The sequence below is a fragment of the Amphiprion ocellaris genome, chromosome 12, assembly GCF_022539595.1.
Source record: "Amphiprion ocellaris isolate individual 3 ecotype Okinawa chromosome 12, ASM2253959v1, whole genome shotgun sequence".
NCBI classification, from domain to species: Eukaryota; Metazoa; Chordata; class Actinopteri; family Pomacentridae; genus Amphiprion; species Amphiprion ocellaris.
Window position 1 is genome coordinate 28,088,527 of NC_072777.1, and position 288,358 is coordinate 28,376,884.

A 288,358-nucleotide genomic window follows, 5' to 3' on the forward strand; every position below is an offset into this window, starting at 1 on the left:
AATTCATACAGCTGCAAGCAGAACGGCGATTTTCCTCAACAAAGCCTCAAAAATATCTGATAGATAATTCTACTTAATGACTTAAAATGTTGATTTAAAAAAACGCAAGCAAACAGAGCAAGAAAAACAAGTATGATGTACCTGTAATACCCTGAGGAGTGGTCTCAAGGTCACAATACCACAGCCGGTTGACAGGATCACAACCTTCTCTAATAGACAGCAGCACGTAGCGCCCATCATCTGATACCTGAAAGACATATGAAATTGCTAAACTTTACCTGAATATAAATTAGCACATGCAATCTGCTTAAGTATTGTATTTCAGAGCAATGCCAAAGTACTTGAGGCATACCTCAGCCCCACTCATCCATTTTGGATGGTCAGGGAACTCGGCGCACAGGACGTCCTCAGACTGTGGAGTCCCCAAAACATGAAAGTATAGCTTCTGATGCAGGTTGGTGGAGGTCTCAGTGCCTGACAGAGGAAACACAATTCATTTTCATCATTAAGAAAGGTAAGGAGGAAATGAAAAGTGAGATACAGTGGTCCCTCGTCATATCACGTTTCACTTTTCGCGGTCTCACTGTATTGCGGATTTTTGAATTGCATTTGGTGTCACGGATTTTTCGCTATATCACAGGATTTTACGCGATGTAGGTATCTTTATTATCTTTTTTTATTGTGGCGAGTTGACTTGTAGAACGACGCTGCAGAAAGGATATCTGTCTTTTACGCACTCTGCAACTGGGCAGACACTTTTATTTTGACATATTCCGAGAATAGTACTATAGAAAATCTGACAGGAAGTCATCAAACACACTACACTTCCCACTCACAGTCCTGACAACATAACACTTAACCAAACTAACCAGGCTGACTAAACCGCAAAAACACAATAAAACAGAACACTAATAATACTGTAACACTAAGATAAACCAAAACAATGACATTTAAACCCCACAACCCCCCGAAATCCCATGCTGCATTGCAGCACAACAGTTCAGTCACAGCGACCGGCTCTGCAATTGCTACGTTATTTTAATAATTTTTTCGGTAAAATAAGCATGTTCTAATCTAAAAAATTGAAAACAATCTAAAAAAAATCTTTAAAAAAAATATAATTAAAAAATATTAAAAGAATATTTAAATAAAATCGAAATAAAATGCGTAGCGTACAGCGCTGGGCTCTGATGGGCTCAGCAACCGTAGCATCTGTCTCCTGTGTGTAGCAGCATTTAGTATTGTCCATTTCACATTGACATCTGATCGCTGCACAGTGTTGCTCTGTGGTGTTGTGTGGTGTGTGGGGAGGGTTTATAAAGCTTTAAAATGCATATAAATAATAAAATAAATATGGTCGCAGACTTTCATCTATCGCAGGGGTGTTTGGAACATGACCCCCGCGATAGACGAGGGACCACTGTACATCAATGCTCTACGAAAGCTGAGGACAACAATGATAAAATTCTATCAGACTCAACAAAGAGAGGAGAAAGGAGAGAAAAAAAACAAAGCAAAATCTTAAGTCTCAAAGGTGTGTTTCAATTACTGAATTCTTCCTTTATTCTCTTTCTTAAAGTGAATTTTACCAAGTAGCTATTGACAGTTCTTCTGAGGGATATTCACGGCAGCTAAAGCAAGATTTACAACTTCAAAATGTCTTACCGTCACTTTTGCCCTCCTGATCAGGGTAGGAGTTGTAGAAAAGACCCTTCCCATCGTGAGTCCAGGACATGCAGCTAAACTTGACTCGCTCCAGGCGGTCCTCCAGAGGCACGGCACCGTCCACCCGCAGGAAGCGGATCTCCACCCAGTCGGACCCGCTGGCACTGGTGCCATACGCCAAATACTCCCCGTCCTCAGAGAATGCATACCCTTGGAGTTATGAATGGAACAGAACCAGAATGTTAGCCAAAACAATCTGAGAAATGATCATTCTTTAATTAGCTGTTAGTGTGGAAGCTATAAATAGCAGGTTATTTCCGGACATAGAGATTCAAAATTTAGTTGTTGTCTTACATTCAGCAAAGGCATTACAATAAAACTCACTCCCCAAAAGCACTTTCTAATCAGCTAGAATCATTACTATTAAAAGAGCAAAGAGTGCAATCTCCAGCAAAGTTAAGCCAAAGACTCATTATAAAGTAATAATATGCAGTAATGCTTGATTAAATTCATTGTTAATACCTCGCAGGGCAACTGTGCCATCATCAGAAAATGTGTTTGGATCCAAGAAGACTGTGGGCTCGGCATCTAAGCTCTCCTGCACATACATCACACTCTGGTTCTGAAGGCCTGTGTTGTAGAAGTGAAAGTACCTGCAAAGAAAAGCACCTACTGAGTTATCAGGGGTGACTAGGCTTGTTATTGCTACTGTGGTGTCAGATTTAAAGATTTGGCAACGTGATGAATGTCTTTAAAGATTCCGTTGCCTCACCTGCTTCCCCTCTTGAAGGGGCAGCTGTACTTGGGATAGTCATACAGCTCAGTCATACGCTCCTTGAACAGGTCTCGCACCTCACAGCACTCTAAAAACGGCAACGTCAGCTGGTTCTGAGCGCTGACAAAGGCCTGGTGGGAGAAGACACAATACCAACATGGAGAGATTTTACATGCTGGTGTATTGTCAGCTCTGCAGCCAGTTCCAAGAAGCAGATATACTGATCTACCTTTGATCAGCTAAACCAGAACACGTGTTTTCCGAGTTCCAGGCACAAGAGAATTCTAAGTTTGACTCAGCAACGTTATCCACATTAGTCAGTAAACCGCCTTCTTGGGACAGGCCCTCGGTAATATCGATAAAACTTTAAAGGTGATGGGTATGAATGACATATCCTAATGTACTTTAACGTAACTTTCGTAATATTATAAATGGAGTGGCAGTGGTGAACATTAAACAGCTATGAAAAGGAGAGAAGTATGAGTCAATTAATAGTAGCAGTGAGATCATTATGTCTACAGTTTGTGAATGATTAAATTAATCGATTAAATTAAATATATATCATTTCAGTAACGATATTGCAGGAAGCTCAATGTGAAGTAATTCAAATAAACTAAAAACATGATGACATAACCTTTTCTTTGCTGCTTGAGACGAAAAGAAAGCACAGACTAGTCACATTTTCCATGACTAAGTCTGTCTGAAAAAGCAAGATTTACGGCAATTTAAGGATTCTGGGAAACACAAACTTTTTTCAACACCTTTTTTCAGAAGACACAATTTGTTGACATTTCCAAATGAACAGCAAATGGAACAGGGAACATGAAAGAAACACCAAGAAGGAAAAAACATCAGGTGTATGGAAATATTTCAGGTACAAAAATGATGATGTTGACCAAAAACAAGTGTTCTTTCAGCAGTGTTCTTCACAACACAAATATTTGTTTGACCGTTTAAATGAACAACACAAAACCACATATGATTGCCATCCAAAGCAAAGCAAACTTTTGGAAGTGTTTGACAGTGTTACACCATATGAGAAAGCAATATTTGTCTTTATTTTTAGATTTTTAGAGCAGATGCATCACCCCAAGTAGTCTGGGATGATTACTTCTTTCCATACACATCAAGTCATCTGGTGAAAACTCCTGTGTTTTCTCACATTGCAATGTCACTTTTTTCCAATGTTATGCAGCCTTGTACGCAAAAATAGATAATCTTGCTATGATTTTGAGGGTTTACCTGTGTCTTTTCACTGTCTGGGTCCTCCAGCCAGCTGTATGGATCAGGTACTTTGTTGCCATGATAGTCATCCAGCTGAGAGAGCACAAACAGTAATGACAGGTGTTAGAATGGTAACTAGCTAGGTATGGCGAAACAAAAACAGACGTGAGCTACCACGCTAGCAAGTCTAGTCTGCCTAGCGAAGTTAACCAAACAGCACAATAACTGTTAGCTTGCGAGCTTTAATTAAGACAAGTACTTTTGAATCGTGCATTTGTCAACACTGCGAGTCTCGTCTGACAGAGCTGGCTAAGCTAACTAGCATGCTAACAAAGCAAACACTCATTCCCAATGAATGAAAACGCATGATGATTAAGCATCCCGGCTTGTTAGCACGCTAGGCTAGTTAGCTTAGCCAGATTTACTTACAACTGCCTCGTCGCGGAAAGCCTGCGGGTACTGAAAAGACATTTTGGAGGTCAGTTTTCGGGAATGGCGAAACAAAAAAAGCTGAGCCAGAGGGTGAAACTGGTTTGAAATGACTCTCTGGAGCCTGTAAAACATCAACTTAAAGCGCTGAAGCTTTTGTCAGAACAGATGCTGCTGCTTACACACAGTCAAAGAAGCCCTGAGAGGAGAATCACTGTGGCTGCTGTGAGCTAAGCATAGATTATACATCCCCCCCTGTTGGCAGGAAGTGGTAAGACAGCCCCCAATAGAATAGAATACAATAGGTCTTTTTTATCACTGTTAGAAAAAACAATGGAAATCAGTTTAGCACTCTCCACATAGCAGCATTAAAAATAAACTATATAAGGCAATATTAACACACAGTGAATGAATGAATGAATGAATGAATGAATGAATGAACGTTTGATTTCTGACATGTGAGGAAAAAAGCCACAAAAACAAATCCGAATATTCCAAGCAACAACAAAGCAAAATAAAACACAATAAAACAAACAAACATAACAAAACAAAGCAATAAATAATAACCCAGCATATCCGAAAAGGAGTAGTATGAAGCATACGCTTATTTACTCCTACCTCTTTTCCATTTCGACCGTCAGTCACTCAATACCCCACTCCCAGAGTTATTTATCATAGTTATTTATGTGCATATTCACAAAGTAGAAAAGAAATAATATAAATAAACAAAGATTAAATAATCAATGATATGCCCATGTCAAAGCCCCTCCTCCTCCTCTCTGTACTGCATGAAAACTATATTTTTGTACTAAAAATATATACAACTGAAATATAAGAGCAAAATATACAATGTGAAAAGTTTGTGGTTAGAGATCTACTTTGTGCATAATTCTTGCACATGGTATGAATTGCACGTGAACTTGAATATGGCACTTGTTGGCATGTTATATTGTCATTCAGGGGAGAGGGAGCAGACATTTGACAGATTGGGGATTTTGAGTCTGTTGGTTTTGGCTCTAAGCGTCCTATAACGTCTACCTGAGGGGAGGGGGGAGAAAAGAGATTGTTCTGGGTGTGAGGGGTCTCTGGTGATTCCCCTGGCTTTCTTCTGAAGTCTGCAAATGTCTATAAATGTCTCTGAGGGAGGGTGGTGTGGTCTCAATCTGCTGCTCTCACCACCCGTTGCAGGTCCTTCCTGTCCTCTGCAGTGCAGCAGCTGAACCACACTGTACAGCAGTAGGTCAGTAGGCTCTCAGTGGTGGAGCGGTAGAAGTTTGTGAGCAGCTTTTGGAGGAGATGAGCCTGACTCAACTTCCTGAGGAAGTAAAGTCTCTGTTGGGCCCTCCCCACCTGGTGTGAGATGTGGGTGGACCATGTGAAGTCCGCAGAGATGTGGACCCCAAGGAACCTGAAGCTCTCCACCCTCTTTACCTCCTCTCCATCAGTGTAGATGCTCAGTTTGCGTTGATCTCCTAAACTCAATGACCATCTCCTTGGTTTTTCTGGTGTTGAGGTTCAGGTTGTTGTGGTGACACCATCGCTCCAGATGCTGGACCTCCTCCCTGTAGGCTGATTCATGGTTGTCTCTAATCAGTCCTATGATAGTGGTGTCATCAAAACCCTATCAAAACTGGCAAGAAGAGAGAGAAGTATTAATTAAAGCAGACAGTTAAGATGAGTTTAATTAATACAGTTAAAGTTTTAATGTGGAGAATTTATGTAGTCTGTAATGTGCAACGAAGCAAATAAAAGCAGTAATGCAGCAGGAGTGTTCTCCCGTATAAACAGAAGTGCCGTGCAGAAGCTGTGTAATTTACACAGATTTAATTTGTTCATGAGTAATTTGATGCGAAAATTAAATAGCCTGCGACTAATTAACCTTCATTTTTTACATGGTGTTGCTGCACAAGATGCAGTTCACAGTTTAAGATGTTTTATTGGCATGAATATCGGGTTAAGAATATTTCCAAAGAGTCATAAGCAGAAATATTTTAAGAGAGGGGAAATTGCTTGGTGTAATTCCAAAAATATCTGTACATAAATGAGGGCATCAATGCATTAAAAGAAGGGGAAAAAAATCACAATTTATCTAATGCAATAAACAAACTGAATAAGATGGTTAAAAAAAAACAAGAATGAGTGAATGGAAAATGAAGAAATATATTAAATATGTGTTGTGCTTTAAATTTCAACTTTTTTTTAACTGCTGCAAAAGAGAAAAAAGAATAGAGACTTTATCTCAGATTAGTCAGCAGATATTTGGGAGATAGAGCCAATTCATCATGTAATCATCTGATTCATAACAAAGGTGGTATCAGCAACTACATAACTCTGAATGACATATTTGTTTTTGTTCTTTATAGTTTACTTTTATTTATTCATTATCTATTTATTTATTCTATGTTCAGATCAAAAAAGTTGCATATGCAGTTAAAAACTCAGTTGCATCCCACCAAAAACTGTGGCAACTCAGAAGTATAGAAATGCATAGCAGTTTTATCTATAAATGATAATATAGTTTAGACATATAAGATTTAAAATGTAAGATATTAAATAAAAGATATTTGTCTAAATGACAAAACAAGCTCAGACAAAACCAGAAAATAATGCGCAAGCATATGGCATAAGGTCTATTTGTTCCTCTAAATAATGTTTTGCAGTACAAATAGTGTAGCTGTACTGTAAGCAGTGATTGTGCGTATCTAGTTAAAGGTCATTCGAGTTCACCGTGAATCTCCATCACTGCTCTTATCTGTCTGACAGCGAGGGGGAGAGGTCAACTCCTCTCGCTTCTTCCTTTGTGCTCATCATCTTCCACTTCCTCCCTTCCACTGCTTACTTAATCAATCAGTGCTGATTTGACCATTATTATCTCTGACACCAACTCTTACGAAATGACTGATAAGGTTCACTCTAAAACAGACAAAGCAACAAAAGAATTAACATGGCAGTTTGCATCAATCTTTTTGAGTTATGAAAACATCTCATGAAATCACGTTCAGCCAGTAAATTACATTGATTTAGGGGAAGTAGCTATTCCTCTTAAAAGGCACTGTTATTCATGGCTTATTTAGTGATTGGTAGCACAAACGCAAGTTTTTAAGTTGATTTCTTGTAAAATTAGGTTGTTCCAAGTACCAGTTCCACATTATTTAAAATTAATTTTTAGGTGTAAATTAGCAGAATCATGAACAGAAGTTTTAAAGTTGGCAAGCTCAAAAAGTGAAATAGGTCGTTGAGTGGATTTTAAATCGTGACCCCAAAGTGAAGAAAAATGTAGTTATCAAGTCAATTTCTTTAAGTTACTTCAGCTTGAATTTTTTCCCAAATCTGAATTTAAATTAGACACAGTATTATGTTAATGAAATTAAAAACATTATTATGTCCAATGTTCCCTGTAATTTTTCCTGAGTCTGAGCAAACACACAAACTCCCTGAGCGTCCCTTGGACCACTGTGAGCAACATCAGACGTGTTCACTGTGGTCACACCAGCATCACATCCATTCAAGCTGTCAGGCTGGCTGCTGCCAGGCCGAGTTAGTGCCCTCCCCTCTCCTTCCTCCTGCCTGTTAAGACAGCCCAGCAGTGCAGAGGAGGCAACAGGTGTTCCCCATCAGCCATAATCAGCCAGCTCAGTGGGTGCAACTAATCAGCCTTCTCCAGTCCACTATTTAACCAGACACGACCCAGCTCTCAGTGCGGGAGCGTAAAAAGAAAACGGAGAAGGAAAACGAGAAGAAGGAACGACGTATTCCTGCTGGACCCACCCGTTCCTGCCATGTGTGCCGTCAGCACTGGACCCTCCGAGCAAAGGAGACACTCGCCTGAACCGGCTTCCCCCTTCTGGTATCTTTCCCCACTCACCTGTTGCTGCTCTACCCAGGCGGCCACCGCTGTTAACCAGTCCAGAGCATCCCAAGTAGTACCCGTGTGTAGTTAGTCCTAGTTATAGCTCTTGTTACAGAAAGCGCCGTAATTTGACGACTTCTGTCTTTATCCCTCCGTTTTCCGTTACCTGCATAAAGAGAGCTTCGAGTTTAGTTACCTTTAGGATAGATACTTCTCGCCTAGGTGATACCTACCGCGAGTTGGTTTGAGTTTTTGTCGCGTTACAGTTTCGCCCGGCCCTAAGGTGCCGTTTCAGGATTCAGAGCTTAGTGCGCTCGACTTTTAGTTCGTTGTATATCTTGACTTCTGTTGTTGTCCCTGAGGACCTTGTAAATAAACCAGAGTTACACACTATTTCCGACTGTTCATTTCCTACACCTGAGCTCTCACTGAACCCCCGTGACACAAGTTACATGGTTCATTAAAAGAATCAAACTACAGCATTTACATTTCTGTTAAAACACTTTGTCAACAGGAGCCAGTTGAAGGCTGCAGTGATTTTAGTGACACTACAATGTATAAGAGTGAAGTTATTGAATATTTGTCTCTCTTTACTGTTGCAGCGGTTTTGCAAATTGCAGACGGACCCTGTTCACTCCATAGACACCAATGTTATTCCTGTAGCTTGAAAGACAGCTACTTTTGATGAAACTGGGCTTGTAGCACATTGTCTGCCTTGCAACAATGGGAAAGAGGCACTGTTTGTGTTTTGACAACCTATATCTAATGAGTTATTGATGCTGGAAGTCCGAATCTGTGAATATCTTTCCAACTTTACTGAACTTGGGGCCACTACCACCTAAGGAGTGATATATTTAATTTTGGAAAAAGCATTTAGCCATACTTAAAGCTTTAAGTGCTTTATTAACACAGAACTAAAAATTTTGTATTGTTTTATTATCACAGGTTCTGTCTGAAAAGAGGTGGCATCATTTTAAACGGTGAAATCAAACTAACAAAATGTAATGACCAACCAGTGAGTAATACTGGATTCTGCAAAAACATAAACAACTTTTTAAAAAGAACTAAATCTTATCTTAACACGGTTAATGTATTAACTTATTTGTGTGTATGCATGTATTTATTGATTTATTTAGTACTGTTAACATATCAGACTTCTGAGTGAATTTTTCTTAAGATAGGCAAAGGCCATTTATTGATTAAATATAGGCTGTTAAATGTTTATTAAAAACTAAAAAGCATTTAAAAAAAAAAAAACAACTTAGGCATTTATTGAGTCACTAAAATACTGTAGAGTACAGACCACATCAGCATGATTATAAGCATCCTCTGGTAAATTAACAACCAGATACTGATGTCTCTCACCATATAGACTTCAAGAGATGACTGGGGGATGATAAACTGTGACCTACTGGTTGGGTTCTCTCTGTTCTCATGTTTCTTACATGTTTGTCCCCTGACAGCCGGGTCATAATGTTTTTTGAGCAACACACCATAATATGATGTTTTTACAATGATGGTTCTACTATGAAACCAGTTTGACATGTTCAGGTGTTCTTTGAAACCTCAGAGATTTCAGGGATCAGAAGGTGGTTCTCAACTTTCTTTATTAACTTTCTGCTTCAACTTTAAATTAAATTTCCTTGACTAACCCAACCCTCTGGACTTCCAGTAAGCTGTGTTCCTATTGGCTCTCCAGGTGGCTGCTTGGTGTTATCAGGAACACCTGAGCAGCTTGGTGTTATCAGGAACACCTGAGCAGCTCAGTATCTTCCTGCTTTATTTAGCTGCAGACAAACATTTCCTCCGTTTCTCTTCACCACTTAACCGGGTTTGGCTCCGTTTCTTTAGTTCGTTGTTTAGGCGTTGGCTTGCAGCTTCCAGCAGTAAAATAGACTTTAATGTGTTTCTTGGTGTGTTTTAGGGCTTTGTACTGGATAGTTGTCTTGGTAAATGTGGTTCTTTAGCCACAGCTAGCACATGGTACTAATGTGTGCAGTGATTAGTGGGTTTGGTGCAGCTGAGTTGTGTCTTTATCTTGGCTGTAGTGAGTCTTTAGAGGTTTTTGGTCAGACACATTCTGTGTTCTTGTTTGTGAAGCAACGTTGGTTGTCCAGAAGGTAAGAGTTCCTGTCCTGATTCTCTGTTCTCAGAGGTTCTCTGGTAGGCTGCAGGAGACTTTAGCGTTTGGGTTGTGCTAGTTTGGTTTTTGTATGGTTTCATTTGGACGACTATCTTGAGGCCCCTCCATGTGGTTTAGTGAGGTTTTCTGCAACAGTTCTACAAAGCAACCTGCAGCAGAAGAGACTTTGAGAGTTTTTAGGAAGTTCTGGAGAGCAGACTTTAGAGCAGCAGAAACATTTGTCAGCAGTTTGAGCAGGAGAAGGTGAGCTTCAGAGTAGAAATGAGAAGGAAACCTTCTTGACCCGTGTGGTGAGGTCCTGTACCAAGAGTTTGAGCAGGTTGTGAAGAGTCTGTAGTTCTTTGGTCTGAAAGCACAAGAAGAGTCGACTCATTAAAGGAGAAAACAGGAGATATTGTTGGTTCTTCTGTCGCTTTGCCGTTTCCAGTTTCCTTAGACTGAATATCAAGTTTATATTTTAAATGATTTACCATGTGAGCCCAAGAAGACTTCAATAAACTCCCTCCATCCCCTGGACACAACATATTTTATTACCATGTTAAATTTTTTATTTTTTTTTTAATAAATGTTTTTGAGTTTTAATCATAGTTATAGCGTAGTTTTTTCTCTTTGCTTGTTTAGTTTTGTCATCTGTGTGAAAGGTGCTAAACAAATAAAGTCGAATTGATAAAGTGAATAATTGACTAACTCATGATTGTGACAACAGAAGTATTTTCATTGTGATTTAAGGGTTTATTTCATTTTTAAGGTTGGGGTTAAAATCTTGACAAAAAAAATTAAAGAAATAAATTGCATTTAAAAAAGCAATTAAATCAAAGAAAAAAACATTTAATACAATAAAACTTTTAACAAGAAAATTAAACATTAAATACAATTAAATTATATTAAAGAGACAAAATATTTATTTTTTTTTCTTTTTTTGTCTGCATTTGTTCTCATTGTTTAACTCCACTAAAGAGGTGTCAACATTGTATGAGATTGATGCATATTTTAGTCTTGCAGCTAAATATTTTAAAATATTTGGCTGCAAAATATTTAATTAGATAATTAAATGGAAGATACGAAACATGTAATTATGAAATTAAACAAATGTTTTTAAACAAAAATATTAAACATTAAAGATGAAATATTTTAGATAATTAAACATTTAAAAAATACAATTAAACAAGAAGAATATTAAACATTTTTTAAAAATACAAAACATTTAATTAGATTATTAAACCTGTAAAAAGACAAAACATTGAATTAAAAAATTAAATGTTTAATTCGAAAATTAAGTCTTAAAGACAATAAAACTTTAAATAGGAATTAAACAGAAAATACAATGAAGCATTTAAAAAGAAAATGAAACATTAAAAGGTGGTAAAACATTTAAAAAGAAAAACCTTAACAAAGATTTAATCAAAAAATTAAACATTGGGAAAGAAAAAGGAATTTTTCAAACGAGCCAATAAAACATTTGAAAAAACAACAATTGAACATTAAAAAGACAAAACATTTCAAAATCAAATCAGACATTAGAAAAGAATAAAAAGTGAGAAAAGAGCAAAACTAAACATTTAAGAAGAATCAAACTAAAGACAAAACATTTGAAAAGACACCAGTTAAACTTTAGAAGATCAAATTAAACAGAAGAGACAATAAAAGGATGAAAAAGAGAAAAAACAGATAAAGGTAATAAAGTGTTTTCTAGTCTGAAATGAAAACATCAAGTTGTTTCTTCAAACATTTCCTCTTTCTATGTTCTTGGTTTGATTGTGGACAGATTTACTAAGAACTCATTTAAGAAAACTGCTTTCCAGATAAAGTCTGCTAGTAGTTGAAGGCATTAATCAAACTAATGTTACCTTCTGATCTCCACAAACTTTACTGTTCAGTGAAGAGAATCAAAGTTTAAGGATTTCTAAAAAAAAACCCACAGGTGAAGGTCTGAGAAGAACTCAGATGGATGGTCTAAATGTGAAATCAAGACTCATGGTCAAAAGTTTTAAGGCTTCTGTTAACCAGAAAGTTCAAACTAACAGAGAAGTAGTGAGAAACTTTTAAAATTTCAGTCCTCAGACTGTCTGAAAGCTCAAACTAACAGAGAAGTACTCAGGAACTTTAAAAATTTCAGTCCTCAGACTGTCTGAAGGTTCAAACTAACAGAGAAGTACTGAGAAACTTTTAAGATTTCAGTCCTTGGACTGTCTAAAGGTTCAAACTAACAGAGAACTACTCAGGAACTTAGAGGATTTCAGTCCTTGGACTGTCTGAAGGTTCAAACTAACAGAGGACTACTCAGGAACTTAGAGGATTTCAGTCCTCAGACTGTCTGAAGGTTCAAACTAACAGAGAACTACTGTAGGACTTAGAAAATTTCAGCCCTCAGACTGTGTGAAAGCTCAGGTCCTGAGGACTCGGGAGGTGTGGAGGCTTTGGAAAGTCTTGGAACTGAGGGTTCCACCCTCCAGCACAAAGGCTGAAGTCCAACCTCTTGAGAAAAACGGTCGAGTCGAGACCCGAGTTAAAAAAAAACTCGAAAATGACAAAAAATAGATGATAAATGTGCAAAAAAAAGAAGAATTAGTATCTGAGCGAATAGCTCAGGGGATAAGAAGACGGACTACCAAGTGGAAGGTCGCAGGTTCAAGACCCACCACTGGCAGTTTTCTTTCTTTGTCTTTGTCAGGAGTTTCAAAAAATTTAAGAAGTGTCTGGTCTTGAACCAGCGACCTGCAGCTCCACAGGCAAATCCTTAACTCACTGAGCTACAGATCAGATAAAAAGAAATAAATTCGTCGTCCCTTTGGCATCGTAGTTCCTGAAGTGACCTCATGGGCAGAGCCAAGGCGGAGTCTGGGTGGAGTCAGGGCGGAGAGTAGGCAGGGAGGTGGGTGGTGGCCTCCCCCCTCTACTCCCCCACCGCCCACCACACTTTCCCCCGCCCAACGAGTTTTTCGAGTCTCCACGAGTTCTTCGAGTCTCCACGGGTTTTCCCGAGTTTCTTGAGTTTCCACCAGGTCGGAGGCAGAACAAGTTGTCATGAAGAGGTGTTGAAGTCGGCCAGGATGGACTGACTTTTTACAGTGACTAGAAGGAAGACAACTAGAAGAGCAGGTCTTTAACCACCATCCATAAAATCCATGGAGTCGGCTCCAGAGAAATGAAAGAAGGTCAACTTTTATCAACCTCCATCCAGATGTTCAACTTGATATCTTTACTTTGAGATTTTTAGCACCACAAACCTTTAGTATCACACTTTATTATCCTTTATTAGGACTTTCATGGAATCCACCAGCAGATTCAGTTTTTGTTGAGAAACTTTATTCTTGTCGTCGTGGGACTGCAGTATTTAAAACTGTTCCTTCTATTTGACCTCATGTTTATTAGTTTTAGTGGAGAAAGTTTGAATTGTCAATTAGTCTCTTAAAAACTAAATAATAAATTGGATTAGTCAAGAGGATTAAATTTCTTACTTTGTCATATTTTAAATATGACAAAAAAGTATAAATATAAAGCATCTTGAGACAATTTGACCTGTAATTGGCGTTATATAAATAAAATTGAATTAAAATTGTATGTATCTTGTCACGTTGGAGTAATTCAGCCATATATGTTAGAAAACACATTTTCTTTGTCCATTAATCTGTCATTTTCTCCAGTAATTCATTTCTTGTTTTGGTTTATAAAATGTCAAGCCCAAATATATTCAGTTTACTGTCATAAAAACCAAAAAGATTTACATTCATGATGCAGGAATCAGGCAGTTTTTCACTTTTTATCTTAGTTTAGTCAGAAAGATAGTTGATAATATGTGAATTGTTGCAGCTTGTGAGCCATAGAAGGTTTTAATCTTTGGGGCCGAGTGTCAAAAAACATTTAGAAACCAAGATCAACAAAGCACTCAACAAAGGGAAATCCAAATTTGCATGACAATGTCTAATTAAAGGACATTAATTTCCAATGTAATTGTGTGATATTCATCCTCTGGAGCTTTCTCTTCACATCGTCTTCCACCTGGACTGGTTTGGTCTGGAGCATGTGCAACAAACATTTGAAAAACTGCACTTTAACATCAATGAATGACACTGAAGTTTAATCTCTACATAAATGAGACTGAGTCTGGATGTGCTGCTCTGTCATTAACTCCTAAGTTTAGGGAAAGTTAAAACAAAAGAGGATAGTTCAGAGAAGACTTGAGAATGAGCTTATTTTGAACAAACATCTCACACTTTCTGAGCTTCAGCACCTCGAGCAATATAATTTAACAACAAGCAACTCAAGAGATCCAGAAGTTGGTGAGAGTTAGCTTTAGCTGAGCCAAAGAACATGTGGGACGCTAACCTAGCAAACATTTAAGACTTTTCTCTGTGAATTCTGAGAAATAATTTACTATTTAATGACAGAGCTACACATCTTAACTCAGTCTCATTAAAACAGACTCTAATTCAGTGTCATCCATCCATATTAAAGTGCAGTTACCCAAAATGTTTGCTGCATGAGCTCCAACAAAACCTGTCCAGGTAGAAGGCCACTTTGACAAACAGGAAGTGGACGATTCCAAGCAGATTTATAGAAGGGGGAAACGGACTGTGCTAAGTGTGGTCGAGTATAGAGGGGTCTTTTGTGGGTTTTTAAGGCTGATAATGATTATTAGTGAGACATTTGGAGTAGATATTCATTTGCAGTAAATGAAAGTATTTAAAATCTTGGTGTTAAACTTAGAAGAACACAAATTCTAACAGAAAACTTTCTTGATACGTTTGTTTTGTTTACAGATGTTAAGTTAAAGGAGTTTTATTCGTTACGTATAACCAATCAAATCACTCCAGAAGACAGAGCAACCACAGGTAGATCAAGGTTCAGAGCCAAAGTAGCACCATTTTTAAATGTATTTATTACCGTAAATCAGTAAAAAATAAAATACTGATAATCAGTAAATCAGTCAGCCCACAATTACTACAATTCTACAATGTATGTCTCTTTCCTTTGACTTGTTATTTGTACAATATACGATGTATATGATGGTGTTTTTCATACCAAAGGCTATACTATGATGTTTTCTAAGAGACATACGATGCTACTCTGCTTCTTCTGGCCCTGGGCTGCTGTACTCCTCCTCTGTTGTTTTCTGGATTGTACTCAGCTGCATGCCTTCGTCCATCCGGCCTCCGTTGACTCGTCCCGCCTGCCGTCTCTGGAGCTGAAGCTGGATTGGAACAGACCAAAGTACAGTCTAATCACGATGCCAGCTGCCTCTCAAAAGGCTCCTTCATCTGGCAGGTGGCAGGCACTTCTTCTGAGGGGAAGCTGAGCTGGTCCAGCAGAACTTTGGAGATGTGTTCCAGTGGTTGGTGGATGTGTGGGGAGATAGAGAGGGACCTTTGAATTGTTCAGAAAGGAAAACAGGGAACCCATTGGTAGTTTTAGTTTAGGGTGCTACTGCGGTGTGTTTTGGGTTTTAAGAGGTGAACAGGAAGAGTTTTTTTTCCTATTGATTATCTTTTACTTTGTTCCTGGTTGGAATGCCCATCAATGTCAACATGAAGTTCACTTTTAGTTCTGTTTATTTATTTTTGTTTTACTAACACCCATTTGTTTTAACCCCCTCACATGTTGTGTTGTTGTAAACTTACTCTTTCAAATAAATTCTCGTCTAACCCTCTGGAAACCAGCGTTTGGACTGTTTTTGTGTTGTTCCTCACCTACTGACAGCTGTGGACTAAAGGCTATACTGTGACGTTTTTAGAGCGACATGCTATACTATGATGTTTGTTGGGCGACACGCTATACTATAGGCTTTTTTAACTGACATATGACTGTGACTTTTTTTGGTTTAGTTTTTTTTGTTTCTTTTAGCAACATATAAGAATTCGAACAGTTTTAAAAGTTACTATACTTTTACTTGTGCAATGAAATTATTATTCTATGGCATTTTTTAGATGACATATTATACTCTGATGTTTTCTTGAATAACACACTATTTTGACAATATACTGCACTATGACATTTTTTGAACCACATATCATACATGACAATTTTAGGCAACATCCTATCATTTTGTGCTTTTTGAACCACATAATAATCTATGTTTTGTTTTTTTTTCTTGCCAACATGCTGTACTATGAACTACAGGCCATACTATGTTATTCTTGAGTAAAGCATCCTATACTAACATTTTCTGAACTACATCCTATACTATGGCGTTATACACAGAGTGCTTTGGTTACATGTTGGTTTATAATCTAGATTTTTTTCTGTTTTGTTTTTTGACGGGATTACCACAGACCTGACCGTGAACACCGTTGACACCCACCTCAGGGAGATGCTGCCTAAGATCTCAAGGCTGCTTGGTCGTGGTCTTTCTGGCACGTACTCTTCCAAGATGAGCCGGGAAGTTTAACACTGATGGAATGACACCAGGTCTAAGCCGACAAACTTCCAATTCCTCCTCAACCCATAGTCTCTGGGAAACCTACATGGAGTAAGAAAAGTAGACAGAGAAGTAATTAAGTCTGTACACAACATTAACATTAAAAAGAAATCATGCTAATAAATTAAGTACAAAGAACCGAATTCGCCAATATACTGGAGACCAGAGCTATTTAATTTGATAAGTATAACCTTGTTTAGTAACATTTCAATTATTTGAGAGCAGTCCTAAAGAACTGTCTGTAATCCCAATCATAAAATGGGTTTGGAGGAAGAACATAGATGGTAATCTGGATATACATGAGTTAGGTTTTATAACTACTATTGGTAGTATTGGTGGTAGTAATAGCAATGTGACTACTACTAGTAGTAGTGCTCGTACATTAACTGCTGCTGCTGATACTGGCACTGCTACTACAACTTCTGATACTATTACAAATGCTGATACTACTTCTACGACTCTAACAGCTGTTTATACTACTACTGCTGCGTGTACTTTTAGTATTACTACTACTGCTTGTACAACTATACTACAGCTACTATTAATCGTCTGGTATTTGGTTGTCAAGCTGCTAGCTCGCCTTAGCGTTTTGCTAGTGGCTAACTAGTTAGCGCTCATAGACTGGAAGCTCTCAACAAGATTTCATAATGAAAAAAGAGCTAAAAACTATTCTTACCTATGAAAAGTCATTCCAAGTTTCCTTGTCTCAATCGTACGACGTAGTGTGTAACTGTATGCAGCACAGTGAGCCGGCATACTTGTTGTTTCCGTCTACATCAACGGAATGCACTGAAACTTTTCCCCCACTAGCTTAGCCTCGCTGTAGCACGCAGCTCAAAGGGGCGTGTCCTATCTACTCATTCATATCTATGAGAACAACGATGGCTGCACATAAGGACGCCTGATTAGCTGCGTAAATACCATTATATACAGTCTATGGTAAATACGTATGTGAATCGCATCATTGGCTGCAGCAGCCAGTCACCGGTCACTCACTGACTCACATTGAAAAATAGCACAGAATGAATTGTTACGTGTTTATTTTATTTACAATTTAGGTTGGATTTTTTTTTTTTTTGTGCGCAGCGCAGATTTTCTGTGCGTGGAGACCGTGTCAGCAGTGCGCAATTGCGCACGCGCGCAGCTTAGAGGGAACAGTGATTATGTCAACATAATTTAATAAAAAATATTTCAGTAAATTAGATTTTTTTATTTTTATTTTTTAGTCTTGCAGCCATATTCGAATAAGTGGTGGTAATGGGTCACTTTAATTATTTTTTAGAGTGTTGTAGATGAGGAAGTGAGTGGATCAAAATGAGTCAATAATTTGAAGATATGAGTTAACTTAAAAATAGATTTTTTTCAATATGGACTTAATTATGTAGTTCTGTTTGGTTTATTTTGTCCTATAAATGAAAGTGTTTCAAGCAATATTCTATTTTAAAGGCTAGTTATTGAATGGTTATGGACAGAGGCTGTCTTGCTGCTTGTTGCAAGAGTTGTAATAATCTGGTATGATGCCACATTTTGACCGCATGTCATTCAGCAGCTATGCAGATAAGAGCCTTGTGACAGGTTTAATTACACAGCAGTGTTTCCTTTGCAAAGGAAGCACATTGTTTGGATACCGCTGCTGATCAGACAGTCAGATGTCTTCTAGGAGATTCCAAAGTCTTGTTACTTTCAGATTTGGCTTGAAGAGTGTCAGAGCTGTCATGCTGCTGAACCAGATGCAACGCAGAGCGACGTGATTCAAAGATTCTTAAGCAGTGACGTCCTCTCATGGATGAATGCACAGTGAAAGTGGAGAAAGAGAGAAGCTGAAAGTACAGGTGCAGGAAAACAAGAAACCTGTGTTGTGTCTGTCTCTGTTTAAACCAATGTAGATGTGAGTTGGATGTATCACAGGTTGTGTCATTTCTGTTGCGACATGTCGTCTCTTCTGATGGAGTTTTGTAGCCGGAAGTTGTAGGTGGATGTCTTTGTGTTAAAGGGTGGCCTCTGCAGCCTCGCCCTTCTTCTTCTCCTTCCCGTCCTTAAGTTGGAGTCAGGAATACCCTTCTATGCAAAGGGGATCTCTTCCTGTTTGTCTGTGTCACACTCAGACATGGGTCAAAGTGCTATTGTCCTGTGACGCCACTGTTTCCTAACAAACTGAGGAGAGAAAAACACTGACAGTTTGAATGAGTGTGTTTGTGTTTGCATTGCATTATGGACTTTATATGCCCATGGAGTGGCTGGGTTCATGCACTTCTATATTTGCCACAAAGCTGGGCTGGGCTTAGAGGCGTCCACGGATGAATTACGCCTCCTTTCCCCCCTTGTTTTCCTCCATTGTCTGGATCCGGCCGTGATCTGGCCCCCATAGTCGGAAGCACCTGTCTCTGTTGCAGCAGACAAAGAAGGATGACCACCTGTTGTGTTTCACTGCACAGGGCTACCACGAGGTTATCTCATCCAAAAATCTCCATGGCTGCATTCTGAGTGGTTCCTGTGAAGCATTTGGCTAGACGAGTTAGGTTTTCGTACAGTTTGGATCTGATCAAACGGCAAAGCGAAACAGAAGCTGTCTATAATGCACATCAATGGAGATGAGTAAACAAAGTGTGTAATCATTTGACCGGACAAACCAGTCCAACTAGATGAGCTGATACAAGCCTTTGATTAATCAATCACCTCTTTCATCTACACAAAAGTAGTTTCATGTCAAACAGCACGTTCACATGCTTTGTGACATGGTACCTGGAGGAGAAGCACTGATAGCTTACCGGCTACCTCTGATAATAATCGGACTTCTGCACTGTATTGATATTTTCATTTCCGGTTGCACCTCACACAGGATTGAACAGCAAGTAATGGCAGCAAGCGTCACTTTCACTTTCGATTCTTATTTTTTCTGTTTAAGCCTTTAAGATGTAAGTTTGCTTTAAATTTAGTGGGTACTATTATGCATCATTCAAGCAGCAGCCTCCAGTGCTAAAAAATGAAGACAAAGCTGGAGCATCAAAAATTGCAATTCCTCAAATGGCCACTTGAGGTTGTCTCCAAAAGCGAGTCATTCCCCATAGACCCCCGTGTTAAAATTCATAACTTTACAGCGGAGACAAACAAGTTTACAGCCTGGTTCAAAAAACAGTTTTGGTCTCGATTGAAAAATGTACCGCTCATGACAACTGTACAGGGACTGAATTTTAAATCAGCTTTGATAAAAGCTTAAGTTTATGCGCACCTAAAGGCTTAGTCAATCTGAGTGACAGGTAGATGCTGTTGACGTTCGCATGGCCCGCCTCAGCTCCATTCACGTTGCTCATCTTTTCTCATATTGGGATGATCTTGGCAAAGTCTGGCTCTGCTAAGATGGTTTCCACTCTTCAGGAAACCTATAGGTAACATCACAGAGTTTATCCATCTGTATTTACAGTGAGTAGTTTTATTTAGTTAATACTCTCAATATATTGTTCAGTATGGCACACTGTTGCCACGTCTGTCTACTTTATCTATATGACGTGTTGCCGGTCCACTCCTGATAACGGATCCCTCCACTGTGGTTCCTTTTGCAGTTTCTTCCATGTATGCAGACAGTAACATCAGCCAGTTGGTCAGACTCTCCACCACTTTAGTCTGCACTTAATAAACAGCTATCTTATTAAGTAGCCGTGGCATTTTGTACGGACATCTGTTTTCCCCAGAGGATGAATCTTGATGGACCCCTGACTTTGGTGGTTTTAACTGAAACTTCTGAATTGTTATGAAAGGCAATATGTCCCCTCCGGATAAAGTGCAGTTATTTAAGTATTGATCCCCTGATCTTTTGATTTTTTTGATTTTGCACCACAATACGATTAATTTTAATGACAATATTTAGTATTAAATATTTTGCTTTAAGCCATTTGTCAACAATATTGACACTTCCATCATCCTCAGGTTTACTCTGTGCTAATTAGCAATGCTAGCATGCCCAACTACTATGGTGAACATATATAGTAATGAAAAAATTAGTAGACCTCTCCTGTTTCTCGACTGTGTTGGATACAGTATACAACAGAAGTGACGCAAGCCAACTATCTCATTGCAGTTAAACGTCTAATAATTTCTGACAAAGCATTACAAATGTCATCATCACAAATAAGGGCTCCTTTTACGATATCTTTCCCAAAGTCAGCTAGAATTTACTGTCACGGTCGAGTCACATTCAGCTTAATAATAGTAGTCCAAGGGATCCCAACACGCCAAAACAATACACAAGCAATAATAAGGATGCTTTTAAATACAGAGATCACAGGGGACAGCTTCCTGCCTGGCTGTCATTAGCCAGGGCCAGGATAACAGTGTGTGATGTGGTGGTGGGGGGGCTCAGTCCAGTCTGTCCCCTCAGATGTCCTCAGACAACAGGATGTTATTCAGGATCCAGTTGGGGAAATTACAGAACACATGCAAGATGGATGCACTTGGCGCTCAAATTATAGGAAATGGTGAATGCGTTTGTCATGATGCATGTCCTGCATGTTTGCCCTCTTAAGTAAAGTCGGTTCATGTTTGAGGCCGTGCCAGTTTCATTCATACCTGGGTTAAAGCAAAACACTAATACCACAAGTGGATCTCTGACAAAGCAACTACTTTACAACTGTATTTGAGTTGTGAAAACAAGTCCAATGAGGTCCAGTAGTGACTTCACATGTGCGTGTTTCAGGATGACAGGGATGCCGCAGCTAATGAGGTTCTGTCAGTATCTATTCAGGCGTATAGCTCTGATTTCTTTCAATAGAAAAACATAAAATAAGAGCCACAATGAGCCCAAGTCACTCAGCCCTGAGGAGAACAGAAGTTTGTTATTGTTTGTACTGATCATGTTGAAAAGGGAAAGAGAGCACTCGGGTTTCCCAAAAAGAACTTGGTGAAAGAGCTCAGGATAAAAGAAAAGTTTAAAAAAAAGTTTTAAAAAAACCCACACAACTCTCAGGAGTTGAGCGTCTTGTTTCTGCAATGTGTTTTCCTCCTTGTCAAACTTGTCAGTGCACTCATTTCCCTGAAATATCAGCTGATGTCTGACAGTTACATTTCCAGACAGATGTTCTCACCACAGGCATCTGCAGTGACTTTTCTTGTCTTAATTAGTTAAGCTAGAGCGCTCTAAGTGGGAGAACAAAGCTGAGGTCTAATAACACTTCAGGTTGGAGAAGTGGTTTTTAATAACTGAGGTAAAATCCACACTGACCCGAGAAACAACAAGTTTCCCCTTGTCATTACGCAAACACACACCACCAGTGTGTGTCCATCATCTCCACACATCTCCTTTTCTTTGTCTTGTCTTTGAACCTTACCTGCTTTGTTTTCTGGGTTTGTAAAAAAAAAAAAAAAAAAGAGGAGGAGCGAGGAGGAGAGAAAATGAGCGTATTGCTTGCGTGCAGACAGATATTGCCCTTTTAAAATGCAAAACAAATATGTGTGTGTGTGTGTGTGTGCTCTGTAATTTGGCGGTTGACATGTGCACTTACAGTGGGGCTCTTGGACCCTGTTAATGACTGGGGCAGGTAACAGTGGAGACAGGTGGAGGACAGTGCTGTCTGACTGGTCCTGGAACAGAGACACAGCAGTCTGTGTGTTTGTACGGGAGTTTTGTGAGGGTGTCAGACACAGGATGAGATGTGCCGACAGACACGGTGGCACCTGGTGATGTCACTGATGTTGTCACTGAGCGCTGGTGAATTTCCCCCTTTTATAATGGACACCATTCCTGAGCCATTGCTCAAACAGGAAATTACAATATGGCACCGCCGCTATCGTAATTACACAGTTCATGAATGGAGAAACAAAAAGGTTTTTGACAATATCCTTGTTTTGTTTCTTGCTCAGAGTTAGATACTGCATCTGAAGTCTGGATTTAATAATAATGTTAACTTTATAGATAGATAGATAGATAGATAGATAGATAGATAGATAGATAGATAGATAGATAGATAGATAGATAGATAGATAGATAGATAGATAGATAGATAGATAGATAGATAGATAGATAGATAGATAGATAGATAGATAGATAGATAGATAATGAAAACAAATTCAACAAATATAATTGCAAACATGCAAGACAAACAAGATGAAATAGACAAGTTAGAACAACAATAATAATAAAAAGAATTATAATTAGCACTGCAAAGGTCACCTATCAAGACTGAACACTGGAGTTAAGACCATGTAGTGGTATTTTAGGTGTGATTAAACTTGAGTAATTTACATATTAGGGGTTAGATTGTACAAAAATGATAGAAAAATTATATAAAATACAACTTGACTATAATACATTTTAAGGCTGAGACCCTTGTTAATTGTAGAGAATCACTAATGTGATATTGAAGTTTAGAATTTTGAGTTTCTGGAGATTTTTGTTCATTCTGTGTGATTTATTTTCCTTTTTCTACCTTTACAGTATTGTGGCATGTCTGAAATCCAAAAGCTACACACTATGGTACTATAATCAGAAACAGAATTTAACCTTACTAATATAAATATTGTGTATAAAATTGAAGTGTTATTAATTTTGGAGATAAATCTGATTAATTTTGAGCTTTATTATCCTTTTTTAAAGCTGTACAGCGTGTGTGCACGGGGAATCACTCATACAAATGGGAGTCCTTTTGTTTAATACATACAAAACACACACCTCCAAAACAAAAGGTTGCTAATTTATACTTCTTTTTGGTATGGATTAATCAAACAAAGAAATAACACGCTGATTTGTTAGATTTAACAGTTAATTCAGCAAATTATAAAGTGAAAGCAACACCTTCTAATTGCACAAATGATCACCTTTAAATGTAGCATTTTCAGCAGTCCAAAAACACAAAAAAAAACTTTCAATAGAGTGATATCCAAATCAGCATAAAATTACTATTATATATTATTATACTGTTTCATTCAAGCATTTTCTGAAGGACTTCTCTGTCTACATGCTTCCTTGTCAGTAAAAACTGTTGTATCTCCTTTTACCATCACGTCTGATGCAGTGGGGCTGCTTTGTTGAACTGGTTTTACCTGCTTCTCTGCCGTTTTATAGAAGATTCATAAAATAATAATAGTAAAAACAGAAAACGATACTGTCGTCAACACTGGCTGTTAATAACTGAGCAACTGTCAAGGTGAGATCTGTGTCGTAAAGGGATTGGTGACACTCACACAAGACGACATGAGCGTACGAGGAATGTACATGCATGAATACACACACACACACACACACACACACACACACACACACACACACACACACACACACACACACACACACACACACACACACACACGGCAGCATATTGCATCAGCTCAGGGGTCACAGTCTGCCTTCCTGTGTGTGTCTTTTTTTGGGACATTAGCTTTGTGTGTCCACGTGTGAGTGTGTGCCTCTGTAGAAACTGAACCAGGTGTCAGAGTGTGACAACGTGGATCAGGTTCACTTCTGTTTGCTCAGAGCACATCTAGAAATATGGCAGGAATCTGAGGACAGCAAGAGACAGAAAGACACAGACGAGAACATATATGCCAAATATCCACACGCTCAAATATAGACATGCATTAAATGCTGCTTTATATGTACAGTAAATACAAAAAAAAGTGCAATTTTGTGCTTTGTAGGACATTGAAGTGTGTGTTTGTGTGAGTGAGTGTGTGCACGAGTTTGTGTGCGTCCTTCCCAGATGATACGTCTCTCTTTTGGTCAGTCTGGCTTAGTAATCAAGAGGAAGACAAAACAATGTGAGAAGCCTTGTGATACAGTCAGGTGTGGCTCCTGGGGGTCTGATGCTTCCTCTGCTGCACAGTCTGAGTAGAAAAAACTCAGATTTTCATGAAATGTGTTGCAGCAACACAAGATTTATAGCAAAAACACAAATTCTACATATGCTTTAAGAGCAGTAATCAGATAATTTCTCTGCAGTATTTGTTTATTTAGCTGGAAAGAAGAGCAGACAGGCAACAAAACAAGAGTAATAGTAATCTGCTAGACGGAGTGACAGGGTCAGATTGAACTGAAAGCAAGTGTGGGAAAAAGGAAACACTTCACTCAAGACCAAATACCCAGAAAGGAAGTTTTTCTTACTTTTTTTTTTTTTCTTTTTGTAGTATGGTGAAATCAGGGGTTGAACCACAGGGTGTTTAGTTCTCAGGGCAGAAGCTAGTTAACAAGCATGTGTGTGTAGCTTGTATATGCATTTCTAATGGGTCATATGTGTTGAATTATATAAACACACTTAAGAAGTCATGAACAAACCACATTGTAAAAACAAACAAGCCTGCTTAACTAAAACATACATATTATTTTTAATCATTTACTCATTTTTTGTTCCGTTTTTCTATATTACATTAAAAAAATGCAAAAAATATATATTTTTTAAATTTTTAGTTATATTTTTTGAGATAGATAGATAGATAGATGATAGATGATAGATAGATAGATAGATAGATAGATAGATAGATAGATAGATAGATAGATAGATAGATAGATAGATAGATAGATAGATAGATAGATAGATAGATAGATAGATAGATAGATAGATAGATAGATAGATAGAATTTATTTTTAAATTTTGTGTATTTATTGCTCATTTTTTCTGTCTTTGGGTCTTACAGGGTTCAATTTATGATAAATAGTGATGAAGGTGTAGCTGACAAAATGGTCGCATCAATTTAAGACTTTACATTTAATAAAGACTTTTTTCCTTCTTTTTTTGTGATGACAAGACTTTTTAAGTTGCACAAACCTAATTCCTAGCTGAGACAACATGTGACTATAAAGCAATAACTTCTATTACTATAAAAGCAACATATTTCTATTGACATCTTGCCTTGTATAAACAAGAAAATAAAAGTTGTTCAAACTCAGGAGCTTGCTGAATTAATTTGTAATATTTAGTTGTACAAACATAATATTAAAAGTTGTTTTAATTAGGTATGTTATTAAATTAACTTATCTTTTGTAACCAAAATGTTAAATTTACTCAAAACTTAGAACTGTGTAATTTGCTTGCACACATTATGTTTCTACTTTTTAACACACAAAATTGATTCACCACCATCAAAGAACGTTTAGAATTTTTTCTGAATGTTTCACTAATAATTAAAAATCATCAATAATAAATGATAAATAATGAATAATTCAAAATCCACCATGGCCTTTTGTTATCATACACCCAGCATGAAAACACTACCACAAGGCAAAATCAAATAAATAAAACCACTATATGCCACATGTGTTTAAAATGTTGGTTTCACAGCACATAAACACAAGTCACCAGTGCTCAGTCTGCATATTTTACATGACAAAATCACAGAAAGAGCAAACATCAGCGGTCTGCAAACCAAAAATGGTTCAAGAAGGAGAAAAATCGAAGATTTTTTTTTAAACTGCTGTTGCTGATGTCACAACTTACCTTTGTTCCTGATTGGGACACATTTCATTTTCACTTCAGTTTGTCTCGACTTGTCAGCAGGACTGCCCTCAACATCCATCCATTATCTTTACACATCCTCAGTAGGGTTGGAGTCTTTCCCAGCTGACTTAGGGCGACACAGAGAGACAAACAATCACACTCACATTCACATGTACGAACAATTTAGAATGATCAATTAACCTCAGCATGTTTTTGGACTGTGGGATGAAGCTGGAGTACCTGGAGACGACCCATGCATGCACAGGGAGAACATGCAAACTCCATGCAGAAAGATCCCAGGTCCAGGCCGGGACACGAACCGTGGATCTTCTAGCTGTGAGGCGACGTTGCTAACCACCAAGTCACTGCAGCCCCCTGCCCTCAGTAGAGATGGCTAAATTCCTTCTTTGTGGAATTCATCTCCTTTACACACTACATGTATCGTTTGCAGAATGCATTAAAACAAAATCACATCTGATTTAGATTTTCTACAAATTGAGACCAAACTCCAGTAAGGAAAATATTACAGATGACAGACGTGACTATATTTGTAGACATTAGATTAACAATGAATCTTTTGGAGCGTCACTATTCACTATTTTGGTTCCTCCCTGGAAATACTGTCCATGCTGATGAGCATCTAACTTGTAAAAACACAGGTGTTGCTTCCACGTGTTCACACACATGCACTGCTGTATACTGTCAGTGTTGGACGTTATATATCAGTCACAGGTTAGAAAGATCTATTGTGGGTCAGCTGAGCACAGCGCTACTATTTTCTCCTCATCTCTGTGGGTGGTTTTGTCAGGATTTGAAAAGACATCTGTTGCAAAGCGCAGTAGCATTCCTCTTGGCCCCAAAACCACGATAATAACCCTCGGCTTGTCAACAGGAGATCACACAGCAATTGAAGAGAGATGGTTGGTGGACGAGGTGGGTGGTGTCTGTGGCGCGGCGCTGACGTTCATTCACATTCACACCTGAAGTGGATAAGTAAAGAAGACAAAAAGACGGAGAGAGACTTTTCTGTTAAAAACACATTCATTAAGTTCCTCTGTGCTGTCAATAAAGCATATCTGACCTCAATCAAACCGTCAAAGAGCTGGAAGAAATGCACGTGCGCATGAGTGATTTCTCAAACACAAGCTGAGCAGAGTGCAGGGCAATGCAAGGCGAAGGAAATCACTCAGAGGAACGTGAAATGGATGGAGAGGCTGACAGGCTGATAACAGCATAGCATGGCAGGGGGAGAAATGAGGGTGACACGGGTGAGAGTGGGGGACTGCGACAACAAGATAGAATTCAAAAAATTTCTCCTTGAGTCGGCCATAAAACTTCAAGAAAGGCAGGGGTGGAGGCTGCGTCAGGCATTTCAGCTGTAATGGGTCATAAAGTGGGCTCAGTCTCAGCCATTTCTGCCAGAGATCATTGTCCTCATCCTTAGGGGAGGCGACGGGGAAGGAGTGGTCGCCCGGTCCTGTTGCGAGAAATGACCCAAGGCAGGTACAGGCTCAAACATGGAAATTACAGAGCTATAGCTACCGATGCCATTTTAAAGTGGCCCCTCCAAGGGCTTTCTCAGCCTGTGTACAAGCAGGTTTCTGTATTCCAGTTCATGAAAGTTTACTGTTGATTAACTGTACTGTCCATGAGGTTGCCACTAAAATGCAAAACTCCCTTTTCTTTAATATTGATTATGAAATACAAAAAAATGCCCCACTTTCTCACTTATCGTGGTGCTGTCTAGCCATAGAGATTGGTGTTTTTTTTGCATTTATCCATTTTTGAGGTGATTTGTCCAAAATAGATGGATAAAATGGATTTGAATTTTGTATGTGAGGTCACAGAATTGAAAAAGGACATTTTAAAACATATTTTTCGAGAATTAAACCTCCGTTTTTGAGACAAGATACTACATTAGTGTTTTTCTTCTGGCCTTTTTCTTTAGCTAAAAAGAAGCTCTAAATGAACTGTTCATGATGAAAAACAAACAAACAAATTGCTAGTTAACAATTTAATCTTTACATGTACACCACAGGAAACCTAATTTACTTCTGTGATATTGCAGTATAAATAGACATTAAGACACAAATGTAGGATATCAAAATGTGGACAAATAAAAGCAAAGGTGTTTGCATAGCTGGAAACCTCTGGATTTATGAAAGAAGAAATACAACTTACAGCATATTCTGTTACGAGTATGAAGTGGAGTTTAGAGACACCATAGCTAAATTCAAGCGTTTTGTTGCTACAGCTTTCTTTAGTCTGCTCTGTCTAGGGATTTTGTGGCTAAGGTTTTAACTTATATTTCTGAGTCAGTTCCCTAATAATGTAATTGTGTCTTCTTCTGCTGTTCTTACTGTGTTCCCACAGAAGCAAACTTTAGAGGCAGTGCAATCGCATACAAAGTCAATGCAAACATACAGTTAGATCCCATTTTTCCCACAAGGCCACCTTCTGCACATGATGTAAGCAGAAGATTTGCCTCACTTTCTGTCTGAACACACCTTCACCCCGTGTCCTCTCAGCATTTTCTGACATAACGTAATTTCCACAGAGGCTGATGATCAGAAAAAGTCTGGGCGTTGGCCTGTTTCTGTGGATGTATTTTCACACTATGTACACACTAAGTCTGTTGCAGGACGCCTTTCTCTTCTGTCACCTTCTACGGTGCGGAAATAAAACAAACAAAAACAACCATGTACGAGCTTGTTATTCTTGTTTTTTCCTCACATTACATTTTTGACATTTTCACGTTTCTATAAATCTCCCGGTTCTAAGGACATCATTTCACATTTCTGAACCAACTTCCAAATAACCACACAGATATTCCCCGTGCTCCGTGTTGTTTTTCAACTCACACTGTATGAGTAATAGACGTAGCGAAGGGAAGGTCCAGATAGAGAGGCATTAGAGAGGAAGAGGAGGAGGTGGAGCCGAGGAGAGCTGAATAGAAGGTGATGAATGAGATGACTGAAGGCAAAGAGAAAGAGCGAAACAGTGAGAGAGAAGTGGATTTTAAATTACATGGTGGCTCATGTCAGCAGCCGTAATTAGTAGCTTGGTCAGGTGTGGTGAGTGGGACAGGAAGTTCGAAGAGACGGGCAAAACACCACAAAAATGAAGAAGCGCCTCATGAGGAACACAATCCACCTGACATAGTGCAGTGCAATATGAACTTCCCTTAATCAGAGAAAATCGACGAGAACAATGTTAAGAAGCCAATGAATGAAGTTCACACCAAGGACAGGAGAATAGAGCTGTTGTTTGACGCGTGTCGAGCACGCGTAGGACGAGTCTGAAAATTCATACTATTCCTAAGCTGGCTGGCAGCCTGCCAAGTCAAATGTTGCTTTAGGAGAAAGGAACAAGAGGAGAGGAGACTGGGGAGTGGGGAAAAGAGCTGGGCTACAGATAAACTTACAGTAAAATCCGAGTAACAACACATTCTGTACCTCAACCCCTGCTGGGCAGCACAGAGGGACACTTGGATGCAACCAGAACACACCCTTAACACTGTTTCATTCATTTATTTGTCATTAGGTCAGCTTATAAAGACTAGCACAGCTTCACGTTGCTGCAGCTTGTACGTAGTAGCTCCAAAATTTAAGCAGAATGGAAGCAGAACCAAAATAGGCACAATAAAGTCCAATAAAACCCTGATTTAAGATAAGAATAGAGCTAAGTTGTTTTAACTGGGTCAAAATCGATCCAGTCTCTGAAACAAAAGGTTTAAGAAGAAGAAAAGAAGCAAGCAAAGTGCAAGAAAACACAGTGAAAGATGATTTTTAAAAAAAAATGAATCCTCAATAGTCTTGACTGTAATCCAGTGTGTCTTCTCTGATGTCCTAATGATCACTTAAAACTGTGATTTTGACACAACAAACCAAAAGTTGTCCTCAATTTGAAAAACTGAGAAAATTCCAAGACTCTTGTTTAGTTTCCTAAAGCTCAGAATCAGCAAGTGTCTGTGTTAGTGTCATCCTAGTAACTCATAGAGTGGAAACACTTCTGCTCGCAGCTGTTGCTGTGGTGAAAATTTGGATATTACATTTCTTCATATTCAAAGAGTGTCACCTTACTGACTGCATTTAAGTCAAACTATCTAATTAAGTTACAGAGCATAACAGAAATGAGAGAGAATTATTTGTTTTTGCTTCAAATGTGGTGAAATTAGAGTTTTTTTCAAAGACTGCTACAGAAGATAGAGAGCTTTGAGTTGTTATTTCAGGATGTTTTCGATGTGTCATTTATGTGCAACAGTTAATCCTACAAGACTGACTTTGACACATTAAATATATAAATTCTGCTTCAACTTTTCCCAATCTCAATCCACACTAAACACGTATAAAAATGACCTCATCTCCTCTGCCTGACTTCCGAACACAGCACAGGTATGCCTCCCTCTCACCCACACTGTCAGAAAATGAAGATGTATTTGGGTGATCCGGACATAGCTGTGTGACAGGCTCTGCTAAATCCCCCCCCCACCCCTCCACCCCTCCTGGAGAAAGCCTCTTGCCCCGGGCCAAGAGAGTGACACACACACAAACACTGTCCAAAGAGGAGTCATGGGGCAAAGAGGTGGAGGGGGGAGGGAGCACGAGAGGAAAAGGGAGTGTATCTTTCTCTCTCTCTTACTCTGTCAGAGACGCACACCTTCTCTCCTCCCCCCCGTAAGAGAAGACTCGCACCCTCGAGTGTTCAGTTGCGCAGTCAGTCAGTCAGTCACAGTCAGGTACACAACAGACTGAGGTCGGCCGAGACAAGAAACAGAGAGCAGACACTGGTTGCTCAAAGACACTCCAGCTCAAGGAGGGCACAGAAAACCTGCCCTATGTGTGGTTCCTCTCAAGGCTTCACAGTAAGTGTACAACATTTATCTCAGATCATCTTATTGATATGAAAAGAGTGTTAGACTTTCTCACTGATTGATTTCTCTTCTTCTGCATAACACCATTGTCCCCCTACGCATGTCAAACTGAGGTAAAGTGTGCTTTCTAGAGTCTTACATGTTGTCCCACGAGTCCCAGCTGTGCGCTTTTGACTCATGTCTTGATTTTTCAGAATATATTTTCTGCAGTGTCACTGGGTTCAATGGTTTCGGAGTGAGCTGTCACACTTGTGACAGTCATTCCGAGTCAGCTGTGGTGACAGACTTCAGAGAAAAAATAGGGTGAAACGTCGTCCATAAAGCTCACCTCTCTGCACTTTTATTTGCATTTCCTTTTTTTTTCCTCGCTGAGAATGAGCTGACAACCTCATTGTTATTGCGTCACATGTGCCACAGATGTAGATCTATGTTAAAATGCAACATTTCTGCTCAATTATCACAACTTTTTTTAAAATCATAAGCTGAATGACACTTTCTTTGAGTCTTTGAGCTTACTACTTAAAGATTTCTGTAAGTGTGCCACATTTTTAAAATTCTATACCTCACAATCATTCACTCAGGTTTCAGTTTGATGTAAGTTTTGAGTTGAGTTTAATCTCTCATCAGGAGGGAATGTATGTCACATGAGCGCTTACCAAATATTACCCAGCACAGAGCTTATCAGCCACTATCTCAGAGACAAACTGATGAGCCGAAAAAAGAGGACGCAGCGAAACAGCACATCTGAGCATTGTCTTTTGATCAAAAGACTTCCTAGATCTTCTTTTTTCAATCTTCTCTGCTTCACAGCTTTCATCCCATCAGTCGGGGCTCTCTGCCTTTGCCAGGGCAGAGCTCTCTGACAACAATCTTTCTGAAAAGGAAGGGAGAGACAGTGAGTAACCTGCAGAAAGAAAGAGAAAGAGAGTTTGAACCTGGCCGAGAGCCAAGTCTCGAGTCAGTTCAGAGGAAGTCTGGTCGATTCACTGGGAGTGCTGGTTTCCTCGTGAAAGTGGTCCTGCTCCGGGGGCTGACGTGCACAGGAACCTCCCTTATAGCCCGGGGGTTGCGATTCGGAGAGTCACAGGATGTATGGGACAGTGGGGCCAATGGGGCAGCAAGCACGAAGGTTCCACTTTGAAGTTTGTTTGTCCGGTAGTAGCAGTCGATGGGAAAGTTAGATTCTTCATCCTTAACATCCCCCAACTTGCCGCTGCCTCATAAGTCACACTTCACACCTAATTTTAGCTCCATTCAAATCCCGACTTCCTACTACATCTGTTGTTTGTACTGTCTGCGTTTTCCCCCCTTAAATTCTGACAAAGGAGAAAATGATGAAAGGAAAAATGTGTCATCACTGAGTAATCACACACCGCTGAATTGTGTCATTTTTACAATATATTCAAAATGATACTCAATTGCACATTTCCCTGCTTTGTCTATCTTTTCGGTAGGCCTACTCCTGTGACTGCACCACGGCCATGCTAACCTCAGAAACGTCACCCCGGAGCTCGGGGATCGCCACCGAATCGACGCAGGACGTAGACATGACCTCGTGGAGCGAGGCCGACTTTGAGGAAAAGTGCACTTACATCGTGAAGGACCAACTTCTGGACGAAGAGCCCGAAAACAACAGCAGGACACGAGCTGAGAGATCCTTACCCAGAAACCTGGCCCTGAAGCGCTGCCACGACTCAGCAGAGGTACACAACACCTCCAGTGTTCATGTGCGATTCAATGCAAGAATATTATGCAGAAAAATGATTAAATACCAAAACATCTAAGCAGGTACGTGCAGTAATTGTTCAAGCTTCTGGTAACAGCCGACTCCTTGCGTCACACCAACATCCTTCCATCTACTCATCCATTCTCAGGCGGGAAGTAGTTGACATGTTGTTGTCTAATTTGAGCCTTTCCTCTCTGCTGTGTGTGTTGAGACAATACCCGAGCCCCTCAGCACTCAGCCCGAGGACGCTGTGATTAGTAGCTATCTTAGATTCCCATCCCCTTTTGTCCCAGCAGAAAATTATACCATAAAGTAAAAGAGAGAAACTAGGACCCAGAAGGCCTGTGCCACCATAAATAATCCTCTGAATTTAAGTGCAAGGCAGGAGAATAGTTGAGGAAATCACAGATAGTGTGGTAAATGCATGATAAAAGATGACTATATATGAAGAGAAAATTTTAGATTTCCTCACACGAGAATCTTTTCTCTTTTGAAGCAGCAAAATATCCAAATTACAACTTTGACCTTCCAATGAGACAAATCCGGAGTCTGGAGAGGTTGACACTTAAGAACAGAATATGTTACAGTCATCTGTGACACAAGGGCACCTGAAATGGAGCCAAAGCCAAGAGCAAAACCAAACTGGAGATGAACTGTACGGCGAAGCATGGCTGCTCAAGCTGTATGCGCTGTGCTTGTATTGCTCCAAGATGAAAGAGAGAATACATTACCACATTGCTTTAGGGCCTTTTTTTGCTTTTTCAACACGGAGCTCAAGGCGCCGTTAACTGGTTTGGGGTGTGACCATGACACCTTATCCACTCTTCCCCACCCTGGAGGCTTGAGACAGAGGAGTGAGTTTCACACCTGCAGGTAGCAGAACAAGAGTCGCGGTGAAATTTTAATATGGTGGAGAAACTAAAGATAACTGGGGTGATTGGCCTTATGAAATATTCAGCATGTGAAGGAAGGAGCACATTCTGTCACAGCCTTTACAAAATTTTGCTCTCACGAGGATTTGTCAGGACAGCCAGCATATAGTAATAAGAACAAACGTCTTTAATTGGTTATTTCTTTTTCTCCAGTGAAAAGGTGAATTGACCTGATTCTGTTGGTTAATCACCAAGAAAAGATGGAGGAGCAGATAAGGACAACTGTATTCCCTAGATTCTCATCCCTCTAATTATGTTTTCCAGCTCAGTGTGTGTCCGGCTGCTTGCTCAGGCCTCCAATTTGTGGAGCTACTCTGTTGTTTGATGATTCTGTGTCCTATTTGTTGAACAGGTGCTTGGAGTTACCAGTAAGGAGTTGATTCCTAAGGGGACACGTTTTGGCCCTTTGGTGGGGGAGACCTACACCAACGAAACTCTGCTGAAAGACGCGAACAGAAAGTACTTTTGGAGGGTGAGTTAGCTGCATGTGACACTCTGGATTTATGTGCAAAATTTTAAAAAAAATAACTGCGTTTCAAAACCGTTCACATCCTGTATCTCCAGCTGGAGACGCTGTTGCGGCCGTGGCCTCAGCGGCTGTGGTCAATGCCTGACATCCTGTGAAAGTGCCTGTCAGTCCACAGGGACCGTTAAATGTGGCTCGATGTTTTAAATTTTTTATGCACCGTATGTACATTTGCCAATTCTGTGCATGGCAGTCTGAAGTCACACTCACACACAGCTGTTTGGTTTCAGTGACGCAGCGCTTCTCTTCTCTCCCCGCTTCTCTCAGTAGTGGTATCACTGCCAGTAAACACACCATGCACATGTCCGCACTTCTCCAGACTCACAAACTCTCACATTGACTAAGCAAGGAAGTGGCTTTGAGCCTGAGAGCTGTTGTGTTACAAATCAACAGCATAAGGGCATCTTCCATTACACACATATACACACAGACACACACACACACACACACACACACACACACACACACACTTCTGTGTAATTCGACAGTGTGGAGTCAGCAACCTTGAAATCATGCAACTCCAACCAAAACTTGCAACAGCCATAACACAGACAATCTGGTAATATTATAGCCGTGACTCAAGCCACAGCACGGCTTCAAAGGTTCAGAGAGCATAAAGAACACATTTATAGACCTAAAAGCTGTGACAGATAACAAATGCAATTAGTAATAAGTAACATAGCAATACTACAATCCAGTCATACGGTGAAATCCATGTTGCTTTCACAACTTTAAGTGACTGGCAGTCAGCAATGAGCCATCTCAACCGAAAGAACATACAGTATTTACCATAAAGGCGTCAGGAAACTGTGACCTCATGGTTTCAGATGCGTTGATGCATCATCATTAACTGAATTATCGCTCATCTATTTATGTATTCTGCTGCTCTGACACTACAGGTCTTCTCAGAGGGGCGCTTACACCACATCCTGGATGGTTTAAAAGAAGAGCAGAGCAACTGGATGCGTTATGTCAACCCAGCATGCAACGTGGCGGAGCAGAACCTGGTTGCCTGCCAGAGCGGCTTGGACATCTTCTTCTACACCGTGAAACCCCTTCAGCCGGGGCAGGAGCTGCTGGTGTGGTACTGCTCTGAGTTCGCCCAGCGCTGCAACTACCCTCCACTGGGGCAGCTGGCTATGGATAATATTGGTGAGTGTGCTGGTGTTGTCCATTTAGTTTGAACCGAGTGTCGCCGAAGTTAACAGAAACCGTCCCCGTGCCCACGCTTTGAGACATATCTGGTATGCACTGTCATTGTGAAGTCAAAAGCGCCGTCCGACTGACACACTCTTTGTGTGGGTGTTTAAGAAGTTACTCAGTCACACCCAGAGGTCCTTTGTTAAAAGCGTGACACAAAGGAGGATAGTGGAGTCCTGAAAGCAGAGAGGGGCTGTCTCCAGGTGCAGCCACAGTACCACAGTAACGTGAGCCAAATTTCAGGATTTCAGCCGACATTTCCCCCTATTTTTTTTTTTTTTTTTGACTCTGGCAGCTCATTCACACTCCAAACATTTGGCTTTCATTCACAAACACAAAGAGTGCACATTTTAGCAGGGAGGCCACATGCACACAGCAAAATACTCATTTACACAAGAAGCTGCTGGAGGTGCTGACGGCAATCTGGCATGACTCCTCTTATTTATTTGGCTCTTAAGAGGCAAGAGAGGTAGGAAGTGCTCCAGTGACTACTTGAACTTCCTGACAAGGTGACTTGCTGACAGATTGATATCTCACTGAGTGTTTGTTCGCAGAGAGCTGTCCTCGCAGGGCTGGGGTGAGGGTAGCAGGAGTGAACAAAAGATAAGGCTCGCTGTTTTCGATGCTGTGTCCAAGAGTAGGAGGGACGTACATGCATAGCTCTGTGTTTTGTGTTCTTCTGTTTGTCAGCTTGAGTCCTTTTGTCTGTTCTGATCTAAGTCAGTAAAGCAGAATCTCTCCCGGTGACTTCCTAATGTGGAAGGATTTGGTCAGATTGGACAGATATGGATCCAGATGTCCAGAACTTAGCGGAAAATAAATAATACTTAGAGGACACTCATTATGTTGTGGCTGATAAATATTGGAATCTGTGGTTTAGGAGTCTGTTTAAGATCAAAATTTGTTCCTTGTATCCTGTATCCTGTGTTGCACTTACAACTGAGCGGGCCTCTAATGCAAATAACACACTGTATCCACTGCCTGTCCTTTATGCTATCTGTATCCTGATCAGACCCCCATTGTCTAACTTCTGGTGTCCACTTTCACAGAGTGGAAGGGTTTGGGAGGCACAGACAAGCTGGTAAAAACACATTTGGAGGAACTAGTTGGATTAAAATAAATACTTTAAACAGTGATTTCAACTAAGAACATGCGCAATCACCTTAAAGTCATGGCTATATGTATCAATCAGTTGAACGATGGTACTGTTACACCTATTGTATGCTGGTTTCTCCTGTCTCTGACAGCATTTCTCCATTGTTTTTTTGTCCCACAGAACAGACTCGAGAGAAGACCACAGGAAAACGAGGACACAGCGTCTCTGAAATCCTCCGAGACGAGCCCTCCACATCCCTGTCTGCACGGCCCAGGCGTCTGGACATTCCTTTGTCTCAGACCAATGTCTCAGCAGTTTTTCCCTTGTGTCCCCGTGTTGTCTACCCACCCTCAGAGTCTATCCACGCTCACAGATATGCACATCTACCGCCTCTGCCCTCCTGCAACCCTCCAGCTGCCAAAAGGCCAGCACTAAGTGTCCCCTCGAATTTGCACTTCACCTTTCAGCACAGTCAAAGCCCTGTTGTAGCCAAACATTACCAGGAGCCCTCAGTGCCTGATCACATTCATCCCGCTCTGAGGCACAGCCCTTATCTGCTGCCTCACTACTCACTTGGCCTTCTACCTCACTCGTACCCGTTCTACAGCGACCGACTGAAACCTCGTTTGACCCTCTCGTCTCATTTGCCGCCTTTTGACAACTATGCACACTTCCTACATCCCTTAGCCAACGGCTGCAAAGACTTGACACTTGCACCGTCCAAACCAGACCTCATTCTTTCACCAACCCATGAGCACAAAGACAGAAAGGACCTCATATCCAAAAGGACAAACTACCTCAGACGTCCTCCCAGTGACCTCAGAGATTTCAAACCTCCCAGCAACATTCACGCAGACCTCACTATACCTTCCACATCCAGTGCCTCTTCCATGGTGACTGAGCTCCGCAGAGCGCTGCCCTCTCTTGCACCTGGGGGATGCTCGCCGCCTGTGGGCATGGCTGCCTCCTCAAACTGCCTCCCCTCCAAACCTACCTCTGCCACTCAGAACAATACTGAGGACCCGATGGACCTCAGGAAAACCAAACGAGAAGGGCAGATCATCGGCTACAAGACCTTGTCGTACCCTCTCACCAGGCAAAACGGAAAGATCCGCTATGAGTGCAACATCTGTGGAAAGGTCTTTGGGCAGCTGTCCAACCTCAAGGTTAGTTCCTCTTCATCACATTAAAGCAAAATGGAAGAAAATTCCAGCGTGCAACCATACAAAGTGACTGTAGAATATTAGAAATTGCCAGTTGCTGTGCTTTCTTGAGTTTGACAGAATAAATCTAAATTTTGATGTCCGGCATCTTGTCCTCAGGTCCATCTACGAGTACACAGTGGCGAGCGTCCCTTTAGGTGTCAGACCTGCAACAAGAACTTCACTCAGCTGGCACATCTGCAGAAACACTACTTGGTTCACACAGGAGAGAAGCCTCATGAATGCAAGGTAAAGCTCCAGATGTTACAGAAATAATTGTACAGTCTGGGAAAATACTGTTAGCTTAGCATAAAGACTCAAAATTACACTTTAAACTATAATCTGCAAATAACGTTGACATCAAAAATCAACAATTTTACAAATAGTAATTCTTTGCAACATTTGAGTGTAAAATTACAAATTTTTTGTACTGCATTTTAATCTAAAAGAATAATGTTGTTTTACAGATGTTTCTGTTATTAAAAGGAAAATGGATGAATAATTAGTGTTTTAAGGATGTTTTACAATGTTCATCTACATGTCTGTACGAAACAGAAAGCAGCAATTGTGGCAGAAATCAGAAAATGACTAATTAACACATCCTCCTCCGCTCTGTTCTGACACAGGTGTGCCATAAACGATTCAGCAGCACTAGTAACTTGAAGACCCACCAGCGGTTGCACTCTGGTGAGAGGCCTTACCAGTGCAAGCTCTGCCCGGCCCGCTTTACTCAGTTCATCCACCTCAAGCTCCACAAACGCCTCCACAGCGGTGAGCGACCTCACCGCTGCCCTCACTGCCCCTGTGCCTATCTCCACTACTGCAGCCTGCAAGTGCACCTCCAGGGCTTCTGCCCTCTGTCGCCCTCAGCCTCCCACAGACACTCGCCGGAGGAGCTGCACAGAGTCAACACCGAGATCGAGGGGTTCGACTTGAGCGAGGCGGCGGAGCAGCTCGAAGCCATGGCTGCAGAGGTGGAGATGGACAAGGGGAATGTTATTGACCTCATACAGCAAATAGAGAGTCATGTCTCAGGCCACCGTGATGGTGCCAGAGAGGAGACCCAGCTGATCGTCTACAAATCTGCAAAGGAGCACTCCTCTGGTATTCAGCTGCATCCTAGCAGCCCTGTACCTCTGCATCCAACCAGCATCAAGCTGGAGTCAGGCTGCATATCAGAGGCCTAAGAGAGCCCTGCTAATCCATTCATATAATCCTTACAGGTCAGCTCAGCAGCTGTCTCTTACTGCCCTATTTGAAGTAAAGCCTTATCTCAATCACGGACTGCCTCGCCTACACGCTACAGAGACTGCAGCTTGTGAAGAATCAAGACTTTCCCAGCAAGGCCTGGAACCAGTCACTTCATTGATTTAATGTATTTGTTAATTTATTAAGTTGCTAACTTTAATCTATAACACATACTTGTGGTATTTTTTTCTATTTGTTTTGTATCTGTGGGACACACTGATGGAATAACAACTAAACGGGTTATGCGTAAAAAGACTTCTTTTGTGGTTTCACTGCGTGAGACTGAGTGTTTCTGTTTGTGTAGGTGTACGTATTTATGTCTCCTGATTAAAGTGACAGTTACTGTACAAGCATGACTGTGTAGTGTAAGTGAGCTGAGCGCTGGGGAAACCTCAGCTGTTTGTGTGTAGATTACACACTTGGTTTGTGTTTATGATGTAGATAAACATCCTGTTATGAGTTCTGGAATGTTCACCACCGACAAGTACCAACCTTCCACCCTGAAAAAAAAAAACAACTCAAAACACGCACATCAAAATTATTTGCATCAGCAATAAGATTCTGCTGCTAATTTTGCTCATGTATCCATTTTCTAGTTTTGATATTAATCAGCTGGTAGACGAATCACCCACAACAGATGACTCTACAGTTTATACGGAGATATAAGAACAGCATAACACTTGTAATTGCTCATGTCATTTCTGAGCACCAGTTCTTGTAATTGGGAAAGAATAAAGCTTACATTCAGCAACAATAAATCTTAAAGGTTAATAATGCTGCACTGATATGAAACATTAAAATATTCCGACACATTGTGGCAGAAGGACAGACAGGCCCTGTGACTTTCTGTAGCGATATCCTTCTGTGATCTCATTACATCTTAAATGGGTGTCAGGTGGCAAAAGGCTCAAAGTGGCCACGCATTGATGAGACAGCTACAGAGCGACTCGCTGCCTCCCCGCTGGTGAGAAGTCACTGATCAGATCACAGGGTGACGACCAGCTGCTCTGGAACTTTTCCTGCGTGGAGAGAAAAAGAAATGAAAGAAGAATAGTCCAACAGGTATCAAAAGCGATTCTTGCAACACTGTGACATGACCTCTGACCGGTCTGGATAGGAGGAAATTCAAAATTAAGTGGGCAAATGAGTGTGATATATTTCAAATAAAACAAGAAATAGCCAGAGGAAGAGGAGGAGAGGTAAACTTCCAACTATAGCATAGTTAGGCCTAGGTGTAAAAGGATATAGTTCTTTTTGTTTTTCTTAATTAATAGCCTGGGATGTAAAGTGAGAATTACAAAAAAAACAAAAATAGCCATTTATTATTCTGATCATGTGTTAAAGCCTTTAAAAATAATACAGTATAGTTGATTAAAAATTTTGGGATGCTAGTTTACTGCTTGTGAAAGTCTGATCCTACACACAGAATGTGGCCTTGCTAATCATTATATTAACTAACAAACTATAGCTACAGGTAGTTGAGTAGCAATGAAAAACATTTTATTGTAATTCTTTTTGTATTGTATTGCGTAAATACTATGTTGTATTGTAGGTTGCTGAAGTCATTCAGCTTTGGACAGAATTTTCCATGTTTTTATCAGTAGCACAAACAGCACATTTGTTCTGATTATAATTAGCTATTTATTTGGGTATTGTGTTATGGAACATTATACATGAATTTTTTTTCCACGCCAGCAACTGGATCTATTCTCCTGGACTACTTAAAGGGTCCTTCATCCAAATAACAATTAAATAAAACGTATTTTAATTTTTTTAAAAAAAAAGTACAACAGCAAGTATTTATGTGTGATTACAGCTGTGTAAATCATCATAAATTAGACTGATCCCAAGGCCCACGGTTAGAGAACCACTGGTCCAGCTCGCCTGCAGCCACTGTGATATTAATATGGAACATGGGTGAAGCATAGAAAGAAGGTGGGTGGACCTTAGTTAGCCGCCAGCACAGTGTCACATTTTATATTCATGGCCTGAGAGCCTAACAACACCTCTGGTTTCCACACCGGAGGGAGCTGTGTACAGTTACATAGAAGATATACAGTCTGTGGTACAGTTACACAGTATCTGTACAGCCTGTAGTACAGTTACACAGTAGATATAGTACAGTTACATAGTAGATGTAGTACAGTTACACAGTAGGTGTACAGTTACATAGTGTCTGTAGTACAGCTATACAGTGGATGTAGTACAACTACACAGTAGATGTAGTACAGTTACACAGTATCTGTAGTACAGTTACACAGTGGATGTAGTACAACCCTGCAGTGGATGTAGTACAGTTACACAGTGAATGTAGTACAGTTACACAGTGGATGTAGTACAACCCTGCAGTGGATGTAGTACAGTTACACAGTGGATGTAGTACAACCCTGCAGTGGATGTAGTACAGTTACACAGTATCTGTAGTACAGTTACACAGTGGATGTAGTACAACCCTGCAGTGGATGTAGTACAGTTACACAGTGAATGTAGTACAACCCTACAGTGGATGTAGTACAGTTACACAGTACGTGTACAGACCTTGTTGGACCTGATACCCCTTTAACGCGCCCAGTGACGTCAGGTATTTTGACAGGGGGAGGCAACGGGAGAAGAAGCCGCAGAAGAAGAACCTGCAGCGGATGTGTCCGGGCTGAAGGATGCCCGGGATAATGTCACCGGTCTGTTCTCTCTCCCACCGGTCCGCATCATGATAAACGCTGCTGGAGCGGTGGTCCGCAGGATGCCGTCGGCGGCCCGGCGGAGCGGGTGCTGGATAGCGTGGTGCCAGGCGACGCTGCTCGGCGCCTCGGCTCTGGTTATCGTGGCCGAACGGAGCGCTCGTAAGTGGGCATAGAATTCCCGGATCTAGCGGTGCTGCTAGCTAGCTAATGTACACGCTGAAAATATAATTCATGAGGGGAAGACGGCGAAGTGAAGTGTTTTAGTCACATATAATGAATGGGAAATGCTTTTACTCAGCCATGATGCTTTGTGTTGCGCTTATTCAGCAGCAGTTCAGGTTAGAAATACAGTTCAGACGCTGATGCTGGAGCTCAGCAGTTACTAATGAGCTGGTAGCTGATCTGTACATGCACAGTAGTGAAGGACTGGTAATGGTTAGCCCTGCTGGCTTGGTCAAACCGGGGCCCCAAGTCGTCCAGGGGTCATTCAGGTGGGTCACACAGCCTAAGACTGATCATATTTAACCCGTGACCTTAATTATAATAATGACAATAAATAACAACAATGCTCTACTGTTAGATTTCTCTTGCATCCACCCTCCACAGCACAAAATTAAAATATTAGGTCATTATTATCATTCATGTTGATATTATCACTGCTTAGGTATTGTCAATAATGCACATCTGGAGTCTGTATTGAAAACACTGTGCAGCACAGTGTTATGATTCCCTGACTAAGCAGATCAATGGGGCAAGGTCAGGACACCAGAGCAATGACAGGATGTGCACAAAGTGTGACTTTGTCTTCAGCAGGTATTCCATTCCCAGAAGATAAAAATACTGCACTGCTGCTGGGACTCCACATCTCAGTCGGCCTGTCCAAAGGACAAAAAAATAAATAAATGTTCAGTGCAATCATGCACGTTCTGGTCATTGACAAGACAGTGTTTTCAGAGCTGCACAAGTCTGTCTTATGTAACTCACAGCTAATGGAAGGTTGTGCTCAAGGTGTTTTGGTGTCTTTGTCTTCTTGTTGGGGCTTGAATGACCCTAGCAGAACAGCTTTCCCTTAAATTAAAGGGCAGTTCAAGAGGACGGATATGTTCTCTTTCATTTCTGCATATCCTGCATGTATTCCTGCAAATGCTATATAACTGCATGATAACTCAGACTGTATCTGACAGTCACAAAACAAAAACACTAAATACTTATATCAGCTTGCATGTGCATGTCTGTATTTGTCATTTGTGTGCGTGTGTCAGTGATCTACTGTATAGGGTTTTACCTTTGGAATGAAGAGACGCAGTGGGCGGGCCTCACACTCGGTCTCTTTCTACCGGGGACAGCAGTCCAGCTTTTAAGTGTGAAATGGTACTATGATGACGGCGATGACAGGCGATGTTACCTCTCTGTCATACACATACTGCACTTGGGCATCTTCAAGAGGTAAGATCTTTGCAACATCAGTTATTTTGTGCAATATGTAGCTCAATTTTACACATTCAGAATATGTAAGAATTTAATCCAATGTACATTTGTAGTGGACAAACACAACGAGCGCATTTGGTAGCGTATTTTCTGTCAAGGTGCTCAGAAAAAATTGCAGTCACATCCTTCTGTCATTGAAACCTTGTTGAGGAGGTTACGTTTTATCACCGCTGTGGTGTTTGTCTCTGTCGCCCTCTTCTGACAGGTTGTGGGATTGCATGAGGTGTGTGTTGCGCATGCAGGGCTCGGTGGCGGAGCTCGGAGCTGCCGTCATGCAGCAGGCAGACGTTGCTGCCCTTTGGCTCCTGGAGGCCCTGATCCTTACGCTGCCTCAGAGTCTGCTGCAGGCGTACGTCGTGGTGTCTACTGATGTGGGCATCATGTCACCAGGTAAACTCACCTTGAGAAGAACTAGTACTACCGCTTATGTTTCATCGGTGTAAACAATGCCTGAATAAAAGAAACGCTTTGCCTCTGTTTTACCCCCAGTGGCCTATTGCTGTGGTTTATGTGTGCTGTCTATTTCCTGGGCCCTGGTGCTGTACAGCCGAGCCTGCTGTCTGATTCGTCCGGGCCACCTGGCCATGCCTCCGGCAGCCCTGCTGTGCCAGCTGGTGTGGAGGGCAGGGATGCTGGGTGCCAGGGTGACCTGCCTCATGTTCTTTGCCAGGGTCTTTAACTGGTGGGTCTGTGGAGTAGCAGGTGAGTACGGAAACACAAGCTGCTCGGGTGCATTCGTGTTGCTTGCACGCTGGAAATGCGGAAAAAGTGTGCGATGAAAGTGTAATAAGTTCATGCGGCTTAGTAACATAATGCACAGATGCAGTTAAAGGTGTAAGAAGCTCAGTGACTAATCCAAGTAGAGTTTCTTATCCTCCTCATGAATCAGAATTTAGAAATGATTTTAAAAAATGACTTCACGGTTGATGTAGTTATCCTCCGAGCACTGCAGCATGTCCTCTTGATCCAGATTTTCAGCTGTTCCTCTGCATCAACCTGATACACTGTCCATGGATCCTCTATTGCGCTTGCACCTTCTAGTCTATTTTTATGTTGACCTCCAGGTTTTCACTGGCTCACGGCCTCCTTCTGGCTGGTATCACAGCAACCTGACATCTGCACTGGTCCCTGGTGTTGGCGTGCCTTTAATGGCATCATGGGGCTTGTCCATGTCTTCCTCTTCCTGAATGTCAAAGATGGACCCTCGCGCTTCCGCATGGCCAGTTTTTATGCAGTAAGACGTGGCTTCAAATGGGATTACTGTCCCTCAACTGTTTCTCTGCCGTTTGGTCCTGGTGGCTGTCTTCCATGTGTTGTTTTGTATTCCATGTACGGCTTTATCTCATCAACTTGCACACAGAGGAGCATGCACAGATATACATAAGTTTGCATTGTCATCCTCACCTCTGTGTCCTTAGCTTACAGTGACGTAAAGCTGTCCACAGATGACTGATGGTGTGACCTTCTCTCCTCCTTCAGTTTATGCTTGTGGAGAACGCCACCCTGCTGCTGGCTGCATCAGACTTCCTGAGCGAAGCGTCATGGGACAGTATGACCCTTCCCACCACTGTGCTGTGTAGCTTTCTCCTCGGTGAGTCAATTTTTTAAGCGCTATCTGCACCTTTTTTGCATGGGAGCAGATTTGTCATAGGCGTTTAGATAGTGTCAAAATGTCTAATAGTTTCTGTGGTATCTGAGTAATAAAACCCCAGTGGGGATTCGCAAAGGTTAAAACAAGCTCAGAGTCAGGCAACACAGCGAACAGTGTCACTGCATTACGAATAGTAAATTCCATTTAAGTGCTACTTGTTATATGGCACAAATATAATTAGTAATGTGATGAAAAATTACTGTCGTTGCAATATAACATACAAAATACTCTGCTTTTTCAGTTATTTTTGATATAGTCGAACATGAGGGTAGATAAATGTCTCTCAAATGGCTCTAATGGAACAAATGACAATGACCTGTAGGATACGAAAGGGCAGGATCAGAAGGATACAAAAAAAGTTTGAAAACTACATTAGAATTTTTTCATATGTACTGCCTGCACTTGTGTGTCAAATTAACACTCAGCATCAGAATTTAATTCAGGCAAAGCCAAGGTGGACACAGTGTTCTTAGCTGTAGCCCTTCATTGTGATTTGGATTATATATAAATGTGTGTGTGGGACTTTGGTAGTAACAGGTAAACCAAAACATACTTAGTGCTCATAAATCAACTGTTCCCTGTCCCTGTCCTTCCTAGGTGCTACCTCTCTTGTCCTGTACTACCGCTTCCTCCATCCCAAGTCCACAGAAATCTCCCAGGGAACACACCACAACCACATGGGCAGCACTTGCATAGAACAAGGAGAGTCCTCCTTCTCTCTCGGGGACAAAAGTCTGCCAGCTCCCTCCTTTCCAAACCATGGCAGCTTCTCCCTCTCAGGTGTCGCTGGTTCTCTGCTGGAGCACCCAGGGAACTGTGGCGGCCGACCGAACACTTCCTGCCCTTGCTACCACCACCACTGGCTCTTGATCCGTCTGGCCCTCAAAACAGGAGACCTCGGTAAAATCAACAGGGCGTATGGTGCCGGCGGAGCAGCGGCCATACTGGACATGGAGGAGTACAACCAAGAGTTTAAAAGTAATGAAGGAATGACTATTACGGCTGGAGGCAGCTGTGAGGGCATCTCTACCTCTGAGTCCCAGGGGAAGGGCCTGGCACCCCTCTCAGACTGCAAAGACGAGTTCCAGAGTGTAAGCGAACCCACATCAACTGAGCAGCCTGAAGAAGATAGCAGTCTGGAAATGGAGAGCCCGATGGAGTCGCCCACATCGGATTTTAAACGCAGCTCACCAGAGGGTAAATCCGTGTTTGGAGACAGTCCGGAGCCGTATTTCTGCCCTACGGAATCAAGTTCAACCTTATACTTCAGCGCCGATCCCCAGTCTCCCAGCAGCGCAAGTAACCCCCGTTTGGACCGGGACATTGGTGGTCTGGAGCAGGGGGTTCGCCTCAACTCCATCCCTAGTGATCCGGCGCTTCACAGAGACGTCCGTGGACTCATAGGACGAGTCGGTCCACGCTGCACTTCAACTCCGAAATTGGACTCTGGAGCGTTGGACTCTCCCTCCAGTGTCCCTCATCTGACAGGTCCAAGGAGGCAGCTCATAATGTCCCAAAGAGATGATGATGATAACTTCTAGTTTTCTCGTGGCAGGATCAGGGAACAGCGACTTATTCAACATTAAAGGGGTGCACCAGCTTTTTGGGAGCCTGCTTTTTCATCTGCTCAGTGTTGTAGGATGAGAAAGCTGGCAGTAATTTCACCTCGTTACATCTATATACACATATAATACACTGTGGGGCACAGTGTATGCAACAATTTTGGAATATCCCAGGCTAACTTGTACTCTTCTCAAATGATAATCTGTTTGATAAAAAGCATTGCTTTGCCCAAATGCTGGATAAACAGAGGTGAAGCCTTCAGTAGTGTGGTCATTGGACACGAGAAGATGATAAAAGAGCCAATTGGCCACAAGGATGGTGTATGGAGCTCAGACATGCCGTCTACCTGACGTTTAATATTTTCAATTCTCTTGGTAGCAATGAGTAAGCCTCAAGAATTACACAGTGCAACAACATGAACACTAGTTCTGTCAGATTGTAATTACATAATAACGATCATTAGGAACATGCAGCTGCTTCGTGATATCAAACAGCTGATGCTCTGTAACACATACTCAGACTGCTGTTGTTCCATGTTACTATACGCCAGCAGCTATGACAATAGAGAAAATATTCCTAGATCACATAGGGGCTGGAGTGTCTGACCTCTGAATATTAACCATCTCAGAGTAAGCCAGAGCTTTTTGGCTTATTAAAAGCACAAATATCTTCTGTATCATATATCTGTTGCTGTGATGCTGTGATTTTTTATTTATTTATTCCCATTTTAAAAAAGTCAAAAGCAAATCCCTGATCTCCCTTGGAGAATAATAAACTGTATTTTTGTATAATGTGAACTGCTGGCACTGCTTTGAGGAGGGTTAGTGCATCAACTTGGGAAAAACTGTGTGAGATTTGATGTTTTAACTTTATTTACATGTTGACCATGTAATTGCTGAAGTGTTTTTTGGAATTTACATCATGCTGGGGGAAAAAATAACAATGTCTCAGGCACTGAATTCAGAAAGCTTTCAAATGTCTGTTGTGTAACAAATTGCTTATGAGATATTTGTGGTGACTTTTTTTTTTTTTTTAATGTGCTCTCGATTTGCTATTGCCGGGGGGGGGGGGGACAAACGCAGTTTTGCTCATTACTGTTGTGTAAAACCGGGATGAAATCCAATAACAAAGTAATGAACTGATGCTGGGTTTTTCTCTTGCACCCAGGTGACTGCCTATATGACATTTTGAACTGTGGAGTTCAAGGCCACTGGTGGCTTTCAATAAGCAATAAATAGCCTACATGTTGGGGTGAATTGAACAAATATGTGTGTTTTTTTTCATGTAAAGCAAAATGAGTCTTTGCATGATTAAATAAGTAAATCTGGTGTTTGTCAACTTTCAAAAGATTCACTGCTGTGTAAACCTTGAGGTAGAAATGCGTTTTTTTTGCTTCATGGTAGACTGAGCATAACTTATTGTGTAAATGGCCTCAAAGAAGGTATTTATGGCACTCGCCCTTTAAGACGACGCGCATGCGCAGACCAGTGAGAAAGTTAACTCCTGAACTTCGTAGTCAGAAAAATTCTGATTTATAAAATAGAGGGGGCATAACTCCACTGAGTTGACATGGCATTTCGCCGAAGAAACAAGAGTTACCCTTTCTTCAGCCAGGAGTTCCTAATTCAAAACCATGCCGACATCGTGTTCAGTTTGGTGATTTTCATTTTGATTGGATTGATGTTTGAGGTGAGATGATTCCTTTTTTTTTCTTCCCTCGTCTCACTCAGCTGTTTTAAGACGGCAAGTCTGCAGCACATTCAGAGATGTAACTAAAATCTGCTCCAGCCGAACTGATTTCTGCTTTTGTTTGCCTACATGTGAGACTTCTATCGGTGTAGTCAGTTTCGCGGATGTAGGAGCTTCTTGCTGCAGCTTTTCTTTACATATTTTATGAACAATGAATGCAGCGCTGTTCGCTAAAAAAACACCGACATATGATTCAAACTGAGCTCCGAAGACACAGCAAGACACAGCAGGACACTTAACTGCAACTTTTACACGTGTTTTGCTTTACACAGTTTAAAGTTTTCGGCGTCTTGCTCGTAACGGTTAAGTTTCTTGAACCGAGCTACACCTGAAAGACTCCTCTGCTAGCATGCAAAGCCGCATCACGTAACTGTTCTCCCCACTAAAATCCACTTTTTTTACCCTTTTGAGAGCGTCTGGTTTCCAGCAAAGACAATCTTCTGCAACATTTTGATACCAAATTTTGTCAGCCACCACACAGAACCAAAATATGATAGAATGTAACGTTGTTTCGAATTTCAAATTAAAAGCGTCGTATGGTTAACAACGCATTTTCGTCTTATTTTGAAAGAAACACTCGGAAGTAGTTTGACCTTTGCTGGCGGACTTGACGCTATCAGTTAACTGCCACGTCTCAATCTTTGCTGCTGCCGTGGCCTCATCTTCTCTTAAAGACCGCTTTGACCTGACACCGCTCACACTCAGTGACTGAATTAATTTCATGTTTCACCCACTGATTGTTTGTTCGTCTCGATGTTACTGTCAGACCAAAAGCTGGGCATTTTTAGCCACGTTTCAGTCCGGAACCCTGGTTGTGATCACACAGCTGGGAGAGTAGAGAATAAGTGGGGGATTTCCTTCATTTTTCTCGTTTAGGAAAAAAAAGAGAGAGAGAACAGCAGAGCTATAGATATACTTATGAATTTCAGATTTTGTTGACAGGTCACTTGTTGCATCTGTGCCCAAGCTGGTGTCCGGGGACCAACAGAGGTCCAATAAAAGTGGAAATAATACAGAATGAAACATGAAAGAGCTTGCTCATATGGAATCCTTGGATTTGTTGCTTTTCCATGTGTATTTTATTTCGTTCATAGCTTAATTTTTCCTCATAATAATCCCCATAATTAACATTACTGTAGGTTCAAAGCCTTATTATTTATCCCAGTCAGGTAAAGTTGTATTTTATATAATTTTTTCCTAGTGTTTAAATTCCTAATGATACATTACCCAGGTAAATTTACACCAAAAGCAACACTGTAGGGATTTTGAACCCTGTTTCTTTAATTCATAATCTCAGTCTTATTTTATACTTGAAAGCACTTTGACGGTTGCTTTAAATGTGCCGTATAAATAAAGCTGACTTGACGGGACTTGACTTAAGAGATCTCACTTAGGCATGTTTTCTGTATTCATTGTTTGCTTAATCTCATTTAATTATTTGATCTCATCAGGGAATCCCTTGAGATTAACTCCAAGGGAAAGAATTCAGCAAATTATAAAATTATACAGCTGCAAACCTGAATGCATTTATCATAAGACAAAAATAAAGCACAATAACGCAAACCAAGCGACTCAGGCACAGAAAACGTTAGGAAATACGTCCAGACATATTCTGATCACAGTTTTGAAATCGCATGAAGCTGTAATCTGTTCTGCAAGTTATTCTAAAAGCCTTTCAAATTAACAAAGGTCAAGAAACCAGATAGTAAAGAAGACAATGATGTGTATTGGACAGTGGGTTAGATGTAAAACGTAGAGAGCTATGATAGAGTAGAGGCTGCAGCGTGCATATAATTAATGTCCACGTCATCTAAAACACTTAAATATGTTGCTTGTACAAGCCTTTTTTTACTGCTGAATTTATCCAGGCCTTATTTAGAACCAGAAAATGATTCTGAGTAAGAATAGTGATACAGAAAGTCCCACCCAGCAAGCTGACAGGATTTGTTCCTTCAGTTTGTTACATACGAAACCCCAGAAATCTGAAACCGTTTTTGACACTATTCTCAGTATCCTACAGTTTCAAGGTGGAAAATGCTCAGATGTCACACGGACGTGTTACCAAAGTGAAAACCTGATTTTCATTAGTGTCTTTAGTAGCTTGAATATTCAGTCAAGCAAAAAAAAAATCCCCCAAATTATCTGATTTCAACTTCTCAAAGATGAAGATTTGCAGCCTTTTGTTTTTTCATTTTGATATGTGCTTAATATGTTTCAGTTTAGGACTGTTAGTCAGGCAAACCAAGCTGTCTGAAAACATTCATTTGAGCATAGTAAAAGCATTTTTCTCAGTTTTCTATGCAATTAAACAGTAGAATTAATCACACAATAATATAGCAAGTAATCAGGGATGGAAATAAGGCCTCGTATATTCACTTGCGGTTTTTAAAAAATCCTCTTTCATTGGAATACACTTAGACATACAGCATGCAACCTGTGACAAGTGATGTTTTCATTTGAAAGGTGACAAGCCAAAGACATTTAGAAACGCTGCATTTTGAGGATGCATTCAGACAGCATGGCTGAACTATGTTGCTAATCTGAGACTGTCTAATTTCCAGGCGACAGCGAAGACGGCCATACTGTTCATCCAGCCTCAGTACAATGTCACCACACTATCACCAGGTATGAAGAAATCATCATTAAATTCAGATTTTAACAGCTTAATACTCATCTTAATTCATTGTAGCAACATACTGGTTTGTGACTCATTTCACTGTTTCGCTTCTGCTCGTTCGTGTTCCTGCACATTGCGTCATTGCATTACTGTTACCGCTTTGTGAATATAAAAACAGTTTATGTTGCTCCAGGATGTTTAACACGCCTCTGATTACAAACATGCTTTGTGTGTGTCGCCCCTCCTATGTGTGCTCAGAGGGAGAGGTGACGTTGTACCATTACGGATGGAAGGACTGCGCCACCATCCTGTTCTACTTCTTCATCGCCATCATCCTGCATGCGGTGGTGCAGGAGTACCTACTAGACGTAAGAATCTTATCACACACACTAAATAAAGGGAAATTAGTAAGTGATTATATGAGAGAAAGCTATTTTTTATAGGCCTGTAATTTCGTCTAATACCCCTGGAAAGTATATGTAATTCAGAACAATCTTCTATGAAAGACCTGCTCCACTTAAATGCATGTAAAGATTCATGCACTACTGATTTGTTATTGGAAATATTCTCTAATATGCATGTTAAGCTGATCTGCCGTGCACTGACTTGTATAAAAATCCTGGTTATGGAGAAACTAATTTGCCATAAATATGAAACAAGTGTATCTGTTTTACACTGTATTTCCTCTGTATTATCAAATTACATTTTTCCCTCCAGAAAACTGGAAATAATTCAGAAATAATTTCTATTTTTTGTTTTCAGTGTAGTCTTGATAACCAGTTTTTACTACTAATACTAATACTTTAAATGTTGAAAATATCATAGCCTGTTTACTGTTCAAAAAGTGAAGCAAAAAGTATTAATATGCTACTAACTCTGAGCCCCAAGCAGTTTTTAGGCATTTATGTGCTCCTGTCACATTTTTACTTTCTATGAGCTCAGAAAGTCATCATAAATTTCTTTTTGAGTGTGTAAACAGCCTGCAGTTCAGCCGAAAAGAATATTTTTTTGCCGTGTAATGGCTCGTTTCTCACTGCAATACAGAGTCCAGCACCTCTATAGAAAAAGCACAACCATGGCTAGAAGTAGAGAGAACCTAAAAATGTCTTTTATACAGCATAACACAGTTATGATGCATAAATAACGAATAAGAAATCATTGACGTTTCTTTGATGACTCATTTTACAAAAAATTTTTAAAACCCAGAATCAACAATTCTTTTTTGGCAACTATGTATCGTATAGATATTTAACTACTTAGATTTTCAATTTGTTTGCATACTTATTTCCCTTCTGAAAAATCCATTTTTGGTGTTCAGAGGGTTAATATAGTGAAGAATACATACACATACCGTTTTGTGAAACCAGGATGTGAGACGTTCCACTTCATGGTCTTTGCCTCTGAAAGCATTTTAAAAAAAACATAATGCTGATTGTTCTAAGTACCGCTTTGAATAATCTATCTACAAACAGACACAAACTGTTGGTGCATAGAGTTGTGAAATCACAAAGAGACTAGCATTTGATGCATCTAAAAATATGAGAAAACGTGTGGGTCAATATATAATTGTGGGACTTTCTGTAACATAGTTGACAGGTATCATAGTTGATATTTTTGCTGTTTTCAGGCCTAAAATCAACATGACTGCCTATAACCAAACACCACATGGCATTTTTACAGAAAAATTCTTCTGAAATATTATATATACAATTGAGTAAAATTGAAATTTATTCATAAAGATATTGTAGTAAACCTGTTGACATGTCATAAATCCACACTTGACTCACACACTACTTTACAGAAAGTAGACTCCAAGGCTTTCTACAGAAAGTTCCTTGAGAGGTACTTTTGTAATGAGTAACTTAGTTGAAAGTGATTTCTCAGACACAGATACAATTTGTTATTTTCCATATTAAATTTAATATGTTGCCAAAAAAAGAAATATCTGTCATGATTATCTCAACTTAATAAAACGAACACAATCAAAACAAATTGTGAATAAGCTCATTATATTATCGTTTAGCTAATTAGAAGGTGGTTGTCATCAAAGTTGGACAGTTATTTAGTTGACATTTTAGTGATATCCAGTCATTTTTTTAAATAAGTGATTGTTTCCATAATAAATCATTATGTAATTTGTAAAGACATGATCACAATGAACATAAAAAACATACATTTTTTTCTTTTAATAAAAATGTATGCAAGACATATCCTATATTAACCTGTGTCATTGTTTGGAAATAGGCCAGCGAGGAGGAATGAGATTTTATTTTAACTCTATCGCCACAGTTTCCAAAGCGTCTTGAAAGAAATACTTCTTCAGAGGAAGCTTTTCAGCAGCAGCAGCCATAAATAGTATCTTCTGTCTTTTGTTGTCTTACTTATTTGTGTCACGGTGACACTTCCTTGTGCGTGACAATAACAGAGTGAACATGTCATCCGTTACGACTCCAGTCAGGTGCGCTCACATGATGTGTTCTATTGTTGCAGAAAGTGAACCGACGTCTTCACCTCTCCAAGAGCAAGAACACTAAGTTCAATGAGTCGGGTCAACTGTGTGTGTTCCACTTGGTGTCCAGTGTGTGGAGTTTCTACATCCTCATAACAGTGAGTGAGATCTGACTGCGATACTGCATTCACACGACTACTTCCTGGTTGACTGCACTTCGCTTCTTGAGCCAACACTCAGTAATGTGCAATAACACAAATATAACTCCATTGCTATTTATTACACTGCATACTTACATTTTTCTTTTCTTAGCAAAATGTGCATTTTACATTTTATGCTTAAACTTTTTCTACTTATGTGTTTTTTTGCACTGCTTGTATTTCTAAGACTTTGAATGGCAGCAGTAGTAACAATTTCCCCTCAGGACTGAATCAAGTATTTCTGCTTCTGATTCTGCTTAGGGACAAGTCACGTCTATTTTTTAAAATGTAGGACACACACACTGATGAATACCAAAGCTTTCAAGTGTTATTGTGTCTATTTTCTTCATACAGGAAGGATATCTCCTGCATCCCAGCAGCCTTTGGGAGAACTATCCCCATGTACATCTCAGGTATGTAATCATTTTTGTCCATCAAACAATGTACTAGTAACAACTATTGCCGTTACTGATTAATCTGCACATTCTTTTCGGATTCATTGTTTGGAACATCTAATAAAAACAGTTAAAATGCTCCTTAGAATTTTCTAAAGCATCAGTTTACATAGCTGAATGTCAGTTCTTGTTGAGTCTAAAACCCAAATGTGTTTTATTTATGCGTTTATTAAGACAAAGAAACTAGCAAGTGCTTAAGACTGAGACACTTTTGCTCAGAAATTGTCAAATATCAACATCAGTTTTACTTTATAGAGACCTCTTTTACTGTTGACATTGAGCTTAACATGACAAATAGAGACATTTTTCGAGAAGGTACCATTGTTGTGTTTATCCAAATGTCTTAAGACAACTTTCTAATTTACTTCACATTGTGCTTAAGTCAAAAAAGTACAAACTGACTTTTACAGACACTGTCAGTGGTCACCAAAAATCAAGCAAACCGAGTCATTTTGAGGTGCTTCTGCTCTGATTAAACTTCTGTAACAGACATTTATTTAAATTCAGAGACCCTCAGGTTTCCTTTTTGAGCCATTTAGATCAAGAAAAAAGTACGTAACATTGATTAACACAGCTACATTTTGCTGGAGAGACCTGGTAACTTGGTGTTGTCTACAGGTTTCATATAGAAAATACGACCAGGATATAAATATAAATCTATAGCAGCATGTGCGTTGTTCTGACTTACTTTGTGTTACTCCTTCTGTCTCTGTCTTGCTTTCTGTTCTAGGTTTCAGGTGAAATTTTTCTACCTCACTCAGCTGGCCTACTGGCTACATGCCTTGCCAGAGCTCTACTTCCAGAAAGTACGCAAGGTCAGTAGGGAGGCCCTGGGAACGGGAGGAGTGCGACTAGATAAGCTCTGTTTGTATTAATGTGCTGGAAGGGTTGCATATATTCTGCATGTGCATCAGACGGAAGCGAGAAGACTGCAAGATTTCCAAACCTTTGCAAATAAAGGCTGTTTGTTTTTCAGGAGGAGATTTCTCGACAGCTCCAGTACATCTGCCTGTATCTTCTGCACATCGCTGCAGCCTACTTGTTAAAGTAAGCTTCCAGCTGTGTGACCTTTTGATACCATATAAATAAAAAGGCTTGTGAAGAGAAGTGCTCATTCTCTTTTCTTATTTTCCTGTGTAGTTTGAGTCGAGTCGGTCTGGTGCTTTTCTTCCTTCAGTATGTGTCAGAACTGGGCTTCCACATAGCCAGGCTCTTGTACTTCACTGATGAGAACCATCAGAAAATGTAAGTAATCTCATTTTTTCAAAACACTCTCATGACAGTATGAGCCGACTGTTGACCATAAACCTCAGAATATTTTTATTGCTGTGACTGAAAGATTTATCCACATCGCAGCATTGCCTTGTTTGGAGCTGATCATCTCTTTGTTTTTCCACCGTGTGTTGTGTGTCAGGTTTGATCTGTGGGCGGTCAGCTTTGTGTTTACGCGGATGGCTACGCTGACCCTGATGTTCTTGGCTGTGGGCTTCGGTTTGGCTCGTGCTGAGAATCAGGGGCTGGACTTGGAGATGGGGAACTTCAACACTGTACTGATAAGGTGAGGTCCTACCTGCTCATTCAGCAGTGAGGAGAAACATGACCAATGTCCAACATCTGTGTAATGATTCATCTTCTGACGCTGCTATTCTTATTCACAGCTACTGCAGAATCTAATTACACATTGTGCCCATAAAAAAAGTGTTGACGTTATTGCAAATTTTATAGTTGCTCATCATAAATTCACTGTGAATGTAGGCCGTAAGGAGTTTAGACAGTTTTAAAAAAAAATAAAAAAATCTGAAAATCAGTTTTATGAGGTAAAAAGCACCCAAAGTAGTTTCTGCCAGTTTTTCCTCTGGTTACATTTTTTTTTTAACAATTCTACAGTTTCCTTCTATCCAATGTGACTAACATGTGAGAGTAGATACAACACAAGCAAGGATCTAGTCAGGAGAAAACAACCTGGATAAGAGCCATAAAACACTTTTACTTGCTGTAGGTTCATTTCCTACTGCAGTATAAAACATTGCATCTCTATGGAAACAGACAACCATCGCCAGAAGCAGAGGGAACAAAAAAATGTCTTTTGCGCAGTATGACATACTTATAAGAATTTCTTTGATAATTACTTGTACAAAAATTGAAAGAAAATCAATCAGTCATCATGTACAACACTTTCCCAAGTGTCCACCGGTTTTACCAACACTGAATGCTGTCTCTACATGCTACGGATATGCAAACAAAGCCTGCAGTTCAGCCGAAAAGTCTCGGAATTTTTGTGACGGCTCATTTTTCACTGCATTACAAAGTCCTGCGTCTTTATGAAAACGTCACAACCATGGCTTTAAGGTAGAGTGAACTCAAAAATGTCTTCTGTGCAGCCTAACAAAGTTGTAATGGCAAAATTCTAAAAAGCCAAAGTTATATTTATGCAGTTCAGCCAAAAAGTCCCTGACTTTTTGTTATGTGACTGTTGGTCCCAGCTGAGTAACTTGCGGCTATTTGGTTACACTGAAGGTCTCAGAATGTATTCTGCACAATTTAAAATGAGTCATGTAGAATATTGTGATTTTGATGAAAGAGCACAAGTAACTTAAGATTAGATTTGGACAACAGAAACGCACACCGTACATGATTAGTTAAAGGACCAAACTTTCAAAATCCGCTGATTCTTTTTGTTTTTACACTTTCTGGATCTGTCATAGTATAATTTTGTTTTGTTTTTTAACATAAAGCACCTTTCAAACCAGCTAGATCATTTGCAATTCACAGAATATTGATTTGGGATATAAGTTTTACTCAAAAGTTGGGATTTATTTACTTTACTCCTAATTTCAGTGATTTGTGACGGTAGCAGTATCAACTCAGATGAGGCGACCAGAGCATATCTTCAACACAGTAAAAGTGGTTCCAGATGGGCACAATTAGAGCAAAATAAACTGTTAGGAAATTAAAAACATCCCTCAGACCTTATTTAAACCCCTACAACAAGGACACAAAGTATTTTTTCAGTTTTGTAATTTGGCACATAATGTCAGGCCTTTTTTCCAAAACACACAATCCCACTAATCCTCTTGCCTTTCTTGGACCTCATCAGGATGACTGTTCTACTGCTGGTATGTTTGACCCAATCTTGGCTACTCTGGAAGTTTATCCGCTTCCAGCTGAGACGCTGGAGGGAGTTCAGACATGAACAGGCCGTTCGCAAGAAGGCTGCCACAAAACAACCCCTACGGCCACTAAAGAGAGACTCACGTGAGTTTGAACACCCGCCTGAACCGGTTTCATGATTCATTGATGTCATCTATTAAATAGTCACACAACAATTAGGAAACACGTGTTTGCAAGTAGCGTGATGTGATTACTGAGACACACATTTTGATATATTTATATGCCGCATTAGCGTAGATTGTGACTTCTCTCTTCTCTCTCCCTGCCAGTTGGCCACCATGAAAACGGAGTTCTTAAAGCTGAGAACGGAGCCTCTCCTCGGACAAAAAAACTCAAATCCCCTTAAGATAACACACTGACTGGCCTGAACGGTGGCCTTAGCCCTGGCTAAGGTTCCTCATCAGCACAACAGTGAAGCTGGCGGCCACTGGGCCACCACGCTTCTGGCTGAGTATGTCCTGAGATGTTGCAGGGACTCGGTCGCTACAGACTTAGGCTTGAATGCTGGAAAATGAAATCCAAGGAAATCCGTGAGCCGGACAGACATTTACTCTTCTCATCATATCAGTATTTTTTTATACTTCCACGCAGCCTGCTATTCCACCCTAAGGCACACCAGTGTATGCAGTGATTAAAACGTAAATTGAACACAGTGCGCGGCACATGTCAGTGTGCGTGTCCATGTTGAATGTGTTGATGCATATCCTCATACATAAGTACTGTATTGGTTGTAGTGTTGTTAGATATTGCAGCTCTTGCCATTGAGCCAGCTTTGCTTGTTTTCTCTTCTGGTCCATTGGAGCAGAAAAGCGTTACTGATGACATGGTATGATATGAGCTTACTGTCTAAACTTGTACATTTGTCACTGGTCACTTAACAGATATGCACCAAGTATGTATGTTGGATATTACCGCATGCCATTCCATGTTTTTTTTCCTTTTGTTTTTGTTAATTACTTTATTAAATAATGCAATTTTCTGAAATGAGTTGTAGAATTATCTCTTGTAACTGAGGTGTTTTTCTACTTCCTTTTACCATCCAGTAACACACAGATATAAACCACTTCTTATTTAGAGCCAGCAGATTTGAGTCCACAACCTTCTAGCTGTGAGGCAACAGTGTTCAGATCTGCATCACTGAGCTGCCTCTCTTTATCTACTTGTTTTGCTGTCTTGTCAAAATAGGCAACATTTTCAATTATTGGACACAAGAGTTATCTTATTGTTATATATTGAGACATGCTTCCACTACCAGTCTGTAAACGGAGACAAATCTGTGTAGAATAGACTGCTGTAGCAATTTCAAATGAAATCGAGCCGAGATTCAACAAAAGCAAGCTTGTTTAAAAAGGATCTTGGTGTGATTTCGCCTTTATAATGCACAGTTTTGAGAAAAAAATGTTTTAGCCATAGACAGATCCTTGGCATGTGTACAATAAAAGGTTATGTCGACACTGACCACACCAGCAGAAAAGGCTAGTTGTGTGTTCTAATTTGTTTGAAGTTGTCCAATATCACCAAAAAAATGCAGGAATTCCAGAGTTTATTATGTTCAGAGACATTTTGCAAAGGTTTAGATTCACACACTTGGAGCATTAAAAGTGCAGGATTTCCTTCACATCATGAAGATGGTTCTGCAGCTTCTCCTGACAAAGAAAGAAGCAAACGGTGTAGATGTTAACTGTTTAGCATTCATGGAAGTCTAAATAATTTGTTTAAAGTGACACCTACTGGAAGAAAGGTGTGACTGACAGACAAGAATTGAGGTGTTTTGCTGAACGGCTGATTTGGCTTTTACCGTTTTGGTCAAGTGGCTGGCTATCGGAGAGCCCGACACCCAGCTTCTGTCGCAAAGAATCCAGCGTGTGAGAAGGAATCTGGCTTGAGATGGACTCCAGGTATGTGAGCACATAGCGGTCAGCATCAGTCAACACAAAGCGATGACCGAAAACTAAGAAAGAGGGAGAGGAAAAGAGGCAGTTAGTTGAGCTTTCATGTCTTGATATTCATCTGCCTAATGGTAAATAAAGTTCAACTTGGGTGTAAGTTATTGTGACGTCAAATACAGCTCAGTGTGTGTCCTGGAATACATATATAGCACTGTAGATATATGAAAAAGGCCAACACATAATAACACAGTTACACAGGCTGTTAAACTAAGAAAGCTACCTTCCACTGTGGCTCCAATAGCAAAATCTGCAGGTGAATAAAACTCAGGATTTTCCACAGTAGAGCCCGGCTTGGGGATGCGGGTCATTTTCAAGAACTTGCCACCTATGATACCAGAGTTGCGGGTGTTCTTTTCATAAATACTGATCATATCATTGGACAAGTAGTAGCGCAGGATGAAGCGTCGGGCTTCATCTTGAGGATACTGAGAGTCCTGCAAAGGAACATAGGACAGGCTTACACAAGGAAAAAAATTATATGTTTTGTGTATAGCTATCAATTTAGTTGATTTAGAATTTCTAGTTTAAATATAACTTGATTGATTGGTGAAGTGGCTTAAATAGGCCCATCAACATACTATGCATTTTATTAAACAGGCAGCACAAAACATACTGTCAAATGTCTCACCAGCTTGGCACTGTATTGCAACACTTTGCCATGGTTCTCCAGCATCTTCAAGTAATTCATTTTGGGAGGCTTAGGAATCAGAGACAAGCAATTCTGGAAAGAGTCTTCAAGTGAACCAAAACCATTATAGGTAGGAATCTCCTGTAAATATGGAAAACATGGAGGGTAAGAGATCATCCTCAAAAGACAGAGATTTAATTTTTGTCGAGGAAAACAACAGACAGAATAAAATATTGTTTCGGTTTCTCACCTTTTTCTCTTGTAACTTGTCAGCCTTCTTTGGTACCTCCGTTGGTGTCATCTCCATGTCAGGGTGGTTCTTCTGGTAATACTCTTTAGTGAAGCGATCACAGTCACATAGCAGAAAGCAACGGCCCAGTATTTTAATCGTTTGACCTAACTGAAAGTCTTTGGGTGAGTAATATTCATCCACTTCTTTCTCTGAGATCTCCATCACACAGCTGGGAAAAGGCACTGGAAAGAAATAGGAGTGCAATGATGTAGGATATACAAATACATAAGAAAATACGGTCATTGTATTGCAGTATTTACTGTCATTTACTAGATTGTGTTTACATTAAGTAGTCGAAAAAATACTGGAACCAATCCTAAAATGTGGAGCAATTTTCTATTTCTATTTCTGATATCAGTTTGGAAATTAGAGCCAATCTCTGCACTTTCTCTAATCACAAAGGCACCTAATAAAAGCACCTGACTTTAAAATGCTTCAATGCACTGTGTAGAGTCAAAGGAATTAAGTATACAGCACACACAGCACAGCATTGTACCTGGCTTTAAATTTTTTGGGATCTTCTTTCTGCGCATCAGGAAGGGAATCCGGCCACTGTTGGGTTGATCAACCTCTCTGATCTCCACTGTGTTGTCCACCAGGTAATACGTGATGGTAACCCGCCTGGTCTCATCGTATTGAGAGTCAGTGTCATCCCACAGGGCAGAGAAGCACAGCACCTGAACAAAAAGGGTTCAATACAGCATGGATGCAGAACTGGTAGTCAAATGCAACACAAACATTTGATGATAGCATTTGTCACCATCAAATGATCGGTTCTTAAAATCACATTTAAGTGTTTTTGATACGTACAATATTTAAATTTACGCTGAGTAGGGATGAGGGAGTTAAAAAACATTAGCCAACTTAGAGCTCAAACCGGTGCCTCAACAGAACTTCTTTTCTGTCTCTAGGTCACACACACACACAACTATCTACACTTACTCCAATAAAAATAAACTTTATGTTGATTGTTCTTAGGTTTTGAGTGATTGTTTTTTTAAAAAAATAATCTATGGCTTTAAAGTCATGGAATTATTATTTTTTTCTCTTTAAAGCCATAATAGGGTCCCTTATCAGTAACGAAACATAAAATTGATTAAAAATAAGAAAATAAGGTTTGCCACTAAATGATTCTAGTGCCTGCCTTGATGGTGGTTAAAAAAGGTTGTTTAATTTTTCTAGATGTCTAATAAGAATATGCACTATTGTTAATTGTATTCAGTGTGACAGGTGTATGGAAACCATACAGATTTTTTTATTATCTAAATAATTTACATATGTAACTAGTGGCCCATGATGGTCCTACGCTGTCTGCTCTTTGATTGGGAGAGGAACTGAAAAAGCAAGCCTGCTGTATTTTTTGTTTTTGCTTAGACTATTTGCGTGTTTTAATTAGTCTGCCTGGCCTTGTGAGGCTTGTGGATGAAAAAACCCAGAAATGAAATTTGCAAGGGCAGACCAACTTCTTTCGTTAATGCTTTGTTTTTGTCACTTCCCTTCCCAACCCACTGCTGGTTGTGATCATGAGTGACTTTACTGGAGTATTACTTCCCATCTGGTGCGACAGTTTAGTGTGAGTGACCAGCGATTTAATACGCATGCTTCTCTCAGGTTCTGAGTTGCAGTCAGGGTATTAGTGGAACATATGATTCGTTTTTTTGGGATGAATAGTGCTCTTGCATTGTTTTTCATATGTTTTCTTTGTCGCAATAAATATTGACAATGGTAGGAGCGCTGTACCTCGTCTTCAAACTGAAACGGAAAAAAAAGCTTTCAGTTACTCTGTCTCCTCTGCTTGGAATGCCTTCTAATGCCTTGTGAAAGAGGTTTCGATCTCAGTGGGTCTTTTATCTGGTTAAATAAAGGTTGAATAAAAATAATAAAAAATAAATTTCTCTGTCATTGACTTATCTACCCTTTGGCCAGAAGTGTGGACACAGTATTCCTCTTCTGTTTATAGCCGACCAGATCAGTGTTTCTAATGGTTTTCTAGTAAGTCTGAAGCCAAGGGGATCTTATTTACCTTGCCATCCATGGTGGAAAACTCATACATGTTGGAAAATGTGGAGGGTGTAGTGTATTGAGGCACAGGGATATTGCAACATTTGCTGTAAGGATCCACTGGCATTGGCTCAGGGTCATTCAGAATGATGCCTTCACTTTCCATGAATTCCTATACGGTGAATCAAAGACACAGTGTATTTGCAGGATTCTATCGTCTTAGTGCATTTACAGAGAGAGCATCCATTCCGGTTAGTGTTGTACCTTTGTAAAGGCATCACAGTGTGTGATGTGATACTTGACCCCGTACACCTCCAAGTCCATACCGAGGTTGAGGTCTTTCCACTGGAAATGCTCTCCATGTTCATTCTTGGGGAAACGTTGGCGTTTGATCCTCTTCCCCTGCATTAACCCAGAGTTCTGCACCGTGGGCTCAAAGATGGACATGCTGTCATCCTCAAGGTAGTAGTAAATGACAACAGGGCGCACACGATCCTGCTCTTCAGGGGAATACAGGATGTCCTCCACAAAGTATGCATGGTAGCACAGCACCTACGAGACAACCAGACGGTGAGTAACAAACAGACAAGGAGTTAACTCGAAATGACTAATCTTCATTGACTAGTGTTTAATTTCTATGTGTTACCAGACCTTTTTGTCGAAGGCCACGTAAGCTGGGATGAAGTCTTCACATGCTGTCTGGTGATAGGAGCCATAAGTCGTGCCTGGCATCTCACAGCACAACTCACTGAGCTCCTGTTGAGTTAACTGTTCTGATACAAGAGGATCATGGCCAATGCCCACAGTGGGGCGATGAGGGACTCTGAAGCCATTCTTAAAGGCCAGAGTCTGAGGCCGAGTGAAGGATGACTTCTGCAGGTGAAGATCAGGAGGGAAAAAATTATCTCAGGTTAATTATAACAAAAACATAAATTTAAAAGCATGAAACGTGACGGGCTATAGTCAAAGGCCAATTATTATATAAACCATCTGTTAAAGAGGAAGTAGTGTGATACAATGGCATCATTAGACCTGGGCGTCTGCAGCAATGGCCCTGAATGTTTTCTGAATAGCACCATATCTAATTATCTTTTAGTTTGCTTGTTTTTATTTGTTAACCAGCATAATAATAATAATAATAAAAATAAAATAGCCCCAGATTTTATACTATTGAAAGCTTTCTTTCAATTCCCAAAATGTTCATTTTAAAAGTATAATGAAGGTCTCAGACAAGATTCTAAAAATGTTCTCAATAACATTTTATATTAATTTTACTCTGAAAAAACTTGTATGGATGCAGTTATGAGGTTAAAATCTAAAAACTGCTGGGCTGGACACCCGAGTGTGTCAGGAGCCTAGCAAAGCTTCTGATGAGATATAAGAAACTGATGGACAATGTATTATAAAGGGGTACAACACTGCATTCAACTAGCTAGCATTAGCTAGCTTTAGCTTTAGCTTTAGCTTTAGCTAGCTAACAACACCGTTGACCAGACCTGGAAAGTACCGTCCAGACTTCCACCTTATCTCACCTAACGACTGAAGGAATGCACGAGTGACGTTTTCATGACAGAAAAACGGTACATTTTCTAACAAATAACAGCAAAAGCCAGGGAAACATTTATATTAAAGCCTTACGTTACATTTTAAACATTTCAAGTAGTTTTAACTTACCGTCACATCCCGAAATGTATATCCCGGTAAAAACGGCAAGCCGTGGTTGTTCAAGTTCCAAGACATTTCCAGTCACGAATTATTTTAAATTCCGTCGCCTGTATGAGATGTCAAGGGTGTTAGTTTAGTTTTTAGCTGCTTTACCCTCAGGTTTTGTTGGTGCTTAACACGGCTCGAAAGTTTATGGTTTCCATGGAAACCACAGGGCAGCAACACTTCGTTTAGAAGACATTCTTTACAAAATAAACAAATATTTCAGACAAAAAAACAACAAAATCCAAGGAAATGATACAGTTTCTTGTTAAGACATTGATAGCGATAGTGGCAACAAGAATGAAAAGCAAAATATCTTTTAAAAAATTGTTAAGCTCTGTGGTGTCCTGTAGTCTATAATCATTGCATGTAGCCTAGTCTCACTGAAAAATGCCTTTTCTATAACTGCAATTAACTTTACTTTCAGTAAAATATTCTTTTATAATTTTATTGACTTTATTATTAGTTTACTTTGTACAAACTGCAAAACCCTAACTGTACCAGCAGGGAGCGCGCAAAGTCAATAAATCGTCATAGTCATACAAAGTACCAGAGCCTACCTGTTGACTGCCAAACTTCCAGCATCAATATTATAATAAGGATTAAAATTGTTTATTTTTCGGAGTGCCTAGAAACACTGCAAAAATAAATACATGAAGTGACATTTTTTAAAAAATACCCCTTATTTTTAAACTGTTTATTCCAAACACAGGAATCATATTTTGGTCTCACCTTACCAGTTATTGCCACATTTTAATCCCATTCAAACTTAAACACAATAACTGTCTCTGTAAGAAACTATGAAGAGCTGTGTACTTTATGAACATGACCCTAATATGTCCTGTTTAGTTAAACTCTCAGTCAGGAAAATAGCAAGCTTTTTAAAAAAAAAAAAAAAACTATAATTATTTCTATGTTTGAATCCGGGGAAGCACAAACAGAAGTGGACTGACAATAGCTTATATTATTAAACTGGCAACATGATTTAAGAGGAGCAGGTTACATGTCCGCTGTGAACATTATTTTGTTCTTTTTTTTTTGCAGTGCTGCTTCCTTCTTCAGATGGCCATGAGTACAAGCATCTGTTCAGCACTATATCTCTGACATGGTTGGCACAAGACCTGAAATTCACACAATCTGTTATGAGTGAGGACCAGAAAAATAGAATTCTAGCAAAATCACTGGTACAAAATTTGCATATCTGGTAATGTACATTTACATCTGGGAAGATAGCAAGTGCAATGTTTAAGAGAGACATTCAGACTTTACACATGCTCAACTTCAGCAAAGCAACGGTATTGGCAAAAGGGAATACATATGTAATGAGATAAATTTAGGATTTCCAATTAATAAATAATCTGACCGGTTACTGAGACACACCAGCTGCAATCTTGACAACAGCGACTTAAGAGCTAGAAAAGGCACTGCACTGTGAGTTAAAACATACTGTATCAAAAATAAGGTTAAATCACTAAAAACCTCTTTGAGGCTCTTTATATGATATTTCTAATTCGTTTCTTTAAATGCTGACATACGTAGCTGTTTAAATGGGCTGATCCCCTTCTTAGGAAGCAAATACATCAACCAAACACAGAAACACTAGGATTGCATCCCTGAGGCGCCAGACAACCTTCGCCAAGTATAAAAATATCTCATGATAAACCATACTGGAGAACAAAAAATACACAACATCAATAAACTATTAAATATTATAAAATATATTTCATAAGGGTTGAGATGAATTTTCCCCAAAAATATCTTTTGGTTTGATAAAGCTCAGAAGGCAGCATGATTACTCAAGATGGAAAGATTGTCTTAGATTGTCCCATTGTCAGCTTGCTTTGTACTGCCCCTCTGTTAAAGTTCACACGTGAATACTGGAGGGTAGTGAGCATAAAGTCTCTTCCAGCTGCCCTGCATGAAACAGATCTATCAGAGGCCATGGTCCTTCAGTCACCATGTAGTCTCTGCAGGCCTGTGTATGTCGAAGGCAGCTAACCAACAAATCCCCGCTTCAAAAAGGCCTACTGAGGTCACGGGCAAGGCAGTGCAGCCTTTCACCCCTCACTTCCAGCGGTAAGAGGCAAGCTTACCATGCAGAGTGGGAGCTTATTGTCCTACTGATAGCTTATGACGCCCGGAGGAATACGCAAACCAGCAGAGAGGGAGGACTTTCTTCCCAAGTCTGCAATACCTTCTCTCATTGGTGTGAGTCCACAGCTGCTTTTTCATGCTTGCTTGCTTACAAAGCCTTTTTCTCTGTCCCCCTACAACCCAAGTGCATCCTAAGTTTTGTTCAAGTTGTGTAAGCCTTCTTTTAAAAGCCCCTTCAGCAGTTTCTCAGTAATACCGATTGAGGCTCCGTGTCCCTGGGATGTCCGGTTGCCCGTTCATCCAGATCTCTCGGATGATCCGCTCCCTTTCTTCCAGCCTCTGCGCTCTTTCCAGCTCTTCCGCTGATGTGAACACGTTCATGTTAAGCGTACGTTCAAAGCGCCGGTGTCTCCGCGCCGACAGGTCCGAGGTGGTGTCCCAGTCCGAGTCTGAGTCGCTGGAGTCGGAGGACGAGTCCGTGGGGCGCGCTCGTTTCTTGGTGGGAGGCCGCTGGCGGGGCTGGCAGTCGGTGCGACACGAGATCTGCACCACCAGGGCGAAGAGGGTGAGGAAGAGGCCCAAACACACGCCGCAGACGAAGAATAGTGCAGCTCTCTCCGGGTGGTCTGTCAGAGAGGAAACAAATTAAGAGAATGAGGGAGGGAAGTGTTAGATTTAGTGGATATCTAACAGACAACATGTCAAACATTTAATTGGATCTTTCTGACAAGTACTGAGTCTCTTTTATTTTTCCATGACTGGTTCAGTCAGCTATATATTTCACTTGATGGCTCACTCAACTTGGCTGCAGACTCAACAGCTCAGATGACTCACTAATCTGGTTTCATCTCTTGAGTTAGTAATAATGTCTAACAAATTCTGCTACCCCTTTTTTATTGTGGACTTCTTCTTCCACTCATTTCCAGAAATGCACATCTACCACCTCTAGCAAAAGTTGGTTAAGTCTAAGTAGGAGCTTTCTTTCACCACTGAAAGAACCAAGGTAATGCTATCCATACGAGACTTTGGTGTGCTATGGAAAGTGTTTACCCCCCTTGGAAGTTTTTTATTTTTATTGCTTGTCGACATAGAATCATGGCCAATTTAAGTTGGCTTTTTTGACAAGAATTTACCCCCCAAAAAAGATTCTTTCATGCCAAAGTCAAAACGGATTTCTACAAAGTAATGTAGATTAATTAAACATACAAAATATAAAATAAGTGATTTAAGCATTAACCTCTTTAAGGTGATTCACCTAATTCAACAGAGGTATAGTCTATTGGTACTAGAAGTCACAAATTAGTGAAATGGAGATCATCTGAATGCAGTGAATGAGTCTAAAGTGATTCTAGAATAAAGACACCTGTATCTGGAAAATTCATTCACTGGTGAAAAAACACAACAAAAAAAAAAACACCTTGAAGTGCTTTTTTTTTGTTGTGTTCTTTGGGTTGTGCAACTCTGTGGAAAGGTTGTTGAAAAGATTAAGTCAGAAGATGGATACAAGAGAATTTCCAGTACTCCGATTATCCTTTGAAGTACAGTAAAATCCACCATTAAGGAATGGCAGAAATATGGCACGAGCGTTAATTTGCTTAGAGCAGGTCATCCTCAAAAATCATCATCATGCAAGAAAGAGACGAATGAGTGAGGCCACCAAGACACCTATGACTCCCCTGAGGGAGGTGATGGTTATATTATTCAGATCAGATATCACCTTCCTCATGACTGAATGAACCTTAGTAGCTCCTTTTTCAAGCTCACATCATTTTCAGACTTAATTACTGTAAGTTTTGCATACTTGTTTGCATGCAAGCACTCCTTTACCCTTACAGCTAATTCGGGTTGTGTCAGTCTTGTTTGTCTTCAAGCACGATTGTCCTGTTACAATCCTCCAAACTCAATGTATTGGCATGAACTGGGTTCTTACATTTAGCTCAGTTACAGCACCTTCCCTGCATTTGCATGATCATGCAGCTATGTAATATGCTCAGTGCATTTCTTGTTATTGGTTCCATTAAACTACCAGGCAACTGTGAAGTCCTAACACCAAAAAGAACAAAATATGAGGTAAGTTTCTAACAGATTCAGAATCGACTTTCCTTAAAATGGTCATTCTTAAGGATCGTACTTTGCATCCTTTTATAGTGGTCTAATATTCTGAATTATCATACATTCTACAAATATGTACAGACCATAAAATATAATGGATTGCAAACGTGACAAAACTTCTAGAGAAGCTCACAGCTGGGCAGGCTGAGTAACTACTTCAGCTAATCTACAGCGTATGCCTGGAATGTTTATTTGACTGTATGTGCCATGCATTTCACTATGTATAAACTGTTTATTTGAGATGCAGAGTAGGAGGGAATAAAACAGGAAAGGCACAAAGTATTCAAGCGTGTGTTTTAGCAGCTGCTTGGAGCAGGTGACCGACAGTATGTAGTTCATGTAGCCATTATCTCTGCTTAGCATCAGCATTCCTCTTGCCCACATTTACCCACCATTCAGTCCCAGGAAAAAAGGGAATCGGGGGGAATTCACCCAAACAAAAGTGTGCCACACACATGCAGCACATATGTAACCATGCACTCCAATCCCAATGCCACTGATTCACAGGCCAAGATGCAATCAAGCTGATACTGCTCACTAATAGCAATGACACCATGAAACTTAATCCCTGTAGTGGAATTGCATTTCTTCCCAAAGAGATCAGGTTGAGATATTTAACCCTCTAAACCAAAACCTGGTGGTGGGTTTGAAAAGGAGGTCGTTTTTAAAGAAAAAAGCCAAAATTGCAGTATTTATCAGAGCCAGAGACTGTAAAAACAGAGAGAAGCATCAGATTTTCTTTCCTTTTTCCTATCTATTCATCTGTGATGTACCGTTCTGCCAGAAAAACCTAACCAAATCTCAGCTTAAAATTGTGATATTACTTTAAATCCACTTAATTTTACGTCTCATTTCAAAAAATGCCAAGAATAAACAGTTTTGCATGACCATATCCTGTAAAAAAAACAAAAACCTAAATATTCTGCACTGAAGTGCAACAGTGAAGCCATTAATGACTCTGCTGTGACTTTCAGGGACTTCACAGTGAACTCGATTAAACTGCAGGCTGTGTATACATAGAACAAATAGGAGACAAGTACAGGAACAAATTAAAAATGTACTAAAAGTACTAAATTATAGTATGTGGAGCCACCATTTCACCCCCAGTACTTGCAACACCTGTCGGCAGAATGTTGTAAATGTTGATTCCGTTTTTTTTTGTTTTTTTTTTTTGAAAAATAAAAAAATGCAAGAAATTCAACTTTTGTCATTTATTTATTAAGATTTCTGGTATACACCCTGGTTGTGCTGTTTCCATAGAGGTGCAGAACAGTGAAAAATGAGCAGACAGTGAGTAAAAATGTCCCAGAAACATCTTGTCAGCATCTTGCTATGCGTGTGATGCGACGCCTCATTAGGTTGTATGAATGTGGTCCTACCTGATATGTAAGTGTAGGCTGCCAGTGCGTTGCTGATGAGGGCCATGTTGGCGCTAGAGGTGGAGTTGATGATGGGGTTCATGCCTGCTGGTCGCAGTGGACGTTCTCCACGTCCTCTTCCACTTCCTGAAGCCTTCTCTTCGTTGGGGTTTGTCTCCCTGATCTTCTTCTTGTCTGGGGAAAAGTGACAGAAGCAGGAAAGTTCAGTTCAACAGCACAAACCAGACTATTCTAAAACGAAAGCATGTAGTCTAATAAGCATTCAAACTGCTGCCATAAACACAGATGTTTTTGCTAAACAGTATCAAATGGATGCAGAACATGAATACATATCAGAATCTGTTGTTCCACAATTGATGACACACAATGAGTGTAGTAAGAAATTCATTACAGCATGTGCAGTCAGATCATGACAGTGCATTTACAGTAAATCCAGCCTGTATTGTCTCTGACGTATTGTGACAACATCCAGCAAAACACTGAGTCATCTCCAGTCTCAGTATTCTTAAGGAGACTTGGAGAGATGTGCTTCTGTATGAGGATGCATCACACATAAGACACACACATGTTCAGACGGGGCTGTTTGATTCAGAAGATAACACAACATCCGCTTCTGTCAAATTCATTCTGACTCAGGTCATTAAGAAACAGAGAAGCACATGGAAAAAGTTTGCACTCTGGCAGCATTTCAGAAAGCTCTCCAAAATCCCAGAATAAGCTCTATTTATAGATGGGAACGACTGTTTCCTGGATGGCTTTTCATCAGCTCCTACTTCTTTCAGTGTTTACATGCTGGCTTGTGTTGTGTATGCAAGAGAGTGTGTGAGGGGGAGAGAAGACCGGGGCATGGTGGTTTAATTAACATTGATTCCTACGTATGTTCTGAGTACAGTCACCGCTAGTTAACCTGGAGGAGTTGTTCAGGTGGGACGATCCAACTATTTTAACTTTAGCTCCACCACAGAGCAATACCTCACTGCAAAAACAACCTCAAAGCTCAGAGGGCCAAAATAAATACAAGCATTCAGTTCAGTGACCTGAGGTTTTGTGCGTGTGCGGGTGCCTAATCATATTTACATGCTTGATATTTTTTTCGTCAATGAAGGTAAGTATGCTTTGGTGAACCGTCACACACACCAATGACCTCTAATTGCATAGTCTCCAAGGTGTGTCAGACTCTCTTTATCTGATAAATGCAGTTTAGACTGGAATTGCTCACTGAGGAGGTAAATGTTTCCACCTGGACCTACTGCTGTGGTGAGCACATCGGCTAACATTCAACCACAATCTCTTTTTTCCAACACATACAAAAATAGCCACCGAAAATGTCAATAGAAAACACCAGATACATTATGACGGAACTGCAGCAGCACACGATGAATTTATGTGCAATAGCTAATAATCTAATTAGTTCTTTTTGTTGAAATGTAACAGCATTTAAACAGTGAAAATAGTGTGGTCGACACTCTGTCTCAAACAGAGTAATATAAACTGCTTTATATGTTCTATTTGAGAACCCGAAGTGTGGTAACAATAGACATTCCAGGAAAAATACAGAACAATAATGAACACACAAAAAGTCTCTGGGAATAGCTGTTCAGAAATGCCACAGAAATGAGCATTTGGAATCGAAGAGACAATAAAAAGTCAAAAATCTTGTGGTTTACAACTTGAACCTTTTGTGGTGGGAACATTTCTGTGTTTGAATGAATTTAGGATGTTTTACCAAAAATTCTCGACAAGATGTAAAGTTTGTAAAGATACCAAATCAGTCAGATTGGATTCAAAATTCCATTTGATATAACGCTGTTCCTATGAAAAGTTTGGCATCTAAGACTTAGTTTTAGGAAACTGATGTGACAAGATCATAAATACATAGTGTGTATGCATTTATGTCTGAAACTTCAGTAGAAACAGAAGCAGAAAAATCTGAGTTTAAGTGGGTAAAATACGTAAAGGACAAAGAAACATTTAGAATAAGAAATTTAACCCTTTAATGCACAACATGGGTCAAAAGTGACCCATATTCAATGAAAAACGGGCGTCTCTTGACCCATGTTGTGCATCAAAGAGTTAAAGACGGGAGAACAACATATTAGGAAATCATCTTTGATTTCTTAGTAGGACAGAAAACCTAATAAAACCACCTATCATTATTAAAAACGTAAAGCTGGGGCATGCAGCCAACTGGAAACAGAGGCTACCATGCACTCTACATGTATGAAAGGTAAAAAAAATCTGCTTTACAACATCCGTATCAGCTCATTTATCAACAGTTTCTACCCTTTTTAGAAAAGAAAAAACTGCAAAAAGGACAAGTTGTGGGTTTACGGAGCGCGGAGTGCTTGAATATTTCTAGGCAGGACGCAGCGACTCCCTGGAGCCTCTTGGTGATGAAAATTTGGTCATGCAGAAAGATCAAATATGTTTCCACACGCCATCACTTCCTTCTGCCAAAGCTGACCAGAGAGAAAATGAAGTGAGACGAACAAGACATGTATATCCACGGTAAAACGCATCTTGTTGTAATTTTATATTCCTGCGTAATGTCCCTTCTTTACATGTTTTACCTGCCATGACACATGACGGTTGGAAAGAGGTTGGGCTGTAGGTGGAGAATCTAAAGTGAGGAAGTGAAGCCACTCATGCTCTCAGCTGTCAGCGCTACATCTCCTGTCCTCTCCCTCTCTTAACTCCTCATTCATTCGTCTGTCCTCTTCATCAGTACAATGCCGGGAGCTGAACAGAGTAATTAGCGTGCTGGATGCAGGCCACCATCCCTCATGAATACAGCTTTGTTAGAGTTTCCTTCCTCGCTGGCGTCTCTTCTTTTTCATTCTTTCATTTCATTGTTCTCGCTCCATCTTTCTCTCCGTGGGAGTTTGACATTATAACTGATTTAGACTGTGGTTACATATAGTGCAATCGCTGGTTCTTGGAAGGCCGTATATTTTTAAGACCAGCGATCATAAACGGTCTAAACTGGCTCTGCTCGGAGACACATGGAAACGGTTGAACTTGCTTTACTCTTTATATACATACTTATATTCCCTGACTTTCAGACCTGAAGTGCAGTTTCTCTTGATGCCTGGGAGGCCTTGAGGCTGTTCTGTGTCAACTGCTCTCAGTGGGAGGCTGTGAGTGTCTGTCTGCATGTATGAGAGCTTGTGTGTTTGTCGTTTTGCTCACCTGGAACACTGTCGGGTCTTTTGACCGAGCTCCCCTCAGGAGGGCTGTCTCCCACTATGTTGGGGTCATGGGCGCTGGGAGGTGGGTGGTACACCGGGGGTCTGGAGCCCTGCTCCTGGAGCAACTTCTTTGGAACTTCAAAGACAAGGAAAGGTGGAGCAAAGGAGGGAAATGTCGGGATGAGGGGATGAAAGAAGAGACAGAGGATAATTAGACATGGTATTATCTTGAAAGTCATTTCTGTTGCGGTGCTGCACAGATCAGTTCTGGTCAATACATCAATGAGCGCATAATATTCACATTTATCATAGATATATCAGTAAAAGCAGTGTTGTGTGCAAATATCAACCCTTTGATGCCTGAATTTATTTACAATTAATTTTAAAAAAACTTTTGTGTGTTTTTGCTTTCCAGCTGATGCTAAAATAAATGGAGATTGTTAATTTGTTTATTCAGATTCAGATTCACTTTATTGTCATTGCAACAAGTGCAACGAAAGGTAAGGTATAATAATAATAACAGATATTTAACAATTAGGTCCCACTCCAACTGGTCCTACGAGAAACCAGTGCTTGCAAAAGGTTCCGAGGTACGTATTGAATATGCACATGCCGGAATTGGGGGAATGGATATGCAGTCTGAATGAAAGTGGTATGTTGCAAATTTGCGACAATTGGCACCCAGGGGTTAAAAAAATCATGCTTTTAACCCTTAATTTTAAAATTCTTGTTTCATAAAATTCCAGCAGCAGAAACAATATGCAAAAACAACACTGACATATATATTTTGAAATGAGCTTCTTTCTACAAGACAGCATGCACAGAACAACATTTAGAGTCATGTTTTTGGACACCTAATGAACATTTTCTAATATTCAGTCTCTTTTAGCTCTGTTTTTGGTCTCTACCAACTTCTAAAAGAATCATAGCTGCTTATATCTACCAGTAATATGAAGTTTGTCACCACCAGCAGTAGACACTAAGTCTGCCTGACCCGCAGGCCGAAAAAAGTAGATTCATGCCTTTTTGCTTGAAAAACTATAAGAATGTTTCTTCAATTATCAGCATATTTGCATCTGTGTCTTCTTTATTGGTTCTATTCAAGACTATACTTTCATTAGGTGACAGCAACGATATCGTACATATGTCACAATCGTGTTTTGTCACCCGAATAACATACCTAATCTATAAAGACAAAAACTATGTTTTTAAAGTAAATGATTATTTTAAGTGTTTTGTGTCTCCTCTCTCAAGTGCACACAGCTGTGTGGTACGTATTTTACAGCAGATTCTGTTGATGGAGATTAGAAGCTGCGTTGATGCCTCATGCATTTCATTAAGGCTAAAGTGAAAGCAAAAACACTGTGACGAAACACTCAGGGGCTCTGAATGACACAGTTGCAGACGCCATCATAGCCATGATTCACACACTCCTCCTGACCTTGCATGCTGTTTCCCAAAAATTAAACTGCTTCCACCTCCTCATCCCTCCACAACCCCCAACCTAACAGTGTCCTGTGAGTCAGGGAGTCTGCTCTCTTTCCCCCAGACACAAACCCACAATGCAGTGGGCTATACATTCCTGCCCGCTCACATGTGGTTTCGGAGGCCGGGCCACGCTCCGGTCACCGTGTTTGTCTGCCTCTGTCAGATCGCTGGTGGTTTACAGCTCAACAGATCACTGTCTGTCCAGCTGTCTGTCATTCGTGCATTTTCACTGCTCCGGACAAACAAATAGGCCATGAAGACAAATCTGCTGCCTGGTTTTGCTGACATCAGTGGGACTAATAGTGAAATTGTGACATGTGATTTGGGGGTAAAAACGGACCATTTGTTTAAAGGCCAGTGAATAAACATACTGATCAAATTTCCAGAGACATATTTTGGCAGAGATCCAAGAGCCAATCAAAGGGAAGGAAGGAGCGGAGCAGACCACACCACACTCCCCCCTTCACTGGATACTACTTATGGCCTGGAAACATTACAAGGTTTTTCCAATTCTAAGCAATGATGAAAAGATTGTGCAGGCACATTTTACTACTGACAAGTTTTTACTAAGAAGTTCTTTGAAAGATAATTTTTATGACTTTCTTTGTTTGCCTTTGTTAAATAGTGACATTACAGATTAAAAGAAAATGTTGATATATGGATTCTCCCTGGCCAAACACACGATGTTGCAATTTCATTGTCTAAACCAAAAGTTCCTCAGTGCATTTAGTTTGGCAAATTTGCATGGTTTTTCTTGTATTTTTCAGTGATTTTTTTTTTTTTTACATGAAACTCAACATGTAAGCCAATAAAAACAAGATTTTCCATGCATCTTGCAAAATGCTGCAGAATTTGGTGCTCCTCAGGCCAAGAATCAAACTTCTAGAGATAAAAATAGGATTGGAGTACAGGAATACTTCACAGCCTTTAATTGTGCAAACAGGTACGCACAGCACATACACTAAGTTATATGTGCAAGTTTGCAGCAGCTGTAGTTTATGCTGTGATTGGCACCAAACAAGAAAAGAAAAGAAAACACAGAACAGCAGAATTGGCTGCAAAATTGTCAAGTAATTTATCTAATTGCAGTGAGCTGGATGGAAGTTAATAAGGATTAACCTTTGAGAAGATTAACCATTAATTTCTAAGTAATGTTAATTAACTTCCAGTACAGGAGTGTTATGTGTCTGTACTAACCAAGCGGCAACCATGTGGCTGAAAAATGAAGCCAACACATAATGAAACCTGCATTTCCTCACACGGTCACTTGAAGCTCCAAAACCGACTCAATCCCCATAGACCCCCCATGTTAAAGTGTCCAACTATAAAGCAGAAATAAACATGTTTACACCTTAGTACTAAAATGGTTTTGGTCTCTATAGCTAATTTCCCTGTTCATGACAGCTGTACAGGGTTGAATAACAAACTGTATCTGTGTCTGAGAAATCCCTTTCTACTAAGTTCCCCATTACAAAAACACCTCTCAAGGAAGTGTGTTAATTCCAGATCACATGACCTGCTCCACATGATGTCATTTCCTCCTGAAGAAAAGACTGGCCAGACTCCAAGGCTTTCTGAGTTATTTAATATAAAGTAGTGTGTGAGTCAAGTGTGGGATTTATGGCATGTCAACAGGTTTACTACAATATCTTTATAAATAACTTTAAATTTCAATTTTACTCAGTTATATATATAATATTTAGAAGAATCTTTCTGTAAAAATGCCATGTGGTGTTTGGTTATAGGTGGCCATGTTGATTTATAGGCCTGAAAACAGCAAAAATGTCAACTATGATACAAAAAGTCCCACAATTATACACAGACCCATTTAATGAAATATCACAATCTTAAGCTTTGACTAGGTTTCCTAATTCAACAGCATGCCACAGATGAGTATCTAAAGGACTATCGGAATGTTCAAGTTCTATTTATACAGTTTCTAACTCATGAACAGTGTAATTCTGGTGATTTAAAAAAAAACGACGAAATTCTTTCCAACATGGCCGGCAGGTTTTGGGGTTCACGGGGTTAAAGGTATTGAAATACCGTCCTAAAATTGCATCATCTCAAGTGGCGAACCGCACCAATCTGTCAGCTAAATAGGTTAAAGAACCGAGAATTTGAAACTCCATTTTATCCAGGTCTGGCTAGCTTAAACTAAATAAACGTGAGGAGGCAAAAAAAATAAAGGCAACAAAATTAAGAAATGGGATTTGGCCCGGCAGCTAACCCCTGTTCTTCCTCATCAGCCTGACACACTAATCATGGGTCGTACAACTCCCCCACTGCCACGCTGCCACCATCCCCACGCCACGCCCTGATTACAGCCTTCTGATTGGTCTTAATTGGCTGCACATGTGGCCCAGGGTCACAGCTGAGAGACGCTATAACGTGACACACACAAACGCTCTCGCACACATTTTTTCACAGTAACCGGACGTATAACTGACACAAAAAGTAAAGCACGTGCATTGCCACACAAATGCGCCCATTACCTGGCATACAACCACAGACAGTCGAACATAGTTGCGTAGTATCAGTTCATCCATCATCCCACAGTTTCCCATGTTTTTCTATGGGCTTTCTTTGTTGGCAGAAGCCAGTATAATATGTATATTGACTGCTGCTCGTCTAAAAATAATTGTCGAAAAGCTAAAACCTCTCGAAGTAAACGGCCACAAACCACACTTAAGGAGCCAAAGCAGTTAAAACTAAACCAGCAAAAGAGAGAAAGAGGAGCGCGAGGGAGAGAAACCGAGCACATAAATCACACTCTGCAGCCTGCATTATAATGACATGGTCACATAAACGCAGGGCAAATGATTCCATCGCAATTCTTAATTTAACTCCGCTAAACGGGACCCAAGCCAGAGCCGTACCTCTCGGAGCTCTGGATCGCCACGGGGAGCGAAGATACGAGGCGGGAAAAGAGTGCCCATAACAATGGCCCGTGTTTACACTGGCAGAGCCCAGCTTTGTTTTCACTGGGCTCTGCAGGCCTGAGTGTGTGTGCACGTCTGTGTGTGTCTGTGTTCGTGGGCCATGTGCTGACCAATGCAGAACACAGTTGGGACAAAGCCCTGTAAGCCAGAGGGGATATAATGAAATATTAAACCACGCTAAATCTGAGATGAGATCAGACCTCGGCCAATAATTTGAACATACTTTAGCCTTTAAGAGCACACATGGGGGGCTGCTGGAGACTAAATATTTTGGGTATTGTTTCAGGGCTCGGTGTGCTTTAGCTCTCTGAAATTTGGCCCTAAAAAGGACAGCTTAATCTAAACTAGCTTTTCAATGATGTCCTTTTTAAGCTGTCCCAATGTGGTGACGCTCATCTAAATTATAGTCTATTCTAGGTGAAGCAGAAGTCAAAAATGATGTGCAACTTGATCAAGTTTTGGCTGAGATGTGCTATATAAAACTGCAGGGAGCGTGTGTGAGAAACAGTGAAACAAAATGTGTACACATTTGTCAGAGATGGGACTCAGCTGAAGATATCCAGAACTTGTTTCAAACGTAAATTTGCTTAGGTGACAAAATGCACAACTCTTTGGGAAATACGTTTCCCTTAAATGGACATATTGCACATTTTGGAGGAAAAAAAAAGTCCACTGAAACAATGCGTTGGCATACGTGTGCATGTGAGTGTAGGAAGTCTGAGCGAAAGCGTCTGGTTTCAATCAGCACACAGCCAGTGCCTACTTAATCTGCAACATTAAAGCACCGGCTAAGGCTCAAGATTCACTTGATACACACAAATAGGGTAGAGCCTCCAAACTTCAAATCAATGTTTATGGACACTTAGAGTCACAAAATGCTCTTTATTGTTTTTTGGGCCCTTTTACTCTTCCTCCCCATGCAGACATCACACAGACAGGCATGCAGACACACATAGACACAACCATTTTTCACTTAGTTAATGACATTCCTGCAGAATAACATGCAAGTTGAATAGGGCAGAAGCTGAAGGTGTTGAGATTGCATTCTTCCTCTCACTCCCTTCTGCTTTTCTCTCCCACCCCCAGTGTAACACTCTAACAGCATCCAGCTGACAGCAGCTTATTGGGCTCGAGTGTGTGTGTGTGTGTGTGTGTGTGTGTGTGTGTGTGTGTGTGTGTGTGTGTGTTCGACTGAATGCAGTCTTCAGTATTGTGTATTGCTTGGATGAGGATGGCGCAGAATAAAGATGTGGGTAAGTGGCTTACTGAGCGGAGCCAAGCTCAGGCATTACAGCCATGTTTATCTTCCCTCAAATGAATGCACCGCTTCGACCTCACACTGTGAGAATGAATGGTTTTCTAAATGTCCACCTAACTGAATGTCCCTGTGCTCGCACGGCTGAGCATTTGTGTGTCAGAAGGCATGATTAACGCACTCAGTCTTGCCTTATGTATACAAAGTGGACCAGGTTTAGCACCAGTAATGTGAACTCTACCAAGGGACCGGTGGTCGGCACTGAGGGCTTTTCCTGGTTTGGCTCCATTTTTACGTTAGTGTGAAAAATCCAAATTACTCTATTACTTTATTAGCTTTAGCCGGGAGTGTGTGTGTCCACTTTGAAAGCGTTACAACACAAAGGGACTGTGGTGACTGTACTGGTGGTTTGGAAAGTTTCAGTCCATTGAATATAAACTGTATCCAGTTTACATTATCGTGAACTTTCCCAAAGTTTGGCCAAAGTTTTAAATTTATTATCTTAATCAAGACAGCCATTCTTTTTTTTTTTTTTTTAATTAAACAATCCACATGACTTATTGAACATTTAGCTTGCATTTAATGGTGCAGCCATTAAAACATGGCACCTTGGATTTGGGCATTTCCGTCAGTCTAAGCATCCCTGCTGTTTTAACTATGAGGTTTGAGAGGCACGTTATTTCTAAAAATCCCCCAAATTATACCATTTGTCATAGAAAGAAATCGCAAAAACAGAAAGGATCATTCAAGTTTTTGAACTGCTCATCTGTAACGCACCATTCCATTGGGGAAATGAGGCATAACTAAACTTAAAATCAGTCTTATGTAAAGAAAATCACAAAAACAAATAGTTTGCAGTAACCAGATTCTATAAAAAACAAAAAAATTCCATGCCCCTCTGCGCTAGTGGTAAGTTATTAGTGACTAAGCTGTGACCAACAATCGTGGGACAAAAATGCAGGAATTTTTCAGCTGAACTGCAGGCTGTGTATACACAGAGCAGATAACAGGGTAGCAAAAATATTTTTTGAAAATTAGCAATCTAATTATGCCATGTAGAGCCACTACCTTTATTTGCATTGTTGGTAACACCTGTGGGCACATGGAAAAGTATTATACTGTTTTTTCCAAATTTTCTTTTAAAGAAATTTAATTTTTTAATGATTTATTTGGCTAAAACTGGGGTTCCGGCCATTATATTGCAGTGAAAAATGAGACCACAGTGAGTAAAAATTTGTTACAGGGGAAAAAAATGCTCAGAAACTGCTTGAGGTTTTAAGGGTTTAAGAAGAACAGTGATATACAGATAATACATACGTACTTCTCCCTTATTTTCCTGTCTGCCTCTCAACTTAACCTGTCCAATAAAGCCAAAATATGGCCAAAAAAATAACTTTAAAAAAATCTACTCTAGAATCCCCCCTGCAGCTAATCGAAGGCCACTGCTGGAAAAGTGGCTGAGTGAGGAAGTTTACTGCTCTGACTGTAAATGTATGAATAGAAAGAAGGCACAGTTCACACGTTATGAGAATCAAGCTTCATACAGCTTAGCTTTTTTTCTTTTGGCTCAGATACTTGAACGGTTAATCAAACCAGCAATCTCAAGTCAACCAGTCAGTGTGGATCGTGTACTGTGGGTTAGAAAAGCACTTAGCCTGAAAGAGCAGAAATTGATCATGTCTGTGCTAAAACAGTTTTCTTCAATACAATACAGGTATACAGCATGGTGTCTATGTAAACTCAGACGTAGCTGGATGGTGAGACACTTCAAAAGCATCCAGAGTCATGGCAGTGAGGGTTGGGAACACATTCCAAGATGGAGAGAGTGGAACAGCTCAACCCCCCAGCCTGCCCTACATTCATCTGCAAAGCACAGAATATTTTCCCCATTTACTTTAATGGATAACACACATCCCATGAATGCAAATGTATGCACAGACACACACACACACACACACACACACACACACACAGAGAAATGCCACAGCATGGGCTCCAAACGTGATCACTCACTTCACCACAACCATCAGTTAAACTCCAAAATCTCAGCTGTTTTGGCTATTTAAACACTCCTCATACACAATACGTGCACACACACACACACACACACACAGAGTTGTCATTATTAGCATAAATGCAGAGACAGAAATAGATGCTCTGCTGACAGTCTGAGGTCATAACAATCAGTGAGAAAAATCACACAGATGTGGAGCTCCTTCTCAGACCCCACACAGACACAAGCTAGATTTCATGTCTTCAACAGTGAAAACATCACAAACCTCCCAGTTTGAAATATGCAGAAAGAGGAAGTGCAGAACACATCCATTCTTTCTACATATGAAGAAAACCAAAGTGCAAATTAGTTCAAGCAGCAACAACTTGTGTCTGCTGTTACACTCACATGACACACTCCTCACACTGTAACACATGTCCAGTATACTCTTTAAATCATGGTAATGTACTTTAACCATCAGTCATTTTTGCACTGCATACTTACACATAACACTCCTTTAAAAGCTGTGCCACTACTGCATTCAAAGTCCTCACCTCCAAACCAGCAACATTAAAAAATGATAGGTAATAATGTTTAAAAATCTGTAAAATATCTTGATGTTTAAAATAGTCCTTACTGTAACACGGTAGTCTTTAAAGGTCCCATATTGTGCTCATTTTCAGCAAATTAATGAAAGTTTTACATGAACACCAAATGTGTTTTTAAATTTCATTCATCATCTCAAAATACCGCAAATATGGTTCATTTCACTATGACTGTCTGACCATTGGTTTTAGTTCTGTTTAAATGGGCTGTTTCAATGTTTGTAGCTTTAAATGTAGTTGAGCTGCTGCTATCAATGCCATCTTCAGGAAGAAGACTCTCTCTGTGCCTGTGGTTGACAGCATGGAGCAAAACAGTTGACTGCATGGTAGCCAACAAAGACATGACCAGGACTTTCCATCGCTTCTAATTTTCTCTTTTTCTTGTTTTTAACTCGTGTGTATAGTGAGATTGTCAGACAATATTGTGGTTTTAAATCAGTTTTACTGCAGTGCTGAGCTGCAGACTGGAAATATCATACTTGTTTTGTTTGAGCTTGACGACTATTGGTTTGTCAGCTGATAATGCTGCAGTTTAGTAAAATTCTTAGTGGCTTGTAAAGCTGGGAGGCTACCAAGTTGTGGGAGTGCTTGAGAAATGGCTGAAGAAAATGCTTTCATATGTAAATAGCCTATACTTTCCATCTGCAAGTTTATAATAACCACAAAACACAATAAAAATAGATTTTTCACTATATGGGACATTTAAGTCTTGTGTCTAGATATGACCTCTGATCCTGCCAGACTGGAGTAGCCTTAAAGTTCTCAGGTTGGCATTTCTATATCTTCACTGGCTGGATGTGGGTGAGGACCGTCCACTGTTGAAGTCAGCACAGCCTCATCATTATCTGATGTTCCTGGGTCAACAAGGATGTGACCAACGCTGAATCATCAAACCGAGCCACCCGCCTAAACTCACTCCTTCATATCACAGTTATGAGGCAATGGGATGCAGACTTTTTACTGGGACAGAGAGCTGCTGAGGTCATCACATCTTCTGCAAACAGCCAAGACAGTGATCGTCATTTGTTGTCACTGATACGGAGCACAGACAAAGCAGATAGCGGCAGGACTTGTCTATTCACAGTCATGACAGAAATAAAGGCACCAAACATTCAACAAGCATGTTCCAACATATGTCAAGGCTGATCTAAACAATGGGGCTATCTTTAGCTGAAAGCAGCAACTGCTCGCACCAGGCAGCTAATAAACGCGACACGTGGCAGCATTAAAGTGCACTGAGATCCAACCACACCAGGATTTGGCGAAAGATTAATTATGACAACTAAAAATTTGCCGACTTCTCAATGTAAAAGTGGGTCGATTTATGTTTTGTCTGCTGTGTTTAGTCGCCTTTTGTTCACGTGTGACAGTTACAAGGGTTGACATGAATGTTGACGGTCCACATTCTTCTGTTGTCTTAACATCTTGCGCATTTGAATGCATCAAAAGACCTGAGATTATGCTTTCAATCAGCAGTGACCGACTTTTTGCTAGAGTGACAATGAGAATTCTAATCTCATTCAATCCAGGGTTAAATGTTGACCTACTTAAATTATGAAATTTTTCTAGGTGTCTGTCTATCCAACCATGGTAGCTGGTGCACAGCCTAATAATGCTACTAAATCCAGTTTTCAATAATAATACTCAAAATAAGATCAGTTAAGATTAGGGGTTGACCAACTATCGGCCTGGTGGATTATTGGATCTGATATCAAGCGTTTTATCTATTGTGGTAAAATTAGTTGTGAAATGCAACACTTTGGCTTTAATGCAGCTGCTTTTCTGTATCTGTAGTCACTCTGTGGTCTTCAGCAATGTCCAGAAAACAGCATTATCTGACTGCTTATGAGTCACAAACAGCACATCAGTACTGAAGGATAAAAGCTGAAAGGTCTTTTTTAATTAAATGTATGTAAACCATGCTAAAAAGGCATTTTACCAAGGTTTTGTGCTGGAGTTTGTGTTATTGTTGAGAATTTTGATACCAGCATTTTAATTTTTACTGCAAATGTAAATCAGGTCCCAATATCAGTTACTGGCCTCCTCGATTACCAATACTCAATATCAGCATCAGCCCTGAAAGAACTATATTGGACCTCTGGTAAGGATCAATACCAAAACCACATACTGTCTACATCAAAACTTTATCTGGACCTCAAGGACTTTGCTTCTCTGCTGCCGTATCAGGTACCTCATGAGTACAAATAACACACGCCATAAACATCCATTATTTACAATAAAAACATGGTTTTCATCATTGATTTTAGTGAGTATAAGGATCTGTGCTGCTGGCCCTGGTATCACCAAATCCCGACTGTCCAAAGCATTGAGTCACAAGTGCAAAACTACATAAAATACACACACTTTAGTCAAATAAGAAAACAAATGTGTGGGTGGAGCAAGAAGGATGGGAAGCATGAAAAGAAAACAAAAAAGACTGCTGAAGAAGTAAAATCTCATAAAACATATGCCTTAAAAACTAAATCGAAGCAGGAAGTTCCATTAAATATCAAATTTAACAGCAAAAACAAAAGCCTAAAAAACGCCATCGGAGAAGCTTGCAGAGCCATGAGTGAATGAGATACAGCTGGTTCACAATAAACTAACTCGACTTCGCTCAGCTGAACAACAGGAAAGGTTCACTGAGGTCAGCACCTCACCTGCTGAATGGGCCTCTTTGATAAAGCTAACTCCATTAAAGGAGCTAATTGAGATGATTGGGACAAAAACAGTGTGGTTCTGCCATTATAAAATCCTTCCCTGGTGTATTCAACGCAACACTGATGAGCTTGTGAATGTCCGGATCACACTTTGAGCAAAAACAGTGACTACAGTAAAACTGAAAGAAAATCATTTACTGCAACAGAGACCACTATTGTGAGTTACGGCAGAAAGAGTGTAAAGTTAGCTAGAATCCTGCGACAATATGACCACAGAGTCACATGCAGCGGTTCTTTAACACACTGGTTTTTCAGTAAACACCAGAAAAGACAAAATTAGATTACAAGCCATTGTCCTAAATGATGGAGGAGACACCCATAACAGCAGAACACCACAGAGGAGTTTGTTTCAGCATCTGCGTCATTATGCGCTCTATGATTTGATGTTTCTCGCTTTATTCTTCCTTCTTCATCATTTAAGTAAAACACTACCATCTGCTTCATGTCGCACTTGTCCATCATAGGTGCTCCTTTGCCCTGTCATTGTCGGGGTAATTAGACAAACCCTAAGTGAGAGTGAATCACAACCAACAGCTTTCAAACTAAGTCATACTTTACTGTACTCCACGGACAGAGATAACCTCAGCGTCATCGTGTTCTAACTGCCATGTGGGAGCTGCTGCGTTCTCATGTGCATAAGAAAGGGAGGCATATTTTTTTTTCTCTGTGTGCTGACAGAGTGCTGAGCTTGATCAGTGGTTCAGGCCTGGCCAGAGATAATGACAGTGAGGTCTGGGTCAGCAAGAGTCCGTCATCGGTTTTATCACAACAAATGCACATGACATACACAGATGGACAAAATCGCACACCTTTTGTTTAGTCTGCGAGTAAAATGACGGACTTGAGCTGGATATTGTTTGAAGTTTTTTGACAGAGGTGAGGCAAAAGAACTATAAGTCTTCCAACAGAGCTTCTTTTTTCGACACTGTACTTTCAATAACGTATTTTCTTAATACTAACATGTTTCTCTTAGTCCTTTTGTGCCATGAAACAAATGAAATTAAAGATCCCAGGGGTGAAATTTTAGGTGAACACAATCAGCCAATCAAAAGATCTTTTTCTCTCCTTAAAATTGGCTAAATTATGGTTCAGTCCGGAAACTTTTATCAGTAAACAGGAGCACAACCATCTGTGAAAATATCTAATCCAAGTATTGATGTTGAGCTCATACACCGGGCTGTCCTGGCTCCATCTGAGCGGAGTTTTGACATTATTCTACTATGGACTATTATTAGAACTAACTCCAAAAATAGCCTTTAGTAGGCAGGTTCTATCTCCACTCAGCAGCTGTTTGTGATCAAGAGAGCTGGAGGACAGATGAGACAGGAAAAGAGAGGACCAGAACTTCTATAAACATTTCCTTTCTCCTTTTATATTTCAGGTTTCTTGGCAAACACGAGCACACATATTGTTCTAAGTGGGTCTCTTACACACATGCATACAACTGATGCAAATATGCACTTTTCTGGGTCTGTATCCACTGGTTCAGTGTCCCATGTGAGTCCCAAAGCTTTGGCATTTCCACCCCCACCGCAGAGGTTTTCTGGGTACAGCTGGTCATCTGTTTGTGTTGCTGTCTGTACTTTCTGGCGACATCCAATCCGTGTCCTGACTTTCTCTGGCCCTGTCAACCCAGCCGTGCTTTTAAAACAGCTTGAGCCACAACAGATGCAGATGCTGTGTCCTCAGGGTTCAAAGTAAAGAGAGACAGAGCACGAGAGACCGGCAGAGGAAGGAGTGATAGGCTCGGAGGCAGCCACAGACACTTTTACGACAGTCTGTAGATAATGAAGCTCAGCTAATGGGGCTACGATGTCCCAAATTATCGCTAAAGTCCTGTACATGCACTGTAAGGAATGCATGAGTAGAAGGAGGGTAAATGCACGTTAAACACTGTTTGCCCACCTCTCAAATTCTGCAGCAGCCGTGAGGATTTACACATAGTTTACACCTGTTCACGTTCAACTCTGTCCCATGGTAAAGGTGCAGCAGCAGGAAAGTTCTATCAACCCAAATACAAAGAAAGTAGAGCATTTTGTTGCTCTCCTGTTCAGGACCTTGACTGACTCAGTCATCAGTTCTGGTTCTTAGGAATAATTGTGTTTGACCCCAGTCAAATGCACAAGTTTAAAAATAACATCCCTGATATATGTATTAAGTGCAATGAAGCAAGAGGAACGATGGACCACTGCATATAGGAATGTGTGGAAGTGAAACCCTTCTGGCAAGATATTATTAGTATGATTGATGAAATATTAGCTAAGAAGTTAAAACTGAACCCCAGCCTTTTCCTTCTGAGTATATGTCCAACTATCCAGCACTTAGAGAGAAAGGAATCTAGACTTGTTGATATGTATGTATTACAAGCTAAACGTATCATTTCCCTTAATTGGAAAAATGTTGATGGACCAAGAGTTGGAAGGTGGATTAAAGAGATGGCATCAAGCATGACAATGGAAAAGATAACATACATCATTAGACAGAAGCAACCTGTTTTTGATGACATCTGGAGACCTTTTATACGTTTTTAAAGACGTGATGCCAATGTTGTGCTTCAGCAGGAGTAAGCCTTGAGGGAGAAGAATGTATGAGGAAAAGTTTGTTTTGTTGCATGTAATAGCATTTTGCTGCTTGATTTGCTGCAATATGCAGAAAAAAAAAATCTAATAAACACGTTAAAAAAAAATTGTGTTTGGTTGCAAGCAAATCTGGGAGTTTCGTTACTGTACTGCAATGAAAGTAACATGAAGCTGTGCACGTTTCTCAAAATACGAACAGAGGTTGTAAAGACTTCACTAAAGAGCTGCCAACATGATTTACTGGGTTGAGGCATCAAATGTTTCTTCATTTTGAAACAATCCAAGTTATGACCCTAAGTAATAAAGCACAATACAGCTAAATTCAAGGCTAAAAAGAGACCTCAAGGGCAGTTAAGCGAATAAAAATTCAGTGAGGCTATAAGATAGGTGGGCAGTTGACCTTTCTTTATGACTTCAAAAACAACACAAAGTAGCAGCATCGCAAACAGTGACAAACAACTTTCTGCCCAACAGCAATCAACCCCTTGTTGCCGATGAAAAGATCTGTCTCCTCAGTTCTCGGCCCGGCCTGTAGTATTTTCATTCCAGCTGTGTTGTAAATCTTTCTGGTATCAGAAACCCTCCAACAGCAGGCCAACTATGGCTTATAGAGTTAGAAAATGCAATTCAATCTGTAATGGTTATCTATTTTTTTCAGAATGCACTGCTGCAAGAGAGGAGGGGAGTGTGCAGATTTGACATTAAGCAGACTCACACAAGCTTTTGCTGACACACGGGTCAACACTTGACGCTGTAAGTCACACACACATTGTGCAGAACACCTTCCCAGCTCATACGTTCAAGCCTGAGACAGAAGAAGACAGGAAATAAGAGTGGGACGGATGGGGGGAAAAAAGAGGAGAGAGGAGAAAATGAGTGATGCTGACAGATTTGCGTTTAAATAAACAGTCCAGAGTATTTGTAGGCCTATTTGTGTGAACAAAATACACACAATTATGTGTTGTTATAGCATGAGGAATAAAAATTACCCTGTACAAAGGGAAATGATGCAGAATATGCAGGCAGAATTTTAAAGGAATGATTTGACATTCTGAGAAATAAACTTATTTACATTCTTGCACAGAGTTTGGATTGGCTGGAAAAAAACAGAACTCTCTTATTTAAGGCAAGAAATAGCCTGGTACATAACCATCTGTATAACTGTGAATTATTGTGTTTACTAGAGCCTGACCAGTGCTGGATTTTTGGGGTCAAAGTTATACTGAAAAGGGAAAATGACGAGGCCATTGTTTATTAATTTTCCAGTGATGCAGCTCACAAAGAAGGTACCAAACTACCGTGTGTCACCGCTTGACTCCGCACCACCATCTGCTCAGTTACGACACATACTCTACTACATGTGCTGCACACAGTGCTGAGAGTAGTTTAAGCAATGAAGCCACTCTTTAATGATTTCTAAATTGAAAAAAAGAAAAGTAATAAAAAAATCACATCAAGAATCTTTTCTGTAAAAAACAGCTTTCATAATGACACATTTTAGACAACATATATGCAAATAGACCACCATCAGTCAATAAAACCAACCAAACAATATGTTAGCTGGGTTCTACTTACTACTCTTGCACTGCAGATGCAAAGTTTTAACTAGTAAGTTTTGTTAGTAGGTTTGCCAGGCCAGGTATTTTCCCCACTCTCAACTTGATGTATGTAACCATACTACAAAATGTGGAGCTATTTATTCAAATACATGACAATGACTTCATTTGAATTCATGATAATAAGTATGATTGCTTTCTTTTAAAGCCACAATAATTTCACAACAGCCGAAACTTGTGAAATGTTTCAGCAGGGTCACAGATATGCCAGCAATGTGAGTAGCCAGAATTTAGATTAAAAGGATTCCTAAGACACAGAAGACCACCCATGAACTCATCAGAGCTGACCTTTATAGGGCAACTGTCATATTAAGAGTGGTAGGCATTTTATTAGGCAAATGAAAGAGAAGGAATCTTGTGATCAAAACAGAGAACATGTGGTTGTAACATTTTAAAGGGGAGCTGTGGCTCTTTTTACTTCACCTCATTGTAACCTTTGTTCTGACATTTCTACTGTTTCTTTCTATGGCTGATTTATATGTTGCTATTGTTAAATTTATTCATCCATCTGCGCTATATTGGATCTGAAAACAACAGAGCACATCAGCAAGGTACCAAAACCTTATATTATGTAAAAACACCAACCCAAAATGTGCCTTCTTTGGGCAAGGCTATAACCAGACCTATGTAGGCCTGGATCCACCGTGGCCTTTGCCAAACACAACTTGGAGGTCTGGCTTGGCTTCAGCTGACGGACATCTTTATGCGCGTCGATTAAAAACAAACACACCAGGAGAGAGAGGTGTCCAGCTTTCCAGTGTGGGTCTAGGGGTGGAAAATCCCCATCGGACAGCGTTAGAGAGGAGAAAAGCAAGTGAGAAAGAGTAAGACACTGAATGAAAAGCGAGGCTGCTTTTGGCTGATGGACGGGATACTTTAGTTTTTCTCAATTTTTAGTTGCGCCGTCTCATGCCAACTCACCACTTGAGGGGTAACTGGACTGACACTAAAGCTGAGCACTCAATGGATTTTCACTTTTCCTTTTTCGTTGCCATCGGGAAAGAGTGAAAGAAGAGAGAAGGGATTATCCAGGCTCATCCAGCCAGCTCTATTACTGTTATTAGTGGAGAGAAGCCAAGCTACAAACACCGGTCAGACCGACACAACAGCCATTATTACCGTGCCATGTTCCGAACTAACTGGCAACTGCAAGCTGCAAGATTTTAAATATTTATTTCCTTTTCTGAGCTGAGTGCACAATTGGTTTCATTTCATAAATGGCCATAAAGATCATTATTGCACGCTATTCTGTGAGAAGAAATGTGAAAACAGGGTGTTTGCAAGATGGCTGAGACTGAGCGAATGCATTACCAACATCAGTCACTGAGCACATTCAATATGAATCAATGATACAGACGTCAGCGGTTCCCACACACTTTGGGTGAAGCACTCTCAGATCACATGGAACCACAAGGGCCATTTTGTACCAACGTAAATGACTAGGTGTATTAGTACAGCAGCTAATCATAAACCCTACAACAGCGGCACACACACACCTCGGGAGTTTCAGAACCCAATCGGGTACCGGTGTCACATTACACACAGGAAACAGATGGCCTGCTGGGAAAGAAAAGGCAGAAAAAAATCACACCAAAGAAGGCCAGAGAGAATTCTTCCCTCCCTCTCCTTTTTTTACTCCCTTCTTCCACCATCTCTTCATCCTGGGTTGGAAGGAAAAGGAAGAGTGGTGGTGTTTGGAGCGTACAACAGTGGGCTCTGGCTTGAGATCAGAGTGATGGAGTTCTCTGGGAGATTTTTAAATAACAGCCCAGCATGGTTGTACTGTACTGGGCTAGGCTGGGGCTCAGCGCCTGCTGGCTATTTAAGACAGACTGCGGGACACATCCCAGTGGGTGAAAATATATTTTTAAGTCTGCTATCAAGTGCTGCATTTAAAATTAACACTACGAATATAAGTGCTAAATTAAATGGACACAAGAGACTGAATTGGTGATGTGCAACCGGCTATCAAGTTTATGGCTTATAGGGAAAAGTTTGACATTTTGGGAAGTAAACTTGCAGCTTTTTTTCCAGAGTTAGATGAGAAATACAACAGAAGCAGCTCCGAGGTTCGTGTTGCATGCAGTCATTTTAATCTGGCAATCAGGCAGCCAGATTAGACTGTAAAAACTGTATTATATTTTGATGGATGGTCGATGGTGGTACCAGTGGGGTCATTGCCGTTAGCCTTGCAGCAGTGTATTTTACCAGTTAGGTAGTGGACTAACATGAAAACATTCCTTAACTCCGCACCACCAGCTGCTCAGCTGTGATATGTGCTCTGCTACATGCACTGCAGACAGTGCTGAGAGTGTTGTAAACTACAGAATCAGAGCTGCTGTTCGAGACAAACTATATGTGATGACACCTTTTCTAAAGTATCCCAAGTATGTTTTCTGCATTATGTTCTGTAAAAAAACTTTTCATATTGGTACAGAGGACATATATGCCGTGTGACAATCCAATATTGGCTAAACCGATATATTGGTCAGACTCTAATGTTTACATTCCACCAGGAAACAGGAGAACTGTGGAACGTGATGACAGGACAAACAGACTGTGTGGCTAAAGACATTAGTGATGGGTTTCAAAATCGTTTAGCTAGCCTAGGGAATCGTTAATAATCTCTACTACTATCTAACTACTTGTTCCTCTTGCTCTGTTAGGCTTCCTACTGTTGCTGCATTCCTAGATCTCAGAGATTAACTCTGTCAGGACAATATAAAATAACAGAAATGACAGACAAAGTTACAAAAATACTGTTGCAATAAACCTGAATTACCATTTTATTCCAATTTTTTTATACTCGTCAATAAAGAACAGACAGAAAGAAATGTTGCACATATCTCCCATCAGCCACTAAAAACAATGATATGAGTGATTTAAGTTTACTTCCTGCTGGCCTTTGCCTGGAACACAGGACTGACCCACCAGCTGACTTGATGACAGATAACCTCTGACCCTGAAAACAACAATTAGAGATCAATATTGTCTCGAGTAGAACCTCCCTCTTCACAGAGGACACTTTGATAAGTGGACTGACCCCGGCCGTTTGAGGTCATGATCCATCACATGTTTACTTGAGCTCTGTGTCCTCTGTTTTCCAAATCCTCTGTCAGATCTTTGTCATTTTAAAGATTTCAAGCCAAGACTGTGTCAAATCATCTGATAACCACTGTTTAGGATCTGAAGGTTTTCATTCAAGATCTCTGACACTCAGCACATAATGAAACTAATGTTGGACAATTTGGGACTTTTTCCTCGAAATTCTGAGTTGTACCACCATAAAGTACCAAAAAAATGAGAAAAAAAGTCAGATTTCTGGCCTTAAACTCAGTCAGGACTCAATTGTTTTGTCAACAGTGGCTTTAGTCCTGTTCTGTAGCAACTGAACTCAAAGCTGAGGACGTTAATGTAAGGTCTACTAATCACTTACTTACTGTATTTATTCACCTACACAAAGTGTACTTCAAAGTGTACTTTCACCAATATCTTGTCTCAGAAAATCAAATCAAAGCAGCTTTTGCTCCATGTCAGTCGCTTTTGTTGTACGCCAAATATTCCCCATGAGTTTTAGAGTTAAGACCCCAATGGGATTACATTTAGCTCTAAAGGTTGGTGCCTTATTATATACAAGTTGCGCAGATTTACATCTCAGCAGATGTTCTCCTTTCAACCGGCACACATCTGAAAACCTGCCACACATCTGCAGATAGTCATTTAATGCTTCATTCAAAAACCCTGGGTTGTAAAATCCACAGACATCATTAAGCATGTCTGCTAATTTCTCAAACCTGAAATACAGCAGCGATAAAACTACGAAGGCAATGCAACCCAAAACACATGTTTACTGTATACTGAAGGCTGCAAAATGTGGCCTGACTTAAAACACATGTTTAGATAGAAACCTCCTCTCAGAGTCTCCTCACTGAGATGTTGCCGTCATTAAAATTTGCTCCCTGTAATCCCGACGCATAACATTTCAACCTTTATTGGAAGCTTCGGTGGATTGTTGAGGAGTGTTTGGGCTTTCTTCAAGTCTCCAGACTTCTAATAAGGAGTCGACCAAGCCAAAACATAAAAACCTTGTTGAACTAAAAAAGAGAGCTCTGTCTCGCCTCCTCTCACTGTGCGTCTTTGTCTCCTCTTTTTGTTTCTCAATCTCAACTCAAATAGGCTGTAAAAAGTACAGTAAGTTGTTGGCAGGTCAGCCAAAGCACAACAGTCCATACATTCACGCTATATTTTCATGATTAACTACTTGAAAACATGTGCTGTAAAAGCCTCTTCCTCTCTTCTGTGCATCTCTTAGCCAACAGTCCACTAAATCCTCCTCCGAAATAAGTTTCTCTGCCTCGTTCTGTCCGTGCTGCACATGTTTCTGGGCTCAAAGTGATATTCGCCTCTCAGAACAAATTGACTTTAATGGGGGTGAGGCAGGGTGAGCCGTGGGGGAAGAGAGGGGAAGGCGGAGAGAGGGCTGTAAAAACACACCACATGCTACTCCATGCCAGTATCCATGAAGAGAACAGCAGCATTAAGGCTGTTCCACTCCAACATTGCTGCGTACACCAGATCCAACAGTAATATCCTGTCATGATGTAGCAAACCCAACATGTCATTTTATCAAAAGTATAGTCTTAAAAGGTCATTTTCAGGATTTCTCTCACACTAGTGGCCTTTTTCTTGCAGGAATACATCATAGACTACATGCAAGAAAGAAAATACTTCACGTACTAATGTCAAAACTTAGCTTTTAATACTCTAAATAGAACCTGTAGCGTTACAGCGTTCACAGTTAATGTGACATACCAGTCGACCCACGTCTGGTTCACACAAAAGCCCGGTCAGACAGGCGAGTGAGCAAACATACACACCTTTGGCAAAACACTGCCATGAACACACATAGTTGGTATGCACCTCAACACTGGTCTTTTTCTGCTTTCCTCGTGGCGCAAAGCTCTGGTTTAATCAACTCGACTTACTGTGAAGGTTCTCTCTAAGGCCGACACATCCAGGAAAACACACACAAACACACACAATCTCTCTCTCTTAGAAGTGCAGCGTCCTTCACCCTTAACCAGAGAGAAAATTAATTTTCCTGGGTGACTATAGCTCACTAAAGGGCAACGAAAACGGCAAGAAACCCTGCTGAATAAAGCCTTTCAGGAGGGTCATGGACATGCTCTTCACATGTCTACAGGTTCCACTAACACTATGTGCGTACTATCAATGCAAAGAAACTTTTACCCTTCAGCAGATTTCACGTTTCAGACCATAAATACTCATCATTCTGTGCAGTTAAGCTCAAACATCTGAGTGAAGCAATGACAGAATGAATGAATGCATCATGTTCATGAAGCAAAAGACCAATTGTGCGTCTTCATGTCTGTTCCGGATCCTCAGGTGTTAATTTCTGCCCTCATAAGCCTCGCTTGCTTTTTTTCCCCCTTTTTCTCTCACCTCGATGACCTTTTAATTCCACCTACGATCCAGAGGACTTACCCCCACAATCTCACCGGGAGATAAATTACTCCCCAAAGCTACGAGGCCTCCTCCAATCCCTCCATCCTGAACCAGTCCGGCCAATAACGCAAGACATCAGAGGAGCGATAAAAGGCCGTTCCTCCAGGAGAAGACCCGAGGAGTCTGCTAAAGCCGCCATCCGTTGCGAAAGTACAAGCAACTGGCCCGGGAGGAAAGGAAAAGTTCTTTTAGATGAAGTTAAAGCTACCTTTTGGAAGCAGAACTGTCAAAATGTGAGCTCAATTATTGGTTTGTAAAGTCGGCTCGTTAACAGAGAATTGTGGTGTATAAAGATTCAACGTGGGGTTCCCCGGTAGCTATGATAGAGAGCTAGTGTAATGGTACAGGGGTTCCCAACACATGCAATAAAAGAGGAGGAGGCTGTCTAGATAATGGCATGAGGATGTATAGGTATTACCAAGATGGTGGTGTGGGGAGGTATAGGGGGAGACATGGGGGACAGGAGAACCCTGACACACCCTGCAAACAGCTGCATGCTGGTGCTGAAGAATGCCAGGAAGCTTTTTTTTTGGGGAGGGGGGGCACATCTGCTTTGGCTATCAGGAGACCTCCTCACTTCAAAATGACTATTATTTTAGATTTTTTTTCTAAAGACGGGCTACTTCTGGAAGGAAGGAAAGAGGGAAGGAAGGTCAGTGTAGGAAGGAAGGAAAAAAAATAACAGTCCTTCAGGAGAGCCATTAGGAATGCATGCTGAGGAGAAAAGAAAAAGGATAAAAATCAAATCAAGGGGAGACAAAATAGAGCAGAAGAAGGGGGTTTGCTTTTCTGAGAAGAGCTTAGTGCAAGTGCCAGGTTCCATTCAGACTAGACGAAGTAAGTAAAAGTACTTGATGAAAAAGAACAAAAAGGAAGCGAGCAAATGGCAGAAGGAGCCCTTCGAGCAGGGAGGTATGAAGTTATATGAAGCTATATGATGATAAAGAGAGACAGCGAGAGAGAGAGAGCCTGGTTCACTGTTTTTCCAACTGAGCAGTTCGCCTTATCTGATGACCGGACACAGATTTACACAGATTATCACAGCATTGTCAAACATGAAGTCACATCTGTGCATAGGAGGGAAGGGGTGCAGGAGAGAGACAAAGGGGGAAAAAGACAGATCATTAATCATTTCATCTCAATCCCTCCCTCCATCTACAAAAAGACACCTAATCCAGAATAACAAACAAAAGTGACTTAATCAAACTCTGCCGCTGCTGGGCTCGGTCCTGTTCCTGTTCCTGTGCCGTCACACTCAGGCCTTTCCCTCTCTTCTCGTAACCCAAACCACACACTAATTCATAAATTACAAACAAAGAGTCCCTTGTGGTTTGGGAGGGGACCGGCACTGCAAACTGGCGCTACAGGGGGAACAGCTACGCGTCAATTAGAGGGAAAACCTGGCTGGCAGCGAGAGGTAGGTGTGGATGCGTGCACTTACACACTCACAGGCTCTCACACTTACAGCAAACATGCAGGCACAGACCTACTGTATGTTCACAACAAGTCGTAAAGCGCACACACACACACACACACGCACGCACACATTTGGATGCCATCTAAACAATTTTGTCATTTTGGAGTCCAGGAACTGACTGCGCCATTGTCTGGTCTCGCTGGGTTTCTCAAGCCTGTTTACGAGGGGTGACGTGTGTTCGGGTGTTGTGTGTTCACTGCCGGGAGTTAAGCCTGCATTTGTTTTCAAGACATCTGTGGAAAAACGCGGGCGGCAGTTTGCAGGTTGCTTCAGCTGTGCGTGTGGGATTAAACACGAAGTATGTTTCCATCAGACGAATTAAAGAACAGCGTGACGATGAAATGACGAGGCTGAAAATCCTGGCGTCAAACGATGTGACACCACACCAGGACATACGAGCGTAAATACAGCTGGAAGGAGTTGATTCAGTTAGGTCAAATGTGAGTGTAATCCTTTCAAACCGTCAAGAAATAAATAGTTTGTATCTAACTAAAGTTTAAAACGCACATCCGACTATAGGCATTCAACCAAATTAGGTTGAAATTTGTCTCAGTCAACAGTTCTAAATACAAACAAAGCCAGTAAATTGTTACATATGACAATCTGGACTCCTTTTTGACATCTTTCTTTAAAATATTACTTAAACAATGACTGAGGTGTGACCATAATTTACTCATTTTCTTTTCTCACTTGACCAACTGTTTGACCCTCTGAATCCTAAAATCTGTCAGTGGATTTGAATGGCATGCTGTTTTTAAAGAAACCACAAAAAAATTTAAATAAATTACACCAGTTATCTGGGCCAAAACTGTAAAAACAGAAAGAATCATTGGCTTTTCAACTTTCCTATGGTCCTTGAACTATTACATGCTGTTCAATTAAGAAAATTAACCAAATCTATGCTTACAACTGTGATATTTCATCAAAATCATTTACTATTTTACATATCTGTTTTAAAATTTTGCAAAAAGTTAACCATGTCCGCTAATCAGATTTGATGAAAGTCTAAAAATTCTGCAGTTCTGAATGCAACTGTGAAGCTATTAGTGACTCAGCTGGAACCAACAGTCACATAAAAAAAAAATTCAGGAACTTTTCGAATGAACTAGGCTGAACTGCAGACTGTGTTCACACTGAACAGGGAGGAGACAAGTATGGAAATAAATCGAAAATCTAAATAGTAAAATATCTTTGGTATGTAGAGTCACCATGTTTTTTTCCCCCAGTAGTGGTAACACACATGGGCACATGGAAAATACACGTTGATTCCATTTTTTTGGGTCAATTTGTGTAAAATAAATAATCAAAGAAATAAAGTTTTGCCCTTTTTAATGAATTAATGCATGATAACTATGGATGTCCGATATTGGCTTTTTTGCCAGTAACTGATACGCCGATATTGTCTAACTCTCAATTTCCGTTTCTGATATCAACTGATGCCGATATATGTGGGTTATTTAATTAATTTTAGGTAACAAGATGTCTAATAAAGAATGCACAGTGTAGTGAAGTGCAGGTGATAACAATCACAATTTACATTTTATCACTCTGCCCTCTACAACACTCCACAAGCAATCATTCTGGTAATGTTCTAACAATGTTTTTCAAGGAAAACATCTAATATTTGCTGGTGTAGGCTGTACAAATGTTAACACTTTCTCTGTTTTATATCAACTTAATATCTTTGGGTTAAATTTGAACTATAGACCTAAAGAGGTTACCTCACACAACCTGTAATTTGTGGTGCTTTGTCTGATTGAACATGAACATATCTAGCAGATTCATCAGTTATGAAAATAGTGGTTGGTTGCAGCCGAAGTGCATCGAGTTTATGCCCAAAGAAAGTGCAGACAGTGTAGAGGTTTAGAGTTTAATGGCACAGTTTCAGAGATCTCACCCCACTGGCTGCTCTGAGTCAGCAGTTCATATGTGGTGTGTGTGTGTGTGTGTGAACAACTTGCTGCCTGTGTTGCTTTTACTGTATTATGCGCCCTGTGGTTAATTACAGTGGAGTCAAACTCCTGCCAACAGAGGCTGTTCATTAGGTACAAACACTGACCAGCTATGGAGCCACATACACATGGAACAACTCGTGAAAAAATGAGTTTCAAGTATCAGTTTAGTCATGTGCATGTTATGTATCCTGTATTTAAGTGATGTTGTAGCTCATCTGAGACCTACAGCTCCCTGTCAGAATCTAATCCACTCAGTCAACCTGGCAAATCTCCCTCTCAGCTCCTGAACACTTGTTTCCTCATGTTACACAGGAATCTGAACACATAAACACACATCCGCTAATAATAAATAATTTGCCCCCGTGCTCAATTTTAGAGTAATTTATCATCTTATACATTCTCATATCCTCGACTGCAAGAGCAATAACATTCCTGAGGAAATTGCAAGGTGAGGCATTTTAACTTCAGGTAAAGTCTCGTATTGGAATAAATCTGCACAAAAATGACTCTTAAACAGCTGAATTTTAAAGTTTGCAAAAGCAGGGTGGTCCACCTTTCCAAAGTAACACACAGTTTTGACAACCAGCACGCAAAAGCAGCCAGCAGCCAATTACAGCAGGGAGATTTAAAAGCCTGTTCAGACAGAAGGCAGAGTGACACTTACACACACATTGCTGAATGGAAAATCCTCCCGAGTCCTTTCCCTCTGAACGTGAGTTTGTGTACGTCTGTCCGTCTTGTCAAACACTCTCCCTATTCCTCCTCCTCCTCCTCCCCTCTGTCCCGCCAGGAGAGCTGGAACTGGCTTTGCCGTAAAAACAAGCGCTCACGTGAATAGTCCGCTGTGGGTCTGAGCAGAATGAGAAAGCACGGCCCAAAAAAGGAAAAAAAAAGAAAAGGACAGAGGTGGGGTGGAAACAGAAAAAAAAGTATAGCCCCTTTAAGAAGGTATGCTCCTTTATGGTGACTCCCCCTTTGTAAGCCAAATGGAGTATGAAGAGAGTTTCCTCTTCTTTTCTTCTTCTCATCCGGAGAGAATAAAGCTTCTTCTCTTTTTGCCTTCCTTCCTACTCTAAGTGAGAGCGAAAGTTAAACCCGGCTTTAGACAACTGGAATGTGACAGCATGAGAGAGAGAGAGAGCGAGAGAGAGAGAGGACATGTGTAGTGTCCACCTCCACAGCCCACTGCTGTGTGAGTGAGCAGTCAGAAAGCTACAAAGGGGAGGGAAAGAGCCAGTGGATAGAGTAGGAGGAGGAGGAGGGGGATTGGGATATGAGTGCATGCATGAGTGTGTCAGAGCCAGAGAGAGACGGAAAGCAATGATTAAAAAAAAAAAAAGTCAGAGTGCAGCTCCAGGAAATGACCTGAGAATTTCATTCAACTCAGACTGGAAATCTGGGAATGTAAGAGCAGAAACGTGTTCGCTCCGGGCTGCATGTAGCTGAGCATGCACTGCAGAGTCGAAGCAATAAAATCACACAGTTTATGAGATGATAGGAAGTAGTGAGAGCTTTGCACATAACATTGTAACATCATGCAGTCTGCACAATGTGAAAGTCATTTCTGTTTTACAGAAAGTTGCATTAACTAATCAGTTAGTTGAACACTACAGAGCTGGATTATAGACGTTTATACTTTTCAAATATGACTGCAAGTTATGTTTTTGTTTCCCTCAATTTTAATGAAAATAGGCATAATAACATAAATTATACTGACCCTGTGAACCTGAAGCATTTTTTTGGTTTTTGCACCTGTCACATTTTTCCTCACTGTGGGTTCATTTTTCACTGCAATAAACATCCTGCACCTCTATGGAAACAGCACAGCAATGGCTACAAGTCTTTTTGCAAATAAAAAAATTCTGTATTTTTTTTTTCTCTCAACAAACTAAAATGATTCAAAAGTTGTGGACAATATTTGTTTTAAGTGCAGTCAGGAATTTTTTGCAGTGATGAACTTGAATGCTTCAAATACTGAAGATTTCATAGCCTGTTTACTGTTCTAAAAGTGATGCTTTGTGTAAATATGCTTTTAACTCTCTCAGTCCCAAGCAGTTTCTTCACTGTAATATAAAGTTCTGCATCTCTATGGAAACAACACAACTATTGCTAGAATCAGCGAGAACTTAAAAATGCATTTTGTGCAGGGAATGGAAAAAATAATTTCTCCAATTATCATTTTTTTATTTTTTATTTTTTTTTAACAAAAATTGAAATAACCTGAAACAACATTTTTGTAAGTGCCCACAGATGTTAACAATACAAGGAAAAAAAACATGGTGAGTCCATATACCACAGATATTCTTACAGTTTTAGTTTGTTTATAGACTTGTCTCATAACTGCTCTCTGTAAACACATCCTGCAGTTCAGGTCCCTGAATTTCTGTCATGCGATTGCTAGTTTACACTGGGCATGGAATTCATTTTGGGGGAATCTGGGTTGTGTAAACAGTACAGTTTTGGCATATTTCTAAAATGAGAGTTGTAGAATAAAGCGGTTTTGATGAAATTTTAAGCTTCACATCACAGATGATTAGTTCAAAGACCAGGGGAAAGCTGAAAATTCTTTCTATTTCTGGGTCTGATAAATGATGTGATTTTGCAGATTTTTAAAAATATAACGTGTTTCAAACCAGCTATTAGGTTGTAGGGTTCAGGGGGTTAAGCTTTAGCGAAATGAATCTTTTATCATTAAAATGATCCTTTTGCATTCATTTCAGGCATGATGCACATCGTTGAGGGCTAAAACTGTGTTACGGTCAATATATAATTGAGGGACGTTTGAAGTCCATGGGATATATTTTGCATACAGTTTTATTAAACGTAAAAAATAAAATGCTTTTTCATGTTCATTATGATCATGTTTTTACAAATTCCATAAATATTTATTATGGAGACAATAACTTATTAATAAAAATAAAAAAAAGATTGGATATCACTAAAATGTCAAGTAAATAACTGTCCCAATTTAATAACAACCACCTTCTAATTAGCTAAACAATAATAAAATCAGCTTATTCAAAAATTGTTTTGATTGTGTTCTTTTTATTAAGTTGAAATAATCATGACAGATGTTTCTTTTTTGGCAATATATCACATTTTATATGGAAAATAACAAATTGTATCTGTGTCCCAGAAATCATTTTCAACTAAGTTCCCCATTACAGAAACACCTCTCAAGGAAGTGTGTTAATTCCAGATCACATGACCTGCTCCACATGATGTCATTTCCTCCTGAAGAAAAGACTGGCCAGACTCCAAGGCTTTCTGAGTTATTTAATATAAAGTAGTGTGTGAGTCAAGTGTGGATTTATGGCATGTTAACAGGTTTACTACAATATCTTTAGAAATAACTTTCAATTTCAGTTTTACTCAATTGTACATATAATATATGCCATGTAGTGTTTGGTTATAGGCGGCCATGTTGATTTTAGGCCTGTAAACAACAAAAAATGTCCACTATGATACCTGTCAATTATGTTACAAAAAGTCCCGCACTTACATATTGACCCATTGAATGCATTTCCTTCTTAATCCTTCAACAGTTTCATTGTTAATGAACAGTAATAAATAAATAAATAAATAAAAACATTAGAATGAATATGTATTATGTGTCTTCATGTGCACAAACTGACTGCACAGTTCAGTTACTGGTCAAAAACTCAACATGGTATCTTGAATTCAACAATGCTATTTGCAAAATACCATATCCATAAATGCAAATATGCAAATTTAAAACCATTTATTATGCTATAAGTCAATATTCTCTCCAAATAAAATAAAAAAATGTCTTCTTCATTATGCTTTTATGACTTATAAATAGCATTGTTTAGAAAGGAGGGAACTTCTAAAGGTTTTAGATGGACACATCTTAGCAAACCTTGGTTACACTTAAGACCCCAGGCCCACAGAGACGTTTTCATGTATCTTCTCAGAGCTACAATCCCAGCTTAAGATGTCCTGGGAATTTCTCTGTGTGACTCCCACCCCCCAGACTGCCTCACAAGTTCTGCTCTCATAATCTCCCTCTCCTCTGTCCTCGTCCACCGCAGGAGGAAAACTGAAACCAGCCACAGACTGGAAAGCATTAGTCTGCCCCCCACTCCAAACCAATCTAACACACTCTACATACAAATGAAAACAAGAACGAGGATCGCACAGAAGAAGCAGAGAGTAGAGTTTTTGCCGTGAGCACGCAGTGACACGAAGTACAACAAGTATGCACAGTTTACGAGTTTGTGAAGCTGACAAAGTTGGCAGCGAGTTCTCGTCCAGAGCTTTGCTTATTTTGCAGTTTCCAGCCCAACAAAGAAGCAGTTGCTCATTTGGGAAAACAGGCCAAGCACAAACCACAGGTCGGGGGGGAGATGTTTGTGTGTTAGTGTGTGCACTGTTTGTGCATTCAGCTTGTGTAAGTACTGTGTGATATATTTGTTTTTATGCCCATGTAAACATGTGACTGTATGAATGTTAACTTGACTGCATGCTCCCATTATTCCACATTTCTAAAGAAGACAAACAGCCCAAAGCTAAATGCAGAACATTCCTCCACTCTGGAAACAGCTTCCTATGCTGGGGGCTGGAACAGCTACAGGGACGTGGGTGGCTTTCACCAGCAGCAGCGACGGACCCCAAAATGGCCATCAGAGAGGCCCTTAGTCACCAGTTCCAGCAGACACTGTTGTTAATGTGACCTGTGGCCTCAGTAAAAGTGTCACAGAGAGGACAGGTATAAGACAGAGCAGTTAGTATTGAGTGACAAACAGGAGGAAAGACAGAAACTGATTATCTACAAAGTCATGAGTCATTCTGCAGCGAAGACAAATCGGGGTAGAAAAGCAGGACAGAAATCTAAAAAAAAATTAGCATTTCTGCAAAACAGAACAGACTGTAGGTATTAGAAAGAAAATTTAGTGATTACTACATATATAATGTAAAAATTCTTACCCTATTATTCAAGAATTTAACCCTCTGATCCCCAAAACCTGCCGGTAGGTTTGAAAGAAATGTCATCTTTAAAAAACTGTTCAAAGAACATCATTTATTGGAGTCAGAAAATGTAAAAACCGAAGCAATCGACTGATTTTGAACTCATCACGTGTGGTATTTGGTAGGGATGTCTGATACTGGCTTTTTTGCCTATAACCGATATGCAGATATTGTTCAACTCTCAATTTCTGATTCTGATATCAACTGATACTGATATATGTGGGCTATTTAACTAATTATAGGTAACATTACATATCTCCTGTGGTGGAATTAACACAAAAAAACACAAAACATGAGAGTTGTACTTGTAAATTTTAACTCGTAGTTGGTCTTGTAGCTCATGTCATCTTTACTATATACATATATGCATCATACTCCGTGAGCTAATGCTACTGTATGTTTCAAATGCAAATCCTGTTTGAGTAAATAGTAACTATATTTGTCAAATCCATGTAGTGGAATTAAAAGTACATAATTTCCTGTGATCCTAATTGATTATACCACTGGAACGTACCACTAACCGTTCAGTATTGTCACTGCATGGGCTTAAATTGTGTTTTGGTTATAAGATGATCCATATTTTGATATTTGCCAACAGCTGATGAGCGTGCTGATTAGCGTGCTAAATGCCTCAAAGGTCATAATTGAATCAATCATACACAGTGAGCACTTGGACCTCATCCTGTCACGCTTATCACGCCACCAGTGTTATCAGTCTGTATCTCTGCTGCTCCTTCCCACCATGTTTACTAAGCAAACTGTTACAGTGGAATCAACACATCAGGCTGGCTCACAGTCCAGTTTCTGCTTTGCTACTTTTATCTCTTTCAGTTTTAATATAATGGGATTTTTGGTACCTCAATACAAGCCAAACTCTGCAGAACCTAGTTTAGGGGAAAGAGAAAGTACTGAACTTTGAAGCAGTTTCTGGGCATTTTTCTGGCTAAGGTCACATTTTTATTCACTGTTGGCTCATTTCTGCTGCCTTTAGAGGACTGGAAGATATGATGTAAAGATTATTATCATCTATTCTATAACACACTCTGCACTTCTGGACTAGACAGCAGGCTGACTGAAGAAACAACTAGTTGATTAACCCTCAGAACTCCAAGTGTTTTCTGGCCATTTTCTTCTCTTATTTTCCAAAACTGTAAAAATTGTAATCATCATGTATAACATTTTCCCCAAAGGAATTGCAAGTACTGGAGATTAAGAGGGGCTCCACATACCATAGATATTTAACTAATTCGACTTTTTACAACCTCTACAAACCAGCTGTTTTCCACACTACTCTGCACATCGACTCTAGAAAGATATTTCACTGCGCTGAATGTATCGTCCAACATTTTGCTGACAACTTGCTCCTCTGTATACTGTTTTTGAGTCATGCTGGTTTTATTTTATTTATCAAAGATGTTTTATTATCCTCTCCGTCTCTCTTGTAGTCTCCTCTCTGCACTGTGAAGACACTGCCTGCAGTGCAGCCGAAAAATCTCATAATTTTTTGTCACAAGTCAATAACAAAATTCACAATTTCACAATTGAAAGTGTAGATTTTAAGTTTCCTGACAGAACACCACATGCAAATGTACAGTTCAAGGGCCGTTGGAAATTTGAAAGTCGAGACTAGTATTTTCCGTTTTTTTACAATTTGAGGTTCTGATAAATGGTATAATGCTGGCGATGTACTGGTGGGTTTTGGGGTTCAGAGGGTCATGCTGATCTAATTATGATCAGATATAAGGCTTTGCGTCATAAAAGATGTTTTTTTTACACCAACAGGCAAAGTTATTGAAAACCAAGGAGTTAAACAAACCTCTTTGCTGTAATTGTGGCGCACTGACAATCAGCTATTTAGTTTAACTTGTGTGTTTCGCCTGACAGACTGGCTACATTTTTCATATCTAAACACTTCATAACCACCACATCAGAAACTGTAATGGCTCCTGCTTATTTACGTTTTACTTTACTGGTCTTGCTTTTAATTAAAATAATGTAGTTTGTTTTTTCACTCTGGTTTTCTTCTATTTATCTTGGATTAGAGAAACTGAAGCCTCTAAAGTTTAAGTAGCAGTTGACTTTTCCTTTGAACACATTGTGCAACTTCAGTAACAGAAGTGTCATTTTCTGGGCAGAACGGCTCGTGGCGGCTCAGTCGATTGCTCAACTGCACACTGAATAGGGTGTCTGCGTAAACCAGCCATTCCCACAGTCAAAATCCATATTTCTTCACAGTCGGGGACACAAACTCGTCAACCTCCAACTCTAAACAAAAGCCTCTATTGACAGAATGCAGACAGGAAGAAAATAAAAAGGAGACATTCGATCAAAGATGGAAGTTTACAGGTTGTGAGGGAGGCAGAAACATGAAAAAGGAGAACAGTCAAGGAAACTATGTAGAAAACAGACAGAAAACGGTAATAATGCTTCGCGAGAAAGCTAGATTACATACTGAGAAGCGGGTTAACAGTGTCAGAGAAGCTATAACACCTTTGTTTCATATTCACTTTGTTCACGATTCATTTTAATCTGATTAAAGTTCTTAAGAGACTTTCCTTGTGGGCCGGTGACCACACTGACTTGGTATTTAACCAGATTTGCAACTTATGATCACACCACACATAGATGTGTTCAAAGGAGAGGAAAACTACCAAATTAGGGTGCGATTTAACCTGTTTCTATCCATGCGTGTGTGTGTTTATGGTACATGTTGCCTGTGTGCAGATCCCAGATGGTGGAAGTCGATGAGACGTGGTGCAGGGCCAGACATCAGCTGACTGAAAATATTGGCAAAACATGAAACCCACAACTCCTAGTGTCAGCAACTTCCCACTCAACCTCCTCCAGAGATGACTTTCACATTAGCGAGCACATCAGTGGAGACGAGTGTTAAAAGGACAGCGAAGATGATGTTAAAAGCGGTTAAATTCAAGGCCTTTTATGGCCATCGGCTGAACCCGCAACAAGCACTATTAAGGCAACAAACCCACGCAGGTCAGCCCAGGTCACGTGCTTTGTGTTTTCTCGCAGCAGAGTTCCTGAGAGTGCCAGCTGTTATCACAAGGTTTCTGCAGAGTCAGGTTTGTGTTACGAGGCTGAGGAGCAGTCAGAAGGGCCACTTCACTAAACCCAGACACTCCACAGATCAGAGTCGGGTCAAAGACTGTTGTTTTTAAAAGCATCTCTTCCAGATTCTTGGTTTGCTTTGCCTTAATAAAAGCCCCAATAGTGGGTGGGGTCGGTCACATACTGCAAGAGCGCTTTAATGCACTGACGTTACCACTGGAGTATTTGAGGGGTTAAATCAGGTCTGTGTGTCCTCGGATTGAAGGAGCTCCACTTTGTACAATTCTACTTGGCTGGTTGCAGTAAACTACACCCACCCAGGTGAAGACAAAGTCAAGGAGGTCTTTGTTTCGTTTAGCTGTTAAAGTAGAACATTAACACATTCTGCAGCCCGTCACGTGTCGCGTCAAATGAATGCACGTTTCCTGAACACAAACTGAGAACGAAATCAGCAACTGGCACTCAGTCACGCACAATAAAATCAAGCAGCACTGAAAATAATCAAATCAAGGCCATAAAATGCTTCTAAGAAATACAGAAATTAGTTTGGATATTTTAACTGCTGACTGATTTCTTTGATGTGAGGGAAAAAAATGAAATTTGTAACTAGTAGAGTTTTTGAGGCAGAAAGGTAATTTTGGGCTCCAATTAAAGTTTTCTGAATGGAAATGGAAAGAGTAATGATTCATGGTATCATGCTTTACTGATTATCATCACTCTCCTGCAAATGCACACAGGCATATTCCAGGAACTGTGACAACAATCAAATGGATTTCTCTTTGAGGTTTGTGAAGATGTTTCATGTTCCTTATCAAAGAGGACTCTTTAGCTCTTCCTCAGTTCCAGATGTTTGCAGTATGACACAGTTAGAATGCTACAAACCATAAAAAAGAATAGAAAAGAAAAAACTAAATTAGAAGTTAACTGAATTTTTATTTTACAAAACTAAAAAACTCATCAAGGTTATCATTGTCTCCCACTAATGATACCAATGGAGGAAAAAGTCATGTCTCTGTGTACTATAGATACTTAAATAATTAAATTTTACAACCTCTACAAACCAGCTGTTTTCCACACTGTTGTGCACATGAACTCTACAAACACATTTCACCATGCTGAATGTATCTTCCAACAACTTGCTCCTTTGTATGCTGTTTTTGAACCACGTTTATTCATTCATCAAGTCTGTTTGTTTTCTCTCTGCTCTGTGCAAACACTGCCTGCAGTTCATTTCAGCACTGAAGAAACCTCTTGGATCAGAGGTGAAACATCTTCAAAAACCTTAAAGAGAACGCTGGTTGATTTTTACTGAAGCTCTTGGGATTACCATGACGTGGATGACTGAGAATCTACACAGACAAACTCACACTCACTACACCAAAGCATGGAAAATGATGTCGGTACAAATACAAGATCGCATTTTGAAGTGAAAAAACGACAAACAGAAAAGCAGACATCTGTAAAATTGAGGATAATTGTCGTTATAAAAAATAAAAACTCCTTGATCAGCACATTCAGATGGATCATATTTAGTCAGTAAAGCACAGTCAGTCATTAAACCAGGGGTGTCAAACTCACTTTAGTTCAGGGGCCACACAGCCCAATTTGATCTCCAGAAAAATCAGAGCATAATAACCCATAACAACTTCAACTTTTTCCCTCTGTTTTACTTCAACAATGTACGTTCTGAAAATGTTCACATTTAATGAATTATCTTTTTACAAAACATTATGATCACCCTGACATTTCTTAAGAAAAGTCAGTTCAGTTTCAACAGTATTATGCCTCAGTTCATCATTTACACGTGCATTGCAACTGCCAGATCACAGTGTGTCTACAAAGGCACAAAACATTCACAGATATCTGGAACTGAACAGTCTAGCATTTTACCTTATGATCAAAACAACTTGTCAAGATCTAGAAATTACTTAAAACTTACAGTTTTACAAATTTACAGTTAATGTCTTCTCTCTAATTTCTACCCTTTGCAAAGTCACAGTCCCGCAGGTCGAAATGGACCATCTTGCGGGCCAGCTTTGGCCTGCGGGCCGTATGTTTGACACCAGCTAACTGCTGCTCCTGACTCTATAGAATAAGCTGTAAGGGGGTTGATGAGGCCCAGCAGTAGCTACTGGCTGCCTGGCTGGACTGCAGCTCCACACAAGCAGCCAAGATAAACATCTTCCCCACAGTCTCCTCTGCTGACATGACATGAATGTGCGTGTAGGACCGAGTAGCTTGCAGCGGTCACATGCATGTGCCGTGCATGTGCACGTCTGTGTGTCTGCATAACCGATTGGGACGATTCAAACCCTCAAACTTCTGAATTACATCTTTATCTTCCCCTACGTTTCCCCTGTTGCATCTAAATCAGCCCCCACTGAGCTAAGCGTAGCCAGCCACATCCCCCACTACTCATACTGTGTCCATTAAAAACACCAGCAGTGCACTCCAGTGACCACACGTCCGTCAGTCCCTATCCACACATCACACTCAATTTCATGCGCTACAGACAGAAGATAAAGCAAAGATTATACAACAACCTGCAAAAACATGAGGGGAGAAGTTAATTTTATGACCTTCTCTTAGACAAACTTTGTCTTCTGTTAAGTTTCTTTGTTGCTTTTGACAATCCCTGTAGTGTGTGAATGTTAATTTTATCGTTCTTTGCATATAATTTGTATAATAAAATAATTCTTACTAATGTTTCAAACATGAAAAGCAAAGAGAGAATGCTTCTAAACATGGTGCTGTAAATATTTTTTACTCATTGCTTAATTACGTGAATTAAACATTCAAATAAATGGAAATCAACAGCAATGTGTAGTGTTTTGTGGATTTAAGCTGCTTCTGTTGCTATAGTACAGCATGATGGATATGAATCTAAGCATCTAAAGTGCCTAAAACTGAACAATGCTATACATAATATCCAAATGTGCTTTAATAGGGGATTTTGTGCTGCCTACACTTGTCTGTTTAGCTGTGAAAGTGGGAAGAAATACACCAAGAAGACCACAAATGTACAATACAACACACTATTGGAAGCAACTTCAATCCTCCTGGACTGATTTTGAATCCAATGTTAGAAACATACTGTATCCTGAAAAGGCAAAAACAGTGAAAATGTGTCCTGAATTCTAGTTAAAAACCCCAAAGTTTCCAAATACACCAAACACGGCGGTTAGAATTTTGGCAAGTTGTGCAAAAAATCATGCAAAATCAAAATCACACATCTGTTTTGCATATTTGCTTTTGTAAAGATAAACTTGATATGAATGGAAAGTCCTTCAAATGCACGTATAATAATCAGAATTTAAACATCCACATTTCCAAAACATCTGGGCAAATTCTACAAATCTGCAGACAAAGATTATGTGATATGATTGAAACGTCCACAGCAACCACTAAACCATGAGGTCAGATTGTTTTGTCAAGACAATCTTTGTATTTGATTTATAGTCAATTTTTCGCCAGTCTGCTAACTGGAAACTCAGTTCAGCAGTTATGTGGCAAAACTTCTCTATGTCTGGTCCAAAAGCCGGAGTCGCGGTACTAGTTCTGTATCTGAAAACACATATAGGATATTAATGGACTCATTATACTTTCATTAGGGGTTTTCAGGGATCCTATTTCCATTCCGAGGTTTCAACCTCAAGATTGGAAATGCCTCAGTGGTGTGTTTCACCTCCTTGCTCCGACCCCTAGATCTCATGTTAACCAGCTAAATGCCACAATTAATCAATTTCCTGCTCAGCAATTAGACCTGTTCATTAGGCCTTCCATAACCCTTTATCCCCCTGAAGTCTGTGCTGCGTGGTTCAAAGGAGGCTTGTTCAGAGTGATCCATTACACCACAGTGAGCACTGCTGAGGGAAAACCTTGGAGGGACGTTTAGGAGAGAGGCCTCCTCGTCTTGATATAAAGTCTGAAGCTTTAATGCCCCTCAGGGGAGGAAAGGAACTGTGTTCTGGGAAGCAAGGCCTGAATCTGGGACTGACACAGGAAGGAGAAAACGATTCCTCTGGATATGATCTGATTAGCATAGATAAATCATATTGTGTTAAATTGAGTATAAAGGTATCACTGTGTTTTATAATGCAAAGACAGCAGGAGGCCTTCAGGCTGCTTCATTTTATGAATGTTGGCAAATATGATGAACGATGTTGTGAAGCTGCAGAATACACCTCAAGAGGACTGGTTGATGTATAAATACAAGTCTTTCTACAACAAAAACACCAACACATGACCCAAAACACAGCCTCACATCATGCATAAAACATTATCCGATGCTTCTTCATGCAAAATGAGCGGAAACTCAATTTTTCCGTCGAGTATACAGATAGAAAAATGTTGCAAAGAGGCAGGGCATTGCAGGGCATTTGCATTTCGACATCTTCAAGAAGGCACAGGTCAACCTTTAATTACATAAGCAACAAAGCATAACAAGAAAGAAAACTTCAAAAAGAGTCATATCGGAACCTCGCTTTCTGAAGAAAGTGCCCCAAGCAGAGTCATTCGTCAATCTACAGCAGCTGCAGCGAAGGTAAATATCCCCAATGAATCCAGAACTATAAATGTATCTTACAGTTTGTCTTGTTAAAACATTCAAATGGGAAATAGTAAAAGCTGCACTCACTCTGCAGAAGCATTTTTTTGACAAACAAACCAGAGGGGATTTCCTCCTTTGGGGGATGCAAATGAAGCCTGACAGTGTGCCGACTGTGTGTGATCTGCTGGGAGACTGATGGCAGGTTCCAGGCCATTAGCTGCTGTGTTATTCCTAAGGACCGAGTCCACCCCTTCAGGCTGTGTGAGGAAAGACGCTGGAGCTTCAGAGGGCTGATGACTTTATAAATCACAGGCAAGCTGAGGCCGATAACCAACCTGCAACTCACGACCCAAACACCGACTTATACGCATATTCCTGCAAAACCTATACACTCATAAAACACGGCTTCCTCAGTTATTCTTTTTCAGGCAGCCTGCAAAAGCCTCTAAAATAGCACACAAGTCATTACAGGGCAGTAAAGGTTTACAGTGGGGCTCCATAGGGCAGGGTGGCATATATATACACATCAACATGCTTCACTTTGTAGGTTTAAAAGCAAAGAAAAATGAATTTCATGAAAATTCTTGATCTGAAACACTCAGATATAAATTAGTGCACAAAAATGGTATTTTTTTGAAATCCCGTACAGTCAGTAAGAAGCTGTAGGAAAACACTGTACAGACCACCACGCACATACATGCACATAAATACCCACCAATCATGAGCAGACAGACATCCTCCATCTCCTACTCCGACATAAATGGGGTCAATTCTACTACACACTCAACCACCAATGAAAGAGGATCCCCCAAAATTACCACTTTGCCGGAGCCTGGAGCAACCAGTGACTTCATGTCTACAGCAGCTCCACTGATTTACTCACGTTCAACCCCTCTCAACTCCCACCGCAGCCCTGAATTCACCCCCCTGCTCTACGTGTTACCATCCCACATCCTCTCTCCTCCGTCTCTCGGGTTCAACAAACACTCGCAGAATTTACCAACCCGACTCAGAGCCGCTCAGACAGTAGGTTGTGTTATCAGCGGCAGATAAGGCAGGTCAGACGGAGACTCCATAAACACAGCTGAACGGTCGCTGTGTTCCGGACTGCAAAGGCCGCTTGTTGATGAGATTAACGATTCTTGGTCTGACAATCGAAGAGTATTTGGAGACGAATGCCTCAGGAAGCATTTGGAGAATCTTAAAAAGTGGACGCTAAACAAGCCATAAACTCTGATTTGAGCATCAGGATACAGATTAATCGAGAATAAAAGAGCTACAGAGAGACGGCAGAAAATAGAATCCGCACACAGATAAATTTACAGGGGCAAAACAGTGATTTCAGGCCCGGAGGGAACCGACTAAATCTCATAAAATACATTCCTGAAAATCAGAGCTCAAAAATATCACTGAAATGCCAAGTCTAACAGCAGGCCCAGTCTGGTTTTGGGTCTGTGGGTCGGTGATTTTGGTGGGATTCAGAGGCTCCAGGGCGACGGTGCTGATTGATCAGTTCCTGTTCTGGATGACATGCATGTGTACGTTTGAACATGTCTTCAAGTGTGTAGTTAATGAATTACAACCTTGACAGGTCAGGATTAGCCCAGGGGTGGTGCATAGATAAAAAGAGGAAGCCTATCCCTCTTGCTCATCCGCACAGACATAAAATCAAAACAAAAGATAGAAATGTGTTTTTCTTGATTCAAATTTGGGGGTAGACGCTTTTATTTTCTTAAATATCTACCCTACCTTCTTTTTCACTAAACAAAAAACACACTGCATTTCTTCAGAAGTAATAACAGTGTGAAAAGTTGTCAAATTAGCCAAATTTAAAGCTCTTTACAGACAGTGAGGATCCAGTAGCACCATCATCATCATCACCTTTGATTGTAAGGATGATAATATGTTTTAGAATGCACAACATCCAAGCCAGGAGAGCAGCTGATCAGTTAGCGAACATCCCCCCCTGGTGGCAGAAAAGCAAAAGGCGTGTTGGACTCACCACAGGTGTAGATGACACTGAGGTACTTCCTGGTGCCTGCATAACACGGATCTCCAAAGTCTCTGCTGGAGGCTCGGACCAGACAGCTTTTCTTTCCCTGACAGCGGGACGTCAGAACCTTCAGGGCGACCGACGACTGGCATTCTGACAGAAATACACACAGAAAGAGGGAAAATATTTGTTATTTGACAAGGAGAATGTTGGAACATGAGAGTCTAATCTTATTCTCATTTCTGGTAGCAGCTGGTCCACTGGAATATCAAGAACTGCAATAAAACTGTGATTCATTTCTTATGAAGACTGTGCAATTTGGCACTAGTCAGAAAATACAAGGAGAAGAGCAGACACTGAATAATCAGTTTAATTTAACTCAAGAAAAAAAGTCAAATAAGTTGGACAGGTTGAAGCCAAAAGGCCAAAAATAGACCGTTTCCCTGTTTTTCTTAGTCTTCTATAATAGTAAAATGTTTACCTGGAAAACATGAAAAATGACTATAAGCTTATTTCTCATACATGACTTTTGTTTAAAGTATTTAAACAAACCATTTTCTGATATCTTTTGGGCCAAGTCAATAATCATTGAGTCAAGAAATTAAATGGCATATTGGTCATTAAAAAACTAAACTAATTGTTATCTATCTATCAATCACTAATTTATCAGGAGTCTGTCCTTGACTTTTTATGCTGAAATTCTAGCTGCACATGCAACAATGTCTTTTTTTGTAGTTAAATTTATGAAATAAAAATAGTGAGAAAAAACATTACCAACAAATATCTGGCTGAAGTGGACTGAAGTGGACCACTGACTGACTGACAGTAAGTTATACTATTTATATCTCCAGCCATTTATCCCATCATTTCACCAACAACAGCTCTAGATACAAGACTAATTGGTTTCTAAAGATGCACTCACGGTTTGCGAAAACTGCTTTCAGTTTCTGTGCAGTCTGGGCATTGAAAAAGGAGTAAAATATCATTACTTTTAAAACACATCCTTCTTAAAACATCTTCAAATGTCTTTAAGATACTGCCCTGAAGGAAACATGCTGCTGTTTTACATAATCTCTGACTGGAGGTGGGTTCAGTTGTTGTGTCTCTTCATTCACCATTTCCCCTGTGTTGTTGTCTTTTGTGTATTGTACGTGTTCAAACATGTAAAAATGTTTATATGGGAGTCTGCTTGTGCTGCTTTCACAACCGGAATTCCCTGAAAGAAGAAGAGATCTGGTATCTCAAAGGGACCTTCAGGCTAAATAAAGGATAAGGAAGGGAAAAAAATGTTATTTGAAGGAAACAAATCTGTAAATCAACAGTTTCTGTACAACTCAAACTAACTACAGCGCTGCTATTATTCCCTGCTCCTTTCTTTAAAAAATGAATGGTTAACTACATTTATTGTCATCAAATATTGCCATGATTTATCTATATTTCTTTTTCTCTCTTATCTTTTCAGCAGATATCTATAGAAGAAATAATAGGAGCTTTTAATAAATAATTACCATTTTTCTACATGCTCATATGAGTGCAGATCATGAAGAAAACACACAAACTTTAGATTCGATCACAAACATTGTTTGCTTCATTACATTCAAAGTTTATTTCTCAAGTCAGAGTAATGAGCTGCTACAAGTTATGTTTTCCTGCTCTCTCTTTTCCTGATGGAAAATCTCTCATTGAAACACAGTGTATTGCCAAAGATCTAAAAGAGGAGGAAGAAGTTTCATTTCTTATCTTAAAGGCTTTTTCAGAACTGAAATAGAAAGTCAAGCGAGTGCAGTTGCCTTTCTTTTAGCACTTAGTTTCACTTTGCCTTTGGGCCAGTTTCTTCCACCATGTAAATAAAAACAAAGTTTTCTGTTACCTACATTTATTTAGTCAACACTACACTTCCTCAAGGTCCCAACGACTCACACACCAAGTTTGAAATGGCTCGGATGAACGGTGTGTGTGTGTGTGTGTGTGTGTGTGTGTGTGTGTGTGTGTGTGTGTGTGTGTGTGTAGAGACCACATTGATGGATGGGCCTCTCATCCATTATCACTAAGCACCTCTTTCATCGTCTGTAAAGCGTGGACATACAGATGAGGCTCTTCTGTTTCATATTCATAACAAGACTAACCCTCAGATAAATAAATTGCTAACTCATGCAAAGCAAATCCTCAAGAAAATATAAGAATATACAATGGATGCAAACTTTGGAATGTCATAAATTCTGAAAAACAAATCTGAAAATATAAAAATCTCTCAGTGGTGCAACTCCAGTGGAATCCATACTCCACGTTCCTCCTCATGACCCTCACTGACACTAAAGACGGAGGTGTGAGAAGCACTAATAAAGTCAAAAGAACCTCCTGCTGCATCTTGTGGGAATGTGGATGGACCCTGGGTTCCACATGGATGCCTCCCAGACCCCCACGGTCCATCTAACCCCGAGAAACAACACGAGGAAGCAAGCCTTTGAAAGTGGACACTGGGCTGTCACACTGTCTGCCCCGGTGGGCCCCAGCAAGACAGAGGTGAGAAAAAGAGCTAAAGAGAACAAGCTGGTTGAGACTTGGCTCACATGTCAACACGCCACAACAAATTTTGGCACAGGTCAAGGGTCAAATGTTCCAGTCAGGAAGTGTAAGAGGGCAATCTGGTGGTCACGCATAGTGCAAACACTGGAGATTCTTTCAAGGGCATCCAAATGTGCAAACCTGCCTTATAATCGAGAGACGGCACTTTATTCTGTGTTAATATTTGTAAGAAAATCTGGCTGATATATCTAATATGATTCAAGGCTTCTCAATGATGTGAAGCCAAATTTGTGTCTGTTCATTTAGACACGGTTCAAATTGGTTCCCGGACACGCCCCCCCCCCCGACCTCAGCCGGAGCCGGCAAACTGGAATTCCCAACCAGGATGTAGAGAGATGGAAGCCTGCAGGGAACCAGTAAGTGTAACTGGATAACAAGTTACACACCGTAAAGGTTACACAGTTCCCACTGTCACTGCAGAACATGTCATCTGCAATTTAAATCCAAACAGTTTTGAAGTTTTACAATTTGATTTTCAGGAGTCAAGATAGTGGGTCAGAAAAGTGCGGGAGAAAAAAACACAGAAGAGATAGAGATATTTAGATTGATAAATGACAATTCAGCATTATTTTTGCATTTTCAAAAAACTAAAAATGTTTTAACTGTCAAAAGAGCTGCATATTAAGTTTGTGTCCACAAAAATAGAACATAAATAATTTTTTTTGATGCAAAAGTATGACAAATTCCCATACGTGCATTTTTCGTTTCAACCACACAGGAAAATGATATCAACCACTATAAACATGCATTTATCTCAGGCATAACTGATGCTTTTTCAAGCTTGCATTAGAAAGAAACACACAAAATGGCATGAAGTGAATCTACACAGTGACTGCATGGAACTTGAACTTTGTCTGGCATCACATGTTGAACTGCATCCTGAGGAAAAGACTGAAGTAACAGCACTGTATAGTTTGAAGCAAGGAAGAACTGAATGCAAGAGTTTATTATCCCCATCAGCTGATTATCCTTTGCTCTTGTCGGATATAATGTACAACCTGACGAACATCTAGGCCTTACATTTGAAAAAATGCAGACAACAATTACTGCTGTGACTACCGAGTATTACTTTCTTGACTAATTATTTCATAATATTGCCTGTAAATGGAAAATAGGTGTTATTATCGATCAATCAATCCATTATCTACACCGCTTAGTCCTCATTAGGGCCACGGATGTGAACCGGGGATCTTCTAGCTGCGAGGTGACGGTGCTAACCACCAATCCACTGTGCAGCAAGTTTTTTTAATATATATGAATTACATTGTGTATATTATTAGAGCTAATGTTCTTATTATTCCTTATAGTTTGACCAAACCAACAGTTGATAGCAAATATAATCAATTTACTATCATATGACAAAACCATCAAGTGTTTAGCATTACAAACTCGATTACATTTTTTGACTGCCTAATCAAGTGACAAACTGTTACAGCTCCGGGGCATAATAGTCTATCTTAAATGAGTCGATATTTTGAATATAAATGTAAGTGTCATGCCAATTATGTCATGACGGAAGAATAATAAGTCAGATTATCGTCCTATCGTTCTGCCTTTCATCAAACTGACACCTATGTCGGTTTCAGTGTGTACGAATCTGTTCATGTCGCTGTGTCAGCATCTACTCTGCAGTACAGTGACTTCCTCCTCTGCCTGCTGTGCTTTGAATTTTCCCTCCCTTTCTCTTTTCTCTTCCCGGAGGGCTTGTTGGAGCCACTGTGTGATGCTGAAAACTTCTTCCCCTGACAGGCGAGTCCAGTGACAGACGGGCCCCCATTAGCTGCAGCTTTGATTCCCTGGTTGGGTGATTAGTTGAGCACACGGCTCACCGGAGGCAGGTGGAGGAGCTGGGGGCTGCAGAAACTGATAGAGACTTTTCAAGTCAAGACGATGGAGACACACACATCTTTGTCCACGAGCTCAACCACACACACACACACACACACACACACAGCATTTCTATGCAGTTTAAAGGAGCATTCCCAAGGGTCCCACCTCCTCTGGCTCTCATTAGTGGCTTTAACACAGACAGACAAGCGTACAACAGTCCTCTCTCTCTCACACACATACACACACACACACACACACACACACACACACGAAAGCCATGAATAACCCCTGTTACCTCTAACCTTTACCCTCCACCATTTTCCAAGCCTGCACCACCACCAGCCCTCCATCCTTCGCCAACAAGTACAGGCCTATAGTTCAGAAGAGAAGGTCCACAGTCAAGAGAAGCAGTGACTGAGGGAAGGGAGGAGTTTCCCGAAAAAACACACACACACACACACACACCTATTCTCACGTACAATGAGGTCACACACAGAGAAAACACAAAAAAAAAAACATAGAGAACTCATATGCTTCTTCTTAAAATGACTGACCTGTTCCGCTACTACAGGTAAAGGACAAGTCACAGTAAAGAAGCCATCAGTTCAAGCTGTTTGTTTTTCAGTCCTGCATGCTTTTGAACTGTGTTGATACGATGCCCTGTACCAGCAGCTGCTCAGCTCCATTTGTCTCATCAGTCACAAGCTGACAAGTATGTAACAAGTATCGACTTTGGGTTGCGTGAATGAATTGAATGAATGTTTTTCTCACTTCCACAGAGCTGTTTTAACCTTCTGAACCCTAAAACCCATCATCTTTTTCTTAGAAAAAGGCAAAAAAAACACCCAAATTACACCATTTATCAGTCAGAACATGTAAAAACTGAAAAAAAAAAGTTGGATTATCAACTTTCTAACGCTCTTTGAACAAATAATGAGTGACTTTGTTTCAATAAAAAACTTGAATATCCCTTGGGATTAATAAAGTATCTATCTATCTATCTATCTATCTATCCATCCATCCATCCATCCATCCATCCATCCATCCATCCATCCATCCATCCAAGTCGAAGCTCAAAAATGTGATATACTGAACTATCATTTCAAATCAGAATCACTTTATTATACGTCTCAATTTAAAAGAAATCACCAAAACTGGATTGTTTGCTCTAATGTGATTTGGTAAAAAAACTAAATCAACCAAGCAGCCATTAACGGCTGGCTGTGACCAACAATCTTGTGACAGAAATTCTGTGATTTTTCAGCTAAATTGGGCTGAACTTCAGGCTGTGGTGACACAGAGCAGATAAGGACAAGAACTGAAACAAAATAAAAATGTAAATAGTAAAATATTTATAATATGTTGAGCCATCATTACTTTTCCCAGTGTTGGTAACACCTTTGGGCACTTGGAACAATGGTGTACTTGTTCATTTTAGTGGTGTTTCCATTTTTGTAAAATAAATAATCAAAGAAATTCAACTTTCACTTTTTTGTTTTTCTTACCTGGGTTGTGCTGTTTCCACAGAAGTGCAGGACTTTATATTAGAGTGAAAAATGAGCCCACAGAAACAGAAACTGCTTGGGCTTTAGAGGATTAAAATGATTCCGTCATTTCACAAAAGAAACAGCTTGACAATAATATATCAAATAGAATCTCATGTGTGTTGTTGCTACCAGCGAGTTTCACTCGTCACAGAGCCCTAACATTAACACTAGTGGACTGCAGTGTGTATTGTGGGTGTAGTCTATGCCGGTAGACTGGGTCACTGTCATATATAGGACAACATTTGTGTGTTTTATCGTCTACTAACAAAACACACCTTTGAGCACATACAGATCCAGACACACAAGCACTTACATGCACATTCAGCACACAAACAACGACCTTCAACAGAAACTTCTCACAGCAATGCTCCACAACAGTCTTCCAGGTCTTCTACCCACGCACACCTTTCCTGGAATTCCAAGACAATGGGCGGATGAACATGTCACAAGCTCTCATCTCCTCTTTCACTCTGACTCACCTGCTATATGTATCATTTAATAGGGAGGTTGAGCTCATTGTTGTGGGATTAAAAGCCTTTGTATAAGAGGGGAATGACTCTCTGATGCCTGGATAGGCTGAAAGGACCTGCACACGCCGAGTGCTTTCTTTGGATGCCATTAATGAATTTGAGACGGTTCTTGCCCACACACACACACACACACACACATTTCCTGTAAATGCTCTATTCACTTCTACAGAAATTCATTTTATTGTGACAAAGTTGACTGACATATTACAGAGTACTTTATGTGATCAGTAGTCATAAAGAAATCACACAAACACTCTTACACACACGTGCATGGAGAGGTTTTTTTTAAAACTGATGTTTGTAAGCTGATAGCAACGATTCCAGAACAATTCCACTGAATCAGACCCATCCGGCATAAAAACAGGCAAACCCACATGTGTTATCACTAAAACCCTGCATGAATCTGCTGTCATGCGCAGTGAGAACCTTTTGGTGGCACAATACAAATGATAGGATTGTCACTTTCTTTAAATTTGGACTCCAGTGGCTTGTTGATCAGCTACTGCTACAGTTGACCTATATCTCTTTTATATCCGGTTTAAACAAACAGAATTGCACATTTTATCTAATCTACAAAGTCAAAAGCAGCCCTAACATTCTGCCATTTATCTTCTCCGTCTGTATCAGCGTCAGTGATAAATGCAGATAGAGTTACAGCGAAGCGGCTCACACCCTAAATGTGCTAAATCTGAACTGCAGCTGTGCATTTTCGGCTTCTAAAAAGCTGCTGTGATCATCTGAGAGGCTAGCCAGCCGGTGTCTAAAGTCTGAAACTTCTTTTTTGAAGCACACACTCAAAAGTGAAAGCATAGTGGCCTTCCAAAAAAAAAAAAAAAAAAGTTTGAGATCCTGCATGCCAAGCAGGGGGGCTATTTAGATGTCAAGAGGTGTGTGTGATGGTAATGGGGCAGATGAGAGAGGAGAGCTGAAGCAGGCCTCTTTACTTTGAGGATTCTCCATCACTGCCAAGAGCTGTCCAACTCCACCAGTCCCAACCCAAAACCAAGGAGCAGACAAGATCAAAGGGGTCTTAGCTCTGAGAGCACATGCCTGTGTACGCACTTGTGTTTTTTTTGTCTGGTATACTTCCAGGGATTTCAGATTCAACATGCAACTACATAGCTGCTCTCCACAACTCTTCATGACAACAAAAAGAATGGAAAACTCCCAAGTTAAATCTATTCAAGGTAAATTTTCTAATCACAGAAGCTCCTCTAGAAGACATTTGGACAATGTGACTGTAGGTGGCAATCCAAAAACAAATTGTCAGGCGGCTCATGTTGAGCTGCAAACCTGGTTTTTAAATGAAACACAACATGTACAGTGACTGTAAGTGAGTAAAACGGTGTACAAGCAAATCACTGTAATATCTTGCAATAACAACGCTTTGTATCGTGCACCTGAGCAGGTGCAGCCAGCTGTGTGAGCTCAGCAGTTGATCTCACACCTGAGGCAACGATGAGCTTTGCCAGGGAGAAGCGGTTGAGGAGATTACTAGTACCGACCTCGCTGGCACATTCAAACACGCATTTAGAGGAACGTAAAACCAAACTAGTCACAAAACAAACTCAAACATATTAGGAACTTCCAAGCCTGAGATTATGCAGATGCAGAAACATACAAGGTACCACATCGCCTCAGGAGGATCAGGAGGATGAAAAAAGATGGGGAAAGCATTTAAAAATAATTAACAGTGTGTGTCTGAGTTGTCACTCAAGACACCCTCACTTCCTGCTCCTGGTGACATGGGAGCCACATCAAAGATGGAAGCTGACGGGGGAAATCCCACCACAGCACCACAGCACTGTGTGCAGCAGCCTGGGGGGAGGCGGCTGTGGGTGGCTGCAGTGTGCACACACACCCATTATATAGCTGCTATATGGTGGGGTGAGCACAAGCAGCAAGGCGTTTGTCTGCATGTGCACTAGCTGTAAACACAGACGAGGTTAACATGCGATATGACAGTAACCACCAGCTCTCCTCCGCTCTAATCTGACCTTTGTACACATGCAGAGTATGTTTTCCATCAGTGCTGAAAGCTACTGTATTTAATCCCGAGTCTGAAACCAGATATCAGACCAGCCCTGTCTCACCTGCTACACCTACCTGTCACACATTCCTCATCCACCTGTATGGGGAGCTTCAAAGCCGCCCTCGGTGCTCATATCGAGCACAATAACACATACAGAGACGAATACATACTCAACACAATGCCATTCTTTATATCTGTCTCTGATTACCAGTGACTGACGCCTGTATCAGCCTTTCGACCCCATCCTGACACCTTGTGTCATGAAGGACACACGTACATACATACACACAAACACACACACACTCCAGGGCATGTCCGTAGCATTGTAGAAATTGTGAATCAAGGAAAATGAAATTTAGCCTTCATTCTGAGTTTTCTAACACATACCAGTTAACTTACACTGGCTTGAACTACTTAGTTACAACCTCAGTGTCCGTTTCCCTTCTATACATTAACAAAACAAAGGAAGCGCAGACTAAAGTGAAATAAATGAGCAGCCTGGTGAAGAGGCCAGAGTCGCCACCAGAGTGCCAAGACTAATACTTGTCATGGATCCAAGCTTAGAGTCATTAACATTCCCTTAAATAAGGGCAAGGGTACATCTGGATACCCCACACACTCACACATGCACACAAACACACAGAAGGAACTCAATATGTCCCTTTTCTACAGGCCAAACTCTGCTTTGGATGACAGGGACATCTGATCTACATTCCACCCAATTCCCCTGGCAATGTGTGCATGTTTGTGTGTCTACCTTAGCCTGAGTGGTGGTTTTATGTGTCTCGGCATGCTTTCAGACCGAGAGGAACAAACGCTAAATGGTGACAGGCTTCTAAAAAGTTAAATTAGCAATCAGTTATCGTGGTACGAGGTGTGAACACGGTTTGAATAGATGACATCGAGGATGGGGCGTGGCAGCGTTTGCTCTACAGCCTCTGAAAAGACGCTGTAGAGGAAACGATAAACCACAACAGCATCTTAAGGCATGCAAGTCAAAAAAACCAAAAAATCCATGAAGAGGAGCCCGGCAGCGTTTGTAGCTCATTCAGTGGTTCAGAAGTGTTCGAGTCCTGGCGTGTAAAACTCATCAATGAAATAGTTTCATTGTTTCACATCTGCTTGATGTAATGACACCTGGTATGTTTGACTCTCATAAATGTCTGAGCAGAAAGAATAAATCAAGGCCAGTCACATTTAGAATTAATTGTTCTGCATTTATACATAAGCAGGACAAGAAAACTCATTTGGGCGTCATATAAACTCAAGACTTGATTTGCATTTCCAGCTTGTGCCTCCTCCTCTGACCTCAGACTGACTGCAAAACTGATGGCATGAATAAAGCAAATTCTAGCACCATCACAGTATTGATGTTAATATCGATTGCACCCCTTGCTGATTAGTGAATAGGATCAATTCAAAATAGCAGCCCAGGACCCGACAGGAATACAGCGTCTCTTTAGCACTTGAAGGATTGGGTTGTTGATAGGGTAACAGAGTTGCTATATTTGCTAAACTTTTATTTCGCTAGTGATAGAAAGATAGAGAATGAATGGATCTGACTGCACCATTTACACTTGTGTAAATCAAGAGAAGTGTCTATGTAACTCAAAATGTCCCTGTAGCATCACCAGCTACAGGATACACTTTTAAAGGATGAAGCAATGTGTTAAAACATATATTTTTTTGAAAGCCCGCATACTTGCAGCTTGTACCTCGGTACCTGTACTGTGTGAGTGGGAGTGGGAGGGTGTCTCACCTACTGATGGGGCCCTCCTGTGGTAAAGAGGACACTCCAGGGTCCCCTGCTGGGTTCGGCCAAACATGGCAGAGTAAACAGCAATCTGCATCCCCCGTTTGCAGCTCAGCCTCATCCTCTCCTCCTCGCAGACCACCTTACTTTTATACTCATCTGTAGACAGGGACAGAGAGGGCAGACGAGTTGGCAACTAAATCTTAAACAAAACGTCGTGGACAAAATTTTACATACATTTGTAAAGACCATGTATATTACGGCAGTCTGGAGTTTCCAATGACTCCTCCTGACTACCACTAGTTTAAATTTGTCCTCTGCAGAGGACATTTGTAAACCTGAATATCTCCCACCCACTACATACTACTGAATTAACTCCTTTTGCCATCTACAGAGGACATGTAGAGCTTTTCAATGATACCAAATGTGAAGTGGTGGGGCTTTGGTACATTTCTTTTTGTCATTAAGGAAAATGACATGCATTAGTGCAAGTGCATTTTATGGGAAGAGGAAAAGTAAGTGCATAATACTTTTTATTGAGCAAATTTTGGCTTGGAATGTTGTTGGCATATTTTACATAAGTCTCTTAACAACATTAAAACATTGAATTATTTTAACTGTATTTTAGCATATTATTTGTGTTTGAAAATGTCCTTCATAGTTGACATTTGTAGTTATTTCCTCCAGTTTGTTCTGTGTTTTTTCAAATGACAACAAAGGGAGTCGTTCTCAGAAGCAGAGACAATTTTACTACAAATTGTTGATGGAAACTCGGATATTGAATTGTCTGATGAAGAAGGTCAAGATGCAGTGTTTGAGGCAGAAGCAGAGCAAGATGATTTATAGAGCTCTGAGGATGAAATTCAGGCAGGGCAAGCAGCTTTTAAAGGGCATCAGATGTATAAAAACATGATTGTTAGATATAATTTAACTCGATCTTATGGCCACCACTGTGCTGCAGCGTATCATATGTACAGAAAACGGAGCAGAAAGTGCAGGTTTCTTTGGGTGTAAACAGGCAGAGGCAGAGTTAGAGTGGACATGTAGAGCCATGCAGAGGCATTCCTGACACACATCCAGCCACAGTGACCTGTGACAGCGAGGAGCTCCACTGGCCTGCAAATAAAAACACAACAGCAGCCATTTCTACATCCATGTGGGGAGTGGAACAGGAATGCAGAAAGAAACAGAGAGCGGAGAAAATGGGCAGGACTGCTCTGTTATATCTCCTGGTGATGGATTCACTGTTGTTCTCTCACCCTCCCTGTTCTCCTCGGCTTCCTCTATCCTTCATCCACCTCTCCTTTCAGAGGCAGTGACACCTGCCCGATGCACCTCACTAACACCCCATGTGGCCTTTCTCTCCTGCCCATGAGAAGTCATTGGTTAAGTGACAGTGAACAAAGAGCTGTTGATTGGCCCCGGGGTCCGGTGGAGAAAGGAAAAAGTGGGGAGGGCAGGGGGATCAGTGGATTAATGCTCACTTGTGGTCACTCTAGTGTGAACCTCTGCACAGCTCAGTGCGGCTCGGCTCGGCTCAGCACAGCACTGAGCCCCGGATGGACACTAGAATCTGGGTGGGATTACTGTGGCTCCCCTCTGGAGTGATGCTCTTAGCTTCCTGGCTCACGGGGAGAGGGAAGGAGAGGGATAAAGGTGGAGGCACGCAAAGAGCATTTTTTCTTTTAAATGAAGCAGCACAGAGGGCAGAGAATTCCAGAGACTCACAGAGATACTGTGACACTTACTTTAACACATCAGTTAAAGAAGAGTTGGCTAACAGAAGAAGTTGGCCAAATGAGAAGAAAACTTAAGTATCATTGCTAATTTTAAAAGGTATAGCTGGAGTTTTTTTTTTTTTTTATTGTCAACAAATTCTATTTAAAGTACTGCCTGCAATATAGCTTTTTCCTCCATGGTTTCCACAAAACTATAGAATAACAGGGATATCAATGTATGTTGTTACATCATCAACAACACCAACAAACTTTCCAACAACAGCATAAATATCACAAACTGGATGTGTGACAGTTTCTAAATTGGTACAGAATTGACCTGTAATTAGTTGGCATAATTGAAAATAATATTGTTAACCACTGCATGTTTATTTTTTTTTACTTTTAAGGGTTTTTTTTTCTGATTCTGATACATCACAACAAATGTTTTCCTTTTGTATCTCTACGTATTTACAGTGTTATGACAACTGTTAATTTGTGGCAGCTGCAGAAAAGTCTGACACAGACTAGTGCTAAAGTTTTCAAAGACCCAAAGCTTCGATGAAATGAGAATACTTTAAATTGTCACAAAACTAAAAGGTGGTCTATAAACTAGGCAAAGCTTCAATGCCATGCCACAGCAGCATTAGCGCAAAGCATGACTACCTGAAAAGAAACACACGGGTGCAGTTCAGAATGGAGTTACTGTACATCTGTTTGCTTCTCTCCTGTGTCTGTGCTCGCTTATCATGTGTCTGAATACAGCCCAACTCCCAGTAAAGCTGGTCTCAGTTGCAAATGTTCCTGCTTTTGTTGTCAGCTCATTAAGAATACATGCTATTGTGCTGCACCTCTAAATTCCTGATATTGTGACAAAGTTGTCCAATAAACTCACTACCTGATGTAAAGACAGCAGCTGTTCAGTGAATTTGTTGATATTTATAGTAAATTGAATCCAAAGCCACTACCAAGGTCAGACAGTGACCACATAATAAGAGGAAAACAAGTTGCTTTGGCTGCTTCTTGTTTGTGAAATATCCAGTGTCCACTTTGCAATTTGTTTTAATTAATCAATTTGTCAATACAGAACTTCACGTTTTCACTACTTTGAGAGTTTTAATGGAAACTTGGACTTCTTTAGAAGTTGTACTACTGTTGGAGTTTACAGTTTAACTTTGAAAACCTTCGTGTCCATTTCATACTGTGCTGCATTATACAATGACAGCAGTAAAACTAGCCTACATGAACTGCCAATTTTTCTATTTTTGGGGGGAAATTAATCATTTTGACTTATCTGTAAAACAGTAAATGGATTAAACAATAGAAAACTACTCTTAAGTGGCAGCCCTACTATTGGGTAGAGCTACGGTTGTTTATTATTCAGTATAATAGAATATAACTTTGGAGTTCCTTTGATTGTTGATGTTTTACTTTGCTTTGTCCCTGGTGCAAATGAACTGGCCTCACCCTGGTGTATTTTTGACCAAGTGTGGAGGTGTGTGAGAAAAGAGAAAGAATGGTCCAAGCACAGGGAGGGACAGAAATGTATGCTGCTGTCAGGATATGGGGTGATGAGGGACTTACTAGGTCTGCATTTGTACCAGACAATGAGGTATTTGCTGCTGCCGGGACACTGGTCTGTCCCAAACACGCGGCTGTTGACAAGGACTTGACAGCTCCTTCTGTCCTGGCACTCGTCCAGCATTTTCTAAAGAAGGAAAGAGTGACACAGAGCGGGAGAAGACCAAAGACAGATTTAGAGGGAGGACAATAAGCCAACGATGGCGAGAGCAGCAGCAGGCAAACCTAAAACCACTTCAAACAGCCTGCTTTTAACCATGGGAATATGGAGGACAGGAGCAGGTAAGTGAAAAAAGAGAACGCGAGAAAGAAAACTCTGGAAAGCTCCACTCGACTCATTTCCTGGCATCATTTCGCTTCTCTAGTTTCATCATCTTTTAGGCTGCTGTAACCCAGGTGAGCACATTCCAATGCAGCACATTCTCCCGAACTGAAATCCTAGTTGCTCCAGGAATGAATGAATGGATTCTGTTCTGAGCCTTTCCCGACTTCAACATTAAAGGAGATGCATTAGTTGCAACATATCAAGGAATGAAGCACTAGGAGTTGCCGCTGAAAAAGTGCACGGGTGAAGAAGGACGCATTCTTTATGTATTTTCCCTAAAACATATCAAATACACCTGCAGGCTATTACTGTGAGTGCTTTTATGGATGTCTGCAAACTTTAAAAAGTGGTTCTTATTGTAACAAATCTCAATAAATCCAAAACCAACAATAAATTATACAGTCAAATTGGTGAACTGAAACACTGTGCTGGCTGACACCATGCGGTCACTTGAAATAGACACTGAAGCACCATCTGTGGCTGCAAATAGTTCCCAGCAAGTGCACTAGTTAGGTCTGTTTTAGTCTATTAACGACAGTGTCCAGCTGTTTAACAAAACTGTTTAGTCTTTTTTAAAACTAAGCATATGTTGTTTTTTTTAACCCTCTGAACCCTAAAAACAGTTGACTGGTTTTAAAGGCATTTTATGTTTTTTTTTTTGTTGTTGTTTTTTTTTTTTAGGATATTATAAAAATTATGCAATTTATTACCACCAGTAACTGTTGAGACAGATAGAATCAAATCAACCAACTGAATGCTAAAAGTGGGATATTTCCCTTAATTCTACAGGTCTCATTTAAAATTTTGTAAAAAAGAAACCATTTGCACTAACGTGAACAAAAATGTGACAGAAGCAAAAAAAAAAAAAAAAAGGGTTCGAAAGACAGGAGAATAACATCTTCATTAAGAATGAATGAAATTCCGACTGTAGAAAAGTCCTCAGGGATGTACATTGTTGGTTTTGGTCTTTTCCTCAGATCTAGTAAAGAACACCAGGCTAATCCCTGACATCAAACTCATCCATACTGACCCTGCATGTCATTAAAGAAACACAATACGTATTTACAGCACGTCCTTCTATTGAAAGTACTCCAATGCTGATTGCTGCTACCAGATTTTAGATTAAGCAATTGTATGCATAACTAAATGTCTGACAAATTAAATCTGCATCAAGCGTTGTAACTATTTAATCATTATCAAGTCCTTTGTCAAGCAAAAATGCCAAATATTTGCTTGTTACAGACTCATTGTACTGCTGACCTGATGATTGCACAGAAGTAATCTGAAAACATGAAATATCCTCAGCGAAGTGGTGATGGTAATGTTCATTTCATTTGTCTATTCGTCAATTTATTTACAGATTAATTTATTTATAAGTTTAACAAGGAATTTAAAATGAATTAGATGAACGAATAAAGAAAATAATTTTTTACATGGAGACAGTCCCACTATGATGCCAACAAGCCTCGGGGTCATGAGCAGATGGCACAACGGGATTCTTCAGGGTTGTGTTTATGTGTGTGGCTCAGCAGTCAGTCGTTCTCTCACCTCCACACAATACCCTCTCTGTGTCTGTGCATTCATGGCTGTCCTGTCTATAATGGACATGGTGGGTGTTCAATGCTAAAAGGCAGGGGGACCAAGAATAAACCAAACAACTGAATGAATGCTGAACAGGATGTGTTTGTGTGTGTTGGTGTGTGTTGGTGTTGCAAAGCGGAGCTTCTCGTCCAGCCACATCCCAATTTAGGAGAGGATGCTGAGGCAAAGACCCCATGAAATCGCTTTGTGTCACGGGAACATACAAGCCTGCCTCCCCTTTAGAGAGTGTAATTTGCCGGAAAACATTCCCACAAAGCATTACATAATCAGTGGTCCACCAAACTTTAACCCCTTGGCCAATTTGACCATTTTACAGGACGCTTTCTCTCAGGGTGGATTGGCAGTCCACAAGAAGGGAAGTTGTGTTATTGTGTTAAGAGTGAATTCACACATGGACAAATGCCAAAGGTGGGATGGGATCCTGGTCTGGGATGCGTGTGAATGTCTGGGAGACCTCGAGTTAACCCTAGCTATCTAAAAAATGAATTCAATTATGATGAAATGATGATTTGCTGATGAAAAAGGAGTGCGTTAGCTTAGAATTTACCTGTAGTGCAGTGGACACGGAACAATATCGATCATCCTCCCGAGTGTTATAAGAACTGAAGAGGGCCTGGTAGGTCTGAGGGCACTGTTGGGGATCAGAGGCACCTCTTCTCCCGTAGAAAGCTGACTGGACGGTGATGGTGGTGCGGGGAGGACAGCGAACGGACAGGAAGTCTCCGTCACAAGCCTGCTCGGTGTAGTTCCTTAACACTTCGGACAGGTAACCTATGCGACAGAAAGATGCCATTGACAGTTTAAGAATCACTTAATGCACAAAGCACTGCGATTTCTTCATATTGCATTGCAACCCTTTAATATGACAGGCATTACTAGTGCAAGCACAAGCATTCTCATGCTGTTTAATTCTATTTTACTGCATTAAATGGACCAAAAATAAGATATTTTACTCAAAATACCACCTAGCCGCCAATTTCATGCATACGCAGACACTTGTTAGCATGGCGCATTATCCTGTCTCATTGATCTTTTCTGCATAATGGAGCATTTCCTTGGTCATTTGGTTGTGCTGCATATCAGCATGCCCTGACATGCCCTCAAGTCATGCCCTCAAAATGCCTCCAGGCCTTCAATACAGCACAGGGGGAGTACAGCTTATTCAGCTGTTAGTGTCGGCCCTCCGGTCATGGCTGGAGAACAAACTGTTGTATTTGATATTTTAAATAAATACCTGCCAAGGAGGATTTTTTTATTAAAGTCTGACATTATTACAGTTTTTGTACAGGGATATATTGCATACTGGACTTGGCAACAGACTTCTAAGAACATTCTGTCACAGCAAAATACTACCAGGCCCTGTAGTGATCAGTGTTATTATTCATGGTTTTTATTTATTCATGGTTCTAGAAAGCGCATAAGGAGCCCTTTCTTCAATCACTGAATGTGCTGCTCTTTAGGCTGAATTCCTATATTATTTGCTTGCTTGAAATCATGTTTATTTGCACACAATCTGGTTTCAATACTGTGAATAGAAACTTTATATGAACCATTAATGGAACAAGCACAGAGTTAAGAAACTTAATTAGAGAAAATCAAAGAAAAGCTTTCATTCTTTAAAAACTGAAGTCTATCAGCAAACTGCACTATCCCACTAAGAGCCTCTGAGAGCTGCCAGTCGACCCGTCAGTCACTCAGGAGAACTGAACCCATCACAAAGCCACCATTAACATTCCAGTCTGCGAGAAGGAAACACAGATAAAGGAGAGAGCTGATCCCCCGGCCACCGTCATATAATGTCTCTCAGGACTTATCTGGCTCATTTATGAGTCGGCTGCTGCACAATCGTTCAACTCAAAACTCAAAAAGCTGATTTCTTTGGCTCCTAAGACACTTTTTTGTTTGATCGTGCGGTCGAAGTTGTTAGAAATCTGCTTTTTTAACAACTGAAAACAACTTACAAAGTGACGCCAAACCTCAAAGTGGTCTGCAAACAAACACACACTCACAAAGTGGACAAACTGTGATTCAATTACCATTATTTGGTTAGCGATTGGTAGCAAAGAGGAAACAACACTGCAATAATGTTCACTGACACACACATTAGCGCACATGCACCTACACACAGGAAAAAAAAACAACCCACACACCGTCCCCTTATCACCATGGCCACAGTTAAAAGGAGGAAGAGAAACGAGAGACATTCTGGAGCTTTGAAAAGGTCAGCCTGGCTCTAAATAGAGATGTTATTAACCCTGCAGTTCTCAGGGTTCCACCTGTGGATGTGGGTTGTGAAAACGGAGAACAGGTGGACGCGCAATCTTGGTTTATTTAGAGATTTCTTGCATTCTGCATACCATATTGCTCAAATGTGAATGAGAATCCAGCTATAGTAGATGCTATTATAGTGGCTCAGGTTGATCTTTTTTAAAGCTTCATTCATTCAGTGCATCTTTCCATCTGTCACACATCCAGTGATAAATGAGCATTTACTGTAAGTGTTTGGATTTAAAGATGAAAGACTTTTCACTGTACAGCTGAAAAACCACTTATGTGATTTAGAAATTGCTCTTGCGGCATCATTATTGCAATTTTGGTCCTTTTAATTGCGCGGGCTTAACTTGCTTCTCGCAGTATTCTCGCTCTCAGGTCTGCTTCCCCCTGCCGCATTCCTCGCAGGGTGAGAGGGAACTTGGCATTCCCCCCTGGCAGCGGGACCACACACACACACACACACACACACACACACACACACACACACACACACACACACACACACACACATGCATACAAAACGTCAACACAAACAACGTGGTAGGAACAAGGCCCGCTGTTTGGCTCTCCCTGCCTGGGTGTGTGGCGATGGCGCAACAGTATCGCATTATTCCAGGCGCTGGTTTCTTGGCACAGCACGGTGCCCATGAGAGGCCACCAGTTCTGCCCTCCAGTTAGTCAGGCGTTGAGGAAGGTTGTGTAACCATGGAAACAGACGAGGTTAAGAAGGGGGTAAAAAAAAGAAAGAAATAGATAAGTGAATTCGCCACTTAGAGGAGGAGTTTCTTGAGAAAGAGCGACCCTTGAGCGACACTACAAACACACCGATACGCCTTCCTCCACCCTACAAAGGGGGACTGTGAGTAAAAGGCAAACAGATTATCTCACACAAACCCTCAGGTGCTTTCTAAAGAATCCATTTCTTCTCTTTTTTCTTTCCACCATTCCACCCTCCTCCCACTCTCGTCTTCAGGATCATCACTATTGTTCCCCTTCGCTCTACCTGTTGACTGAGGCCTCCTTTCAAGGCCAACAAATCAGGCGGCGCTACGGCACCTGTGCAGACCGCCCAGCCAATGACAGGTGTCCCTCAAAGGCAGAAGGCTTGAACAATGCTGGAGGAACACCCAGGCGTCTCTGCTTCTTTTCATGTGGGAGCCAGACTCCTTCTTTAACTAGCTCTCTGCCCTTTCCCCCCTCGACAAAGGCGCTGCGCTATTATGTCTGCCGGTTTGTTTATTCGCTCATTAAAAGACAGGAGGTTGCGGTCGCCACACCGTTCGTGTGCAAACAGCTCCGTCTTGTCATGAACTGGATTTGAAAGGTCCATTTAATCTCTGCAGAAGCAGCGCGGGGATTTGTTATAAACAGACACAGACGACCGCACCTGCCTTTTGTACCTGTTGCCCAACACAGATGAGGATATCTTGTCATATGATGCAACTTAATCTGTCACTGAGCAAGGAATGTCCAAAGCCAATCATAAAGCTAAAAAAAAATAAAAAATCACTTATTAGCTCCTCATTTGTAGTCATGTGACAACCCTAAAGCGTGACCCGGTGATGGAGGAGGTCAGGTATGATGGAGATTAGTGACGGGCCGTTGTGTTGTGTCAACATGACACAGAAAAGAGGCCTGAAGGGGACGGGTTTCCTCCCTGGAAACACCGATTAGTCACAAACTGGTGCAGATCGCATACCAGTGCCAATTTACAGCTGAGCGTGGGCCAATATGGTTGAAAGTATTTACTCATGACTTTAAGGAACATGAATCGCTCTCCCCTGAGATGGGGCCTCAGCTGCAATCTTACCTGCCTCTCCTTTCAGGTCAGCCCGGGAGGAAGCTTTAAATAATTCTCCTCATGGTCCACTAAGCTGAGGCGTTCAGTGTCTGCTCAGGTACGTCTGACATGAGGAGGGTGGAGGAGGTGGAGAGTCAGTCTGGTATTCATACTCAGGGCTTTCCCGTTTTCAAAAGATGCCTCGTCCTCCTATTGGCCGGGCCTGAAGAATGAACAACGCACGCAGCGCTCAGCTTTACGACGTGTCATAATAGCTTAATGCTGCTTCTTATTCAGCTGCTTACTCCTTTAATTCATATTGCTTGTGAAGTAATGTTTGCAAAGCCTCTTGCATTAGGCAGGAATGTATAATATTGCAGAATATTATGAGATTACAGCTCAGATTATCGCCACAAAAGAGCATGTTTACATTGTAGTTTAGGGATAATCAACAGGCCATAGTAATAAACGGCAATTCAAAGATCCTGTACGAATAATAAACCTGTATCTGTGGCGACACCTCAAAAAGCATTCCAAAGAAGCAAAGTCATCCAGACGTTCTTGAGTGCTACACTATCAAAGGCTGCCCTGCGTTTCATCTTGGTACATTAGGTATTTAGGCATTTACAGCTTCATAACTTTATTGGTGTTATTTTAAGCAAATTATAGCTATCAAACCATCAAATGTTCAAAGACGCAGAGCAGCAGGCCCGCTGCTGAAGGAGGAATTCCCTTAAAGTGGTAATTTCTGGGAAGAGCTGAGGTTACCCTCAAAGACACAGGCCACACTCCAGCAAAGCTGTGGAGATGAAGAGGGGATGAAGAGAATGATGAGCAGCAAAGAACAAAATATGTAATGGAGATGAAAAGTGGTTGGTATGGACATAGACTGCATAATGAAGTACTGTATTTCTTTAAATAAGGCATTGAAAGGTTGGTGGTTTAAAGTGAACAAGAGAGGAAAAAAATGCATATTGCTCCTGAGAAAAAGAGATGGGAAAGAGTAAGACTGATCTTTTAAAAGCAAAGCCACAGCTTACAGGATGTGGCAGCGGAGGTCTAAAGGCCAGAGCTGGTGGCTTTAGGCCTTGTAGTAATTACTTTTCTCCGCAAACCTCAGAGACGGCGCAAAGGCCTGGAGCACACGGCATGACGTTCAGATAAAACAACCACTGGCTGTAAATCAAACGAGGTCAAATCTCTTCAGACCGAAGGTGAACAGTCTATTACGAGAGATGAATGAGACAGGTTGATGAGGTGTGCTGACATGAAATTAGATCCCAAAAAATCTAAAAAGAAAAACGAGCGAAAGTTCAAATTGATGCCACAAAGAACACAGTGCGATACAACAGGCATGATGTCAAAGGAAAGCAGTGAGTAACTGCTGCTGTAAACATGCCAAGTACAGTCCACACTGCTAAGCCATTCAGGTTTGAATCTAAAAAAAAATGCATTCCTAAAATACACTGCATTCCTCTGCTTACAATACATTAGTCTTGGTATTATAGTCACGTTTCGGATTAGCCTACTTTCTTGGTAATCGCGCTATGGGGCTGCAAAAGTGCACCGAGATATGTTTGCGCATTTAAATTTGACATAAGGATTACCTTCTAAACAACTTAAGTACTGTAAATGGGTCGCTCACTGAAAGTTTTTCAAAATCTGAAGCGCATGTTCAGTAAAACCATCAATGATTTTGTGCACAAACCTGAAGAAATGAGTGGAAGTGTTACTACTGTACTGTTTCCCTCAACTTCTACAGTTTACTAAAAATGCTGCAAGACACCAAAGTTAGCTTCTTACACACAGTGATATCCTACTTGAATGCTTTTTGTTCACGTTTTCTCACTCATTTGATACAGATACAGACATAAAAAACTGACTGACCACTACTCCTCTTAATTCCAAAGTTTGCCAGCATATTTGAAAGGCATGGTATCGTAACATGAAAAGCCACAACGGCAGATTTTCATCATTCCGAAGGTCACTGAAGTAATTGTATGACATGCAGATCTGTTGGGGAAATTAACCAAATTTAAGCTTAAAAGGTGACATTTCATCAGAACCACTTTCATTCTACATGTATCATTCAAACATTTGGCAGAAATTAGGCATTTGCTCAATCCAGATTCTGTAAAAGCCAAAAAAATCTAGACTCATAAGCACCAGTGTGAAGCATTTATCAACTCCGAGACTTTTTTGCTAAACTGGGTTGAAATGCAGGCAGTGTTTACACAGAGCAGGGAGAAAACCTGCATAGAAACTAATTTAAAAGCTTAAGTAGTAAAATATGCATGATATGTTGTCTTTTTTTTTTTTTTTTAAATTATTGGTAGCACGTGAGCACTGAGGAAATGTGTTTTACATGTTGATTGCAGTAAATAATCAGTAAAACTCAACTTTCATTGTTGTTTTTTTAATGATTTATGGCATTAAAATGAAATAAAAAGACATTTTGAGTTCTCTCTTCCACAAGTGGGTAGGACTTTATATTTGAGTGAAAAATTAGTGCACAGTGTATAAAAATATGCCAGAAGCAAAAAAAAAAAATCTGATGAAACCACACTATTTCACTATCTAGCACTACCCCATTTGAATAAATATTTGTAGCAAAAAGTGATAATCAGAATCAAACACTAAAAGTGGAAAAAGTGCGCTGAAGGGGAGGAGAGGCATGATTGTATGGGCACTAGTAATAGTTTGCATGTGGTTGTACCGTCTGAGTTGCAGACTTGAGTTCGTACTGGACATGTTAATACGCACACTGTACACATAGCTAATGAATGGTTGGGGTGTGGTACCTGTGGGGGCTTATTCACATGAGACCGGTCCCCTGGATTTAAGCCCCAGCACTGATTTTGCTCTTTGACTTTGCACTGAAACCCAGATAAACCCAGCAAACTTTGCTAAGACCAAACAGACAACAGCTAATGAAATTTAAGAAAGTGTGATAGCATTGGAAGGAAAACCTGCAGAGTGAGACAGCATGTGGCAGACTTTACTGCAAATAAAAGAAAACATAAGGGTTCTGGTGATTATTAAGCAAGTATATTAAGATTTATGACTATGACATTCATCTCTGGGTATGTTTGCGTGTGTTTTTTTTCCATTAGGGGTGAAACAAACTTGCTTTCTTGATGCACTAATGTGGCAAATCCATGCACATACACAAGTCATAAGGGTGCACGCAGCCTTAAGGTTTCACATTTCTTCTTACTTTTTCCCAGTCTGTTATTTGCATTATCAGTCACAAATGACAACAAAACCAATTCACGTTTCGATTTGTTTCAATGATGCACTAAATTTCTGTGGTTTGGAATACAGATGCAGGAGAGGAGTGTCTGTTATCCAATTCATTTTCAAAATCATCACATGGGCTCGCCTCATGGTGTGTATCAATATCCTCAGGCGACAGTAGCCTTAATTTAAATGACAGAATTGCGAACACCCCCCCGCTCTTTTTCTTTCCTCCAACAGACAGGGAGACTGGAGCACGAGCAGCTGAAGTCATTAAAACCACAGACACAAACACAAACACTCCACTTGCCTGGTCCTCTCCTCCTCCTCCTCCTCCTCCTCCTCCTCCTCCTCCTCCTCCTCCTCCTCCTCCCAACGATGCCTTATCTTTCTAATACCTAAACACACATAAACTTGAACCTGTGGGACACGAACAATAAACTTCTAGTCCCACCTTTGCCCCCGGCTTTCCAGAACATAGCTCATTTATTTATTCGCAACATGACGTATGAATCCAAAGCAGCAGTGTTTTATGGTCTAAAGGTCTTCAAGGGACAACACTATAAAAACAGGTTTTCATACCAACACAACAGAAATTAAGACTGAAAAGAGGATCTGGCACGAGAAGAAAACGTGACATTTTCAAGCTGAAAAACCTAATGAATAGATACGGGGCATAAATTATAGGAGAAAACCAAAATACAGTGTCTTAGTAAGGTGCTGAGTCTGCACAATCCCACAACACCAAACTCTATCTCTTCAAAAAGAGTCGAGATAATAGCATGAGGTTTGCTTTAGTTGTTTCCAGCAATAAGAAAAAGATAAAACTTTAGGACCGTCACATGTTAAGTTAAGCACAAATCAGGAGGGACAAGAAATTCATGCTATGGAAAAGTACATGAACAACCCATCCATCCAAGGACACAAATCCACAGTACACCATCTACTAGAAACTTAGACTGACCTTCAAAGTTGAACATTTCAGCAACAAAGCCAGATTTCATGTTGAAGTTTATCAATGTTGGCTGACCCCTATGGACAATGAAAAGACGTCCACCTGTGGGTCTGTTGTGTGAACCCATCCTGACGGGGTGACTGGGTATAAAACATCTGCCAGCTTGGAGATGTCCTCACAGTTTGACAGTGGCCGCTAAGTCCCCCCGAGGGACTCCCCAAACCTAAACAGTGGTCCCTGCCCAGGCCCTCCCATGACCTCTGTTAACACGTGCCTCTCCTCATGACCTCTGCAGGTCAAAGGGCACTGGGCAAGAGGACACTTTTACTCAAGGTTTCTGAGCATGTGTGTTGTGCGTTTCTTCTCCCATCGTTGAGATGGGATGTGGGGCTGAAGGGTGAAAGAGTGGGGGCGGTATAGACTGAGAATCCGGGAACCCGCACTAGATGCTCATATAGAGAAACTGTGCAACAACAGACAGAAAGACACTGAGAAACAGGGATAAAGAGCCAGAGGAGGGCAGATCTGTCATTTTAATGGTCACTTTTACGGCCTGGGAGAGTTGGGTGGCAGCCAGACTGCCCATCACTAACTGCACGCCAGCAGACACCACACAGACGCATCACTGTGTGAGCCTTATTGTCACAAAAGTGAACGACAGATGTATCCTTCCTCAGCCGGCCTCGCCACAACGGACTGGATTGAAGTGATTGCTGGGTGGGGCAGTTGTCGCCGAGGCTCACAGAAGTGAGCTTTTAACCAAGAGGTCATCATGTGGATGATTCCCTGTCACTCATTTACTCTGCTAATGTGCAGTTTAGTCAGAGACACTTATGACTATTTGTAGCAATTGGTTTAACAGTTACATTCTGAGGGAACTCACACCCAATGGAAAGAATGCTTTTGCTCTAAAAACACAACATCAAGTACTGATCCCTTTCTTTCACCTCTCACCCCAACTGGTCGAGGCAGATGGCTGCCCTACCTGAACCTGGTTCTGCCAATTTTATTTCTTCCCACTGTTCCCACTTTCAAAGGGAATCACTGCATTTGTTGGGTGTCTCTCTATAATATGATACTGTCTTGACCTTACTATTTGAAGTGCCCTGTGCTGATTTATGTTGTGGATTGGCGGTGTAGAAATAAAATGGACTTGACGAAAAAAAAAGTTTGATACATAGCAAGCAATGCAGCTTCCCTCACTATAGATTCATAACGTTGTCTTTCAATGGATTTTTTGGCCGTTTTTTTGTTCAATGCTATTATTAGTAAGTATTTCTTAATATAGAAAAACAGTAGTGTCTTTGATAATTACATTTCAGTATAGGTATATGTTACTGCAAACAGTTTGATTTCAACTATGGTCAGTTTCGAAGGACATGCTGTTGCAACACTTTGAGCCACGGTAGCCAAAGATCCAAAATGTGAAAGTGCTTTCAGGTTTGGACCTTTGACTTTTTAATCAAAAAATCCTCTTCAACAAAGTCAAATACACAATGAAATTTCCCATCCAACTCTTGAAATTACTCCATCAGTTTCTGATTGCTGTATATGCAGAAAACAAATTGGATATTTTCTTCTGTGGACGTTCAAAATAACTAACCACTTTGCAACGCCAATCCTTTTTTTTACACCCTGGCTGTGTGCAATCTTTGAAAAGCCACAGCCTCCCCGTTGCTCCATCACTTCCTGCCCTTCTCTATTTTAGCCAAAAGCCCACAAACTCCCTCCCCAATCACATTAATCAGTTTTAATGCACTAACAGCAAGACAGCATTCCTCTATCAAGGTTCAGGCATGTGTTGTGAAGAAAGGAGATATTTCCTAAAAAAAAAAAAAAAAGAAGCATGGGAGTGGGTGGGCACTGAAAGGGCAGGATTTTGGGGGAATTATCAAGCTTATCTGGGGGGCTGTTCAGTGAAAACAAGCAATGGAAGAAGTCCTGAGGAGCTGAGGGAGTGAAAAGCAGCCTAAAGGGACTTAACAGTGAGATCCACTTCCACTTACAACAAACCCAGACAGACCTGCAGGGATGACCAGACTAAACGTGAGAGCTTACCTTGCTCTAGTCGTTCAGAGTTCCACTGGGAGCTTGCTTTTGTAGCTAACAAGTAAATGGGCTCCTCTTGGGTAGAAGTTTTTGCTTTGTACAATAAAGTCAGCTGCTACTCATCTGCTCCTTGTTGTACTATCACTACAGTAACTAAAGATTACTGTCAGTATAGGTTAATCAGACTTGATTTTTTCTAAAAAATTATTCAACAGTCTCTTGAAATTACAATACAGCAGACATTCTATCTACAAACATCATGACCAGCAGTTAATTTTGTTGAACAACATTCTTGTATGCGTTGTTAGTCTGTTTCTTCTCTGCTACCCTTCTTTCTACCCTCACCCCAGCTGGTTAAGGCAGAAGTCTGCCCTCCCTATAGTGCCTGGTTCTGCAAAAGGCTTCTACCTGCCAAAGGGGAGTATTTTTTCTCATTGTTGAAAAAACAGCTGCTCAAAGGGAATCTCTGGCTTTGTTGGGTGTGTCCCTAATATAATAAAGTGACATTTAAAACTTTCTGTAAGTGCCCTAAAACAACTTATCTTGTGAAATGAACATTCTTGTTGTGGATTATGACTACTGGCTGCAGTTTCACCAGATCCGTGAAAGCAAATATTTTAGGGGCTGATGTTTGGTAGGTCCACTTGTTTGATCAAGACAAAAAAAAAAATCTCAGCAGGTATTTTATCGAATGCCATGAAATTTTGTCCAGATATTTATGGTCCCAACAGAATTAAACCTATGTCCATATCAATACTTTTGAAAACACACAAGCCTCCATAAGCTTACTCAAGCTTATGGAAGACTGAACTCCTAAAATGAAGACTAACGCAAATGCTGCTCAAACAGTTTGTTTGAAAACACTTGTCTCCAGAGACTTTGAAACATCCACGTTTGCTTCCTGATTAGGTCTTATCAGTCACTGTGAGTCCTTCCCTGACTCACCAGGTCCATCTAATGTGACCCTTTTCTGGGAGAAAACAGAGCCATCAGAATGTGTTGCTTCCTTTCAGGTTCACCTTGTTGTCAGTCCAAGCAAAGATATCTCTGGCTTTAGTTTTGTTTTCTTCCTCTATTGTATTATCTGCAACTAAGCAACCAACCCTCTGCTTCTTGTTTACTCCAGTACACTCTTCCCCATGTCTTCCTATACCTGCATTTAACTCTCATAGCTCAACTTTTCCTCATTTGTCGCCACTATTGTTTAAAGCGTGTCTGAGCAAAATTAATCTCTAAACAATCATATACTTTCCCATGATGCCATTTTGAGCCACATCTAACCAGTAAATCAGTCAGCCAGCATCGTTTATACCCTTAACTATACTGTGCTTCGAATGGACAAACACGCAAGTAAGTCATTTAGATTTACAGTATCGAACAATTTTAGACACAACTGTGCCGCTTCACAGTGTTTATATGCAAGTTTTGCTTTTCTCCTGTGATTACGTCATGCCGAAAAAGAATGAATGCAATCTGGGTTTGTGCAGTACAAATGAATTTGGCTTCAACCGAGGGAAAAACAAGGGAAAATGTGTCTCGTCCTCCTCCTCCTCTCTTTTGCTCCCTCCCCCCTTACCTGAGCTCGCCAGAGGGGCCAGTAAGCAACAGATTAGCAGTGCTTTGGGGAGCGGGCTGCTGTAGCGTGCTGTAATGCAGACTGTCAGTCCAACACAGTTGGGGGGCTACACAATGCCTCCTTGTTCAGACTGGCCTTTCTGCGCCCCACCTCTCTACCTCGCCATCTCTCCCTCTCTCTGCCCCTGGGGGTTTAATCAAACTATAAAAACTAACGGTGTTCCAAATGGGGCTTTTTTTCCCCTCCGCTCTCCTGTACTGAAGGATCAAGGGATGGAGTAGTAAAAAAATTTTGTGAAAAAGTAAGCCAGATCAAGGCGGACATGTCGACTCCGAAACCAAACATAAATCAGCTCCCAGGAAACAGAGGCAAAGACAGAAAAGAGGGGAGGAGGGGCATCAAAGCATGGTTGACATTCTCCAAGACACAGGGGCAAAAAAAAAAAAAAAAAAAAAAAAAGAAAAAGGTGTGCGTGCCGGTTTTTACATGTGTGCATGTCATGGGGCCTAATTCCAGCACTTAAGCGGGGTGGGCATGAGGAGATAAATGCCAGCGCACACACCCACAACCAGTCTCTTTCTCAGAGCACTTCTGTGAACTTACAGCCCAGTGTCATGTTCAAACCAAATGGGGCGAAACATTCTGTACTGCATCACAACCTGTTCTCCTTGTGCTTTCTGAGTCTGTGATCAAAATATGACAAATGAGACTGCATTCTCGATTAATTGCTCAATCGTTGCCTAAACAAAGACAGCAGAGATATGGGTGCCACTCAAGAATCTTCTTCACACATTTCTCTCTCTGTTTTCTTTGGGGCCTCTAACTCCCCCTCATGCAAGAGAGGGCAAGTGCAAACACACACCTGCCATGTGTATATATACATCTCTTTACAGGTAAATGCTTTAGGAATTAGACCCCTTCTTCTTTCTTCTCTTCCCAATAACAGTTATTACTCTAAAACCGTCCAGCTCAGCATCTGATTGGGTGATTTTGGTGGTAGTGACAGAAACCTATGCAAAATAATGATTATCATATTAGGGGCTGACTGGTGGAGCAGTTTTCTCCAGATAATAAGCCTTGATTAAGAATCCAGCCCTTCTCAGTTGACAGTTACACGTTCGTCTCAACCTGCGTTAGTATTTAAATGCAACCTGGCTTTCACTTTGGAGTTTCGCCCCGAAATCAGCCCTGAGACACTGTCTGTGACACCTACTCTCACTCAAATTACAGCTTTTTTTAACTTTCAGCAGCCAGTGTAATTCCTCAGTCAACACACTGATAATAGTCCATTACATTAGAGTATATAACTGAGATGCTTAGGGTGCTTTCACACCAGTTTTTAGAGACACCGTGGAAAAACACGTTACCTTGAAACAGCCATCGTGCAACATCAGCAATGTATACACCCACATGTGGAAAATCAAAAAAATAACGAGAGCATCATTGTATTATCAGACTGCAGCCTGGTCATGCTAGAAATAATGACAAACTACTAGGAACAGGATGAAGCAAAGGTAACTTTGACCATAATTATATTGGGGGATTGTCACTGTGTGGAAACTGACAGCACATACCAGGTTATCATACAGTCAGGGTTTGGTCCACAGCAGAGTCCAACTGACAGCTTTTGCATCAGCCCTGATGAATCAAACTACACAGGCAAACGCACAAGAGTTCATGTGGACTGAACCAAACAGGTTTGGTGTAAGAGCAAACTAAATAACCAACTTTGCATAGTGAGACCAGAGATGTTATATAGTAGAGACTCGTGGCTAAAAGAATCCTGAATAGAAAACTATGACAGAATTCTATGGCTAGACGATGTCCCACCTCTGTCCTCAAAAAGCCAATCGTCTGCTTTGTAACAGCTCAACTGAAACACGTCCAACCAATCGTGTTTCCACAATGTGCGTTGTAGAAAAAATACCAGCAAGAGGAAAACACTTCTTAGACCTTATGTTGGGGCAAAGTCACCAAACTTTTGAAGCAGTTTATCACATTTAACTGAGAATTCTATACATGCAGTTTCTAAGTTGCGTTGTAATTGCAGATATGGCTTTGATTAGACAAGGATCTGGTCTTGTTGGCCAAAACCTATCCAGATGTGCTACCAAGATGACTGCTGAGTGGCAAGACTTACTCAAACAGGACTTTAGTGAGACTTTCAAGCGTCTTTTTTGGCAACAAAACCCACTTATAAAAATACTTCAAAATCAACATTCCCGTAGCACAGAAAGAACCAAACCTTATCCTAGTGAAAGTTCAATGGGACAACACAAAATCTGCATTATTGAATGCTTAATTATCTGGATGCTCATTAAGACAAAACCTTCACTGATGGTTGATGAGAACAGCTTGCTATGTGTCTGTTCTCTGTCTGGTACCACACATTACTGACATACCTCCACTTAATTTAGTGTAATATTGTGCCAACAGCAGCCAAGTCATTTATTACCTCAGTCAGGACGTGATTTCTCCCCACACATATTTTGGCAACGAGACAAACTCTGATTCTGATTGGTGCAGGTTAATATGGCTTATATGTCATGACTTGACTAACAGAAACCTCAGTTTAAAGGCTGCGTCTGCTTTGAACACCTTTTTACATTAATCATGTCAGCGCTTTTGTGTTCAGCGCTTTGTCCTTTTATTGGAATGTTCCTTCAGCACCAGATGAAAGACTTGATTTATTGAAAAAGAAAATCTAAAATGGTACGTAGATCTCAACACGTCACTTTTTAATCCATCGGCTGTAAAACCGACTTCAAAGCTTCTCTGTTTGTTGCAGCGTGATGTGGGATCGTTTCATTTCCTTGTGCCGAATTTAAAATGAGAGGAGGAGAAGATTTGTTTCCTGTTGTAAACACCCATCTGTCATCACCAACACCACTTGTTGTTCCCCCATGATGTCAAGCTCTGCTTTATGTGCTTGTTTATGTACTTATTGTATCCTGGGGGAGAAACTTGCACAGTAGGTCACATCTTTCATCACGATCACGTTGTGCAAGGCCAGACTTCCACCTTAAATTACACATACAAACCCACACACTGTGCTGTAACGGCACATATCTAGGAGTTATCCACATTACATCCCCAAGCTGTCTGCACCCAAAGGCTCTTTGGTTTCCCAACTCCCTTTACTTATTGAATTGTGACCGTAGGATATGTCTTGTTGCTACAAATAATTTACACTGTTTTGGACACACACTGCGTACAACCATCACTGCTCAGCTATTAATGTAACACAACTCACACAGCTACATGTCTCAAATATCAGCTGTAAATTCCTAGCAAGCTAAGTACACTAATGTAAGACATAAATGTCTGTCTCAGTTACAGCTAGACTTAAATAAACCTTTTATAGGATGCACTGTAAAAAAAGAAAAGAATGCATAAAAAACTGTTAAAGTTTAAAATAGTGGAATTCTGTGGGGAAAAAGAACAAATATCTGTAAATTAGCAATTCAAACACAGTGAAATTGTGTCATTTTACAATAAAATACTGTAAAAAATATAATTTTTATTTGTTTCTTCTTTTTTTAATTTGTGGACACTGCATACAGTTTTGGCCTGTGTTTTTAATTGTTAACTTCGAAATTTCTACCTTTTTTCGGTGCTTAAACCAGAAATTATCTGGAATTAAAAAAAAAAAAAAAACGGGAAATCTATATTAAAAAAGAAAATTTAAAATGGCGTTTACCATTTTTCAATATTCAATAGACAGAATTTTTCTTATAAATAACAGCCAATATCTATAATACAGTGTTTTTTCCACTTAAATACAGTAAAATAGTGTCATTTTAGGGTCAAAGTAACAAATTATCTTTTGTAAACATGCTCAATTTCGATCTGAACATTACTGTATTTATCCTTGCCCCCATTTTTGTTTTTACAGTTATTAAGCAAATAAACAGTTTTTCATGATTTTAAGAGATATTATCTGTAATTTAACAAAACAAGGAACCTCTGTAACTGTACACTGTTACAAAAAATGCACGTAAAACAGTATTAAAAAATATATTTTGCTGTTTGGTTTCTGACATCTACACCTTTAAGCTGCTGAAATACCCAAATCAATTCATCTCAAGTCAAAAGTTCCCTACCATCTTACTGTTTTGTTGGTTAAAAGCCATGTACAAAACATTCAGGAAGTCACTGAGCTAAATACAAAACTGTCAGCTTTAGTTTCATCCGTGTTTGTTTAGGAGTTTTATCTAAATATGAGGTAATTTTTTGTCACTCAGATTTTATGAAAAGAACAGGGATTTGAAAGGATTTGGAATCGATGAGCAGATTCGGAACATTCAGATTCGATAAAATTCTGAAAACCCACTTATATCCTTGTGTAACCTGTCTACTCTCAGCACTGAGGTGGACTTAACAGATAAAAAACGATAAAAAGGATCTTGGATCAAACTTTATTGTTGTGAGCTCCCTCCTTTGGGAACATCCTTCACAGGGACCACTCTTTGAAGAGAAGAACCCCCCCTTTAGCTCTCCATTCAGCTGGAGAGAAAAGCAGCCTTATGCCGAGGCCCTCGCTGTCCGTCGAGCCGCCTGCCTCCACCGCAGTAGACAAAACAAGTGGGAGGCAGGATTTGTTGAGACAGAGCTCACCTGGCACACAACGCAGACACAGAAACAGTGATCAGGCAAGCCCTGGGGAGGAGTAGAGCTGGCGAGGAGGCGGGGAGGAGAGAGAAGCAGCGCTGGTGGCGGTGGAAGGAGATGATGAGTGTATGAGAGGGGGGAAGGGAAGGGAAGGGAAGGGAGAGCAGGGGGTTCAGTGTGCCGCCCATATCCAGACCTACTCCAAAAATCAAAGCGGATTAAGACTGAAGGGGCCGTGAGTGGTGCTTGGTGATAGGTGGAGGGGTGTGTTTGTGTGCATGTGTGTGGGAGTGGACAGGGTGAGGGAAGGCCTGGTGCACCCACTGGGTAACACAAGAGGTGGATATGTGCGCACGGTGGCGGCGGTATCATATCGCTCAGCTGATCTGTTTTACACACAACATCAAGAGGCTGGCAAGCTAATTTTATATGCAGTATTTATGCAGCACGTGTAATATTTCAACTTCATGTGCAATATTTCATTATCAAGTGTGAGATTACTCCCTCCGAATCATTGCCAGCATTGCTTTTCTATTCTAGTCGCACTTTCATTTTCAGTATTGTATTGCTGCTCTGCTGGGCACTAATATTCCTTATGTCATGTGACTATTCCTACGATACCCCCCTCCCCACTTACCCCAACTCTCACCCCAACCGGTTGAGGCAGATGGCCCTGGCACTGGTTCTATCTGACATTTTTTTGTTCCCTCCCACTGTCATTGACAAATGCAACTTTAGATTGTTGTGTTCTCTTTTTTAAAATTCTCTTCACCTTACTATGTAAAGTGCTATGAGATGATATATACTGTGATTTGGTGCTATATAAAATTGAACTGAATTGAACTGAGTTTTCTGAACACTATCTGGCAAAATAATTTCCTGTAGGATTAATAAAGCTTTATCTTATCTTATAGTATCTCATCTTATTGGCACATTGACTTGAATGCCACAATTAGTAACTTTAATTATCTATTAATGTGATGAGCATTATTTTCATCAACTAATGCTTCATTCTGTTTACAAAGGGTAGACGTGAGTTAAAAAAAGATCTATCACAAGTTTCTTACTTTATCTGCAAAACTGAACAGTTGCTGTAGTTTCAAAAAAGAAAGGACTGATTGTCATGTTTTTCTATTCATAAATATTTTTAATTGATTATTATAGCTGAAATGATTATCTATTAATCTATCAGATGACTGCCAGAAAATACAGCTGCAGTTATATTCATAGTCTAATAATCCACCAATACTAAAAACTTGGTTTGTTTCGAGAACTTGTTGATTTTATTTGTCTTATGTGACAGTAAATAGAAAATCACTGCATTTTTGACCACTAGTTAGAGAAGATAAGAGATCTGAGGATGTATTTTTTTCTGCTGTTTTATAATTGAATAGGTTTACAACACATTAATGTTTTATATTGACTGTAAATGGTCTCAAATGACTTTAATCGAGTTAAAGTCTGAAATAAAATGGCTTCAAATCATCAAATTTTGACATCAAAGCAAGCACTGAAGTCGACCAAAAGACCTAAATGCAAAAATACAATTAAGTTAATCACACAGGCAAAAAAAAAAGAAAGAAATCTGACTAAATGTAATTGTGGATCCATCTTATGAAGTTATCCAAACATCTTTGTCCTCTTTTGAACTGCATTTAAATTCATGACCTAAAAAAACGGCGCTGTGTTGACTTTCCTTCTATCTTCCTCCTCCGTGAAAAGTGTGTGTGATGAGGTTCGACAGGAGGGAACAAAGAGGAAGATGGATGATAAACTGCCCCCAACCACACACTCGCAGTTACTATGGGTTGACCTCATTTGACCCTTTGGCCCCTAAACAGCCTCACATCCCATTGACTGGGGTTAAATAGGGTTTTGCCTGCAGGCTTTTTATGACAGAGAAGCACAAGGAAAGTGGCTTCACTGTAACCCTAAAGGCAACAGCTTGTCTGGCAACATCTGATCAACAATGCAGCGCTTCTAAAACGTTCTACAGTTAAAGAAAGCGTACAATATGTCAGTGTTTTGTTGGAGACGCTTACAGATGAACTCTAAACCCAAAGGCCCAGCAGCAGCAGAAGCCTGATTCCTGTTACTGTTTCCAGCTTTTTCCAAACAACCCGGCATCCATCACTTTCTTTTAGCTTCACAGCTACGTGCTGACAAAAATGATAATTTGTTCACCTGATAATGGCATCAAGAAAAGGACAGAAAGCAGAAATAACAGCAAGTTCATCTTGTGATTCTCACATCGCAGCACCTCAGGTTCTAGGAACTACAAACAAATGCAGCCTGTATTTTTGGTAATAGTTGGTTTGTTGTAAGAAATCTGATAAAGAAAAGTTGCATAACCAGCTGAGAGCTCACACACAAGTAAACCTAAAGAAAGTGGAGGAGACAATAAGGTTTTATATTTGGTTTTCTATGGATTTTCCATTAAGAAAAGTGCTAAAAATCAACAACAAACCATCAATAACTTGTAAGAGAAAGTGTTAAATAGCAAAGTTGGACGCCTCCATTAGCCTAAGGGCCCTTAAGTGTTGCTCGGCTCACTCTGCACCTCTAATTAGCTGTTCAGACTGCTGTATACTGTAATAGAAGAAGATAAAGGGGGCAGACGCAGAATTACATTACCCAACAACACAATTTTTTCCATTTCGACAGTCGCTGATGAAAAATTAAACTGCCATTACTCCTAGTTTCCAACAAAAAGGTGCAAACCAAAACACATGAGCGTCTGATAGAATTAAATCAACTTCCACCACCATAAACATCCACCTGGAGAACCGACAACCATCACTGACCCCAAACATCTGACCAATAAAAGATCCAACTGACAGATGTCGGATCTGAACCCACTGCTTCTGTCACCCTGCTGGCTGGCAGCACCTGTCAATCAAAGAGCTGTCATCTCCTGGGAGACTCCAGCTGGTCAAGAATGCGAGGACTTAAGGATTTCTTTGTCCCCAACATATTCTGGAGCCGTCCCTTTTTTCATTCATTTCACTGGGATGCTCGGTCAGCAGTTCTGTAGGAGCATGCTGCGACAAACCCCCAGCCAGCAAACACAATCAGCTCTGGGAAGTCAACAACCACGTCCAACCTGTGGCCCACGTATTGCAAAGGAAAATCTTCCCATGTGAGCACCATCACATCTTCTTCCTGATGTAATCGGATGTTTCAGAACAAGCGAATGTGCACCAAAGCTGAGATTTCAACATTCTGACTCCTGCCAAACACACCATTTGCATAATCATGTGTAAGCCTGGTCTGGGCAGCAGAAACCTGGAATCAGTGTTACAGGTTTCCCCCCTTCTCGCTTAATTAACTCCCATTTGATCTACTCAATGGAATTACTTGCGACAAAACCAGCAGCTACTCACACATGCATGGCAATTACAGAAATGAAAGCTTGTTAACGGCCTTCACAAGACCATGATCTTTAGCAGCTCATTAGGCAGCAAACATGGACACATGCACACATAGAGTCATACACAGAGAGGGGGAGGGGGGGCATTACATGCATCTGCCATTTAGTACCTTTCCCCATAGTGTTAGTCTGCTCGTTTCCAACCATTAGAGGCCAATTAACACCAACACAAAGCTCCCTTCCTGCTTTATGGTGCTATTAACTAAACCTGCAGGCTTGCCTTGGGCTCAGCAGACAGAAGAACTCAGTTGGCACATAAAACCTCCAGCTTGCATGTAAACCTCAGGTAATAGGCAGGTGCCAGGCACTGATATGAACACTCACTTATACTGGCTTGCAGCCTGTATGAAGCACAGAAAATCTTAGAAACTCTTCTGTGGAGAGTAACTGGTGTAGCAGTTTCCATTAAGTAACACATTAACCACATCAGTTCATCTCAATTGCATCACCAGTGGTGCTGCACTGATAAACCAAACTCTAATCCCTGTATAGTCAGATGACTTCAACACAGATGAACTTGTTGAAATAGCTAGAAGTGCCTTATGTGGGTCATTTTCCACAAAACTGTGTCAGAATAAGCCAACAGATAAGCACAATGCGGGTCTTTTCCGCATGTTTAAGTTGTGTCCTGGTCGCTTTATGAGGCAAACATTTGAGGCTGCATGCTGCAGCACGCCACAGGCACGGGTCCTCCTGAGAGGTGATGCCAAAACACCGCGTTTTTACGCACTTTTTACGCGCAAAATCCGAGTTGTTTCATCTCTTGTAGGTGAGAATTGTTGGTCAAACTAGGACGAAGCCTGCAAGTGCAGATACGAAAGTTTTAAACAAATGATCACAACACGGAGAGCCCAGAAAGCAACAAGCTGCACTACTTCAGTCGACAAAACAGCACGAAATCACCAACCTGAAAAGTCTGGAGAGCCCTTGGAGAGATCGCAGAGACACGTTATTCCCAACAGGAGCGCAAAACTGACGGCTGAGAGAGTCCCATCTGAGAAGATCATCCTTGAAGCCTCAAAGTTTTGGATTTTCTCCGAATCATTAGAAAGTCCAGCGGCAGCATCGAGTTTCACACTGTGCGTTGCATGCAGCAGAAGTGCGGTCCCACGTCCCTGCGGCTGCCTTCATCCTCCCACCGCACTGATGTGACACTGAGCTGCACCACCACTACACAACCCTCTAAGTGCATTTCCGACTGCGTGTTGTGTTGTGTTGTGGAAGTGCAGCCCACCTGCAGGACATACGCTCCCCTACACGGTCCCAAAGACTCAGAATTCCCTGCCAGACACAAGCAGGGGCGAAATATCTCAGTTTACAAGAGTTTAAAATACCATAGTTTGTGTGTGAAGCACATTTAAAGCAGCAGCTATTGAGTCAATGTGTTTTATAGTGGAAGAATAAGATTTATGGTTGAAAGCTGAGATTTGCTCAATGAATAAACAAATGTGAATATTGAGATAAAGACCCAACAATGTCAATATAAATCAATATAATTAAGGGACTTATGAAGTATATCTTGCATGCATTTTTATTAAAAGTTCTTAAAGAAAAGTTTTTATGTTCATTGTGATCATGTCTTTACAAATTATAGAAACAATCACTTAAAAATAAAAATGACTGGATATCACTAAAATATCAACTAAATAACCGTCTGAATTCATGAAGAACCACCTTCTAATTAGCTAAGCAATGATAAAATGAGCTTTTTTTTATTAAGTTTAGTTAATCATGACAGATATTTATTTTTTGGCAATATATCAATTTTTATATGTAAAATAACAAATTGTATCTGTGTCCCAGAAATCCCTTTCAACTAAGTTACCCATTACAAAAACACCTCTTAAGGAAGTGTGTTAATTCCAGATCACATGACCTGCTCCACATGATGTCATTTCCTCCTGAAGAAAAGACTGGCCAGACTCCAAGGCTTTCTGAGTTATTTAATATAAAGTAGTGTGTGAGTCAAGTGTGGATTTATGGCATGTCAACAGGTTTACGACAATATCTTTATAAATAAATTTCAATTTCAATTTTACTCAATTATATATATAATATTTACAAGAATCTTTATCTAAAAATGCCATGTGGTGTTTGGTTTTCGGCGGCCATGTTGATTTTAGGACTGAAAACAGCAAAAATGTTAACTATGTTACAAAAAGTCCTGTAATTATATATTGACCCATATCAAGGATTAAACCCTACAATAATTATATAAAATACAGTTTTATACAATAATTAATAATTAAATAATTTTATACAATAATTATATAAAATACAGTTTTGCCTCACCATAATAAATATTAAGGTAGGATATGGATTTATTAATCCCACAGAAAGGAGTGGTGCAGTAATACTGTACCAAAGGAGATACTGTAAAAAATGTAGGGAAATCATAAGAGAAAGGGAAATAAATAAGAAATTAAAAAGAAATTAATAAGAAATATACATAAATCCAGTTGATGTACAGATTCTTCCATATGTAGGCATTTAGATGTTGCACACATCCCATTGAATGTGGAATTTAACTGAAAATGTAGGATAATACTGCTATTGTACAGATTTTTCCATGAGAAAAGAAAATTACATTGCACACATTCTTGTATATGTGCTAAAACGTGTATTGTACAGACTCTTAAGTGCTCAAAATATCCGAATGCATAGTTTGAGTGTTGAGTTTAGGCTGAGACTCTACAATTTGCATGAAAACCCAACAAATCCAAGGATTTCCAGGATATATTTGATTTCTATCAATATGATTTGGTGTTTTGTATTATATTTTCATTTCCTGGATACATTTTTATTTCAATATTTATTATTTGGTATCACATTATGTATATATAAACAGTAAAGAAAACAGAAAATTTTCACAATGAAGAAGCTCGATCCAGAAAATTTGAATTTTTTTTAAATGACTTCAAAAACGATTAATCAGTTATCAGAATATCTGATGATTAACAACTATTCGAAGTAACAATTTTAGTATTCTGTACAGAACATATTAGTGCATGATATCAAATATGATGCACTGCTGCAGGTTAAACTCTGTTTAAAGCACACAGCAGATGTATAGTTACTTCCATTTCTTTGTTATTTGCAAATACTGTACTTAAAATTATGGATGCATGGTATAATTTCTAATGGTAACATTTTTTCATTACTATTCAGCCATGAAATTAAAATAAATACCCTACATACATTATGTAATTATATATAGTAACAAACGCTTTTCTGCTGCTATTTTATTTTTTGTGATACTGTTATCATTTTCTTTAAATATATAGCACAATTGTGCACCTTAAATGCCTCAGATAACTGACGCTCCGGAGGCGCCATCTTGTGGACAACCGACAACACCACACTTCTGAGAAATCGCGTTTTGAGGTTTACCTGCCCCACACGGCTTCCGTACAAGTTACATGTGACAACAGAAGGTCAGTCATGGCAGCCTGTAGCAGAAGGCTCGACAAATTTATCGTTTCCCTGAGGTTATTACGAAACCTGCAGCTACAAAATGAACGTAAGTAAACCGAACTACTTCTCCGTTGTCTACATTAAAGTCTAATTTGCCAAGAGGTATTTAAAGACCGTTGTACTTATAATGTACGTTGACTGCGAGCTAAAGTAGCTAACTGTGCAGTGAAAGGCTAGCTGTTTTCAAGCTAACGACTGACTTTGGGTTAGGAATAACGACAAAAATATGACTTTCCTCCAATTTCCAGGGTTTCTATCTACCTCTGTGTGTCGTTGGGCTCCAGGGAATGACAGTGAACCACCAAAGTTCATCCCTCCGTCCAAACCTGTCATCATTGATAAAACACAGGCTGTAGCAACTCTGCGCAAGTATGTTTCTTTCTGTAACACAATCTCACAGACATCCACCGAGACACAGGGCTAATATGCATAGACTACTGTGTTATAACGTATTGTCCTGCCTGCTTCTTCCTCTCAGGTTTCTCAGCCCAGAGTTCATCCCTCCCAGACAGAGAACAAACCCTTTGAAGTTTTCCATGGAGAGGAAAGACATGATTCGCAGGAGGAAAATCCTCAATGTTCCTGAGTTCTACCCAGGTAATAAACCAAGTGGACAGACATATTCCCACTGCTGCAGGGCGAGGTGTTTAAGATGACCAAAACTATTTAATCCGTCCCAATCTGGACAATGTCAGCTCTGCTTTTACTTCTTCCAGGTTAACCTACTGTAGATATACACTAATTCAAATTTCTGTAGCTGATTTATTGTTCAAAATAATGCATTTAATGCAATGTTACAGGTGGGTTTTTATGGTACTACTATGCTATGAATAATTCTTATTAATCCAATACTTCAGTGGCACTCATATCGATTCTGAACTAAATGAATATTGCTTTATTATCTCCCTTTGTTAAATTTATTCTCTTTCATTTTCAAGAAAAAAAATCTGTACAGTACTTTTTCTTTGATTCGAGTATTCATAGTTTTACTTGAATCAAAAGATTTTAGTTCTACCAGTGCCAAACTAACTAGTTGAATATTGGTACATTCAGTTGAGGTGAAAATAAAGCAAGACAGAAGCTAGGGAAAGACCGATATGGGATTTTTAGGGCTGATACGTGTTGATTATTGGTAATCAAAGGGGGAAAAACCAATATTTGGGCTCAATGTTAGATGTGTTTTGCTGGCATGTGATAGCAGGAAACCTGTCATTCATAACTAGGCTTTTTCAATAAGAAGAGTGACTATGACCAAATATGTAAAATAGAAATATGAGTGATTAAATTATCTCTTCAGTGTATATGGTATCAACTGAGATTGATCAGTTTGTCGCCTGCAGTTACATCTGCTGTTCTTCTCTAGTTTCTTCATCTTTCACTGTTCTATCACTTTTATTGCCCCAGACCTTAAGACTGATTACTGTTTTCCAGACTCTCTTTCAGAGTAATCTGTGGCTGCCTTCTAATTTAGCTGCTAGCTGTTAGCATAGCCTTAGTAACTGTGAGAATTGCTAATTTCCTAGCAGTTTTTGGCAACGGCTTGTGTTTGTTTGTTTGTTTGTTTGTTTACATAAATTTCCTGGGTAAATTGTTCAAGTAAAGGCGTGGACTGCACGTCCACCTCGAGGTATAACTAACTGCATCTGAATGAACACATTGTGTGGAAGTTAGTATGCACAAAGACTTGAGAGAGCAGAACCACTACTGCTGGACCCTCCTCCTCTGCTCCCTGATAATTTAGACCCAGAACCTGTTTATTACTCGGTTTTGGTCCCCATTCCCACTCATTTTGTAAATCCATTCTCAAAATCAGTTTAAATATTTTTTTGCATGGCTTTTCTTTGTTATTATCATCAACATTTAATGTGTGCTTTTAATATGTGATATTTAATATTTGCTTACAGGGAGTATCCTAGCGGTGTCCATGGCTGATCCTAATGCCACTGGGAAAATCAACCGCTTTGTTGGCATCTGTATCCAGAGGGGTGGAAAAGGGCTGGGGGCCACATTTGTCCTGAGGAACATCATTAATCAACAAGGTGAGCTTTGTTTTCCAAATACTAAAATCACACACAGACTGTGCATCCATGGGGCATGAATGAATATTCAATTTCAGTCAGCCAAAATGTAGTTGTAATTGAGCTTATTGGCATTTTTAATTTCATTATTATTGCTTAAGTATCTATCTATCTATCTATCTATCTATCTATCTATCTATCTATCTATCTATCTATCTATCTATCTATCTATCTATCTATCTATCTATCTATCTATCTATCTATCTATCTATCTATCTATCTATCTATCTAGTCACTTAGTGCAGTTTCTGCCACTTTTTCCTCCTATCACATCTGTATCTAGTTTTTAGTTTTTCTTCTACAGTCCGAAACCATGTTGTTTCACTCAAAGCCACTCTCCAGTCACATTTGTCCTCTTTTTAGTAATGTAGAAGAATGTGGTAAAAATTAATGTAGTAAGTGTTTACATTTTAAAATGCATTGTCAAAAGCTAGAAGTACCTTTCAAAATTTTAGGAATACAACAAAAGGGTGATTAGAAGGAAATTTTCTGCGTGTTCACTTACTCACTTTGATTACGGGGCAGTTAGAAAAACATTGCTTACCTTATTCTTTTTTTGTCTCAAACAGTGAACTGTTTAACATAACTTTCATCTGCTGACTGCCCATTCTAGTACAAAAGTGAGCATCAGGTAAAACCTTTGTTTTAGAAATGTATTTCTGTATGTGTGTTTGAGGTGTGGAAATCTGCTACGAGCTATACAACCCTCGTATCCAAAAGATTGAAGTGCTGAAGTTGGAGAAAAGACTGGATGACAACCTGATGTATCTGAGAGATGCTCTGCCTGAGTACAGCACTGTGGACCCCGACATGAAGCCTGTGCCTTTCCCCCCTACTGGAGAGGTGCCTTTGAACGAGGTGAGAAAACTTACAGGTGCAGTCCAGACCAAACTCATCCAAGTTACTTGTAATAAAGCTACATGTCTCATTATTGATCTTAATGTAGGTCTTGCCTGTAGTTCTAGGGGTATAAAATGTGCCTTAGGATTAATATCATAGTACAAGTTCAGTGTTTGCATGGCAGACAAAACCAGAAAAGCAGAAGAATCAAGAAAAACTCCAGCATGTTGAAGTTTCAGATGATTAAACATTTTTGTCTATTCACCAGCTTAAGGTAAAGATGCGTCCAAAGCCATGGTCCAAACGCTGGGAACGGCCCAAGTTCAACATCCAGGGCATCCACTTCGATCTCTGCCTGGTCCCAAAACAGATGGAGCACGCCCAGAAGTGGGCTCAGCCCTGGCAAGAGTACGACATGCTGAAGGAGTACGACACCTCCAAACTGGAGCAGCAGATCCTCAGTGAAGTCCAGCAGGAAATGAGCAAGTGAGGAAGATCTTCTGTAAATCTCTAAGTTCCTCAGTTGAACCATCATCACAGACTTTTCCAGGAATGGGAATTGACTGGTGAAGTTTGCATGGATGTGGAACAGGCGGCTCGATTGGTTTGACTGCAGGAAACCATTTGGATGAACTTAAAAGGTGATTACACAGTCAATAAAGAGGAGCCAACATGGAAAGTGGTCACTGACATAGCTGTGATGTTTACCACTAAGCAGAGTGGTTTATATAATAAAAGCTATTAAACAAGTCAAGCTTTGGAGTTGCATTTGTCTTGTATTCCTCTTTGTTGTGCCTGTTATCGAGTGTTTTTAGTTTGGAGTCCTGACACTAGGTGGCACTATTTCTCTATTTATGTTGCATCTATTGGCCGTTATATAACTGTCAGTGTTTTGCGGGAAACTACAGCCATCCTAAAATAAACAAATTATGTATTATTTACACAAACGATGACAGCCCTGTCCCAGAAAAAGCAGGTTAACTGAGTCTTTTTAATTTAAACTCTCAAAAATGTTCTTTCCATCAGTTTATGTTCTTCAAGAGGCTTCTAGGTTTACTAAAGATTTCCAGATAAATCAGTAAACCTGCCACTTGGAAGAGCCCTGCTCTTCCAAAAAAAAAAAAAAAGAAAGAAAAAGCTGGTATTCAGGCAGTGCACACCAAAGACACCCGGTAGTGTTTTACTGTTGTGGATGGAAAATTGTGGTGCCGAGATGGTATGTTAGAGCGTCAGTTGGGTAGTATAAAAACACTTGGACTCCTTATGTTATGTCTGCTCCCTGTGAATGTGTGTGTGTGTATATAAACACACTGAATGAGTCTCTGCACTCTAATTTCTCCATATTACAGGATGAGACGTGGAGAAAATGGTCTCTAATACAGGAGTAACAGATGTTTGCCGAGCTCATTATGGACCACACAGAGTCCCAGTGTGGAGATAGAGAGGAATAAAGAGAGTGATTATTCCTGTTACACTTAGGGTCATGTAATGGAAGAAAGATTTAACAGCAATTCACAGGCTACTGGGTTGACTCGATGGGGTTTGTGATTATTTTCACCAAATCTTTCTGCACCTGTTGAACAAACACAGTGTTTTACTCCAGCTAATTTACTCCGCCCAATCAGTACCTGACCTGCAGCAAAGAAAACCATCTGCTTCTGTGTACAGTAGAGTGAGTGCCTATCCTGCACGTTGTCATTATGCGACCCACTGAACCAGCTGGCCCTTTCACCTTTGCATTTTTCACTCTCAGTATTTCTGTTTGGGACTGATTGATGTGCTCATGTGGAGGCAGAAATGTTTATCCTACAGCACATTACCGATCGTCTTCAGAAGCATTCCACGGCAACACCACTGGACTGGTAAACCAGTTTAAACCACAAAGTTACTCAGTCGAAGTTACTGCTTGGAGTGAACTTCCTGTCACTGTGTGTTTATGTGCGTGTGTGTGTGTTTGTGGGATCTCAACTGTATGCGCCGCCCATGCCCTCAGGTTGACTTTTCTGCACCTGGAGTGAAGTTAAAGCTCTTTTGGCTGGGAAAGGAGATCAAACGCCAACTCTCTCTCTCTATCTTTCACACACACACACACACACACATACATGGAGGAACTTGCAGACAGGCACATATCATATCAGCCTCCACCACAGACAGACACCTCAACTGTAAACGGCTGGGCTAACCTGTCTGTCAGTCCTCATGTGAAACCAGATATGCTCCATTCACGGTGTGCTGTGAAATCAAGGTGGGTCATGCAGGTTTGGAGGAGGCTACAATCCCACCCCTTTAACTGTAAAGCATGGAGGGGCTAGCGATTGCTACAGTGCCACACCACTATGAAGGTCAGTGCAGGAATGTAGGGAGGGACATACTCTCCTAATCTGTCTTCCTCCCTTTCGCTGGTGCTCCCATGACCTTCATCTCCGTCTTTCTCTAAGAGGAGGCGGGGGGCGGATGGCTTCGGCTTTGAAAAGGAGCCAGGTTGATGAATTGGAGAGGATGTGATACAGAGTGTGCAGCAACTCCCACAGGTTGAGATTTTGGGGGTAATGTCTTCCACTGGGCCAATATAGTAAATGTGGATCCTTTCCGAGCGCTGATGTCTAACATCTCTGTCACTGTGTGATTTCTTACTCTGCTGTCTGCAGGCCCGGGGAAATTAGTTTCACTCTCTCCGTCTCTGTCAGCCAGTGTGAACTGTGTTTGAGCTGTCTGTGTGTGTGTGACAAGTGCAACGGGATACTGGGCCACCCATAGGCCTCAGGTAAATTACACCCTGTCAATGTGTGTGTGTGTGTGTGTACATGTGTGCTCGCACATGTGTGTGTGCGCTGCTCGGGGCCACCCGTATTCCTAGGTAAATTACACACTTGAGTTTCACCATATGTTTCCAGTGAAACGACACAACCGTCTGCTCCTCTCCCACTGTCCCATGGGTCTGACAGGGGCTCCTGCTGCCATCACTCTCTCTTTGTTACACACACACACACACACACACACACACACACACACACACACACACACACACACACACACACACGCACACACACACAGAGCCTGACAGTGCGACAGCTGTTAGGAAACATTACATCGCGAGCAGCTGATAGCTGAAGTTGAACAGGCACATATCACAGTCATTTTAATAATGTGGTCCTGTGTGGCGTAGGCTTTGGCAGTGTTGCCAGGGTCAAGGGTTCATTTTCAGTTGGGGCCAAGCATCTTCGAAATGTTCGGATAAAAGTGTCCATCAAATGGCATATGTTCTGTGCCAACGGAGCGAGAATGAGTGAACAGGACGAGACTTAAAGAGTATCCCAGAAATTTAAGCCTCCAGTTTGCTTCATTAGATCTGCTGGTCAAAGTGAAGCCTGGTGACAACTGCCAAACACTCGATCCCACTGACAGTAGTGTTGTCAGTGTTGCCAATAGTGTTGAATAATTCACATAAAAATGGGAAAAAAATCCATGTTGTGATTATTTAGACAAATACTACAAATGTCGTATCCTTAACTATTTTAGTGGGAAAAATACAATGATGATTATGTGATTTTTGGTGCAGTTTGTACCAAACAAGAATGTTTACATCTTGCATTTGAAGAATATGATTTGCAGGCTGGGGCTACTGCAATGCTTCGTTTATAATGGTATAATGTGACCCATTTTGCCTCTGTCAAAAACCTGCAGCTCCTGCAACTTGGATAGTATGTTGAATATTGTATATTTCGAATAATTGTTCAACTGTAGAAGCCAAAGGAAAGAAAGTTTATTCTTCTTCCTAAAAACTGAAATAGGCCTTGCTAGAATGACCCGTGTGCTGTTTGTTATGGTACTTCGTAATGAACTGAAGTATAAAAATTACCTGAGCTGTTGAACTGGTGACAAATTCTCAACCGCTGAGTTAATCCATCTCTATTTAAGCATGACCAGTACACGGGCACTCCTTCGACCAGTGACTATAAACAGCTACTTTAAAATGCAGCTTTATTTAATCTACATGATGCCACAGATGACAAGAGAAAGACGAGAACGGGCTGTCCGCATGCTGGCATGTCAGTTAGGCACTTGCATGTTCACAGCTTCACCATTTGTTGTCTAAAAAAACTGATTCAGACAGTATGGTGCGACACAACCTGCCACATGATGCTCTAAGTGTCTGACAACGTCATGTTGGAGACAAAAAATGGCCACCAACTTCACGGAGCACTTTACAAGCTAGCTTTGACAACATCAAAGTATTTCAGAAAATGATTTCGCTTTTCTTGGCGATAGAAGTTTTGACACATTTTAACATGCTTTTACTAGGAGGGTATATGCTATAGGGGCTGAGAAACATTGGGAGATGGGAAATCATATCAAATATTGAGATATGAAATGATGTTGGGTTGGATCTTTTCTATGGATTTGTTGACAAGGAGTATTTGTTGATTGGTGGTGTCCTTGGCATAGCAGCAGAATTAGGCTGATTCAGTTATATTACACCACTCTAGCCTTGCTGTTACTCAGTCTGAGCCAGACAAGCTAAAACTGAAGTTTTACAGCTTCGCCTGCAAACGCTGCAGACCAAAGTCTCCCTCAGTCATATGATCAGAGTAACACTGTGATCAGACCTGAGCTGAAATAATGCTTAAACCTTTTGTTTGAAGGTAATCCCGTTAAATGTCAGATAATCACAGACTATTTCCATTTTTAATTTTGCCACAGTCTTCGCTGTACAAAGGACAAGTTGAAATATTCATAAAGTACAGCCGGAACAAATTGCCGTTGATTCCAAGCCCTGAGGATAAACAGTTGGCATTAAGATAAAAGGAAAAACAAGTCAAACACCATCACCAGCAGTGTGTGTTTTAGATACAGTCACTCACAAACCTGCTACATATTGACACGCTGTCACATAATAGATCTGCCGGCCAAAACGGCATTCCTGCGCATACAATATACAGGTGACAGCTGTCTGGATTTTTCCTTTATGTTGATGCTTCTGTCATGTTTTCTACTTCTGGGATGTCTCTGTCCAAGGTAAGAGCATCCAAGGCTGTCTGACGCATTCCTCACATTTCCTCAGTATCACTGCCTGTTCCTGCCAAACCCTGTGTGTGTTCAGTTGCGTTTTACTGCTCAGGACATGCGACCCAGGTCATAAAACACCACATTATTACGGACTTTATTCTGTCTTGGCCATGATGACCCTGTCTGGTACTTTAGAAAGGCAGCCATGTGATCTGAAATATGCTTCTGCTTTGATGTGAGGAAGAAACATTGCGAAGAAGAAATATTAGCAATTTGACTTTCTCGCCTCTGAGGGGCGCCCTCATCTTTGACTTCCCACCACTCCTGCATGCAGCCCTGAGTTTCTCCTGCACAGCTGGTCTTCTTCTCTCCTGAGCTGTAATTGCAGCTCTGCCCTGGGAAAAAGAGGGAGGAAATCCCAGAGCTTTCGCCTTGCAACAATGACAATAAAAAAGAGGTGAGGAAAAGAGGAAGAAAGAATTTCAGCTGAGATGAAAGACAGAGGGAGGCTTAGGAGTAGACGGGAGGTGGAGGAGTGCTGGCTCAGGAGTGCAGAGAGAGGTGGAGGTAGAGAGGGAGAGATGAAGGAGAACGCAGGGGAGGAGGGATGCTGTTGGTGATGGTAGTAAACTCTTGAGTTTATTAACCTCATTTAGTTGAGAGGCAGAGAGTGAGGGGAAGGGGAGGAGTGGTGTGTTCATACTGTGAACGCAGGGCTGGAGTTTACTAATGAGGGCTGCAAATGCAGACACACACACTCACACTTTCCTTAGCTCATTCCCTCACTCATACCAGATTCACCTTGATCTAATGCCAAGTATGCAGGCAGAAAACACACATTCACGAGACCGGGCAGCGCTAGCTTCATCTTGCTGCCTCTGCTCGTGTTTTTTTTTTTCACTCATATCAAGCAGCAGCTGAAAGGCAATTTTGCCCAAATTGCTGTTGATATACATAGAAAGAGCCGAGGCGCACAGTTATTTGATTGCCAGCCAAGCCACATCGCTTTAGATTGTCTGACAATCTGGATCTTATAATTTCTCATGCATTGCCAATGCATATTACATGCAACATGGGCTGAGGCGCATTCACATTTGTGGGAAATTCACACTCACTCCGCAGTCAGCCGCTCAGCTTTAATGCTTGTCTTTTTACTGTGGGAGGGAAGCAAAGGATTTAGAAGAAGCCCAGGCGAACTGCGCACTGCAGGGCCCGGGGTCAAGAAGGTTAACAAACAACTAAGTGATTCCTATAAGGTCTTGTGAGGTAACATGGCCAACCCTGTTCGCAAAGATGAGTCAAGATACAGATGCCCTGCAGAAATGTGTGAAGACATAAAAATACAGTGTCTTGAGTAATAAATGATTGCCTTTATTTTTAGCTGCTTCAAGTTTCCACACATATACACTGTGTACTGGACCACAATTGGCCGGTTGTAAAGTCACAAATCATGCTTGTACACTACGTAAATGTCTTAAAATCAGATTTAGGATGAAAACACAGGAACTTTTAACCTTCGGCAGATTAATGTGAAAACAGCCTTCTAGTGTTGAACTCTGCGCATGCATCACCCTGCACAATGAAGCTCATGTAAGCTGATGAAAAAACAGGCAAATGTTTTACTGTTTCAGACAGTTCTAGAATTTTATGGTTTACAAACTGTAAAATATTCAGAACAAACTGGGTTCACAGCATCATTTATCTTGGAGTCAACTATGCATTGATGGTACAGGTGGAGAACAGCTTTTCTGTGTTGTCATTCCATTTGTAAAGCAGTTTACAGATGTAAAAGCTGTTTAACACAGTAAGTTGGTTTCAGACAGGCAGAGACCCCTCCAATTTACCCTGATAGCGACCCACCCCATTCATCCATTACACATGCTGACCACTAATGACCTGAAATGGACACAAAGAATGCACACTTAAGACGCTCGCTGAAGACGAATGAGTGAAGATGCACTCTGAACTATTGACAAATGGCGTGAAACACACACACACAGCGTGGACACACACTTAGAATGCAGAGTTGAAGATGGATGGTGCAGCAAAGATGCTCACTGAACTGAACTGTAGCTGACAAATGATCAGACACCTCAGTGAATGTACTGACCTCCTGCTGTGGCTGACCACGGGTGGGTTATTTGTGATTTGACAAGGGGTTAAGAGACCGTTCCTTCACCTTCTTTCTTCTGCTGATTGGTAGATGAAGAGATAAGGTATATGCTCCCTTTGTGTGCTTTAGTTGTCCACTGGGGCACATATGTTGAGTCAGTTTACGGTGAGTTTTTATGTTAAGATTTACAGACAGATAACAATTTTGAGACAAAAAAATGCAACATAAAATACTTTAGTAAGGTACTGTATCATCATGTGCTACCAAAACAGCTTCAGTGCATCTTAGCATTGATTTTCCAAGTCTGTTGGATTCTGCTGAAGAGATGGAACATCATTCTTCCACAAGCTATTCTCTCAACTGGTGTTTTGATGATGGTAGTGAAATTGCTCCAAAATCTCCCAATTTCAATCTCACGTTGAGAAGGTCAAAACTTACGATTTACATGATTTTCATTCAACCATTCAGTGACTCCTTATGGCCTGTGATCAGAGGCACTATCATCCTGGAAGAGACCACTGTCATCTGCATAGAAATGCTTCATCAAAGGATAAAGGTGATCCCTCAGATTCACCTTCGTACTGATTTGCATGCCAGCAAAATGCCCCTCACAGCATAACAGAGTCACTGGATCTCTTCACAGCTGGGGTCAAAGGTTCAAGTTTTATGCCGAACTGAAAATGCGGTTAAATTCTTCAAGTCAAAAAGTGAACAAATATACTATGTGGGCTCACTGTTCTCTACCATCACTGCTCACACCCAAAAATAGGACTGTAACACAGTATTTGCAAGTTCTTATTCTAATTAAACTATTTGGAGAAACAGATGAATGGTTGAATATACAGAAGAATAATGTCAACTTACAACCCTGTGACTGACAGCTTACTAAACACTCTTTGAACTGTGCTGATAGAGGAAACCCTTCTACCATCTGGAACTTAAAGCACGTAAAGCTAATTAGCAAAAATATTTGACCCAAGTCTGATATAAAAACAAATCCTCCAGGAAGCAAGAGATTCCACACAGGCCTCATCTGAACTGGCAGCCCATCCGTCCAGCACTCAGAGTTTGATCTTAAAGAGCTGTGACTGGCCATTCACGGCAGCCCTGGCCCATTTGTCTACATGTCAATACACTGCCCATTTGCCATGTTTCACACACACACTATCATTAAACTTTTGACCCTTCCCTGTCCATCACTCTTTGACAAAACTCTGCTCTTTGAGCTCTACTGTCAGTGCAGTGGTCAGCTCAGTCACACTAAGTGTACTTGTCTTTATCCTTTTGGTCATCATTATCACTCTCTGGGCCACACACTTAAAGATACTGACCAGCTGTTGTACATTGTGGGTGTACGGTAAATCCTTAAGTGTAAGGTAAAGCCTCAAAACCCCTCTTACTCTTCTATCTGAGCTGCCATCTCAAAATCATGCGCCATTACCCTGCAATAGCACGAGACAGAATGACTAAGATCTGCTTCACAGCTCATTACCAGGCAATAATAAAAGACAGTTTAATTGTTTTATTGCTGACATTGTTTGACCTTCAGCGAAAGCGACTAGCATGTAATCGTAAGCAGTGAAATATCAGACATCCTGAGAGAATCTCACTCGGCAGCTCGATATCATGTGTTGTTATAGCATGTGGGTGTGGAGTGGCTGGTTTCTGTGGTTTTACTACAGCTTAGCCAGCTGATCGGCCTGATAACAACGCAGTATCCATTACTCGATGCTCCATCCAGCCACCATTACAAATTACCTGGAGGTCGCGACCTACGAGCCATTCAGCTTCCTCGCCACTCTGCCCAGCCAACTGCTGGCCACTACCACTCAATACCCCAGGTCCAGTTTCCCCATCGGTATCAACCCCCACCCTCCCGCTCTCTGCCACAGTCCCCATAGTAGTGTCTGGATGGGGGGCTGTTGGCGCCTAACCAGCAGCAGATGTGGCTCCGCAGAGAACACCGGCCCTCATTAACTTCAATGGATTTCCTAATGCGACAGCTACCGTATTTCATTTACCGCGCACCCAGACCCCAGCGGACCTGACGGGGGCCAACTGATACTTCCATTCTCTTGCAGTGCAGAGTGGTGTTGAGGAGGGGGGTATTCAGAGAGCGAATGGTGAGGAGATGGGGAAGAGGTGTGGAGCAAACGGATGTCAGAAACCAGAGCAGAAGACATGACCCCTCTTACTGAGAGGAAATCAATTAATTCATGCTTTTTATGGCGCGGTGTCTGAGACAAGGTTCTGCAGCCGAGTCAGCAATCTGCAGGCAGACGTCAGGGGTAATAACAAAAGTCCGCAACGTTACGTTACATCAAAGAAGAGGGCAGGGTGGCGGGAGAAAGGAGGGGTGTTGGGGTGTGGAAGATAAGACAGAAAATGATAGCAGAATAGAGATGAAAAGGAAACAACATGGACGCTAAGGGAGATGGATGCGGAGGGAGAGAGGGAGTGAGGGAATTTATGGTCCTGGGTCTTATTGTTCCTGTACACGTGAGACTGCACAGCTGGGGGAAAGGAGGGAAATGGGGTACAGATGTACTGTATCAAACACAGAGGCCTGAACTTCAATAGATACATTACGATGCGCCCCCCTGCTGCACTCCCTTTTCCAAACATCAAAACCACCTTCTACCTTTCTCACCCTTCCAGCTACTGCTGCCCCCTCCCTACAGCACACACACATTTACCTGAGAGCCCCTTTCTTACACTAATATCCTGCCTCTGTGTTTTTTCTCTTTCTGCATTCATTTCACTTTACTCACTTCATTCTCCCGACTTTACGGACGCAGCAGGTAACGGGCTTCAGCCGGCAAGCTGTGGCCTCCTTTGAACTATGACTTGCTTGCTTTAAAACCCACCTTAACACGCACACACACACACACACACACACACACACACACACACACACAGATGTTAGCAATGTCCAAACTTAATGACAAGGGTATATTATCATGCCCCAGATGAGAGTACATCACAGCTGTTCACACTTTCCCCCACCTCTCCTTCCACATCCCTTTAACACACACATACAAATCATTATGAGGGGACATATGGAAGTAGAAGGGGAAGCATGGGAGGGTGGGAGAGGATTGTGCCCTCCTGAATCTTCAGGATTTACCCCGTTTCAGGACTGTGGGGGAGAGGGGCGGTGGACTAATGTGGAACAGGGGTATCATGGAAGTGGCCGTGACCCTCTTCTCCTCGTCTTCCCTGCTAACTAAAGAAAAAGAGAGAGAGAGAGGGAGAGGGAGCTCTTCCCTAAGGAGCGGAGAGCTGAGACGCTGGATAATTCCCGGTGCTTTCCCGGTGCCTATAGAGGAAGGGGCCCCTCTGGATTTGTCAGTTGTGGCTGCAGCTGTCTCCGGGCAAAATGGACCACAGTGGACCTGACACTTGATCTCTCGTCTCTCTCTCTGCCTCTTTCTTCTCCTTTTATCTCTCTCTCTCCCTCTTTCTGCACTAACTCGGCATTTCTTGCTCCATCATTCCTTTCACTGTCTCACACTTGCTGTCTGCTTCTCTCCTTTCCTTTCTTGATTTCCCAAGAGGATGTCCACACTGAGTTGGATAAATTTAAAAAATGCACGTTTCTCAATTTTTTGCCTTTTGGGTCCAATTGGCTTTTTTTTTTCTTTTTTAATTTGTTCTCACACAATGCACAGAAGTGCATGAAAAAGGTCTGCAAAATGAGTAAATCTGGAAATGCCATATTGTTAAACAGTTCAGATGGGAGCATAAAACACTTGGAAAACTGTGATGTGAACCTGCACCGACCCAACAGAATATAAATGTATTTTCTAGGAGACAAATTTGCACTTTTATAAGAGTCCTTCCTTTTGCTTTGAGTAAAATTTAATTGACATATTTGTGCTTGTACCTGAGAAAAGCATCTCAGTCCTCCCTCATTCTCAAGTAATTGACCCACTTTATCCATATAACACATCTGGCTCCCAGAGACGCCCAGTCAGGCCCACCGTCTCTATAAAGTGAAACACCATCTATAAAATCTCCATTAGAGCGGGGCTGCCTGGAGGTCGCCATGAGGAGAATCGGGGGGTCACTGCTCCACTGTAATGCCTTCACACGTGGGGTTAGAGGTGAGCGCTGTTGACATTCCTCCCATGACTGTCTGATATCAGCGTGATTGATCAGCCGGAGAGAGGCTCTGGGAGGTACACTCAGCTCCTGAACTTAAACATTTACGCTTGGTCCTGCATCTTTCAATCTGTCGGCCCCTTTCTCTCCTCTTGGCTTGTTCTCCCTGTCACCTAAACGTCTGGTGGATCTCCAAGTGAGGCTTTCGTGTCACACGGGGATTGACCTTGGAGAAACAGCACCAGAGAGTGTTTATCTGGCTTTCCTCTTAGCTAAACCAGATAAAAGAAGAGAGCCGTGATTGATCGTCCACTCTTCACCCGAGCCTTCATAGGTTCTCTGTTAGCAGTTCCATGCGAGCTACAGTAGAGGGTTGTGAGTTATTGCCATGTCAAATTCCACACCTTCTGGCCTTGGAGGGCAGGTGAAGATTTCTACCTGTGCACAAGTATTGAGTGATAAATTTAGCTCTCTTTTGATGTATTTTAAGGTTTTACTGCCCCCTTTGGATGGAAAGTGACAGGAAAACAATAAAGGAATGGGATGGGATTTGTATTTTATCCACAGAACACATGGTAAGAGGCTCTTGGTGACAAACTGCAGATGCATGATAAGAATCTTTGACGATTTCCAAAACAGAGCTCTTGACAAATACCTGCCAATAGCTCGGGGTGAGACCTTGTGTACCTGATGTCTTCACTGTGTGCCACACCTCGTTCAGCGCAGAGCTGGACTGCCAATTTCTCCTGGAACTCACTCAAGAGAGAACAAAAGGCTTCCTCAATCTGTAAGCAGGCTGTTTAAAATGAGGATACAATTATGAGTCTTACAGACACTTGCGATTTACAGTAAGGAGACAATTGAACAAAGCACACCCAGCTTTCCCGTAGACCAGTGGGTCATTAGACCACTCACAGTCCGCCTTATCTCCCCTAATCAAACACACCAGCCCCACAAAATCACATGTAATTTGAGGCTCTTTATTTTTTCCAACTTCTTTCGGCCCGAGTCCTGTGAAGATAACCTTCCCCGCTGCCGCTGTCTCTGGTGTCTTTGGGTAAACAAGCAAACAAACAAAGTTGGAAACAGACAGTCAGCAGCAGGGCAGGCTGGTCAGGGTTCAGTCGCCAGGGCAACGGGACCCCGGCCTGTTAGTTTTCCCCCTGGGAGGTGTGTGTGTTGTGAGGTGAAGGAGGGGGTGACTTGTTGTTTATTACTATAATTTGTCTGAGTGGCTCTGGAGAGATTTCAGGGCTCTTTGAAGCGAGGCTGGATGAAGCTCGGAGCGTGGCATGCTGTGCCCAGGATTTGGTCCCAATTTCCAATTCGTCTAACCCCTGCCTCCACCCGGCCTCCAGCCTTTCTGTAATCCTGCGTCAAAATCCTTTGTCCTTTGCCGCATCGTCTTGCGTCCTTCTGGATCTTAAGGGCCACACAAATGGAGAAGTTTTCTTTGGAGTCCATCAATCGTGTGTTTTTATTGGTTGTTACAACGCCATGTTAACTTTAGTCCCACACACGCCAAATAGAACTGCAAAAGGAGGGTGATTAAATGAAGTTATGACTATGCATTCTATTTTTAAAAACTGCATAAATATATGTTGTTTGTTTAGATGTGTGTGTTATTTGGTCAATACTGTAAATACTAAAAATACTTTTTTCGGCCGGGATATAGTCCCCCATATGTGTGGTTTTTGACTCAGAATGACAATCTTAATAAAAGTATTTTGATGAATTTGGTGAAATATCTGTGTGGACAAGTGCTTAACGACTTTATAACTCAGAACTTTAATCCTACCTGCCAGGCACAGCTAGTCTAGATCAATTTCTGGTTTGAGCTCTCACTCTGTGACACAGAATGTTGGTTACTCATTGGAATTAACAGTGGTGCACCTAATTAAAAGCATGCTGGGTTCTCTCGAATAGTGAATGTCATTAAAAACAGACACTGTAAATCGCTAAAGATGCATAACCAATGCTGAAAAAAATGAAAGTAATTCTTCTACATTTTAGGTTATACAAGGCTATGAATTACTCCAGTCAGTTGACAGAATCCTAGTAACACCAGTGAAGTGTCAATGAACCCTTACAAGAAACGATTACCCCAAAAGTTGTGAAATTTACATGTCAAAAATCAACATTGTAATAACCGTATTCTCTATGATAAAATCTGAAACTGCTGTAGCGTTGCAATTTTTTGTTATTGACAGAAAAAGGAGAACTGAAATTTCAGTTAAAGTTGAAGAATTATAAATTCTATGAATGTGTTGCCTTTGAACGTTCTTTCAACTGACTGGGAAGACCGACAAGCTGCCTTAGTTGTGGCTTCATACACACTAATACGTTTTTATAATAAAACCACATTTTAAAACCCACATGATCTCTGCCCGGAAGAGCAGCTTAGCACTGGTTCAGGAATAATCTCTATCTATGGTAAATGCTACACTCTGATATACCGCCTTTTCACCTTGTCAGGTTGTAGCTATGGGTAAAAGCATTTGACAAGATACTTCACAATGTACTTCTCATTCATGCCTTCATATGCACACATACCTGGCTGCAAGGTGTCATTTGGAGCAACCTGGGATTGAGTGTCTTGTCTTGTACCTACTCTACCACCTGAGTCACAGCTGATCAAGCCACACCTGGACACAGATCTCATGACCAGTAATATACACAGAGCATGTATGTGCCAGTTGGCTTCTTAGTTGTGCAAAACACAACAGAGGAAGAACAGAAATGCTGAAAGGTAAAACCAGAGATCTCCTTAACAGCACAACAGCTGCTAGCATAGAAGGTCCACAACAGATGTGATTCATTATCTGCGTCGGATCTTAACCATTGATAGTCAAGGCTGATGTCTTTTTTTCTCCGTGAAAAGAGTCAAGTGACAGAGGTGTGATGACTCAGGAAGCGAACACGAGTGTCTCTGTCATCGTTTCCAAAAGTGCCCGTTTCTGCTTGTCTAGACTAAACTTACACTTCAGAGTTTTCTTCCCAAAAGTACCTGTTTCATTGGTCCTAAAATGTCCAACTGGATGCTAAGAAAAAGCCTATTCGTGAGAACATAGCATAACGTAACATTAAAACCACCTGCCTAATATTGTCTAAGTCGCCTTTGTGTTGCTAACACAGCTCTGACTGATGTGGGCCTGGACATGTGACCTCTGAGGGGTTGCTGTGTTGCTGGGATGTTGGCAGTGGATCCTTTGGGTTCTGTGGGTTGGGCACATACCAAAAATTCTCGCACAGTTTGGGAGTTTAGAGGCCGGGACAAGAGACCTCAAGCTCTTGGTCGGGTTCCTCGAGCTGTTCCTGAGCAGTTTTTAAGGTGTGACATCCCACACTGTCCTCCTTTGAAAAGCTGCTGTTGGTCTAGAAAAATGTGTCACAGTAACATCGTAATGAATGCCAGGATGCAAGGTTTCCCATCAGAATATTGGGTTGTAACAAGATGTTATTTACTTTACCTGTCAGTAGTTGTAACATCGCAGTTGATGGGTGTATATGCAGGCGGTGTGTGTGCTTGCTGGTGTCTGTGTTTATATTGTATCCCTACATAGGAAGTTCTCCTACCAGCCCTCAGACATGATGTGCATGGCTGTGTGTCTGCTGTGTCCTGCCTGCCTTGGGGGGGAGGGCACTTAGTCCCAGAGCAGGTTTAATTGGTGTCAAGCAGGCCTTGGTGAAAAGCCATCAGAGACTGGGGACGCTCAGCGAGACAGGAAACCTTTTATTAGGGGACTTCCTCCAACTGCAGGACTCTCAGTGTCCCTGCCTGTCCTATTGTCTCTCCCCATATCCCTCCCTCTTAAAATCTCTCATCGCCGCTCAGTTTCCATCTGCTCTCTTCCTCTCCCACTCCACTCTCCGCTGGCTTCAAACATTTACTATTTATCACTCGTACTCCCACCCTTGACGCTCCGCTCTCTCTTTCTCCCTCTCTGTGGTATTGTTTTTATGTCTGATGCCTGTCTGAGGGAGTTTGTCTCTGGGGGAATCCGGTGACCACAGAGGAACACCGAGCCAGCTGGGCTAATGATGAGAGCACTTCCTGACAGCCTGCAGACACACACACACACACACACACACACACACACACACACATACATACACAACCAATGCTAGTCTGTATATACACACAGGAATGTATTTGTTTTCTCACAAATAATCACTTATAACCAGTTGTTAGCGTTCATTTGATTATCCTCAGTGTTTCATGGATCCTTTCAGTTAATGATGCAGTTCATTTATTGGATTATGAAGCTTTTATTTAGAAATTAGACAGAGGGTTCTTCCTCTTTTATTTTCAAGTTGAGCTGAGGTCAAAACTGAAAATTGATCTAATAAACACAATCAAAAATGATTCTTTGCTGCTGCTTCTTTTACTTTAAAAATGAAATTTGCCACTCAAAAGCCTCCAAGAATCTGAATAAAATAAGTGGGCCAAGGCACTCGTGCTCCAGTGCATCCAGTTAGACACCAGTTGCTGTATGCCACCTCGACTTTATCACTGAAGAGGCTTATTAAAAACACCTCTGGGCATCAGAAGACACACATCCATTCATTAAAAAACACAACCTACACATCTCAAGTGTGACGCAACACTGGAGTGACGTATCAAAGCGACCGTTGCTCATTTAATCATAAATAATGTCATATTGTTACATCCTCGTGAAAATATCGGCATTAAGGCAGCTGGAGGAAAGTGACTCATAAAGACCTGTTTTTGAGGTTAACTTGTCATATTAGGAAACATGAGGTGTTACTCATAACATTAATGATGGGACTATTATAGTCAAGTGTCCCTGGAGGCCATGACAGTGTCACAGTGAGTCAGCGATGCCAGGACCAAGGAACTGAAGAGACGGTGAGATCAAAGTCAACCTTCTATTTCCTTCGTGAAAAAGGATATTTGCTTAAATGTAATTCATTATCCACTGCTATAATGTCGACTTAATAACGCTTTCATCTCTTTTCACACATTTGAATACACACACACAAACCCACGCACATAAAGGAGCAGCTGTGTTTCCGAAGTGCTGCTTTTTTGTCAGCAAGTTTAACTGTAACTGTAACTGTAATTATTGTTGCACAAGAGAAACCAGACAAAGAAAACACATAACTGCAGTGTAGACAACTTCTCCTCCTGCATGTGTACTTACCCACACTGGCTATCATTCAGGCGCACACACAGAAGCAACACCTGCCCTCCAGGTAACTGAAGATATCACATGAAAACCATCGGGAAGTACTGAGGAGACTTTTTCCATTTCTGTGCTTTTCCACTTTGGATTTTGAACACATATTTGAATATCAGATAAGCATCACTGGCACGTTTTCGCTCACTGAACCCAACCTACAAGTGTGTCAACCCCGCTGAGAGAACTTGGCGTTCTGTGCCACACTGCGTACGTCACTGTACATCTGCGAGGTGGAAAGACCATCTTTGTAGCAGGAACTAGGAAGCAATGACAAGTACAAACTCATCCCGACAGCCGAGCTGCAACGGCGGATGCCTAACTGCCATTGTTACGAAAGCCTGCACAAAGTTCGTTTCTTGCTTCATGACAAGACAAGCTGGTGCTGCTTTCTCAGCGAAACTATCTGAGTGATCTCTGTGTACCTGCAGGAGATGACTTCAAAAAAAAAACCTAAAAATTGTCCAGCAGGTTTCAGCCTTGTTTCTATTTCTATTGAAATGTAGGTGATTAAAAAAAAAAGCATCCCACCATTTATCTTACAAGACACTCTGCAATCAGCCCTACTGCCAATCTGTCTCTCTCTTACCCTCTTTTTCCGCCTTTGTTCCCTTTCTCTGCTTTTTTTAACTTCTTTTCTTTCAGCCTCTGCTCCTCCTCTCCACCTTTCTTTCACTCTTTTCTGAACTCCCCCAATTCTCCCCCTTTTCTCTTTCTCTCTCTTTCATTTCATTTATTTCTGAATGCAACCCTTTTCTCTAAAGTCCCCCCCTTTTTCTTTCTGCCTCACCCCCCCCCCCACCCACTCACCCTCCCACCTCTTCTTCTCCACCCCTCTCTTGTTCGATCCCTGACTCAACTTTCACATTCCAGGAACATTCCTGTAGGATTAGCCTTTAGCATTCTCAGGCTATGCAGAGGCCACGGCCCCCCCACTGTGACGGTGGCAGGCACTAACGGACAACAGAGAAAAGTGTGTGTGTGTGTGTGTGTGTGTGTGTGTGTTATCCTCTCACTTTCTTTCATCACCACCTCCTCCCTGCCTACTGCCCCATTTCCATCGTTCTCAGCTTCCATCGTCAGCAACCTCTGGTCCTCACCCACAGTAACAGTGCACACATGCAGATGCACACGAACAGACACGAGCTAATTAAAAAAAATCAAAACCTAAGTTTGAAAGCATTAATGTTATCATTGTTAAATGCTATGAAACAGCCACATCTTTCCTTTATCTAAGAACCTCATCTGAAATCTAAAGGATGCAAATTCCACATTAGGCTTCATTAAGAGCAGATGTTCTTACGCTTCGAACATTAAGAGACCCTTTTATTCAAGAGTACCAGTAAGTGCTTGTATTCTGAGTATCAAACTGACAAAAAGTCTAATTTTAACAAACTGTGGGCTTACAGACTGCAAAGCTGCTACCACCAGTAATTCATGTTCAGCAAATGCAATTCAGCAAATTTAAAAGGAGCTACAGTCAAGTCCGAAATTATTCATACCCCTAACAAATTTTGGCTTAAAGTTACTTTTATTCAACCAGCAAGTTTTTTTTTTTTTGATTGGAAATGACACAGGTGTTTCCCAAAAGATAGTAAGATGATATACAAGAGACATCATTGTGGAAAAAATAATTTCTCAGCTTTTGCTTACATTTAAAAGTAACTTTAAGTCAAAATTTGCAAGGGGTATGGATAATTTCGGGCTTGACTGTATATGCTGTTTATTCGTTTGCCTGCACCTAGTTCGACATGTCAGTGAAACACTACAAATACAAGACGTAAGCATCTTGGGATGATGCTTGAATCAAGTTTGAACAATGAAAGACTTTCTGATTCTTCTCCATTAATAATGATAATAATCACTATCATCATTATCATGAACAAGGGCAGCAAGATAAAACAGATAAGTCATAAAAAAGAAGACATATGGAGGGCAATTTGGTGTTTAAATGGGAAAAAAGGGAGAAAATTTGGGCAATTTCTATGGAGTTATCAATGGATGCATAGCATAAAAGGATGGAATGTTTAAATAAGAAAGGAGATATACCGATATCCAACAAAATTATTTTAAATTAAATTTTAATTAGATAGAAAAAACAATAAACAGTAGCCTTTATTTTACCGTTTTAGATCAGGTCAAAAAATCTCTTCCTACAACTACTAGTAATGAAACAATTTATTTGCAGCTGAATTAATGTCACAGGAGATTCGTAGGAACAAGCTAATTTCAGTACACACACTGTTATCGAAAAACATAAAATTATCTACTTTCATGACCACAAATATCTCAGTAGGAAATAAAATATTTTACATTTTAGGCTTTACTGTAGCAGCAAAGACAACAGCTAATGCATTTTTTGCTCTTTGTAACTGATGGAATGTAAAGTCAACTGCAGCTGCCAGCGACACAAGAAGTAGAATAATGTTTATTTTACTCACACTAATGATCTGCAGCACCACAGGTGGGATCTTCTATTGACTCATCCCAATTACAAACTCAAACTGACCTCCCTGATGGCTCCATGGAAGCAGGATGAGACAGAACAAAAGTGAAAGAATCGCTACATATACAAAGAAAAGAAAGATTCCATAAAATAACTTAGACAAAACTGTTGCGGTATGTGATGAGTTGTTAATTGATGATAACATGTCTCTGCTCTTCTTTTCCCTGCTTCTCTTACTTTTTAATCACGGCCTTCCAAGTTAAAAGTAAAGCACTATGAGGTAATCATGGCCTCTTTCCTGTTTGTTCTTGTGTTTCTATAAGGGGGCTTTGTGTCGAGTCAGTGTTACAAGCCAAACTAGTAGCACTGGCCTACCACATGTGGAAACACTCACATCACCTCCCAGGATAAAAAACTTGGCAGGGACCGACGGGAGGAGGAGAGGAAGAGGGGAGGTGTGTGTGTGTGTGTGTGTGTGTGTGTGTGTGTGTGTGTGTGTGTGTGTGTGTGTGTGTGTGTGTGTGTTTGGGGGGGGTAGAGAATGAGTGTGTGTTGGTGGGAGAGCGAGCGAGAAATAGAGAGAGACCCTTTTTGCTCATAAGTATCACATTACTTCAGCCAAAATAAAAGTGCGATCAGAGCCAAAGACGCACCTCAAAAACCTCTCAGCTGTTTCCCCCTTCTCTCCTGCCAACATGACTCATTTTTATCTGCACCTCCCCTCCCTCCCTCCCTCCCTCCCTCCCTCCCTCCCTCCCTCCCTCCCTCCCTCCCTCCCTCCCTCCCTCCCTCCCTCCCTCCCTCTCCTCTCCCCCGTTTTGTCATACCCGCAGTCTCACTCAGATGCCTATCCAAGAATTTATGCAATTTAATTCAACACTGGATGCTCTTTTGGACCTTTCCTTCTTCTCTAAATGCAATGTTTCTCCTAAATATTTACAGTATTTATCTCATGCTCCCTGGCTCAGCTCTTTCTGCACTGTGTAGCTCAACTCTTTTCACTTTCCACGCTGCCAAATTCTCTCCTTATCCATCCCTATATCTAAATCCCTCTCTCCTGGCTCATATTGCAGCTTTTTCTGTAAATCTACAGTACAGTATTGTGTTCCTCCACATCAAGCTGATTGCTTTCTGTCAGGCTGTACCGCTGTTGGGGCCTCCAAGGGGGCCCCGTCCCTCACATCTAAACATCTGTCCATCCCATTACTGTAGCTGCTGCTGAACCTGAGCCCCTTTTACTCATGCTGACAGCAACATTGCTGAGAACGGGAATGATATCCAAGGGGATGCCGCTGCTCCCGAGTGTCTCCTCAAAGCTCCTGATTATGTGAGCCAGCTGGTTGAGAGACATGAGGAGTCGCCAGGCGGCGTTCCGCAAGGCATCCGATAGGGTCCCGGATGTTTTCAAAGTATGGGTATGGTTAGGGAGCATGTATGGGGATCAGTGTGAAGACGGGAATGCATGCCCTCCACCGGGCATCAGTCGGCTGGGTCGTTTGGTTGGAATGTGACTCAGGAAACCCATAATGGGGCCGACTGTATGGTCTGTCTGAGTGACTGTTGTCTTTTAGCACTGTGAGGTTCAGAGGAAACGGATATGGCCAGAGGTGGTGGTAGTGATGATGATGATGATGATGATGATGATGATGATGAGAAGGAAAGTTAAAAAAAAAAAAACTATCACGTTTTAACTAAACATAGAAAAAGAAAAAAATACAAGCCTCTGTAGATGAATCATCCAATCTCCTAGAAATTAAGTGTAGAATTCTAGTTTAAGCCACAATTATTGATTATTGCTGACACATGAAACACTGATACTGAAGACATCTGCATAAATTTCGGTGAAGCATCGCAAAACATTTCTTATGGTTATGTTTACATGCTCAAACAGGATTCAGCATTGCACTCCCATAACAGTTCAACTCACAATAGACAGTTTTTTTAAAAGGCGAAGAACTGATGCAGCAGAACAGAGAAATTACCTTTTTTCCTCATTAAGATCGACTATTCCTCCAACACCACAGTTCAGTCTCAAATTTTAGTGTATTAAGCTGCTAGTTTGCTGCTATCATCTGCTATCAGATGATAGCAGCATCAAGCAGAGATTAAAACTGTACTGAAGAGGTCTGGAATGCTCACTTTTTTTCTAACATCACACTGCTCTTTTTGTGACTTTCAAAACTGTAATTTTTTTAACCCGAAGCAATGGTACAAATTAGGTCATATGAGACAATTTAGCAAATTTTTATGCTGCTCCCTCTGGAGCCACAAAAGGCCTCATACAACTTTTTCCACATATGCAGGAGTCCTCATAAGAATGTGTAAACACACTTGAGTGCGTAAAATTGATTTTTACAGTTTCCCTCTTTAGAAAAGATTGCAGGCAGAAGTGACCTGAGACAAGTTTTCCCGAACATTTACAAAAGTGCTTTTGTCACCTAAAACTAAAGAGCAAATTAGGCTTTCTGTGCCCGCATGTCCACAAGGGTCTGCGTGATGTAAATTCCATCATCTACCCAAATCCGGGAGACTCTGGGCTTTACGTACTGCAAGCACGCTGACTGTGCACGTGCCAGGAAACAAATGATGCTGGAAACAAATGTGTGCTATAAGGAAAGGCATTTACTTTTCAAAACACATTATATGCCTGGACTAAGATTCTTTGCACAGTTTTTGTCTGTAGTTATTTCAAACTTTGGAGGCATTTGATTTGTACATGCTTCACATCAACGATGCAACACGGCGGAAAGTTCTAAAATCTCCAGAAATCCTGTGCAACGTCGGTCCACTGTGCTTTTGACAGCAAGGTAACCAACTCCAGCAGAAGGCTTGGTGCCCCTCAGGAATAATCAGACACAGTATAATCTGTAACTGGGTCAATATATAATTGAGGAACTTTTGAAGTCCATGAGATATATCTTGAATACATTCTTATGAAAAGTAAAAAAAAACCAAATGTTTTTATGTTCATTATGATCATGTCTTTACAAATTCCATAATTATTTATTATGGAAATAATTAATTATGAATAAAAAATGATTGGATATCACTACAATGTCAAATAAATAACCATCCAAATTTGGTAACAACCACCTTCTAATTAGCTAAACAATAATAAAATGAGCTTATTCAAAAATTGTTTTGATTGTGTTCTTTTTATTAAGTTGAGATAATCATGACAGATAATTCTTTTTTGGCAATATATCAATTTTTATATGGAAACCCTCTTCAGTGATAAACCCATGGCCGCCTATTGTTATAGGCGGCCATGTTGATTTTAGTCCTGAAAACACCAAAAAATGTCAACTATGATACTTGTCAGCTATGTTACAAAACGTCCTGCAATTATATATTGACCCAATAACTGCAATAACTCGTAAAAAGCATAAAATCATAGTTCGCCTCCAGCGCTTTAAGAGGAGCAAAGTGTTGGTATCACAGCAGATGGACAGGGACCTATTGTAGTGTGGAAAGGTGTGGGTATCCTCAAACCACATTCAAAGACATCACTTAGCACACACCGATGTGGAAACCCAAAATAGGCCTCAAATGGTACACAGGGTGGAAAAACTGGTGTCAAAGTCCTGCCTTTCGTACGGCCACCGTCCTCCCCAACAACACTCTGAATCTTGTGATACATAAATGTAGCACCTATGATTTAAAAAAATAAGTTTCTCAGAGAACAAACAGTACATAAATGAAATTTCTAAGAGACAAAAATGTCCAAAAAAAGGTAAAGTCCATCTTTGCAGTCTGCACAAAGGCATTAAAATATCATAGTTCTCAAACTGCAGAAAAGCTGTTTTTTTAAGTGGCATTGATGGAAGACAAGCTGCCTCCGCTCTGCAGGGACAGTCAATAGCAATTCCAGGGTGACACTGGAATTTGAATGAACAAGTGAGAGAGACAGTCCACGGATGGATGAAAGCGCATCCATCACGACCGACCGTAGTTACCAAACCAGAACCTTTTCCTGAATAATCACTCAAAGCCGGACTTGTTTCAGCTACGTCTGTATACTTCACCGTGACGCTGTTTTCCAGCTTCGTCTGTGTCACAGTGAGCAGCTAATGGGGAGAAGGGAGCTGATCCTTTGGCGATTTGTCCTTCGGACGGACTAAACAGAATCTCGCTGTGACTTTGACCTCCTGTGTGGCCAGATCAGATAAGAGCTACAGGTAAACACAAACACTGTGAGAGGAGGGAAAACAAAGCTCTGATGATAAATGATGCACAGACGCTGGACTCACATTCACATGCACACACATGCTCACAGTCTGAATGCAAAGACTGAAACTTGCTCTAATGCTCAGTAGATGCACACACAGACACACACACACACACACACACACACACACACACACACACACACACAAAAGCAGCGCCGACCTATCACCTTTGATTGTAGGACATTGAGTAATGAGAGGTCATTTGCTTCAGCTAAATATGTTTAGGCTTTCGGGGGGTTATGACCAGAGGCTACAACCACACACACAGACGCACAATCCAATCATACAGAAACACATGCACATAATTCTTCCTTGTACAGGCACAAAAATAGCCACATCCACACACAAAGCCAGTTACAGGCTGCGACAGATACATAAACACTAACAGAGCAATACACACATGCATGGAAACATACAGATGCTCCTTCATGTCTCCCCACACACACACACACACACACACACACACACACACACACTACACACTTGTCTTGTGTAAGTGAGATGTCTTCTGTTTCAACAATGTGTGTAGTGTGTGCTGCCTGCCTCTTTCTTCCCTTGGCAGAGTTACCCAATCTCCTGACACGCATTCTGCATGGATGACGGCGAGCTCTTCTCATGACGCCGCCGGAGCCACCCGTTTAGTTCCGCTTTGGTTCTGTACACGCACAGTTCACAGGGTCAGAGGGCCGAGGGGTGCTGCCAGGGTGGGGCCGACTCTGTGTGGGAGCAGCCATGGAAAAAAAAAAAAAAAAAAACCACAGCGTACAGTCTCTAATGAAGCGCTTTGATCTGCTCAGCTTGTCCTCATCCAGAGATATAATGTGGGATTCTCTTGTAGCACATCGCAGTGTAGCATCATGCGGTGCACACATGAATTCAAATCACAGAAAGCACCAAAAACAGAACCCTGTGTTGACCTTCAGAAAATCAACAGATAGACTGAGAGACTTCATGTATTTGTGTGTGCTTGCCCGTGGCTATTCCCTCATCTCCACTGACCCCCAAGAAAGGGCTCAAAGGCACAGAGGTGATGCTCCCTGACCTCTGACAGAATCCACGCCAAATTAGAAAACTCCACTCATTTATTACAGCGGGTCATGACATTCCGCAGATAACACGGGAATGCGCTCCAAAAAATCAACGGCGGGGTCGGGACCTGCCCGCGTACATGTCAGCAAGTATAATTCCTCATTTATTTACCCACGGTTTATCCCGTTACCACAGCGGTTTTGTCGGCTCAAATGAAAGAGAGCTTCATAAAAAAAGGAGTCAGCAAATGAAGCCGGCCTTCGGTTCACATGCGGCGACTGATTTCAGTTAAAAGGCTGCACACCTTTAGAGGGCTTTCACAGGTTGACATCATGGGAGAGTGCAGTGAGAAATCTGAATCGAAACCAAACAAAATCTCAAGCATTTTGCTGTAATTGGTGGCTTTTTTTTTTGTGCAAGCTCCTGCATGCAGCTGCTGAGCCAGCAACAGCCCAGAGCCTCTCCCCAGCTGATTCCCAGAGAGAACAAGTTGTGTGCCTGTGAGACTTTCAATTAAGACACACTGAGCTGGTTATACTGAGCCTGAGGTCTGGCATGCAGCTCCCATACTCACTCACTTTTTATGATGCTCTCAAATCTATAAACTCACTTATTATATAAACATATTGCAGAGGCCATAAAACAAGGGCTTGTTTTTGGCTTATTAAGATGTACTGTGTGTGTGTGTGTGTGTGTGTGTGTGTGTGTGTGTGTGTGTGCATATGTACAGAGGTGTGTTTGGGAGTAGAACTGTAAAAAAAATAAAAGATTATGCAAGAGTGTGGAAATAGACAATTGCTTTTGTTTATCTCTTTTTTTATCCCACTTTACGTGGGTATAATCTGCGCACACTGGCACAAGTGAATGCATGCTTGTGCCGTCAGGAACAGGATGTGTGTACGTACCGTACACTGGGGTTTGGCGTGGCTTGCCTAGAGGCTGGCAAATTGTGGATGAAACTGGCTCAAGGTCATGTTGTGACGCTGCACGTTGCGTAAAAGCACAGAGAAACACACAACACGGGCCACAACACACTGAAAGAGCGAAAGAGGGTGCAGCAGCACGAGGGAGTGAGAAAGGCACAAAAGAGGCTTTCACACAGTCGGGCTTTTAGTTTTTGCTGTTAATGGGACCGATGCAGCTGTGGCAGTAGATTTTAACAGCGGTTTGACTGCTGAAGAACATAGGAGGATTATTTCTTCTTAATTTCCATGCCGCTGTGCTTAAAGCTTTACATCTCTGCTGCTTGGAAGTTTCCATCAGCCTTGAAGTTGTTTTGCAGTGGAAATATTCCCAATCAAATAAAGGATATAAAAAAACCCTCTGCATAAAGAGCTCAATAATATAGGGGTGAGTGAGAAAAAATGTTGTGCGTGGAATTGGATAGAAACGCAGCGGATGAACGGCTGCACAATAACGGATATTGGGAGAATCTTTCTAGCTCCCTCCTACACATCCTGCCCCCTATAGACCCTCATGTGCTGCCCAGGACCTCTGCTTCCTTCCAGGGTTACAGCCCAGTCCTTGGCCTTTCACCAGGTGGCTCCTGTCCCTCCACCAGCCTTTCACATCCCACCCCTGTCTGGGACACGAGACAACCTAACCTCACTGAGAGCAGCTACCTTTCCACGCTATGTGAGACCCCTGATTACTCAGTGTCACTATCTAGTCAATGGTCATTTTGCAGCTTTTGTTTAATTAGTCCCATTTTTCCTGCAACAGTCCTGCACCTCCAAGGAAAGAGCACAACCATGGTTAGAGGTAGAGAGAACTCAAAAATGTCTCCCATGCAGTATGGCACAGTTATAATGCTATAAATCATAAAAAAGAATAGGAAAAAATATCTCTTTGACTATTTAAAAAAAAAAAAAAAAAAGACAAAAGCCTGGATTCAGCATGTACAACATTTTTCTAAGTTGCCACAAGTGCAACCAATGCTGGAAAAAATGCTGCAGCTACATACTATAGGTATTTTATTACTTGTGTGCTGTGTATGGACACAGCCTGCAGTTCAGCCGGATAGTCTCAGATCTTTTTGGTCATGTCTCGTTGGTTGCAGCTGAGTCACTAGCGATTCCAACATTGTGCCAAGGAGCACAGATTTTTTTGTTTGTTTTCCCAGCATCCGGTTAGAGCAAATGGTGTGTCACAAACGAGTGCTTCGAGGACTGGGTAATTATTTCAGTTTTTACAGTGTCTGGCTGTGATAAATAGTGTAATTTTGGTGATTTCTTCAAGACAATACGCCCTTCCAACCTGCTGACCTGGTTAGGGTTAGGTTCTGTATTTCTAACGTGTATCAAACAGCAATATCTATATCTTACTCCGCTTTGACAGTGAGTGTCACTTACATCCTACCTGATGCTGAAGCGTCACACCACACCCTTTCAGCGCATTGTGCAGGAAATAACAAAACATGAATGAATTTCAGTCGTTCTTGGCTGAGACTCGGGACGTTTCCATTACATATCCAGCAGCTCTGTCTTCCTGTCTCTGTTATCACCTCCACTCACTTCCACTCTCCTCACAAGCCCACCGACTCTGTGTGTGTGTTTGTATATTTTTATACACAATGAGATGACTGTGTAAACAAGGGCGTTGTGTTTTATCTCCTTGAGTTTCTGCATAATCACAGGTTCAGCTCATTTACCTCATTTTAGCTATTGTTTGCCTGTGTGTGTGTGTGTGTGTGTGTGTGTGTGTGTGTGCGTGTGTGTGTGTGTGTGTTATTAAAAGGGAAAAAGCATGGCGGATGTACAATGGGGACTCCTGGTCCAGACACCTCGGTAACAATCAGAGGGCCTCCGCTCGGCTTCCTGTTTGACTTTTTATTGGCTCTGCAGCCATCACCGCGGCGACACAGACAGGAAACACTGCACCACTACATGATGGACAAATGGACAGGAAGATTAAACACATGAGAAGAGAATGTGCGGATACACTGCCCGATCTATTTCAGGATTTGAAAATACACACACCAACACGCAGAGACACGAGCACGCACACACACTGAGGATGCTTTGCTTCCTGACCTTTGCCATCAGTGAGTCAGACATTTTTACCCTTGCTTTGTATTTGTTTTGAATACATTCCCCTTCCTTTAAGATGTCAAACAGCATCAAGCCTGTTTTGTTTTTCCATGACATGAAGAATCCATGAGTGTGGATACGATAAAGTGTTCCACTGTAACTATATAGGGTTAAAATATGACCCTTACTTGGGTTACCACTGTGGCAAATCCTCCCCAATCTAATCAATCAGTGATTCCCTGTTGTATTCTCCATTGGTTGGCTGAAAAGGAGCAATAGCAAAGCAATAAAATAAATGGAAAAGACGTGTTGATTTCAAACATATTTGTGATATGTCACAAACAATTGTATTCAGGCAGAAAAAAATATATAATTGATCATGCAGTTTAGTTATATATGAGCATTATTTTACAGGTAGCATTACTAATTATCTGGTGTGCATAGAGCAATACAGGTACACTGAATTTTTAGCTGAGATAGTTAACGTGAGGAGATGAGCATCTGAAAGGAAAAACTTCATACATGGGCCATACATTCATAGTTTGCGATTTCATCACTGTAAATTCAACCACTTATATAACAATACAATGTGCTTTCATTATTACTCAGCTACTCTTTACCATATTTTAGTACTTACTTTATTGATTAGAGAGATCACACTCATATGCACATTAATGTCACTGCTGTAAAACAGAAGAATCTCCATCATTAAAAAAACCTGATGAGACAGAAATTTAATTACTGGATTTACTGTTGTGTGGTGCCTAAAAGCATGAAACTCTCTCGTTTTGGCTACATATGGATCCTACTGCTGTCTGACTCCGCAGGCATTTAATAAACTCAGAGAAAAGACTCCTACAAACAGCTGGAAGCAACAAACTAAACTTCAGCTCCTGTAAACACTTAGAGGTCTGTGTGTGCGCCTTAGTCAGCTACACAAACTGAGTCTTTTGCTCTCCCTGTGATGTTTATGGTTTTACTGGTTGCACAGCTGACTGCTGCTACACATGGCTGGTACAGTCATCTAATGCTGCATTCACTTACACTCGGAAAACATAGTTGCTTTGAGTAACATTTGGAAATCGGGGTTTTGGTGCATGAACTGGATCGATCAGATCAGGGGTGGACACAGGAGTGGCCAAAGAGATTTTGGGGGTGACTGTGACCCCTGACTTCTCCCACCCTGGAGACGCGACTGGACAGATGAGATCATCTGCATATTTTTGTTTGTTTTACTTCACAGTTAATAGCGCTTGTGTTTGCCATGAAAACCAGCAGTTTACACATCCTTTTTTTCCCGCACTGCATCGGTTACAGTCCTGTTATTTAGAGGTGTGTCTGCTCCGCCTCTTCCATACCCACTTCCCATCTCCCATTCCGTTTCCCAGTGGAGCTCCAAGTAATCAGCGCTCCTTTGATGGGGAGGCAGTACAGGGAGAGGCACAAGGGATTATGACTGAAACAGCCGGAGCTTTGGTTGCAGCCTCTGTGTTTTCTGAGCCGGCACAACGGCAATCTGGGAATTTTCCACTGAAATGTAGAAAAAAAAATGGATGAAGGGGAACATGCTTTGTACATGTAATCGTAGAAAAATGCGCATGGCACATATGTGTGCTGTTATGTGCAAAGAAAACCACACAGGCAGTGACATGAAACATAAAAAATACAATAATGTCTGTGTGGCTTAATTGAGTTCACTTTCTGCGGTCTGTTAATACAAGGAAAAGTTATGAAGCCAAACAAACCAAGACCTAAGTCGACTTATTGCACTGAGAAAATTTCACCTCTGGCTGCTCAAGAAAAACGATCAAATCTTGGCACAACAGAACCTTGCTGCAAGGTCCAAAGTCAGTTCCAAAAGCCAAAACTGTCAGACAAAAACTGAAGGAACTTGACTATTTAGCAGCACTAAACCAAAACCAGTTTTCCTCAGGATGAGCTAATCGTCCTCACTATCTTGAACAAATTGTAAACACCAACACCGCCCCTTCTTGCTTTTGACTTTAGCCCATTTTATTCCTCATTTCACTGTTATGAGCTCTTCCCAACTGCTCCCATCAAAGCTCCTATTAAGATACATCCCCAACAGGGATGAGTTATAATAGACCACTTTATTGCATATTCATTTTAAGCTCTTTAATTCCCCAGAAGGATTCATCGCTCATATTGCTGTGTTGGTGTGAGCTGGGTATTCCATTACATCATGACCTTCTTTCGGGGCCTCATTAGCCTGCTTGTTATCTCATTAGCAAATTGAGTGGACCTCGTTAGCACCTGCAGGATGGTGCTGGTTAACAGTGTGCTGTTTGTTAATGAGATCGATTTTTTTTTTTTTTTTTTTTACAGACGTGAGTGTTCCAGTTTTTCATTTAACCGTCATGGGCGGATTTCTGCTTTCAAGAAAATCTGTGTGAGAAGGGCTGGGCTGGAAAAATCATTTTATCGCCATGGACGACATCTGCCAAGGCCAGTGGTGTGTGTGAGTGTGTGTGAGTATGGGTGTGTGTATGTGTGTGTGTGCATCATCCTACCAACTTGCAGCCATAAATTTCGACCACAAGCTTGAGTCAGCCACTGCACGCTGCTGTTTAGATGGCTGAGAGGAATGTTTAACTTAATAGATAGCAGTCTCCTCTTCTGCGTTGGCAACAACAAACACGCAAATAAATTTAGAATCACAGGAAGCGAGGTTTTCCCTTCAAACGGACGAAAAACAACAAACACAAGGCGAGATACTTCCTTCTTAAAGAGCTTGTTTGAATTAGTCCTTTATTTGTGTTAAGTGCCAGTGCATTTCTGGAAGTGGACAGCCTGAGGGGGGAAAACGAAAGAGGAGGTGGAAGGTGGAGCGTGTCCCGTGGGTTCGTTTGGCCCCCGTTTTGTTGGTGGTCATGCCGAAACCGTGCATTGCCCAGAGGGACGTGCTGTTTTTGAGGTGGTGTGGGGTGCTTTTCTTTTTCAGAGGGGACACGAATGCACAGAGGAAACACTGGTAGCACTCAAGAAAAGCCAAATAAACAATCTGAGTCCAAATGATTCACAGGTGCGGGGCAGACCGAGCTGCCATCTGCGGCGGGAGCCAGCGGTGGCAGAACCTTCTGCCGCGGTGGTGGCACGGTCTGCAGCAAGACCACGATTATGTAATTGCCTCAGCTGTCGTCACGGCTCAAACCAAACCGAGGGAAGATGGGCGCCGCTAACTTTTCTTTTTCTTTCTTTTTTTTTTTCTTTTTTGGTGTTGATGCTCAGAATTTGTCCTTGTGAATAACTCCATGTGAGCATGCATATGCAGCATTCTCGGGTTCCTGTGTGTTCAGAGTTCTCACACTCCCTGTGTGTTTTCGGGATCTGCTGTGGGGATACGGTTCTCGACAACTGGTTAGTGGCTGTTACAAAACCTCTTTCTTCAGTGGAGTCCATTTTTTTAAATCAAATATCCGGAAAACAAAAACATCAGGGGAGGTTAAAGATATCTGATTATATTTCTTCCTGGGCTAGGAGCTAAAAATGCATCAATATACGGGATCTTAAAGCACTTTAGTGGGTTTAAAACTCACTGAGTACAATGCAACTCAATTACGTTGAAATCAGGCGTTGAATGCAAACACACACAGTGCGGCTTTTTGAACAATCCTCCTTTCAATGATGGCTACAGCGGTCAAAGCCTTTACTTGATTAGCGGGATAAACATCAGCTCAAAAGCATTAGTGCGGTATGGTAAAACGGTGACCTCACTGATAATGCACACACACACTTAGCAAGCACTAAAACTAAGCCTGGCGTGGGCAGCTGCCAAGGCCAATCAAAGCCCTCTGTACATCCTGGGAGCAGCTGTCTCGTCCAATCATAGCTGCATGTGTGTCTTCTGCCTTTCAGTTGGAAATGAAGTTCAGAATAGCGCTGTGTGAACCCAACGGCACCACTCTTTTCAGTTGCATGTGCTTCATTATCAAAGGGACAGGGACGTTTATTAAACCCGAATGTCTAATTTGAATTAAAAATAGATTTTAAGGGGAACTGTGGCTGTGAAACAAACTGGAATACAAAGCCTCAGCTGATCTAAGAGAAGCTTTCCATCTGGGCTGAATCTAAATAATTTCTAGCTAAAAACAAACTCAGCTTCTTACTTTAATTATCAAGAAATGTCTGCCTTGTGTCTCCGTCTGTAATCCCACTAATAACAGCCTGGTCTAGTCACCTTCCCAGCAGGTGATGGAGGCTGGGACTCCCACTATTTTACCTATCATTACATTCCCTAATAAGCCATCAAAGTCCTATCAGTGCACACAAGGAGCCAGGCAGACTGGAGTGACCTCGGGTGACCTCTGTGCGGGTGAGTTCCTGTGCCCAGAGGCATTTCAAGGCTTGCGACTAGCCAAAGGTCACGACAAAGGGTGTGCAGGTCGTGGTGGGGGGAGGTGGGAATAGAGATTTTTAAAAAAGATGGAGGCTGCCCTCCTCTCCAACATGCACCCAGAACTCAGGCCAGATTATTTAAGGATAACCAACTGAAGTGTAAGTGTTCTCCAGAGGAGGGCCGGGATAGAGAGCAGCCCTGTTTCCTTTGCTTCTGAGCACAAAGTGTGTCTGTGGTGAGGTCAGCTGGTGACAGCTGAACGCTCCAAATCTGTACACCTCAGCCAGCCACTGCTGCACATACTTACTGAAAAGGCTGATTCATGCATTCATCCTGGTAGTAAAATGATTCACAGCTCGCTCACACACACAGACACACACACAGACACACACACACACACAGACACAGACACACATGCTACACAAACACATTTGGACCCCAAGTAGGGGCTGTAGGTCTTAACACAATCACCTTTTCTTCTTTGTTGGAAGGCAGGAAAAACAGTGGTGCGACACGGCGGCTTCTCTGCCCATGTGGAAAGACTCATGGGAGATTATCGCTGCGCAGCCTGGGCCGGGGCCGAACAAGGGCCCAGCTGTTGAACAGGAAGTCACCTCCGGCACGGCCCTGCGCCGCCAGCAAGTCTTCCTCGCTGCCTGGCCGCCAATCGGTGGTGAGAGGAAAGTCAAAACTGACACCGATACAATAAAGTCTGCAGGCTCAAGAAGGCTCCCAGTGTGCTCAGATTGTGTGTGTAAATCTGAAAGAGGCAGAGAGACATGAAGAAATATATAGAGAGGAGGAGGAGGGGATGTGTTCAAGATTGATTAGCAACATTACTCAGGTGGAATAAATCCTGTGGAGTTCCTATGAACTTGTGGTGGGAGTACGTATGACTTTACAAGGAGCTTTTTAATACTAAACTGAAATCCAAATCTGAAGGGAAATCAGGCTTCACATCTGTGAAAGGGAGAGAAAGCGTCTCATAGCTGCAGCCCAAACAGAGCAACTGTGCTATGTTCTCCTGGATATCTGATGGAACAACCATAAAAATGCTGTAAATGATATTTCAAATTCACTACCAACACTGTGCCACATTCTGCACTCGGCTGAGACATACGGCTTCTTTTGACGTCTGGAGCTTTGATGCAGCTTCAGATGTGCTGCCTACGCAACTGTGAAGCTGAAGAAAGAGAGGCAGGAGAAAGAAAAGGACAAAAAAAAAACACGGAAGGACAGAGCTGTACAGAGAAAACGCAACCTCTCCCTGTCAGAGAGAGAAACACACTCGGTCATTAGCATTGCAGATGCTAGCGATAGGAAGTGTGAAAAGGACTCATGCATGCGGCCTGAATCCGAGCATTGTCTAAGGACGGCGTGGCAGTCTTACTGTATGCCGGAGTGTGGGGGTGGAGTTAGGATCCAGAGGTTGGAATTCACTGTGGATATGAGTGGGATTCAAGGCTTTCCTCTTATCACAGCCAAATGTCAAAGTGAGGATGTAGTGGCGCGGAAACAGAATAAAGCATAGCAGGAATACTTCTCAGGCAGCATCAGTGGCGTGCTTCACATTCAGTAGCACACTCAAGTGAGGCTCTCTCTCTCTCCTTTCAACTTTCAGCTGATATAACAGGAATATAGAGATATACTGTAGAAAAAAAAGTCCTCCCAGTCTCTCTTTCCGCACACACTAAGCTTGCATAATTTCAAGTTTGCATAACTCAACCCCAATTACCAGATATTGATTACACAACTTGGCAGACACTTGCGCTGTCGACAGTGCAATCAGTTGTGGGGTTTACGCTGAATGATGGAGCCTGATAACGGGGTAAGAGGTGAGGAAATCCCCGGTAACCCGTTGACAGGACGGGTCGTCTTTGTAGTTTTGAGATATCTCCTGTAACCTCCACGATCTCAGCATGATCAAATGCAGCCCAACAATGTTAGCTCTGCCCCATCCACAACCCGCACTCCCTCGTGACCCCCATTAACCGACGACGTCTGTCCGCTGCACGCTCTGTCAGCTCTGTTTGAAGTGTGTGTCACTGTCGCCTCCAGCTTAGTGACAGATGACCCGGCGACCTTGTCTTTCAGAGGCGGGACGATCGATAAATACAAGGGCTCCTCCTGCCGTCGTCAAACGGGCCGAATTGGTGTGTGTTTGAACGCACAAAGATGAGGGCACGTGAGCGTACGTGCACACTCGCTTCTACCACAGCTGGTGTAATTCTGATTGCAGGGAATCAATGCAATCGGGGGAGTGTAGCAGATGATTAGCATTAAACATGTCCATTGATCAGAAGTGTTTGTGCTGAATATTCCCTGGTGCGTACTGTTGGGTGAATAAGGACAGGGCACACTAATCTATAGACCCATAAACACCGTTGAATAAATGAGAGTATAAACATTTACATGCAGTCCTTTAGCGGCTGTTTCTTTACAAAGCAAACCATAAAAAGCGAGTAGTTATAGTACAATTCAATTTAACGCAGTGACATCCAGTAATCAAATGCATATTATCACCCAACAATATGTCATTTTAAACCACTGTGCAGTACTTTGGTGTCTCATAAGCCTTTGGATTCATGGATCTTATTTAAGCATCTTATTAGAATCTAAAGCAGGGGTGTCAAACTCATTTTATTTCAACCCAATTTGATCTCAAGTGGGCCGAACCAGTTAAATCATAGCATAATAATCTATAAATCACCACAGCTCCAATTTTCTCCTTTGTTTTAGTACAAAAATGTTCACATTTAAGGAATTATCTTTGTACAAAACATTCTGAACAACATGAAATTTCATAAGAAAAATAAATTCTATTTCAGCAACATTATGCCTCAGTTTATCATGTACACATTACAACTTACAGATCACAGAGTGTCTACAAAGGAACAAAACATTAACACATAGTCACAGGTATCTGGAATTGAATGATATAGTATTTTACTTTATGATCATAATGACAAAAGTCCGGCAGAACAAGACAAAAAAACTACAAAAACAAGACAAAATATTACAAAAATGAGACACAAAATGACAAAAAATGAGACAGATGACACAAAACAAAACAAAAAGAGACAAAAAATCTGCCAAAAAAGTTACAAAGCGACAAAAAGACACAAAACGACAAAAATGAGACAAAAAATGACAAAAGCAAGAAACAAAACGTCAAAAAAATAAAAAACACAAGCAAGCCAAAAAAAATACAACATGACAAAAACGACAGACAAAACAATAAATAAAGCATAGCACAAAATGACAAAAATAAGACAAAAAACACATGGGAGACTAAAAGAAAACGCAAAATGACAAAAAACAGAAACAAAACAACAAAAACATGAGACAAACGACAAAAGTCAGACAAAAAAACAACAAAAACATTACAAAATATTACAAAAATGAGACACAAAACAACAAAAGAACAATGAGCAATCTAGTATTTTACTTTATGATCTAAACAATTTGTCATGGTCTAGAAATTGTTTTACAAATTTACAATCTGCAGTTAACGTCTTCTCTGTAATATTTACACTTTGAGGGCCGTATTGGACCCTCCGGAGGGCCGGTTTTGGCCCGTGGGCCGCATGTTTGACACCCGTGATCGAAAAGAACACGCTCCCACTTCTACAATGTTTTCTGTCTGAGAATCCTCTAAAAGAAATCATCGGAGCACATCTGTACGCACCAATGTTAAGTTTTCTGCTGAAAAAGGACAGAGTTTTCATGATCCTCATACAAAGTAAACAAAAAAAAGAAAAGATTGTCATTTAATTTGCATTTTTCACAAGGCTCCTTATCTTCTTGATTTGTTTTAGTCAGGTTTTTTGTTCTTCATAATCAAAATCAAATGAAAAGGTGCCCTACATACAGTATAGAGTGTATTCACAGCTATATTTAGCCCTGGAATACCCTCCCAACACAGATAGCTACGCCAAAGTAATATGCAATAGGAACCGTCTGGCTTTTTTCCTGTAATACATCAAATGATAGGATATGAGATGTGATTATTCACGTCTTGTGTTTTTCTAAGTCTCAAAAAGAGAGAATATTAATGTCTTTGGGATACGCCAAGCACTACAGTGACAGTAAAAATGTCATCTTCACCTTTAAGAATGGCTCGCGCTGTGTTTTTTCTCTGACTTCCATTCACCTCAAATATGCAGTCTAAATTGGACAGTCACAGCAGCTCCCTGAGAGTTTGGTCGAGCCGCATAACTTGAGGTGAAGGCGTGTGTATTTTCCATACTCGCACAGCATGGAGGGAGATTCGCCCTCACATCTCACGGCAATATGTCAGAGAGCCACAAGCAGCACGCTGACACACCAAAACAGGGGCTCCATTCTCCTCAAATGTTTCTCAACCTAGATGAGTCACAGGCTAACTGGCACTGCTTGAAACAAGCACGTCGGCCCTTCGCTTCTCTGCGGCCGAGGCTGAGGGGATAATAAGAGAGCTGCTAGGAATCAGGGGCCTTTCTAATCCTAACCTCCTCACAGACAGCACTATTATCAGCCTTGTGTTTAAGTCAGATTACATGCTGCAATTAAAGGAGGCATCGACGGGCTCCTTTATGGGAACCGCGACAGCGAGCCAAGGGCAAGGCTTCGGAGAGAGAAAAGGCCTTGTTTATGGAGCGCAGAGGCCGACAAACTGTCCCGGTGGTAGCGGCGGAATGGTTCAGTCATGAGCTTATGCTAAACATGGGTGGAGATGCATAAACATGGACTGCACACAGAGGAATATATTCATATACAAAAGAGGAAAAATGCAGAAAGTGTTCATACACATTTTATACCCCGCAAGAAGGTCTGAATCATTTCAGAAATATGCTGCTCAGCCATTTGTCCAACCTTTTATGACTGTTATAAAAAATGTAGAGCTCTTGTTAGCAGCATGCTGTGTATTTGCAGTAGTTTTTGCTGCTTATTAATCATGTGTTATGTGTTATTAAACAAGTGACAGCTGAGTAAATTACAGAGTGGAAACAGATTATGGGTATGAAGAGAGCTGTTAACGCTCCTGACTGCAATGCAGCTATTCAAATACATAGAGAGAGAACGCACACGTCCGCACAAATGTAGCCACAGTACATCTGGTATAAAGCAGATGAGAGCTGGATCAAAACAAAGGCAGTAGCAAATGAACAAATGAATAAACAATTGTGTAAATGAAGAAGCAAACAGACAAGTGAATGCATAATTGTGTCTGTGAGCTCCTCCAAAGCCCAACTGCACACAGCGGCGGGTGTGTGACGAGAGGCCAACGGGGAAATCAGCGGAGACGCTTTAAATGCCTTAATGCGGTCAAATTGTTTTCAGATTTCCCATTGATGGACAGTTTCCTTTCAACCGTTTAACTACCTCCACACACACACACACACAGCTCCAAAGCAGCGGTCAGTTGCTCCAAGTCTGGACATCGTTACACCGTTCTTTGCCCGACCCCTGACTTCTGACCTGTGATCTTGAAGTGCTGTTGCATCGTGAGCCACTGAGGTGGGCAGGATGGAGGACTAATCTGAGACAGGAAATCATGGCCGGAAGAGAAGGAGAGGGGCTAGTGGAGTCTGATTGATATATACCCAAATAAACCAATGCAGATCAAAGGCGCAGATAAGTCTTGAAGAAGCGCTGAAAGCCTTCATATCTGCGCCCGAGTTTCTCTTTTTTTCTCTCTCAGAAGCAGAAGTCATGAGGTGTGAGGGATATCTGAAACACCAGTGGCATCCGGTTTCTGCCTGGACTTGTGCTTTGCACCTGATTAGTTACAGGAGGTGAACAGATGAGAACAGATGAAATGAGACAGAAGACAAATGGGATGGAAAGGAGGAGAGGAGAGAGGAAAGCCTTGAGTTTAGAGTTTTTATCACAGCATATGTGTTACCAAGGTGAAGAATGAAGATCCATTAGAGCCTGTCTGATATGTTGCTCAGCCAATATTGGCCTCTCACAAGAAAATCTGTATCAGCATATGTTGTTCGATATGTGTGTGTGCGCGCATTTCTTACAGAACATAATGCAAAAAAAAAGATACTTAAGAAAATTTTGAAACTTTGTCATCACATATAGTCATGGAAAAAATGATTAGACCACCCTTGTTTTCTTCAATTTCTTGTTCATTTTAATGACTGGTACAACTAAAGGTATGTTTGTTTGGACAAATATAATGATAACAACAAAATTAGCTCATAAGAGTTTAATGTAAAAGCTGATATCTAGACATTTTCCATGGATTCTTGATAATAACCAAAATCACTTAAGTTTACATCAATAGCTATGGCATTGTACTTTCAAAAACAGCTTTTAGACATTCCATGTTTTCTTTTTTGTCTGTTTTAGTCCCATGAGCCACACAGGAGTTGGTACTTGACTGCATAATCATTGTTGTTGATGATTGCAGACATGCGTCTTGGTTGCTCTCCACCAGCTTCTGACATTGTTCTGCTGTCACAGCAGCCCATTCCTGATGCACAAACTCAAACAAATTAGCTTTGTTGTTGGGCTTGTGATTCTCCATTTTGTGTTTGATGATTTTTCCACAGGTTTTCAATTGGATTTAGATGTGGTGATTGAGCAGCCAATGCATGGTTGGAATGTTCTGGTTCTCCATCCAGGCTTTAACAGACCTTGATGTGTGGCAAAGGGCACTGTTTTGTTGGAAAATCCAGTCATTGGAGGCAGGAAAGAGTTTTCCAGCTGATGGAAGAAGACTGTTTTCAAGTGTAACCCTCTGCATGACCTGGTTCATTTGCCCTGTTCCATCCAGACTGAAACAACCCCAGATGGTCACTGATCCACCCCCATGTTTTACTGTAGGGGCAGACAGTCTGGTTTGTAGCTTCTCCAGGCTTCCTCCTAACCAGTAAGTTGGCTGGAGTGAGCATCAACTGAAAATTGGATTCATCACTGAATAGAATCTTAGCCCAATCAACAGTCCGATCCTTATGATCCCAGCAAAGAGTAACCAGGATTTCCTCTGCCTTTCGTTGACGAAGAGCTTCTTCCTGCCCTGTGTGACTTCAGACCAGCTTCAAGAAGTCACTTTCCAACTGTCCTTGCCAAACAAGTCCCATTTCTCCACAGTGCTCACTCATTTTTAAGGTCCCTGGAGGTCTGACTACGATTCCTGACACAGGGAAAAATCTACTGATCCTTTATTTCAGTTAAATGAACTTAATGTGTGTATAAAACAGTGAAAAGGGCCACAAAAAGTTCCCAGAACTCAAGGTGATTTGAGGTGGTGTCTTCAAATTCCTTGTTTTCTCCCACCAAAAGTCTAAAATTAAAAGATATTTATTTTAAAGTGCCATAAAGAGGAAAATCATACTCGAGAAGGTGGAATTCGTAAGACTCCTTTGCTCTGTAAATAACTAAAAAATTATTTTTATATGTTTAATGTAGAAACAATTAATTACAAATCTAACTGAGGAGAGGCAAGGAAAGGAAAGGAGAATCTTAAACAAAGCTAATGCTTCTTATCTTCATTCACATCTTATCTAGCTGGAGCTAATCTCCAATCATCTAAATACACCCACTCAAAAGACCACTCACCCTTCTATCCTGTGAATGTTCAAAGAGACAAACAACGATATCCATCAAAACTCTGCCTTTAGCCATCTCAGTCAATTCACAATCATTATGTTATTTCCCTTGATTTTCCTTTATTTGACTTGATTATCTGTGTACGCAGTTTGCGACACATACAAGCTTTTAAAAATGCCCGTTCCTTCTGTGATTTCTATTTTTTTTGTATACACGATGTAACAATTTTTCCCAAATCTTGCTTTTGAACATGTTTCATCATTTTGTTCCAGGAAGCCAAAAACTGCTTTTATCTATACTGCACATCCTTGTTTGGAGAATAGCCCAAACCAAGCAGAGCTGAGGGGCTGAGGCATGTCTAGACAAGTATCAGCATTCAGAGTGTCTGAGGTTTAGAAAGCTGAGGGATAGATGGATGGAAAGGATGGGGGGCTGTGGAGGATGTCGTTCTATAGGCTGGTAAAGAGATGCACAAGTGGCTGGATGCAAAATCAGAGGACTCCTTGTAATAAAGAGCTATAACTGACCATTGTTTTCATTATTAACTAATAAACCAGTAATTTACTTGATAAAAGTTTCTACAAAATGTCAATAAACTGTGAAGACCCTCTCAAATCCATTGATAATGACCTTTCATTGTAAACCAGCAAATCGTTACATTTGTGATATCAGAAAGGGAGAATTTAGCCATTTTTTGCCTAAAATAGTGATAATCAGGTGGTAGCCGATTGACTTTCTATCAATCCAATACACAATTAATCAGTTTTCAACTTTTTGTTGTGTCACATTTCCATGCTATGCTAAAAAATAATCAGCTTTTCAGCTCCTTTTTAGTGGGCACATACAATAAATTTACATACATTTAGCTTATAATATATGTATCAAAATTTTGTTATTAAATTAATCAGATAACACTAAAACTGCAACAATCAGTCAACAGAAAGTTAATCAGTAAATATAACAATAATATAATAATAATGTATTGACAGCAACTGGAAATCTTTGGTTTGGGACTGTTAGCTGGAGACAACAAAACAATTTAAGAGTAATCTTGTGTTCCCAGAACTCATGGTGGGAGCAGAATAATTGATAATAAAAATGTCTGTTAACTTCCAGCCTAGATTTCATGTCCTTTTAGTGGTGTTTCAGTTGAGTCACAAGATCCTCAGGTGACCAAGTTTGTTTGGTTGTCAAAGATTACATTTATTTTTTTTGAGTTAAAGACTTCTTGTCCAATTTTTTAAACATCTTTTATGTGTAACTCATTCTCATTTTTAAGATATGGATATTCTGCCCACCCTGTCTCCACTAGGCCCTCTTTGCTCCTCTTTATCTCTGCAGTTTCATTCCAATAATCACTGAAATAATCGCAGTCATGTTGGCTCTTGTCTTTGACTCAGACCAGCTGAGTCATGTTCAAAGATGCTTTAAAATGCCTTTTAAATAAACTGCCATGACCGCGGATTATCCGAAGGATGATGTTGCTTAATTGAGCCACAAAACATTAATGATTCATATTTTGGAAAATCACTTTTCTTTATTTTTCTTTTTTTTTTCGTGGCACCTACCTGGTCTGTTAAGGGTTGCAACATATTCTGTTCTGGACGTTCGCTCAGAACCAGTGTTGCCAAAGTATGTTTTGAAATATAACCCTCCATTTCTTTTCTTTTTTATTTTTCCTGTTCTTTACTCCTCCTGCTACTTTCCCCTCTTGTTCTGGCTATAAATGTGAGACTTCAGGCAACACACTCACCCATCAAGAAGGTTTTGCAAGAACAATAACATGCTGTGACCCAGGAAGCACATACAAGCCTCTCAGCCTCTGCACCGCACAACACACACACATAAAACAACACTCACACATGGTAACATCTGCGTATGATGAAGCGGTCAGCGCTCCAGTAAAATTGGATGAGGCTTTAAAGACATTCCACCATTTTACGGCTAAGTGAGAGAGAGAGGCGGCTGAAGGTAATGAGGAGGCGGACGGCTCAAGTGTCATCGTCTCGACACCTCCTCCCTGATCTCTATCGCAGCTTTCCACGAGGCCAAACAAACAAACAGCAACAGGACAAACAATGCGGAGGTAATTGACATTCCTGATGAGGTGGAACACAACCCCCTATAGGACTGTATGTATGCTTGGTTGTGTGTCTGCACCTCACACATCAGGATATCAGTCATCGCAGGGCCCACTAAGTGCTCAGTATTTCTAATTTAGTTAGAGGAGATAGCTGCAGGAAATGGAGTGCATAAAGTTAATGTGTGATTATTTAGCACAGCTGTCTCTATCTGCTCAATGAGACTTGGCACTCTCAGCTATTTATGATCACAAAATGAAATCACTGTGCATCAATAAAGCACACCCTAACTGCAGATACATTTTGTAGCTAAGTACCTTTAATCGATCATGTTTGTATATGAAAAAGAGGACAATGAGAATTAGAATACTATAGTTTTAGATTAAGACAGAGACATGGGAGAAGCATAGTCAGGCTTACAACCATGGACGAAAGTATTGGCACCCCTGGAATTTTTCCAGAAACACCCTATTTCTTCCAGAAATTGTTGCAATTACAAATGTTTTTGGTATCCACATGTTTATGTCCTTGATGTGCATTGGAAACATACAAAAAATCGGAAGAAAAAAGCCAAAATTTACATAATTTTACACAAAAGTCAAAAAAATGGGCTGGACAAAATTGTTGGCACCCTCAACTCAATATTTGATTGCACACCCTTTGGAAGAAATAACTGAAACCAATCGCTTCCTATAACCATCAGCTAACTTTTTACACCTCTCAAATGGAATTTTGGACCACTCTTCTTTTGCAAACTGCTCCAGGTCTCTCAGATTTGAAAGGTGGCTTCTTGCAACAGCAATTTTGAGATCTCTCCACAGCTGCAGAATGGTCTGCATCTTCATCACTCTGCTACAGAGGGATAAAAACACACTGGCTTGATTGTTCTTATTTAAACCAATCACAATCATCTTGGGAGGTGCTAATCCCAGGATGCAGTGATGGTGTCCTTGCAAAATAGAGTCCCGGAGAAGTGTTTTAATGGAATATGTCTGTGTAGAGTCTCAGTCATCCAGGTCATGGTAATCCTGTGAGATTTAGTAGAAAAGTGAGAGATGAAAAGTCTAGAACTTTAAAGAATTTAAAACGGAAATCCAGTTACTTTCTATTGTATCTACTAGGATTGTTCTAATGGAACACGTGTGCATTAGCACCGTCATTAAAATGCTTAATTTACATAAAGAACCAAGAAAGAGCCTTGTTGTGTGGTTCCAAATCTTCGTCAAAACTTGTCATTCCTAGCAAATGTGTTGCCCCTTTTTTTGCTACCGTTTCCTATAGTAAAGAGGACTTTGAACACGCAAATGGTGGAAGGAGAAGAGAATGACAGACTTTTACCTGCAGTTAATGAGTCAGTCTATTGGAGAAGTAAAAAGAAGCGATTGGAAGTTATTCTTGTGTGGAGAGCAGGACTGGTAAGAAGGGTTGAGGTGGATAAAACCTTTTCATTCATTGCAGGTTGCTTTCAGTTTACATTGTGGACAACTGTTACCTCACAGGTCAGTGCTGTCTCTCAAAAATTCAGTTCCTATACAACTAATCTGTATTGCTGAAGGGAAACCTACTTCTGCCTGACTGTGTTTGTTTGAAACCTATCACAAATGCATTTCAAATAAATAAATCTTTGCCATTTATTCTACTGCTGTTTTGTCGGCTCTTTTCAGGCAACCAGTCTTATATCAGATGGGGCAGGACTCGTCACCCTGGTAACCCAGAAAATGAAAGAGCAGCTTCAAAAATGTTTTGAAATGGTTGTACGGTAACCCAAACCTTGCTATTTTCATAAACCTGACCACATAGTTTTGTTGCCTGAACCTAACCATACAGTGAGTGAAAACTGAAAATAAACAATGAGTGAAAACAAAACTTAGAACAGTGGTCCCACATCGGACAAGAAGCCCAGTCAAAGTGAAAGTCCTGCTGCTGACTTACTGTATGTTGAAGCTATAGAGGACCCCTATCTCCTTACATGGACTTTATGGGTCTCTCACACCAGAGGCCTTTCCTGCAACATCATAGTTTTACATTTCGGTAAAGAATATGTTTGGTTCAAAACAAAATTATGTTTAATTCAAAACATAAAAGAGAAAGCAGTTTAGTTGCATTAGAATGTATTTTTTGAGAGACAGGGTTACATTGTGTGTATGTATGAAGGCAACTTAAAAATATGGTCAAAGCTAAAACTGGTTGAACTTTGAGTGTTTTGATAGATGTGTGAAATCAGGAGTGTGCAATGTCCAAGGTGTGTTGATGTTTAGCATCATAGTGGTGCTTGTTGGGTGACTGAATGACTTTGAAAAACATCTTTCCAACATCAGAATTTGGGAGTTTTTTTTGTTGTTGTTTGTTTTTTTGCCATCTTTCAAGTCGACAATCCAACATTCACTTCGCTCAGTTACTGCCAAGCTGAGGTGTGAAAATAATGGGTTTGAACTTTTCACTGAAGCTCCTTTTTATTGCATTTGCCAGACTGACTATTTGAGGTACTATGTTTGTAAATGATATTGATCTATTTCCATAAGAAAACAATTGCTCATACTGGCACAAAGAAATTCTGGTGCTGAGTGCATAAAGAGAACTCACTGTAAAGTGCAAAGGAAAGTGTACAACAAAATAGGAGCTAAAGTGAGAGAATTTCTGATGTGCAATATGAGCATAATTATATAATTTGGGAGTGTAGTATTTTTGCAGACCACACAGAGGTGTCAGGAGCTTCCAATACCTATAAAGTCATAATATGCAGATTATTTAGTGTCATGCAGTATGAAACATAAAGCTCAGTACGAACAGTGCAATGAAACCAAGAAAATATCTCTGAGACATCACTGTGCATCCTACATAAGGATCCTCAGCAGTTTAACATAAACATTGATCATGCCTAATCAATAAAAAACAGATGTCAGTAGAGGTTTCATTTGCATAAACACCGCCTTAACAAGATCAATACCTGCATAAAGCATTCACGCCCAAACGAAAATCTTTAGCACAAGCGTCTTGCTGCCAGCTCAGAAATGGTAAAAGAAATTCAAATGAAAGCACTGGGAGATGCTGGCTGACAGACTGACAGCTCGCTGTCGTGTCACATTCCTCCTGCGTTGAGTCACGGCGTGCTACAGATCAGACGCCACCTTCTCAGCCGACTCTCAGCGAGCGGGTAATCTGGGGTGTCACACACCCTCTCCAATCCCAGGCCAAGCTATCCAAACATGCCGGCGAGCAGGGGGAGGAAATTGAATTTCCCCCCTCAAAGACAGGCCTCCAAATCCCCATCAACAGGAGCTTAGAGAGCCTGCAGTCCATCAAGTTTCATCTGCCACGGTGGTCCAGCCAATCAGGTTCCTCCTTTTTTTGCTTGAGCACGCATGCAAATATGTCAGGGTGCATGCAAAAGAAAAAAAAAAAAAACGACACTGACACATGCACTCACACACAAGCTCACATGCACAGACACAGAAATATGCACACAATCAAACAAATGCAAACATACAAGCACACACACACACACACTCACACACAGAGTCCCACCCCTCCTCTCAGCACCAGCCTCAGCATCAACAATCAACAATCTGAGGCATTGTGGAGCCTGTGATCCTGTGACCTCTGACCTCCGGAGTTAACCCCGGAGCAGCCAGTGCTGAGAGGTGAACCAGGCAGCTCACTGAAAGGAGGTGAAGTTCCCATGAGAACGGGAACAGGGGAGGTTCAGAGATCCAAGACCTGATGATGATGATGGTGATGGTGATGGTGGTGACGAATGGTTTGAAGTGGACTTCAGTGTTCTGACATGCTGGTGGGCTTCGCTGGTGTGTGAGATGATCGGAATGTGAAAGTCTTCAATGTAGTACTTTCACAGGAGAGGCAAATAGAGCCGCTTTAGGTGATTCAGTAAAAAGAATCACAGCACTGATGTTCTTGGCATCTTGCGTTTTTCTTCTGTTGCATCATAGATTTGTATTTCCAAGCAATCGTAAGTAAAACCAAGCTGATGTTGAAGTAATCTGAGAACTAATTTCAACCAAAACTCCTTGTGCCTGATTTAAACCCCCACCCCTTCCATACTGTGTTGACAGTCTAACACACAACAGCTGTTCCCACCAGCATCATCTCTCCAGAGCACATTCGCAGCTGCAACATCTCTCTCTGGGCATCCAGGTCAGCAACCCCAACACTCCCACAGAGCCGTGGGTGTCGCATGTAGGTGACCAAAACGGCCCTGAATCTGAATGGTGGCAACATCAAGTAAAAGACAGTTCAGTGTCTTCCAGTACTTCAATAAAAATGACTCTAAATTAATGCAAACACCTAACTAAATAAATAAATTTAATGATTTTGCAGTATTGGGTAAAGGCCCTCACAGTTTCACAAAAAGTTACTCAGACAGTTTCAAGACAGCAGACTGGTTGGTTCAAAAGACTAGTTATGATTCTGTTACAATGAGGATGCGCCACTTACAACAGATACACAAACTGCACCAAAGAAATGTTATGATTTCAGTGATGGTAATTTAAATTTGGCACTTTCAGAAGTGTCCGTCTGTCCCCTTTTCATGACGTAATTTCTTCAATTTCGGCACAAACGTTCACTTTGACTCAACAATGAACCAAATAGAGTTTGGTGGTCATAAATCAGCGACCCCACAAAACACACATTTGGCCATAACTCAAGTATTCAGCTAAATAGCTAAATGTGACAGCATCTCACCCAAACCGTTTAATGGCATAAAATGACTAAAAGATGGCATTTTATATTCTAGAGATTTGAGTCTGAACAAAAATACATGTGAACTGTAACTTGATTGGTTGGTGGAGCCATACAACAACAAGACGGCAATTCTAGATTAACAATGTAACAACACTAGAGGATTAAAAGGTGAGTAACAAGTTAGCTTAAAAGCATCCATTATGTATTAAGTATGATTGTTTTACTTGTTATGATGCCTCCACAAAAGCCGAGTGCAGAAGCATTATGCTTTTTGGGTTGTCCATCAGTTTGTATGCCCATATATCTCCAGAAAGCAATTATCTCTTGGATGCCTTGAGGAAATCTCTTCAAATTTGGCACAATGGTTCACTTGGACTCAAGGATGAACTGATAAGATTTGGCAGTCAAAGGTCAGAGTTACAGTGACCTCACAACATCTGTTTTTGGCCATAACTCAAGGGTTCATGCGCAAATTTAGACAAAATTTCACCCAAATCTCATAGATGAAATGGTGAAATAATTCGATTTTATTTATAGCTCGCCAGTTCCCAACATATACAATCTCAAAACACTTAACAAAGTAAAGTGAAGACACTAAAATTTTGGAACAGAGGATCTAACAATCCAAAGTTTTGTTTGGATTCTCTTGAAACAAACTGTAAGTTTACAGTGGGATGGAGCCCAAAAAATAATGACATCTTATATGCAAAAGGCCAAAGATCAAGGCTGGATAGATGTGAATGTAAAGTGCAACTTGGCTGATTGTGGGAAGCAGTATTCCTAGTTTTTTTAATGTTGTTTTGATTGTTCCATTCCTGTAGTTAATTTAACACTGATGAATTTGCTGAAGCAAACAAAGAAAATAACAGAAAAACAATATCATACTAGATATCATAAATTACTTAACAAAATGTTAATTTGAGCAGGGAAGTTTGATTTGTCATCATGCAAAATTACTTACAGCACTCTTAACATGTACAAAAGTACTCAGTTACCTAATCTGTTCATTTGTATATCTTTTTAGGAAGCATCTCGGACAAAGGGACAGCGTGTGGTGGCCAGTAGATCTCCCCCAGCTGCTCCACACATACTGCAGATCCATAAAAGCCTATCTGAGACACGAGGCCTCACCTTTTTGATCATGTGTTACACAATCACATATAGCACACACACAGACACAGGCACACTTTCTAACAGTGGTCTATATCCTGTGAGGCGGCGCTCCGGCAACCTCTAAACAATGTATCCTTTAGATAAGGATCTGATTGCTGTGTGTGTGTGTGTTGAGTGTGTGTCTGCGTGTAATGCTGGCTATAATCGGCAGTATTCATGCTGCACCAGTCTCCCAGCGTTTCTACAGCTGTCGCCTCTTGTACTCTCTGACCTCCACCAACAGGTCCCGAGGCCATAAGTCCTCATGGCAGCCACTCAAACCTTTCAGCCGATGAGCAGATCTGCAGAGGCACAGAGGGCTGGAAGGACTCTTCTGTTACACTAACACTAATGTGTACAACGACACAGACAAAGATCATGTACACACACAGGCGGATACATTAGATTTCTTTAGATTTAGAGATGAATTTAGCTTTGATCTGACGAGGCTGATTTATAATCCTGTGCAGAATCCATGCAGAGCCTATCCAAGTGGCCGACACCATTGTGAGCATTTATACTTGAGTGGCTGATGAGTGTTCGGGTTTCAATGCCACTTTATAGAGCTTCTATGTGTACTTCAAATAATGGTTGAGCAAAACTGAGCATGTCGTGACGGAGTTGGAGCCAATATATGTTGTGCAACAGCTACTTATACTGAAACTATTGCAACACAGGAAAGAGAGAAGACATCAGAGACGATGTTGTATACAGTCTTGAACCTACAGAGTCTACTGGCAGAGCAATAAAAATGACATAATTGCCAAATAGTTAAGTTGGCAGAATACTGTCAACTGAATTTGCATTATGAATAAGCTGGTAACAGTTGCAGCCCACTACATATTACATTTTTGATTCATTGAAGCGTTGCCTTCATGCAAATCAATATACCCTCTTTACATGGACCAAGTGGACCAATCGTAGTTCTGCGTTGCTACAATTTGTAGTTACAATTCTGGGTGGTCGCACATGAACACTACAAATGCACTGAGAAGTATAAATCAAACTTGAAGCAGCAGAACAACAATGGATATTCTTATATAATGACCAGATAATGATTAATCAAGATCTAGCAAGCACAAATGCAAAATCATCTATGTTCATCAGAGCTTTCAGCTTTTCTAAAGTATATCTTTGGGGTTTTGGCTATTTCAGACAAACAAAGAATTTGAAGATGCCGTGAAATTTAATTTCACAAGTTTATTTTTACATTAAATTTTCTTTAGAAATAAGTAATTTCTGCACACAGTGGTTGACACCTTTCCTCACTAGAAGAAAATACACATTTGACTTCAGAAGTATAGTGGCAAAATCTAATTGGAGGCTAAATACGACTCTGAAATTGATTTAATTCAAAAATACACATTAATATAAAGTATGTATAACTAAGTCAATGTAAAATCTTCATTAACATGTCATCATCATCAGCCAATTTATTGAGAAATTTTGTTTCAATTTTAGTGGGTTTCTTTTGGCATCATTCGTCATAGCAGCTCCTATGTTTCAGTGGAAGAAAAGCAGGAAAACTGTACTAACAGCATCTTCATGCATGTTGTTGATGTTGTAACGTTACCTGCTATAAGCTGAAACATTCTCCAGCCATCTCGGTGATGAGTCATCCACCGCTTAGCTTATGAAGACATCTAAGTTTACAGTGCCTAAACCAGTCCAATCTCATGAAGACACACTTCCTCGTAAACAGATGGTATCCATCAGTGTGAAATGAACGATTTACGACAAGTTTACGCAGTTTATAGAGTTTGGTTAATTACCCTTGGAAGGCTCGTATGAATAAGAGACTCAGAGAACAGCAAGAGAAGTTTGTGATAGGAGTGCACAATGTTCTTGCATGAGTCCCTTTGTTTTGGCATAAATGCAACAGACAAAAAACAAAACATTTATTTTATTTCACTCCATCCTCTGAGTTTTTTTCCATTTAAATGGTTCCCCAAAGTAACAGCAATGTAATTTTCTGTAATTATTTGAAACTGAATTATTTATTCAGTCAGACAACCAGCCAGTATTTACTTATTGAGTATTTTCCTAATGGTGTGTGAGACAAGTATTCTCTTGTTACACACATATATATCCGTAGACACAAAAGCATTCATCCAACGCTGCCTTCAGTGGACTAAATACCCACTTCCCTTCCACACACTCCCAAGTCTTCATTGGCTCTGTAATGGCCATTGGGCAGTCTTCCGGGGGCCTCAGATGGATAGACCGTCTCTCTGTGGACCCTCCACCAGTCACATGAGCCTCATGAGTGTGCACATCTCCCCCCAGAACAAGGCACACACAGACACAGTGTGATATCCATCACCGGTGGCATGAATATCTCCCAGCTTCGAGCCCACATTGAGTGCAAATGTTCACTATTGGAATCATGTGCAGACAGATAAGCCAGACGGCAGAATGGGAAAATGATGGGAGCTCTGGAACAAGAGCATGTCCAGTCCCTCTTGAAGTGCAGCAGGGGTCAACTTAAGTAGAGGCAAAACCATCTCAGGAAAGGGTCATCAGTGTCGGCACAGATGCTCTTCTGTTCTCTCTCTCTTTCTCCCATATACACATGCAGACACATTACTCTGTCAATCGGTGATGGATGTCCACTTCACAAATGTGAGCATATGAAGTCTGGGGATTCCCGTTTTCCCAGAGGCCATGGGGCAGCTTTGGCGGGAGAGAGGACCTCTGTTATGTAAACAAAGCAGGCTGCACTTCCTGCTCGGTTGGAGAAAGAGGAGCGGAAGCGAGAACGAGCGATGCTTTATCTTATTTGTGAGACAAAACACGGATCATGGAGGAGGACACGGGAAGAGTGCTGCTGCTGCTGGTGGTGGAGGAGGAGGAGGAGGAGGAAGGGGTGGCAGAGGAAGAGCCCTTTCCCTCTCCTGTGTGGGGAGGAAGTCCCTTGTTGGACGCGCAGTGATCTCATCCTCGGGTTGCGAGAAGCTTCCGTCCTGGCGAGCAGCGGCACTTTGAACCGGCGAACCATAGGAGGCCGACGTAGGAGAGCGAGCGCACGCACGCACACACACACACACACACACACACACACACACACACACACACACACACACACACACACACACACACACACACACACACACACACACGCCTGTGCTGATTATCGCAGTGGAAAACACACACCCACACAGCCGGCCCGACGGGAAACGGCGCTGTTCGGAACAAACAAGCGCTTCCTGCGTGCACTGGGGCCCGTTCACAGAGCGAGAGCCCAATCAAAGTCCAATGTTCTGTCCACTGCATCATTATCACCATCATTCAGGGGACATTACTGCTCATTTGCTAATAGCCACAAGGCCTTATTTATGCTTACACCCCCCCCAACCCCAAACACCAACTCCTTCACTGATGACCCAAGTTTGGACTTTCTCTACACGGAAGTCCGCTTTTCCTTTAAATGCTAGCCACTAATTGAAATACATTAGGCTTAAATTGCCTCTTTTTTCCTTTCACCCATCATGTTGACAGACGACCCAATATTTAAGTTTGCCTCTCTAATTTGTTGTAGAAATACCAAGGCAGCGAGGCAATGTGGCTCAAGGGGCTTTTGGGCTGTTGGTTTACAGTACCATTACATTGAGAGATGGCAGGAACAGAACAGCCATTATGTTCCCAGTTCATAGTGCGGTCAACACCGGACTCCATCTAACACTGGTTACCTACTGGGCCACCGCCGTGTCGTGTAATGACTGTGTAGTTTAGTGCTAAATTATGAAGAACCCAACATGATGGTGAAGAAGTGTAAGATCATTTATATTTGATTGTACATGGCAGAGGCCAAATCACACACTGCTGCCAGTGATGTTAGATGATACCTATAAGATGAAATGTTTAAAAATCATCAAAATAAGCTAAGTAACTTATCCTTGTTGTGTTGCTTTCTTGCTACAAACATCTGTGCTAACACTAAGGTTTAATACAAACATTTCTCTTGAGCAGCCTCATTATAAATACAACAGAAGAGAAACTGCTGGGTCTGTTTATAGTGCAACAAGACACATTTTATAAAACAAGTTAGTCAAAAATAAGTGCAATGGCTGTCTGATATCATGCAGAACACGGTGTTCTTCAATCTGCCGCTGGGCACAGTAAAGTTGGCTATCTTCATCTTAGAGCTCACTGTGGCAGATTGTTCCTGTTCCCCTCAAATTAAAATTCATCTACTGGGTGTTGTTGCATTTACAATCCCAACTGTCACCACGTTGCTGTCACACGCCATGTTTTGAGATTTTTAATATGGAGGAATGTGTTGGCTTTGGTTTAGAAGTAATTTAATTCAAGAGCTAAGCAAATACTTGATTTTTGGGGTTGATGCTGTTCACAGTTTTTTGGGAGCAAGAGTTTCGACTATTAACATATTAGCTGCTATTCATTATACATATAAATAGTCTGTTATAGTGAAAATGATGGAATCATTATTTAACTTTCCAGAAATGTATTACATAAACTAGTTAGTAAATTACTGTGAAGGGGGCCTCTTGACTCTGCACCACCATCTGCTCAGCTGTTACTCTGCTACATGTGCTGCAGACAGAGCAGTGGAGAGTATTGTAAACAATGGCGCCTCTGCTGGACAAACTATGTGATGGCACCATTTCTAAATTATGCCAACCATTTTTTGTTAAAGAAAAAAAACAATCTTTTCATATCTCTGCACAACATATATAATGATAATGATACATCGGTTATAAGCTAATATGTATATTTATATAGGATTTTAAAGAGAGTGAACACTTAACGGCGATGTGGTATGAATGTATGAACGCAGAATTCTGGAGTGGCAGACTCCATCTCTAACAATAAAAACAACTACACACAAGTAAGTAATGCCAACACGTTGACTAAATATTACACCATAAACAGTTTTAAAATGTGTCTTAGTTTTACGGATTTCTTAAGGATTCATGTTTTAATTAGAATAATAGCTTGTACACTTGTTTGATTCCATGTTGATCTGTATAAACTCCTGAAGTCCTAAAATTGTGAACAAAAATGTAAATATCTTGCACGCACAAAACAAGAAAGTATTTCTTAACGTTGTAGAAGTGGACACTGTTTGAGTTTTATGTCACTTCTGCCTCTGTTGGTTAAACAGACAGGAAACACAGGAAACAGGAGAGAGGACATTGTTTTTGATTTTTGTCTGAAATCTTTAACCGCTCAAACACCAGCAAGACCCCATAACATACAAACTTAAATTGCCCCTCAGGTCGTCTACATTATGGAAGCGAATGGACAAAATAAGAATTGAATATTTAACATGAATCCTAAACTATTCTATTCTGCTCCATTCAGTAGCCTGAGCAGCATGTTGTCCCTTAAGCCGACACCAACGCTAACCCGCACACAACCTGCACTCTCTCCAAATCACTGAGTCACTTTTAAAACAAATGATACCTGTGATAAGACTTCACTGTTTGCCTCCCACCCCCCCACCCCTTTTTTTTTCTTTCTGCCTGTCTCTCGGCCTTTAGTTTCTCTTTGTGTGTGTATGTTTGGACCAGGAAGCCGACTTCTTATCTGAACACACAACCCCAGTGAACAGCAGGGCAGCCTGTGGAAGCTCAACTCTGGGTAAACTTTGCCTTAACTTTGAAGCTGGCCGTGTGAGTGCTTGTCCTCGGGGCTGCCTGCAGCACTCAGCGCCGGTGGCTCTCCAAAGAGGAGGTCAATGGGACAGGTAAACAGGAAGTGCCAGTGCGGTGATTGACAGCCTGTTTAGACACAAAGAGATGGATACTCTCAAAACGCTGACTCACTCTCTAATGACTGCTGCAGCAGGGAACAAGCTTTCTTATTCTCCTAATCATGCATTAAAGATCTCCTAATTTACTTGCATATTTCACACTGAACTCTAAATTCATATTTTCATCTTCTTATGCTAGATTGTGTGGGTTGCAGCTGCCTTGGCTTTCTAGCGTGTGAGCAGGTTGTCTTATGTAATATTTAAATTAGTCTGGTTAATCTCCATAATTAACATTACTGTCAGGTCTTAGCTTTAATATTTATTGCAGTCAGGTGAAGCTGTATGTTATTTAGCTTTTGCAGGATTTAGCCTTAACGTTTAATTTACTCAGGTGAATTCACCATCATAAATTACTCCTCAATATTTAAATTTGTGAGGAAAATTTGTAACGTCAATTTTATATTTCTATTACGAAGTACTTTGACTCAACAGCTGTTTTAAATGTTCTATACTTATATAAATGACTGTGAGTTAGCTTGACATTGCTTTTTATGGTTAAGCTTGTAACTGTAGGTGTCACATTTGTGATATTTTGGAGTAGCAGGACAATATACACTATGCATGTCCTTGTAATGGAATCTAAGTTGCATTTTACCTCAGAAAAGCCGCAGAAAACATGATGTGCAAATCGATATTTCATGGGGACCAATTACTGCTGCTCAAATTGGGGCTGTCACACACAGAGTAAGAAGCAAAATGTTTTTACACTGTCTGGAGTTTGGTTCCCAGAGGGAGCTATTTGTTTGTGACACAGCAGTGGTTCATTTTCTGACCCAGCATCAGAGGAAGTTGGCTCTCGTTTTCCCACAATTCTGAATCACATATTCTAAATAAGGTCACAATCTTGAACTTGTGGCCTAAAACTGATCTCTGCATCCCTTCAGCCGCAGTCCTCTCTCCTGCTGCCTTCCTTGCTCAACTTTCAGGCAGCTCCTTACGGTATTAGTCTCCTATATTTTCACCTCCACCGTTCCCATGCAGCGGTGCCGAGGGTGCTCGCAGGCCAGCAGCAGCCTGGGTGGCAGACTGAGGTCTGGCGCTGCAGCTTGCTCATGCTAATCACGTTGATTATTGCGATTACAGGCCATTTCCCCCTCTAGTGTCATGCTGCAACTTACTGACCTGGATCTAACAGGAAGTCCTGCTTGCCATAGGCGATCTGTCTTCCTGTTCTGCTCCGTCCAAGTCCTCACCACCCACCCATCCACCCAAAACTCCCCCCTCCCTCCCTGCTTTCCTCCACTCAAACACAATCGCTCCCCAAGGTAACTTAAGGACTCTTTCCTCAACCCTTTGCCAAGCAAGTCATGGTCAGGAGGTTTACTAGAAACTCTCTCTCTCTCTGTCACGCACGCCCTAATATTGAGTCTACATTTCCCTCTTTGGCCAGCTTCCCCTTTTTCATTAAAGGCTGGCAGTGGGACAAAGTCTTCCCTGCTACTGTGTGGCCAGCAGGCGTGCAGATGTTTGTGCCCCACTCCTTGTCCATATGTTTATCAGATCACCATGCTGTTTCATAATCTACATTATGAGCTCTGAGCAGATAACAAACCCTTTGATTTGGGCCTGATTTCCCCTTATCCCCCATGTTAAATTTAGCACAGTGATTACCAAGTGAGATTATGGGCCTCTGCGGCCTTATGTAAATCATATGGGACCTACACACACACACACACACACACACACACACACACACACACACACACACACACACAGACGTCCTGCTTGGAGAACGTGAGCTTGTATGGTCAGAGAAAACGAGAATGTACTGTTCTAGGACTTAAGAATTTATTATATGTTACCTTACTTTACCTTGCACTCTGGAGTTCTCAAGCCAAGACAGTTTATCTGGGAAAGTTCTTATCAGTTCTCTGTTCCAAGTAACGAGTGTCAGAGGCATTTTTCATTCCTGGAAACACTTTCTAAAGCTCCACTCCCCTCTGTGGCAATATCACAGTTGATTTGATCCGAGAGGCATATTACTAGTGTTACAGAGGCACAGGTCTGTCAAGCCTCTTTCTTAATTGCACTGAGATAGCAACTCACACTTAAAACCCTACTGAGGTCAATTTTATGGGGCATCTGAAAGACAAAACAGCAAAAAAAGGAGTTGGCATGAGTCTTGTTAAGCTGTATCTACCCAGAGAGAATCTGCTGAACAGGCATGTTCTTTTTCTGCAACACCCTGCTACATGCTTGTTTAATTACAGCATTCCTACCCAAAGACTGCACTATATAATCACAGTCTTCAACTTGAGCAGATGCCCTGATCTTTATCTCTTTTTTGACAAAGAATGATTATGATTACTGTTAATCGATTATTTGCAGTTGTTAATTTACACCTAAAAGATACAACAGAAGGTGAGAGACATGCATTGTGGATTTGCTGTAGTGTCTGACTGGGCCACTAGGTGGAGGCTCTTAGTGTTTAATGAGATGGAGTTACAGGTGTGTTTGCTGACCGCCCATAAGACAAGTGCACCTCCCTGGTGTCTGACTGCTAATTGTGGCAGTGAAAAAATATGTCTGGTGGCTGTCTGGTTTAGCTAGCTATCTGGGGCTACCTGAGGTAATACTAAACTAGGGTTTTCAAAACAAGCTAAAACAAGCTAAAACAAGCCAGGAGTGAAGTGTCTGACACCAAAGAGCAACTGTAGCTGGGTCAGTATATAATTGCGGGACTTTCTGTAACATAGTTGACAGATATCATAGTTGACATTTTTGCTGTTTTCAGGCCTAAAATCAACATGGCCGCCTATAACCAAACACCACATGGCATTTTTGCAGAAAGATTCTTTAAATATTATATATACAACTGTGTAAAATTGAAATTGAAAGTTATGTATAAAAATATTGTAGTAAACCTGTTGACATGCCATAAATCCACACCTGACTCACTCACTACTTTATATTAAATAACTCAGAAAGCCTTGGAGTCTGGCCAGACTTTTCTTCAGGAGGAAATGACATCATGTGGAGCAGGTCATGTGATCTGGAATTAACACACTTCCTTGAGAGGTGTTTTTGTAATGGGGAACTTAGTTGAAAGTGATTTCTCAGACACAGATACAATTTGTTATTTTCCATATAAAATTTGATAAATTGCCAAAAAAGAAATATCTATCATGATTATCTCAACTTAATAAAAAGAACACAATCAAAACAATTTTTGAATAAGCTCATTTTATTATTGTTTAGCTAATTAGAAGGTGGTTGTTATTAAATTTGGACGGTTATTTAGTTGACATTTTAGTGATAACCAGTCATTTTTATTAATAAATGATTGTTTCCATAATAAATAATTATGCAATTTGTAAAGATGTGATCATAATGAACATAAAAACATTTTTTTTAACTTGTAATAAAAATGTATGCAAGATATATCCCATGGACATCAAAAGTCCCTCAAGTGTATATTGGCCCAGCTGTTAACATTGTTAAGATTGAGGAGCAGCAGAACTGACTATAAGCTTTTAACAACATTCAAGCTACATTTTAGAGGTGGCAGTAAATGACAAATTGTTTTGGACTAATAAAGTTGCTGCAACAGTTTATGCAGACATCTCTTAAAGCCAAGCAGCTGTTTCCACCAGCTGGACAAAAGTTAACAACAGTGAACAAGTCACTCCATCATGGAGATCAGAGGGTAACCAGGGTATCTTTTAGCTATCTGGCCTCACAAAACCTAACAACTGCTACCTTGCTGAGCAGTCACACAAAGCTGGTTTTCAACACTAAATCAATCCAGGTTTCAGAAACTGTCGCATTCGTATGCATGAGGCAGCGTTGGCATGAAATGACTGATCACAAACATGAACCGGTCCAGAGCTGCATATTTCTCACAAGAAGAACAAACTATAATTCGTAACCAATATGAGGAATTTAAAACTATAATACAGGCTAAAAGAAACACAGCTGCTGCAGCCGAAACTAGAAAGGAAAGCTGGAAAAACAGTGCTGACTGTGAACATAAGTTAATAGGCCTATTGATGATACTGCCTCATATAAGGCACAATCTGACTAACATTTGAATTATGTATAAGTTGCTTTAATGCAGGTTTCTTATTCAACATTATTATGCAACACAAGATTGTATAATGAAATTACAGATGTAGTCCTTTGATGCTGCGAACAAAAAAGACAAATTATGCAAAGAATAAACAGTTGGGTAATAAAAGTAAAACTGTTTTCATGGTGACATGAATGATGAATTTAGAAATCTCACATTTAGTCTCAACTGTCTTAGTATGTAAGACAATTGTAGTTAGACAGTTTGGGAAGCAATTGCTATTTTCCAGGGGAACTGATTGGTTAGTGTTCTAATACATGCTATCTGTTATCTCGAACATAACCTGTTCCAGAGCAGATTAAGAGTTTAGCAGTATGAGGAACCATGGTTCTTCCTAGTAAGAAGTGTACTACTGTTGGAGTTCTGAAAACCCTGAGCAGCTACCTGGACAACCTCAACTCCTGCTTTGTAGTAGAGGCCTCAGGTATATTATTTTGATATCAAACCGCTGTGAAGAGATTAATAATGTTGCAAGTTATTGACTGTGGGAAACTGCAGCTTATTTGCTGTGTTTGGTATCAAGGAAGTCATTATTTTTGCTATTTAAGTTAGTAATCTGGTCTTTAATTGATCGATTCTTTGAATTTATAATGTGCTTGATTTGATTTTGCAGCAAACATTTGGTGTCAGTGGTTGACTAATTGATTATTAATGTTGACATTGCCAACTATCAGCCGAGGACACTTTAAAATGTGCATCTCTAGTTTTGACTCCACATCACCTGCATTGCAAACAGACAGAGATTTGTTTTATGTATTTTTTAAAGTCTATCCAGACAAGAACATTGCTATGAATTCTTTAAATCCCAGAATTACATTCAGTAACAACAGTTTTTCTAAGCCCAGCGGCACCATTTTTAAAATTCACAGTATAGCTTCAACAATGCTGTGAAGGTTAGGGGAAGATTTTGGTTATGGTTACTAAAAAAGCAAACATTAATGCACTGCAGGCCCTTATACCGCCTCAACATCCACATCCTACTTTTGCTCTGCTGCATAAATACGCAAATAAACAAATATCAATCTAGTTTCTAGAAAACAGCGTTGTATTGTTCTGTTGACGGTTTTATCACCAAATTATCAATTTGGATCACCTCCAAAAAATACTGCTTCCAAAATGGAAACATTAAAGCTGCAGAAAAACACTAACTGGGTATGTGGAAGCTAGAGGTTTACCATTTATGACATGACTTTCCGTGATTTTGAAGTGTTTCAGAAGAAGCCTGAAGAATGAGCACATTTGAAAAAGGTCACCTTCTCAAAAGTTGATCACATCTATTCATAAAGGGGTCAGTAGACCAAAAACATTTCACAGGAATCATTTAGTCCATAAATTGTGGTAGCAAGACATTGAAAAGCAAAGGTTTTTGTGCCTATCCTAAGGGGCCACAGCACAAACCCCACAGTCGCAGAAAGGGGTGAGACATAATGAATCGTACAAATGGCACACACTTCTTAATAGTTTCTTCTCAAAGGCATTTTTGGTGCATTGTCCATGAAAGTCAAAGAAGTATTTGTGTGAAGAATGAAAAAAAGAGTTTCAGAGACTACTTTCTCACACTAGCAATCTGCCTGCATGATGTGGGTGTTCTTGGTGGATTTCTGGTTCCACAAAGCTGCAAAAACATTGTTCGACACAATATCCCCCCAAAATGTATATCTTATATATGATGAACGGATACAACTGAGAAAAATGGGATGCATATTCACAACGATTTGCCACTGTGACTTTGACCCCTCAGCTGATTTCTTCTGGTTCTGGATACAGTTTGACCACAAACAGATCCTTTCTGCCACTGTACATTCTCCACAGAACCCAAAACACAGCATAAACGTTTTCCTCGTGAGCAGAGGAATAAATTAAAGCTCGTTAGCGAAGTACCACATGTTCGTGCTAAAAAAAGGGGGGGCGGGGGGGCACAGACATTTTGGCGTGAAGAAGGAGGTGGGCAATATTCATTCAAGAAAAGAAATCCCCGGAGGAAACGCTGGCATGACCTCACATCAGAGGAATGTAAGATGCGGCTTAATTGATTAGAGGACCACATGATGGAGGTCTCGAGAGAAGACGAAGGAGGGACGAGGGGAGGGGAGGTCTGTCACGCAAGTTTTTTTTTTCTTTTTTTGGACGCTGCACCCAAAGATGGGGGGTTGTTGACCTTGTAGAGGGCACAAAGGTCACAAGCCTGTAGGCTACTGGTGGCTGTCAGGAATTCATCCACAAAGACCTTCCATTCTAATACGTTCACGTCAATTGACAGCTAAGCATGATCCATGATGACAAGGCAGAGCGATCTGTTGGGCCAAAGGGTGGTTGTAGGAACACAGTGTACCCGAGCCCTGAGCATTGTTCTCCTTACTCCCTGGTACATTTCGCAGTCTGTTGTTGTCTCTTTTCTTTCACAATATGTGCATTTCTTTGTGTGCACGTCTTGCAGCAAAGGTGGGTGCATCACACTCGGGCAGGTGACTAGTCCGTCATTGTAAACACCATGAACAGATGGAGCGGCGTGCTATGTCTGGCAGATTACCTAGCTGGTGGTCAGGCTGAACCCGATGCCCGCTGCTGCTCCTTCTTCAACGCCACCAAACCATTCTTTGTGGCGAGAGAATTCACAGAGATGCTACACACTAACTCTCCAACGCTGAGCCACCTTGCGTGAGGTATTTATATCCTCAGCTTTCGGTCTGACCTCCGACAAAACATCAAAACGCATCATTCAAACAAAGAGTCTAAATATAAAGTGTTTTGCATAAGTTGGATAAGACTGTTTTTAATCTGAGAGTTTGATGCCGCTGGGAGATGACATTTTCTCGCTTGGAACTGTGCTTTTTTTTTTTTTTAATGTGGCAGGCTGTTCAATTTTCTTCGAGTTTTCTTATGAAAGGCCCCCGGGAAAACGAGGAGAGAAAGAGGGAAGGGAGGAAAGACAAGAAGGCTGCCACATGCCTGTCAATACCCCAATCAAAGCCAGTTCTCCAGAGACGGTCGGGGAGGTGGGGGGCCCAGGGAGCATCACTATGACAACCCTTAGACCCCCAAAATGAGGACTTCAAAGGTGCAGAGGCGTCCCACTGAGTGAGCGGCAGACCACCTCCTGCAGTCATTTACATCTCATTAGGACATAACTGCCTTTTAACAGCGACATATTTGAACACACTCACACACACTTTCTATAATATGAACATGCATCGGTATGTGCTGCTGCGTCCGTTTTTCTCTCATACATTAAACACAGTTTGTTAATTTATGCAATCAAACAACCATGTGATAACAGATTTTTAATCCAATAATGCACAATTATTGAATATCTCTTCTACTTTCATCCAGTTGCCCCAAAACCAAGTAAAACACTTAATATACAGAAAACAAATGGCACCAGAATGGAACCGAATTAGAAGCCAGAAGGACAGATTGACACTGTTCTCTCCTAGGCCACCACAGATTTCTTCAAGGTGAGTCAGTGCAAACAGAGAAGCAAGCAGCATTTGATTTTTACAAAGAGAAAGAGAGAAGACGGATCTAACATGGGCATATACAGTGTATGACGTTAACAAAATTACACATAAGCATCTCTATTTTTGTACTCATATTTAACAACTATTTCTATTTAGAATGATTGGAACAGCATTGTTAGAATCAGCTCTAAGATCACCAGAGTGTAGCACAGAGACCTCAATTCTTTTTGCAACCAACAAATCCTTAAAATAGCGACAAGCATTCTGGCATCTCCTTGTCATGCTATTTTGCATTATGCAAGGTTGGATTTTATTGAATTTTATTGAGATTATTTTCTTTATTTTAATGTGTATCGGTATGCAGATACATATGTATACATAATTATATGCATTTGTGTACACGTGTGTGTACCCTTTGAATTAATTGAATTGAATCGAACTGATTGTGCTTGTTATTACTACTACCAACATTAAATCTGGTGGTGAAAACTACATAGATACCGTATATATGTGTGACTTTCTTGTATCTCACTTGACTATTTCCATTTCCTCCATTTCTGTTGCAAATATTGTACTTTTTTCTTTGCTATATGTATTAACAGCTTCAATTAGAAGCCACTTTACAGAATCAGATAACAATACAAAATATAATCAGCCTAATAAATCATGCATTATTAAAGCAAGCAGTAAAATAAAACAAGGCTTTACTGATCCCTGTGGGAAATTTACAAGCAGCACTAAACAAAGTGATTAAAATAAACCACACATTGGCATCTTTAAAATTCATGTGATGATAAAATTATTACATAATGATTACATTTATTCTCATATGCCCCATTGTGCATAATGAGAACAATTACATTTGGTAGTTAAATTGGAATTTTATTCTATATATTCTCACACTCTTGTACAATTGTAATACTTAACACAGCACTTGTACACTGCTGTGTGCTACTTCTACTTGGGTCAGTGACGTGGAACACAGGCGACTACACCTTCTCAAAATAATCTACACAGCACTGACATATACAGGAGACTTGTGTGCACACAAAGATACACACAAACACTCTCCACACAAAGAAATTTAGGTCATGTATGTCGGGTCAACAGACGTGACACACTGTGAGGGCTTCGAGCTCTGAATACCGCAGGAGGAAAGAATCACTCATCACACAGACAAATGGATCCTTTGCCCACTGATAACTAAACACTGTTAGGACAGCCATTTTTTCTGGACCGCTAACTTCCTGTTTAGGCCAGGGTTCAACAAATCACCAGTGATATTATTAAAACGGTGCTAACAACACCGCTTCCTGTCAACACAAACATTCACCTAAAATTTATGACATTGGTTTCCTCCTTCAGGCCCTGCTAGCAAAAAAATCCTTCTCCTTTCTTCTCCTCTTTCCTTCTCCTTTCTTCTTCTCTCTTCTCCTCCAGCGCCTTCCTAATTCTCGTAAGTCATGCTAATCTGACTGCAGCAGACTGACAGGACGGAGCATGTTTGCAGGAAGTGAAATGTTCCATTTTCTTTCTCGTCCAAACTGTGCACTGATGATCTCAGGGGTGATATATCGACCAGGAGGCTGGGAACCCAACCCTCAAGGAGGAATGTATTTAGACACGCTCATACATTCACAAACAAATGCACACATGTGAACACACACGCGCGCACACACACACACACGCACACACAGAAGGCCTCTCCTGCCGGAGGTGTTGAAATGCTTGTAAGTCTTGAAATGCCAGTTGAGACGCTAAGCTCCCCTTTCACACACTGTGCAGCCAGAGACAAGAGAGCTGACAAATGGATGCGTTGAAACATATTAACCATCTCCCTTTGTGAGCAGACAAACATTTAGTCTGGCTAATGACCCCTGAGGATCAAAACAAATGCAGGGAGATAAAGATGGGCAGAGGAAGGAGGAGGGGAACACTAAAAAGAGCTCATTGACCTCCGTGAGGGTTTCACAGGGTTCATAGGGCCAAGGGCTTGTTTGGTTCTGTGGGTTATCTGAGTATGAACATAAGGAGCATGAGGAGGAAGCTAGAGGATTCAATTCTTGCACATGAGGGCGGTTTTCAGGAATATACAGTATTCTCATGGGTTCTCAGGAGCCTGTGTGGGGTGAAGAAGAATCCAAACAAAGACTTTGGGTATCGTAGTCTACATCAGTGTTCATCAATAAACAAGTCACTTAGCGTGACGCTATCTCGCTTCTCTTTTCTTCGTCAAACCCACATCGGCTGTTTATCTCGAGCCAGTGATCACGTTTGCACTGTTATGATTACACAAAATGCATTACGTGTTGGCTGCTATCGGCCCTGCTATCAAAAATAACCAACAGCTGCACTAACCATTTTGCAGGAGAGGTCACCTGCACTCAGACAACGGATGTGTCACTTTCACACGACATCTAGTGAAATATTCAGACAGTAAGCTACACTGAAGGAGGCTGCTGTTGCGAAAAAGAGGTGTATTTGTGACACGGTAAGTCACCTGGCATGTTATCGGAACGCTTTTTTTTTTTTTTTTGCATTTGGCATTTCATTGGGCGTCATGTACTAGAACAACTTCCTTCCGCTGACCTTTATGCCTAGCATTGCACGTTCTTTCGTACATTGTTTCCTTACCTATCTTGAATGTAACGTGTGAGCTACTGGATACTTGGAATCTCCTCTTCAATGGAATGAATAAAATATCTATCCATCTATCCATCTATCTATCTATGGTGTTATATTTCTATACAACTCCATTATATCACTTTTCTGATGTTGTTGCAAAAAAACCTTTGAGAAGGAATGTCTATCACTTGTAAGATATGTAAGCATCCTAAACCAAAACAATCTTTCTCAACTAAAAAAACTCAGATCACAATGAACTGACTTTTTGACAACTTGTCAGCAGCAGAAAGAAGCTATAAACACAATATTGACAAATGAAATGGTAAATTTGTGGGCTAGTTGCCTGTTTACACATCTAGTAGAAACCCAGCAGCATTATCGGTCATTTACATTTGGGTTTTTGTCCACTTGATGAAGCTAAGTCCACATTTTTAAAAACTCTGTTATGGGTCCTGAGAAAAATATCTGACTCTCTAAGATGCTAAATGCTCCAATACTTAGCTAACTAGTGTGTGTTCCACTATCCACACTGCCATACTACATAGTGTGCCAGAAAAGGACTTAGTATGTCCCAAAGCATAGTATGCCAAATGTACCAGGATGTCCTACAGCATTTGGACAGCTTTTGCAGTATGAAGCAGTGTCTTGCAAAAGGATAAACATGCTTTGAGCCACCAGGAGTTAACAGACAGATCATTTCACAGTACAGCGACAGTCACAGTTTATATGTCAACTGTCTGCATACTGCATACAGGTAGTTGGTTGGTGGAGCTTTATAGTCAAAAACAGATGCATGCTACAAGAGAAATAGCTCAAATAGTGACGTTGGAGTCTGTAAAAGTCTGAAAGTCACTGAAACTCTCTATTAAGCCAAGTCAGGTGATAATCATCAGGTAATATTAGAGAGCTGCTCATATCTGACCGATAGAGACGGACATCTTTTCTTAGTAGTTTAGAGTCTATTTTGCAGTCGGTCGTTTTTCTGCCTGTGTGTGACTGACCCCCAAATGAACATGGGTTAAATAATGCTTCCTTCCCCTGATTCACAACTCCACAAACTCACCAAAGCCTGACTTTTTTTCACCAAGAGCAACAATGGGCCTGTAAAACTGTCACGGCAGAGCTGAATTTACGCACAACACTTTAAACAGCTTAACGTTTCTCCCAGGGCGAGTCTGGAGAGGTTTTCTGAAAATGGGTGGAGTGGGATTGTGGGTGCAGGAGATAGCATCCACCGAACTGTGGATGAGCAATGGAGGAGTTTTAAGTTTCACTGCGATCGGGTCGGAACAAACTGGATCGCGTTGCTGTTGATCCATCAGCGATATCGATTTCCAGTTGATCGCCAGGCCTCCTAATGATGCTCACCTTCAGGGCCAAGCTCACTGATTCATGGTCATGACTTGATCCATAACTTGTAATGTGATCTAAGCAACAACAGTGATGCACAATTAACTCCCATTTTACGCTCTAATGGGAACCGCTGAAGGCTGCAGCTGATCAATATAATGAATAAATAAACAGAAATCACTAATATGGCAGACTCCAATGAAATCTATGAAAGAAATGTGCTCAGAAAACAACTAGTGCCTATTTTACTGTCTGTGTGTAATCTATACTTTCAAAAGGATGAGGACGTGCATATCGCTGTCCATCTCTAAAAAAGCTCCCACACAGAGTAGATGCCTGGTTAGCATTCGCATGAAATCTCTAAACGCATTCTTCACGTGCTCCACTGATAGTAAATGCCATTTCTTACAGTTAACGTGTCCTGCACTTCCTTTACAGCAACCTCTAATGAAAGCAGCCCAGCAAACCTGTATCTCTCCTCACAGCGAGACATAGATGATACAGCTACACGAGTTTATGATGATACAGTAGCTCTGCTTATGAAATATCTGAATGGAAATTAGCTTCCCTGCCAAACGGGATGCGCATTACTGTGATATATTATGCGACTTTCTATACATCAAAATATTCCTTCTGGGGAATGTGAAGCATTTTCAACTGTCTCCAAGCACATTTGCTATTGTGACAAAGGCAGGATTAACCTGGGTGGAATGGATTACTCTGGAGATCCTGGCAATGATATACAGAAGCATTACTCAAGTGGAAAAAGTGATGTTTACATGCTCCATGAATCATCTGATGTGCCAGTTTAATTGTACAGGGAGACCTGTGGGCATACTTAGACACAGTTTGAGGGCAAGATCTAACAAGACAACATCGGCTTCCTCCACACAGGCACACTTCTGGCACTTCAAAATCCAATATCCAAAGGTCAAAATACTTCCTCGGCAAGTTTATTCTTCCCCAAAATAGACTCGATGGAAAAATGTGGCCCAAAAATAGACTCGGGAAAACTATTTTTCCATTTGTCATATTGGTTTATATTCCCAATAACTTTATGATGGCTGAAAAATATTTTTCCCGGGGTTGTTCACTGAGGAACCGCTGCAGAGATCTCATGGTAAATTCCTCAGGGAATGAGTTGCGACTCGCTCTGTCTTTTCTCTGCAAAGATAAGTCGCTTGCAAAATCTGGATGAAGTCATATCTGGCAGTGATATTAGAAATAATGGACTGCTTTTTACCTGAATCATCATCTGAAGCTTGTCAGATTCTACAGTTAACGGCTCCCAATCAAAACAGGAGTACTGCCCAGCAACACAGTGAGTCATCAGGAAAGCAGCCACAATATTTATGCAGCCTCACTGAAATTATACAGAATTATTTAACATATATGGCACGTGTGAAAAGGTGAGTCACCAGAAAGCCGTGTAATAAGCTGACTTTGATCATAACTAGCAACGGTGATGCATTAATCACATAATGAAGCAACGCCATGAAATCAAATGGTTGATCCGAGGTGTAAAACTGAGACTGAAGCTTATGTTTGATTGTGCTGCTGTTAAGTGGCTTTAGGGATCACGATAATACCTACACTGTAGCCTGGGGTGAGGTGAAGGTAAAGAAGGAAGGGAAGGAGGAGTGGGGGGGAGATGTAGGCTCCACTGTGCTGGTGTGGTCCGTTGGGTGGAGGGTTTCGCTGGAGCTGAAATGTAATGATGTGGATCATGGACAAACACGGCCTCTTCTCAGAGCTGGTTTGTTTGAGGAGAAGATGCCACAGTGGAATCCGACTTGACATGATTAAAGAAGAGGAGGCTTAATGTCTTCCACAGACTCCGCTGGTTCGTTTACGGAGGATGTATGAAGCCACTGGATTCATAAATAAGGACTTTCTAGCTATGACACCTCAAGGATTCAGATGCATTTTAAAATACTAGAATGTAGAGCAAACTGTTAGAAAACATTTAAAAAGTGATGCAGAGAGAGTAGACTGCACATCTTGTTTTCAGTATATTTGCATTGCATTGTAAATCGGATTTACATTGTTGTGAAGCAACATTTCGTAAAACTTGTTGAAAGTTATGGCCATGCCTGACGAAGGTTTAATTGCTGCAACTTTTTTTTTTTTTACATTTTTCTTTGCTGTCTTTTAAGTCCATGTCTGCTGGGACTCTGTGCATAACAAGTCAAGTAGATAGATAGATTCCTTTATTTCATTTCTCACATGGTATTTACAATACCCAGGCTGAAACAAAATGCTGGTTCTCACTAGTAGTTGATAGTGCAAGCATGTCATATAAGAAAACCTTTAAAAAAAAAAAAAAAAGCAATAAAAAGATTAAAAAATAAATAAAACACACGGTGACTATAATTTACAAAATGCAGAACCATTCATTCAAAAGGAGCAGCAGTCCTCTCATAGAGAGGGTTCATTTATACAGCACATTCATACACTGCAAAATGCACTTCAAAATGCTGTATGACATCAGAATTAAAGAAATTAAAGATCCTAGAAACCAGCGTGTTACAGTACTCTGCAGTCATTGCTACAGTACTACATGAGCAGGCTACTCAGTACATACGGGTTCCACCAAATCCAGCTCTGAATTTGCCCTTTATGTTTGACCTCTGCTACACACTGGGGGCTTCAACTACGAAGCAAGTTCAACATATCTGTTCATTATCTGGCTTCAGGAAGCCTTAAGCTGTAATCAATTCCTTAAGTCAACCAGAGTATGTGAGTCTAGCTATGAGGGCATCCAAACGGAAATGGTGACGTTGGCACCAGAAGACCAATTCCAAACTGCAAAAGGTCTACAATTCTACATTTCTCACAAAAAGAGCAAACTGTAATCCAGAAAAATATAACACAAGCTCAAAACTAGAAAGTTACTGCTGCCAAAGCAAAGCAAGGAACACTGACAACAATCTGTGAACGTCTAAGTTGACAGGCTTATCAACGTCACTGCCCCATGAGTGAATCTGGCTAAAATTAGACTTGCGCATTCCGACTAATGAATATGTTGTTTATTAGTTTTTTAGCCTCTGCAGCTGCAGCTTTCACAGTGTTAAATGGTCTTGGGAGCAAGTAAAGAACAAATATGAAAAACATATTTTCACCAGGTAAGCAGGCTTTACTTCTAATCTTACAAGGTCAACAAGTACAAGGCTTTAGCGCTTTAATCGGTCTCTGTTTTAGGATTATATACAAAGGCTGATAGAACAATGAAATGGCTTTGGAACTGCTTGCAGCTCTATAAACTGTTGCACTCACCAGAGACACGCTTACTCTCAGTGCATCGAGCTGCATGGGATCTAAGGAATGGTGATGCCATTTTCCAAGACAACTGGCTGGTCAGTAGCTTTAATTCTGCCACATACTGCTGTAAGTGAACCGCTGTCAGAAGCCTGAGTAACATCAAACCCTCTACCTCCTTATTATTTATGACTTTTTCCTATCTGTTTTCATAGAATGCTTTTTACAATGTCTTATCACCATTGCAGCACACTGAGGAACAGTGGCTTTGCATTTCACTGCTCGTACGAGCTAAGCATGTAACGAATAAAAACTTAAGAATAACTAAATCCTGAATCTTGACTAACCGGATTTAACCTGAAATTACTGCAGTAACCTTAAATTTTGCTTTGTACTACAAAAAATAAAACCAAAATCATACATATCCTCCTGAGAACCGAGGAAATAACGTATCTTTCAATTTAACTTTTTGGGGATTTCCTGCCTTTTTTGGGGCTAAAACAACAATTCAAAATTTCAGAATTTACCACATGTCCACTATAGTGGACAACAGAACAATTTTACTGTACAAAACAACAAAAAAACCTTTGAAATCAAAATAGGCTGACAAGAAAACTAGAATGCCAATCCATTTTCTAACTAAGCTCTAACTAAGCTTGAAGAAACTAACTTAAACTGAACATAAATTAAACTGTCAACAGTCTCCATTCTGTCTCAGCTTGAAAACAAAGTTCCTCTAATCCCACCCAATCACAGATGTCATTGGAAAGGCCAAGATGTCCTTTATGGAGCTCATCAGGGTTTAGTACGGTAGCTCAAATGAGTCAAAAGATATGGATCAAAAACAAACGTCCACTACAGAGGACATGAATGAATGGGCCGAGTATCAGGAGGATATGACATTAAATTAACCTAAAAAGAAGTGAGAGATATTGTAAAAACGTAGGAAGAGAGTGGGATAACAAGCTACAAATGGCAACCGAAAAGTGGATTTTGCATTGATCCAGTAACAAAAAATACTCAAATCTGTGAATCTACATTGCTAATAAACCACCTTGATTTTAGCAACTAAGAAACTGAGTCGCAGATTTAAGTAATAACTCCACTCTTTAAATTAGGGCTACCTCTCAGTCCGTTATATAACAGGATGCTGAGATAAAGCACTCCGAGCGTGCAGGTAACACACGTGCATGTGTTGGTGAGTGAGTTAACAAGAGCCCTGGATTTATTTCCACTCAGTGAGAAACTACAGAGTGTGCAGCTTATGACTATTTGCCATATCACGGGTGAGTTGAAGTGATCTGGTGACTGCATAAGCCCGCTATTTACAATGAGAAAGAAAACTGACATCTGTCACGGCGTACACACCCACTGCACACACTCATTCACCCAGTTCAAATATTAATGTAACGTGCGTGCTCTCTGACCCGACACAGCCGCTCTGCGACGTAAATGCAGCACATTTTTTTTACTCACAACATGCTTGTCTTTGCACTATCCACTGGGGTGACTTATGAATCTTTTATCAAAACTGGCCTAATTGCTTAACCATCCATGTCCCGGTCCAGCGGTGAATGGTGGGAGGGAGGGGAGACTGGGCATGCCATAATCGTCATAAAAACAACAAGCAAAGACGCCAGCTTTGTTCCACCTCTGACAAGTCCGCCTTTCTCTCTGCGTCTCTGTGGGCTTTATTTATCCAAAGGTAGTCGCATTCTGGCTTTCATTCATTCAGCAAGTCAGTCATTCATTCATTCATTCATTCAGTCAGTCAGTCATTCAGAGGGCTGCCTTACATGAGGGAAACTGTGATGCTGAGACACAATTACATGAACAACCTCAGGGAAAGTGTTAGTTTCCTCTGTTGCTTCCTTCTATGTAAGTGGGGGAGTGAGAGCGGCTTTACTGATGCAAATAAACAATAACCAGACATAAAAAATTCACCAACATCTGCGCAGTTTCAGAGCAAATCAGCGAGTGAGCGCATGCATGAGTGGGAACGCGTGCTGCTCTTTTCCTGTAAGTGTATTCAACTCCATGCCAAGACGCAAACAGCATAAGGCCATTACTGCTTCTCCTCGACTGTTTTCCACAGAAAACGATGAGCATCGCACGGCTTCCTGTGCTCACCCGATCTGCACTTGCACTCACAAAAAAATAACTTTCCCTTCTGTTCTCACTCCCACTCTGTGCCCTGGTTCACAGCAGAGGAAGCTGCTGCTGCTGCTGCTGCTGCTGCTTCAGGGTCAGAGCTGAGCAGCAGTTTGAGAAAATAAGAAAAAAATAAAAAGGAGTGGACTGGCAGAAGTCTGTGGGGAGTTTTAGACTCCAAAACCATCTCTTGGTGTTCCTGGGAGCTGAGTAGAAAGTCCCAGGAAACTCCCTGCTATCCCTACTCTGAGGACCCAACAGCTGCAGAGTCTCACTTTTCGCAGGCTCTGGTCATTTGAACTCAACCTCATTAAAAAAAAATAATAATAAAAAAATAAAAATGTAGAAAAGCAACTTTTTAGGATGAAACACTACAGAGCTCTCCTATCTCTTATGCTTCATTAGATTACATATTTTGGTATTAACATTAATCATTATTGTCATTGGTGCACGAATAAAATGTTTGAAACAACAAAGAATATCTCCTTACTTGAGCATCTTAAAATATTAAATGTTTTTCATCGGCTTCCTCTGTTTGGAAATAACTGTAAGCCGTGATTCCTCACAGCTGGAGCTCAACTGGAATCCGTTTTGTAAACGTTTTTCCCTGAATAAGTCAATATCAGGACTGTGTGTGTGTAGCCTGTGCGCATAATTACAGATGCGCCATTCCTCCTAAGCTGTCATTAGAAAAGGGAATGGGAATGACTCCAGGCTACAACCACCGCTTGCGGTTACGTAACATGTTCTTCTCGGATCCTGTCTTATCCCGGAGACAGCTGAAAATCTCCCCTGTCCTGCACAGCCTGTTGTCTGAGCAAACGCTCCACCTCGCAACTTGTTATTCTTCCCCGAGTTGCTCTTTTTTCCTCCTCTTTCTTTCTTTCATTTAAGGAGAAAAAAAATCGAGCCCGGTGTTTTTGTGTGTCTTTGTCTGTCTGGCTCGCTCAGTTTGTTGGTGATGGTGCGCGTCTCTGCTGCTGTTCCTCTTATGTCCGTGTGAGGGCGCAATGAGCCCTGTACTTTGTCTTTCATCCAGGGATGCTGGTGGTCCTCAGACAAAAGAGAAAATGATATTTGGAGCTCCACAGGACGGCAGGAGAAGGGCAGAAGGGTTGGATGTGTAGAAAAACATCCCCGAAAATCATTTTTGGATGAATGACAGTTATCCTACTTGCATTTATATTAAATTAAACTGATGTAAAAATCAGAATTTCAAACATTTGTATTAATATCTCACGCAGAAACATTATTCTACAACATAATCCCAGACTGTGTTGCCTTTTTCATGTTTTCCACATAGATAGAATTATTATTAGAGGATCACAGGTTGTGCGTAAAAACATGTGCCCTTTGCTTGGACTGTTCCAGCCCCAGGTCAGCAATACCAGTCTCCTGCTGCAGTGCCCTTGAGCAATGTGAGCAAGAAATCAAATCACTAACAGCCAATGTAGGGGCTACTTGGACTGTTTCGTAGCTGATCCTGGCTTTGACATCCCACTGGAGAGATAAGACAGTTTGCCCGAGGCTATCAATAATATATAATTTCTTTATTTCTTACTTTCTTTTGTTTCTTTTTTTTATTGTTGCCTCCTTTGTTTCTTTCTCTCTCCTCTATGCTCTTTCACGAAACCTTGCCCCTTTCTCCCTCTCTCGTTCTTGCTTACAATGTTTAGGCTATTTTCTCCATTCACCTTGAAAGAAAGCTCCCAGCCAGCCTGTCTCCCGCGCCGCATCAAATCCAAAGCCCGACTGTACCACCCCCCAAGCCCGGGGAGGGAGGAGTCTGTTTTCCTCCCGCAGAACTCAGTGTATAACACTCTGCAGCCAGCCACAATGTGTGTCAGAGGACTGTCTGCGCTCCCAAAGTAGATGACTGCTCCAAATCTGGTGTCTGTATTACTGACTGCGAGATACGAGAAAAATCGGTTCGCACATTATCATCCCAAGTCAGGACGAGGTGAGCATCTTCTCATTTCTACGCACCTCAACATTGAAAAAAACGTCATGTGTATTTTTTTAGACAAAAACACAGCCTCTATTAGATTTCATTGTTGTCATTCCATTTATTTTAGTGCTTTTTGTGTGATATCAACATTTTCTGTAGTGTTTAGTGACCGGTGCGCACAGTCGGTCGTTTTTGCAGTTTGTGCGTCACGGTCACATTTACGCACATTCCCCTGCGAGATTTGTGCGGTTTTTTAAAACCCCACAGAGGAGTGAGTGTGGAATTTAGTGGAGCAGACTGTGTGAGTCTGTGTGTGGGCTCTCACTGATTCTACAGCGCAGTTTTCAGGTGTTACAGAGCGGAGAGAGAGGAGGAATGGGGAAAGACGCTCTTTCGCAGTGGGGACTAAAGTAGCTTTTGTCTCCTCACAGGTTTGTCGATTGTGGGACAGAATGCCGGCGATCATAAGTAAAAACTCCGATTTGGAGTTTGACTCCTTACAACCGTGTTTCTACCCGGATGAGGACGACTTCTACTTCTGTGGTCCCGACTCTGCGCCACCGGGGGAGGACATCTGGAAGAAATTCGAGTTGTTGCCCACTCCGCCCCTCTCTCCGAGCCGCGCCGCGCTACCGGGGGAGCCGGCGACTGCCTCCCCGGACGCAGACCCTCTCGGTTTCGGCTTGGGGGACCCCCTGGACTGGGCATCTGAGCTGCTGCTCCTGCCCGAGGACGATATATGGGGAGCGTCCGACGATATGGACCTGTTCGGCTCCGCTTTGGATACTAACCCCAACAGCATCATTATCCAGGACTGTATGTGGAGCGGCTTCTCCGCCAGGGAAAAGCTGGAACGGGTTGTTACGGAGAAACTCGGCAAGGCTATTTCCACGGCCACGGCGGGTGCCAGGAACGTGTCCGCCAAGGCGCCGGAGGTGGTGAGCCGCAGCTCCATGTCAGAGTGTGTTGACCCCGCGGTAGTGTTCCCCTTCCCGGTCAACAAGAAGAACGGCAGCAGGGACGCATCTGGGACCGTTAGCACGTCCACAGTGCACGGGAGCGCGCCCAGTGACTCCGGTAAGAACCTGAAGATGCCCTAAAACCATTATTGTTAATAATAATAATAATAATAATTATTATTATTATTATTATTATTATTATTATTATTACTATTATTATTACTATTACTATTATTATGTTTTTATTAAGCCACACTTCTCCTCAACTATTCAACTGGAGTGACTGGAGCTCGTTCATATGACTGGCCCAGAATCGGATTACTTCGTTACATTCCACACACACACACACACACACACACACACACACCAACACACACATAGTGATGTAGTGACACAGTGAACGAGGTTTATACAATCAGCAGGCTCTTCATCCGGCAGATGGCAGTAAAATGGGGGAATTGTGTGCCTTACTGAACTCAGTTGGCATCTGAGCCAAACAAAAAGACACCACACACACAGTGACTGCAGTCAGAACCAGGTTGCAGAAGCAGGAGGAGGAGGAGGATGAGATGAAAAGGTGTTCGATAATGTGATGAGCTGATAAAGTGTCTGGTTCACGGTGCCATGGATGCTTTCATTGCGCATGGATTAAGGGGACAGTTTGCGCACAGTGGGTGAGGAATTGGCACTTACTTACTGCTGCCCCCCTAAAGTCCAGCTGATAAGTCAAATTAGCCTTCAGAAAGAGAACAGGGGGAAAAGTATAAGAGCAAAAGGAAAGGAAGAAAATAAACTCAGGAATACTGACTGACACTCCTGTTTCTTTTGTGGGATAGTGTAGGAAGTAATTATGTGTTTAGATTAGGAAATCAGTGCAATGTGTAGTTAATAAGACTTCATCTGCCGTCTATTACCGCCTACGAGTTCCCTAAACAAACACTCACAAGCCCTTATCAGCGTGTTTTCGCTGTGAAACAGTAGTACAAAGGCGTCCAGCTTGGCACAGAGGGTAGACTCAGCCAGCCTTGCCAAACACCTCCTCCACAGCGAAGAAAAGAGGAGAGCCCTGACTGCTTCTCTCTCTCTCTCTCTTTGGGGGAGGGAGGGAGGGGGTGACAGCTTTGAACAAGCGCTCCATCTCGACAGCTGTCTCCCTGGCGCCGCTCCAGTTGCAGGCTTAAATGGTGGTGATCCGATCGCCTGCCGCCCCGCCGTCCTGCGCGCAGTGCCGCTCCAGTGTGCTTCCGTCGCTCGCAGCGTTAAGACGCATCCCCTTCTTTGTGTTGCGGGCCATTCTTCACGTCTTTTTTCACCAAAGGGACCCACACTTTAAAAAGGCTAAAGCATGTAGGTTTATCCCCACAAGTCAGGCCAAAAAAGCCTTACAAGTGACACCCCAGTCCACCCAAAACATCAGCTGTACAGATGGAAGCCAGTGTCAGGAAGACTTTATCTCCCTAAACATGCATTTCTAAGCTCTTTCTTCTATTTATATTCCCCCCAGCTCTATAAAACGAGCTGTTCCATTCTGAGAGTGAAACACCAAAGAGCCAAATCCCAGTCTCACATGTGGCACAGTCAGTCAGTCAGTCAGTCAGTCACACCCCCTCATGCTGCCAGCTGTGCCCAGCTTTTGTTTTGATGGCAACAGCAGACTTGTTTGTGTGTGTTCTGCATGTGTGTTTAGGCAGCATCCTGGTGCAGTAGGTGTCTGAAGTGGGTTGCCATAAGCTGTAAAATGCCACACTCTTCAGATGCTCCTGAGCTGATAATGAGAGCCATTATCACAAAGGCATTTTAACTGGGCCTCACACTCTCTTCCTCATGATTGGTCACTTCCTCTCACCTTCAAAAGCACCCATGGATAATAAGTCTGGGCTTCTTAACTTTTTCAGCTCAGGTATTAAGATCAAGAGCTCAGCTGGGAATGAGATTTTTTTTTAACTTCATCTCAGGTTAAAGTTAAGTTCCTAGTGCCACCGACTGGAGCTGCACTGATAAAACTGAAAGCGTCGCGCTAAAAGTGTCTCATCTCACTGGAGGAGATTAGAAGTTTTGAAGGAGGGAGACAGAATGAAAGGCAGCAATCCAACCTGTCTGCTCAGCACTGAGGCTGAACATGTCAATGCCTGCAGAATAGGTTTCTAGAGAAGTGAGTGACACTAAGCATTAAAGGGTTTCAGATTGTGCAAACAGCATTGGGCAACGTTGTCGCTCCCACACACTCTCCCTTGATCCCACACTCACATACCTGTCACCTGCTGGTACACATACATGACATAGTGAGAATACTTGGTATGTCACTGTGATTAAGTCACTCACGTTGTTGTCTTTTCACAGAGGAGGAAGATGACGATGATGAAGAAGATGAGGAAGAAGAAGAGGAGGAGGAGGAAGAAGAAGAGGAGGAGGAGGAGGAGATCGATGTGGTCACAGTAGAGAAGAGGCGCTCCACAATCAGCAAGGCATCCCCCATGGCGACAGGCACCGTCACCATCTCTGTACATCCCAAGAGCCAAGACGGAAGAGGAATTGTCTCAGGGTCCGGCGTGGTGAGTCGGTTCGTCAGCCGAGCCCCTCAGGAGCTCATCCTGAAGAGGAGCTCGGTCCACCAGCAGCAACACAACTACGCAGCCCCGTCGCCGTACGCCTCGGACGACGACCCCACCCCGCCTCCAAAGAAGCAGAAGACGTCGGATGCTCCTCGCCATCCCATCAGGACCATCTCCTCGTCCTCCTCCTCGTCCTGCAGCTCCGTCGCCAGCATGTCAGGGCCGCGCAGCAAGCGCAGCACCAGCGGGGACAGCAGCCCACGCGGCAGCTCCGACTCGGAGGACAGCGAGCGCCGACGCAACCACAACATCCTGGAGCGCCAGCGCCGCAACGACCTGCGCTCCAGCTTCCTGACGCTGCGCGACCACGTGCCGGAGCTGGCGCACAACGAGAAGGCGGCCAAGGTGCTGATCCTGAAGAAGGCCACCGAGTACGTGAGTTCACTAGAGACGGAGGAGATGAGGCTCCAGCAGGAGAAGGACAGGCTGCAGGCCCGCAGGCAACAGCTGATGCGCAGGCTGGAGCAGGCCAGGACTCGCTAACAGACAACCGCTACAACACAGAAACACTCACACATACCCTGGATGACCTCCTTCCCCTACACACACACCTCGACTCAGTCTGAATCACAGCTAGATGCATACACAGGCCTCTACACTTAGGCCTGCACATCTGTTTAAACATCTTAGAGGACTTTTACCTACAGATGCACACACACCTGGAGGGGATGATGATGATGATGATGATGATGGTGGTGGTGGCTGGGGAGGTTGTCGCTAGAGGGATGCTCGGACTTTCACTGCCGCCACTTTTTTTGCACATTTGTTGACGTTAAGAATGTTTAGGGTTTACTTTTTCAATCCAGTCACATTGAGGAAAAAGATGAAAAGAGTGAGGAAGGAGAGAGGACACACATTTTTTTTTGGTCCTCCCTTCCTGTTTTTTTATATATAAATATATATATATATATATCATTTGTATTTGTATTTTTTTTTCTTTGTACTCACTGTGACACCAGCCTGGAATCCGGTGATTCCTACAGGGACAGGTGTTAGAGGGCACTTTGCTTGGAGAGTTCACGTACAAGAAGCAGTGCACACTTACTTTTGCCTTCACCACTGCAAAACTGAAAAGACTAAATGATGACTGAGGCGTCACATAAACAGTGCCACTACAGGTTCTCTCTCTGTCACTCCTCTCACACTGGTGCTCAAACCAAGTCAGTGGATGTATAACTGTGCACCTTGCTAGCCGACACTTTTGTATATAACAATAGTGTACAGACAAAAAAAATACACTCAGATCTGCCTTGTTTTGTAATACATTTTGTCATTGGTTTTTTTTATACATGTCAGGAAGCTGCCAATAACTAGACTGGAAGTTTATATACCTTTAAAAGTACTGTAAGGCCTCAATTTTTGAGAGTCACGAAACTTTGTAATATAACAATATATTGCTTTTTTTCTTCTCCTTTTCTTTGTATTGTACCATATTACTAATTCTACACACCTTTATGCTTTTAGTGTGAACCTGATACATACTAAATTTGATACTTATATTTTCGTATGAAAATGAGTTCTTGGTAGATATCACTTTATCTTGTCATTTTTTTTCTCTTCTATCTCAAAAATAATTCTTTTGTACAGCAAATGTGTTCTATCCTCATGTACCTGGACAATTTGTTTCTTCCTCTTTTGTTTATATTTGTTTATATTATCGGGTGCATAGAACTGGGTAAACTGATATAAGATGTTTGGTTTTTTTTCTCTCATTTTTAAAAATGTACATTTAGTGCTGCAACTCATAGCACTTTGAAATACCTCATTTTGAAAAATAAATAGACATCGTAAAAAAAAAAAAATTCTCATCTTTGCCTTTGTGGATGTTTTATCGCTAAAAAAAAAACTGTCACCTTTCGCCCCTTCACTCTTTCATATCTGCCTCCCTCTCTCTATTTTGTGCCACATTTCTGTATTTGTTTTGCCGCTCTCAGACTCATCCTGACAAAGAAAGAGAGTGTCTTCTGAATCCTCTCTGTCTCAGCACCCTGCGGCTGCCTCCCCCCTTTTCTGTAGCCTCTCACACCCACCCACACACACACACCCACACACACACACACACCCACACACACACACACCTACACACACACTTCAAGTGCGTGTATTTCCACACATACACACACCTTCTATTTCCCTCTCTCACCAGCGCACACAGCTCTTCCTGCTTACATTGTTCGGGCTGTTGCCATGGAAACTGGAGCAGCTGCTGAGTGGCAGACACGAGAGTGAGTCTTTTATTTGTCTGTTAGTCGTCTGTGTATTTCTGCCCGTGTGTGTGAGTGTGTGTATGAATGCAAATGTGTGTATGTGTGTCTACCTTTTGTTGCGGTCTGTGTGTGGCCCGGGCGCCTGATATCTCCGGCGTTGTGCGCTGCCTGCCACGATGGCAGGACAAGGCTGGATACTGTTTACCAACATCAGCCACATGGCTTCCCTCCCCTCCTTTCCTCTCCTCCCTCCTGCACTCCCCCCTCTCTCCCTCTCTCTCTCTCCCCTCCTTCCCTCTGTGCCTCCAGTGCCGGGCCTTAACCCAAATATGTGCCTTTTCAGGAGTCTGGCCAGGCGTTCTCTGGAGATGGCTGAAAGAGAAATCTGTTGCTACGGTTTGCGCAGCCATTCAGCACAACAGAGGGTAAAAGAAAAAGACACGCAGCGAGGGGAATTAACATGACATAAAATACACATTGTTGGTGACTCTTGGGTAATCCTTTTTACCTAAGAGGACGGCAAAGCAACATACGAGCCGTGCATTGCTTCCTTTATAGGATGAATCAAACACTCTTCTCAGTATTTCACACTCAACTCCTGAAGAGCCACTCAGAAGCGCAACTGAAATGATCCAGAGGTATGTGCACGGTGTAAGAGATAGTGCTATATGAAGACTGATGACTTTGTTTTGGAGTTGAGACAGCCCGAGACTGAGCCTCTCGGTGGGGGAGTGGAACTGGTGGATTACATAACAGGGGTCTGGTGTCTTTGTGCGTACTTACCGTGTGTGTGTGTGTGTGTGTGTGTGTGTGTGTGTGTGTGTGTGTGTGTGTGTGTGTGTGTGTGTGTGTGTGTGTGTGTGTTCGTGTGTCCTCTCGTGGGACTTCCCCTAACCATCTGCCTAATGACTTATCCTGCTTGGTTATAGGATGAAAACAAGTTCATGGACAATAACACCGACAAACTACAAGGGAAACTAGAAGCAACACATCACAGCCAACAAAAGGCTCAGATGCTAAGATTAACCGCAACGCTTAACATCACTGCTCAGACACGACTTTGTTACAGTGCCGTTTCTTTTTAAGTGCTAAACACAAAATTGCCCACCTTTCAGCTGCATTGTACGCTTCCTCTCCAGCCACACGCAGCTTCACTTCAGCTATCTACTCTGTGAAATGAGGCTAACTGTTTCAGAAGGGAGCCGACGTTCAGGGAGTAGCCGTCCCATGTTAAACAGACATATGGCCGTGGCTTTTCTCTGATTAATATCCATTATCTCTCTGCCCACTGACTGCCTGCTTGGCTGCTTAGACGCACACACAACGCAACACAACTCTAATGGGCTTACACCCCACTGACGGATGTACATTAAAGCTACACAGGAGATAATGTGGCATGTTTGTGTTGTTCTGTGTCTTGTGTGTGTGTCATCTGTCTTGAGATCTTCATTAGCCGCTGATGTTAATTGACAAACACTTGCCACAACATTCCTATTGTCCTGCTGGACACCGGATCTGCATTCAACATGTTAACCTTCGCATATGGAGGACAACAATGGCTCCTTGTGTGTGTCCGCACACGAGTGTGTCCGTGTCCCTGAAATGTGCCCAACCTCTGCACAATGGCATGTCCATCACCCATGCGCCACACTGGGCTCCGTTTGCCAGGAGTCCCACTATCTGTGGGAGGAGTGTGTATGTTGTATGTGTGTGTGTGTGTGTGTGTGTGTGTGTGTGTGTGTGTGTGTGTGTGTGTGTGTGTGTGTGTGTGTGTGTGTGTGGGTGGGTGTGTGTGTGTGTGCGAGGGGGGTGTCACCATCTGTTGTGGGGTCCAGTGCGGTCGCAGGTGTTCAGAAATGGTGTGTGTCGGGGTTGTGGTAGGTAGAGGAGCTGAGCCCAATACCGGGAGGGTATCAGAGGGTATTGGGGCAGAAAACATGGGTGTGTGCTGGGGGTTGAGGGGCAGTTCCTCGAGGGAACCCATTGCCCTAGCTGAGTAATATGCAGCCGCGACAAAGAGCTGTGGAGCTACAGTAATTGCAGAACACATAGTGGACAGCGGAGCAAGAGAAGGGGAGGGAGGGAGGGAGGGAGGGAGTAAAAGGAGAGAAAAGGAGGCCTGAGTGTTTGATCAAAGTTTACCAAAGTCTGAGGAGATTTGCATACAGATGGTACTGTAGCACGGCCCCCCGGAATACCTTTCCCTCTCTCTATTTTCCTTCCTTCATCTCTCTATCCCTCTCTCTCTCTCGCACAAACACACTCGCACACAAATGTAATAGGGTTTCATTGAGGGAACCATGAATAGCCTTTCAAGAGCATGTTCTGAGGAAGAAACGGCCTTGGCTGCACAACACAGCACCTAGAAAAAGAAAGCAAGAGCGAGGGACGAGAGCAGGGAAGAAAAAAGAGAAAGAAAAAGTAAAGAAAAGGCAATGATTAGGACAGACGATGGAAAGAGGGAGAGAATAGTTAACAACAGTAAGGGAAAAAAAGTGGAAGAGCTTCCCTTGCTGCACTAATTACTTAAACAAATTCACCAGCTTCAGCAGTCATGAAATGCACATATATCCCCGAATAATAATCTGTGCTAACATCCATTCACTTCCTCCATTCATCCGTTCCCCTGGCACATCCTCAGACCATACTGACTTTGAATGGCATTGTTGCAGGAGTATTGATCATCCGAGTGCCGTCCCCTTATGTAAGTTACATGTTTCTTTGAAGCCTTTGAAGCTGCTGACAATGAACCTGCTGTGCCAAGTGTCTAAGCTCCAACACAACAGGACATACAACAGAGGAAGCCACAAGCATGTCCCAAACTAGCCTGAACTTGCTGTCAGCTGCCGCACTGCTGAAAGTATAAAAGTATATTAGGCTATTAGTTTCAAGGGTTTATGTTTGAATAGCAGCAGCCGCCCAGATCACTGTGTTTAGAGACACTCAGCTGTCAGAGATTAATTTGTAAAGCACTTTCCAAAACAGTAGTTACAAAATGGTTTCTATTAGAAGTAAATTCAGATTTGATGACACAAAACACAGTGTGAGAAAATAAACAATTTTGATACCAGTTTCTGAGGTCTCCAAAGCCACCAAATACAATAGAAGTAAATAGAATTTCATTTGTGGTCCTCACACCACTGACAAATTACATTTAAAATGTTCAGTAGCAACATGTAACAATCCACAAATCTTGTTAAGTACCAAATGAATTTACTGAGATACAGTGGGGAGCTGAAACATAAATGATCATGGAGACAGATGGGGGATGGTCCCCAGTCGGACACGTGGTCTGTAACACCATTTGCCACAGGGCAGCTGTAAACCATTTCGCTGGGACTACTTCCTACCGAAAAAACAAATGTTGACATCCTGACCTGTGACGTAACCACAGCAGTGACATGAAAGCTGCTGTTGAAATTTATTTAATTTCATTTTTCTATTCTGCACCACAAACTATAAAAACCCAGAGAAGATCTTCTGAAAGCTCGGACAAGTAAAACAAAATGGATCGACAGTACATGGCAATGTAGTATAGGTTGTAAATGAAAAATGGTATCTTAATAGCTGTTTTTTCTGCTTTTTTTAAAAAAGTTGTTTGTTTGGGCTTCTTTATAGTTTGAAAGTGGGGAGAGACAGGAAAGTTGGGGAGAAGAATGGGGGCAAGGACATGCAGAAAATGGCTATGGGTTGGACTCAAACCCATGACCGCTGCATTGGGGACTATAGCCCGTTTATGGGTCACCCGCTAAACCTGTTGAGCTACCAGGGTGCCCAGTTTTTTCAAATTTGAAACATGTATGGTAGAGTCAATCATACTGAGGGACAAAATCCCCATTCTGTACAAATCAAACCTATCCTTTCACATATGGTAGTTAGTGGAAGTCACCTACACAATCCCTGGTCTAGTGCCTTGTTCACACTTATTTGGGGCAGATTCAAACTCAAGTTGTCACTTTTACATTGATGTGGTTTAAAAAAAAAAGAGAGACTTTCCCATGAAACGAACCTGTGACCTCTCATCCACGTTATTCCCAGTCTGCTGTGGATTCACAATTTATAGGGGCACCCTCATACGCATTTCATCATTTGCTATACAAAATCCATATCACATATGGGTGGGCAACAAGACGAAGCCTGTGTTGTAGTTAGTATAAATAAGCCTACCTACCGTAAATATGTCAAGGAGAAACAAAAGCTCAAAACATCCTCTGAAAGCAAGTGTGTTTTTCTCTGTTGTGTCTTTGTATGTGCATTACAGTCCACTCTCCCTGCCTCCTTCTGTGTGTGTGCATATGTACACTTGTCCATTGTGCGTGTGTTTATTTGGGGTAATCACCGGGGCGCTTCTGTGTTTGTACATTTGTAGTGAGATTGATTCATGACCGCTCCTCCAGAGGAAACAGATAACAAATGGTTTTCTGGTCCAATAAACACCGTCTGCCTGTAAACCAAATTAGTCTAAACTAAACCATCCTCTGCATGCACCAAGGCTGAATGGATGGCCGGCCGGGAAACTGTCCGGTACTGAGGTAAAAGTCAGCGAGAGACATATTGATTGAAGACTAATTGTGGAGTAGCAGTGTCACCTCGGGCCTAAGCAGACCTTCCAGACTCCCCGATGGTTTATGTTACCAATCAATGCGTTTGTGTTTGAACAGGGCCATGTTTGGCAGCTACATTTTTCTAAACTCCACCAGGCTCTCTTCTACTTTATCAATCAATACAATTGTGCAAAAGTTTGGGCACCCCCTGGGCAGCTGACATATTTTGCTGATTTTGAAGTGAAAATAAATAAATACAACCCCTGTGCTGCAATGTGGCACATGTAAAAGTATAGGCACCCCTTCTACATGTCACATTTCATTGGTTTAATAGGTCTTATTGAACTCATTTGTCCAGAATTGTTATTGGGGATTGTCATCAGCTGACAAGCGAACAGAAATTGATATATTCTTTGACTCTTCAAACCTTGAGGTAACAATCCATAACAATGTGTTCCTCTAAGGCAATTGATTGAAGACTGAAAAATGAAGCTGACTGATGTCTACAAAATGTACGAAGACTATATGAAAGATGTCACAATGTTTCCAGCTTTGAAATATCAATTATCCAAAATGCCATAAAGAAATGGCAGACAAGAGTAACTGTGGATGTCAAGAAAAAGGCCTTTAAGCAGAAACTTTCAGATAAATTTACAAAAAACAAACACAGAAATAAAAGACAGCCAAGGAACTGCTGTATCTAACACAAGAGTGGTAGAGCACTGTTCCACTGTGCAGAGTTGTGTACAAACAGAATGGACATGGAAAAGTCACCAGGACACCTCACCTGTGACCTCATGACAGTCAGTGTCTCAAGTCTGCAAAGAAACACCCGAAAAAGCCAAAGTTTAGGAAACAAGTTCTGTGAACTTAAAAATTAGGTCTGAGGCCAACACCTTGCCAAATGTCAAGCAATGGAGTGGAACTATTCTCCTCTGAAGTTGTGTATAGGTTGATATCCTTGTTTGATACGATCAGTCGAGTCTAATGCTGGGTCTGTTTTATGTTTAATACTTGAGTGAATTTGAGAAAACCCTACTGGATCATGATGGAGGTGCTGTGGATGTGTGTACCTTTTAATATTAAATACCTACAGATAATGGCATATTAGCAATGCTAATGTTAGAAGCTGCTGTAACAGACGAGCAATCAGTTACTATAGTTCATATGGACAAACAAAAAGTCAACTCTGATTTACTGGAAGTAACAACTACTAGGATGATTCTAATCAAGTTGCATTTGTCATCCGTCGTGGTGACAGCAAGTAGGGGAGATATGGATTTATTTTGCCGACTTTGTTGGAAAGGTGAATGGATCATATGCATGATGGCCGGGCACAGGGAAGAAGGCTATTAAAGTTACGTCTCGTAAGATGCAAAGTTTTGTTTTAACACCTTGATTTCATCCTGTGAAATCAGTGCAGATCAGGTCTGTGTCTCCGAGTTGGGTTTGACTCAAGCATTTCTTGGTTTTGCTTAAATCCATGCTAAAGCTTTCAAATATCATACAGTTCTGGTTTGGTTCCAGGTTAAGAGTTGTTTTAGAGGTTCGGAACCCATGAAGACATTTGTTCTCAGGCACTGCTGATTGTATAAACTGCAAATCTCTCTTTGTAGTGCTGTAAGCCAGAGTTGTAATCCGTCTTATGTGTTACCTACTCATGTCTCTGAGCTCGTACAAGATAAGATCTAAAACCTACTATCTTGAGCCTTTTTTGGTCATTTTAGAATAACATGATAAAGTAATACATGATTCCACTGATTTGAGGATCCCAACAACAGATCAGAGGATCTCCAAGCAGGCAATCCTAAAGCGAATGGGTCTGGACAACAAACGTGGAAAGGTTATCGACACTTCAGGGGCGACCTTGCTCCTCGACAGTTATCTGTCGGTTTGATGGTGAGCTGGAGTGCGACAGGGCAAAAGACGGGGCTGGGCGGGGCGGCAGAATCCTCAGCAGGCGCCTCGCTGACACATGTGGGACAGAGCTCAGTGGAAATCAGGTTAATGAATCGTAGAGAGAGGGAAACGGCAGGGTTACTCGTCTTTCAATATCCCCCATCATTATCAGTTGGAACAGCACTCATCTGCACTACATGGGGCAGAAGAGAGACAGGGAGGTCAGTAGGTGGCATATCTGGACCTGTGAAAAGGATCTCAAACAATAGATCATAGATGTGTATAAAACAAAGCGACTGCTGCTGAAGTGTCATGGCCAATTTTTAATGGAAATAAAAGACGGTTTTGCCTCTTTTTGTGAGTGTTCGTGTATATGATTCACTGTGAATATAACCATTAAGGACCAGTCCAAAATTTGATCTTTTCTTCTTCTTTTTTTCCAACATCTTTCTGGAGCTGTATTCTCAATAAACCTCTGTATTTTTTGTGAGCCTTTGTGCGAATGTATTCCCTGGTGGGTCTTTGGTCCATGACCAGTCCATTACAGGCCCGTCTCCCTTGGCTGTCACTTCTCTCTGATGGATCAGTGAGCTTCAGACAGAACCACCAGTCTCTTTTTTAATAACATCAGTATGCTTCTGCGCTCACACTCAACACAGATGCAAATCACTGCTTCTTATTAGATTGGGTAAAACAAGTTCCCTCGACATCTACAGCCCCCTTCCTCCCTGCAGTTGTTACTGTTCTTGAAAGGTGTGTAGAGAACCTGACACTGATTAAATGAAGCTGTTAATTACTGAAGGAAATTAGGCGAAATTAGGCCAAATCGCCCAAATCCCATCTCTTCACACACATAATTCGCTTATCTAAGAGGATAAAATATATTAGCATATTTAATAGGTGGCTTATGCCCATCTCTTGTGTTTGACAGCTGTTGAGTCAGACGACGGCATTGTCCGAATATGAGTCAGTGCACACTAATCTAATCGAGAAAACCTTGGACAGGGATTGAGTTAGCGTTTTGGACATCCGTCAGCAAGCTCCCAGGATTACACACAAGGTTAATTACAAAAGAATTAGATTCAGAGGGCCGATGGCTTTATCTCTTGTAAGGCCAAGGTAATGGCATTCATAAAAAAGCACAAGCTGATGTGACCGAAGGCCTTAAGAAACAGCCCGCAGACTATGATGCTGTGGTAACTCAAGCGTGGCATTGATTAGTTTAATTGGTGGACTGCGAGTGGAGAACATTATTGGATTTGATTTAGCTCGCTCCCTCCCTCTCACAGAGACACTTCACACACAATCCACTAGCGCATTGGTCATTGTCAGATGTCTGCACTATCTGGAGCGTTCAACATCCATCTGGGATTTCACATCAAACAAATGTCTTATTTTACACCTCCTGCACTTTTCAGTGCCCTCCAATATGTCCTTGTTGGACATTGATCCAGAAACAGAAAAAGACTTAAGTCAGGATATTTCAAGCTGCTTGGCAAGGAAACGGCTGTTTATTGACGAAAACAACCAAGTGGAAAGACAAAGTCACAGCAGAAAGAGGCACAGATAAATGTACCTGTATTCTTTCTGTGAAATAGGCAGCACTAGAGGCCTTGTGAATGTCTCAGAAAAAGTTGTGTACAATCTCTTTCTGAGCTTCTTCCCATTTTATTCTCTTCCTTTATTCTTCTGTATTATTTGATTCAAAAAGGCTTTACTAAAAGTTCATTAAAAATGATATATTTGTACCTAATAATTGTCTGCAAATGATTCCTCTTCTGTCAAACAGGTAGGTTCAATAAAATGAATGATACAACACAGCTAAAAAGCCACAGCTGCTTCCTTTACATTGAACTCTATGGTTGTCTTCTCCCTCCCTTGATATTGTTCACAAATTTGCATGTACATTTATCACAGTTAAATAAAAACCTGAGCAAATCCACTGCCACTACTGAAATTGATTTATTTACTTGGAAATTTCCCTGAGCTTTATAGCTACACCTGTCCTGTACCGAAGAACACATGCTCACTGTCACACTATGTTACAGGTAGGGTTGTCAGAGGAAGCTAAAGTCGCCTGGCAGTTGGAACAGCTGCACTGATAAGACCTCGCCCACTCCAAATCCAATAAGACAAGGGGAGATTTACTGGGGAAATGTATCAGTGTCCATATTTCCTCTTTTGTTCCTCCTATTCTGTTGTCTAAAACACTGCGTAATTAATAAGCATAATCATTCATATTTCCGGCACGCAATCCTTCCTGTGTCTCTCTCGCGCACACACCAAGTTAAATAATACACACACCCCGATGACACATTCGAGTGAGTGGGTGCTGGGCATGCCATTGATGCTCTGCTCGGGCTTCATCCATCACTGATAATGGCTGAGGACAGCTGTGTGTTCAGTCCCCCCCTCTCTCCATCATACCACAAGCTTGAGGCGGAAGGATGGATGGGAGGAGGGGTGTATTTATTCTACCCTACCTCCTAATCACACACTACCCATCCTGCAATACTGTCCTGAAACCTCTACCACCCCCTTCTGCAACCGTCTACTCCCCCCCAACTCTAGAAAAAACCCGCCCGGGGCCAGGCCCAGATGGCCGTGGCCCACAGCGGCCTGCACGTTGTCACTATCTGGCTCGAGATCTGCACCGGGGCTGGAATAGGAATCAGTGATGCAAAGCTGCAAAACACACACATACACACACACACACACACACACACACACACACACACACACACACACACACACACACACACACACAGATGAATGCCTTCATGCACCGTTATGCATGCATTTCAATGCATAGCCCCACTTCTGCAGCGTCTCTTCTGCACACACATCAATAAGCACACACCAAACAAGGTTGCGGTGTTTAGACTGGAGTTAATGAAGAGATAACAGCTGATGTGATTAGTTTCCACATGAACGGAGTCTGTCAGGGCTCCATTCTGGTTGATATTCACGATTTTACGCGCTGAATCAGTGTGTGTGAGCGGAAGGAGGTTTTCATTAACACACTGTCCTTGAAAAACCTTAATTAAGTAGGCTGCGTCACAATGAGCAAACTGCAGGATAGTACTGGTGGGAAAGTAGGAGATGAAATATGCTATAATAGCCTGTTAGCTCCAGAAGGAAACCACGGGTGTCACTTGGGATTTAGTGCCTTGCTCAAGGGTAGTTGGCTTATTTTGGAGGAAGCCACAGCAAGCCTTCATCAGCTGGTATTTAGAGTGTCCATAGAACCACATTGTCAGCAAAGTAAAAAAAAAAAAAAAAAACTAGTTGTAGTCAAAACTGTTCGCAGTGAGATCAGTGTCAGGATCTTCAACATTGTTTCTAGATGTTGCTGGTGAATGTAGTTTTTCAGTGCTGTGAGAATCGCATATAAAATTCCATTTATCTCTATTGTCCATTAGAATTGTGCCAATTCTTACTCTTAAATTACAAAACATAACATTAAAATGATCCTGTATTCATTGTGGTAGACATATTTTAAGTTTCGAGGAAAGATTTCTCTGTTGTCGGATTGGGAACTAGGACAAAAGCTGAGATGAGCTGTTGCAACTGTGTCAGTCCACTAGAATCTGTGCATCTTCACTCATATCATGATCAAATAAAGCTGAAACTCTGACTTGGTATGAATCAATATGTTGTTTTCAGAAGTTTGGGTGACAGCAGATAAGAAAAATTTTAATCTTAATTTGTCATCGCCAAGCCGGGAAGCAGTCTGTTTTAGTCACGCTGGGAACAACAATGGGTTTTATTTACGTGACTCATTTTCACATATTCTCGACTAATCTGTAATCTAAACAGCACACTGAGGTCAGTTCCAGTAAATCTCCACAGATGGCAAGCTAATGTTATTCAATTAGCAGGTGATGGGGAACGGTGGAACCCGATCTCCAACAAAACACCAGCGCAGCACACTCCCTTCTATAAAAGACACCTGTCAGAAACAAGAGCCTCCTTTACCCTGGCTGTTAAAGAAAAGCACTCTCCTTGTCTCATCATCATTTAAGACTTAGGCACTTCAAAGCCGGCCAGGTACAATAGCAGCGAGCAGGCTGCCTTCAAAAGAACAGCACAAGTTATGGTGAGGTGGCAGGAGAGAAGAATGGCCCTGTAAATCATAATAGAGAGGGAAATATAAAAGACGAGGCGGAGAGACGCAGTTCACCTGTTCGCTGTAACACAATCACTTAACGATCCTCAGGGCGCATTGTAAGGCAGGGCGCTCCTGTAGCTCGCGCCCTCGCTTTGTGCCCCGCCGAAGCACGGAGATCATCTTCCCCCTCTCCACAGACCCCCTGACCTTCTCTCTGTTCCACTCACACACACACACCCATCGAAATTACCCTTACTCCTCACAGATTAAGATCAATGTCATTCATCGCGTTTAGAGTATCAGCCTTTGATTTGGACCAGAGAAAGGGAAGGGAGGGCACACGGGGCACCTGGGAGCTGTATGAGGATAAGAAAAAAATGTCCTCCATTAGATCGGGATGAAAGTGCCTTTTTTTTTTTTCAAACTTTCCCCTCCAGCTTGTGTGTGCCTTATGTGAAGGTTAGTTGATCTTTGAAGTCAGTGCAGGTTAGCGCCTATAACTTATGCAAATGCTTCATCAAAAAGTGTCATTCCAGCATCTCTGCCAGCATTCACACTGCAAGAAGTGCTGCGTTTCTGGGGTGAGTCTTCAAGTGCAGGTGTAAACTACAAATCACGTCTAGACTGGAGGCTTGAAGCCAACTCATGGCTTCCACATGGCCTTTGAAAGCTGACAGCTGATGCGCACAGAGTTCTATTAATACTACAAGATCTGTACATATGCTGTACTGACCCCTCATATTGAGGACAGAAAAATGCACAGGGCTCCTGGGTGTTCTGAAACACTGACTGCACATTTACAGGATATAGCAGCTTGATACATATCAGGCTGAGGCATCGTTTAAGTGTTCCTGAGATGGGTCGAGCACAGACGCAGCACAAGGGTTCTGGAGAATTTAGAAGTGTCTTTGGGCACCGTCCATGGACAACATGTACAAACCAAAGCAACAAATTCCATCAGTGACTGATTCAACTGAAACTCTTTAAGTTGCTGATGACCAAGAATCTCCTTGTAACAAATATTTGGAGAGGCATTCACATGAAATCTTGTGGACTTGGGTGGATGACAAAATTTACATCACATGTACTCTTTCAGACATGCGGGCACAGAAAACATGAATTTGCCTTCACAAAACGCTACAACATGGAATAAAGCATGATAAATCAACTTCTTTCCACATATGCACATTATGTTTGGACATTTGTCTCTAGACAACACACAGGGAAGGCTAAAACAGTACATGCTGGAAAAGACGGACTGATCTTGTCCTTATTTTTAAATCCTATCTACAGTGTAAACTAGGACAACTTTAAAATCATGATTTAATACTATTAAAACTCTAGCTAGCTAGGTCTCATAGTACTGTGCACCTACGGCCAGCACCCTGAACAGCAAATTAAATGAAACTTTGGAATGAAACAGCAGCTGCAGCCAAATTAGCAAATTGCTGTGCCACTCACTATACATTGTATTCTACCTGGACTATGTGCTTATTTGATTGGCCAGCCCAGCGTGTTGCCAAATGAGCCAGATAACCCCACTACATTTGCCCCCATTGTGACTATGCAGTGGTTTCATTGAAAACAAATGAGGAAGCTGGATTTTTTTTTAACCACAGTCTTGGACCCATGCTGTCTGCCTCTCAGTCATTAAGCCCAGCCCCCGTTACCTCTGCCTCTCTCAGCGTTACCACAGGGATTCCTCTGTGTATCTAGCCCCAGACCTTTGACCTGGCCCATAGGTAAGCTTAGCTTTTGGACAGCACTGACCCTTTTCTATAGATAGCTTTTTCCATTGAAGTCCCCAGCTCTCCTATCTCTACTCTCTCTCTCTCGGCTTCCCTACCACCCCCAACATCCCCACCCTTGGAGCCACCAGGGTATGTGACGGTCTAAATGCCCCCTTTTGTTGGCAGAATGGACCTTTTGTCTGCACCCCCTGCATGTGCTGACTAAGGGACATCCAGTGAGCCCACTTTTGAGTCCACACAGGGCTATGAGAGGGGTGGAAACAGAGGGTCAGCTTAAGCCTTGCAATGACACCCTCCCACCCCCCCAAGAGTGTTGGAGGAATTTCCTGATTCAATAACTTTTAAATAGCTGGCCCCCTCTGCCTTTATATACCTCCAGTAGCAGTCACTGTCATCCTCACACCTTCAGCCCAGCAGACAGACTAAACTGTTGAGACCAAAACACCTACACTGATGCGTTTGATGTGGCTTTGATACACAGGAGCGTTTCTTCAGGTAAAAAAAAAATTAGACCTCATAAAGATCTGAGTTGAATCCATCTATCAGTTTTCTGCATTTCTGGTTGAAAAAGCAACATCTGTGTGCAGTATTGGCTCCTTAGTGAAGGAGTGAGGTTGAATGAATGGATAATTTTAACTGACAAGCCCAAACACTGTGTTTAGCCTCAGCAGATCTGTTCATTTAGCACTTTTTCCAAACTTATCCATCCCATGCAACAACACTGGATTACCAATCGTGCAAAGAGGGAAACTGCCCAGTAGCTGCGAGGTGTAAACCATATTCATTGAACTTTTGCACCAGTGAAGTACAAAATCAGTTATAATGTCTGGTTCTGCATCCTCTATCTTGTCTTGTAGCGGTACTGATCTGTTTCAGTTTGTCAGTCAAGTCATAAACTGACAGAAAACCTGCAAAATCACATTTCATCATCAAAGAACTGTAAGGAAATATCGTGTAATATTATAATTCATTGTTCAGTGAATGAAATGTCAGATAACTGTGAAAAATGCTCATGATATGAACAAAAGTTTACATATTCAAATGCTGACCAACAATGATAGGTTCAAGATCACAGAAAACTGAGAAAAATGGACAAACATTTCAATTAATGAAGCGGCTACCAGCAAAAAAAAAAAAGAAAGAACAAAAAGATGAATGAGTTATCATGCTCAAATGATTAATTAATTAATCAGCTGACTATTTCAACTCTAGAGCACAGGTCAGTTCCTGGGTGTCTGTGAAATAAATGAAGCTGCCATGTACAATGAGGTTCATTAGGGACCAAACAACAATTTTTTGCCCCGAGGCGCTGTAGCAGGTTAATCCGGTCATTTCAGTAGGTGGGAAATTTTAGCTTAGTCTGGATGGAAGGTCAAAACGGTTCGGAGAAAGATGTCATTTCAAATGCATCCACATTAGTGAAGATGTGGCCTCAGGTCAGCAGAAATGCTGACTGGACTTATGTCACAAACATTATGTCAATATAATACAGCCATATTTGCACCACCATCTCCATTGCCAATATCTTCTGTTCCCGCAAACTAGCAAAGCATCTGGACATCTCCCATTGCAGAGACAGACCTTTGCTTATACCTGAACCCTTAAAATACTAAAAGGGCTCCATAAATAAGAGTAAGAGAAAGCTGAGTAGTGTGGAAAGGAAAGACAAAGAGACAGACAGAAAGGAGATAAATGAGATTGGTAGCATCTGGGGTTATTATTTTATTTCTGTAATGAGGATCTGCTCACGCAGCAGTTTGTGGACCAATAATTAATCCCCCCTGCATCCCTTTTTAATAGAGTCCCATTAACATGCTTTTAAAAATGGTGCTTTTAAACAATATCTAATTCACTGCGCACATGAGAGCACACATTAGTGCTGAATAGTATTTACTGGCCATCCTTTAAACAAGTCCCTTTAAAATCTAATCCGCTAATGTACCCAAATCACACGGCTGTCCCGGGCCATATATCTTTAATTGTACGTCGGTCCACTTTAACAAGAGTCAGACGCCTGCTAAGAACTCCTCTACATCAAAAAGCTGCCGCCCAGCACCTAATATCCTCTGCCGTCACAATGCTGCTGTTTCACCACCCATGTTCATAAAACGCCGTGCTCTCCTCCCTCCCTCCCTCACCGGACCCCCTCCTTTCACTTTGATTGGGCTAATTGTGTTTCCTGCTGAATGCAGTAAACTTAAGGGAGGCTAGGAAGTGCATATGCGCGTACCCTGGAGCGGGTATACAAACTCAAATTCACACCGTGGGCAGCTTTTCTAACAAGAGGCCATTAGAGACAATAGGCAGGCTCGTTCACTTTCTGAGGGTCCAATTTACATGGCAGTTGCAGGTACTAAAGGCCCTCCAGCCCTTTTGAGTACAGACTCCGCTTCTGACACCTCTGCCTTGGTCATGCGTTGGAAACGGCTCATTGTGTTTCAGTGGTTTAACACATGGAAATCAATTTGACTGTATATCTGTCTGCGCATCTCTTTAAAAAACATGTAGCTAACCCTGTTGTTGGAAAGCAGAAAAAAAGTGTGTTTTAAATACTGGAAACAGACAACAGCGCTCCACGTTTCAGTAACGGATGGTTGGACTTTTACACAAGAGGTTTTCAGTTGCAGCAATGCAACATGTGGCCCAGCCGGATCTGACAACTCATCGGTTTTCACCCGGGGAGCCATCACGAAACCACACTGCGGTCGCCTTTGTTATCACAGCCTGTCACTCTTTCTCTCTTCATCCCTCTCTTTTCTCTTTGTCAATCTGGGTGAGCTCCTGTTGACCCGAGGGCCACTGTGGTGGGAGAGGGCAACACTGTACCACTTCAGAGCCCGTCCCAAAAACCACACCAAGCGCCCTGTGCCATCGGGGGGGGGGGGGACGTACATCTCCTTCTCTACTCTCTCTCTGTCTCTTTTTATCTGAAACCTCATCCCTCCTCTGTGATGCCGGTGACCTGGTCTGTGTGTTGCGGCCTTGGCGGTGGCAGACAGTGTGTGTGTTTGCTGAATGGGAGGGAAGTCATATGTTAGCAGTTTGAACCTACAGCCCCAATTAGAGGCAGCTGTTGCAGCGCTATCGCACCACATCGGAGGGGGAGGCGGGAGGGGAGCTGAATTTATGGTCTGCGTCTCCGTGGCGACCCCTGTTTGATGTGCAGATAATTAGGAAGTGAATGACTTCCTGTGGGCTGCTGCTGGAAGGGGCAGCGCCATACAATAATAAAAAGCAGAGAGAGAAAGGGAGAACAAGCGGAGGAACAGCTGAGACGTGGGATGCAGAGTGTGGTAGCAGGGTCAGGTGGTGTGCCAACAGAAGCTGGAGGTGGTCTGCTCTTTGTAGGCAGCGCCACCGTGCACCCGAACCTCGCATCTATAGTGGGACGCACACGTCTTGACACATGACTTTGCCTGCCGACACACTTGACCCCTTAGTTTTTGCACCGTCAGAGACCAAAATCAGTCAACGCGTCGCAGGAATCTTCTGTTACTTCACATACAATCCTTTGGCTCCCACACAAACACGTCTGTGCAAGTTAGCTCCTCAGAACATATTTACAAACTTGGCAAGACAAGTCCAAGTGGTAGAAGAAACAGAATGGATCAAAGAGTGAAACATATGTCGCGATAGATTAAGAAAAAATCCACTCGCATCTGTCTAGACTTGCAATTTCAAACATCTTGAGTAATCTTCTGTCAAATTTGTACCGTAGCAGTTTCTGTTGAGACTACCTTTAAAGCTCTCGTCAAAAGCACAGCCTTAACTTAAATACCATTTGCTTGTTCCATAGCAACCCTTTGTTTTTCCTCTTGCTTCATCACCAACTTGCATGCCGTTTCAAATCTGACCTCTTTAGCTAGAAGTCATGACTTTTGCCGATTGTCCTCCCAGTTTTCCTGAAGAGGATCAGCATGCAGAAATCCTCTCTGAAATAAAAGCCTGTTGAATAAAAATAAACAGCAATTGATTCATGAAATTCCTCACAGTCAAGTGTTAAATCAGTCAATAAAACTTTCTAACAGACTCTGCTGGTCACTGTATGAGCAACAATAGGGACAGATTGTGATGCTCAGCCTCTTTTGTTTCTCTCCAGCTTTTCTGCTGAATGAAACACAATAGGAAGGAATGCATTGATTTCTGCTTGAGTGCTAACCCAATCAGGAAGATAACAATGTGTTTTAAAGGACTAAGAGAGTCTTTAAGTATCCTCCATAGCATCAGATTAGCTCGTTACCATCTAACCCCCCCTGTGGCTGCCTATTCATGTGCAATGTAAGGCTAACTCTAAACAGTAACAACACACACCAGCAAAACCCTCTTCTAATCGGTCGCATGCTCACATTGATCCACTCGGTTAATCAATAAGCTCATCACGAATCAATGCATAAATGAGAAGATTAACATTTCTGTGTCACTGCAAGTGTTCATATTGTGATGCTTAAATGTAAAGTTTATTTCAGGTAGGGGTGGGTATGAGATCTTAATACGACTTTAAATATTTGCTTGATTACTTTTTTGATCCGATGTGTTTTTCTAAATGAAAAGCATTGTTATTTGAGACTATTTTAAGGCTAAGCTACTTATTTAGCACTACGTTATGTGATGATGAACAGTCTGAAAGATGTTTGTTGAGGGAAAAAGGTGGCATTTGCACCACAACCCACACACACAGCTTTAATTCAAAACTATGTAATACCAGGTCCATAATCACCAATATCAGTATCAATTTTGAGACTTTTTACTATTAAAAGCAACTAATGTAATATCATGATGGAGAGGGTGATGGTCCATGAGCAGAATATCAACACCTGAATATGCTTTTATTACTTTTCAGTGACAAATGTTAGAAATATCTCTGTCATATCTTTTCTGGATTATTTAATCATGTGCAGATTAAAAGACAAAAGAAGGCTTTTAATGGTAAATACAATCTGAGCATATATAAAATGATTGCACACATACACACAAATACAACAGAGAAGCACAGGGTGTATGGATTGGAAAAGGGATTCATGTGATTAGAACCTAAAATATGAGATGGATTTGTTTTTTGTATTGATCCATCTAAAGCAAATATCAATTCTCCAAACAGCACATAAAATCAGCATTATCTGAATCCATTTACTCCTAATGTAACTACAATAAGGTGTTCAGAAGCACAGGAGCCTCCATCCATCTGTGTAGTAAATAGCTGTCTGTGGCTTCACTGACTCCCTGTTAAATTAAGACGTTCAAGCACATCTATGAAGTCATAGAGGATGCATGTGTTATGCAACACAATGTGTACATACTCACACATACATGCAGCAAATCTATCACAGTCAAAACAAGCCAACCAAGGACCCTCGCTGCTCCATTCACAGGAATGTAGAGAGAAAGGTCAAAATATCTTCTTTGATAAGGAACTGTTTTCTTATGGGCAGGCAGGCAGGAGGGGTCCATGGTATCTTGTTATGCTTAGCATTTGTTTTACTGTATGAGAACATGTGAGGTGTCTGAGCCGGTATCTGCATTCCCATTACGACATGCGCCTCGGTGCCATGAGAAAACTATGCCTGTTGGCTGCTGGTGGAAAAAATCCAAGGCTTAAATGAAAATGTGGCGAGACAGTGTTTAAATGAAGGGGTAAAGGGGCAGATGTGTTGTGCCAAATGCCTGTGATTTACTATACTGCCACACCATGTATTTTAAAAAGAACATCAACAACAAATGCCATTTTTTATCCCTTTTAAAATTTCTTTTCCCATTTTGTTTTCCATCTTTTTTTTTCTCCTTTTACACTGAAAAACCATTGGCCTCTCCCCCCGCCGCCGCTCTCTTGCTTTTCTGTGCTGAGGGTCGCTGACAAAAGGAATTGTGCAAACGAGCCTTTAAAATCCCTAAATGGTTGTGGTCGGCTCACAATGGGCCAAAGAATGCAGCGCTGGACAAAGGCTGGCCCTTGCCCCACCACTCCGCCCTGCGGTGATGGATCCGAACGGACGCATGAACGTGGGCTGGATTTGAGGCTGGGGAGGCACCACCTCGCCCCCCACTGGGCCGACCAAAAGGGACAGGCCTCAGGGATACACTGGAACCCCAGCTAAGGGCCTCAAAACAATCACGACCTGCTAACTAGCCTCGCCATCCATAGGCCTTGATTGATATGGGAAACGCATGCTTGCTTCTCCATACAGCGCCCTCCATCACTCTTTATCATCCTCAAAGCCTGAAATTATTCCCCCTTTTTCAAAGCCGAACGTTACAGATTAGATGTGGGCAGCCATTAAATGCTGATTTTATGTACATAACAGGTTTATATTAGCCTCAAAATCATGTTTTATGAGCGCCCAATATGCCTCACAGGGAACGCAGGCTGTAACGAATGGCAGCGAAATATGAAAGAGTGATGGTGAAATCAGAGAATGTAGGTATGGAGGAATTATAATAAGTGTTTTATTAATGGGGACTTCCCCCCCTTGAGGCTGGTAGTACTAAGAAAAAAGTTAATTTGCATGGTTCAAGGATATGGAAAATGTGCTCTGACAACCCTTATTAAAGCTATAGGATGGTGCTTTGAGAGGCAGTCAAATTGTACAAGCAAACCGAAAACAGATTGGTTTGGTTATGGCGGATTGAATGTACGGTTTAAAGTAGAACCCCTTCGCTTGAGAAGAAAGTGGTTAGGGTATTTTTTTTTTGATCATCTATTCCTCCATCCATCCAGTACACACAGGTCTGCTTTTTCCTGTGCAAGACTAGAATTTATGTAATAAGGTGCAGAAACATCCTGCTTTGAGTTTTCAGTTCACCTCGTCTTTTCCTGTCTTTGAACTGTGGGAGGAAAACACAGCATCTTGAGAAATCCCACGCAAACACAACTGGACACAGTGCAAACCGCTCATCTACAACACTGTCCTACTGTAACAAAACAGAACTACCAAAACACTCACAACAATACACGAACATTAGCATTGTGTAATCCATATCCAGGATGCAGGTGCAGAGTCAGATTGGCTGCTGTTTTCCTCCATCTCTTTGTTGCTCAAAACAACCATCAAGAAGCTCAAATGGTTTTCAGTAGGAATATGTTCACGAAGTAACATGTTGAACATTAAAAGCCACCAATTTGTTAAACTTCAGGCCCTGCAGGAGGCATCTGAGTTGCTACTTGTGCTTTTTAAATGCACACTTTAACTACTGAAGGTCTCCATGAGCCTGTAGCTAATTTCTAAGCGATAAAGGGCAATAAACAACGATTTAGGGGTCTGCAATTACCGCAGCGCTGGAGGACAAGCAACACTGGTTTGGGGTGGTGTTGTGAAACACTGTGTGCTAGTACAGATGCACACAATGCCAAATGACATCTATTTGGGTATACAAGACCATGTGACTAGAGGGGCTGAGTAGCTGGCAGTGTGTGTGTGTGTGTGTGTGTGTGTGTGTGTGTGTGTGTGTGTGTGTGTGTGTGTGTGTGTGTGTGTGTGTGTGTGTGTGTCTGCAGAGGAGGGCTGGTTCAATGAGCTGTTTGTGGAAGATTTACTCTTTCATTTACTCTTGCAGCTCTTCTTTAGTTCAGTTATTTCTCAAGTGTCAATGACTTCTTGATAATGCAGTTTTCTAGATGTATTGTCATATTAACAATGACAAAAACACAGCTGCCTTTACTGAAAAATCTCTGAAACAAGCAGCTGAAGTTACCTAAATAAGAACGTTTTCCTGTCAGACCTTTCGACTACAGTGCCCTGGTTTTATCTTATCCACTAAGATCTAAGCTACTGCTCATGAAACCCCCCCCAAAAATGTTCCTTCCATGAGTGTTGGACCCAAAACAATAGTTTTGGGGCAAATTTTTTTTGCATCGCTTTTTAATCTAAATCCAATCAACTTGTCAGTGACTTCTTATAAATCAACCCTTTAAGCTTCTTGAATTTTCTAACTGGCTCAATGACACACACGTCCTCAGACACTCTCTTTATTGCACACAGAAAATGCATAGATACACACTCCTGTTCCTTTTTCGCTTTCATTATACCGTCCGAACAATACGCTGTAAAAGTTACATAGTGTCTATGGTGATAAGATACGCCGAGAACAAAAGAAAGTCGGCACAATGAAGACCTTTTGAAACACTTTGACGGTTATTGCTTTTTGTAAGTGGTGAGCATTTCGTGGAAATTGAATCTGCATGTAGCAGTTTCTTTATCAATGTCGGTTCTTCTTTATCTATCTTTGACATAATCACACATTAGAAGTAACCTCCTGAAAAGGGTTCACACACCTCCTGTGTGTATCCAGTGAAAGCCTGAGGCCCAAATTACTCACAATGGTGGTATTTTTCAAGTCCTGACTTCATATCCTGCCCTTTTTTTTTTTTTTGTCTTATTTGACTGGGGGGCCCCCAACCCTCTCGGAGCGTGCACCCCAATCTATGTAAATCCCCTATACATACCTCAGCTGCACTTAGAAGCACATCGATTACATAACTGGCACAATTGCTGCAGGCCTGAGCCGCCCCTCGTAATCAGACATCCCACGAAAGCGAGAGTTAATCCAGCTCTGTTTCATTTTTATTCCAGGACAAAGCCCACATTCATTCACCAAACCAGGAAAAAGACGGTTAAGTTGTGTTCTGTTAATGGTTAATGTCTTCCTTACCACTTTCCTTTCACTTCTTGGAAGGCATACACACACACACACACACACTCAGAACCCCTCCTTGCACTTGTTTTATTGCTTTTGAGTGGGTGGTGTTAGTGATACCTCTCTGATTCATACTGCTGTTTGAAGCAGGATCATTTTTCCAGCTGTGTACATGCCTTTCACCCAGGTATCCACCCACAGACAGTAATGCTGCTTCCCCCTCCCTACACCTTCTACTTTGACTGGTAATGGGTTTTGGAATGTGGTAGAAGACTGGACTTGAAAAGCTTGCCACTAGCATCAAATAAAATAGGTATACCAAAGTTAGAAGGAGAAAGACCTACAGGCTGAAAGGCAAAAAAACCCCAAAGATATTGTACATCTCAGACAAAGCAGAATGCAGAGACAGACAGACAGACAGACAGACAGAGAGAACCAGCAGTGATCGCTTGGTCATGGTTCAAGCTCAGATTTCTACTTGCCGGTTTACTAAAAATCCGCTGTATATAGTGAGGCCAGGTTTCAGGTGCCCAGCATTTACGTTTGACAGTCCACTTTAAAAAAGCCTCACTAGCTTTCCCAATTGACTTTGGTAAAAAAAAACAAAAAAAAAAACACCACGATGAGAGTGCATTTAAGTATGCAGAGATGCGGAGCGTTTGTGGAGCAGAGGTGCTCCAGAGCGTATCTTTTTACTGGCTTCATCTGCATCGAGTTTGTGAAATATGGGTAAGTTAACATCTACAGATTACAGTAGAATATGCAAGAGATAAAGTTACTGAGCAAACCAACAGCTGGTGCTGGTAAGAGAAATGCAGACAGGGTGATAAAAACCCCAAAGTGCTTGATACCAGGATGCCATTTCCTGTATAAAAGTAACAGAATTAAAGGAATTGTTAACACTTTACAACTGATTTCAGTAAAAAAGAGGAAGCACACACCTTCATGAAAGAAAGACTGTTTTTACATTTGCAGAGCTGATCTCTCTCACTCCTGGTGTGACCATTTTCATTCATTATAATGGAAGTGTAGTGTTGCAGCAGCTGCTCTGTGAATGCTCCACATAGATGTTCCATGTATTTGAGGTGTATGTCACCGTATTTTAAAATGCTTCTTCTTTGATCTGCCTGAAACACAAGTTCTCCAAAAGCTACAAATAATGATGGGGAAAGGATATTTTTTTACTTCTTCTTTAAGTTCTCTTATTAGATTCTCTATCCAGAGCTGTACATGTGTCTAGAAACGCTGCAACCCTCTCTGACATACTAGTTTTTTTCTGACACTATTAAGCCATCGTTTTTTGAACATTTTTTGGATTCCACTGAAAATTACTCTCACAATTTCAAACGAGGGCTAAATCGGGGTCAAATTTCTTGTCAGTATAACTGAACAACCAAACTGTGAGTTTAAAACACGCCCTTCATATACAACAACCATTTAATTATGGATTTGACTTTGCACACTATCAGACTTTTGAATCTCCCCTGGAAGTATTGCAATCACTGTGCACACAAAGTGACAGAATTATTTATGTAGTGAATAAAAATGGACCTTGAAAGAGAAGTTCAAACAGTCTGCTGTCTCGACTCTGCATACCTGGTCAGGCTCTGAAGTGGGTGTGCTTGTTGGATTTCAAACAGGTACAGAAATTCTCTGATACAGATGTGAGAAAGGCATGGGGCTGGAAGGTTTAAGACGCTATTTAGCCATCAAGTGCAACAGGATATGCCTGTTCTACTCCTTATCAAATGCTGACCATCATGCACAATACAGTTTATGACCTTTTCTTCACAACTGTCTCGTACATCTCAGGCATTTCAGACGAACCGAACATCTCCTGTAAATGTACTTTTTCCATGCATCTATTATAGTTGTAGGCTCTAGTGTCTGTGATACAGCTGTGGTTGTCCAGTAACACATTCACTTCTTTTACAAAATGCAGGGACTTTTCCTCCAGGCGAGGCTCAACGCCACCGGAGGCCTCTGTAAAGAGGAACTATAGCTACACGCTATTAATGTTAGCCACACTCCCCAACAAAACATGGAACAAAAAGCGACACAACACCCTACTCATTCCTTTAACCAAAGTCACGCCAGCAAGGGTGCAGCGCAATAAATTAATGTCCGATTAAAAATGGCCGTCTCGCCCGCCAAATTGTCATCAAGTGGCACCATTGATACGGGCAACAAAACCGGGCACATCACCAATCACCCACTCAATGAGAAAAGGAAGGAACTAAAAACAACATTCTTGAGCAGGTCGGTCTTTCATGGGCTGGATGTGTGTTGGGGGGGTAGAGACTAAGGTTCTGGGATATGTAAAGCGGGGTACACAGGACCCCACAAAGGGGTAGAGAAGGAAGGGCCACCCTGACAGCCTTGGCGGCGCAGTTTTTGTTTTTTTTTAAGGGGTGTGGGGGTACTAGAGGGATGGAAGGCAGAAACTGGGAGGGGGTGGCTCCCCTCCTCTTCAAAGCCTTTCCGCTGGTTCTGGGGCCCTGTGGATGGAGAATGTAGGTGGGGGGGTGCGGTGAAGGGGTGAGGGTAAAGGAGAGAAAGGGAGAATTAGGGAGCCCTCTCTTTGTCTGCTGGCATCAGGGGGGTCGGTTAGACACTGAACGCCTCGGGAAGATTAACCGGCGAGGCCCGGTCGGAAGCTGAAAGGTAGGTGGGTGGGTGGGTGGGTTGGGAGAGGGGGATAATGGGAGCCTGCTTTGTTTCTGGCCCACGATAGGATGCTGGAGAGGAGAGATGGAATGTAAGAAATGGAGATTGATTGATCGGTACAGTGGACAATGATGAAGGGAAGGAGGGAGAATGGGAGGGAGGGAGGATGTCATCGCTAAGCCTCGAGTCGCTGCCCCGATTCTCAGGCGGCGAGGGGAGAGGGATCACCAGGTTTGAGAATTTTTTTGAAATATGGAGGAAATAAGGCGCAAAAGGAGTTTGAATGGTGGGAGTGAACAAGAGTGAAAACCGGGAGATTGTTAAAGGTACTGAGGAAGAAACGGGGGAGGAAACTTCAGGAGATTTGGGGGGGGCTTCCTCAATACGGATTAGTGGAGGGAGGGGGAGGATGGGGGTGAGAAGGAAGGGAGGCAGGAGAGGATGAAAGTTGGGGTGGGAGGGGAGGGTGAGAATGAAGAATTGCCATTCGCTTCACTCACTTCACTACACAGGAACAAAGCATGATGGGAGGTACTTGACATAACACTCTTCCAGGCCATGTTGGTGTGTGTGTGAGAGAGAAAGTGTGTGTGTGTGTGTGTGTGTGTGTGTGTGTGTGTGTGTGTGTGTGTGTGTGTGTGTGTGCGTGTGTGTGTGTGTGTGTGTGGTGTCCAGTATCTCAAGAGGAGGCACTGGCATGTAAAATGTTCACTTTTATATCACGAGTGGATCTTATTTGATGAAAACTTGAAGTTTCTCTGATTTGGGGCTTCAGAAAACTGACTTTAATATTACTGATCAGAAAAGGTGCCTTTGTGTCAGAAAACGGTTTTACTTCAGTCCCAGTTTCAAATCTGAGTCTCCTTCTGCAATAGCGATGCCAAGTAAGTCTTCAAAGAAACAATAAGGCAATAAAAATCACTCACCACTAGCTAATATCTTACTCAAATGAAAAATAAGCACCAATTTGTTTGCTGTCTTTTTATTATTCTGTAAAGCTTTCCAGAGCGTAGCTGAGCGTCTCGCACCGGAATCAGAAATGACTTGGCCAATTTAGAAATAATGAGCGCTAATCAACTTACAGATAGTGTTTTGGAAATGACCTCTTAATTTGTCTCAGCGCTTTCACAGCACGTCTTTGAAATTCAAAGCCGCGCTAAAAGCTACGCAACAGCTGAGAGCAAAGTAGCACTTAGGCGAACCAGCGTCTCTGCCTGAAGCTAATGACTAGAGGCAGAGTTTCAGAGCCGTCATTAGAGGCCTCATTAATTACAGGAATGATCAAGATTATCTCCACAGGTGATAGCCCACCAGGGACAGAACTCCCCGAGGAGATATAAATACTCGGCCTGCTGCAGGTAGAGAGGCTTTTATCTTATCTCATAGACTCAGGATGAAAATATCAGGCAACATCGCAATCGGATTCTGAGTCACCTTCCAAATACCGAGATGTCCATGTGTGGACGGCAGAAATGTGAGTCAGTGCATGCTGTTGAAGTGAAGGTGTCTTTATTTCATGGTGTGCAATCAGGTGTGTGACAACCTCTTTTTCCAAAAAAGACAGATATTATTTCAGCACAACAGCCCATCAGAAAACATCATTTTTCTGCTATGGCTTTTCCAAAAATGCTCCCGCAGAGTGGAGCGGCTACCTGCGAGTCACTGTCAACAAAAGCAATTAAAGCTGTAGAAAAACCCATTTTTCCACCTTGGAGAAGTTAAAAGGTCTGTTTTCATTTGAAATTCTCGCTTTCCATTTCACCCCCCTCTCCGCTGTTCATCTCCTGCCCATATTTACTCGGCGATGTGTGTTTGTGTGTGAGGACACGCCGGGAGCTTTGTTTGGGACCTGTCACCCTGGAGGCGAAAGGTGGAGTTGGGAGCGGGGGGGAGAAGATAGGCAGAGGCATTGTAGATGGATTATACCAGAACCAAAAAGTGGAGCCCTCTCTCCCACAAACGCTCTCCCAGCTCCCTGCAGGTACAGTACCCTCCACCCTCCTCCGCTCCCTTCTGATCAACAGAGCTGAAACAAGGAGGCCAGGAGGGGCCTCTGGTTCCCACATCAGACCCCACTGTAGCTGTTCTCTTCCCACCACCCCCAGAAGACTGTACCCAGACCTGTTATCTAACAGAGCAGGATAAGGCGCCACTATCAGACAAGATGTTGTCAGAGACTATTCACATGTGACACAGAAAGATGCACTGACATGGATGATCAGGGGTTCAGCAGTTCAGTTGATTGAATAAAAGACAATTGAAAAATCAATTAATCTTTTAATACATTTATCAAGCCAAAATGAGGCTGTGAACATCTGCTGCTTTTCCCTGATCACAATACTGTAAATTTAACACTTTGTGGTTCTGAGCTGCTGGTTGGACAAAATAAATATTAAGAAGATGACTTTGTAGGACATATTTGATTTATAGGGTGAGTTATTATTTTCATTTCACAACGTGTCACAGCTCCGTCTTAGACATTTTTCATCATATAAGAGGAGCTAAAGCAGGACTTGGATACACATGTTGCTAAATGTGTGTAATATTATGTATAATGTGTATTGTCAAGTTATCTAAAGACTTAAAAAGAGTACTTTTGCTTAACATCTCAATAAAAGCCCATCCACACAAAGCATGTGCATGCCTATACATCCAGTATGTATGCATGGGTATGTATGGACGGATACAATTAGAGACACCGTAGTAACCCCAGCATCAACACACTATCAGTAGGTAATGAAGCAGGCATCTGAACGGCACAATAATCCCTCCACCTTCGCCCATTAACTGGTAGAAAGAAGAAGAGAAGAAAAGCAGGAAAAGGAGACTCTTTGCACTAGAAGAAGAAGCCCTTTGAACTTTTGCAACAAGCCCTTTTCTTCTAAACAAAAACACAAAATCTTCCCCTTATCTCCTTTCTCTCCCTCCTGGTCCTTTTTTTCTCCCTCCTGCTCTCTCGTTTTCTTTCCTCTGTAAAGTCAGTAGTCCGACTCTCTCAAAGGCACCTAGAGCCCCCAGCCTGCTCCTATTGGTTCCTCCTTGCTCTCCCACACTGAGTGCCTATGGCTCCTGAAGTGATGCTCTTTGTGTGGGGTTCAGGGGTCGTGCCTATTAGCGTGAAGAAAGCCCTGCTGAGTCTTATCCCGACCCGGACGAGGACGCAGGGCTCTTCAACCCAACCTCAGCCTGGCCAGCCCCCTCCCTGGATGGGACACTTTCATCCTTTGTCAGGAGGTCAATGAGCGGACCCCCAGAGGGGAAGGAGGGCCCCCACCAATAATGATATGCATGACAGTCATTGTATGACCCCCATGGGGGGGTCATGGTTGGTTGAGGTGGGTGGGACGAGGGAGGGGAGGACTGGCTGCGTAACTAAGGATGGTTATCTTGTCCAGAAGTAACTGAGTTACAGAATGATGGCGATGAGGGTGAGAGAACTTCACTGGACCGTGATGGATTTCATCCATGATCGTACATGACATGAAAAACGGAGGACCAGGGGAGGTTAAAACAGCAGCAGCAGCAGCAGCATTTTCACGTAGGATTTAATCAATAAGGTCAAATATCAGGATGAAATACAGCTGTTCCATATAGCCACACACACACACACACACACACACACACACACGCACACGCACACGCACACACACAGACAGACACAAATCTTCATTTGAGAGATGGATTTGATTTGGTTCGCTTCAGTCCCAGCAAAAAATATCAGCTATTTGCCTTGATATGCAAATGTGACATTACATAACAATGTCATCAGTAGCAGGAAACACCCCAAACCTAGATAGAATGAATATATACACTAAAATGTCGTTGAATCACTTAAACTGAAATGAATATTGATTGATTGGCTTTGACAATCTAAGTCAGAATGAAATTTAAAATGACAAATTAATTACAACTTCTGATCAAACTAGGCCAAATAAACAACTATTACATTTTACACAATATAGCATTTTTCTCTGGTGGTCTGGGATCTGTTTGAGAGGTGAAACATTATGAATCCATGCGCCAATCACAATATACTGTAAGAACTGGAATCAGTTGTTGGTTGCCAGGGAGACTATAATTAAACAAATCTGACTGAACTGGACTCACACAGCCCGAGGAATAGAACACAATTTAGCTTAATTTTCAAGAATCTTTGCATTACAGAGAAATATATGGGATTTGAAACCAAGGTTGCAGGGACATTCATTAAAGGAACTTAAAACCTGTTTTGGTAACCAGCTTCCTCAACGCCCAATGAGGTCTTACATTAACTAACTGTTCTCTGTCACATAGATCTGTGCACCAATTAGAAGTGACCACATGTGAGGTTACTTGCTTGTTGCCTAAGACACAGACGACCCAGTAACATCTAACCATACTGTACTCACACAGTCCTGATACGGCAGATTCACTGAACTTTTAAATTCCTAATGAAGACTGTTGCTTTTATTAAGAGTTTCAGTCAAGACTCTAAAAACCCATTTTCTCAATTAGTTTGGAATTCATTAATGACAGAGCATTTCATAACAAATTTCCATTTTCATTTTAATTTGAACTATTTTTTACAGATGCTTATTCAAAAGAAATGATTAGATCTGTTGGGCTCTTACCTTTAAAAAACATCGTATAAGGTCCTGACCTCACCGTGTGAAGTGACATAAGATTATATATGTTGTGCACCGGTGCTATAAAAATAAAACTGAATTGAAATTAATTATATTGTCCGAATTTTATCGCACTGAAAGGCATTTTCACAACAGAAAACAGACTGAGCAGGGAGTGTGTGGGAGGAGTGTGAACAGTGCAAAACATACTGTAGGGAATAAACCACACATATAGCATCACTGTCAGTATGTGTATATGTAGCGTAGAGTACAGCAGGGTTGCAGTTCGTGCAGAGACAACTGAGAGATCAGTGGTGAAGTTTACTGATGAGGAAGGATAAAATAAAAAGAATGAGATGCAGGAAATCAATCCTAAACCCCGATAGATCTACAATCCCGGGGCTGAAATACATATGTGGCAGAGGATGAAGTGCACAGTGCTCTTTATCGATTCAGGAATATGTCATCACATCATGCTCAGAAGCTATGAAGCAGCTATCAAGACCCAGACAGTGCTAATCTATTATTAATGTCCAGAGCAATCCTTTATGGTCGGCTCATTAAACATGAAAACTCCTGCACAAGGAAGGTGCACTTCTGTGCATTCCAGCAAGCATTTTATCTCTCAAAAATGTAGAAAATTAGAAAGAAATCTTATGCTGATCTTAATTTTGTATTAAAATTATCAGGAAAATATAACACTGAGGTAGAAAATTGACAAAGCACATACATCTGTAATTACTTTAATGCTTTTGCCGTGTTTATATGCGTTTTGTCAAAACAAATAATTTAAATGTGATTAAAAATGATCATTTAGTTCTATCTCTGCTTGGTTTTGTGTAGAGAAGCTTGTTTTTCTAGCGAGTCACCTGAACATTGCCAGAAAAATGAAGATCAACAACAAAGGTGTGTCTCAGAAGATTCATTTTATAACATGTCACAGCTCCGTTTTGGACAATTTTCATCATGTAAGAGGAACTAAAGCAGCCGCCTGAGTGCATCTGTGGAAATGCTATTTGTCTGCATTGAGTAAACTCTCCAGCAGACTCTTTAAAGCGTCGCACAGCCAGACTACATCTCGCCAGCTCATGTTTCACTGTCCGATTTACGTCTGGAAAACATTTTCTCACAATCGATAGGGCCCGGTTACACATAACAAACAAATCAGCAGAGGAAGACGAGTGGATAGATGATGATGTGGCTCATCTCCTCTTACAAATTCCATATGAAAACTCGATATTTATAGTTGTTTAGGGGGGGAATTTCCAGACTATGTTTTTCCACCTACATAAAATCATTATACAGCCATATAGCACCCCTCATGTTGAGTCTGCCTGATGTCTACTGTCACTTTGACCCATCAAAAATTTATCCATAATCTTATCAAAACATAATCAGCAAAGTGAAAACTGCATGGTGCTTTGTCACAATATATGTAACTGGAGTTAAAATCAAGACTCTGCAGGGGCAACAGAGCCTTGTTTTTCTTGTTGATAAAGAAACTTTTACATGACTATGGCTGTATATTTGCTCTTACTGTCATGCTGCAGAAGGAAGTTTGGACAAATTAGAGGTCTCTCCGATTGCTGTATTAGAATCTGAACATCTAAAACGACAAACTTTCCCACACTACTGTATATCACAAACCTATATTACACTGTATGTACAATGATTCTGGATAAACCTTCAAATTGTCATTAAAAGCACAGACACAGTGCTGCTCTTGTACACGTTCTATCATACCAACAGTGTAACCGCATTTTTTTTCCCCGCCAAACCCACTCTGCACTATGTGACTGTGTTAATTAGGTGAGTGGCTCAGAGACAGTCAGAGGCCGACAGACAGGAGACAGAAAAATAAATGTGGTCGACCCCGACGGCCACTTGACTGCACCTTCTGCCAGAGAAATGATTTTCTTACAGATTTTGGACAAGTGTCACAGGGACCACACTGTCCCCTCTGTCTGTCCTCTTGCTGCGTGTCAACATCTCAAGACAGATCCAAGACCAGAGTCTGTGTGTGTGAGTGTGTGTGTTGAGGATGAAGAGTATTAGCCAGTTCCCTGCTGTTAGAGCTGTGAGTGTGAGCTGCCAGTAGAGAGGGGGTAATTATGGGACCTGTTGTGTTGAAGGAAAGCCAGGCCACCGAGGAGGGATTAGGACCGTCAATCTCCTCTCCTCTCCTCTCCTCTCCAACTCAAGACTGATGCTAAACACAGGAAAAAGTCTCAATCGTTTCAGTTATTTATGGATCAAGCACCACCATTTGCTCAGCTGTGAAACTACTCTGCTACATGCGCTGCAGACAGTGCTGATAATATTGTAAACAATGGAGTTGGAGCTGCTGCACTGGACAAACTATATATGTGATGACAGTGACACCATTTCTAAATTATCCCAAGAGTCTCTGTCTGCATTATGTTGTTTCCCCTGAAAATTTATATCAGCACATACTGGACATCTAGATACAAAAAATGGCATGTGACTGATATATTGTTTGGGCTCTAAAAGATCAGATCTATTCTCCAACTTGGTAACACATACGCTGTGATGAAAAATCTAAACTCACAGCTCACTTATTCACGTTTTCCTGAAGCTTTTAGGTGTAAAGAGGCCTGTGGACTTTGACTTTACAATTCACTACTTCTCTGTCATCTTCAATACAAAACAGAGCAGCACCAACTTCACACCCAATGTACAACAACCCCACATCACAATATTGAAGAACTTTCTTCTGAAACAAACAGTTTCCAGTTTTACTCCTCTATAAGGCTTTTTTCCCCCTCTTCTCTGTCCGTGTCTTTACAGGCATCTAAACATGCCCCAGAGGCATGCAGAGACCCCAGCATCGACCTCTGGTCCATATGTTAAAAGCCCGTCTCTCCATATACATGTAGCATGTGCGCACACATTCACACAAATACCATTGTGATGTGAAAAAGGAGCCCTTTGACAGCTCCATTATAAACCCCTACACTGGCCAATTATCTGTTTTAGGGTGATTGTCTGGCCTCCTCTAGCCCCAGACCGCCTTTGATCCCCCTCATCCCTCCTTGTGTCACTCTAGATCTGTGCACAGGTATAATATTTCCACCTGGGAGCCCGAACGCCTCTTTTTAAAGTTCCACTTGAATCATTTTTTTTCTTGCCTTTAAAGACGTGGGGGGGAGAAAAAAAAGTGCTTCCTCTTTCTCGTTTGCTCCTGATGAATCACGGCTCATTTCTCCTCTCATCATCTCCTCTCTTTCTCTTTATCTCTCCCCGACAAGCTGCCTATGACATTGGAAATTGTGGGTATGTGAATAACGCTGATTGCAAGTGGCAGATGGCAATTAAATAGGAGCAAGGAAGTAAAGGCGAAGGAAAAGGGTAGAAAGTAAATGAGAAAATACCCTGTAAAATCAGGGAAATGGAGAAGAAACAGAGTGAAAGAGGAGGAAAGGGAGAGGAGAGAGAGGAAAAAGGAAGATGATAAAGTGAGAGGGAGCATGACAGAGGGTCTCTGCTGGTGGTTTGTTTGATCAGCGAAGAGCAGTAGTTATCTGAGCGCACCCCGTCTCTCTGTACAGTTCAGTCATCAGTGCTGATTCATCCAAATGGATACCAGAACACCTCAGTAGTTCATAGTACAGTAACCGCCTTATATCCCTCGACAGAGCCCTAATACAAACCAGACCAACGTAATCACTCACACACTGCACCTCACTGCACATACAATCAATCTGTCGGCTCGGCCATAATTTCTCAAACTATTGTGATTAGGCCATCATAAAAGCAACTGAATAGAACCAATTGCCAGACATTACTGAGCAACTTCAACTGATGGTGTAATTTGAGTGTGTCTGTCCAACAGCATCAAAAGAGGGGAGAAAAAAGCAGCACAGATACCAAAGCATCAGTGTGGGAGACTTTTTCACTCTCGAGCCTTGTGTGTGCGTTTAAAGTGTGTGTGTTGATCATCAAAGGGCAGCGGTGAAGACAGTAGAGCGGCAGGGATCGGAGCATCCGCACAGCGGTGTAGCGACACACAATCAGACAGCATCGCACACAACGGGGGAAAAAAGCCCTCTTCCAAGACAAGTGAGAGTATCATGCCTCTTCTGTGCGCCTGTAACCCGGGCAACCCTGGCACCGAGCAGTACCCCATCCCAGCCCTGCGCCCGCCTCACCCGTCCTCCCCCTCCCGCCTCCACCCGCAGGATCCTTTACACTCTGTCCAGCAGCACGTCAAGTTCATCCCCCCACACCCTGCTTCCCAGCGGGCTCTTGACTCGGACTGGCGCGCCACGGAGGCTAAAGGGGGTGTTTGCGCTGCAGATCCACCCCGAAGTAGGGTTTGCCTGTGTGGGGTACATCTCAATCAGCAGGGGCACGGTCCAGAGAGGCCCCCTTCTTTCCATTCCTGCACCACCTCACCACCACCTCTCACTGGCATGGATGCCTTCATAGCCTCCCACTGGTGTGTATGAAGCAGGGGGGGTTCCCTCTTCCCTCCACCCCTGAAATGTCTTTTCATTTTCAGCAGCTCCCACTGTCCCCCATGTGAATGCAGTGACTCACACTCTGCTCTCCGAGTTTCTCTCTGAAAATGAGGAGAGAGGAAACAATGCCAGGCTGAATAAACACTTTGATAACTCGACAGAGGGTGAGGAGGACAGACGGCGGAGGGAATGGCAGGGCTTAACAGGGACACTGATGGCTTTATACAAGCGACTGGAAGAAAGTGTTCCTTCTCTCACACATTTCGCTCGATGTCTCTCACCCCTCCTGGCTGCTGCTTCCCTGCTGTCGATGACAGAAACAGGAGAAGAAGTTAAACCGGCGAAGAACTAACGGTACAGGATGGTGGATGAGACGAGACAAGGCAGGACATTATCACAGCAGGGGGTGAGGAGGAGAGTAAAAAGGGTGACGCTCAGTCGTGGCCTTCCCTTGCCCATCTCCTCTCATTACTATTTCATTCCTCTCTCTGTCTGCACCTCTCACCCTCACTTCCCTTTTTGTTTTCTTTGCTGTAACACTTTGTGCCACATCTGCTCAGGGGTAAGTCAAGCTGAGTCGAGACACAGAGGAAACTACGCCAAAGATAAGGCAGGCACTGAACTTTTATACCTGTTTACCACCGACCATAATGTGTCTGCAGCACAGCGTATAACTATTTAGTTGTGAAAATTGCCATGGAATGTCAGATTTGTAATTCAGGCATCATCATTTGAATAGATGGTTCCAAAATTCAGAAAATTTTAGACTTTTCCTTTCAAGATTTGTATTTTGTTTGTATTCACGACTGATGCTTTTCAATATATTATAGACAAAATTGCCATAATAATCAACAAATTTATCAACAACAAAATTTCAAACAATTCTAAGACCTGACAAATGGTAAAAAATGCACAAGAGGTCGACTGGGCTGATATTAATTATTAGTAATAGAGGAGAAGCAGTGTAATTATGAGTAATGCAGTGGAATTACACAAACTCCAATAAAATGTCTTTGTTCATTTCTGTTTTAAGAGAACTTTTCAACATTTATCCTTAAATGACTGGCTATCAAGGCCAATTCATGCTTTCTATGTGAAGGTGCGTGTCTGCAAGAATGTAAAAATTTCATTATCCACCGAAATTTGCAACTGCATTGGTTGTCCATGCTGCATGCAGAGAAAACAAATAGCATTCAAAACATAGGCTTGTTTAGAGGAGAGTCATCCACAGCTTTATAGTTCATTGTTAGAAGGCCTGTAATCGAAGTAATTGCTGCAGAACTTTGAAGGAGCTTTGATTGTACATGTTCTCCACTGCAGGAGCCCAAACACAGTGGGAAGTTCTGAATTCTCCAGAAATCCCGTGCTATGTCCATCCACTGTGCTCAGGATTATCAACTGGAACAGTGCTACAGCCCAGTCTTTACGTAGCTGTTATATCCTGTAAAATTGCTCTGTGTGTTTTCCTGTGCTTGATATGAGGGACAAAGCAACCATCTGCACAGACAGGCGTAGATCTATTATAGTATGAACAGAACTTAGAACAGAACAGAATTTACTTCAATAGGAATTTTTTTGTTTTTTCTAGCAAAACTGATCATCTGAAAAATGCTGAGTATCAGATCTGATAACTGGCCAATAAACAGTCAATCGTAAGAGCACCCAAGTAAATGTGGAAATGTACTTCTATAAAATAGACTGTAAAATACACATTTAGTAAATTGAAAGTAAAGGTTCAAGAGTTTATTCTTCCTACATGAGCAGACAGACTGCATCCCCCTGAGTGTCCCGAATCCTCTTTTCTACTCTATTTCCATCTCCTCTTCTTAACTCAACAACACCCCCATTGCACAAAAACGCACACACTCGCACACCCTTCCATCCATCCTCTGCCTCCCCAGGGTGTTTCAGACTGACCCACTTTCACCCTCCTCAACCCAAACAACTCAGCAGCAAAAAGGCTGATGTCTGATTTCCAGTCTAGAAACTCTGAAGGTGTGTCAGCAAAAAATAAAAATAAAAAAAAAAATCGTTGCCAGGCCAAGTCAGAAGTATTTTATTTGCATCTTTAAAATATGCAAAAGACATGAATACAAGGAAGCAAAAAAATATGGTGAACTTAAAAATAAGATGTGCAACGTACCCTGCTAAACTGGCATTTTTATGTACTTTCTGTCCATGTATAGACAATGCCGTCTTTTCAGAGGACAGCTCTGTGATTAATTATATTTTCCTATGCTCGTTGCGTCTGTAAACCACTGCTTGTAAGCCCGGTTCTGTCTTCTGCTCACCCTTGGGTGAGGAGTGTCATTGCCGGCGTTGTCACAGCTGAACCGCTTGGCAGCACCACAGACTGAGCGCCGCCTGGTCGAAGCAGACATGTCAGCAGATTTCCAGGGCCTAAGTGCTACTGTGTGTGTGTGTGTGTGTGTGTGTGTGTGTGTGTGTGTGTGTGTGTGTGTGTGTGTGTGTGTGTGTGTGTGTGTGTGTGTGTGTGTGTGTGTGTGTGTGTGTGTGTGTGTGTGTGTGTGTTTGTATTTGCCCTTGTCAGCCTCTGTGCTTTCTCTCAGCGATGCATGGAAAATGAAAAACGCTGTGTCGGGACATTCTGTGGTCCAGAGTCTCCCTGTGTGGATGGTGAGTGACCAGTTTAACATGCATCACTAACCCCTTACTCTGGCCCTGTGTCTCTGCTCAGAGGTCATTAAAATACAGAAACACATCTTTTATTTGACTCTGTCATTTCTGTGTCTGGTCATTGCTTAACTGTTTCTCTTATTGTGACACGAGATCAATTGCTGTGTCCCTGACCACCTTACAAACAGATTCAGATTTGCTGTTTTGTTGTGTTGTAGTAGTTTAGGTAGCTGCGGTATAATCAGCAATAGAAGCAGAACTGTGAATTGAAGTATACCGATCAGGCCTGCCTAATATTGTGTTGGTCCCCTTTATGCTGCTAAAACTCCTCTGACCCAGTGGGGCATGAACACAGGACCTCTGGGGATGCTCTGTGACACCAGGGTGGTGGCAGTGAATTCTGTGGATCCTGTGGGTTGCAGGGTAGGACCTACCTAGATCAGACTTATCTGGCACATAAGATTTGGATCTGGGGAGTGTGGAACCTGTGTGAACACCTTAGCTTTGTCGTGCTCCCCGGGCCACTTATGAGCAGTTTTTTCGATGTGTCAAGGTGCGTAGTCCTGCTGATGGTGGCGACTGGCATCAAGGACTGCAGCTGCCATGGGGGGGTTGGAAGGTTGTTTGACCTGCAGTGTTTAGGTGCGTGGTACATGTCAAGCATCCACATGAATGTCAGGACTCAAGGTTTCCCAGCAGAATGTTGCATTATGACAAGACGATTGATGTTATGCACTCATAATGTTGGGCTTGATTGGTGCTCAGCAGCTATAGCAGTGACAGAAGCAGTAGCATCAGGAGCATGCAGAAACTACATGAGAGAAAATCTGCCTTCATATAGAACCTACATTAACTTCCAACATATTCTATTTTCTTCAAGCCTGAGTTAGCATATTTAGGAAAATGTTTCCCCTGGCTAACATAGCTTATAAGGCTTCTTTAAAAAGGTCTTGCATGGCAAGAGAAAGACTGTTCTTACATTGTTTTGAAACAGAGTTTCCTAATGTTCCTAATGTCAAGGCACTTGCTCCATTGATGTTCAACCTTCACTATACCTTTATGGAAGAAAGTAACATCTTGAGCCTCCAGATACCCCTTAACAACTTGCATGACATCATCATCACTCTGAAAATGGCAGCCATGCAAGTGGGATTTCAGTTTGGGAAACAGACACATTGCAGCAATAGAAGCTGCAGGTTTCCCTTTTCTTTTGTTAACATTTATTCCGCAATTCCCTTTAACATCGATGTATACCTAAAGGTAATTTGAGGAAAATGGTGCATATCAGTGAAAGCACAGTCAGTACATCCCAAAATCCATAATATTCATCCTGGTTTTTAGTATTTTTAGCTTTTTAAGACAGACATAGTGAACAGAAACTTGAAGCTGCTTCCAAACCTTTGGCCTGTAGCGTAGAAGTCAGACGGTACAAGTCAGATGAGTAAGGTTCATGGGGCAACAGCTAAAGCCAAATTTGGCTGCTTCTGCCACCTGTGCTGAGTGGACAGACACATTGTCCTGGAGAATAGAATAGAATTAGAATAGAATTCCTTTATTGTCATTGTACCAGTACAACGAAATTAAAAAAGTAGCAACATCAGCCCATCAGCTCAAAGCTTTCCTCTCCTGTTTTCTTGGTTTCTCCCAATTGTCGCAATTCTTGTGCATCTTAGTCCGCATTAATGGCTTCACCCTTTTGCAAGAAGACAATCATGAGCAATCCCTCATTGTTCTAAAACACAGAAGGCACCACCTTGCAAACAGTTGATTGAATTTCTTGGGAACTGGATTCCTCATGAAATATGTCATGAAATTTGGATTACCTGACAATAATCCAGATTGAAATATCAAACTGCTCCTCTATACTCCTGAAAAGTAATTTCAAAATTACACCTTCATTCAATTTCAGCTTTAGCTCAGTTGGAAGCATCCTAGCCTTTTCTTAGCATTTCTGACTGTTTTTGCTCTGACATCATCTTTTCCTGACAGATCGAGCTGACTTGTAGAGCTAAGATTTAATAAAACTGAAAATAACTGAGATGTCACATGAATCGTGCAACTGTTTTCATATAATCTGCCAATCACAAAGGAATGAAACCACTTTCACACAATGACAAAATTCCCCAGTCCCTATCTTGTGATGCAGCCTGTTAACAGCTCCTTGGACAGTGTGTGTGTGTGTGTGTGTGTGTGTGTGTGTGTGTGTGTGTGTGTGTGTGCATACAGTCTCTGTGTGTTACTGTGTGCATTCTGTTCAGTTGTAGTACTGGGCCCCACCGGAGGAACGAGGCTTGGCGTTCACAGCAGTGCTTCACAGCCAAACACAGAGAATGTTCTGCCAGCTTTATCTAATATCTTTTCAAACACTTTGCATTCCTTCTTAACTTGCACAACTTCTGCTCGAACCACTCTTTCTCCTCTCCGCCTCTTTACCCCTGCTGCTCCGCAAGTTGTGCACAAAAACTCTATTGTTCCTTTAGGTTTTGTACGTATGCGTAAAAATTTTACAATGCACCTTCTTGCTGCCTGTGCATCCTCGGGGGAAAGTAGTTTACGTGAGTTATAGTTCCTGGGTGTGAATGACAATATGACTTTGGCATACGGTTGATTCAAGGTTTACCGCCAGCAGTCCTAGACATTATGTCTCAACAAATGCTAGGAAATGCAGCAGAATAAATTCATTATGGTGGAAGGAACTACATTGCACAATATAGAGTAGATACAGTGCAAGCATCGTTATTTTTTTTTCTTGAAAGAGGAAATTTTCTACAGTTTGAGGCAACACGTGAGAAAAGTACAGGAAGTTCAACCCAGGTTTCCCCCACGGCCTTCAAACCATTAATCAATCACCCCTTCCCACCTTAAAAAAACAGCTTTGGGCTCTGATCCGCCCCCATCATCATTCTGTCAGCCACCCCATCCAAGCACAACCCCCCACCCACCACCTAGAAATGCATACATACATACATACATACCAACCACACATTCAGCCATCCATCGCTGCTTTCCCACAGTTTCACTCTCAGTCTCGGAGTTTCTCCTCATGTGTCTGTTTAAAACCCCGATCCCGGAGACCCACAGTCCTTATCGGGGATCAGACTTCCGTTCAGTCAAGTGTGACGCCTGGAAGTTAAAAAACTCCAGGTGTGATGAGCTTTTGGAGAGAGTTTGTGTGTGTGTGTGTGTGTGTGTGTGTGTGTGTGTGTGTGTGTGTGTGTGTGTGTCTGCCTGTCCCTCAACACCCGCAGGACAGAGTTTATACATGAATCTAATCGGATTAGAGGGGATTATGACACCGGCATATCACAGCTTCTTGGCAGTTTGGAAAACTCAAACATTTTCCCTTAAAAAAAAAAAAATAAATAAATAAATAAATCATGTTTACACACAAACACACAAAACCGAATTTTTAAAAAAAATACCGACAAGCAGACGTAGACTCAGCAGTATGCGCTTCCGCCCACTCACAGGTACATGTGCAGCCACTTGCCTCTAATCACTTTGTGCAAACTGAGCTGTAAAGACTTAAATATGACATCAGGTATGCAAAATGGAAGATGAACAATTGCTCAACTCCGACACTCCCTCCTCCTCTGCAGCTCATTGTGCTTGCAGGGCATCCATCATGTCAGTGTCACCTTAATCGCATTTAACTGCTGTGAGACAAAGCTGTTGAGAAACAGCACAGTAATCAGGAGATCAGAAAAACAAACCAGGTCCTTTTGCAGAAAGTAAGGCCCAGACTGGCAGCCCCTCTGTGGGTGATTTACACCTGGCTGCAGGTTAATGGGGTCTCTGTCGCTGATCCCTCTCATTCTGACTCGTCCGACCTTCTCTTCCTCTTGATGTCAGCGTCTTTAGTCTCATTCTTCCATTTTTTTTCTCTGGACTCCTCTAAGCCTCTCTTTCCATCTGTCATCTCACTCTTGAAAAAAAAAGAAAAGAAAACCTACCCCCCCCTCCGTCCTCCCTATTGAACAAGTCCCTCTTTCGCTCTCCGTCTCATCTTCACTTTTTTCTCACACACACCCACATACCATCCTCGACGCTGGCAAGCACCAGCCCATCCAGCCTGTTGCGTTCTCTCCTCTCGGTGGTGTCAAGCGATCAATCACATGATTTGATGGTTCTTATTACAGGCCTGTCTTTCCGGGTCAGGAGGCAGGAATCTTTATAGCAGCAGATACAGGCGGCTCCAAACCTCCACATCCTCCGAAAGAGGAAGACAACCTCGCACAGGTGTGATTTATTATCATTTTTCTTCCTTTTGAGAGAAATGTCAAACACATTTTCCCCACTTTATCTTGCCGTGTGAAACATTCAGTAAGCATAGCTGATTTTAACGCCAGTGTGCGTCTAAATCTCCAATTTACTCGCAAGGAAAATCACTCGTTCCGAGAAAAACCTGTCATCGATCCTACAAACACAAAACAACACAAAGCTGAGAACAAATAAAAGTGCAGTGCCAAGATTTCGCTGCAACACGCCATCACATATTTGTGCTTTTACTGAATTACGAGTCGTAAAAGACGGCAAAAAACAAAAACTCTTAAGCCTGCCAAGTCACTGGCTTCGGATAGTTTACATCCTCTCTTTCTTAACAGTGCCCTTTGCTCCAGAGTGCTTTCTTTCTGTTCAGATAAGGACTTCTAAACACACTCCCGCAGCAGATGCAGCAGATGTTAAGCATGCATAACCAGAATTGTTAGGTAAACTATGTCCTCTTAGCTTCCAGGTAACTGCAGATACCTGCACACACGTCCAGCACGGCGCACCATTTGTCACTTGTGTGTCAGTTCATGAGGTGCGTCGCTTTGTTCTATTCACAAAAGCCTTAAGAAGCACTCTCATGTTGCAGCTTCGTGGAGAGAGGCACATCTCAAAACACGAGTTCACCAGAGAAAAACCCCGAAGAGAGAGTTCCGGTAAACCATAACACTCAAGTTGCCACGGCAGCCGCAGGTGAGACACTGTTTGGGAATGCGACCTACGATGCAGGCCCATTCAGCTCCTGCAGACTGTGGTAGCGAGGATGTGATTGATTTATGTTGCGGCGCTAACAGAGCAGCTTTGATTTACATAGCAGCGTTAGCACCGTGGCCGATGGCTGCGTCTATGCCAGCAAACATCCGCCGCAGAGCCAGAGCCCCGCTGCAGCCAGCCTCAAGGATTTTTACCAGCGCTTTAACAACCTGGCCACCTCGCCTCCCAGCTATTATCACTGGATTCCTGTGGGCTGCTTTAAAGAACTGTTTTCTTCCAGTTAGTTTGCTTTTGTGTTTTGAACAATGAACTCGGTATTTGGGTCAAGCAGCAACTTACACAGATGTTGCGTCAATATACGGTAGCACGTATGCTAACGTATACATGTGGGTGTTTTGGGAGCACAGGCTAGACGCCGTATGAAGGAGGTTAACGATGTGGAGACATAACTCACCACACTGCTGGACCATAGCTCCCAGCTCTTCCGTGGTTAAAATCACACGGCACCTATTTTTGGCCTCCGCTTGAGTGACAGCGTGACCCTTAAACCCTGACCTTTACACAGCGTGACCTCCACAGCCTGTTAATGGAAACAGGAAGGTATTTGGGGTGGGGAAGAGAGCGGAGGAGTTCACGGGTTGCAAGAGGTCAAGCCCAAAATGATGCATTCAGGCTGGACAGCGGAGATGAAGGCCGCCGTGTTCCCCCTGCAGACAATAAGGCCTCAGTTATTGGTCTATAATTTAGTCAATTGATTACCCCAATAATTGTTACCATGATGAGTTGGTGTGGATAGCTGGCTGCTACTCGATGTGCTTGCAATCGTATTTTTATGCCTGAATGACTCTGTGAATCATCGCAGGTGTGTATTCTGCAGCAGCTTTACAGTGCTTGTTTATGAAAGCATCTGTCATCAACACACCACAGCTTCAGAAAAAATGAGATGCCATTAATATATACTTAAGAACACAATGGCAGAATTAGGTTATAAGGCAAGCTGGCAGAATATGAATGAATGGATGGATTAACCAACAAAAATTATTCTTGTTTTTTAATTATTTCAAGTTGTTGTGGGTGTTTGCTACGGATCTAATGCTGCTAAGTAAGACTCCATGAAAAGAACTGGATAACCTTTTGTTTGTATAACCTGCTGCAACAATCTATTTTTCATTTTAATTTCTTCCACTACCACGCAATTACATAAGAAGGTATTTGTAACTGACATTATTGCTTATAGTGGATTTAATTGAAAGAGTTAAAAATTTTAAGACAACAAAAGTCTGAAAGGTCACACTGCAGTCAAAACCATCAAGCAAAACTTGAATATTCAGTTTACAACCCATAGAAAAGCAGAAAATAGTCATGTCTGAGGTTGTAAATGATGAATGTGTGACATTTTTCTTCATAAATTGCTTCAAATTTTAGCAAGAAGTGTCATTTTATAGGCAAAAATGCCAATCATTCTCTGCCCCCAGCTTCAAATGTGTGGATTTGCTGCTTTTCATGGTTTTAAACCATTGCAAAGTATGTATCTGAGGGTAAAATAAGACTTTTAAAGATGCCACTGGGCAGTTTTTTGCCTTTTTTTTTTTTTAAACCATTCTTGGACATTCTACAGACTAAACTATTAATGAAAAATCATAAATAGATGAATCGATAATAAGAAAAGCTGTTAGCAGCAGCCCCATGCCTTATAAAAATCTATAGCTATGCAAATAGTCTTTAAAATGTTTCCAAGAGCTCTGCGTTAAAGAAAGCCCTCACCTCAGGGGCCCGTTCCTAAATGGGAATTTCTATGAATGCGGCTCCTTGTTTGTCTATGAAATATGTTGTTATTTATACAAACTGGCAACTTAGGCCAGCGATTTGTGGTCGGGCTGGTCACACACCCCATGAATGAAAGAAGTGCTTTCTAGCCCTGCAGGGTCCTGAGGAGAAGCTCATCTTAGGGTCAGTGAGCCCACTGGGGGTCTTGTGCTCTGATGGGTATGTACAGAACCAGAGGGCAGCCGAGGCACATACTGAGGCCAGATCAGAGCGTATCAGACAACACAGATGATATCAGCGCCGGTTAGCACGAAAGGGGTGGACCAATTATGTGTGTGTGTGTGTGTGTGTGTGTGTGTGTGTGTATGTCGATAGACTAGGTCAGTGAACATGTCAACATCAATAGCAGGGGGTTGTACATAGTTCACTGGTTCGCCTCGAGGGCTGAACGGAGCAGGCAGAAAAAGGTCGGACTTTTCTACTCGTAAACAGGTTTTCAATCCTCAGGATCTGTGAGAAGTTTATCTTAACAAAACTCCTCTCTGTGGTTTGTTTAAGGACACACAAAGCCTCTCAGGAAAGATTATATATTTTGACAAAGTGTGAGATGGTCTGGTGTCAAATCACATCCCATCTGTGACTGGGGCCCTCTTTGTCTGCTTATCAACCCGTCTGAGTTCCTGAAGGGGGCAGGAATGCCGTCTCATTTCCAGATTTCCTGCTGATAAATCCAGGTGAGTGACAGGGATGACACAGCCTTATCCCCTTATTACGAGAAGCTCCTGGAATTCTGGCTCCATCAAAGCACCGTGAACTTCCCAGGCTGAAGTTTCACTGTTCGCTGATCCCTGCGCAGAGCTGCCAGCATATGAAATTCCCAATCTTCCCATCCACAGTAGGCTTATGAGAACACGTAGGGAAAGCTTGGGACCACATTGACCTATATCCTCTGTTTCATCCAGCTCATGGACAAAAACCGTTGGATTTGACTGAGTTTAGATAGCAGCTCTCTGCTAAATTACCATTTAAAGCTTGTTGTGCTGCATTGCTCTGGCCTGCATTCCAAACAATCATAAAAACGTTGATTAAGTTTTATAGTAACAACATTGGAACATGCTCTCTTATTCATACACAGCCATCATTGTTGAATTTGGTATGATGCACTGTAAAAAAAACAAAAAAAAAAACACTAATTATTATGCAACACAGAGCAAAGCCTAACAACAAATGTAATGAGCTTAGCATGCCATACATTCAGAGCAGCTAAATGCGCCGTCTTGAAACTCGACTCCAGAGAACATTTTGTCCTCACACTTGAAGATCCATAGAGCACCAGTGTTTTCCAATATAGTTCATTCATATTTAGCTAAACTGAGCTAAGTACTGGCTTACGACCAAGAAGTAAACCACTCATTTAACATCAGCTGGCTAATTTTTGATGCTAATAAAATCAGGTTTGATTAAGAAATTGCCTCTTGCTGTGTTTATGACCGCCAGGCTCTGCTGCAAAACAATGTGAGTGTGATGATGGAGAAACCTGCCCATCTGTCTGCATCAGTCCCACCCAAACATTCTCAACATTAGCGTATCTATGTGTCTGTGTGCGTGTGTGTGCATACTTAGGTGAGAACTTGTGTTAGAGTAGAAAGTGAAGAGGCGTGTTCTGCTTGACAAATATTAGCAAAATAACTGATGACAAAACACATTAGGAACAGCATTGACGGCACAACTTCATCACTACTGAGGCTACTCAGGAAAATATTGTAAAATGCACATAGAAGTGGCAGAAACTCGACGAAGTGCTGCAGTTTCCCAGACATTTATGGACAGCATCCGCCAATTTAGGTGTCAAGTTTTTCTGCCATGCTCCCAGATCACCCTCTCACATTTTCTTATTGGCTGGCTAATTCCATATGTCTGTGGAAGGCCCTGGATAAAATGTTACAGCAGTTGACCTACATTGTAAAAAAAATCTGGAAAGAAAAAGTGACAATCTGAGAGCAAAGGTGAAGCAAAAACATAGTGGTATATTGTAAGATTCAAAAACTGTAATATCCCCCTGGCCATCAGACCGTACAACTCATCACTGAGTGGTCAGGTGGGGTCTCAATTATGATCACAGTAGAACCAATGTCATTGTTAAATGTATATGCACCTTAGGTAGTTTAATACAACTGTTCTCCTACTACCTGTCAAAGTTCCTTTAAATCACTGTGCCTTGAAATGTATAAATATTGTATATTGAATTTTAATTACATTTAGTATTTCTATAGATTTCAAAATTAGAAGTATTTTTTATAGTGTTGTACAGCAAGTTTTTCAGAGTATATACCAACCTTTAATGTTAAATGTTACTAACCTACCTGTCCTGTCTTTTTGTTATTGATGTTGTTGTATGTAAGCTGCTCAACACTTGAATTTCCCTCAGGATTAATAAACTATCTATCTATCCATCTATCCATCCATCCATCCATCTATCCATCTATCCATCCATCCATCCATCCATCCATCCATAAATAACCAAATAAATAAAATGGTGAAAATACTTGCAAATATCTAATTAATATCTGCAAATAATAGTTATTTACCATTAAATTTTTAACATGAAATTCAGTCTTTAATGTTCATAATTCTACTTTCAAATAAGAGTATAATAATGATATTGTTGCTGATATAAGCACAACAAGAGTTGTGTAATTTATGGTCAAATGGTGTAAAAGAACAAATGACCATTTTAAAAAATTTGGCTTTTTCGACCAGTCCAGACCAATTTTCCAATATCCTTCTGTTGTGTAATTTAAGTCACTACCTTGCCAAGTAATACAAATCACAAAATGTGGACCTTTTTTTAGCCCAGATCTGAGCCTGTCTGGCAAATCAATGAATCAAATTAACTACAAAATGAGCACAAAATGTTCTTCTTCTAGCACGAGACCAGGAGGTTGTTTAGTTTGTCCATGTTTCATTTGAATGTGTCAAGGAAATAAAAATAAATAACCCCATTGATGCCACATGAGGTGCTCTAAATATTGGATAGAACATCGCAGCCTTAACGACAGGGGCACTTGTGCATAAATCTAATTCTACCACTGCTTTAAATGTTAATCCACAGGCATGCATGGCATCCTATAATATTTTATGTGAATATTTACTGAATTTTTATCGAACACCTTATTCATTATCCACTTTTTTGCTGACAGTTTGATGAGAAAATCCATAAAACTTTCATCCAGCTTCATTAGACGGACAGATATGAGAGCGGTATTGATCTTCTCATGCGTTTATCAAGAAAAATACCCAGAATGTGCAACAGTTCATTTATTCCGTGTCGTGTTTTTTACCCCTAATATTTTTACTTTGCACCAAATACGACAAATCTTACACACACACCCACCACAACCTTAACGACCGCATTAGCGATTTCCTGTCTTTACATTCTTGCTCTCCTGGAACAAAATGTCCCCGAGTGGATACTTCAATTATATATTCTAATCCAGGCTGCTTGTGCACTCATTAGTAACCGTGGTAACAGATGTAATCTGGCGCTTGTTATTGTGTGATGCTCTCGTGTGTCCACGGCTTTCACAACAACAGATGAACGTCGTTGGTGTGTGTGTGTGTGTGTGTGTGTGTGTGTGTGTGTGTGTGTGTGTGTGTGTGTGTGTGTGTGTGCGTGTGTGTGTATAGCCCCTTTGCATTTGTCCATATGTTCAGACTGGGGGCTCTGAGCCACACACATCCACGGCTGAGGAAGTGCTAAATTCTCCACTTCCTATGTGTCTGGGTCCATCTCTGCAGCTGTGGCCAGACACAGAGCAGGCCGGCAGACAGCGCTGAGGTGCGTGGTTCTCCTGAAAGGCCATGTAATAATGCTTTATTCTCTCCTGCCCTTAACCCCTTGGCCCCTTGCTCCTCCCTCTATACCTCTCACACAAACGTATTTCTCCCCTCCACTACCTCTCTATTAGCCTCCCCTCTTTAAGGCTCTCCTGCCACCTATAGAAGAGTGCCCATACCTCTGCACACAGGTTGAGTGCCCCCCTGACCTCCAGGACTAATGAAAAAAAAACCCTCATCCCCCCCTTCCTCCTCGTCCTCACTGCACCCCATTACTTATAGAAAAAGGCTGCTACCTCACCCTCCTCCTGGCCTCCTGGTCTTCCTCCTCCTCCTGTTCTTCTTCGTCTTTACTACCCTCCCTCCTTCTTCAGTAGCCCTCCCGCTGCGATGCGGTTGGCTCTTTTGATCTGGCCCAGCGCTCTAATTAGAAGGAAGTGAAGTGTAGGCCAGTGAGGTCACCATTACCCGCGACCCCTCTCATCGACCACTCCAAATGTCGTTAGGGAGCGAGACGTTCTCACGGCGTTGACCCGCTGGCCGCGATGGCGGGGGGATCTGGATCGCGTTAGGGACCCCCGTAAAAATCAGGCACAATTTACATCTAATTTGAGCCGCTGCAGAGGTCAGTGCGCGGTGTCTCGTTAGTGTCCGACTGGGGAGGTGCAGGGGGGAACCATATTCCTGCCGGACCAAACTGGCAGGACCCTCATTAGGCCCGCACAACTGGTTAAGGTTAGGAGTTCATCATAAACAGAACTTGTCATACAAGCATCGCAAATAAACTTTTAGATCTGTCGTGAAAAGCTCGGATTGGGATTTCAACATTTTGGGGTTCCGACACAGCTGGAGGATTTGCTTGAAAAGTTGGATTTAATACTGGAGATTCGTCACGAAAGCAGCAATCGGCCTCAGTTTGCAGATAGGAGTGATGAAACAACATGTAGGACTAGTGCTTTTGATCACGGCTGTAAAGTAGCGGGAGCTTACCGCGTGTGTTGAGGGATAATGTGTCATTACTTGAGGGATGTGAGTCACCAGAACAGACCGGCGCACACATAAACTAAGAGACTCGAGGAAAAAATGAACGCTAATCACTCTTTGACTCTGCTTGTTAAGGGTATTTCCTCTTGCTCACTCAAACTCCCAGGACGAATAAATCTCCCCAAAAGCCTGCCGAATCCCTGTAGTACCATGGCTAGTATAAAGAGCGGCGCGACCTCCGTGTGCATGCACATAAACGGCACACACATGCACAAGAAACACCATTAGCCTCGTTTACTGTACCTGGCCGGGAATCAAGCATGTGTGCACTCATAGCTTCCTACCGAAAGCGAGGGGGAGGGGGAGGGTTTTAAGGTAACACATCAAAGCTGGAGGGATATTTTACTTTGGATGGGGTAAGAACACATCAAACGACAGATCCCTGCCCCTCACCTCCCCTCTTCCCTCCCTGTCCTTCGGTCTGCATTGTGTTGTGCTAAAATCAAGGGGGTTGGGCAAGAAAAAAAAAATCCATATATCTGGCAAGAAAATGTCTGCTCCTTGACAGTTCAAAGACTGTCAGAGTGGGAGGGCAATGATTTAATAGGCAATGAAAATATACACCATGGGTACATCTTCCCATTCACTCATTATGCATTCGATCTTCAATTGGGGCGATATTACCAAATTGCCGGGTGCGTTTTTCTGCGCACTGTGCTCGCCCAAGGTGGTGATCGACGCTCAGGTGCTCGCAGGTGTGTTTGTCTATTAAAAGAGGTGATTTATAGTGTGCTTTACGTATGAACAGGCACTTCATGTAATTATCATGTCAAAGACATTCTTGTATGAAGTGAGATGAGGAGGAGGAGGGGGTGGAGGAGAAAGTATGTATATGTGGGTGTGCGCACTGTGCTGTGAGTCTGGCTGTCATCCAGAGAGTTGATTTAGGTGGATTATGTTAATCCATACCTGCTCTGTGTCTGTCTCTAGATGATGTCTGAGCTGACTTAGGTCTCGAGTTCGGGCCACCCTCATCTGAGAGTGGAAGTCCCCTGAAACGACGGAACACCGGAGATTAATAGATCCCCGAGAGGAGAGACGAGACTTTACGAAACTCGCTAACTGACATGTCGTACATTGTTTGGTAATCTGCGCTAAAACAACATATTGCTGGTTTGTGCAAGAGACAAATTCTTTCTTGGGATCAGTAGCTTCCTGGAGACAGTTCGACAACTGTTCACTGGGATATAACCTCGCATAAAATGGAAAAATGCCTTTATATATTCTGGTTTTCACACGTATTAAACGATCAAGTGATTTATACTGCACAATATGAGACAATGAGATGACTACACTGTAAAAAAAAATTCTTGGCGTTTTGAATGTTTGTACATTTTTCCTCTCTTTTCTTTAAAAATCCAGATAATATCTAGCACAATCACAGTAATTTTTTTTTATTAATTTACATGTTAACCATAAAAAAACTGCAAATAATGTCCACATCAAAATCTGTATTTATATAAATTTTACAATGTTGGGCCATAATGTTACACAGTAATTTTACAGGACTTAAATCAGCATAAAATAACAATAAAATACATTTTTATTTTACAAATATTTGCCAATACATTTTTTAAAATTATGTATATTAGGGATTTAAAAATGCCAAATCATTTTTATCTGTTATTTTAAAGATTTCCCTAGTTTTATTACAGGGAAAAATTCCAGAAAAAAAATATTAATTTACACGTGGCTGTACAAAAAACAAATACAAAAAAACAGGCCAAAACTGTACATAATATCCACATCAAAAATGATGTTTTCTTTAAATATGAATTTATTCTTTTACAAAGTGTGACTGTTAAATTACTCTGTTTAACTATAATCTGCTAAAATTAACAATATTTACAGATATTTGTGGTTGTTTTCACCATTTTTTATTTATTTATTTATTTTTTTTTACAGGATTCCAGGTATTTTTTGGCCACCCTTCCTGTCAGATTTTCAATTTTTTTAATTTTTATTTTTTTACAGTGTATGCCGCCACTGAACAGTCACTGCCCTTCCTATGGGTTATTCATACTGTACAACACACACCCTGATGGGAAGCTTCTTTTAAATAAGAACAAACATATTTGTCAGGACGGTTCTTTGGAAGGTACAAGTGTACTTCCTTCTATTCAACACAAACAGTGCAGAATGGAAAATCACTAGAGGTCTGGGAGGTGCAGGAGGTCGTGGTGCCCTGATGGAAAGACAATTTGGCTCTAGAAGGGGATTGTCAACTTCCAGAAGAGGAAATCTTCACCAGGCAGGTTCATCTCTTCCAGTAGTATCAGCCCTGGTGCTCATGAGCAAGTGAAAAGGGCTGCTCAACTTGTGTTTAAATGTTTGGATGTGTTGTGTGAGACTTGTGTAGGTGAATTCCCATCACCAAATCCCTTGCCTTAGCAGTTTTTCCTTGAACATAGCCTACCTCGGCTGCTCCTGCTTTTGGCATGAAAAGAATTATTATCCCCGGCAGATAAAAGAGCAGAGTCCTCTGTAGCTAATGCCCGAGTTGCTGTTTGATCCCGATAAAACACCCAGGCTAGATAACAAATACACTCACACACCCACTCTCTCTACCAGCACCAGGAAGTTACTCATTCATTCTGTTAATCAGGCCGACACCACCGCTCCCTGCTTCTCCCTTTCTGTGGTATGTGGAAGACGAAGGAAAAATAACAGTTAAAGAAGAAGGGGATTACGTAAATAAAGCTTTTTTATATACTGCATCTGATCCATATTATTATTAATGCTGCAAAATTGGTTTTGGATTTTCTTTGATCCTTTATTTTTTGGCATTTATTGAAATCTTTTTTTGTTGTTGATTCATGATTTCCTGTCTTTAGATTTCTAAGGTTAAGTTTTGAGGTGAGATTTGTAAGCTGCTCCTTTCATATTCAACATCTTTACATACATGCAGGTCTTGTGTAGGTCCTTCTTCTGCCAACACAATAGATCTGAGCCTTTGGGGCCTAGATTCCATAAGAATTCTAAAGGTGTCCTGTGGTATCTGGCACCAAGCTATTGGCAGCAGATCCAGGAAATTGTTTTTCCAGCACATCCCACAGATGTATATCCAACAGATGCTAAGCTGGATTGAGATCTGGGACATTTGAAGGACAAGTCAACACCCTGAACTCTTTGTCAAGTTCCTCAAATCATTTCTGAACATTTTTTTGCCGTGTGGCAGGGAGCATCGACCTGCTTAAAGAAGTCATCAGGGAATACCGTTGACATGAAGGAGTGCATGTGGTCTGCAACAATGTTTAGGTTGGTGGCATGTTTCGAAGTGACATCCACGTGAATGCAGGATCCAAGGTTTCCAAGCAGAACATTGCCAGGAGCATCCCACTGCCTCCGCTTGCTGTGCAGTGCATCCAGCTGCTGTCTTTTCCAATGCACATGCATTCATATCTACATGATGTGAAAAAAAATGTGATCCATCACACCAGGCCACCTTCTTCTGATATTCATATGCACACTGCAGGCTCTATTAAGCCTTTGATGCGCAGTGTGGGTCAGGAGATAGCCATTTTCCATTGGATTTGGGTCATTTTTGACCCACGTTTTACATCGAAGGGTTAAATAGTATCTGGACAGGCACCAGCATGTGCACTCTCACTGGTCTGAAGCTATGTAAACTGATACACAGCAAGTTTTATTGCACTGTGTTCTGACACCTTTCTATCACAACCAACATTAAGGTTTTTAGCAACTTGTTCTACTGTCTCTTCTGTTGGATCAGGCCAGCATTCACTTCCCAAACTGTCGCTGGTCACCAGTTGTCTACACTTGGTCTACTTTTGGTATGTACAAGCCACCGCATACCAGAAACACAGCACCACACCTGCTGTGTTGGAGACGCTCTGACTCGGTCTTCTTGCTGTCACAATTCAGTCCCCGTCAGTGGATCAGTAATTTACACTTCGTCAAGAAACGATTTCTTGCTTGTTGCTGTCAAATATATTGAACTCTTGAGAAGTGACATTGCAACAACATATCTGATTTTATTCCCTTCACATGAAAGTGGTTTTAATGTTTTAATGTTGTGGCTGGTCAGTGTTGGATGAATCATTATTGCATGTCACAGAATCCGCATACAACTGGTATACATTAATGACAAGTAATGAAAAAAACTACTGATTTATGGGTCAAAATATATTTGAAGGACTTTTGAAGTCCATGGGATATATCTTGCATGCATTTTTATTACAAGTAAAAAAAAAATAATGTTTTTATGTTCATTATGATCATGTCTTCACAAATTACATAATTATTTATTATGGAAACAATCTCTAATAAATAAATGACTGACTAAAATGTCAGCTAAATAACCATCCAAATTCAACAAAAAAAACATATTCTAATTAGCTAAACCATAATAAAATTAGCTTTATCCAAAATTGTTTTGAGTGTGTTCTTTTTAAGTTTAGTTAATCATGACAGATATTTCTTTTTTGGCAATATATCACATTTTATATGGAAAATAATAAATTGTATCTGTGTCCAAGAAATCACTTTCAACTAAGTTCCCAATTACAAAAACAGCTCTCAAGGAAGTGTGTTAATTCCAGATCACATGACCTGCTCCACATGATGTCATTTCCTCCTGAAGAAAAGACTGGCAAGACTCCAAGGCTTTCTGAGTTATTTAATAGAAAGTAGTGTGTGAGTCAAGTGTGGATTTATGGCATGTCAACAGGTTTACTACAATATCTTTATGAATAACTTTCAATTTCAAATTTAATCAGTTGTATATATATAATATTTAGAAGATTCTTTCTATAAAAATGCCATGTGGTGTTTGGTTATAGGCGGCCATGTTGATTTATAGGCCTGAAAACAGCAAAAATGTCAACTATGATACCTGTCAACTATGTTACAAAAAGTCTCACAATTAAATATTGACCCTTATCTCTCTCCTGCGCATTATCTCAATTACTGATGAATTGTTTTGGCCTTAAAATGTCACAAAACACTGAAAATGCTCACTAAAATTTCTCAATCTCAGCAATCTGTTCACTCAATTAACATAAAAAAACACAAGAAACCCTAAAAAAATCAAAGAATGTCTGATACAGACAGATTTCTGTAGTTAATTATTCATTCATTTCTTTGTATATATGTATAAACATATCCAGTTTTGATGCTCTGTGTTGTTGCCCAACATAAGGTCCCTGGCCGCTGTGCTGTGAACTTCGACCCTCACCTGTCGCCTCAGGGCCTGAGCGGCCTATCAGATGCTCCCCGAGGCAGGTCGCTGTAAAGGCCGCCTGTCAGCTGACGGAGGGGAAGCCAATCATTTCTGTCGCGACGCAGGAGACCCTCTCACACTGACTCCCACACACTCCTCTCACCTCTGATCTCTGCGTACACACACCTGAACACCCGATACTGTTGAGTCAGGCCTTCGCTCGCTTTTCATCTCTTCACCTGCTCCCTTTTTCTTTCTTCTTTCCCTTTCTCTCTCTCATTCTTTTTCTTCTTTAATGAGCAGCCTTAAGGGGCCGGGGAGAAAAATCACAGAGTGAGACTTCTGGCAGATCCTTTTGTGCCGTTATAGTGTTTTTTATAAGATATAAACAAAAGGAGCTGGAATTGAGACGGCTCTGGAAAACACTAAACTCTCTCTCTCACACACATTCTGCTGCACACAGATCAAACACTTCTAGTTGTATCATAAAACTTACGGCACCTTTGCAAACGACAAGGTCAGTCAACGTCTGCCGGTTTCTTTTCTAGCAGATAAACACACCCATTCAAACATCCGTTCTTAAGTACACAAGTGCATATCGTACATGCACAAAACAGGAGGGACCGAGGTACAGACTCCACTGCAAGTATCTCCTGTTGCTAAATTTAAACTGCAGCTCTAAGTAGGTCTCAGCTTTTTATATCTATCACAGCTTTATGTCAAGCGCAAAGTACGCGGCTAACACACATTTCAACACACATACGAGCACACGAGAACATGGTCCATTTGCGTGTTAATGATTAGGAGCCATTTGCCAGCGATGGGAATGTGGGCAGTGGTTTCCTAAGTGCCGCTATCTGGGTCACAGGGCCAAGGCTGCTCCGGCTCTATCCGGGAGGAACGACACTCGCATCTGCTTCACGTGGAAAAGATGCTAACGTGGAAATCTGAATGTTGGCCATCAAAGCACCGGTGTGTGTTTTGACTGTGAGTTTTATGCCTCCAGTGATGATTAGATTCTAAATCGGTGCATTCGCTTGAAGAGTTGTGTAATGGCTGAGAAACATAAGGGGGAAAAAAAATATCAATCTGTGGGTTATGTTTTGGTAAATAATAAACATCTGCATCCTCGTATGACAGCTATTTCATTTTATTAAGTCGTGTCAAGTTAGCGATATATAAATATTTAAAACAATAGCCGTTAATGGAAAGTGATTTCAATTTTAAATTGAAAAAAAAAAATTTGGTGTTATGAATCAACTTAATAGGCTTAAATATTGGGGTTAAGACTCTATAGTGTTATTTATGTCTGAAATTATCCAAGTAGCTTATATATTCGGGATTTAAAGCCTATTAAAAATATATAAAATACTACTTTACCTGACTACAATACATAATAAGGCTGACTATTATCAGTTATGGATCTTAACCTAACTAATATGAGTCCCTATAGCATTAATATTAATGGAGATTAACCTGACTAATTTGGTCTAAACTGGCTAAACTAAACTGACTCTATAAAAATACACCTTTTTGTTTTTTATCCATTTCTTTTATTAACTGTCTGAACCCCAAAACCTGCTGGCAAGTTTGAAAAGCATTCTACTAAATTTTAAAACTTCCACAACTAATCAGAGCCAGAACGTGTAAAAACAGAAATAATCATCGGATTTTCATCTCACTCTTGATTGATCATGAGCAACATGCAGTTTTGTCTGAAAAAATGAACCCAATTTAAGCTTAAAATCATAATAGTATATAAAAAACCCTTTTTTTCATGTATCATTTAAGAAATTGCCAAAAACATACTTTTTGCATTCACCAGATTTTATGAAAAAGATAAAATTCTCAGGCCTTAGTGCAGCTGTGAAGCTGCATGTGACTCAGCAGTAATCAGTAACCACATGAAAAAAGTTATGAGGCTTTTCAGCTGAACTGGATTAGGTCGAATACTTCCCTTTGTCGTTTATTTATGATTTATGGCATTATAACTTTGTCATACTGCATGATACGGTTTTAATGCTGTGTCGTATTGGTCCACTGTACTGTGATTTAACTAATATCATAACTATTCAGACTCCTTGCCCACTCTAACAAATCCAACCCCATTTCCAAAAAAAGAGAGACATTTATGCTTTACATTTCTGCAAAACTCTGCAAATGACAACATTTTTTACACAGAGTGTAAATGTGACACACAACAGTTCAGATCTGCTGATTCATGGTAGGTGAATTGCAATCTAATAAAAATACTGAATGGGCTTTGAACTTTGATCATGCGTCAGAGATTTTATCACTACAACGGTGCAGTAAAAATCAAACCTACACACAAACTAAAATGTGTCTAATGCTTCAAAAGTGTACATTTTAAAGCTTGTAGTTACATTTTTCACAGAAGCTTAAAATAAGAATTTGAAACAAAAAAGTTTGTGATGTTGCGGCTTCTTCCAAATCATCGAGCAAAGGAACCACGGGATGGATATTTATATCAAGAATAAGTTAAGGGAACCCACAGGAAGTAATTAGATAAATATTTTATCTTCAGGTGACCTTGATGATTATCAAATAAACAGCCTCCTCTAATAAATCTCCGCATTCAAAAACAACCATGACGTGTCAGGTAGATATTATGATTTAACCTGCTGACCAATGGATCCAAACGTGAATACTGACGAAGCATCTGCTCGTTACATGTAAATTATATCAGCAATAAGTAAAATCATTGCTCCGATAGACAGTTGGTCATTGTGTTTTACTGCACACACTGTCTGGTGTTTTTCAGTGTCATCTCGAGCGCTGTGATTTCTAAGCAGACGAGGTCCAGCGAGGTGCTGCCAGCGATAAAAAGGATGCGTCTGCCCGCGAGCGTCGCTGCGCATATTCACCAACACGTGAGTGACGGCTGCGTCGGGGCCCAGTGACAGCGACCCGTGTGAGTGGTGAATCATAGTGACAGTGCAGTGGGAGGAAGGAGCGGTCCGGCTCCTGTGGACGACTGACCTCCGACCTCCGGTGTCAGAGCTGAGGCATCCCTAAACAATAGCATGAAGAGACCGATAGGCTGGGAAGAAGATTTCAGAAAAAAAAAAAAAACGGCTTGAGGTCTTCTCTGGCTTCCCTGATCCAGCTGTGGAGCCATATCACTGTGTCCATCTCTGACACTAATGCTGTCCTAATGAGCCCGCTGATAATGCCGGCTTAACCACGGGGATGTGCTGGGAGGGCCGAGGTGACGAGGGTTAATAGGGAGGAGGGAAGAAGGATTTGGGGAACATCAGAATGACAAAGTGAAGTACCAGGAGAACACAATCCACAGGTGTGTACAGCAGGATGGTGTGTGGTTGTGTGTGTGTGTGTCTGTGTTTGGTGTGCAGCTTCAATGCAATTCATCAAATCTAATCTGAATCTGTATTAGATATGAAACGTAAATGACCACAAGCACACATTTTCGTATTTTCGACAACTTTGATCTTGCTTCAGAGTCCGACAGCATTAGCATAGCATTAGCATGGATATCTCCATCTTCGGCTTTTGTCTTCTGTTTAGTAACATGGGCAAAATGAAGCGTGACATCAGGGTTGGTAAATCCGTGTGACCTACCAACAATGAGGGATCCGAATATTCGGATCTCAAAATTCTAAATAAATATTCGGATACCACCACAACAACTGAATATTCGGATATTCGCTTCCAGCCCTGCTGTTTAAGGAGGTTATCCCTGACATTGTCATTTCACTGGAAACCCAGATTCTTTCTTGTCTGCACCACAGAAAACCTACCAGAATTAGCCATCTGGACCATATACTGCAGCACCTAATCTTTGTTCTAAACCTGCAGTGGTTAAACTTATGGATTAATTTACTATGCACAATGCAAGAACACAAAAATACAGAAAGGCACATTTCTTAATGGTTTTTGCTTGACGCCAAAGATATCTTAACAGTGCACTGCGACAATGTTGTAGGGTTATTGGACACTTGTGTTAGTTGTAGAAAGCAGTTTACAAACACACTGACTTCCAACAAATGATTCATCACCATCAAATCCAGGTATAATCTGAACTAAAATGTACGTCTGCCCTCATCTGCAAGAGACATATAAAAGTTCATAAACGCCACTTCACAAACCAGGGTCAAACTAAAGCAGCTCGCCCTATAAACTTTAACATTGTGGAACGACATTCAGTGACATTGTGTAAAGGCCTTTTTCACTTGTCTATCTTGGCCTCTGTGTACCTAAAGCAAACTCATTGCTCAGCCTGGAATCTGCTCTGTCCACATAGTGCCTCTTTAAGCAGGGAGAGGCTCGTGAAGACAGACCCAAGGCTGGAGTATTGACTCACCGGCCGGCACCTTATCACGGTGAGAACCTACACACATGAAGAATGAGTCTATGGCGCGGCAGATAAGACGGCAGGTAAGCGGAAGGTTCACGGGTGCAGAGGGTAGGCGGCCTCACTGTAACTGCAATATATATATGAGCTGAGCATACATATCTGCTTTGTCTCATTTTGGTTTAGACAGAGGTCAGACGGGAAAGGAAGCTCAAACGGGTTAATCTGCCTTTTGAAGAGTCTGTTAACCATATAGAAGCTGTCAAAAACACGTCCGGGCACTCTGTATGCCACCATGTGTGTGAGTGGAGAGAGAGTAGAAAAAAAAAACAAAACACATAAACACACAAGAATGTGCATGCACAGACACACACATACACACACGTTGAGTTCAAGGGGCCACCTAGTGCAGGGCAGTAGGTGTTAGATTACAGGAGCAGAGCCATCCAAAGCGCCGCCTGCTCCTATCTTTATTTAACCGCTGATTAGAGCGACTCTTTGAAGGCCCCTTTAATTGCCGCGGTGATAGGCCTCTTAAAACCGGGAGGCTTTTTTTCACCTCTTTTATTGATTTCTCCTCTCATGCCACCAATAAAAACGCCCACGCTCCCATCCACAGGGCCGTCTGTTTCCCCCTCGTACGCCGCCTGTTCTCTTTTCCTCTCTCGCCTCCGCTGCCTGGTTTCTTGTTCACCCTGTCTTCACATTTCATCAGTCATGGCTCTGACTTACTCTTGTCTGTCTTTATCCCCTGACTTGTTGTGCCTCTGATTGACTGTCAGGGCCGAATTAGTGTCTAACGCTTAAGAAAAAAAGCCAAGCGGTGACGCCAGGAGGCAAAAACTCCTTTCACCGTCAATTTTTTTGGGGTAAAATTTCACTAGCTCCATTTGAGGCATGTTAAAACGGAACTGAGAAGAAAGACTTGCTAAAGGAAAGTATGGACAAAGCAGTGTCTCCATGCTGGTATTCAGTATCATCAGTTTCCAACACAGAAGTCCTTTTTCACCACTTGCAGATTGGAGAAAAACTCCTTAATTTGTTTGACGCAGAGCACAATCCTAAGTGAACATTGTCTGCACCCTTCTTCATTATTCACAGATTTTTATCAGATGAAGTCAAGGCATTAATTTTTAAAGCCCTTTTAACAACATTTTGTCCATTACACAGTGTTTTACACAGCAGCAAATACTAATAAAGAGAGAACAAACACATCAAGTTGTTGCTGACATGAGGATGACCGCATCAAAGTGTGGTTTACTCGCATAAATGTTTAAGCACTAAAAAAAATCATGGCACAATCAAACAGGACAGCAGCTCTTGGAGGCTTTCGTTAATAATTAATGTGGTGATTAATTAAAGGATGAATAATTTAGTCTCAAAATATCTAAAAACTGGAAAAGGCAGCCAAAAGTTCTGCCTGTCTGTTAAAATGTAGTTACACCAATCATTTTTGGACAATAGTGCACAAACTGACTGGAAATTACATGAAAATACAAGCATTATGTTAATCACTCTAAGCAGACATACATTGTCTGAGCAAGCACTGTGAGGACTCACAACACGATATGCAAACAAGTGACAAATGAGTAGAGAAAGACAACAAATGCTTCCACATGATGCAGTCCAGTCATACTATAACATCCAATCACGCTCTGTGGAAAAATGCTGAACAATCTCAGTTGATTCTGATTTTGTATCAAGGTGGAAAGAGGTGAAGTGACTTTGAAAGTAGGTACAATGTTGGGGCACCGATGGCAGGAGCTTCAGTCACAAAGTTTACCGAACTGGGTCTTGTTTCAGCAGCAACAGTGATCAAATTGGCATC

At 41.4% G+C, this 288,358-nt stretch overlaps 8 protein-coding genes and 1 long non-coding RNA gene across 10 annotated transcripts in view; 5 read left to right on the forward strand and 4 right to left on the reverse strand.

Moving 5' to 3' along the window:
- Nucleotides 1-4,301, reverse strand: part of prep (prolyl endopeptidase) — a 12,099-nt gene extending 7,798 nt beyond the window's left edge. Inside the window, exons 1-7 of the mRNA XM_023294963.3 lie at nt 4,094-4,301; nt 3,683-3,757; nt 2,438-2,571; nt 2,188-2,318; nt 1,666-1,875; nt 353-474; nt 142-247 (exon numbers count right to left, since the gene is read on the reverse strand). Coding sequence (XP_023150731.1) covers nt 142-247; nt 353-474; nt 1,666-1,875; nt 2,188-2,318; nt 2,438-2,571; nt 3,683-3,757; nt 4,094-4,228 — 913 coding nt within the window. The 5' untranslated portion in view covers nt 4,229-4,301. The remainder of the gene's footprint in view (nt 1-141; nt 248-352; nt 475-1,665; nt 1,876-2,187; nt 2,319-2,437; nt 2,572-3,682; nt 3,758-4,093) is intronic.
- Nucleotides 4,302-14,948: 10,647 nt separating this feature from the next.
- Nucleotides 14,949-17,765, reverse strand: LOC129350224 (uncharacterized). Its single transcript, XR_008603574.1, has 3 exons — nt 17,178-17,765; nt 16,385-16,543; nt 14,949-15,450 (listed from the first exon to the last, which is right to left on the reverse strand). It is a non-coding gene; the product is annotated as an uncharacterized LOC129350224 (long non-coding RNA).
- Nucleotides 17,766-30,607: 12,842 nt separating this feature from the next.
- prdm1c (PR domain containing 1c, with ZNF domain) lies at nt 30,608-39,073 on the forward strand. The gene is made up of 7 exons (XM_035941367.2): nt 30,608-30,784; nt 32,248-32,496; nt 33,804-33,923; nt 34,877-35,129; nt 36,454-37,439; nt 37,596-37,724; nt 38,102-39,073. The coding sequence occupies exons 1-7, from the start codon at nt 30,758-30,760 to the stop codon at nt 38,660-38,662; spliced, it is 2,325 nt and encodes a 774-aa protein (XP_035797260.1). The 5' UTR covers nt 30,608-30,757; the 3' UTR covers nt 38,663-39,073.
- Nucleotides 39,074-41,328: 2,255 nt separating this feature from the next.
- On the forward strand, nt 41,329-47,371 carry xkr5a (XK related 5a). The gene is made up of 7 exons (XM_023294968.3): nt 41,329-41,563; nt 42,667-42,850; nt 43,098-43,282; nt 43,382-43,594; nt 43,957-44,126; nt 44,372-44,483; nt 45,141-47,371. The coding sequence occupies exons 1-7, from the start codon at nt 41,431-41,433 to the stop codon at nt 46,082-46,084; spliced, it is 1,941 nt and encodes a 646-aa protein (XP_023150736.1). The 5' UTR covers nt 41,329-41,430; the 3' UTR covers nt 46,085-47,371.
- Nucleotides 47,372-47,589: 218 nt separating this feature from the next.
- Nucleotides 47,590-57,731, forward strand: tram2 (translocation associated membrane protein 2). The gene is made up of 11 exons (XM_023294967.3): nt 47,590-47,795; nt 50,417-50,480; nt 50,731-50,840; nt 52,963-53,079; nt 53,476-53,534; nt 54,307-54,391; nt 54,553-54,623; nt 54,717-54,821; nt 54,991-55,134; nt 56,674-56,831; nt 57,017-57,731. The coding sequence occupies exons 1-11, from the start codon at nt 47,676-47,678 to the stop codon at nt 57,091-57,093; spliced, it is 1,110 nt and encodes a 369-aa protein (XP_023150735.1). The 5' UTR covers nt 47,590-47,675; the 3' UTR covers nt 57,094-57,731.
- Nucleotides 57,732-58,102: 371 nt separating this feature from the next.
- Nucleotides 58,103-63,780, reverse strand: efhc1 (EF-hand domain (C-terminal) containing 1). The gene is made up of 10 exons (XM_023294971.3): nt 63,292-63,780; nt 62,269-62,490; nt 61,882-62,169; nt 61,640-61,789; nt 60,113-60,293; nt 59,575-59,798; nt 59,325-59,465; nt 58,917-59,130; nt 58,546-58,698; nt 58,103-58,393 (listed from the first exon to the last, which is right to left on the reverse strand). Exons 1-10 carry the CDS (start codon nt 63,355-63,357, stop codon nt 58,368-58,370), a joined length of 1,665 nt encoding a protein of 554 aa, XP_023150739.2. The 5' UTR covers nt 63,358-63,780; the 3' UTR covers nt 58,103-58,367.
- A 226-nt stretch (nt 63,781-64,006) lies between these two features.
- Nucleotides 64,007-147,452, reverse strand: LOC111585463 (protein eva-1 homolog A). 2 transcript variants are annotated; one of them, XM_023294964.3, is made up of 8 exons: nt 147,171-147,452; nt 126,899-127,122; nt 124,428-124,551; nt 121,135-121,287; nt 110,860-111,003; nt 72,099-72,233; nt 68,910-69,083; nt 64,007-66,044 (listed from the first exon to the last, which is right to left on the reverse strand). In XM_023294964.3, the coding sequence occupies exons 1-8, from the start codon at nt 147,268-147,270 to the stop codon at nt 65,665-65,667; spliced, it is 1,434 nt and encodes a 477-aa protein (XP_023150732.2). In that variant the 5' UTR covers nt 147,271-147,452; the 3' UTR covers nt 64,007-65,664. The 2 variants fall into 2 exon arrangements, with proteins under 2 accessions (XP_023150732.2, XP_023150733.2); XM_023294965.3 differs by lacking the exons at nt 110,860-111,003; nt 121,135-121,287; nt 124,428-124,551; nt 126,899-127,122; nt 147,171-147,452 and adding an exon at nt 96,918-97,438.
- Nucleotides 147,453-149,658: 2,206 nt separating this feature from the next.
- mrpl19 (mitochondrial ribosomal protein L19) lies at nt 149,659-153,417 on the forward strand. The gene is made up of 6 exons (XM_023294969.3): nt 149,659-149,783; nt 149,986-150,106; nt 150,216-150,334; nt 151,642-151,776; nt 152,492-152,673; nt 152,924-153,417. Exons 1-6 carry the CDS (start codon nt 149,705-149,707, stop codon nt 153,143-153,145), a joined length of 858 nt encoding a protein of 285 aa, XP_023150737.1. The 5' UTR covers nt 149,659-149,704; the 3' UTR covers nt 153,146-153,417.
- A 70,719-nt stretch (nt 153,418-224,136) lies between these two features.
- Nucleotides 224,137-229,657, forward strand: mycn (MYCN proto-oncogene, bHLH transcription factor). The gene is made up of 3 exons (XM_023294962.3): nt 224,137-224,296; nt 224,716-225,361; nt 227,584-229,657. The coding sequence occupies exons 2-3, from the start codon at nt 224,737-224,739 to the stop codon at nt 228,336-228,338; spliced, it is 1,380 nt and encodes a 459-aa protein (XP_023150730.1). The 5' UTR covers nt 224,137-224,296; nt 224,716-224,736; the 3' UTR covers nt 228,339-229,657.
- Nucleotides 229,658-288,358: the final 58,701 nt, after the last annotated feature.

Coding starts and splice junctions, on each gene's coding strand:
- prdm1c (XM_035941367.2), top strand. CDS start 30,758: ATGTGTGGTTCCTCTCAAGGCTTCACA. Junction 35,130..36,453: donor GCTGGCTATGGATAATATTG/GTGAGTGTGCTG, acceptor TTTGTCCCACAG/AACAGACTCGAGAGAAGACC. Junction 37,440..37,595: donor GGCAGCTGTCCAACCTCAAG/GTTAGTTCCTCT, acceptor TCTTGTCCTCAG/GTCCATCTACGAGTACACAG.
- xkr5a (XM_023294968.3), top strand. CDS start 41,431: ATGATAAACGCTGCTGGAGCGGTGGTCCGCAGGATGCCGTCGGCGGCC. Junction 42,851..43,097: donor CACTTGGGCATCTTCAAGAG/GTAAGATCTTTG, acceptor CTCTTCTGACAG/GTTGTGGGATTGCATGAGGT. Junction 43,595..43,956: donor GTGGGTCTGTGGAGTAGCAG/GTGAGTACGGAA, acceptor GTTGACCTCCAG/GTTTTCACTGGCTCACGGCC.
- tram2 (XM_023294967.3), top strand. CDS start 47,676: ATGGCATTTCGCCGAAGAAACAAGAGTTACCCTTTCTTCAGCCAGGAG. Junction 53,080..53,475: donor GTTTCTACATCCTCATAACA/GTGAGTGAGATC, acceptor TTCTTCATACAG/GAAGGATATCTCCTGCATCC. Junction 55,135..56,673: donor TTCAACACTGTACTGATAAG/GTGAGGTCCTAC, acceptor GGACCTCATCAG/GATGACTGTTCTACTGCTGG.
- efhc1 (XM_023294971.3), bottom strand. CDS start 63,357: ATGTCTTGGAACTTGAACAACCACGGCTTGCCGTTTTTACCGGGATAT. Junction 59,799..60,112: donor CCCAAAAAATTTAAAGCCAG/GTACAATGCTGT, acceptor ATTTCTTTCCAG/TGCCTTTTCCCAGCTGTGTG. Junction 58,699..58,916: donor TATTGGAGCCACAGTGGAAG/GTAGCTTTCTTA, acceptor CCTCTTTCTTAG/TTTTCGGTCATCGCTTTGTG.
- LOC111585463 (XM_023294964.3), bottom strand. CDS start 147,270: ATGATCTTCTCAGATGGGACTCTCTCAGCCGTCAGTTTTGCGCTCCTG. Junction 121,288..124,427: donor CTGGTACAAATGCAGACCTA/GTAAGTCCCTCA, acceptor CCCTGTCTACAG/ATGAGTATAAAAGTAAGGTG. Junction 66,045..68,909: donor AGCCTACACTTACATATCAG/GTAGGACCACAT, acceptor CCTCTCTGACAG/ACCACCCGGAGAGAGCTGCA.
- mrpl19 (XM_023294969.3), top strand. CDS start 149,705: ATGGCAGCCTGTAGCAGAAGGCTCGACAAATTTATCGTTTCCCTGAGG. Junction 149,784..149,985: donor CCTGCAGCTACAAAATGAAC/GTAAGTAAACCG, acceptor TCCAATTTCCAG/GGTTTCTATCTACCTCTGTG. Junction 151,777..152,491: donor GAACATCATTAATCAACAAG/GTGAGCTTTGTT, acceptor TGTGTGTTTGAG/GTGTGGAAATCTGCTACGAG.
- mycn (XM_023294962.3), top strand. CDS start 224,737: ATGCCGGCGATCATAAGTAAAAACTCCGATTTGGAGTTTGACTCCTTA. Junction 225,362..227,583: donor GAGCGCGCCCAGTGACTCCG/GTAAGAACCTGA, acceptor GTCTTTTCACAG/AGGAGGAAGATGACGATGAT.